Source organism: Rhamphochromis sp. 'chilingali', assembly GCF_963969265.1.
Source record: "Rhamphochromis sp. 'chilingali' genome assembly, chromosome: 19".
Lineage (NCBI taxonomy): Eukaryota > Metazoa > Chordata > Actinopteri > Cichliformes > Cichlidae > Rhamphochromis > Rhamphochromis sp. 'chilingali'.
Window position 1 is genome coordinate 4,226,003 of NC_137946.1, and position 255,171 is coordinate 4,481,173.

Consider the following 255,171-nt stretch of genomic DNA (forward strand, 5'->3'; position numbering starts at 1 on the left):
TAACTGGTCAAAATCTACAGTTCTACCGATTAATTGCTCCCTCCATAATTCCTCTTCTACACCACTGCAATAGGGAAATATAAAATATTTAGGTATTAATGTTTCTCCAAAGCTTGCAGATCTAACTAAATTAAACCATATCCCACTTTTAAAGAAGGTAGAAGATGATCTGGCTAGATGGAAATGTCTACCTATATCACTCATGGGAAGGGTTGCCGCTATAAAAATGATGGTCTTACCAAAAATAAATTATTTATTCTCAATGATCCCAACTAAACCGCCACAAGATTGGTTCAGATCTCTAGATTCATGTATGTCCAAATTCCTTTGGAAAAATAAACCCCCACGTATAAGCTTAAAAACACTACAAAAGACCAAGGATAAAGGAGGACTAGAACTGCCTAACTTTCAGCACTACTTCTTAGCCAACAGGCTTCAGTTTATCTCAGGATGGCTAAAACATACCCTCTTAGATGAACCTTGGCTAGATGTAGAACAAGCACTTTGCAATAATCTAGAGATCTCAGACCTACCATTTATCAGCTCAAACATCCAACGACATGAATGCTTTAAAAGCATCAACATCAGCTCTTCTCTGACAGCATGGTGGGAGTTTCTAAAATTGACGGCGTCTTCATTAATCCCATGCAAACGTACACCTATCTGGAACAACCCTGACATATTACAAAACAATAATATGATAAACTTTTCAGATTGGAGTGGTAAAGGAATCAAATATTTAGAACATATACTAGAAGGAACAGAATTTATCTCATTTGACGGACTAGTTACACAATATGGAATCAACAAGAAAAGATTTTTAGAATATCAACAAATTAAATCCATAGTAAAAAAGAAATTTAAACCGGGTCAAGTTGAACTACAAACACCACCAAGTGTGGTTCAATTTCTTACTCTTAAAACCCCCAAATTACTATCCAAAATATACAGAATGCTTTCCAAAACAGATGAATCAATATCACTTCCTATTGCAAAATGGGAAGCGGATTTATCAGTTAACTTAGACCTAAACTTCTGGTCTCAGATTTGCTTAAAAACCTTTCATCTAATTAGAAATCCCAGTCTTCAATTAATTCAATACAAAATATTACATAGAGTGCACTATACAGGTCATCGGATGTTCAAGATGGGCTTTACGTCTACCAACAACTGCTCACACTGCCAAACCAATTCACCGGACAATTATATCCACGCTCTTTGGTTCTGTCCACCAGTTCAGAAGTTTTGGCGCGAGATATGTGAAGACTTATCGAAGTGTCTGAAATGTAACATTCCAACTTCCCCCTTAGTGTGTTTGTTGGGCAGCTTAGATAATGTCACTTCAGAAAAGAATATAGCCCATATGGTTTTCACTGCCCTATGCATAGCCAAGAAAACTGTCCTCATGAACTGGAAAAATAAAAATAATCTTAATTCTAACCAATATAGAAATTATCTATTAGATTACATTAGTCTTGATACAGCCTCTGCCACCACATCAGATCAATTGCTCTGGGCTCCTTTGATCAGCTCCATCACCTAGTGGGGGTGGGGGGTCATAGTTTGGTCCCGCCTTCACTGTTGTGATTGGTGTGGGGGTAGGGACAGACTTAGGGCGTCGGGGGGTTCCCCGGAGGCATCTTCCTTGGGGGGCTCAACCCGGGGTAGCGGTCATGTCCGGTTAGGGGCTCTGTTGGCTCTCAGGTGACTGTTTCCTCGCGGCTGCGTGCAGCGGGGCTAGGGGAGGGTCTGTGCTGACGGACGTGGGTTACTGACCTGGTAGCCTGGCTGCCCCTGGGTGGGTCCGGGATGGGCGCTCCGTCTCTGGGCTGGGGCCCGGGCTTGGGCCTCGGGGGCTTGGGTCCTGGTTGGTGTGTTGCCGGGGTTGTGGGCGGGTGGGTGCATGGGGGCCCACCCCTGGAGCAGGGTGCCGCTGGTGCATCGAGCCACCTGGGGGGCTCTTCAACTGGTGGGGGAGATTGTCACATCTTGCAGGAACTTTCCTCTCCTCGGGAGCTCCCTCTGCAGGAGGGGGAGATACAGGAGAGGTGGAGGAAGATCTCAGCCTGGGTGTTTATTGTCTTATGTAGTCTGGAAGATGAGTGGATGGTGGGGTGGGTGCAGTTTTCTCTGTGGTGGGGTTGGGTGGACTGTCCCGGGCTCTGTGGGGCCGGGAGGCGCTGCTGCACTGGGCCCCGGTCTGGATGGGCCTGGGCCCCCTTTCCCTGGCGGGTCGCGGAGTATGGGGGTGCCTACCCTGCCCCTCCCTTCCTTCCCTCCCCATCTCCAGCTGCCTCCCTCTTCCCGCTCCACCACAACCACCCACACATGCAGGACCTTGGAGTAGGGGTATGTCACCAGGGTGCAGAGGAGGCTACCCCCCCCTCTGTCCCCTTCTGGCTGCCTCTGCCTCAATTTTATCCCACAACTTAGACATTCACATTACTCACACTCTCATTACACATACATATAGGATCTTGGGGGTGGGCACGATACACGGAATCCAAAGTACCATCAGGGTGTACACCCCACCCCTGGCGTCGTTGCCCACCTCTCAAGGTTAAATACACGTAGACATTGAGGGCTAGCAGGAGGGACCATGCACTTACCTGCTGCTCTCTGGCAGGTAGCTCCATGCCCTCCTGGGTTTTAAATGCACCTTAGAACACACATGCATCAACACTACAATGAGCGGGTGGAGGGAGGTTTGGAGTCTTCTCTCACCCCCGTTCTCTGCGACCTGCTGGAGCGGGGGGGCTAGGAGGAGGAGTTGGCCGTCCGACTGCGGTCTGGAGTGTGGGGCCTCCCTGCTGCTGCGGAGTCGGGGCGGTCTGCCTCCCCCCACCGCAGGGAAAAGGGTAACACCACCTGGGTCTGGGTGCAGTTCCCCCTCCAGGGGCAAGGGTACCTAGACCCGGTTTGTAGAGTACGCTTGGGGAGTGTGATCGTGTGTACAGCGTCTCTTTATGTCTGTCTCCACGTTGGTTGAGTGTGGAGTAAGTGCATATGAGAGCATGAGGGTGGGAATGGATGTTTGTATATGTGTGTGCCTGTATTTCTGTGTCTATATGTCAGGTTGGGTGTCAGGCGCCACCTCTCTGGGGACATCTCAGGCCCTCCAAGGTTTGGAGGCCTATCTCCCCCTACCACCACTTCCCCTGCCAGTGGCGGACTCCCTCAGACATCGGTGCGTTGGTGGTTCTTTGTGTCCGGGGGTGGGCGTCCAGGTACACACCGGCTCACTCCTTGGCGGCCGCTTATCGGGGCCTGGAGCCTGGGGCTCGCTCGGGCCACTTCGGAGGTGGGGTGCCCCCGGCCTCTCGGCCTGGGGCTCGGTCACTCAGGCACGGCTGGCTGCCGGCGGAGCTCACGGGCGCGTCACTGCAACTCCCCCTGGCTTCTGCTCCGCGGCTGCTGAGTGAGCCCTCATCTGGGACTCTCCTCAGCTCTTTCTGGGACAGTGGCGCGGCTGCCCCTCTGTTGGTCTTCCTTGGTCTCTTGTGTTCTGGGGGCCTCTGGATGTCTGGAGTTTTGATCTCCTCCATACCTGCTTCATGCCCTGGAGGACGGGGCTGTGGCCCCCCCACACCCTCTAGCAGATCATTACATGAAGGAACCTTTTAAAAAAACAAGCGCGTCCATGCTCACAGGTGTACACACGGGTGATCACACCCACAAACTACACCCTTTTTGGCTCCTACCTCAAAGCACACTGTGTTCTGTTGATCTTATGTGCTGCACAATAATGTTTAATATTTAGTATTTACTGTCATATTCCCATATATCATTGTGATGTTGTTTATTCTATTACTCTTGTTCTCTTCTGCTTGTTTTCTTTTTTTCTTTCTCAGCAGGTGATCCAGGTGATTGATATATGCATTTTTTATTTTTATTTTTTATTTTCTGCTCATTCTGTTGGTTTTTGTTTTTTGCCCTTCTCCCCCGTCCCTCTTCTCAGCTGTTTCTCTTTCCCTCTTTCTTTCTCCCCTTCTTTCCCCCAGTCAAGTCTGTCCCGTATTCAGTAAGTGAAAATAAAATAAAGAATAAAAGGTGAATCAAATGGACCATTACGGCAAGGCTGGGATGGTCAATTTGGTAAAGTAAATCCGTTGGGCATCTTTCTTTGCCTTTAGACAACAATTCTGATGGCAAAAGAGCCAAACGGGACAGGCAAAAAAAGAAAAAAGAAAAAACAAAAAAAAGATAATCCATCCCACCTCACAGGTGTGCCACATCAGGATGCTGATCTGACATCATGAGTAGTGCACAGGTGTACCTCAGACTGCCCACAACAAAAGGCCACCCTGGAATGTGCAGTCTTTTGCGCTATTGGGGGTCTGGGGACCCAGAACCGGTCAGTATCTGGTGTGACCACCATTTGCCTCATGCAGTGCAACACATCGTCGCATGGAGTCTATCAGATTGTCAATTGTGGCCTGTGGAATGTTGGTCCACTCCACTTCAACGGCTGTGCGAGGTTGTTGGATATTCGTGGGAACTGGTACACGCTGTCGTATACGCCGGTCAAGCACATCCCGAACATGCTCAATGGGTGACATGTCCGGTGAGTATGCTGGCCATGCAAGAACTGGGACATTCTCAGCTGCCATCTGCCCTGAAAAATGTGAACCATGATTCATCCGTGAAGCGCACACCTCTCCAACGTGCCAGACGCCATCGAATGTGAGCATTTGCCCACACAAGTCTGTTACAGCGATGAGCTGGAGTCAGGTCAAGACCCCGATGAGGACGACGGGCATGCAGTTGAGCGTCTCTGAGACGGTTTCTGACAGTTTGTGCAGAAATTGTTTGGTTGTGCAAACCAATTGTTCCAGCAGCTGTCTGGGTGGCTGGTCTCAGACGATCTTGGAGGTGAACCTGCTGGATGTGGAGGTCCTGGGCTGGTGTGGTTACACGAGGTCTGCGGTTGTGAGGCCGGTTGGATGTGCTGCCATATTCTCTGAAACGCCTGTGGAGACGGCTTATGGTTGAGAAATGAACATTCAATGCACGAGCGACAGATCTGGTTGACATTCCTGCTGTCAGCATGCCAATTGCACGCTCCCTCATTGCTTGTGGCATCTGTGGCATTTTGCTGTGAGACAAAACTGCACATTCCAGGGTGGCCTTTTGTTGTGGGCAGTCTGAGGTACACCTGTGCACTACTCATGATGTCAGATCAGCATCCTGATGTGGCACACCTGTGAGGTGGGATGGATTATCTCAGTATAGCAGATGTGCCCACTACCACACATTTGGACTGATTTGTGACCACTGTTTGGGAGGAATGGTTATATTGTGTATCTGGAATGAATTTTAGGTCTCTACGTCCATCCCATGGGGAATGGGAGCAGTAACAAAGGTGTTGCGTTTATATTTTTGTTGAGTGTACTTGCATGTAGGGCCGGGCCATATTATACCGTTCACGGTAATAGAGGTGCAATGTTAGGCAACGATAAGTAAATGAAATATCGCAATAATATATGGGTAAAACGCGCATGCGCAGTGCCTTTGTTTTCATACGCGCATGGCGGTAACAGAGAATGAGAAGGGAGAAAGCGGATCGTTGAGTGAAACGGATGAACCAGAATTGGTTTGTGAAAATGGTGCCACTTCAGTGATGTGGAACTGGTTTGGTGTTTGTCTGTCAGATACCCACCAAAGCACTTTCTTTTTTTTTGTAGAACATGCAAGCGGCCATCGTTATTGCCGTATTTGTCGGACTAACGTGCTCGTAAATCTGGGTCCTAAACTCCGTTCGCTTCAGGTCCCAAAGTCAAATGAACCCTGCAGCATCACTGAGAGTTAAAAACTGTCTAAATTCTTTCATCTTTAATAAAACGATCAGCATTGCTGCTTTACCAGGTGTAACAATTAAGTTTAACATCCATCCATGAAAACAGAATTTATTACATTTAACGGAGTTAAAGTTAGCAGGAAGTTAGCTCGCTAGTTTCGCTAGTTACCCAAGCATGATATCCGGTTGTTCAGTCTGACGTTACTATCCGTGTCTGAGCCTAAACTCCGCTGCAGGTCCATATATCAAACGATCACTATGGCATTACTGAGAGTTGAAAAACTGTCTAAAGTCTTTCATCTTTAATAAAATGATCAGCGTTCTGCTCTACCAGGTGTAACAATTGAGTTTAACATCCAGGCATCCATGAAAATGGAATTTATGACATTTAACGGAGTTAGAAGTTAGCAGGAAGTTAGCTCGCTAGCTTCTATCTAAAAACAATATAGCATGTCCTGACTGCGGGGTTTTGGAAACAAATGAAAACGTACAGCTCTGCTATAATACTAAGTGCAATAATCCTTTCTGTCATCGTTGTATTTTTACTCAGTTGTATATAGTATTTGTATTCTATTTTTATCTTATTGTATATTTATTTTATTCTACTGTATATAGTATTTTATTTTATTCTATTCTGTACAGTTGTGTACTGTATTTATTCTTATTGTATTCTAATTTTTGCCTCATAACTTTTGCACTGTCCACTTCCTGCTGTGACAAAACAAATTTCCCAGGTGTGGGACTAATAAAGGTTATCTTATCTTATCTTATCACTTCCAACATAAATTAAGACAGAAAGCTAAACAGCAGTGACGTTTGTAGGGTTACTGAAGTTTGGCTAGCTGGTATATAATGATGTGCTACGTGACCACTAGTGACACAGCTATGTTAGCATAATATAAACAAGCTAACTTTTTTTCCACTCGATAAAAGTTAACGTGAGTGTTCTCGGTGGTCAGGAACAAATGTAATCGCATGGCAGGATGCTGTAAAAGGACCAAACTTCAGCCAGGAGAACAACTGAGATAATCCATCGACAATACGAGGTTAGTCATTCATATACTGCTGCATGGGCTGGGCTGTAGTTACATCGTAAGGTTTTAAAAACTGAGCTTAAATAAATGATTAGCGGTAATAAAAGCCGAGGGAGGTCAACAATGATCACTGGCTGTTTTAGGAGCTTTTTGAGATCAAATAGAAGAAAATACAAAACATTAAACATGTTAACAACACAAAAGCCATATTAAACGCAGACTACTTTAGGCCCGGAAGTAGGATTCGTCACGTCATCACTTAACAATCCAATAGCATGTTCTGACAGAGATTTCTGAAAAAATTCAAATGTACAGCTCTGCTATCACTTCCAACATAAATGAAGACAGGAAACTGAACAGCAGTGACCTTTGTAAGGTTACTGAAGTTGGGCTAGGTGGTATATAATGATGTGCTACGTCATCGCTAGCGACACAGCTATGTTAGCATAACATAAACAGTGAAGCTGGAGGATGAACGCTAACACTTTTCCACTCGATAAAAGTCAACATGAGGGTTCCTGATGGTTAGAGACAAATGCAATCGCATGGCAGGATGCTGTAAACGGCCCAAACTTCAGTCAGGAGAACAACTGAGATAATCCATCCACAATAGAAGGTTAGTCATTAATATACTGCAACAACATGGGAATTGAGCAGCTGTGATAGAATACAGCATTAATGAATCAATGGTACAGAAGTGGAGGAAGCAAGAAGAATGAGTTGAATAAAGTTTGACTTATCTGACTGCTTTGTGTCGCTTAATGTGTCTTATAATCCCGTGCACCTTATGGTATGAAAAATACGCATTTGACTATTTGGCACACTGCAGTTTAATGTTGCAAAGCACGTCTTTTTAACTTCAGTGGATATTGTACATGGTTATGCTTAGGATATGTCAGCCCATTTCTACTGGAAATGCCTTTTGGTTAAACTTTCAGCAAGGAATTTGCATTTGCACTGTTAAATTTTTATATAGCTTTAATGCACATAAAAAACAGCTGCTTGTTTAAGTGAAAATAAATGGATGTTTTTTTTACGCTTGTAAAGTTGTGGAGTTGCATTTTGTCTCGCATCGATTATGTCAGTTATATCGTTATCGCAAATTTTCAAATATATATCGTGATAAATATTTTTGGTGATATCGCCTTGCTCTACTTGCATGTGCATAAATATGTTAAGAAGTATATTTGATTGTTCTACTTTTTAAACTGTTAATTTTCATTCATTGCCTTGAAGCAACACTGTGCAGTTAATTTTTTTTCAGGCAATGTAATGCATTAGCATATGTGTGTAGAGATGTGTTTGTGTGCATTTATATGATCATAGTCACATGGTTGGTCAGTCAGTTGGTAAAGTAATTGTGTGTCTGTGTGTGGACGTATATTACTTATTGTTGTGGGGACACAAATCTGTTTACACACTCACATTGTTAGATCCAAGAAATGGTACCACCGGCTGTTGTTCCACTTCCTGGACATGATCACCATTACCACTTGGCTGCTCTACCGAAGAGACTGTGAAGGCACTGGCATGAAGCAGAAAGACCAAATGAGGCTCTATACCTTCAAATCATACATTGCAGAGGGCCTCTGCATGTGTGGGAAGAGCCTGGAGAGGTTGTCCCAGCCAGTCCATTGCTGGTGCATATGAGGAGAAGAGGAAGAAAGGACGCACAGCTCCCATTCCAGTCCAAGATGTCCGCCTGGATCAAACAACCCACTGGCTGATTATGACTGGGGACAAGGGACGATGCAGGGTGCCAGTGTGCAATGGTACACCAAAAGCAATGTGCTGCAAATGCAATGTGCACCTCTGCTTCACCCCCGATCACAACTGCTTCCTGAGATTCCACGCTGAATGAACAAGACAGATCCCTGATCAAACGTTGGATGTATTTTGGTGTTTTATTGTTCTGAAATGTTTACATTGTTTATTTGTTCATCCTTGTTGTACTAATCAAACTAAATTTGTCCTGGGCCATCATGTAAAAGTTGGGCCTGGGACATTATATAACTTATTAATAATGGAATGAAAATTAATGATTGTATTCACTTGTGAAAAAGAAGTGTAACACATCCAAAAGTTATGCTCTTATGTCCTTACAGAAACTGTGATTCCTTCAGAATATCAGGTAAATGCCAGCTCATGTGGAGTAATCAATCAGTCAATCAATCAAGCCTTTATTTGTCACATGCAATGTTACACATAAACCTGCAGTGAAAATTTAACCCCCTTCTGACCATACATACATTGCAGAAACATCACATTGGGAAGACAGGTTGGAAACAGGTAGGGAGGTAAGAAAACAATGAAAATAACAGAAGACAAGCTCAAGCGCAGAATCCAAGCAGAGAACATGTCAGCTCATATTTTCAGAGGTTTGAGTGGGGTACGTTTAAATTTTGTGATTTTGATGTCACCTGATATAAATCCAGGTTACTCGTATCACTGAAATAACAATGTGGCTGGAAATTGTGCATTTGCTGCAACATATACAAGGTTACACCATGTGAACAAAAACATTTAAATGATATTTGTGCACGTGTCTGCTCTTTTGGTGTTTGTGCTTTCTTTTTTAGGGTCGTAAAGCCAAACTATGTCACATTAGAAAAGTATAGTAATCATCCACAACTATTTTCAGTTGTGGATGATAAAGGATTCAGAAAGTTTATTCATGCAGGCCCATATGACAGAGAATATGTCTTCTTTTTGTTTTCATATTTTAATTTATATTTAATTGTGTTGTGGTTTGCAGTGTTTTGTGTTGTTTCACTTTAAATTTGTTTAAAAGGAAAAAGCTGATAATTTAAATAGTTGAAATGTAAATAGTTGGTTTTTTGTATTAAATCATTTATTTATTACATTTTATGTGGAGTGAATAAATAAAAGTATATTTACGGTGGCCGCTAGAGACAAAGCACGTACAAACCCCGAAGCTTGTACAAACTTCAAATCACGTACAACCCTCGAAGCACGTAAAAACACCATAGCACGTACAAACTCCGAAGCATGTACAAACTCCAAAACACGTACAAACGTCAAAGCACGTACAAACCCCGAAGCACGTACGAACTCCAAAACACCTACAAAACACAACAGAAGTGCTCCAGGATGCTAAGCACAGTGTTGAGCTTTTGTTACCTAGTGGCTACACAAGCCAGGAAGTACCAACAACCGGATTTGGTGTGTGGTAGTAAAAGGTAAATGGACTTTTTTTTTTTAAATTATTTGAAATGAAATGAAATTTATTTTCGGTCAACAACAACAACAACAACAACAGATTATAATTTTACATAAAAGTACTCAATCAAACAGTAACCGAAAAAGGAATAGGCTGAAGCCTTGTGGCTTATAATTATCCTATCCCTTACCCCCATAGGAATAATCAAATCCTTAGCCAAGAAAACAATAATATGAAATTATGCACAAAAGGAATTACCAATGTAAAAAAAATGTGGTTTTATTTATATATGTTTATACATAAATATATACGGTGGCCCCTAGAGACAAAACGCATACAAACTCCAAAAAGCACATTTCTAGCGTTAACTGAACTTCAAAACAAAGCTACCTAGATCACTTAAATGACACAATTGAAAGCATATGTGTATTGTTTGTGTATTTCTACACAAGCACTTATATATATTCATACTACCACACACCAAATCCGGTCCTTGGTACTTGCTGGCTTGTGTAGCCTCTAGGTAACAAAAGCTCAACACTGGGCCTAGCATTCTGGAGCACTTCTGTTGTGTTTTGGAGTTTTTACGTGCTTCTGAGTTTTTACGTGTTTTGTAGTTTTTATGTGCTTCAGGGTTTGTACGTGTTTTGAAGTTTGTACGTGTTTTGTCTCTAGGGATCACCGTAAATATACTTTTATTTATTCACTCCACATAAAATGTAATAAATAAATCATACAATACAAAAACCAACTATTTACATTTCAACTTTTAACTATTTAAATTTTCAGCTTTTTCCTTTTAAACACATTTAAAGTGAAACAACACAAAACACTGCAAACCACAACACAATTAAATATAAATTAAAATATGAAAACAAAAAGAAGCGGCTTGCGATAAGTATCCGGCTCTAAGAGCCATTTCGTTCGCGACCGACACATCACTAATAGATGATCCTACAAAAAACTGGTTGGTGGACTCCCTATATCCAACTTTATTTATTATTCTAATAGCTCTTTTTTGCAATTTAAATATTGAATCCAAATATGTTTTGTATGTGTTCCCCCAAATTTCCACACAATAGGTAATTTAAGGCAAACAAAGGGAAGTATACAATAAATATAGGCAGTTCTTATTCAAAGAATCTCTTGTTTTATAAAGAATAGAAATAGACTTGGACAATTTCCGTTTCACATGTTTTATGTGGGGCTTCCAACAGAGTTTATCATCAATAATTACTCCTAAAAATTATGTCTCATATACTCTTTAAATTTCAACATTATTTAAATTCAGTTTTACTTTGATATTACTTTCACTACCTCCAAATAACATAAATTTTGTTTTACTTTCATTCAATGATAGTTTATTAAATACAAACCATCTATTTAACATCATGAGTTCTGTTTTCAGTAATTTCTCTATGTCCTTTCCAGAGCAAAATAAGTTTGTACCATCAGCAAACATCGCATATTTTAAAGTATCACTGGCTGTACAAATATCATTTGTATAAAGTAAAAATAACTTAGGTCCCAAAACAGATCCTTGTGGAACTCCACAAGTTACTTGTCTAAGTTTACATTTCATGTTATTAATACTCACATATTGGCACCTATTATTCAAGTAACTATTTAACCAAAATTGTACAACACCTCTTAAACCATACCTTTCACACTTCCGTAAAAGTAAAGAATGATCTATCGTATCAAAGGCTTTACGTAAATCAATGAACACACATATTCCAAACTGTTTTTCATCATATAATGGGATCACTTTGGCAATTTTCATTTTATCTGGAAAAATTCCAGTTTGAAATGATTTGTTACAAATATATGTTAATGGCTGAAGGACACTATGAAGAACTTCTTTAATTAGCGACATGTCAAGATCGTCACAATCCATGGATTTTTTACTCTTGAATTTACTCACCAGTTCTACAATGTCACTCTCACAGACTCCACCAAGAAACATTGAGTTACATTTACAAGAAGTAGAATCTACTTCATCATTTCCTCCTGGTACAGAAATCTCTTTTGCCAAGTTGGGACCTACATTAACAAAGTAATCATTAAATTCATTAACTATGCTCTCAATATTCTCAATCACTACATTACCTCTTTTTACAATACGTGTTGGAGAACATATATTAATTTGATTTTTTATTATCTTATTTAATACACTCCAGGTAGCCTTAATAGTATTTTTATGTTTTTGAAGCAGCTGTTCATAATATCTTTTCTTTTCATATCGCATAATAGATGTTAATTTATTTCGATATTTCTTATATTTGTCTTTGTTTTCCTTTGTTCTGTGTCAAAAAAATCTTATATATAACCTATTTTTCCTTTTACAGGCTCTTTCCAGACCTTGTGTAAACCATGGTTTTTTCTTTTTATAATTTTCAGAAAACATTTTAATTGGACAGTGGCTGTCATAGATTGACTAAAATATATCTAAAAATGTATTATATGCATCATTAGTGTCTTCCACATAAACTTTTTGCCAGTCATAATTTTCTAAGTCTGTTTTAAAAGCCACAATTTGTTCTGGTGTTTTTATTCTACCACTGTAATCAATCATTCACATGCATAGTTATTTTTCTCACACTTATCAGATATTGTTCATATCACAGTCAGCAACGCAATTCTTTTCTACACTGAACTCTATTTCTTTTGTTTAAATCTCTCAAGATCTGCAATGTCTCTGACAACAATTACTTTAGCTTGTTCTGGTGTCCCATTAAGTCTTATGAATAAATAAATACACAAACAATACACATATGCTTTCAATTGTGTAATTTAAGTGATCTAGTGTAGCTCTCTTTTGGAAGTTCAGTTAACGCTAGAAATGTGGAATTAGGAATTAGACTCATTTCATTACTCTGGCTATATTTTCTTATTCATCATTACTATTAAACTTATACTTAGTCATACTCTTAATTACAATAAAGCACGATTAAGTATTTGCAAAATCACATACTGATAACTCTGTTATAATACTTTGTATTCAATCATAAAAAGGCTGGATGTTGAAACCTTTTACTTCCATTTTGATGAGCCAAGGGACCTCAACCGCTGATATTCCATGTCCAAAAACTGACAAGTACTGTTTTATGGAGCAAAAATGTAAAAATATTAAAGACAACGGGCACAGAAGAAGTGGTATAAAAACCAGTAACCAACCCAAAGTAATGAATAAAACACATTACAAACAACACCTGTTTGACAGAGACCAAACAATTTCTTTTCATCTGTTTCTTGGCAGAAAGTTAAGGCAGCTATTCAGCTTTAGGTTTCAACAAAGGGAGGTAATAATAAATTAATTAAAGCAACAAAACAACCTGAAGAGCCGGTTCGGAGCCGAAAGAGCCGGCTCTTTTCAGTGAGCCGAACCGAAAGAGCCGGTTCTCTAAAAAGAGCCGGAAATCCCATCACTACAAGCCAAGCGATAAATTCAATATTGCAAGGAAACTATCTATAATGCTTACTTTTTATTAAAGAAAAGTATCCTGAATGGAATTCAAATTGCTGGATCGGCAGACAGAGGCGGTTCCTCGCAAGTACGTTTTTTTAAGGCAGGTATTTTTCGAAGTCGCAAAATTATGGTGTCACGAGAAGGTGATTGGTCACTTGCAATGTTGAACCTGGAACAACATTAATTGTGATGATGTGGGAACAACACCAACACAAGGATATCAGATGTGTCTGACTTCATCCAGTGGCACACGATGCCAAACATCTGTGATGCGCAGTCCAGATATCTGCTGTTGTGCACACATTTTGAGCATGTGGAAGAATTTCAGTTATTGCTTCCTTCATTTTTGGAAAGATTTTCTCAATGTGTGTCATCAATATTTTTCTTCACACAGGAGTTCTGCCCCCACTTAGTCCTTCAACCATCTTACAGAATAAGGTCTTCTTAAGAGTAGAAAAGGGCTGCACTTCATTGACTATAAAGTCAAATACCAAGAATTTATTCATTTTTGGGTGATGGCTGGAGTGCTAAGGATGGCTTATTTGAGAGGGGAGGGGTTGTGTCTTTGCTACTTTGTTCATCATCCAATGTGTTTGCGTTGAGTAAACTGTGCATGACCCTGGGATGCATCCTCTGGGAAAATAGAAAGACGAAAAGAAAACATATTACTGATACATAAATAGTTTTCTATACAAAATCACTGCAAAAGTGCAGCCTTACCTACTGTCCACTAAGGTTGGGCGAATGGACGAATATATCGACTATCAAGGATAGGCTGAGGCTTTCGCAAATTGTTTTTACTAGAGTTATTTGCCCATGAGTAAATTTGGTAATAATGCTAGTTGAAGCTAGCATTATTAGTGAGAACAGTCAATGGGAAAAATAATAGCGCTGTTTTAACGGCACCCTCTTCAGCTATGAGCAAATGCACCCTCCTCAGAGTGCGCCCAAATGCAGCGATTCATTTACTCAAACTCATAATAGGAAGAAAGAAAGGCAGCAGCCTATGTTCAGAAGAAAACAAAAACATTTTATCTAAATTTTATTTTTTTTAAAAACACAACGGTTGGGAGGGAAACAAAGAGAAACTAGCTTCTTTTTCCCCTGTACAAGTAAAAAATTAAAATGTCTCTTCCAGTGAACATTAAAAAAAATCTCTGACGTCTTTTGTGTGATTTGATGCATCTTAAACAAATAAATAAATAAATGAATAATCCAAAAAGTAGCTATCGTCATTTATCGCCTATCCTCATTTATCGAACTGCCGATTGTTGGTTGGAAAATTTTTACATATGGCCCAACCTTAATGTCCACCCTACTGTTAATCATTTTGGTACTGCTTTCAGAACTGCACATGACAGCAGCTAACAATGTTAGCTAAAATCACACAGCAATAGTAACATCAAACATACTGAAGTGGTACATAAACCAGGTAGCTACCACAACTAAAACAAGCTATTTACAGTAGGCTAACATGAGGGTTTTTTTTTAAAACTTACTTCCAGATGTTTATTTAGGGTTGGAGGGGGAGTCTTTTGACGCTGAGAGTAGCCTGGTTGCTGACAAGCAGAGTTTGCATTGCACTGTCAGATTTTGTCCACCCCTCTCTTTTTTGAATATGAAGTGGCATCGGAATTTCCAAGTAAGAAATGCACTGCTGGCTCTGTTGTGCTGGTTTCAGGTCCATTGTGTGACTGATGCCACCAACGTTAACAGGACGCTTACATTAGAGCCTCTTATTGTGTGTTCTGTTTAGGTTTCTGGCTATGCGTGGAATTAGCTAAATTACAGAGGGGATAGCCTAACACAGAGGTTCCCAAAGTGGGGGGCAGTATGAATAATAAAAAAAAGAAGGCTTGGACACTGCTAGCATAATGGACAGGTTTTTGACAGGAGTCCCACACAAACGCAAAGCAGAAGATGAAGCATCGCCAAATATGTTTCCAAACCATCTTCCTTCCAAGCCAAATACTAAAAAAATATGATGAAGTATATCTTGCCTTTGGCTTCACCTGGACAAGTGCCAAGGTAGGTCTCCCCGGCAGAATTAGTTTCCCCTGCGTCGGGAGCACACGCTGGGCTGTGCAAATTACGGACAAACAGTACCCCACATTCTTGATTTTTAGTTCACAAACACTTCTTATAATGACTTACTACATTTTGGAGATTTTAGCTCTTTATACAGTTAAGTTACAGTGGGATACAAATATTATCAGGCTGATCCTGCCACAATTTGTTCCCCCTTTCGAAATCATGGACAAACAGTATCCCACAGTTGCTTATGCTTTTGAACCCATTTTGCACAGAGAGGCATTTTTTGAAAAATGTATTGATAGCAATGTTGAATATTATTACACAGGGGGAAAAAAACTACACGTAAAATAATTACACCGTGACGCCTCTGCCTTTCTAAATGGAGGGACAATAACTGCATGTGTATATGTAAGCGTGTAAAAACGGCAGATAGTCAGATTAATAGTAACAATATTTTGTCTCTATCCGCCATTGTAGAAATTCATCTCATGTAAACAATAACGTAGCGTGCACAGTGTTACGTGATAAAAGGCACATACCTCTGACATTGCATGACGAACTCCGTATTCCTCATCCACACATAAACGCAAAAACGTTTTCGAAAAGCTCCAACCTAACAGGAATTTTAAAAAATCTCAGTTTTCGGTGATTCAAAACGCCGTTTACACGTGGACGAAAGGTCCAAATTAGAGCTGGGCGATATGAGATTTTTTCATATCACGATATGTTTTTTTCATTTCAGGCGATAACGATATCTATCACGATATAAGCCAAATAACTATATTTGTAAGATTTAAATGTGCCGTTGCTCACAAGTAAAATGTGAAATAATCAGCAGCTTGTTTTTATTTAAATATTTATTTCCCATAATAAGTTCAACAGGGTAGATGTACTTAAGGAACATGAGACTTTTTCAGATAAATAAAGGCAAATATTACAAACTACACAAAAGGCAGCCGCTAAAGCGTTTAAGTTTCAAAATAAAACAAACGAAACAGACTACTAAATTGTCAATTCCACTTAGAAACAAAATATTAATTCTAAAAATAAATCTTAGTTTGTTTTACAGAAGAACAGACAAAACTGACTAACTTTTGTCAATATCAAATAAACTGAGAACTAAAAGGAAATTCTCAATCTCTCCTTGTTGTATAGCTGAGCTTTTCAAACAGTTGTAACAGTTACTTTAGTCTGACAAAAGCCGAATGACGAATTAGCGCTTCCAGTCAGAGACTGAGGCTACGTCCACGCGTACACGGGTATTTTTGAAAACGGAGATTTTCCGTTTTCGTTTTAAAAAATAATCCCGTCCACACATAAAGGCAGAAATGAAGGAAAACGCTGCTATGAACATGCCAAAGCAGCAGGTGGCGCTAGATTCCTAACCGTGCAGAAATGTTGGCCAATCAGAAGTCTAGAAGCCTCGGTGGGAAAAAGTAAACAAAGCTGGGGCATAGAAGCAGAACCGAGTCGTGTGTGTGGAGGGACAGTAACTGTGTGTATATGTAAGCATTTAAACACTGCAGAGAGTAGAATTAACAGTAACAGTATTGTAGAAATTCATTTCACCGAAACAATAACGCGGCGCACAGTGTGACGCATGCACCAGTTTATTGTATTTCCAGACTTGCTTTCGGCACAATTTACAGTGCACGCTACTCTGTTTTTTGTCAGACTTGAAATAGCCGAAATACCTTCACACTACGGAACTTCTATGGCTCTTCCGTTCGACAATCTCTCCGGCGTTGGAACCATCATCTGTTTTCTCTTCGGTCACGCTCGGTTGATTTTTCTAGTCGACACACTCATTTCCTCCATTACGCGCTGGCTCCATTACCCGCTGGCTGCTTCCCAAACAAACACACGTGCGGCTTGGCACTTGTGCTGTACGTAACAAGTCACGCGACGTGACGCTGCGGCTGTGATTGGTTCGGCTCTGCGCTACTTAATTTGGATTGGCTGACCTTTTTTTTTTTTTTTTTTTAAGAGGACAAGAGCGGCGAAGTCTATCGCGATAGCTTAATTTCTCTATCGAGTAAAAGTTATATCGCGATACATATCGTTATCGTTCTATCGCCCAGCTCTAGTCCAAATGCATAGAAAAGCTGCATTTTCAAAAATACCCATGTAGGGATGGATGTAGCGTAAAAGAGTTAGTAGTTTAGTTTATTGCTACCTGTAATTAATTGCAGTTTACTTTTATTTGTTTAATTGTTTACTAAATGTTTGCGGTGTGAAAGGGCCTGGCAAAAAAAGTTTGGGAACCACTGGCCTAACATTTGAAATAGGAAAAGACCGCCATGTAATCCATTTATTTCAACAAAGTAACTGTATTCTAATGATCACCTTTTTAAACGGAATAAAGTTACTTAGATTTTATATTTTAAATACGTAACATATTCTGGTGACTATTTAAGATGGCGGTTCGGTGTTTCTCATCGCTGGATTGTTGTACAACTCTTGTCAGTGTAGCCCCGGCTCTCTCTAGTTAATTCCTCGTTTTCCTGTGATTTTCTTCCTGGCTACTGACCGTGTTCTCCATGTCAATAGATCTTCCTGGACCCATCCCTGCCTCTCCCCTGGAGTGCTTTTGTGAGTGTTTTTCAAGTGGCGTGTGTGACCGAAGAGGAGCATTTCGTGCGTTTGACCTACAGGAGTGTGGTTTTCCCTTCCCGTCCCTGGATTCCCTGTCTTCTTTTGCACATTTGTATAAAGCACCTGGTGTCTTTTGTAAAAAAAAACAACAACTGTTCAACCGTTTCACAAACAGAGTTCTGCGCTTGAGTCTGTTTATGCATTATGACAGTTTTTATGTTAAATGTATTGTATTTGCCCTCATGTTATTTCTTATGGTTCTGTCCCATATGGAAAAGATATATATAAATCGTATAAAGTTTGTATCTGTCTTGTGTGAAACTTTTATGAAAAGCATACAAGAGTGAAAACAGATATAAGATCCCTTGAAAAATTATATAAATGAAACTTGGATACTTACTAAAACAATATATGAAAGTAATGAGAAAGTGGTGACTTTCATGAGTAAATCATATAAGCCTTATATGATTCACTATATGAAGTAGGCCAAATCTTATGCAAGTCTTATAAGTTTTTTCTATTTCTTTTCCATATGGTGTATTTTTGTCTATTGTTTTCACTTGTCTGTTAACCAATTCGTTAAGCATTTTGGTCAACTTTGTTACACTTAATTTTCTTTAGAAATAAAACTGACAGTTTTCTGCTGTTTTTGAAGCTAAGGAAGAGCAAAAGAAAAGCAAAACAAACTCTAGTCTAGTGGTGCCTATTTTCCCATTCTTTTGTTGTCCCTACATGTCTACAATTTTCTTTCCTTCTTAAATTGTATCTGTTTTTTGCTGGCAAAGTATATTACCTGTGCCAGAAGCATTCAGAAAGGACAGAATCACATTAAATGAGGTATTTTGGGGTTTTCCATGTCTTTTGAGAAACCCAGTCTTTTCTTAGAGACTTTACAAAGACAGATGATTACTTCTACTACTGTTCATCTTATCTTTGAAAGCACTTGGCCTGTGGGCGTCATGCAGATTGATATAAGTGAAGGATATCTGCTGTACACCCAATTTGACTTCACTTAACAGCTTTTGAGATTTAATCACCTCATTGGCATTCACTAGCCTCAAGCAAGATAAGATACAGTGTAACCTTTTTCTTCTTAGTCAGTCTGGTTAATCAGGATATGAATGAATATGTCATTGTCAAAGAACTCCAGGGGAAACGTGTGCCTGATCTCCTGAAATGTCCTGAAGTGAACATGCTATCTTTTATACACATTCAACTGAAAGGCAGTTGAAAGCACCAGTTGATTCTAATCATGTAGACTCTATTCCAATTCACTTTAAAGCATTAAATGCTAATTTTAGGATCTTTCTAATATGAGAAGAACTAAACCCTTTTCTCTGATGTTCTCTGTAAACATTTTGAACATTATCGTCCTTGATGTAAAACTGGCCTTCAGTTAAAAAAAAGAAGAACATGATCTAAATGTAGGGTTGGATCAAAGGAAGAGAAATATTTTTGCCTAAAGTACTAACTCACACATGAATCGTTGAAACAAGCGCTTTAATCACTTGAATGTACACAACAGTGTATAATATCAGTGTACAAAATCAAGTACCTAGGATACTAAGATACTAAAGCCAAGTTGCTCTCCAATGCATTCATTGGAGTATGAATGGGTGAATGTAGCATGTTGTGTAAAGTGCTCTGAGCGCTCCAGCAGAGTAGCAAAGCACTACATAGGAATCAGTCCGTCCATTTACCATGATAGGATGCCACCTATGCAACGAGTCCACTTGTGATATTTCCTCACTACTAAATATTCCACAGTCAGCTGTTAGTGGTATTATGTATAAAATCAGTGTACTATAACAAATTGGAAGTGATTGGGAATGAATTGTCATTTTGGGAATGACATCAACTGAGCCACAAAGTGGAAGGTCATGTAAAGTTGACAACTCTGCACATAGTGAGCAAAGTTGTCAACTTTCTGCAGTCAACTGCTCTAAACCTCCACCTCCAAACTTCATGTGGCCTTGAGATTAGCTCAACAACACTGAGTAGAGAGCTTTGTGGAATGGGTTTTCATGGCCAAGCAGCTGCATCCAAGCCTTACATCACCAAGAACAATGCAAAGCGTCAGATGCAGTGGTGTAAAGAATGCCAACACTGGACTCTAGAGCAGAGGAGACGTTTTCTCTGGAATGATGAATCATGCTTCTCCATCTGGCAATCTGATGCAAAAATCTGGATTTAGCAGTTGCCAGGTGAACAGTAGTTGTCTGACTGCACTATGCAAAGTTTAAAGTTTATTGGAGGAGGAGTTGCTTTTGGCTAATAAAGGGCTTAGCCCTTTAGTTCCAATGAGGGGAACTCTAATGCTTCAACATACCAAGACATATTGGACAATTCCATGCTCCCAACTGTGTGGGAACAGTTTGTGCTTCTGGAAGAATAGTTAAAAATTCCCAGTGCATATGTGTGTGAAGGCAGACGAGCAAATACTTTCTTGACTTGGTCTTGGTGTTGTGAATAGATATTTTGCCATTTACCACTGACTGGTCTCAGCTGTTTTAAGCTCCACAGTTTCTAAGATTGAAAGGAGCCGCTCATGTGAAGACTCGCTTCTCATCATTTTTATTAATATCCACAAGGTTATGTGCTGTGAATACATCTTACCTGGTAAGACTGGTAATCTGCTTCTGGGAGAAAATTAGGAGTAGAAACAACCTGAACTATGGCACTGCTGTTGTGTGGAAGTATATAGTACAGTTTTTTGGCTACACTAGCACAATTTTCACCCCTTCCCCAAATTTACCTCCACATGACTATGTTCACATTCAGAAATAAAAGTGCATTTGAAGGAGCAAGATTATTGCAAAATAAAAGAAGGGGCCTCAAGATGATCTTGAATATAAAATTGGCCAAATTTAAATCAGATAAGATTTTTGGATTACTCCTTGGAAAAGAGCATCCTCAACAGTTCGCTGTCCCTTTGATACACATGGCTTTTCAATTTTGTATTTATTTTTTGAGAAGGGATCTTGTATAATTATTTTCATTGATGTTTTTATGCACCCTTTAACAAGCACCATTGCTCATAAGTTCTAAATGTTCCCTGACTAAACATCACAGCCTGACATTTGAACATCAGTGAGTCATGGGGTCACAACTAATTCAGACATGTGTGGAAAAAACTGCAGAACACAAAGAAGAAATGCTGGAAAAGTTTTTAGAAAAAACAATCGCTAAAGAGAAGGCAGAGTTGGTGAGTTTTATATGTAGGTAGGCGTTAGAATCAAGTTTTGACAATGTCTTATGATGTGAAGAGAAAACCACTCATGGGACACAGATTGCACATCCTTTTTCTGGTGTCAACTACAAAGTGGTACTACAGCTGTGGCAAAAAACAAAACATCTTCTTCATTAGAAGTTTAGCCAGGGAACATAATTCAGGGAGTGATTAGACATGTTTTGCCCAGAGAAATTAGCAGCGTTATAAAGTACTTTTGATGTGGCAGCGTGGAACCAACAGGATCTAACGCCCAGCTACAGATCAGTAAGATGTTAAGGTCATCAGGTTTGGTATCAGATATGCAGTGAATTTAACAAAGTCAAGAAAACAAGAAGATACTTTATTTATGTGATAAACCTGGTTTACCTGGAAACATGTGAAAAGGTAATTGCTCTTTAAGTCCAAGTTTTTGTGATAATAGGCTTTTATATCACCGTTCAAGTATGAAGGTTTTTAAAAAAAATCAGATGCCAAAGAACAGATTTAAGTCTTTCTGGCGTGTTTCAGATCATTGTCTTGCTGCATGATTCAACTGTAGAAAATGGCTTAGTGTGGTTCATTGGAGTAATAAAGCCGTAGAAATTACTTTGTAACCTTTTCCAGACTGATGGATGTCACTAACTTTGTTTCCCATCTATTCTTGGGTGTCTTTAGATTGTGGCACGTATATTTTTGGCATGCAGACTGGGGCAGCCAGGGATTAAACCATCAACCTTCCAATTAGTATGTCTGTGTAGGTTCTTAGTGATCCAGACCTATTCTTCAATTATACAAACTTTGAATAATCAGGATCCTGCAACAGAAAACATTCCCTTTAAAAGCCAGAAGGGAAAGAAAAGGAACACACACATTCAAAGAAAGCTCTTAAAACATGTGGTTACCCCAACTGGGCTTTCATCAAATCAGCAAAGATGCACAAGAAAGAAGGTCAGACACCAACTAGTGAGAATCACAATGACAAACAGAACAACACTGTCATTTCTTATGTAGCAGGTTTATCCGAAAAACTCAGCATAATTTGCTCATTACATGACATCCCAGAGCGTTCTCACTCCCGAGGCGTAACATGTCGACGTTTTGTCACGTCCCGCGGCGTTCCTGAGGAACGCGAAAGGAGACCTTCGGCGTTCTTATGGTACGCGGCGGGTTATGGCTGGAATCCAGTGCAATGACGCTCCCGCGGTAGTAGACGTTCCAGCCCTGTATTCCAGCCCTAAACCTAACCTTATCCCTAGCCCTGACCATAACCTTATTCCTGACCTTAACCAGGACTTTAATGATGTTAAATAGCGTGTTTCTAAGCGATTTGAAGAAAAAGAGCGAACATGTGTAGGTTCAGTCCAGACGGTTCTCATATTTCCTCTTTTTCCGAGGTCGTCATTTAGGAACGTGGTGGGTAGCCGAAAACGTAATATGGTGACGATTTGTCACCTAGCGTAAAATGTTACGCTTTGGGAGTGAGAACGGGTTGGACATCCCGGTGTACTTCAGACCCAGCCACACCCTCAGAGACGAACTGTTTGATCTCAAGAGCAAAACACCCAAACATAAACTAAACACCATAGTGTATGCTGTGCAGTGCAGTAAGGAGTGCTCAGACCTCTGCACTGGAGAAACCAGACAACCACTCCATAAATGCATCACACAACACAGAAGAGCCACCATCACAGGACGAGACTGAGCTGTACATCGGCATCTAAAGGTCACTCTTTTGGGGATGTCAGTGTTCACATTTTGGACAGAGAGAACAGATGGTTTGCAAGAGGGGTGAAAGAAGCCATCTATGTCTCTCCACTATTTATGTCCACTGTGAACGACTATTCTTGAACAGAGAGGGTGGTTCACCAGACCAATTGTCTGCCACCTACAATCCAGTTTTCATATCCTTTTCCAGGTGGCTCAACTCAAACTCACATCTTGCGTCAGGTGGTCTCAGTAAGTCACATAATAGGCTGAGGCAAGGTCCCACAACGGTTTCCTCTGTTGATAATGACCTACACCTTTTTTCACACCTCGGCTCATGTGGTGAGCCAGAGGATCAATAGTGAGGGTCAACTCTCACTGGAGCTTAAATACCTGGAACAATCCACGATTTGATTTTAGAACTGAAGAAACTTCTCAGATGGGAGGTCAAATGTCTTCAAGAAACTTAAAGAAGTCCAGACACTTTCTCTCCATATTCCTTAGACTTCCAATTAGTAGATGACCTGTACTGCCTCCTGAGCTACAGCCACCCCAATGCACTGTGTATTCTGATATAGTTCTGTCAGAACCAAATTTTTCAGCAATTTAAGCTATAGTGGCTTGTCTGTTCAGTTCAATTCTTATTTATTTAAACAGCTCAAAATCACAATACAGTTGTAAGGTAGACCCTACAATAATACATACAGAGAAAAACCCAACAATCATATGGCCTCCTGTAAGCAGGCACTTTGGCGACAATGGGAGGGAAAAACTCCCTTTTAACAGAAGAAACCAAGCTCAGGGAGGGGCGGCCATATACCTTGACCGGTTGGGGTCAGAAAAGGAAGACAGGATTAAAGACATGCTGTGGAAGAGAGCCAGAGATTAATAACAAGTATAATTCAGTGTAGAGAGGTCTATTAACACATAGTGTGCGATAATGTGATTGAAGAAGAAACACTCAATGCATCACGGGAATCCCCCAGCAGCCTACACCTATTGCAGTATAACTAAGGGAGGATTCAGGGACAGCTGATCCAGCCCTAACTATATGCTTTAGCAAAAAGGAAAGTTTGAAGCCTGATCTTAAAAGTAGAGATAGTGTCTGTCTCCCGAATCCAAACTGGAAGCTGGTTCCATAGAAGAGGGGCATGAAAACTGAAGGCTCTGCCTCCTATTCTACTTTTAAATACTCTACAACAACAAGTAAGCCTGCAGTGCGAGAGTGAAGTGCTCTGATGGGGTGATATGGTACTACGAGGTCATTTGTTGGATGGACAACAGGGACCAGCCTTTGCTCCCCATGCTTGATCAATGTGCACTTCTGCAACAGCCTGATTCAAATCTGCTAAATGTCCTTTATCACATTTAGATCCCTCTGTTTTCTTTGATTTATTCAATATAGGCAACTTTATACTAAAATTACATATTTATATTAACAGAATACATTAATGACCATATTAATGAAAAAACTAAATGAAATATTCAAATGACATACTTAACATGGCTATGGCTCTAGTTGCTAGTTTATTGGTCAGCTACTAGAGACCTTGCATTGTACAATTTTCCATTAGGTGTGCCTTTCCAGAGTTTTCTTGACCAAGGATGAAATGGACTTTGGCAGCCAATGAATAATACAAATGTTACACAAACCCTTATATGGTGGAATTTTAAGGACATGGAAGATGATTCCTTTTCTCTGGTTAAGCTTTCAAAGGAATAGAGGCCGGTTGTAAAGTGCTACCTCCCTGATAAATATATGAGCTTTGTAAAAAAAAATTAAAGGACTTTCCTGGCATGGAACTGTGAACTGGTCTGTGAAGAAGGCCCAACAAACAGCCCAGAGCTCCAAGCTTCACATGACTGTGAGGCTTCACCTAAATGCTGCTTGAAGGATTAGATCCTCCCTTCCTTGGATCTTTTTCAAACTGAATGAACAAATTAATTTTGAGCCTCATGACTTTCATCTGTACAGAACTGCCCCCCCCACCCCCAAAAAGCAACTAAATTTATGACAGAGACCAGTCAGTTTAGTAACTGCAACTCCTTTTGTGAAAAAGTAAAGGTCAGACTGACAATAAATTCAGACAAGACCATTTATTGTCAGAGATAGAATCAGCTTACAGGCAGCTACTTATTACTTAAGGGTAGCTTTGAGGTGTTTGCACTTTGACTTAATCTGGTCTATCACTTTATGCTCTTACCAAATTTTTCCCCTGTTTTCTGTGCAGTGACGCATGCCCTGCGCACATGCCAGTTTGAAACAGATGGGAACACCTCCACAGCATCTGCAAACTAACAAGACTGGTAACACAGAACGGCATAAAACACGAAAGTTGATTCAGAAGGCACACAATTTCAGCTTAGGTGGAAGACTGAGTAGGCTACTCCTAGGTCCATGTTTTTATTTTAAAATATAATTTTGCTGTTGTTTTAAATCCACACACTAGCAGAAATGTCATCATAGAGTAGAAAAAGAAGGTTTCAGTGAGCTACTGCACTGTGGCACAGTCCTGCAGCTACAGCACAATTTGTTTCAAGTTAATTCTACAAAGCAATGGAGATGTAAAGACTCATTGCAGCAGAATATTAATTTACTTTACTTGTAACTTTTTAATTTTCTATTGTGGACAATCAGTTTCATAACAGAACCCTGGACTGTATGGCAGGTCAGCTACATGATTTGATGACATTTAGTGGTTAAAAAGAAGAGTTCTCACTTGGCCAGGATATAAAATTAATTTGTAACAGCTACTTTTAAATACTTGATTCAATAATAACAAATAATGCTGGGTTCTAATTTAAACACAACTTTAGGGAGAACTCAGGAGAATAAGTTTAGTGCGTTGATTGAAAGTGAATGTTCAACAACAATGCAAAGTGAAGGCATAGTAGTTGGATGATCTCTCAGATGTCTCAGTAACTCATATCAGAAGATGATCCAGGAATACTGCACACATGAGAACAAACAGGAAAGGCAGAAGCAAGTGTAAAGTACAAACCCATTTAAGAGGATCGCATAACATCTTTGGAGGTTCTCCAGCATCCCTTTGTTCAACCTTGGCCTCTCTAAGAGTTCCCCCTGCACTGACATGAGTAGCACAGGGGGACAAAACCTTGCAGTCTCAGCAGCCTTCAAGCAGGAAAAGAGAAAGACCACACAGAATCAATCTCCAGCATTGCTTCTTTGACCCTGGACAAAAGTGACAAAAACACAAATAGGGGTTGGAAAAGGCAATTAACAGCACATTACACTCCAAAAATTTATTAAGCTGCTCCAATAATAATCACTTTGGCTGTTTGTTTTTTTTCACTCCCCCCGGCCCAACCAATCGCAGCAGATGGCTGTCCCTTCCTGAGCCCGGTTCTGTTAGCGGTTACTTCCTTTTAGAAGGGATTTTTTCTTCCCCACTGTTGCTAAATGCTTGCTCATAGGGAATCATCTGATAGTTGGGGTGGCCAAAACTCTAGGGGAGCTAGCAATTCTACAATTACAATATTTCTACAAACAAACGAATATGGTCTTGGGTTTGCTTAAAATCCATTAGGTAATCTCTCAATATTCAAAGTGGAGCAGCAGACACCTTACCATTACATTGGTCCTTAAATCATACCTAAAACACCATGTTAAAGATAAATTCGATACAAATTGGAAATAAATTGGATATTAATTAAATAAACCTGCTTTAAGCATCAACTTATTTGTAATTCTTTATCAATATATAAATAAAGAATTACAAATTTATAAACATATAAAAATGTATCCCTTTGGGATACTAGTAGACATACCTGTGTTATAAATGATAAAATGTGTGAATGTGTGTGTGAATGGGTGGAGGACTGAACATGTAAAGAGCTTTGGGGTCCTTAGGGACTAAGTAAAGCACTATACAAATACAGGCCATTTTGCCATTTGCCTATGACAGCTAGGATAGACTCCAGCCACCCTGGCAGACTGAACTGAATTTCTTTTATTGAGTACAGAAGCTGAATTACTCTAACGTTTACCAAAGAATTGTTTTACACAAGTGCTAAACTTCAGCTTAAATCTGGCCCATGTACAAAGTTGTTATTGTAGTTCACATGTATTTGCAGTTTCCTTTCCAAGGCCTACAGGGAGGCTTCAATACAAAACACATCCAGGATATCAAGACATTGTTTCTCTTAAATGAGCTGAGAATTTTGCAAATTTATGAACACAAATCAGGTCAGATGTAACTCAGATTTCAACCGCAACCCAGAAGAGATCTTGCATATGAAGAAAGAGCTTTTATATCTTAGGTTATGTGGAAGCAGCTTTTTCATTGTTTATTTTTAAACTTTTCTACTGCTGTCCAGTAACTAACCTTTCTTCATACAGTAAGCTATGGTGGTGGATAATGACACAATAACTTGTTCATTACAGTTAAGGGAATTTTAACTGAAGAATCTATTTCATGGCTGAATCAATCTTTTATGGTGCCAGGGAGCAAATATTTGCTGGAGGATGCATTGTGTCCCTCATATCTTTTAAAAGTAGCCACAACTTGGAATCAGAACTTCTGTATTTTACGCCATCTTTGCTGTTGTAACAGTCATAACTGGCACAGGTTTTTGGACCCAAAGGCCGAACCTGAGAGAGGAACAGGTTTACTTAGCTACTGCAGTTCCCTCCTTTATTGCATACGCCACTTTCTCAGCTCAGCTACTTCAGAGGGGAACAAATGAGGAAAAGGAAACATGTTGACCTTGTGTACAAAGGTTGCATTGGCAATCAGATTGGGCTTAATGGTGATGATATAAAGGCTACTGGTTATGTGACATTGGAACACTAAAAGGTCAGAACTACTGGCCCTTTAAATCAAAAATAAGCTGTCTGACTTTGATGTGATGTATATTTTTTTATTTGATATAAAGTGACTTAACTTTAAAATCCACGGTAAAAAAAATGTTGTCTTTGGCCAACAAATGATAAAAGAATACAGACAGGCAGTACAAAATCAGGAACATGTATGTTTCCATCTGTTCCAGTTTGTCATGTTGATGTTTTAAGTGGTGGTTTAGGGAAATATTTTGCTTGTTTGAAGGTTGAGCCTTTGGCAGAGCCTTTCTTCATTAATTTTCCGGACTTTTAGAAGAACTTTTGTCACCGTTGCACAACAACACATTAATAACGGTAAGGTGCAGAGTGTGTTGATGCATGCTGAATCATCCAGGTAAGTAAATCCCAAAAGGTTGATGTAGGGTTTAAAAACACTACGTCCAGATAAATCAAAAATCAACCTGTTGGGATGTAAGGTGTAAAATGTATCTGGTGTTGTGAGAAGCTATGAATCCACCCCGACCAATTAACACAGACAGGGATTTCTATAAATATATTCTGAAGTCTGTTGTTGCTCATAATGGCTCAAGTTATCCCTGAGGGATAATGGCCATTAGAGGTCGCTGTCACTTTGGTTATTTGAAGGTATATTTGGACTTCAGACACAAGGCCACAAAATTGTAGAAAAACCATGACTTGTAACAGTAAATATCAGTGAGTTGAAAGTAACGTACACTGAGGATCAGGATACTTAAACTCTGTGGTGAGCAAGAATTTTAGTATCTACAGTCTTCTTTTGTAAATCCAGACATGGTGATCCTGGGAAGCTTAGACATCTGACTCTAGTAAAACTAACAGTCATTTTGAATATTATTTATTATTATTATTATTATTATTATTATTATTATTAACAACAACAACAACAACAATAATAATAATAATAATAATAATAATAATAATAATAATAATAATAATAATAATAATAATAATAATAGAGTGTTAATACTGTACCTGCATGGAATGAGCTCTGCTCTCTGTGCCTCTGCCTTCTGTTACCTGTATACATAAAAAAGAACTCAAAGGTAATATGGAAAGGTTATTATTAAACATAGTATTTCCTTTTTTTAGTCTGCTTTCCAGGCTTCTCATCTAAGCAGTAATTTGAAATAATTTCAGTTAATTTTAAGTTTTTGCTTAATCACATGTTCTTGTTTATTAAATTGAATTTATTATCTCTGATATTTGGACAGGTCCCCCTAAGTGACAGCATTTTAGATGTTTTCCAGATTTTATTTTATTTTTTTAATTAAAATTGAGCTTGTTCAGGTAGAATATAGAGAGAAAATGTAGAGCATGTCTTTAAATGACACGATACTAGTTTGTGTCATTGTTACAGTTTATAGCCACAGCAGTTGATAGATTACACCTGGCTCATTAAACAACGGAGAGAATAAAAGCCTCTTGGAGTTGAGCATAGTCGTGTGGCTCAGATAGTGTGATGAAAGCCTAATTTCCATATGCTATTTGCACTTCACACAGCACCTTTAAAGCCCACTGCTCATTGTGGCAGTGATCCAGGCTGTACTCTAGTCTTTACAGAGGCCAAAATGGCCATTGAACATCAAGAAAGTAGACCTTACTTTGCATCTATGTGACAGCAATGTCACTGTCAGAGACACTGATATGCTGGTGCTTGACATGCCACATGCTTCTGCCTGCTTTCTGGTTGGAACAAGTGATGCATGTTTTTCCTGGTTAAACTGTTGTGACAACTGTCTGTCTACAGTTCAGTTTTTTTATCTACAAGTTTGACCTGAGTGATAACGTAGTGTCAACCACAATGCTGCGAATGTTTACTTGGGTGTAATTGTAGTTTAATCCATCAGGCTATAAATTTCATACTGTTTCTGACATGATGGCTTAGATGAGTTGCTTGACCGTTTACTTTAAGCGATCATAAGTGACAGGTGAGTTTCCACTTCTGCCAGTTTTATTGAGTTGGGGGTGTGGCTTTTGAAGATTGGCTATGGCAACTCGCACCATTGGCTCTATTATCCAGTAGACTTGAAAACATGTTTAGCCTTGTGGGGTACCTCAGGGATCTGTCTTGGGTCCAATTCTCTTTTTACTTTATATATTCCCCCTAGGCCAAATTATTAGGCAAATTCTCTTCCACTGTTTTTACGCTCTACAGACTCCATTGATTCTTTTAAAAAGCAGCTGAAGACATTTTTATAGATACGTTTTCAACTAATTAGTTGTTTTTATGTTGTATTTTATTGTTTTACATCGTTAGGTGTTATATTTTCATTCTTTGTATTGTGAAGTACTTTGTGATTTTCATCTGTGAAAAGGGCAATATAAATAAACTTTACTTACTTACTTACAAATGATTATCTATTGAAAATAGCACACTAGTCTATTTGGCCAAATCCCAGTCTGGGCCCCACACCTCTCCCTTAACACAGCAGGGGTATGAACCATACTCTAGTGTGGAACAATATCTATGCACCGACATATATAAAGACTGCTAATAAATACAATTACATAATTATTGAACTGATTATGACACTCCTTTAAAGAAAAGTTTTGAAAGTTGCCAAAATGTTTTAGTGAAATTAAACAGATTTTGTGAAACACACAAAATTGTTACATATGTCCTTTAAAAAGGAAGATTTGACTATTTTTTCTACAAGTATAGCATCCCAAAGTTAATTCAGCTGTGGATTTGTCAGACCTGAATCATTTGCTTAAACCTCACTGATCTCAGCAGGAAACTGGGCTGAACAGCAGCCAAAGTTTCGAATGGGAATCGTGGGAAACAGCGTAAATAAGGATAAGAGTGACGCACAGGAATATGTTAAATAAAAATGACTTTAAATCACTTGTATTTGTCATCCTACCAGAGGCTATTAACAAAACCTCCTCCTCAAGGAGGTGTGGGGGTCCTTGCAGACCTTGAGGTAGAATTAGCTATGAGGCATGATGGATGGCTTGTGAGCAAGGCAGGCTGAGTCAGTTGAATTTAAAACTGCCATTGACGGAATCGTTATATGAAAAAGTGTGAATCATGCTGAATTCAGAAGTCTTGGAAATTAGTCAGGATTCTTTAATGGCAGTCTTGGTGACTTGGCAGACCACCAGCACGTCATTTAAACAGTGAACTCATATTTCAGAAGGGATATGAATGCACGGGTGTGAGTCACGTGATGATGTACCCCCCAACACACACACACACACACACACACACACACACACACACACACACACACACACACACACACACACACACACACACACACACAGGGTGGTGGATTCCTCTCGTCTTATTGCGCAGCATGATACTGCAGCTCCGCAACAGCTCCACACGCCAACCCACCTTGAAACGCTCCCTCCACTGCTGCATTCATGCTGTCCAAGAAAAATGGGAAGATGTAATTAATTACCTTTAAAAAGCTAAAATCAGGAAGTCATCGTTTTGTTCATAAGCACCGATTCCGTCGACTTGCAAAAATTCAGAGTCACGCATAATACAGTCAAAGAGCAGTAAACGCCTTAAAGAAACAGGATTGGTTTCCATCCATTATAAAGGGTAACCACCTGTTGGGTTGTTTCTGTCTGCGGATGTCTGACGTGGTTTTGTATAATAAGTTTTTCCCTTCAGTTTTATCATTGAGATGCTGCACTTACCATATCGGATGGTTTGCCTCTAACTCTATTACAAGTGACCAACATAATATTATTTTCTCCGATACATGCCATTACAGCTGTTAATGTAAGTTTATTCGCACTGAAACAAACAAACCACAAAAAGCCAGCGACGAGCAGCTATTCCTGGGCGCTCCACCGAGCAGAGGTGCAGAACCTCCGAGCCTCACCACATGCCAGGAACGCATCACTCCAACTCGGAAAACGACAGCGCAGGTAACCAATCGGCGTCCGGAGCCCACCCACACCCTTCAATGAAACGGGTGTGGAGGCGGGCTCGTGGATATCTAAAGGCTCGGGCTTGGTTTCACAGCGTCGCCTGCTCTCGTCCCATTGGCGCAGGTGATCCAACTCAGGATGCGAGTGGAGAGCGGAGGAGAGGGGAAGAGAGAGGGGGAAGCGCCGATGGAAAAGTGTCCAGGGCTCGGTTAACAAGAAGACAAGGATACCGGCCCGCTTCAGTTTGTCCTGGGGCACCCGGCGATGAGAGATTCACCGAAAGGGGCACTTTGAGATATGATGAGATTTATTTCTGGTCGGCAATAGTACTATGATTTGGTATGTGGCCACTTTGATAGCAAGTGTATTCAGCACCCGAGGAACGGCCGCTCAAGGTGAGTCGAAGTGCAGTGTGTGTGTCTTTGCTCAAGTTTTCACTTTGGCACGTTCAAACTATGAAACGGCTTTTTATGCTTTTCTTATTAGCTCACTCTGACTGTGTCGGCTCTATGGGAAAATGTCAAAACAAGTTCATACGTGTGTTCATCACCTGAGTGGGTAAAGGATAAGGGACCGGTCCACCGTTAAAAGAAAAAAAAAGGAGGAGGATAAAACCTGGTTTAAACATGCTTATTCCTGCCGTAATGTATCTCGGGAATTTGTGGTTATCATTGATAAATGGCACTGCCGAAGTTGTGACGTTTTTGGCTCCAGAGTGACAGATTTTGCAGTCTATTTGGGTTGGCATATTCCTCCCGAGACGCGTGAGTTTGGGCTCTCGCAGCTGTAGCAGCCTGTCTCACTGAGCTCCACGCCGGTCTGCAGCTGCTGAAATCTGAAGGCAGATGTGATTAGTATGGTGCGCTGGTGTAGATGTCATTATAATGCTATGAATGGATTAACCTCTTCCTGGGGAGCGGCTGAAGCTCAGTTGTGGCGGACATTGTCCGCTAGAGGGAGAACTTTGACATTTAGGGGAATTCACACGGTTGTCGTCACTCTTCAGGCTGCTTTTCACGCACTAATGACAAGTTGTGATGACTTCAGATTTCTTGGCTTGTTGACGTCATGGGTGAAAGATCATAACCTTTCCATGGGGCGCTGAGGGACGTCTTCTGAGAGGGTTAAGTGTAGCTGTTACCAAGCTTTATATTCAGAGAGCACATCAGTGTAGGAGGCAGTCTTTTGGTCAAAGAAGGACAAAAAACAGTGAAAAATTATAATTTTCTTAAAGCTAAGTTGACATATTGCTACAGTTTGTTCTGCCTTATCAGCGCTCCAAAGCTTGAGAGTATTCACATAGCACATTGTTACTGTTTGTTCAGTCTGATCAACTCTCCAAAGCTCAAAAGTATCCACATAGCTGTCTGTGAACCAGTTAATTAATTGTCTGAGCTTTAATTCTATATGGCATCATTTCCTTGCCACATATAATTCAGTGGTCTGAAAGTGTGTCATGGAGTCTGAGTCTGTCTCACATCAATGATGTCATGCACAGGGAGGAATATGGCAGGCAAGCAAAGCTGCAATAGCGCTTTAACCTTAAAAATCCCCCACTCATCTTGGAGAGAGAGGAGAGATGCAGGCGACTGGGACAGCATATGTGCTTCGGCATGATTAAATGATAAGGAAGGGATTCTGTCAGCGAGCTGTCCACCACTGTGTTTCAGACTTTTGACACAACAGACACTTGCAGGTTTTTTATTATGTTTATTTTTGCTCACATCATTCTGGCATGTGAGACAGGGCTCCGCTAGCTCCACTACAAACAGTTATGTAATATGCAGCCTAAAAAGGATACACTTAAGCATCGCCTGCCAAAGGAAGGAGACTTAGAGCGATGTTTTTAAGCGGCTTCCCCAAGCTATTCAATGTCTGGGACAGCTGGCGACTTGTAGAAGGAGGAGCGATGGTGACTGGACTCGCGTTTTGTAAAGACGTCCCCCTTAGGAAGTCTGTCAGGTTATGCATCTGATCCTTGTGCTGTGACGGAGCTCTGCAGCATCCATTTTTGAGCACACAGGCACACTCACTGAGACAAACGGCCCAGCTGGTAGAAGCGGCGCAGGGCAGCATCCTTGCATCAGAGCGCTGCTGTCCCAAGCTGGCGGCTGGCAAGTGGCTCGACTTTCGCCATGTGATAACCTTGGACTTGAACCATTCTCCCTCTCTTTCTCTCCAGCCTTCCTTCCTCTTATTTCATCCTTCCCTTCCCAACATTCTCCCTCCTCTCACTTATCCTGTCTGACTCAGGTTCTCGTCGCCTCCTCTTCCTGCTTTCTCTCTGTACATTTGCCCTGTCGTCTTCCTCTTCCATGCACTCAGATGAACTCGCTCCCCTCCAGGTTTCTAGAGGTCTCTCTCAGCATGGCCGGGTAGCCGAGGGATAGCAACATGGTGGGTTGTGTTAATGGAGGCTCAGGGCACCCTCTGCAGCGACTGTCTGCTGTCATTCACACACACACACACACCATATGCACACATGTCAACGTTCTACTATCCCCTTGGGGAGCAGTGTGTCTTTAACCAGGATCTGAACATATGCCAACTAACAGGCTGTCTCCCCCAGACTAAGTGAACTAATTATAAATAAGCTGTGTGATAAATGCCACTCAATTGCTACATAAATACACATGCTACGACATGCCAAGAGGGCTGGATAGGAGGTGGGAAGTAGGGGCTGTTTGCTTTGTAAAAAGAGAATTTCCCTGTGCAGTTTTTACCACTTCATGTAATATTCAATTTCACTCATACGTTGATTACTGTGTGCTATTTCAAGCCTTGAGGAGCATTACTGTAGACATGACCTATGTGTAAATAACAGAAGAAGGATGTTGTGCATCCTTAAAGTGCTTGAAAACTTAACCTTAAAAAGAGGCAGCCAACCCTTATCCTACTCCTCACCCTGACCCTAGGTGTGACCTAGGTACCTAGATGCCCCTTTTCTATGACATCATACCCATCATACTCTGAAACAGAGTGTTTAGAGCAGTCTGAAGCTCGTGCTTAAGATCTACAGGGATGCATGCATTCATGGTAAAAATTTTGATAGTGTCGCCACTGCCGAAAGTAATTTTCCATTAATTTGAAACGTAAAAAGTAACGCAAGTAAAAAACAAATCAAAAAAGTGAGACAAAGACAAAGTTTGTGCCACTGCTAAAGCTTTTAGCCACAGCTACACACTGAGCTAAAATTTGAAACTTTGTTATTTGCTCATGTTTAATATGAGCATCTGTCAATTGAGCAGGACACACATGAGAAAAAAAATAAGGAGAAGCGTAATAGGTCCACTTTTAAGAATGCTTTCATCATTTTTCATGATCTGTGTAGACTGGTTCTAACTCTGATGTGTTTGTGCTCTGTTCAGTTCTTTTGGACTGCTGAGAAAATAAACAGTGTGACCCAATAAACCCACAAACACAGAGACTTGGTTCAGTTTACATTTGGCTTAAAAACTAAGTAAATAAGCCAGCTGCTTTTGCAATAAGCATCTGGGTTATTTTAGCATGAATGTACCGTTGGTGAATCCTGAGGTAGCAATAATTAGCACTTATACACAGTGTATCACTGTAAGTGCTAAATGAATATGAAGATCTTAACGTGATCAGTCAGTAGCAGTTGAAAATGTCTGTGTTTGTGTCCTCTGTGTGCTCTGTCAATTCATTAAGTCCACTAAAAATACAGCGTGAGCCCACAGTAATAATAGCACAACAATCCTGCCCAAGACGTCTCTTTTTCCTTGCATCGGTACCTGTTTGTCATTCTTCAGAACCTGTAATGGATTTGGAGTCTACAGTAATAACATAGTAATAAAGCTCTTAATCACATATCTAGTTGTGCAGGCACCCGTAGAACTTTTTTTATTCATCTTTCTCCATCTCCTGCATTTTTCTTCTGGTCTTTTGTCTCGATCCTTGAATTGGGCAGAGATAGTCAACCCCAGAATGGTTTGTAAAAAAGTTGTGAAAATTGGTGCAATTGCCAATGGATGATATCCTCAGGGATGGATGTGTGGCGAAGTGATTGGCTGTGGCTCACCACCATTTTTCATGTAATTTCCAGTTAATGGCAATCATTATTATGATATTTATAAATAATTGAATCTTCATCACTGTAGTTTCATGTTGCTCAGATACCTGCTCTCTTTGAAAGGAACTTGTCCAACAATCACACTGATCATCTTCTTCAACCTTCAAACAGTAGAACCAGAAGTATGTTTCTGTCTTCTAGTTTGATTTTAAAATCGAATGCACATTTGCAGAGATGCTTATTATAACTGTTGGTCTGTTGGGAAAAAAAGGAGCAAGCTAGGTCAATTTCATGACTGTTTAGTTGATGCTCTTCCACTTATGCTCTGCTATGCTAAACGTAAGTTTTTCATCATCTTACACTGATCTGTAAATGTCTCTTTGTGAAGTGAGAATTAAACTCCTAGTATGTATGCATGCTAGTAAGCGAGCGATGTCGTGCTTTTTGTTTGAGGCAAACATGATAGTGGGTGTAAAGCGCTCCCTTAACTACTGTTGCATCACCCCCATGTCAAGGGTCTCAATGATTGGAACCCACTCAGGGGGACAACAGGAGGAGTGAGTGATTGCTGTTGTGTGTCACCATCACATCGGAGTGTGATAATGTGAGAAAAAGTAATGGACATAGTATGCTTTTTTTTAATGGTCCCAGTTAGTATATCCACATGGAAACACATGGAAAAGCAAACAAATCTTAAAATTAAGGCTTCAAGTTTAAATTAGGGCAAATTTTAGTCATGATCACAATTTTGGCTTCACGTAATCAATATGATCGAGCAACAATGAAAATGTGTGCTCCGCCAATAGAATGCAAAGCAAAAGCAAGTCATGCGCTCCCTCAATCACTGCCTGATGATGTGCCTGCATGTGCCAATCACAGCTGTCCCTGCACCCTGCAGTGTGAAGTTTTCTGGGCTGTCTCTGTGAGTACCACTGTACAAAAGAAAAAAATCAAATGCCTGGGACAGCAGAAGGTAAAGAGCTTTTTCCTCAAAAAGGATCATCTTCCATTGTTTGAAAATACTTTGAATATTTAGAAGTGATGTTACCCAAGAAAAAAACCCATCCACCTCACAAAGATACAAATCACCAACACAATCACATTCCACTTGACCAAAGATGTGTGTCCAATAAACATAAAGAGTGATGAAGGTTTGCAGCCTGAATAACCCTGAGCCGTGTGGAAGAAATAAAGGAGGATCCAAACGCAGGCACTTGTAAAGGTGTGAGGGTGGTTTATTAAACACAAAATAAAAATGGGCAAACGGCAAAAGGAACAGAAGGCTATCTAAACTGAGAACGACTAAACTAGTGGACACAAACCAGGACATGAACATGAAGGAGGATGAGCAGCGGAGAATGACGACGGACAGCAGGGAAAACACACGAGTGAGACATGGTGGATACACAGATGGACCAGCAACTACAATGACAGAAGACGCGATTTAAATACACACAGAGAAACACAGGGAGATTACACACAGGTGGTGGACACAGCAGGGAGTAATTAACGAGACGAGACAAGGGAGGTAAAACTGAACACACTCACATGAGACGCAGACCTTCACAATAAAACAGGAAACAAGAAAACACTACACAAGGACGCAGACACGACACTGAGAGACAGACAGAATATAACACATGGAACTCAATGCTAAACATGAGACACAACCAAAGAACAATCCATAAACATGAATAAAAAGAACATAGAATTCAAATAATAACCAACAAATCACAAAGGTAACAAAACGATCATTCATGAGCAAACCAAAACATAATAAACTTGGAACGCCGGGTTGAACCGACCCAGAACCGTGACACCTTTGTTACGCCGCAGTTTGCCAAACCTGCTGGGGGTTTCCCATGAAGTCTTTCTTCTACACTCAGCTTTTTTTTCATTCGCTATGTGTTTATACAGTACACCACTGCATTTAATAAATAGTCATTATTAATCTCTGGCTCGCTTCTCGTTTTTCCACCGCTGTGAATTGGGAGTTTTTCCTTCTCGCTGTTTCCAAAGCTCTTGCTCATAGGGGGTCATCTGGTCTGCACCAGCTGTTCTCAGTCAAATCTTGCAGGATGCATATACAGAGGCCTCTATGGTAGATTCAGTGAAATGAGATTCATCTGGGCCTAAGTTGTGTTACTGACTGAGTGATGTTGTCAGAGCATGTGTATTTTGGGCAAAACTGAGCTGGCACAGAGCGCTGCTGCCTAATTAATTGAACTCACAAACTTTCCTGGTATCCCAGTTTTTTGATGATCCCTACAGTATGATCACTTAATGAGCAGTCTCGCTGTAAGTGGGTGGCTGCTTGGCAAAAATAAAGCTGCTGACCAAGAAATGGGAGACTCGTGTCTCATTTGCAGCGTGAATTTAAATCCTGCGGGTGTTCAGCATTTTCTAATTGAAGGACTTGTGTTTTCTGAGTGGGCTGAGAGTTGCTTTTCATTAGGAATGCTCAGATCCGACCTCTTATTGATCCGATTACTGACGTTAATGACCTAATTTCTACACATGCAGTATAAATTGATAGATCACCTGTTCGCATCTTTTCTTATTGTTGGCATTATAAACAGCTTCTTTCATTTATGCAATGTACACTCTAAATACAGAATTTTAGAGTCACATCGAAAAGGGTGAAATATGAATTTACTCTATATTAATAGTCCAGCAAACTAGTTAGTAAATTACTTAATGCAGAGAGTTCTGAGACATAGCGGTGGGCATCACAGACTCAAAACCAAAAGCAGGGGCATTTTCCATCCTTTTCCAATGAGCTACTGTCAGTGATGACATGCTTCCTAACTGAAAGTGTGAATTTCCTGAAACAAGGTGCCAACAGCAGCATCATTCAGTAATAGTGACATAGCATTATATCCCATGACACAGCATAAGTCAAATAGTGTTTACAAATATCCTAGTTAGTGTTTTCCCTGTAAAATGTGAGTAAAAGTATAATATAACTCCTTAACACTTTAACAATAACTAAAGCGCTCTAACCATGTAACTATGCAGGAGCTGCATTTGGGTTGCGCATCATCAGCTGCATGTATTTCCTCCTCGCTAGCCTGGTAGTACTCAACAGTGTTTTTGCCTCAAGTGGTGAAAAAAGCTTGTTGTCTCCACATTTAGCAGCAGCAGTTGTCTTGTATATTTTGTAAAGCATTGTGCGTTATTGGTGGTTGCTGAAGTGGATCCCTTTTTAAGTAATAAATCATCATAGCAAAAGCTGATACGGGACTCTCAGACGTGCCGAGGCTTGAGTTGTTGTAATGCACACCAGGGAATACAAATGCATGGTGTTGCTATAGCAATGATATCACGATATGACACTTTTATATCACATAAAAATGTATACTATAATGTGTATTACTGCAGGGATATGATATGGCACAGCCCAGCTGAGAGGACTGTAACCTACATGTCAAAATAAGGCCCTATGTGTCATTTTAGGTCAGTTTTTACCTGAATATTTGTTGCTTCACTGTGCTCATCAATGCATGGCACAGTCAGGTTTGCCTCCACAGTACTGCATGTTAACAATGTAGCAAAAGGGAAAAGCAAAGGTACATGCAAACAATTATAGCTGAAGTGGGAAACTGAGATGATATCTTTTTCAAGGCTTTTGTGTTATTTTAAAGCTTTAATATGGTAGCAAAGATATGGAGTCATGGAACGGGAACAGAAGCTTCAGAAAGTCTTTGAAGCAAACATTTAGTTTCTTTGAGCCAAATCTCAGTGTGGTTTCATCTTTGCACCCAGATTCATTCTGAAGGCTAGACTCAGCAGTATGGTAAAGTACATGACTGTTTCTTTTCTTTCTTTTTTTTAAACACAGAATTCTCTTAGCAAATAAATTTGCTTATAAAACGTTTGGCCACCACTATTTGACTTTAATCAATTCATCAAAATTCCAATTGCTGTCATTTTCAGGATCTTGAGAAAAGGTCCTGTAAGTTGCCTGCATGGTATACTTCCTGCAACAAGGCTAAAGGCTAATAAATGGTTAGTGAGGACTGTATGAGGCATACAGTGTAAATTAAAATGTACATGTATGCTCTTGTTTTGAATATTTTTTCCCAGTGTGCCCATTATTCAACAAAGGAACAATTCATAAATCATCGTCTTGCATCTTTTTCAGCATTATGTACTGGGTCTATATCAATATGGGTGTCAGTCTCAGAGAGGCCAATAATAGCTGATAATAGTAATTCACCAGTATGTGAATGTAGGTGTGAGTCAGAAGATGCACAGACTGAGCTGTGTGCATGAAAATGGCTCTCCGATGCTAAACACTCAACTTTCTAAAGGTCATGGAATCCTGTTAAAATGAGAATGTATCTTAGTTTGAATCCTCTTGCAAAAAAAAAGACGCAGTTTAAAGTTGGCACTTGTCAGTGGATATTTTTAGACTGAATTTTCTGCCTGCCAGCTTCATGTCGAGTTAATGTTCTCAGGCATGTGGTCGTACTCTTTGAAGCTGGATCATTGTCACTCTGGTTTACAGCTATGGACTACCCCCTTGTAAACTTTATCCAGCATTTATTTAAATGTTAGTTTGGCTAGGATGAAAGCAGGTTTTCCTTCTTCATCTTGAACTGAAACACAATAGTAAGAAATACTAATCACATTATTAGGTCCCTGTGATGCCAAAGACCTATAGGATACTGCAAAAGAAATCACATCAGGAGTTTTTCAGTGGAGTTGCCTGTACATGTAAGTCCATCCATCTATCCATCTTCTTCCGCTTTATCCGGGGCCGGGTCGCGGGGGCAGCAGCCTAAGCAGAGAAGCCCAGACCTCCCTCTCCCCAGCCACCTCCTACAGCTTATACGGGGGAACACCAAGGCATTCCCAGGCCAGCCGAGAGATGTAATCTCTCCAGTGTGTCCTGGGTCTGCCCCGGGGCCTCCTCCCGGTGGGACATGCCCGGAACACCTCACCCAGGAGGCGCCCAGAAAGCATCCTTGTCAGATGCCCGAACCACCTCAGCTGGCTCCTTTCGATGTGGAGCAGCAGCTGCTCTACTCTGAGCCCCTCCCGGATGGCCGAACTTCTCACCCTATCTCTAAGGGAGAGGCCAGCCACCCTTCGGAGGAAGCTCATTTCCGCCGCTTGTATCCGCGATCTCGTTCTTTCGGTCACTACCCACAGCTCGTGGCCATAGGTGAGGGTAGGGACGTAGATCGACCGGTAAATTGAGAGCTTCGCTTTTACCAAGACTGTACATGTAAGTAATGCATAAAAAATGTATTATGCCACCACCCAGTATCACAGCTTCCCTAAATTAACAGCTTTGGTATGTTTGTTTTTCTATAATGGTAAATTGATCCGTTTGTTTAAACTCCTTAATTAATTTGAATTAATTATAATTATTGTTGTTATCAAGTGCTTTTTAAATTTACTGTTTAAAAAAAAGCTGATAAAATAGTATAGCAATATAATTATTTTTGATGAAGTGCAATCTAACGCAGCTCATGGTGAGATTTTTTATAAACTCTAACTTTAAATCGCATTCTGTTTCACGTGTAAATGCACTGAGCTGCTACTATTTGATTGGTTTATGGTTAATGGGCAGTTGATCAGGTGCACAGGTCTAATAAAGTGGCGGACATGCACAGTATATTGTGCTTTCACCACATACAGACACCTTTCATATACATAGAGCTTAATGGAAAGTAGCACTCTTGTTGCTTGGGGCAAATGGCACACTTCATAAAAGTCACCAACCTTTAGATGTCAATCAGCTTGTTATTTGGGCCAAGGAGCAGTGACTGACAGCTGCCGTCGTTCCCCCTGAGCTCCCAGCAGCTTCCATTTGGGTTCAGTGAACCCGTCCACTGAGGGTACACAGCCACACGAACTGATGGAAAAGATTGTGCGCTTTATGTGTAGTTGTAAATCGTTTCAGATCCCTGTCAGGTTTGCAGTATGTAAGCAGAACCTCCAGTGCAAGGACAGCACATTTCTGTTTCAGCTCAGTTATCAAAGAAAAGCACCTGATAAACTGACAAATAAAAATAAAAATCAACCCAAAATATTTTAGTTTAGTTCATTTTTGTCTATTCAGTGCAGACACAGTATCAGTGAGACATGAGAGAAGTGGAGCACAGGACAGAAAACACTTTGGGACAAATTTGGCTTCATTTTTGTGCAGTGTATACAGTCTATGGGATAAATAGGCAGAAGTTAATATAATTCATCTTTGGTTTTAGATGAATAAAACTTTATGAACTGTCAAAGACATCCAAGAAGGACCTGTATCCCCCAAATATACATTTACCTGCAGAGAAACTCAGATATCAATATAGTTATCAAGTTTGCCATGATTTTAGGGAGACTGAACTGGGAATGTTTCATATGCACACACTAGTGTTGACTTTCACACCTTTAGTAGCTTTAATAAGCTTGGAATACGTTTATAGTGCTGAAATTGGGACAGGAACAGCTGATTTTCTCTCAGGCTCAGCTGCAAGTGTTTTTCTATTGCACTTGGATTTGTGTGTCCCGTCACTCAGTGTCCTGGGTTTACCACTAATTCTATGTGGGGGATGACAGAGTTTGCTTATCTAGTATTGACTTCCTGTATAATGTTAACTATATATCACTCCTGAAAGAAGCTTGAAAGCTGGCAGAGAAGGATGTTTGAGTCCATCGGCGTAGTTCATAAAATAAAGACACTATCTCACTAAATGTTGTTTGACTCCCACAATGATAACTGCTCTGTTTCACTCCAGACATGCTCCCTTCTAAGTACCTCACAGGTACTCCTCAGATGTGTGACAATAAAAGAAAGTATGGCTATCACAGATAAGCTTGCGCGTGGTGTACTGTTCATGATAAAGCTTTTGACTTGGAGCAGCTTTGTAGCACATCTCTGAAAGCCATTGTTCTCCTGTATGTGCACTGAATACACTGTACCAGTGTCTTCTTGCTGACTCATCTTAAAGCTGTCCTGCTAATAGAGCTGGGCGATATAAGATTTTTTCATATCACGATATGTTTTTTTCATTTCAGGCGATAACGATATCTATCACGATATAAGCCAAATAACTATATTTGTAAGATTTAAATGTGCCGTTGCTCACAAGTAAAATGTGAAATAATCAGCAGCTTGTTTTTATTTAAATATTTATTTCCCATAATAAGTTCAACAGGGTAGATGTACTTAAGGAACATGAGACTTTTTCAGATAGATAAAGGCAAATATTGCAAACTACACAAAAGGCAGCCGCTAAAGCGTTTAAGTTTCAAAATAGAACAAACAAAACAGACTAAATTGTCAATTCCACTTAGAAACAAAATATTAATTCTAAAAATAAATTGTTTTACAGAAGAACAGACAAAACTGACTAACTTTTGTCAATATCAAATAAACTGAGAACTAAAAGGAAATTCTCAATCTCTCCTTGTTGTATAGCTGAGCTTTTCAAACAGTTTTAACAGTTACTTTAGTCTGACAAAAGCCGAATGACGAATTAGCGCTTCAAGTCAGAGACTGAGGCTACGTCCACACGTACACGGGTATTTTTGAAAACGGAGATTTTCCGTTTTCGTTTTAAAAAAATAATCCCGTCCACACATAAAGGCAGAAATGAAGGAAAACGCTGCTATGAACATGCCAAAGCAGCAGGTGGCGCTAGATTCCTAACCGTGCAGAAATGTTGGCCAATCTAGAAGCCTCGGTGGGAAAAAGTAAACAAAGCTGGGGCATAGAAGCAGAACCGAGTCGTATGTGTGGACGGACAGTAACTGTGTGTATATGTAAGCATTTAAACACTGCAGAGAGTAGAACAGTATTATAGAAATTCATTAGACCGAAACAATAACGTGGCGCACAGTGTGACGTCAAAATGCGCACATCTTTGACGCTGCGTTTTCTCCGTTTTTCTAGTCCACACGTAAATGCAAATACGGAGTTTTTAAAAATCTTCGTTTTCAGTGACCAAAAACGCCGTTTAAGTGTGGACGAAAGGTGCAAACGCATAGAAAAATCTGCGTTTTCAAAAATACCCGGGTACGTGTGGACGTAGCGCATGCACCAGTTTATTGTATTTCCAGACTTGCTTTCGGCACAATTTACAGTGCGCGCTACTCTGTTTTTTGTCAGACTTGAAATAGCCGAAATACCTTCACACTACGGAACTTCTTTGGCTCTTCCGTTCGACAATCTCTCCGGCATTGGAACCATCATCTGTTTTCTCTTCGGTAACCTTCGGTCACGCTCGGTTGATTTTTCTAGTCGGCGCACTCATTTCCTCCATTACCCGGGCGGTACGGTGGCTGGCTGCTTCCCAAACAAATACACATGTGCGGCTTGGCACTTGTGCTGTAAGTAACAAGTCACGTGACGTGACGCTGCGGCTGTGATTGGTTCGGCTCTGCGTTACTTAATTTGGATTGGCTGTTGTTTTTGTTTTGTTTTGTTTTTTTGTTTTTTTTAGGACAAGGACAAGAGCGGCGAGGTCTATCGCGATAGTGGAATTTTTCTATCGAGAAAAAGTTATATCGCGATACATATCGTTATCGTTCTATCGCCCAGCTCTACCTGCTAATAATTACCACAGTTCTTCTGCTGCAGTCACGGTACACAAAGTGAGCAATCACAATATACTGCCACTGACCCTTTTGCACGGGATCGTTGGATAAAAACACGAGTACACAACTTGGTATTGGTTTAGTTGTGTGCTATATTTAGAACATGTTCACCACTTCACTTGAACTCAGGTTATTACGTGCCACCAGGCTGAAATTTTTACAAAGCTTGGACTTTCTTTGTTTATTGTTGTTAGTCATTAGTCATTTATGTAGCTTTGTGTGACTTGTGGATCCAGACTAACAAATAAAAAACAACACAAAGTAGACTGTCCTGTTTTCTGTCACTTAAATATTAGTTGATTAATTAAATATATTTATATTTGTATGAACACAAAGCTAACAGCACAGAGCAAAGATGAAAACCAGCACAAAGAGACTTTGAAGCGATTGCCGCAGTGATTCTGCTGCAGCAACATGAACAGGTAGAAACAGAGTCTGCAGCCTGACTTCTCATCCGTTTGTTAGCTGTTGAAGTTCAGGGTTTGGCTGCTGAGCTTTGGCCTGCATCCACTCAGCTAACCTCACTCTGGGTTTTAGCATAGCATGAGTATAATGTGGTTGTTTTTGTTCTGGATACACGTTTGTGCAATAAAATGTAAAAAAAAGAAAAGAAAGAAAAAAAGACTGTGCCAATATTCCTCCTCAGACACAAGAAATAAAATCAGCCAATTGTAGGAACTGAAATACTCAGAACCAGTTCTTTACAAAAACCGGTTCTGACCCTTACCAGTTTCATTAGATGGTTTATTTTACCAAAAGATTCAGGCAGTCTCGGAGGCTTGTGTCACTGTCACTGTGGACACACCAATCATTTCTGTGGAAAGACCTTAGCATCAATCTACCACCATCTTTATTCGGGGGTTTCGGTACCTGACAGCAGAAATGATGAAGCCCATCAGATGAAGGGGAAAGACACCTTTTGTCTGATAGGTGAAAGTCGTCTTTCCCTTTGATGAAGCAGTGCTGTGGATTGATTTGAACTTCTTCAGGTGTCCTTCTGCTTGGAGGACTGAAATAAATGTATACCAAAACCCTGGCCGTACACATACACAAAGTGAATTTTCCAACCACCAATCAAATCACAAGACGGCGTAAAATCAAATTAACTGCCCTACATTGGAGGTGTTCTTGGTCTCTCTTCCTCCTACTTTGCTGGGGACTTTGCTGTCTGCAGACTTTCATTTTCTTTTTTCTGTTATGTCCCTGAGATTATAGGCGTCATTAGCGCTTTGTCCACAGCTGCATGAGTTTGCAGTGGGGTATATGGATGGGCAGATGTACACAGTATAAGGGAGCTCCTGATGGGCAAAAGAACCGTTTTGTTATCAGTGTGTTTTGAGACACTTTGAAAGACAAAGTTTGGGAGCAGAAAAATGAGACCTGCCTCACAAAGTGGATTATCAGTTTTCTCTGTAGCCATCAAGACATTACATAGTTGTCTCTTGCAAACCTGTCACATCCTTCAGCCTCATAAGGTTACTGTGACACTCCACTAAATGATCCTGACAATGTTTAATGTTTGTAATCAATGCATTTTGCGAGGAAAGCCTTCACTTGAGTTAACACTGTTTTTCCTGATCTGCTTAGAGATCTCAGTGTGCATGGTGCACTGGTTCTTTACCTTACACCCCCTGCTAGTTTTACAGACACAAACTTGTGTATGCTGTGAGGGAGAGGAAGTGGTTAGATGGATGAGTGGATAACTTCTACTCATTTTATCAGACAGAGCAGTGCGGCTCATTTGAAGTCAAATACTGTATAGTGTGTTTCTCTGAAAATAAGCTGAATATCAGTGCTGATTTGGAACGGAGCATGTCTAAAAACCATCCTTCATACCAATCCCATTTTCATTTGGGGGCTTTTTATTGCAGCAGTGTGGTTTTTGGTAATGGCTTCCTGCTAACATACATCTTGGTGAGTCCGTATACTTTCTCTGAATCCTGTACTCCATATCACATTTGCCCACCCCCACCATCCTGGCTTCCTCCCCTGTCTCATTTTACAGCGTGGCCTACTGATGCAGCACAGTCAGCTTCCTCCACGCTGACTTCTCTAGACCCATTAAACATTTATTGGATAGGGCCATAAGATACCTCAGTTGTGCTGCCTCACATCTTCACCCTGATACTTATGTGCATTCTAGAGGCATTATTTGACATGGGCCCTGTATAAAATGTATATAACAGGCAAACTGACTACATGCTAGATATGACACGTGACACATCAGCCCTTCACTGCTCCATGGCAACAGTGTTGGTGTATATGGATTGATGGAACTTGACGTGGATCCAAAAAACAAATCAGTAGCTGTAAAATTCAAGATGTAGTTCTCAATTGAAGCAAACTGCTGTTCTGCCTTTCTGGAGTTTTTCCTTCCCACTTTTGCCCAGTGGCTGGTCCGATTGTTGGGTCTTTACCCAAACAACTTGCCTCTTTGATCTTCTGTAGAGGTGAAACATTTCTTCCCATCACAGTCAAATCATTTAAGAAACAATTCTCTCACAGACTGGATCAATCAAGAGCTCTCACAAGATGCTTTGTGTTGATTACTGAAATATAGTACACAACGCAAGGGCAGCTCGGAGAGATGGTCGTCCTTTATTATACCGTTCATTCATATGCAGAGATTGAAAGAATGAAAGGCAGTGAGCTTTTTAAAGAGATGGAGAGAAGAGCTACCTGTGTGCAGAGCAGTGAGAGAACCCTCTGGACCTAAGGTGGGCAGGGAATAGCTGTCATGTCTAAATAGAGACATATAAAGCAGCTGGCACTGTATCTCCTCTACCACCAGACAAAATGTGTTTACTGTGAACATTTGATGGGCACGTTTCGCAGACAATGCAGGATTTGTTTGCTGCATCTTTCAGGAATCCTGGATTATTATCTAACTGGAGTACGTTGTTGCAAATGTTGTATTTGTATTTTTCCTAAATTATCCATTCATAATTTTTGTGTGTAAAATCACAAGACTAAGGGAAAGAAAAAGTTAAAGGTGATTCTTACAGTGATCCTAATGACACGACCTTGTCAGAGCAGCGACAGCCACACATAACTGCTGAGTAAGCAGGTGCACACATGTGAAGGAGCGACACAGGTGAACAAACTGGAGCTTTAAGCTGGCATTTCGGCAGCTGTACATGAGTACCGTCTATGTGTGGGGGAAATGTTTTCACTTATCTGATGTATCGCAGGGATTATGGAAGTATATGAGATCACACTATTTTTTTTTTAATTGGTAGTGAGTGCTTTTATTTAAATCTTGCCCTTAACTACTTCTTGGCAAGCGTGCTGCTAGCGTCAGTTTCCAGTATGTGGGTCAGCTCAGTGTAATTAAGACAGTCAACATCTGAAACAGATGATGAGACCCAATGTACTCCAGTGGTGTTGTCATCATAGCAGGCCATGTAATGTTGAGCTTGAAAGTCTGTTTTTGCCTTAATGTGTGTTTTTGATTGTAAAAGAGTTTATTTCAGTGATTTGGTTCAATGTAATGTAGCACAACATCACTGTAGTGCTATCTGGATTCTATGAAACTAATTACTAATTGTTTGGTGGGTCAGACAGAAGAGTGGGTTGTATATATACACACAGCAAGAGGAAGCAGTTTAGATAAATATTTAACTTGTTTAAGCTCTGGAATAAACAAACTTGTTACCGAGCAGATTTTCAACTGCTTTGGTTGTCTCCTGCTTTGACTCCTAACACAGACTTTTGTAGGTTTCAGTTACGATACGGGTCCTGACCAAGTGCCAGCACCTGGCAAGAAGAAATAATAATGTGTTGGAACCAGTGTTGCTGTTGTTGCTCAAAAAAAAAACCTAATTTATTACACACAACTCTTTAATTTGTAAAGAGTAATGTGTATCTTTATTTATTTATTTACCCACTGCACTATGTGGAGTGCAGTGGGTCTGGGTGGTGTTGCTCCGTCCAAAGCAAATTTCTTCAAAGGGAGACAAAGAAAGACACTTTGACTAATGTAGAGGATCAAATCTGTCACCAAGGCCATTTACTGCACGCCTTCCCCAGTACTTTCAACTGTCCTGTCCTCTTGCCACTATCCATGGCTGTAAGAAGTACTCCCTGTCATAAAGGGAAAACATTACAGCACTCCCTGCCAAGTGCAAAAGATAAAAATGTAAAAACCATGAATTTAGGATGTTAAATTTGTGAATACAATACATAGCATTTCATATGGAGAATAAGAAGGGCGAAAGCAGATCGTTGAGTGAAACAGATGAACCAGAATTGGTTTGTAAAAAATGCTGCAGCTTCAGTGGTGGAACTGGTTTAGCTTTCATCCGTCAGATACACAACAAAGCACTATTTTTGGTAGAGCATGCTAGCGGGCCGTCGTTATTACCGTGTTTTTTGGAAAATACGTCACACTTAAAATCAATCCTTTGATTTTTCTGAAAGTCGACAGTGGCCCTTATAATCCCGTGTGCCTTATGTATGAATTCTGGTTGTGTTTACTGACCTCGAAACGATTTTATGTACACGGCGCTCAAAAATCTGTCAAATGTTTTAGCACGACTTTGCTAAGCTACGAACCCACACCGCTTGATGGATTGTCGGAGCATTACGGCTATCGTAGGCAGGAGCCTCGCGGAGTGATACATACTGCGCTTCAACATAATGTTACCGTATTGTGTGTGTATAACCTCTTTTTAAGTTTTGTGGATATTATACATGGTTATGCTGAGGATACGTCGTCTGCCCTTTGGTTAAACTGTCAGCAAGGAATTTGCATTTGAACTGTTACATTTTACAACTTTAATGCACAGAAAAAACAGCTGCTTGTTTAAGTGAAAATACATTGATGGGTTTCTTTTGCACTAATAAAGTTGTGGAGTTGTAAAGTATTTTGTCTAGTGTCAATTATATCGTCATTTATATCGTTATCGCAAATTTTCAAATGTATATCGTGATAAATATTTTTGGTCATATCGCCCTGCTCTAGTCTGGAGCTCAGGCTCACTTGGCTTATGTATTTTAGCAGGACAGTGACTGGAAAGACACCAGCAACAGCACCTCTGAATGACCCGAAACAAAACAAAAAACCATATTAAAAGCAGGACAATCAAAACAACCCCCACCACCCGAAAAACAGAAAGATTTTGGAATGGGCCAGTCAATTGATTGTGATGTTTTGCCATGACCTCAAACACTGTTTATTCTCAAAAACCTTCCAGTGTGGCTGAATTAAAACGTTTCTGTTAAGAAGAGTGGGCCAAAATTCCCCCACAGTGATGTGAAACATTTATTGCCAGTTATTGCAAATGCTTAATTGCAGTTCTTGTTGCCAAGTGTGGCGAAACCAGTTATTAAGTGTAGGGGACAATCACTTTTTCACAAAGGTGCAGGTAGGTCTGTTTTTTTCCCTTAATATATTAAATCCTTCTTTAAAAACTGCGTTTTCTATTTACTCTGGTTATCTTTGTGTAATATTTAACCTGAAATGTAATATTGGGAAAAACACAGCACCGTATAAGCTGAGTGCTGTTGATTCGCATTCACCTCTAAAACTAGCTTAATGCTCAGTGCTTACACCAGGCCTTAGTGTAATCTTCAGCAGCAGCCAAAAAGAACAGCGAGTGGTTTTGGAGCAGCAGGGCCTCCAGGTTATGTAATGTTAATACAGGGAGAATACACTGAAAAAAGCAGGTTGGATGCAGGTCTGATGATGCTCAGGATCTATTATTACTAAAATCTTTGTCTGTGTGGCCTTGTTGCTCCTGACTTGCTGCAAGAAGTTAATGTGACACCACACAGAGTTACTGAACAGTATGCATCACAGCCGATGAGACCCAATGCACTCCAGTGGTGTTGTCATCATAGCATAATTTTCTCTGATAATAGAAAAAATATATTTTGTTTTATTTAAAGAAGGAAAGAAAACTTACATTTGTGTTTATGTATGCAGTTCAAAGATAGAAACATCTGTTGTGTTGGCCCATCAGCCGGCGTTAAATTGCAGAGGACACCAAGCTCCGGTCAGAGCTGTCGCTACCAGCAGGTGATAAGTGGCTCCCCACACTCCCTAGCAGATCGTTACATGGAGAAACCTTTGGAATACAAGCATGCTGATCCACACAGGTGTGCACACAGGTGTACACATGGGTGTTCACAGACGCGGACTACACCTTTCTTGGCTGTTGCCTCAAAGCACATTGTGCGCTGTCTATCTTGCGTGCGGCACAATATCGTTTATTATTTAGTATCTACTGTTATCTACTGCTAGCTAGTTTATTGTGATGGTGCTGTTTTTTTATTATGTTGCTCTTTTTTTGTTTGCTTTCTCTTCTGTTTTTTTTTCTCCATACAGGTGATCCAGGTGTTCTGTTTGTTTTTCTTTCTTTCTTCCCCTTTCTCACCGTCTCTTCTCCCCTCTGGTTTTCTTTCTCTCCCTCTCTTTCTTTCATTCTCTCTCCCTGTCCTGTCCCCCAGTCATGTCTGTCCCGTTTGTAGCAACCGAAAATAAAATAAATACATAATTATAATAAAGGTCAATCAAATGGACCAATATGGCAAGGCCATGATGATCCACTTGGTAAAATAAATCTGCTTGGCATCTTTCTTGGCCTTAAGACAACAATTCTGATGGCTAAAGATCCAAACGGGACAACAAAAAAATAAATAAATAAAAAAAATAATTTCTGCTACTGCACAGAGAATTAGGAGTTTAACGCGATAAAAGGGATTTACAAAGCAGGATTAACAAGTTTGTTTCACATTCAGAGTGATTGTTTTTGAAAGGGCCTATATCACAAGGATATTTGACTTTGGAGTTTTGTGCACTATCATGGTTCAGAGAGCCTAAAATTACTAATCCTAGATAATTGGCACAACGCTGGTTATCACCTGCTTCGATCGTGAGAGGAGTACAAAACTGCTGTTAGTAAGATGTCCTACATATAGAATGCTCAGCATTTCCAGCAGTTCGGTGACCTTTTGTCTGATGAATAGCCAACTGTTGTAAAGTGTAGCTTTGGTACATAGTTAGCAGACTGTTCAGGCCACTCCACCCCACAAAACTGTGTCCACACTACAATCAAACAACAGTGTACAGTAAGCATGCTTTTGGCTATGTTATGTGAGTAAGAATTTACTGATTAAAGATAAAAAACATAATCAATATATATTCAAGTTACAGTACTGTTACTTTTTTGGAGTAACTAATGGAGTCAAAATACAAATTACTGTTACTGTAGACTCATGTCAGCTAAAGAAATCCACTGTAGATGATCATATCTGAAAAAGATTATATCCTATCATTCACCAGGACAGTTTTCCTCCTCTTCATCGTTCAAATGTCAGTCTCACAAACTTATCTGGATTTGTTACATTAATATCATCAAATCACAACAACAGCCGCCTCAAGGCGCTTTATATTGCAAGGTAAAATCCCAACAATAATACAGAGAAAATCCCCAACAATCAGAAAGGGAAGAGGGAAACTATACCTGCTGATCCTACTTCTACTTCTGGTAAATATATAAGCTCATGCTGATTGCGAAGGCACAAACATGTGAACTGAACATAAAATGAACTGAACTGAATTAAAATGTAAAGAAAGACAGTAGTATTTCAATGAAGTGGGCAGTGAGGCTCAGCTGTTTAGCTCTGTCTTTATACTCCATGTGCATCTGTGAAAGTGTCATCTGAAAAATGAGAGCTGCTAACTGGCATGACATGATTGTCTTTGTCATTTGCCTTTCTTGTTGTCCGTCAGAACATGGACAGAATGAGTTCTACCAACTTTATGTTGACAATGTGTCATATTTCTATGGAGAAAAAGTTGTTTTATCATAATTATCTTTATCGTTTTATTGCCCAGCCGTAGTAGATATAGCTAGAGCAGCTTTTTAATGACAGCAAAGCGTTTCTGGTGTAGACTATTAGTAAATCTCTAAGCTGTAAGGATTTCTAAAAAGCTGATGACACTCAAGGCAATACAGGGAAGGTCTGGGGTAAACCAAACAAATCTGCGTTTGGAGATGGCTGGTGGGGTGTCACTGGCTGCAGTAAAGAGAAAACCTGATCAAACTTAAAGCATGAAAACTTTAAAGCTACACATCGACAGCATATATGTTGCCTAAATCGGTTTTACATTTTAAATGTGGTTTCCTAATAGTAAATTACAGTAGAATTCAAACATCTTGCAATTAAGTAACATGTTCTGAGTCACACAGGAGCAGTGCTGGTCATTTTGTGTATTTTGCGTGTTTTGTCACACTTCTGTGAGCTTTGGTAACGGGACTGGTTCTTATGTAGGGCTTTTCTACTATACCTGAGCACTTAAAGCACTTTATACAACATGCCTCATTCACCCATTCACACAAGCTCCCTTTTCAATGATCAAGTGCTTTCTAACATTCACACATGGAGTATCTTGCCAAAGGATATTTGGCATGCAGACTGGAGCAGCCATTGATTGAACCACCAGTCTTCTGATTATTAGGTGACCTGCTCTACCTCTACCACTCCCCCTCATTCCTTTGCTGTAAGACTGATATTGTTTTAAGTAATTATTAAAGTATTTGTAGGCTTCAAGAGCTGCATTTATTTTATTTTTTTGTATTTTCATGTGGGGATTTGCTAATTATGGGAGAAGCCCACACGCACTACTGCTGTGTGGGCTGATACACAAGAGCAGGGGTGTCGAATTTATTTGAATCCGTTCCCTGGGCCCTGGCTCCGGAGAAATACCTGGATTCAGATTGGTGTTTGCAAAATGTAGACTCATAACGACTACACCTGTTACACAGCACTTTCGACATTCCTTACATCTGTCTGAGAGGAAATGTCTGACTTTGTTTGAGGAGTTGTCTTAGATGTGGATGCTGAACAGTGTCTTTAACCTGCCTAAGTGTTAATTTCCTACCAAAAACACGGTGGGCTGAAATACATATGTACTTCCTCCAGTGGTGGAATGTGATCCTGACCTGTTTAAAGTTACTTAAAGAGAAAAAGAGTGGAACATGTAACACATGCTGATAGCTGAATAGATGCAAAAATGTCTGTGTATCCCTCTCTTGATGAGAATACACTGCTTCACTTCATTTAGGTTTGTGCCAGGATTAACTTGGGAGTTTTCCATCATTACCCTCCTGAAACAGCAGTTTGATCAGAGAGTTTACATCTTCCCAAACAAAATTGCACCAAAGATCTAGGTTTGCCAGAGGTTGATCACACATTGCAGGCACGAAAACAACAGACAATACAGAAACTATAGCGTAAAGAAATCTGGGGTTTACATAATGAACGTGGTGTTTTCACGATCTGCCTGCTGAAATAGAGACTTGTTTATTAAATTGTCAGTATTTAAAGAGTGAAATAGTCATAGAGCTGTTTGCCCTTGCTTCTTTATGAACATTCTTTAACTTGAATGTCTGCTGATCTACCCTCAGCTGTTTGGCCTTAATTCCTGACGGTCAGCAGGAGGTAAGAGGCTTAAACACACTTCTTTGTCCTCTTCACAGACACTTCACAGACAAATCTATGGACCATTTTATATCCATCTTGCTGTTCCTTGCACAAATGGCACTGTACAAAAAAATTTGCTGTCAAACTGACGTCATGGCTGCTGCTAGCTGCGACTTCAGCTGGCTGTGCAAAAAATAATAACTGCGTGCATAAGTTTGAATTTATTTTGGATTTTCTCTAATCCACACAGGGTTGTATAGGTATAAATAGTATACTCACACTAACATTGCTAAGCGATATTTGGTTAACTGATGTAACTTAGCAAGTTACGCCTCGACCTGATGTCTTTGCAGCCAAAGACTTCAGGTCGAGATGGGATTCTGGTTGGATGTTTCACCAATAGAACTGAGAAAGTTCGATTAAACTGGTTGGTTTCATGTTATCGACCTGGCTTTTAGGTGTAGTCCACAAATTTTCAATAAGGCTGTGATCGGGCTTTGGGAAAGTCAACCCAGAAGCTTAATGTTAGCCTGCTTTAGCTACTCTAAAACCAGTTTTGATGTGTGTTTGGGATCATTGTCCGGCTGAAATGCCTAATTGTGTCCATGTTTCAACCATCTGTTTTATTTGAAGTGAAGTTGAAGAACTTGGAAATCGTCCTCCTTCTTTAGGATTCCCACCCTCTATGATGTTTGACAGTCGCTATAGTGTTTTTAACTACTCCAAACATACTTTCTGTCATTGTTGCCAAACAGTCATTTTCTCGTCAGATAATAAAACCTTTGTCCAGAAGGGATTTGACTTGTCCATTTAGGCAGTCGCACATTGTAGTTGAGCTTGAACTGATGATCTTGGAATCAACACATGACATGCATCAGCGCATCAGTGCCAGGAAAAGTGGACTGGATTTAAAGACATTTTGTAAATGGGAGCCTCATAATCAAAAAAGCTGGCTGAAAGTCTTTGCCAGGTGTGGTCACTTTAACCGGTGGCTTCGGTTGTTTGCGTGGACTGAAAGCAGTATGTATTTGGAATTAAAAGCTTGTCGTAGTCAAACTCGTCAAGCTTTAGGCAATATAAATACTTTCTGCAACACATTCAGTTCATGGTGAACCAGATGCTGCTGCATGCACACTGGAAAGATATTTAAATTCAAATGATGAGGGATGAGAGCCCAAGACCCAGAATTAGGTCAAGTCTCCCATCCTTTGGTAGCATTAGTGTTTTAAGCCACCCTTGTGTATCGGAGGGTTGGAGCACAAGCTGACAAACACCAATGAGCTATGCTTTTCCCCTTAGCTTGTAGATATGACTTTGCAATTGCAGATTTCAGTTTTCCTCCTTTTCCTACATCTTTCTTCCAGTACACAGATTTAGACTGCATTGTTCTTCACTGTTCCTTTCACAACAAATACACTGCAGTTCACATGGTTGTGCACACTTAACTTTATTGTTTTGTGTTTGATGTCAAGCTCTTGTCTGCTCCTATGTTTTGGGTTTTGAAGACATTTCGATACTGTTTTAAAATTTTAACATATTTGTTGGGCATCTAAGGAAAAATATTAAGAGTTAATATACACTATTTGTAAATGCTATTTTAAATGCCACTACCACCAAATAACAATAATAATAATAGAGAGCAATAAAGGATGCATGGGTTTGTACTTTACTCCATCTAACACTTAAGAGTGGGACCACGCCACCAAACACGCTCCTTGCGGTTCTCATCTATATAGGCTCCCCCAGTCCGATAAGCTGTTTATTCTTGTTTACATGCCCCGCCCTACCTCCCCTTATCAATTCTTTATCTTCTTCACTTCTGTTTAGTACATGGGGATCTGCCAGGTCCCTTCGAGGCCTTCCCCAACCAGCAGCTCAATTTATGTCCAAGCCATTCACCTTTACCTACAAAAACACTGTCAAACATAAAATGAGGACGTGAGCCCAGCGAGTGAAATATATATTATATATATATCTTATATCTTCTAACTGACATCCAACCCGTTGGCCATATGCACAGACGACAATCAACATCTCCCCTTCATTTTACAACTTCAAACTCATTTCTCGACCCATGCACCAAAGCTCCCGATGCACAGTTTTTACATGGATGTTAATCTGCACTCTGCAGTTTTTGATTTTGCAGAGTGTTGGCGACTTCTTCTTTGTGTGGTATGCCATTTCATCACTGAGTTACTTCTCAGTTCATCCACACTGCAATAATACCACTTAGAGTTGATGGTGGAATATCTAAAGACATTTTATGAACTGACTTGTTGCAACAGTGGCATCCTATTGAAGTGCTACTCTTAAATTCCTGCGAATTCAGTGAGTTCTGTTGTAGCCATTGGTGGAATATTATATCCCTTGTTGTACAATATGTGCTCCACACTAAATTCTGCCCAAAATGCTTAATTAATTATTTTAATAACATGTAAAATTTGTTCCAAAATTCAATGCAAAAGGTTAAATTTAATGTAATCTGGTCAAATTAAATTTACAGCTTATAGCAAGCACTTTGAATAAATAAACCTTTGATTTGATATATTTCAGTTCCATTGTACTCAAAATAATTGCTTCATGTTTATTAAGGGTTTCTGAGTGTGGGCTTATGGGCTGACTGGCATGATTAATAATGCTTCCATTCATTTCACAGGACTGTCATTTTATTACCACCACAGTATGCTAAGTTCAACTTTCAAATATGATTCAGAAAGAAGGTGCAAGCATAATAGGATGTAGCTAAAAAGAGTTTATGTTGTACTGTGTACAACATTATGTAGACACTTGGAAGGGTGGACAGTTGCTGCTGTTGTGGCAGCGCCAGGAACAAACCAAGGGGAACAGCTGAGAGGCCTGAGTATGCTCACTGTCATCAGAGTTTCAGCTCAGATACTACAGTGTTGAGAATGCATTATTCTTGTATTGTTTATTTATTGCACCTCAGTGATTTTTTTATGCATGGATTCTTTTGTCACCATGTATAAATATAGAAATATAGAAATGTTCCTTTCTGTGAGACTTCATTGTGGCGATAAACCTATTTGTAGTGTCACAGTGTATCATACTGTTAAATGATCTCCAGGAAAAAACAGTTAACCTTTGACTGTCACTTTGCTGTGTACTGGAATATGAACCAGAGAACACCTGTAACACACATATGTTACATTTAGTTTTTTTGCTTTCTTTGCAACTGCAGAAAGAAATTGAATTAAAATGAGTTTAGAAATAATTACATTGAGAATGTCATGCAAGTAATAGGAAGAAAGAAGTGTGCTCTTACAAACTTGTATTTTCCACTGGATTCTGTTTGTAGTACATGGGCAACCTCCAGAGCTAAAAAACTGCAGTTCCTCTTGGTGCCATTGGAGGCTAAATCCAGCTCCCATTCACTTCTCTATTATAATACCCCACTTTACAGCATTAAAAAGCATGTTTACTGCCTGGTGCAAAAAGCCGTATTGGCCTCTGTGGATAGTTTGCCCCATCATGAAAACTGTTGTTGCAGTGATTTTTTTTTTAAACGTTTATTTATTGTTTTGCAGAACTCATCCATCTGGATACTGGAGTTAGAAACTGACATAGATAGCTGGAACAACTCTATGCCTGCTCGCTTCAATAAATCTTTCCCAAAGCTGCCCTCACTTCCTCCTTCCTATTTCACTGTACTTACTAGTTCACTAACTGATTTCCATCTGTCCTCCTCTAACTCTCATTTTCTACATTCACCAGCTCCTCAAAGTGCTTCTTCTCAATGCGCTATCTTCACTCATTAGTCCTTTTTTTTAATCACTATCCTTAATCAGTGTAACCTGCTGCACATCCTTTCCTGCCCAATCTCGCTTGCAGTCACCTATCACTTTTAGGTCGCACTTTTTGCACCACCTGTGTGCAACTTTCTCCACTCTTATAAGTCATCCTTTGTTCCTTCCTCTTCTTGAAGTACGTGTTCACCACAGCCATTTAATCCTTTTTTTTTGTTTTTGGGAAATCCACTACTGTCTGGCCTTCTGCATTTCTCTTCTTAGCACCATACCTTTCCAGAACCTCGTTATCACCCCGGTTCTGTTCACCTACACCTCCACTGAAATCTTCTCCAGTCAGAAATCTCTCCTCAAGGAGACACTATCATTTCATCCACAAGTCCTCCTCCTCTTCAGCAAGGTCCAACCTCTGGGGCATATGCACTGACAACATTAAGCATCATAACTTTATTGTCCAACTTCAAACTGAATATCCTGTCTGTCCCTCTATTCACCTACTCCATTTCTCTTCTTGTCTACACCATGGTAGAACTGCTTGAACCCATCTCCAATAATACTGGGATTACTTTCCCACTATATCTACCTTCCTTCTCCCCGTCATATCAGCCACCTCTCTCCTTGTACCAATCATAGTCTACCTACATTTTCCTTAGTCACATTGAAATAAAAAAACAAAACAGTTTACCTTTGTAAGTGATCAGTCAACGTCAGAGTTCTTTGAGATTAGAATAAACATGTACACTTTGCTGACTTGTTGTGTCACCCTTCATTAAACACTATACTTTATAATCTGATTGTGGCTTTGAAGCAACTTACTGTACTCAAGCGTTACAGTCCTCCTGGCAACAATACCCTGAACCCTCCCTTTTTGTTCCACCCTGCCTACACTCTTGGAGCTGTGTGTATGTATGTGTATGCACACCTCAGTGGTTTTACCTTGCCACAGTATCCTCCCCTGGGTCTTTGATTGTAAATGAGCTAAACCCTTACGGTGGTGGTGGGGATTTAACTCACTGTCTGTCTCTTGCTCCTCTCTGTCTCATCAGTTATAAACAGTGAAGTCATACCTTCCAAGGGGGCTGTTTTGTGCTATCTGTGATGATGTCACCAGCAGCCAATCAACACATAGCACTGCTAGAGGTAGTGCGTGTGCAGATGTGTGTGTGTTAGCGAGGGGGTGGGGTTGCAGAGGTGTGGGGTGCACCAATAGGAAAATCACACTCGCTCAGTTATTAGCCAGTTCTTCCAACAAGCATGAGAACACACATCAAACCACGAATCCACAGGCTGCTTCTGATACACACTGACTGCCTCTCAGTCGTGCTGTATAAAGATACTCTGTATGTAGCACATGAATGTGTTATTTAATGCATTCTATGGGAAATGAAAGGCCTATCCTGGTAATAAATCACTCAATGAGATACCCCACGCTGTTTAGGGAAGCCTAGCTCTCCTCATATTTGTTGATTTACATTTCACTTTGTGTTTTATATTTCATTAGTCTGACAGTAACGATTAGGTCTAATTATATGATAAATATCATCTGTTCAGTGCTAAACTTACACAATTAATTGCTTTTCGTAGTGACCTCAGTTCAAGGTGACTGTGGAAGCTTTGCGTGCTTCCCTCCTCCAGCCTTAATATGCATTTGAAAGCTCAGGCTGTTGGCTGAAGACTTAATTTGGGTTAACGCTGTTGAGAATTTATAGCTGGTCTTGAATGAATATTCAATTACTAGATCAATGTGATTTGTTTTGGTGTGTTGCACAACAAACACACATATTGGTAACTGCAAACTAGAGAGGTCTTCAGTCTGATGATGGGGCTGAAGCAGAAAGCATCCTTTTAATATCTGTGTGTTTTTTGCGAGCTGTTTGCCCCGACCTTTTCTTTACTGTTGCACTCGGCACCACTGTCGAAGGAGAGGTGGGCTCATGTGTTATCATTCTGCTTCTGATTCTTCTGTTTCCATCGTGACATCTTTCTCCCCCCAAAGAAAGCAACAGAAGGTCAAACTTTTTTGCCAACGTGTCCTTTTCCACATTATTCCACATTGTGCTGCATTGAACAGCTTTGTGGAGATATTTATTTCTTCATTATTTTAATTTTAGCCTGGAAATACAGCTCACTCTCTGCTTGTTTCCACTAACAGTACTTGCACTTCATGATAAATACTCAGCACCTCTGCATGAAACACATTGGTGAATGGTTTCAGGTAAATATGATAAAGCACAGGGCAGCACAGTGGTTAACACTGTTGCCTCACAGCAAGAAGGTCCTGAGTTCAATTCCACCATCAGGTCAGCAGGGTCTTTCTGTGTGGAGTTTGCATGTTCTCCCCGTGTTTGCGTGGGTTTACTCCGGCTTCCTCCCACAGTCCAAAAACATGCAGCTTGTGGGGATAGGTTAATTGAAAAATCTAAATTGCCCATAGGTATGAATGCACAATTTAGAGTGAATGTGAGTGCGAATGGTTGTCCCTCCCTGTGTGTTAGCCCTGCGACAGACTGGCGACCTGTCCAGGGTGTACCCCGCCTCTTGCCCTATGACAACTGGGATAGGCTCCAGCACCCCCTGCTACCCTGAAAAGGATAAGCGGAAGCGAATACATGGATGATAAAGCACAGTTATAATCAGTTGTAATCTTTGGTATTTACAACATATAGAGAGTCTTTACTATAGTCCTTTGTAGGACTACTTTTAAATTAACTAAAAAATGAATAGTGCTGGTGTGGGACCAGGTTGAGCTTTAGGTTGAGACAGTATATCCACTCACCAAATCACTGGTTTCTAAATATTTCAGCAGTTGATGCTTCAGCTCACAGTAATAACAGTGACTGCATTTTTTTTTTTATCAGTGTCTGAAAATATTTTTGCTGACTCACATTTGTAGTAGGTCTTTCTACAGAATACAGTACTAACACTAGTGAGCTGTCCCTTGATTATTTGTACATAGTAGATAAAATCCTGTTGGTTCCATGTGCTCACATTGCCTTCCACTGTTTGATTTCAATAATTAGAAGCGCTACGGGCAGCAGGCTATCAACTGTGCGCAGTAGATTGTGTTTGCCTGCCCGGCTTCCTTACTGGCCACAGAGGAATGAGCAGTGAGTACATCTGATTAGCTGTATTGACTGGTAAAATGCTACCACACCGGGTTTCCGCTCATAAAACCAAGCTACATGGTAATTAGCCTGGGATCAATGTGAGCGCCTAGCCCACAGACACACAGACTGACTCGGACTGCTCCGGTCCTGAGTGAACAGAGCGAATGCTTAAAGAAAAACCTTAAAGGACCGGGCATTATCGAGCATCAGGGACATTACTGTCACATCACCTCTTTCATGTTTTTGTCTGTTCACATTCTGTCAGTTGAAAAAGATTCTCACAAGATAAATCACATTCATGTGTCTGAAAGCGCTGTTAATCTTGCTGTTATCAACCACCCAGTGGCCTTGGTTGTGTATTGGATTTGCCACCGGTGGTCTTTGCATCTCGAGTGATGGAATTTTTAGCTGAGCCCAGGTTTGTGTTATCACACAAAAACACTCACTTCCTGGGTGGAACTCTGTTTCTAAACAGCTTTTTGCTACATTTCTTGCTAATCTCAACCATCTCTGTCGTGGCGTTTCTGTTAAACCACTGGAATGAGCTTAGCAGGCACCTTTGTTGTTTACTTCAAACTGGCTGATGTCACGATAGCCTCCAGATTGAGAACTTTGTCAGTCAAATGAGCTGGTTGAGACAGATCATCATTAGCCTATTATGGAGCGGAGCGACATTTTTTATTTTTTATTTTTTTAAAACGAACAGTTGTATTAGAACCAAAACAGGACCATTCAAAATAACAGAAAACTAGAGTTAAGCACAGAACATATGGGGAAAAAAATACTACTATAAACAACTATATCAAGGAACAATGTTGATAGCAGAAAAAAACTAAAGTCTAATAGATACTACTAGAGCCATGACAGCTACTGAGCATCTAACTGCCATGGCTGCCTGAGCTGTAACACTTGCATAAGGTTTGGGCTGTTACATTGTTGTGACAAATAGTGTGCAGGTAGACTATGTTTTATAAATGATCTGGGGCCTGTAGTATGAAGAAAGCTCAGTATATCAATGACTGTTTTTTTTCCTTATCTGGCTAAAGGGCAAGTATGAGGAGTTAAAGTGTCTAATAAACTGAAAAACAAGAAGGTATATAAAAGGCTACAATAACTAAACAACTGAAACACATACAGCCTGACCTGTTGTTTTAGAGACAAGTGTAGAAATCTTTGTTGATTTATATGCCAACAGCTATCACATGGACATGTTAATATCCATCTTGGAACCTATCAATGGTGCCATAGTGGAGAAAGGCAGGGTACACCCTAGACCAGCAGTCCCCAACCTTTTTTGCACCACAGACCGGTTTGATGTCAGGCAACATTTTCACAGACTGGCCTTTAAGGTGTCACGGATAAATACAACAAAATAAAATGATATGACTGAGACAAAAACGGTGGTATTTTGTAAATATAATAATAAATGCGTCTTTACTGTGTAATCGTGTAACTTTATTAGCAGTGTCCTCCTGAAATGCGCCAACAACATTGAGAGTAATGTCCTCCTCTCTGGCCCTTAATGCTCTCTGATCGCTATGGTAACATGTAAATATTTCTTTCAAAATAAGAGACATGAGTACAACACGGGAAAAGACCCAGGGAAACCGAGTTAACGATAAAAACCATACATTTCACACCTGGAGCTGCTAGCTGTTAGCTTGCGGCCATATTATCTACCTCGGGAGTTCAGTCATGTGATCTGTGTGTGTGTTTACATCCCTCCGAGGGCCGACGCAACAGCTGCCTGTGAGAAAATACACACAGTCACAGCAAGACTTCAGACACAAAACCCCGAGGCTTTCATTATTATATCTGGAGACTTTAACCATGCCACACTGGACTCTACTCTGGCTGCTTTTCACCAGTTTGTGAATTGTCCCACAAGGAGCAACAGGACAATTGACCTACTGTATGCTAATGTGAGAGATGCATACAGAGCCACCCCCCTCCCCCCACTAGGGAAGTCAGACCACAACCTGGTTTACCTACAGCCACAATACACACCCCTCGTCCAAAGGCAGCCTGTCACAACGCGCTCCATCCGGAGATGGACCCCAGAAAAGGAGGATGCTCTGAGAGACTGCTATGACACCACAGACTGGGATGTGCTTCTGAGCCCACATGGTGAGGACATAGAGGGGGCGACACACTGTCTTACAGACTACCTCAACTTTTGTGTGGACACGGTTGCCCCTGCTAAGACGGTACGGTGTTATCCTAATAACAAACCGTGGGTAACACAGGAAGTCAAAGCTGTCCTCAACATGAAGAAGAAGGCTTTCAGGAGCAAAGTGAAGGAGGAGATGAAAGCAGCACAGCGGGAGGTGAAACGCTGCCTGAGGGAAGCAAAGGACACCTACAGGAGGAAGGTGGAGCAGAAGTTGGAGAGGAACAATATGAGGGAGGTCTGGAATGGTGTGAAAACCATCACAGGCCACAACACCAAGAAAAGCACAGTGGGGGGGGACTGTGGAGAAGGCAAACGAACTTAACAACTTCTTCAACAGGTTTGACCAGCCCACAACCCCCCCACCCTCACCCTCACCTTCACTACAGAGTCCTCTCCCCACTCTCCTGCCTCCCTCGCTTCCCCCCCTTCCTGACACCATGACACCCCCCTCCTCCAATCCCTCTCTCAGCAGCAAGACATCTCCCCCCCTCCCCTCCTCCCAAACATCTCCCAGTGTCACAGTGGATCAGGTCAGGAGACAACTGAGGAAGCTTCGCCCCAGAAAGGCAGCAGGCCCAGACAAGGTGTGTCCTAGGATGCTTAAGGCGTGTGCTGCTGAACTTGGGGAGCCGCTACAACGAGTCTTCAACCTCAGTCTGCGACTGGGGAGAGTGCCCGCCCTATGGAAGACATCCTGCATCGTCCCGGTCCCCAAAAAGAACCGGCCCAATGAGCTGAATGACTTCCGACCGGTGGCACTGACGTCACATCTTATGAAGACTCTAGAGCGGCTCTTCCTCAACCTCCTCCGACCACAGGTACAACATGCCCAGGACCCACTACAGTTTGCATACAAGGTGGGTGTCGGAGTGGAGGATGCCATCCTGTACCTCCTACACAGAGCCCACTCACACCTGGATGGGGGAAAAGGCACGGTCAGGATCCTGTTTCTTGACTTTTCCAGTGCCTTTAATACCATCCGGCCCTGTATGCTTCAGGAAAAACTGAACAGGATGGAGGTGGACCCCTGCCTGGTGGCTTGGATCTCCGACTACCTCACCGACAGACCACAGTACGTCAGGCTGAAGGACATCACGTCTGACACAGTGGTCAGCAGCACAGGAGCACCACAGGGAACTGTGCTGTCCCCTCTTCTCTTCACCCTGTACACCTCTGACTTCTGCTACAACTCTGAATTATGCCATATTCAGAAGTTTGCAGATGACACGGCCATCATGGGGTGTATCTGGGATGATCAGGAAGAGGAGTACAGAAGTCTGGTGAGGAACTTTGTCGCATGGAGTCACACAAATCACCTGCAACTCAACACCTCAAAGACTAAGGAACTGGTTGTGGACTTCGGGAGGTCCAGAGAAGGTCCACTGCCAGTTCAGATAGAGGGGGAGGAGGTGGAGGTGGTCAACAAGTACAAGTACCTCGGGCTGTGGGTGGACAATAAACTGGACTGGTCATGCAACACAGAGCACCTGTATAAAAAAGCCCAAAGCCGACTGTACTTCCTCAGGAGGCTGAGGTCTTTTAACATCTGCAGGAAGCTCCTGAGGATGTTTTACCAGTCAGTGGTTGCTGGAGTACTTTTCTATGCTGTGGTGTGCTGGGGGAGCAGCACAGCAAAGAGGGACTCATCCAGGCTGGAGAAACTGATCAGGAGGGCTAGCTCTGTGGTCGGCATGAAGCTGGACACTCTGGTGACAGTGGCAGAGAAAAGGACATTAAAGAAACTGCTGGACATTATGAACAATGCTGGGCATCCTCTGCACACGGCCATAAACAATCAGAAGAGTCTGTTCAGTGACAGGTTGCTTCTCCCCAAGACAAGAACTAACAGACTTAAAAACTCCTTTGTCCCACACGCCATCAGACTGTTTAACTCCTCTCTGGAGGGGAGAGGGAGGGGAGACAGGAGGACAAAGTAGGGGGGAACAACTAAGCTGTAGTGCCTCTTCACCTCACTGTACAATACCTTGTGCAATACTTTTTGTAAATAGTCAACAGTGCAATAGACTCAATACTTGAAATGTGCAATTCACTTGTATTTTTATTTTTTATTCCTATTTATTCTATTTATCCCCTTTGTATATTTTATTTATATTTGTCTCTGTATTTATATATGTGTGTGTGTGTGTGTGTGTATATATATATATATAACAGTTCTGTAACTAACTTCGGTCGTTGCTGTGCTTTTTTTGGAAGTCGAATTTCCCAGAGGAACCCACCCGAGGGATTAATAAAGTTCTATCTTATCTTATCTTATCTTATCTTACCTGAGCCTCAACTCTCACGGCCTGGTACCAAACGACTCACGGACCATTACAGATCCGTGGCCCGGGGGTTGGGGACTGCTGCCCTAGACAGTTCACTAGTCTGTTGCAGAGCTAACACAGAGATAGCCAACCATTCACACCTTTGAACAATTTAGAATCACCAGGTAACGCGACTCCACTAAGGGCATTTCCTTGGACTGTGGGAGGAGGCTGTAGTACCCATGCAGACACAGGGAAAACATACAAACTCCACATATAAAAAGTTCTCAGATCGTGGATCTAATTCCAAAGTGGAACTTTACACTCTGTCGGTGTGTAAGCTGGATTCTTACCTGTAACTGTTACCTGTTACTGTTTCCACAGGTGCCCACGGAGTGCGAGAGGAGCCCCAGTTTGTGACAGCACGTGCAGGAGAAAACGTCATCCTGGGATGCGACGTTTCCCATCCCTTGAACGGCCAGCCCTATGTGGTGGAGTGGTTCAAGTATGGAATGCCCATCCCTTTCTTCATCAACTTTCGCTTCTACCCTCCTCATGTGGACCCGGAATATGCTGGTAAGATAGTGATTACAGTGAAATTGAGACATCAGTCAGTTGACACCAAGCTAAATCCAGGATTTCACTGACCTGAATGGGTTCACATTTGTTTGATGTTTGGCCACAGACATGAGTTGAATGAGAGGTGAGAGGGATTTTCCCTTGCTTTTGTTTGATTTCATTCCTCTGATCATTACATTGCAGAAATAATTCCCCCTCGTTTGACTTAAATTATTCATCCATTTGTCTCTTATATGATTAAATGGGAGTTTTCCAGGCTGAGAAGGAGTCGGCAGCCATGAATATTTTGGGAACTATAAATAGATTTCCACTTTTTTAGATAGTGGTGGTGAGAGTTATCTCATAAAGTTATCTCAGTGTTTTGTTCTAGAACACAGACAGTAGTACGTAGGCTACGTGAGAAAAAACTGACATTTCGATCTGAGCAATGTGTAAACTAATTAGGAAAGGAGGCAATTAGTGCTGACGTTAGCTAAAATCGTAGTGGTTTCTTTCATTTAGACTACCTTATTATTCCAAATTGAAATTTCTGTGTAAAGGGAAATTAACTAAATAAAATGAAGTTTTGCAACATGTCAAGTAAACACTTGTATTATTGGAAGTTTTCTGAAACTTTTCAACTGCAGCTCTCCTGACTTTGTAACAGAATTTAATGTTACATCTATTTAAGTCCCGTGAACATGAAGAGAATTTGTAACCTTTTAAAACCAGCTCTGGTGACAGTTTTGGTGATGTGGCCTGATTTGGTACAAGTACCTCCAGGGAGTAAAGGGTTTAATAATAACTATATGTTTTTCAATGATTATACAGGTCTGCAAAAAAAACTTTTTTTTTTTTTTTTTGCAAAACATGAGGAGTTTACAATAAAAAAGCACAACAGCGATGAAAAAAAAGTCAATATTTTATTACAATTAACCATGCATAATCTTTCTTATAATTGAACAAAGAAACAAAAAACAATTCCTTCATGATATATTTAACACTACATGTTCACTCTTTTTGTCTGAGAAAACTTTCTCTCCTCCTTTCGCTTTATTTCCTTTGAGTCTCACACTTAGAAATATTAAATTAATGTTAGAAATCATTATTGGATATGGTTTTTTGACTCAAGTATAGGATACCAGATTTCAGTTTAAAAGGGGAAATTGTACGCTTAATTAAACTAAAAACCTGAGTTTTGCAAGAAAATCTGACGTGATGGAATTTTAAAAATATTTTTCTTGTTTTCAGTGAAACAGTCAAAAAGTCCTATGCAGTTTTTTGGTTGCAGACCTGTGCTATTCACATGTAGTTGTTACCACGAGTATGTTAGAACTCCACAGAGCCCTTTGTCCCCCTGTGTCCACAGTAGAGTGTGCATGGGTGTCTCCAACAATGTATTGTTTGTGAAAAACAGTCATATCGATTAAAAACATGTTTAATATAATGACAAACAATTAACATAGTAGATACAAGTCTACAGATCTGCATCAGATGCAGTGAAAGGTTTCTTTTTAAAGTGTCCTTAACATTCCTTATTCTACCCGTCTCAGGCTGCAGGAGGGGAAAAAAGTAAGATAGACTTGAAGATTGTAGTAAATGTACAGAAGCTTTGTGCAATCTTTCTGTATCCTCATACACTTTGTCTTAACTGATTAGTGTGTGCTAATTCACACTAATGAGACGAGTATCATAAAATATGAAATATTGATTAAATATGTATCCCACACACCTAAATACTACATCTCACTAGCTAATACTTTAACCTTTGTCATGTTTCTTTAATTTTACTACTTCAATTAAGCATGAAATATGAATATGCACCCAGCATATAATAGAAACTTTGTTTCCAAATTATAAACTACTTCTACTGTATATTCTTCTTGCTATATGCAAGTAAACAGACTGATTCTTATAGAGCGCTTTTCTTCATACAGCATGCTACATTCACTTCCTTCTATGCGTTTAAGTTCTTACTAACTAACATTTACACTGCAACGGATGCACTGGAGAGCATCTCATCCAAGGATACTTGGCATGCAGACTGGGGGAGCCAGGGATTGAACCACTAACCTTCTAATCAGTAGATGACCTGCTCTACCTCCCGAGCTACAGCCACCCTGTGTTTAAGTGGAATATGCTGTACTCCAAATGGCAGTAAAGTTCTTAAATATACCCAAGACTGGCAAACGAAAGTCAAACAAAAATTCTAGCCTTAATAGATGTATGATATCTCCCTTCATCAGGTGACACAGTGTCTTGTATGGAGTTAACTTTACTGGAGCTTTAGAGTATGCTACCGAGACAAGGGGCTGAAGTGGCTGCAAAAAACTATCAGTAAAAGTCTTTCAGGAGAAGCATCTGTGCAGTCATCTGTTCTTTTCCGACCCTGTTTTCCAAGCCTTTGGGCAAAAGGTTTGTTACACCTAACACATTTAAGTCAGTGTAATACAATTCATTTTTATTTATATGTCAACAAATCACTAGAGCAATCGCCTCAAAACAACATGTATTGAATATATTTATATTGTAATAGATAGAAAACCCAAACTATCAAAAGACCCCCTCTGAGCAAGTACTTGGCAACAGTGGCAATGAAAAACACCCCAATAACAGGAAGAAACCTCCAGCAGAACCTGGCTGGATGGACGGCTATCTGGGACAACAGGCTGGGGGTGATGGGAGAAAGACAGAATAAAAGACACTATAGAAGAGAGCCAGCGATTAAAATTCTGGTGCCGTATTGGAGAAGTTCAAGACCAAAGTGGAATGAATTCTGCATAACACTCCCAATTTCCTTAATTGGTAGATTAATTACAGTTAAAATGATTTGCCTCCCTCAATTGTTATACGTTTTTCAAAACTTAGCAATTCATCTTAGTTGAATGTTATAATTCTTTCATTTATTTGGAATTACAAAACTCAAAGGATATAAAAGAGTCGCCTGTGTAAGTGCAAAACAAGTGGAAGGCTGGCTCTACGAGACTTTGTGTGTTATAAGTTAACAAGTATCTCCTACTGGCTAGAGAGTCACCACCTGGTTGGACACAAAGAAAAAAGATTGGCAATCACACTCTCTTGGCACTATTGCAATGTTATCCTATTTGTCTCAAAACCTTCAGTGATGGATGGAGCCTGTATAACCAAGGTGTGTTTGCAGTCATCCTGCAGCTTCAAGAGAAAAACAGCTTGCCAAAGCCAGATTTCTATAGACATCGGAAGGTCAGACACTCAGTAAAGCCATAGCTTAATAATTTAGAAAAAGCAGTGAGACAGATAAATATGGATGGTCTCAAAAAGACTGAAAGAGAGCTGGGAAGAGAAAGGGGGCTAGATAATGTTAAGATATGACTAAAGTTAAAGTTGAACATTTTAAAAGTCTATTTAAAAGTGAAGTTGAATAGAATCACCTATATGTGATAAATAAATAAATCAGAGGCAAATCTGTTTCATTGCTGCATCACATGTGCCAAATGTGAGGACTTTTGACTGGGAATATTTTCCTTGTTTTCAAAGATTTTAAAAGCCAAATAAGACTGAATCCTCTTCTGATCATCACCTCCTGCCTTATGGCCTCCTCTGTGCAAAAAACCTTATGCTTTTCTTCTGGGGAAAAAAGGATGTTCCAATTTTTAACATCAGGATAGCAACAGTGAGAAAACAGACTGGAGGACTTTGAACAGATTTAGCATCTTTAATATAAAGAGAACAAAACTTCACTGCCTTTAATGCAGCTTGAGGATTTGAGTTGATAGGGAGGGGTGTGGGGGGCAGTGATGTGGGGACTTTGTTAAACAATTGTTCATAGACTGTCCAGTTAAAAACTGAAACATTAATTTCAACTGAAAGGTTCTATATTTTTCATTATATATGCTTCATAATAAAGGTATTTGAAGCAAGAAGACTGGCACTGAGATAACTTGGTTTACTGATGATGATGTAGGCTGACATCAATTGCTTATTGTGATTTTTATTATGTAGTTAAATGTCATGGCCAAAGCATCAGACATACAGAGGCTTACATTGTTTCCTTTTTAGATTGGGACAGTTGCTAAATGGTTGATACATTTGGCTGACCCCAGGGGCGGTCTTTCCTACACGTCCCTCTGTCCTGCCTTCTGAAACAAGCATTGTGCTAGTTTCTTTTTATATACTAAAACAAAGGAAAAAATTGAGTGATAGAATGTTTTTTCTTGTAGATCTTCAGAATTGAATTTATGGACATATAATGATAATTATGCATTAGAAATTGCAGCTTAAACTAGGTAGAGAGAGAGAGACCAATAAAGAAATACAAGGAAGTGGTTATAAATTACAGTGTTCTCATGGATGATCTCTAAATCTTTTTCCCATGAGAATATTTCCATGCATGCATTTGTCCACTTTCTTCTACTTATCAGGGTAACCGTGGGGCTGGAGCCTATCTAAGCTGAGACAAGGCAAGAGGCAAAGCACACCCTGAACCCAGTCTGTCACAGAGCTAACACATAGAGACAGACAACAATTCATGCCTAAAGCCAATTTAGAAAAATGATGTAATCTAACAAGTATGTCTTTGACTGTGGGAGGAAGCCAGAGTATCGAGAGAGAACACATCATTCACAGGAAACTTCATACAAAAAGGCCTCATTGAGCTGGTGGAACTGAATCAAGGACCTTCTTGTTGTGAGGGTACAGTGCTGACCTCCGAAGCCCCGAGATATCATGGGTCAAAGTTTTGTAGAATGTTTCCGGTACACATGGGAATCTGTAGGATGGAGATATGGATGAAAGATCAATAAGCAAACTGAAAGATCATTTAACAAACCACAAATAATAATTAGTTTATTATCTCTCTCTTTCTCTCCCTCTATGTATATCCTATATATAGGATAATATAAGAGTGTCAAGTTAGCCCCTTATTCCATTTTATTTAACTTAAGGTAACTTGAGTTAAAAAAAAAGAAAGAAAATTATACATTTTTTTAAAATTCATTCCTTTTTTATTATTTAAAATGCTTCCATAGACTCTCGTCGTCTTCTATGTAGGCAACAGAGAGAACTGAACTGAAGTTGTCCTGGCAAACCTGGCAGGCTCGCATTGAGTGATATAATGTCTGGTGATAGTAGAAACAAACAGAGGTTTTGTTCAGTGTCCACGTACCATAGAAATGATAGAAAGTTGGGGTAAAAGAGGATCTGTACAGAAATAACAGTAGAAAAAAGATCAACATGTTTTTTTTTCTCCAAGATTTTCCATTGAAGGCTCTATTCTTGTATTTAATGGACAGATATGAGCGTAGTATTGATTTTACACCTGCAGCGGTAACAAGGGATCTTGCAGTACCAAAAGCGACCTCATACCAAGTTGAAAATGTGGACCCAAGGCCAGTCCTCTAATCTTATCAAAGTTAATGCCAATCATCATGACTGGAGCTGTGATAGACTGCCATGTGGTGATTGTATGAAACTGATAAAAGAGACAAGAAGTAGGAATAGATTGAGTTAACAAGATAGGATTAGAGGAACAGCTGGACCTGTCATTATTACAACGAATCAAAGTCCTGCTGGCTGCTGCTTTTGCTGTCTTCAAAACATTCCTTTTTTATATGTTCATTGCATTGTTGTGGGTGTAGTTTAGGCTCTTTTTACTATGTGCCCATAAGATGATTTAACATTCATTTGAATCTCAATGGTGAGCTGTAGACAACATGTTGTTGTGGTCAGTGACGCTGTTAAAAATAGTGCTGTCTTCGTGCTGTTGTTAACCACGAGTCAATGCATTTATAACGTAGTTCAATAACTACATTTTCACTGCACACTGAGAACAATCTGTATTTAAAGCCTGCTTCTTTTAAAGTTGCAGTAGTTTTTAGTAACTTTATCACACAAGTACAAAGAGCAAGTGAGAAGCAATGCGGGGGAAAGAATGCAGAGAATCTCTGTATTGATTTGGAGGCACCATTCGTTATAAGGCGGACAAATGGAAACATTTCAGAAAAATGTGTCTACTTATGCCCTCACAGCATAAATGATCCATGTCAGTCCCACTCTAAAAGGTCAAGGGTTCAAAGGTTTCCTTTGTTTGCTGTGTTATTTAGCTCTTGTTGTTATGTTAGCTTGCACAGGTGTAGTACTTGTTTCTGGCTGAAACTGTTTGAAATGCTTAATTGCAGCTTTCTGGAATGTCTCCTGAAATGTATGGCTTTTATGAGGAAACCCACAGTGACTACTGTGTGTGATAAGGACATAACTGCTACTGAAAACAGTTAGTGAAGTGTGGATAGAAAACATGGCCAGAGAGAGCACAGTTTTCTTTTAAATGCTACCAAAATCCTCTAGTGACTCTTCATTTGAGTGTGTAGTAATGCTTCAAGGTATGTTGGAATAAATCAGGAATACAAATGACTCCGGCTTCTCTATGACCGCAGTAAAATCTTCCTCTTGTCACCTGTTGAGATTTTTATGGCAGCAATATAAATGAACTACTGGCCTTAGGCAAGTAAATCTACCGCCACAGATCTCTTTAATTTTTAGAATATGTATATTCTCAAATAAAAAAAAATGGGGCCAAGTAAAATCTCGATCTCTGATGATGGTTGAAGGTGGGTTCTATACTAACAATGAACTCAGATCCAAGCAGTTCATTTCAATAACACGAGATCCTCGAAAATAAGCACCTGAGTGAGATTTACTTAATGAGAGATAGCTGAAGGACCTTCTTTCTGTGCAGCAACAGTGCTAACCACCAACAATAGAAAAATGAAATATCGCGATAGAATGTGGGTAAAACGCGCATGCGCAGTGCCTTTGTTTTCATACGCACACGTCGGAAAAAGCATGGCGGCGACGGAGAAAGAGGAGGGCGAAAGCAAACCGTTGAATGAAATGGATGAACCAGAATTGGTTTGTAAAAATGTTGCAGCTTCAGTGGTGGAACTGGTTTAGCTTTCGTCCGTCAAATACACAACAAAGCACTATTTTTGGTAGAGCATGCTAGCGGGCCGTCGTTATTACCGTGTTGTTTGGAAAATATGGCACACTTAAAATCAATCCTTTGATTTTTCTGAAAGTTGACAGTGCCCCTTATAATCCCGTGTGCCTTATGTATGAATTCTGTTTGTGACCTCGAAACGATTTTATGTGCACGGCGCTCAAAAATCTGTCAAATGTTTCAGTACGACTTTGCTAAGCTACGAAGCCGCACCGCTTGATGGATTGTCGGAGCGTTACGGCTATCGTAGGCAGGAGCCTCGCGGAGTGATACGTACTGTGCTTCAACATAATATTACCGTATTGTGTGTTTATAACCTCTTTTTAAGTTTTGTGGATATTATACATGGTTATGCTGAGGATATGTCGGCCAATTTCCACTGGAAATGCCTTTTGGTTAAACTGTCAGCAAGGAATTTGCATTTGCACTGTTACACTTTTATATAACTTTAATGCACATAAAAACAGCTACTTGTTTAAGTGAAAATACATTGATGTTTTTTTTTTTTCCACTAATAAAGTTGTGGAGTTGTAAAGTATTTTGTCTAGTGTCAATTATATCGTCAGTTATATCGTTATCGCAAATTTTCAAATGTATATCGTGATAAATATTTTTGGTCATATCGTCCTGCTCTACTGCCCACTAATATTTGGTTAAATGTTGCTAAGCAGATTACACCTGGACCATATGTTTTTGGTAGTACTCAACAAGATTCTAGCATTATTCCATCTGGATTTTAGACTCTTCTTGGCTGATTTGATATTAGTTAGTTAGTTAGTTAGTTAGTTAGTTAGTTTTCTGGCAGGAACTTGACTTCTAAGCATAGTTCACACATTTTCAGTAGGGTTCTGTTCAGGGCTTTGGGAAGCCCATTCCAGAGACTTAATGTTGGCCTACTTAACTATTCCAAAACCAGTTTCTTTGTGCTACTGGGATCATTGTCCTCTTGGAACAGCCAATGTCAAATTGAATCCAGTTGTTTATTAGAAGTGAAGTTGAGGACTTTGGAGGTTGTCCTCCTTCTTTGCTATTTCATCCACATGCAACTGTACAACTGGCAGCAAAACTATGGCGTTATTTTTGTGCCACTACTCTGAGCGCACGTAAAACAAATTTGCAGGTGCAAGTGTTGCATTTAGTGGAGAAATTAATTTTGAGCAAAGAAAAGCTGAATTTGAGTGAACAAAACTCATAGCTGCGTGCAAAAAATGTATTTCAGTGTTTGCTATTATCCACACACACACAATAGCAGCCCCTCTCGCTCAGTTTTTGCATTTGCGCTCGCTCGCAATGTGTTGCTCGCGCTCTCAACATTTCTGCCTGTGCACGTTCAACTCTTTCTGTACACTGTTATATTTGTGCCACAAAACCAGCCAATCACAGACTTGGATGCAAAAAACTCTGATTGGATGATTTGGTCTCCAATCATCTCGAAATGATGAAATGCAATATCCCAGAATCCATTTCGTCCAAAGCTCAAACGAGGCAGTGGCGGAGGAACACAGAGTGGCAGAGTTTGAAATATTACTCTTTCTGGGTCACAAAATAAACTTTTAAGATATTTTCATGCGAGAATGGTGCTGTGTAAACTTCAAATACCTGCTCGATTTATCAAGACATCACATATTTGCAAAAGTGGTCTAACATTTTTTAAAAAATAAATTTCTGCTCAAAATGCAACACTTGCACCTGCAATTTTTTTTTTTACATGTGCTTAGAATAGTGGCACAAAAATAACGCCATACAAACACCAGAGCTGATTTACATGGCGTTTCCATGATTGGTATTTGCGACTCATGAATCTGGTAAAGTTGACTAACTCGTATGTCACTGGTGTTGGAAACTTAGCTAACATCAAGTTTGTTTTAATATAGCTTCATGAGTCAAACTTTTATAATTGGAAAGCATGTCCCAGCTATCTTCTTGAAATTTTTCCGCTGTGGCATTTTCAAGCATTTGATATTTTATTTTGAAATCAGTCACTACACATATATAATCTGTAAGGATTTGTAAGTGTTTGAAAAGCTTACTAACTTCTAAAATCTATATAGATAAAATCTGTTAATCCTGGTGCCAGTTTATATTGTAAGCTTATTGCAGATTGATTAACATACATAGGATGAGTGAGGGAAGGACTATGTTTTCAATATAACTTTGCTAGGAAGTTAAGAAGAAAGAAATAACCCATCTTTCTATTTCATATTAAAATCCTAAAAAATGTAAATTCATTAAAAGCAATGTCCAATAGAGTAACCTGGAATTTACCTGCTAACCGTGTTCTCCATTAACTACTGAAATATTGTTCCTCGTGGTTTTTGACATGTGATTTACCTTCACAGGTTACACCCGATTGCCACTTTGGGTTCTCCCTCAGACTATTTTTGCCTGAGAGGCAACCAGGCTGGAATTAAAAGATTTCACAGGAAAATTCCACTTCCTCTCTCACTCCATCACTGCTTCCCAGGCCATAAGAGAGCAAAACCTAATTAGACAATTCTGCCTTAAAATAATCAGAAGTACTTTTATACATGGTTTGCTGCTTAAATATGCAGGGGCTGGGTGTACTACTGCAAACCATGGCCCTGTGGAGGCATGGAGTTCCTCGTTACTGTTTCAGAAGACAATCTGCCAGAGCAGGGTTGCATGGTGATGACATCATCCATGCATCAAATGTAAAAGCCTGGCATAAAGATGGCTCTGATAAAAACATGCTTCAGCCACAGTAAGGCCTCTGTATGGCACCATTATTCTCTTTTGAATGAACAAAGTGTTCATCGTCTTCACTAGAAGTGTTCGTCTTCTAGTGTAGTCAGCCGGATGTCCTGTGCATGCTTTACACTTTAACCATGAGTCTGATTTGACATTTCTGCGCATGTAGTGAAAATTAAGGATTTTGTATCTGACAAACACAAGAAAAATCAGGGAAGTGGTTGGCACTGTGGTGAATGTGCCTGAGTATAACTCATTTAAATATACACTATATGTAGGATATAAATTGCAACAGAATAACCAGATAGTTTTTCTACATGACACCATTAAGCCTCATTGCCATGGCATAAATCACCTTACTCAACTTTCCTCTCTTTTGTTACAGTTTACCTTTTATTGTTGTGTTCCACAAGTGTAAAAACTATATATGTATGTCATGTTAGTCATACCTTACTGTATGGGGGTTGTTAAATTGCACTGACTCTGTAAATACTGCACATAATGAAGAAAATGTTGCATAGTACATCTTATATAATTCACTTTGGTTACTTTAGTTAACATGAAAGTAGACCGTGCACTATATAGGGACATAGAGTAGACAGAATTGTAATTGCATTAATCTTGCTTAATTAACCTAATTTCTGCTCTGCTTTAAAAGGTTTGGCAGCAGTTTAAAAACATCTAAATATTAATTTTTTAATGAGGATCTTTTGAAAATGACAGCTCACACTGAGTTTGATTTATCCCCAAATTGCTGCATTCATTATTAATTACCAGAAATTATTAAGAAGTTTGTAACTCACTTTAATTGGCAGGACAAATCTACATTTTGTACATATTTGTAAAAATTACCAAAATATTTAGCACCATGACCTGTTAATAATAATTCTACACATGACAGAGTGCCAAAGATTGCACAAAAAGCATCATGCCACAAACTTTGATATTCCTCAAAGAAAAACAAATGTTGCAAATGTTCTGGACTTTTTTTCCCCGTGCAAGTTACCAGCATTAAAGCTGAGTTTTAAATTAATTCCCCTTCTCCTGAATCCAGACTGGAGCCTATGCCAGCTGTGATAGGGCGAGAGGCAGGCTGGATAGGATGCCAGTCTGTAACAGGGCTAACACTGAGAGATAGCCATTTTACGGGCAACGCCATGCATGTCTTTGGACTGTGGGAGAACGCCAGAGTACCCAGAGAGAACACACACAGACAAGAAGAGGACATAAACAGAAGTCTACAAACAAACACCCCAGACTAGGTTTGAACCCAGGACCTTCTCATTATGAGGTGACAGGGCTAAACACCATACCACTGTGCTAAGGCTGAAGTGCAATGAGATCATGAGGAATTGTATCAGAGATTGAGCTATTTGAAATGTCTTTCAAAAGGGTGAAATACACAAAGAGAGCTTGGATTGGACAATGCTACTGCAACTTATTTTATTTGAGTGAAACATTTATGTAAATGACAGGCAGAGAGTTGCAAGAGCTAAGAGGTGTAATGCAAGAAGTAGAGGTATTTGAGTTTAAAGCTATATAGTAGATGAGATTAAATAGCAGCACAAGTGAAATGGAAGAGTTACAATTGAGACCTGCTCATCTGTACCACTGACAATGGTACTAACATAAAGACCGAAGGTGGAGCTGGAGGCAGCAGAGCTGAAGATGCTAAGATTGGGATTGAGCGGGGTTGACAGGATTAGAAATGAGTACATGAGAAGAAGAGTTCAAGCTGGGCGATCTGATAACAAAGTTAGTGCAAGGTGGAGCTGGTGTGCAGAAGAGAAGTAGTGGATATATTGGACAAAGGATGTTGAATATGGAGAGACCAGGCAGGAGGAACAGAGAAAGGCCACAGAGAAGATTCATGGATGTAGTGAAGGTGTCATGACGCGCTGTGAGGCCGGCAGGATAGGACCCAAAATGCAGGACTGAGACAGAATTAAACTTGAAGGCAGCTTTATTGGTGGGTTTACAGATAACAAGACTAAAACTGAGAAGACACTAGGCTGGCAGAACACACAGCATTGAGAGAGATCATGACAAGGAACAGAAGGAAATGCAGACAATAAATACACACAGTGAATCAGGGCAAAGAGGAAACACTTGGGGGATACAGCTGGACATAATCTAACTGACGAGACAGGGGAAGCAAAACTGAACATGATGCACACAGGACATGTGACTATCAGAATAAAACAGGAAGTAGGAAAAAGAGACGCAGACTCAGACACACAGCTTGACGTGGGAATACAATAGCAGACACATGGCAGACGGACATGACAAAGCTGAAAGAATGAGAGAGCCAGGAAGCTGAGACAACAGAGAGTGAGCTGGAGAGTTAGGGACAAGTAAGACAGAGAGGGAGACAGATGCAGAGAGGGAGCGAGAAGGGAACAGAAAAAGAGCGTCATTATAGACAACACACCGGGGATGAAGGGGAGGACACAGCAAGGAGAGACTAAGACAGAGCGGGCACAGAAGGGAACGAAATTAAACAAGAACTAGAAACATAACAAAACCCAAAGACTCTCCAAACTAAACTTTAGTATCTCAATAATCTGCAAGAAATGAACAAAAGACTAAGCAAACTTAAAACCCAGAAGATGGATATGAAGAGTGCTGATGTGCCAAATGAATGAATGATTGAATGAGTGAATACCTGCTTGGGATGATTTTGGAGAGTGTGTGAAAATGTCAGACAGACTAAAATTTGATCTATTTTACATTTTCAAAACTTGCTTAACAGTTTGTAAGCAAATGAAAATATTTCAGCTGTCAAAAAATGTGGAAACCGTACAAGTCAGTTTTTGTGAAGAAAGCGCATGTCTTTGTGACACTCTGCAATCAAATGAAAGGAGCACGTTCATAGTGCAGATCCAGTAGAAGGAGGTGACTCCCAACATCTGGGAGCTGGCTGAAAACTGGCAATTTAGTGGGAGCAACAATTTTAGCTGTGCCTGTAAGTGATAGACACAGCTATCGCACTTGTTGCTCTGCTTCCATGTTATTTTGCAGATTAACAGTGCTTTAGTATCTTTGTTTAGAAATGGCTCTAAACTAAAGTATAGAGAACGTCAGTGTCAGCACTATGTGATCCCTGCATATTTATATCTGAGTCGTTCAAAGGCTGATGTTGCTTTAACATTCATTCGGTGTTCCTCTTCTCTCTTCTCTTCATTCACCTCTCACCTTCTTTCCTTTCCTTCATTTTCCTTATGAAATTCAATCCAACCATCCTTCTCGCCTCCGTGTCCTCTTCCCGCTTCGCCTCTTGGCCAGGCCGGGCCAGTCTGCATGGCAAGTCCTCCCTGCGGATAGAGGATGTGCGTTCAGACGACCACGGCTGGTATGAGTGTAAGGTGCTGATGTTGGAGCAGCAGTATGACACCTTCCACAACGGCAGCTGGGTGCATCTAACTGTCAACGGTAAGAAGCATCTGACATCATGCATTATTCAGGCGGTTCAGTGTAAAGCCAGTGTGAAACAATAACTGAATAGACAGTACAAGTACAAAGTCATACCTTTGTTGTGTATGTGTGAAATATTATTACCTTCTTATATAGACTTTTTGACAGTCTTTGAAGGAATTGCGCTACACTTGTCGATGGAAATCCAAGATTTCAAATTGTTCTTGAGCTGAAGAAAGATGCACACTTAACACAAATTGATACAAATGACTGTCTCTTGACATTCACAAACTCAAACTCAAAGGCAGACAAAGTAACAAAAATGATTCTGCTTTTCTTTATGTCTCAGAAATAAAACAAACAGGTTTAACATAAAAATATGAAAACATTTCTAAAGAGATGCACACTTAATACAAAGACACGTAAAAGAAAATACCAAAGACAGGCAAAGCAAACTGGAACTAAGACTCACATAAAAAACGACTGAAAAAGGCACAATGCAGTCAAAACAACTATGACAAAAGTACAGAGGTACAATGAGACACAAATGGATGAAATGGAAAAACAAATTGAGCAGAAATAGAAACAAACTGAACAGATCAACCCTCAAAGATGCAAAATAATGAATGCAAATCGATAAGTCTTTTAGATTATTATTTCTTAGCCTGTGGATGCACTGAACACATAAAAGAGTGTTTGCATAACAGATGCTGAAATGCCTAATAATGTAGATTCTGTGAATAGGCTGCATGTGCTACATCAACACAAGTGTTAGATGTAAACCTAATAAAGTATTGTAGTACTGTAAACAGGCCACTTTGAAGATATCAATTTTAAATCTTTTATTTTAAAGGTACAGTCAGTCATTCTATTTGATTAGTTCATAGAAGAAAAGATCATATTGTCCTCAAAAATATACCAATAATAGGCATCGGTCGCTCTCAGGAGCTCAGTGAACTCCAGCATGATACTGTGGAAAGCATGATACTCAGAAAAGCAGGGCTATGCATTGATTTAAAAAAAAAAGAGGTATATAATATATAATTAGATATATTAAAAATAAATCAAATCACAACTGAAAGACAGGGTGAAGGTTAGGGCTGAACGATATATCGCATTTGCGATAATATCGCGACATGATCAAGTGCAATTTTCTAACCGCAAAGGCTGCGATTATACTCTGGACATGTCCAAATTCATGGGCTGCATCCTCCTGAGGCCGCATTTGTAGACCGATTACGTCACAGCGACGTGCCGAAGGCTGTCCAAATTACTACCATATCCCAGAATTCATAGCGCGGCCCAGCCAAACTCCAGTTTCCAGCAATGGCGGCCGCTACTAAGTTTTAAAATTACTCATACTAATCTTTCTGGGTCACAAAATAAACTTTTAACATATTTTCAGGCGAGAAAGTAGTTGTGTAAACATCAAATATCTGCTCGGTTTATCAAGATATCCCATATTTGCAAAAGTGCTTCGACGTTTTCAGAGGCGTCTGCTACCCACCAGCTCGACAGCTAGCCGGGAGCTCGAGGGTTACTGATGCGGCCGAGAACGGCACAACTCCCGGCACATCATTTTCAGATCACCGCGGAGTTTCGCTGCTCGGGTTAAACGTAATATATAAGTCACTTAGACAACCTAAAAATGTTATTGTTGGGCTTTTTTCAGTGTTTTGTTTGTTCGTGAGTAAATCGGTTTGGCTGAGATTAAAGTTATTAGATTAGATAAAATAAAACTTTATTAATCCCCCGGGTGGGTTCCTCCTTGGTTTTCACAGAGCTGACTAAACGTCAAACAGAAAACTTATTAAACAGAAGTATGAGACAGTCGAGAATTTACACCAGTGTCTGGTTATATTTTAGATAGCAAGAAGCAGACGGCCGAGTTTATTAAACTCCACCGAGACAGCGGTGACGCTAATCAGAACTAGACCGTCCAATTTCACGCCTTTAAACTTTAAAGGCGTGTTTGTGTGTGTGTTTATACAATTGCTATTATGTTTGCACTTTATGTGTAATGTTACTGACTGCAGAGATCAGTAAGATGTGTGTATTTTTTATTTATTAGTTTTATTTATTTAATATTATTTTTTAATTGAATGACTGTCTAGTAGTTCACAGATGTCGAAAAACTGAGTGTGGTAAAGCCACTGATTTTTTTTATGTATATTTCTGCAATCTGCACATTGTACTGACTTTCATTTTAATGTTTACACCAGGGTTCCTTGTCAGCACTTTATGCTCAGATGTTTGTAAGCTAAAAATAAACTATTGTGTATGTTCAAATATACTGTTGTGATTGAAGAAGTTAAATAAAAATGTCAGTCATCAATTCATGCATCACCTCATGTCATCATAACAGAGGTCTGTCTTCCAGGAAAGAACAGTTTAAAATTAATGTAATATAGTATTGGCCATACTATATGATGTATTGCTTGTCTTTGTTTAATAATACAGAAGACAAAGACCTTAAAAAATAATCGCATATCGCATCGCAATCGCAATATTGGGGCAAAAAATCGCAATTAGATTATTTTCCATAATCGTTCAGCCCTAGTGAAGGTGGTGTATTAGCAAAACAGCTGGTTAAACTTTGTAAATTTATTCAATCAAGTGATTTCTCAGCTTCTCAACTATTTTGAAAGTTCTGGCTGAGCCTGCAGTAGATCAACTTGCTTGTTTTATTAAAGCAGAGATTGTAGGAGCCGAAGCCATCTGTCCATTATCAGGGTTTTCTTTCCTCACGTGCTAATGGAATTAATGAAAACGTTCTGACATTGCACTTTAACTATTCTACATTAAACATGTTGGCCAAGATGACCAGTAAGAGAAAACCTATTTGTTACAATGATAATTCACAGAAGCTCCTTTTCTTTCTAATGCTAGCTCTGTTTCCACAGCATTGTTAATTTTGACACAAATTTTGATGTAGTTTTAATAGTGTTTTTGCTAACATGTTATTTAGGTGCAATCATAATTTAATAATTTAATCATCTAAATTCTTTTAGTTTCAGTCTAGTCAACTAAATTGCACAAGCCTGTCACAGACAAAACTAAAGTTGATTCAGCTGAATAAAAATATAACGTCTTAGCTTGTCGTGTTTTTACTGATAGTTCCTGCACACGTTTCATAAAGCGTCTCATTTCCCTTGACATTAAATATATAATGTGTCCATATGTTTTCTCTTCTTCCCAAGCACCGATATTTTGTCATGTTTTTGTGAGAAATGGGGAGCATTGGCATTAGCTAAGAGTTGTGACCACAATTTGGCAATAATATAAAGAATAGTTGCAAACAGGTGAGAAACCTTATGACTGTGGTGTTTAAGATCATTATGGAAACACATTTTCACTTTGATTTTAACTGATGTCTCTTTTAATTTTTTATACTAGGCAAGCACCGCCTTGCTTGTCCTGATGGAACGCCACTGGGGTGGATGTGAAAAATGTGTGGGGAACGTTAGAGCATATGTGTTCAAATACCCAGGTTTAAAAAACACATGAATTCCCTGAGCTCCGATACTAGTTATTATCAAAATGCATTGTGCAAAATATTAAGCTAGCAAACTCTCATTTTTGTTTATGTCTGTTTCCATAATGATTAGTCCTTCCCCTTTTTAAGATGGATTTAGCAGTGCTTAGCCTAATGGTGGAGGGAAAAATAATCTAATAGCAGGGAAACGTAGGGCTGGCACTGAACACTTCAAAAGATAAACACTGCAGAAGGTTGCAGGGTTTTGCTAATTATAAGCAATTGAGTAAGCAACTTGATAATATTGCTGAATCAGATTTTCGGTCACATAGCCAGTAAATACATATGTCAAATGTACTGTGCAATAGACATTACATCTCAAATAATATGTAATGAACATTGTGGTGAGAATAAGGCACGGCGGGACCACAGATCATCATTCAGAGCCATCTTTATTGCCCTACTCACCACAACAACACCACACACACCTGAGTCCCCGTGTTTTAACCCAGCGGGCGTGATTACGGGCAGACCACGCCCCACCACAAACATTTTTACAAATGAAGATTTTAGGGTAAAAAAAATTGATTGCACAGCACTTTCTATATCTGTGTCTCTGCTGCCTGTAGTAGCCATAGAGCATCACTAAAATACAGTTCTGCTATAATTCATAGTCTAACAAATCAGTCAGAATTTGCAGAGCTGATATGATTCTTTAGACTACTAGTTTCACCTAGGCAACAGTCCAGAAACCATACATATCCTTCTGTGTCACAAAGATGTAATAGAAAAAAGTTCTCACATTTGAGAAACAGGAGATGTTCTGTTTTCTACTTGTCTAAAGTGATTTGATTTCAGCCATTTGAAAGAGTTAAAACATAAAGCTGTACTGGGATTGTTAATGTTAATGTTGTGGTTCAACTGACAGTATTTGTGGTTTCTGATTGGTTACACTGTGGCTCTTTTGTAAGAACTTGACTTGAAAAAGTTGTGCAGAGCACTGCGTCCCCTCTTGTACATGCAGTGTCACAGATTTGCTGCACTTCTAGAAAAGAATACCAGACAAACTCCTGCGCACAAACCAAGCTGAGTGTTAACACTCACAGGGCTTCACAGATGAGAATATTCTTGCCTTCATGTGGCAGTTCTAGCACTCGTCAACTCACTTAATCAGACAGCATATGAAGATGCTTGTTGCTGTGGTAACAGACAGATCATATACGGTCCTGCAGCCCCTGTCCCCCACCCCCCAAGTTCAGTCTCATCAGCGTTGCGTTTGTTTTGTCTTGGTTCTTCATCCTCTTTCCCAGCAGTGTTTAGAAGCCTCAGGCTCCTAACTTAGCCTCCTTTCTCTCTGCCTGTTACTCCTTCACTGTCTGTTAACATCCTGTCACTGTACCAAGCATGAACCACACGGCTCCGATCATCGCTGTAGTCAGACAGTCAGTGGTGTACAGGGGACAGCTGACAAGCATGCCAGTTTTCCAGAATATATTGCTAAAACTAAGCTTCACAAAACGGATGTGCTGAAGTTGACTTTGTTACATTTTCTTAGACAGAAAATTTATTAAAGTGGTCAAGCTGTTTGAAAATGAAGTGCTTTTAATGTGTTGAATATACTGCTGAATATGTTACAGTGTTTCCTTTGTTTTTCCACTAAGAAGAAAAAGATAAAGCAGTTTAGGTGTAGCCAGTATTTGTGGAGGTCGTTATGACAACAGTCTTATACAAAAAAAGCCAGGTTATTTTAAAAATAGTACCATGCTATGTGTTATTATGGTATGTGGCTAAAATACCCTGGAAGTTAGAAACACTGACAGAAGACTAATTTCTGCAAAAGTGAGTATACCGAACATTGGTATGTAAGCATGCAGTCACTAGAAGTTGGATGGTGCCTTCGGTGTTTAGACTTCCTAGGGAAGGATATAAGTAGGGAAGGGAATTGATAAGAATTTAGCGATTCTGATTCTATCAACATCAGTTATTGATTCTATTCTTTATGGATTGTTTTACTGATTCTCACTGGGTTCTCGTTGGCTCTGCTTTGAGAGTTACAACCATCACTAAGCAGCATATCAAAGAGATTACATTCATTAAATTATGCTGTGTAGGCAAATGTCTGTACATGTTGGAGGTATTTCCTCTCTTTGTTGTGATCAGTGTTGGGGTGGTTACTCAGAAAAAGTAATGAATTACAAATACGACACAGAACACTTTTCTTTAAAGTAATGCTGTACGTTGCTTAATTACTCAAAGGAGAAGGTCATTTGTTACACTGTTTGTTACATTACTTCCACATTTCTGTAATATGACCTGAAATGCATCATCTCATAATGTTAACGTATAGCAACACAAATCCCTCGCCTAATGAGGACACACATACAGGATCTGTCTCTCAGTAATTAGGTGTGAACACACGGCAAAGATAAAAACTAGCATAAAGGGACTTCAAAGCGATCGCCACAGTGATTCTACTTTAGAAACGTGATCACGTAGAAACATAGTCTGACTGCTCAGCAGTTTGTTACACGTTGAAGTTCAGGGTCTGGCTGTTGGGCTGCGGTCGGCATTCACTCAGCTTTAACATCACTCTGGGTTCTTAGCTAGCTTAGCATTAGCATGCTGTCTGTGCAGATGATTGCAAAGAGCAGAAGTTGTGTTAGCAACATAATGCAGTTTCTGTTCTGGCTGGAGTTTTCACTTTACCATTGCACTGTTGTCATTTTGTGCAATAAAAACAAATATTTAAAGTATTGTAAATATCCATGCTGTGGACTGTGCCACTATTTTCCTCCTCCAGCACATCCACTGAAATCAGCTGATAGTAGCACAAGTGCAAGTAGAACCAAGTAATTGAACTACCCGGAACAGGTTCTCTGCAGGAACTGGTCCTCGATTCCCATCAAATACAGTTTTTCTCTATATGCACTCTTGTAATAACTTAACTAACAATTATTGTTGTAGTGTTGATATCTTTAATTAGTTTAAATACCACTCAAAAGACTTTTTGCTTTGCCATTCAGAATAGCCTGATGTGATTAAAAATACAGCAACTGAATTATTATTCATATTTTTAATCTGTTAAGTTGCCGTGCTAGCCAATGTGTGAACACGAGCTAATAGCTTGAAAAATAAGACCTTCCTTTACTTTTGTGGTTGCCTTTTACAGTCATTGGACTGATGTACTATATAAAGGATGTGGAACAGCATTTCCATGCAAATCCAAAGGATCTGAAATTCATGCTCACTCCTGAGAGCTCTGCCTCAAAGCCACTGCAAAAACAGTAAACAATTGCTTTTTCATATAGGGCGAGATACTTTTAGCTTTTTTCCTTAGTAAATAGAGTTAATTACCATCACTTCTCCACCACCTTAAAATATGTTAGGTAAATACGCATAAAGAAAAATAAATAGGAAATGTGAAGATTGGCCCAAATAGTTTATTTGTTCAATGTAGCTGAGTGGTATACACTGACATAATTAGGGTCCATTTCTAATTCACATCAAAGAAGTAATATTAGTTTTATTAGTAATGATCTGAAACATTGCTTCATTTATATTTTTTCAGGAAAACCTTTTTTTTCTCCACCCATACCTTTCTTATCATCTCTGTTTCTTTAAATTAAATATTGTTCGAAAAACCCGGCTGCACTTGAGCAGTCAAAGTGCTTTAAACAACATCATTCATTCAAGCACTTTATTTATATGCTTAAGTGCTTTCTATCTAAAATTCAGACACACTCGTGCACTGAACAGACAGCAACTTTGGGTTCAGTATCTTCCCCGAGGATACTAAGGCATGGCTGTAGCAGCCAGGGGTTGAACCACCAACCTTCTGACTAGAAGGGGACCTGCTTTACCTGCTAAAGAATTGCTAGCCTTTAAAAGTAAAGTATTTTTACATAAATTGTTATGATGTTTGATTTAGTAACGCAATAATGTGGGTCCATCAGACCTGCTAATATTGGCTAAATAGCAAAAATATGAACACAATACAGAGGTTAAGTAAAACATTTGATTTTGTCATTAGAGGCTCAGGCTCAAATACAGGCACAGCTTTTCTTTGGTTTATAGCAGAGGTCCCCAACCCCCGAGTCACAGACCGACACCGGGCCACGAGAGTTGAAGATCACGTGTGAAATTTATGTTTTTATTTTTTATCGTTTTTATCATTAACTCTGTTTCCCTGGGTCTTTTCCTGTGTATTATGATTAAATTTTCTTTTTGTTGGTGCCGGTACTGGTTTTATTTTGTTGCATTTATCTGCAACACCTTAAAGGCCTGTCCGTGAAAATAGTCGGACATAAATCGGTCTGTGGTGCAAAAAAGTTTGGGGACCGCTGGTTTATAGTAAATGCAAATCTTCTGACCATCCAACTAAGAAGACACATAGTCAACCCAAAAAACTTAATTAGACAGTGAAGCTGATTGAAGAAGGGTTTTAAGTGTGACCAGTAACTTTATGAAGAACACTCGGGGGGCTTGGTGCTATACTGACCATCTAGATGAAGCAGAACTTCTAATTATAGTTCTTCTGTTTGCACTCAACCTCTCACTGCCAAACATCTGTAGTTTTTGGTTTTCACACTGTGGCCTTCAGTGCCAGCAGGACTGGCACATTAAGACAGAAGTGCTGTTTCTAGATTTCTGGTGAGATGCAAAAAGACAAGTTCCGTAAAATTGCCTCCTTCATTCCTGTGAACTTCTGTCACTTGAGATCGGCATTCCTGAAAGAGTGTATGAGTGGAGACATGAGACATGAGCTGCAAGATGGGAAGTGTTGGTAAAATCAGTTTAATAAGTATGCAAGTTTCTGCTTGAATGATTAAGTGAAATTCTAGGTTACCTAGCAGGGAAAAACATTACCTTGCTTGTATTAAGGCTTTTTTCCAATTAGAAGATTTAAAGTCCTGCACTCTTTGGTCCTTTCAGTCATGGTGAAGCCCAAATGCAGATAAGGTGATACCAAAAAAATAAAATAAAAAAAGGTTCAAATGTTATAGGGTTGGTCTTCAATGCCTCCATCTTGAAAAAGCACACCATTCTGCAGCAGCACTTTGCAGTGCATGCTACATGCCAGACCCAGTATCTCTATTTTTTTGTCTAATGGAGTCTTTCTTATTTTTTTGCTCTTCTTTATCTCTGCCTGTTTGTCCCTCCTTAGTTTTGACATGTCTTTTCCTTTCTCGTCTGTGTGCCAGTTTGCACCCTCGCACAAGCTTTTCAGCACTTCTTAAGGTCCTTGAGGAAAACAGAATGAAGGGGTCACTGTTCCTCCTCCCTGTCAAAAAGCAGATGCACACATGATTACTGGCCAGTGGAGTGTCCTAACCACTCAGACAAAATGCAGCATTAAAAATTGACTCATAGATAGCTACTGTAGTCAGTATACCAATTAGTTATTATAGTAATTAGTTATTGTTAGTGGTGGAAGAAGAGGTAAAACAGTTTATTACACTGCTGTGCCATTTATATTGCATATTGAAATTGATTTGCAACTTACAGCCTTTAAATTTCACTGCTTGTCAGTCGTAGGATTTGTTTACAAAAACAGTTTGTTGACTTTCATCCTGTTTCGCTCCACAATGATATTTGAACAGCATCCTGCTGGACTGCATTGCAGAGCATGGTTAACCTGTGACTACCTCCCTCTTACTAATGCTCTAAAGCACCCCTGCAGAAATAACAGAAAAAGTTGTAATGGGGTAAATGCTCTGTTTCTCCACTGCTCAAACAAAAAACACAACTAAGAACACACAAATATTTTAGAAATGTGTCAAAAAAAATTGCTTAAAACTAAAAATGATTTTTAAATAACAATCTGAATACATGTTTCTGAATTTGTTGGGGACCGCTGCCTTAAGTGATATTATTTTCACGTACTAGTGTATATTACTGTATTTTCATACACACAAGTAAAGCCCAAATTAAAGCGACTGACAGGTTGAGCAAATAACAGCACTGGCAATGAGATTCATGTGTACCTAGCTTAGGTAGCAACTTTGAGTGCCAGCTGCAGTATCCAGCAGTCTTCCATAGCAGTACAGTTGGTCTTATCCACCCTTTATTTTAACCAGTAGTAAGACAACTAGTTACAAGGAAATACAGCTATATAATGAGGTCGGAAGTCTGCGTTTCCATAACTGTAAAATCGGTCTTAGCTGTGTGGCATGGTAAAATGTGAGACGTGGAATTAGCACTATGGCCTGGCTCATAGCTGCAGATGGAATAACATGCTAGAGATTACACATGTAAGCAGATCAGCTTGAGTCCTAAGGTGATTAGATTGAGAATATCAAAAAAGGAATTATGCTCAAACAAAATCTGCATTGAATCATTGACAGCGATATTGACATGTGCACTCGGATAGACTGTAATTGGCATGAGTTCAGTGGGGGCAGGGCAGTTGTAACACAGCTTAACTGTATTTCTGTTGGAGTATGGTGCCAGTTGTCTTGTATGATCATCCCTCCTTATATTCTAGCCAGCAACGGAGCTAAAGAGGATTTTAAAAAAAGGTATTAACCAAATGCACCATGTCAGGCACACTGATGTTTAATTCTTAAAAAACAAAAATCACACTTATCAAAACTCTGAAAGGAAGGGTTTTTTTTAAGAGTTTATCTTGCTCAGATGGCTTAGCTGTGTTAAAATATTAATTTATCAACTGTCACTACACTTACTTAATTTAATAAATCATTGTTACTGCAGAAACTGTCAAATCTGCATCTCACTTTTTAACTGAAAGCATTAATACTTTTAAACTGTTCATGCATTTATAGCACTCTTATGAGTGTGTGAGCGTGTTATCTTTCTTGGTATGTCTACCAAATAAGATTTAGAAACTATGACAGCAATTACAGCTTCTCTGTTTTTAAGTCTTGGTCGATCCTCAGTAAGTACCTGTGAAAAGCTATATTCGAGTCTCAACAGCAAGTATACGTGTTGTGTAAGGTTTGGCCTGGGCTTTGGGTGGGCCCCTCATTGACAATCAGACTTTTCTTAAAGCCAAACCTGGTTTTCGTTTGCCCTGAAGGCAGGATTTATGGTGTGCTTCTCAAATGTTTATCCTCCTGGGAGGACTTCTGAAGCTCTGTTAGAGCCATCATTCAGGGCAAGTTTGGATACACAGTTTGATCAGACATCCAAGAAGTTTGGTGCCTTCAAATGTCTTTGACAGTTATCGGGGTCACTGTTCTCCTAGGAACACTTTTATACACAAGCCTTGTCCCAATTTGTCCAAGTTCATTTGCTGACTTCTACAGTAAGTTCTGTGGACTTCATTAATTGGGTTTTGAGACTCTAAATGTGTTTGCTAATGAGACATTTCTAGTTTTAACATTTAGATGTTTTTTTGTAAATGTATTCATCTCCTAATGATAAGGTATTAGGAGATCTGGGAGAAAACTTCCTATTGTCAAGCTGCTCCCACTCTGCTTCAAGTCTGCAAAAAGTAAAGAGGTCTGCATTCTGAGATAAAACAGAGGTTTAGAGATCAGAACGCCACTAAATGTAAACAGATTTCTCTGAAATACAGTATCACATTTTTTCCCAACTTAACTAACCCTAATCCTTAGTCTGACAGCTAACAATGCAGAATTCTGATGTGTACTGATCTTTGTACAGCAGGTCTTTAGTTGTTTCTTTTCTCTTCCTGTTCATTCCCCAGTTCTTGTTTTTGCTGTGGTAAGCACTCAGTTGGGACTTAAAAAGCAAAAAATATAATTCATATTTGTCATTAGGGTCAAATGCACTAGGATTTTAAAGGATCCTTATAAAAGTTCAGAAGCCGTAAAACTGTAAAAGCTGAAGGAGACAGAAATATGGAAAAAGTGACCGAAAAGACGAACAGTTATTTTGCCGTCTGCCCGCTTTAATCTGCAGTAATGGATTTCTAACTGTAAAAATATTATGCTTTAAAAACTGTATGTTTATATCTCTGAATTCAGTTAACTGTGTAATGACAAAATGTCAGCTTTGTTGCAGTTTATTTATTTATTTGTAAAACTTAAAGAAGATTACCCAAATAAATACAAAATACCCTGTTTAGGATCATTCCAAAGCATCTCCATGCTAGTGTCCCAGTGCTGTCAACGACTTTGTTTCTCATTTGTTCTTGAGTCTCTTTAGAGCCTATTTCACTTTGTATTTAAGTGATTCGACAGATCTGTCAGTAATCAGGGCTGTGTGTGGCTAGTGCAATTACTTTTTCACATAAGACCAGGTAGATTTACATATTTTTTTCCCTTAATACATGGAAATAAATCTGCATTTTGTATTTACTCAGGCAATCTTTGTCCAACAACAACTTAGAAATTCTTAAATTGTTTTTAAACAGTTCCATGAAAAAGTACTTTCCCCTGTCTTGATTTCTGACTTTTCACCACCACGTTCACTGGTAGCCACTGATTTTATATGACTTTTATTACATCACAATGGATTATTTCTATTCATTCTGTAAAAGAAGGTAGCAGCTAGAGAAAATAGCAGCTATGCAGGTTTTTCTTTGTTTTATTGTGTATGTTTCCTACCTTTATTAATTTTATTGTTCATATTTCCTTTCCAACCTCTGCTCTGTCTCTTCAGCCCCCCCAACTTTCACAGATACACCACCTCAGTACGTGGAGGCCAAGGAGGGGGGGAGCATCACTTTGACCTGTATAGCCTTTGGGAATCCCAAACCCTCAGTCAGCTGGTTGCGGGAAGGTAGTCTCATGGTCAGCAGTGCCAAGTATAAGGTAAATACTTTATATTCGTATCAGCTGTTTATTAAATATGTTACTATAGTCATGCTATGTTTAGACTAACAGTTGCAGGCACTGAGACCACTGTGTTTGTACGAAGCATCTGGCCTCATCATGCAAAGTCTACCAGCAAGGTGCCGACTCGACAGTTAAATATGTAAAAGTTTACTTGTTAGCAAACTGTTGCTTCTTTACACCAGTAGCTGATACGGGGCTACACCATCTTTTAGTTTCAAGTTTTAGTACAATCTGATATTGAATGTTTTTGTAGCTCCACATTTGGTCTCTACCAGTTTTGAGTGAGTGGGGTCTTTCACTTAGCTCAGTTTTCTTAGCATCATATATAAACAAGGAAAAAATGCCAAGGGATACTTCCACAGATGTCTAGTCTTGTAGTCTTAATCATCAGAGCAGAATTCAGAAGTCTAGTGAATATTGCAGACGTTATGGTTTTCTCCCACATGTTCTCTTCACTGTGAGTGTTTGTGTGTAGGGGGGCATGGAGCACACTGGCTGAGAGATGGTGAGAAGAGAAGCTAGTGTCACTCAAGTTGATGGCATCTCATTAGCCTGCAATAAAAGCTTCCCAACAAGCAAAGATGATCAGAAAGGTTGGATGGCAGGGAGCTTAGTGCTGGCTTGCAGGTCTGCTGGAGAGGAATAACATTTAAAACCTCTCTGGTGAAAGTCTGTTGCTGCCTTGAACGTCTCACATTGGTCACTTAAAAGATGTTTTGAGCTGTAACAGCATCTCGGGTCAGGCTGTTGTGACTTAACTTCTCAGGTTGAATAAATGCGTTCGCAGTCTTTAGATTGAGAGATCTACGTTTGAAATGGCAACATTCAATTAACAGACAACTCCTCAGCTTGACTCCTTGTTTCCTTACTACTTTCAACAATCAGAGATTATAAGATTCACTGTGTGTTCCAGCACTGGGAGTTTTTCTCAGTAACCATTATTCCATTCACACATAATGTAACAGAACTTTTATTTTCATTTAAAAAGAAGCCTTTTGTGATCGTTTTGTTGCTGTACAGTAATGAATCCTGCAAGAAGAACGGGAATGACTCCCTCAGTTTAGATCAATTATTTAGGTGACTGAGCTTTGTTCACAGGAGAGTTATACATATAAATTTGTCCCTCTCTCAGGCAGCAGCTTTCTCCCAAGTTAGTCACGATACTTTGGGCTGTTATAGACTGATAACAACCGTAAACCATGAGCATGTGCTAACACAAAGATGTGGGAGAGATTTTAATCTGAATAACAATTTGGTTTTGATATGAGTGGCTGCACTCTGATCTGATTTAGGAGAAAAATCTCTGAAGACAGATCTGGATGGTGAGCAGTGCTTTAATTTAACAAAATAAGTGGTAATGTGGTGTTGTTTGGGTTTCCACTGTGGAAATGGGCTGTTAGATGAAACTCCCAGGGATGGTTGCGGTTGCCTAGATTTCCAGCAGGTGGAGGGGTGCCAAAAATTAGGATATGCTCTCAACTCAAGTCAGCGATTCAGTAGGTTTTATGCAAGACAGCGACGATCTGGAAAAAATAAAGTCATTTTCCAAAAATGGGTTCTGCAGTTATTGCGTCTGATTTACTGACCCTTTTATTTGGTGTTCTGTTATTGCTAAGGTCATTGAGTGTCTGCCCCAAATAAAAAACTTTCACACTGATATTTTCTGTCTTCATGTGGGTCCTCAGATGTCTAACTAAGGAAGCACATAAAATGAAGCTGTATGTGGTCAGGAACCTGGATATTACAGGAATCATACAGGGATATGGGAATAACAAACATGCAATAAATAACAGGGATTGGTCTGCAAGTAGACATACTACCTGGCAGATGATGTTGATTGCAGGCATTTTTTGTTATAACAAACAACTTGCTGCCCTCTGGCCAGGTCTCATTCAGAAAAGACTTTTCACCTGGAAAAATCATTTTTTTCAGAGAGTGTTTCATTTTTTGGATTAACCCATGATTCTATTTTTGTTCTTGGTGACCGCTGAAGTTAAAGTTAATTTAGATAGAAGTTCAAATTAACTGCTCAAGTAAGTGCTTGGAGGCATTTGTAAATGGTTGCCAATTAGCAAGACTTGCTTCTATAAGAGGTTTGGCTGTAAAGGGAAATGTTTAACAGCCACACTGCATAACACAGCATACTGCTCGAAGGACTTAAACCTAGCAGACCGAGTCAAAATCAAAGGAAGCTACTTTTTGATCTCGAATGGGTCTAACTCCTTGGCACTTTCACAACCAAATTCAAAGACTTTGATTGATTAGTTGCTTTTAACACTTAGGATTGTCTTGTTTCTGTACTGCGATATAGCACCAAATGACATCAACAGTCACCTAAAGGCGCTTTATATTGTAAGGTAGACCCTACAATAGTACTTTCAGAGAAAAACCCAACAATCATATGACCCCCTATGAGCAAGCACTTTGGCGACAGTGGGAAGGAAAAACTCCCTTTTAACAGGAAGAAACCTCCAGCAGAACCAGGCTCAGGGAGGGGGCTCATTACAACAAAACTATTTGTCTTCTGGGTTTTATTCAGTACTGACGTTTAAAGTTACATGTTTGTGTGTGCGCTCAGGCGTCCGATGGGAGTTTGACGGTGCTATCCATCACCCGGGAAGATCGGGGGGCCTACATGTGTCGAGCCTTCAGCCCCCAGGGAGAGGCTATTCACACCACACGGCTGCTAGTACAAGGTAAGGAATTTTAAGGATTTCCAATATTGCATCTTCATTCTGTCCTGTGGTCCTTCCCTTGGTGATTTCATTAGGAGTTATGAAAAGTAGATGTTTTTTTTGTATTTTACAGTTTTACAGGGAATGTTTTTAAATAGACGAGTCCAAACATCTCACACCAAAATGAAAGTCAGTCATAATTGTTAAACTTGGTAACATTTTAGGATGTGGAAATATTAGAAACATTGTGGCTCCATAGTGTAGTGGTTTACACATTTGTCTAAAAAGATCCCTGATTTAGTCTTTAAAGAAAACCCAAATCCCATTTAGGGTTGCGTTAGGAAGGGCATGTGGTGTGAAAATCATCCAAATCACACACGCAGAGCTTCCTGCTGAAGCGACTCTTTGGGAATAAGGGAGCAGCCAAAAGTAAAAGTCATCAGTATAACATTGAAGTAGATTAGTGTCAGTGGTAACCAATTTACATAAAAGGTCAGATTTGCTTGAGCCGTGTCCTCTCCAGAAAGCAACATTTAGATTATACTTAGGTAGATTTGTGGCTCGTCCATCTGCTAATTCAAGTTTCAAGTTCAAGACTAACTAGCACAGTAGGGAAATATGGATTCAGAGCTAAGTGACATATCAGGACATTCTAAACAACGATGAGTTTTCTCAGCATAGACCAAACCTGACTAGACTCAAGAGAGCAGGTCATGAAGCTCTAAAACACTGGAAATTGGATCAGCTGTGCCTACAGTATTGGGAAGACAAAAGCGAGCACACCATCAGAATACAAATGATAAGGATGTTTGTAGAATTATTACACAAATGTATCTTTTCAGCCAAATTGTTAGGATGGACTTGCCATTGGTGATGAATCATTTTTCAATAAATTTAGAGCCAGATTGAAGTAAAACTTGCAACTTCACACTGACAAACATCTGTTAGCTCTAGCATATTTTAAAAGTTCACTGAGAAGTGTCAGAACAGGATTTATTAGGCAGTATCAGACGTGGGGAATATGCTCCTGCAAGATTGTGATTTGTGATTTTTCCTTTTTTTTTTTGAGAGAAAACATCAGTGTCACACTGTGAGACACTTTCAGTCCAAAAGACTTTGATTGATTAGTTGCTTTTAACACTTAGGATTGTCTTGTTTCTGTACTGCGATATAGCACCAAATGACATCATCTCAGAGCCTAAACCTCTGCACCATTTTCTATGCAAAACCATCCCCCACAGCAGCAGACAGATAACAGCATACCTTCTGAGCTAACAGTGAGTGTCTATTTGGGTATATTAAACACTTGCATGCTTTGCTTTTCAGTGCTGTTTATGACACATACTTGCCATGTTGATCCTTTCACAATTTCATTGTCATTCTGGGTTGTTTTCTCCTGTCACTGCATATTAGTAGATCATCACATCGCGCAGAAAACTATGGTACATATACTTCTTTTGCTAAAAATAGCACCATTCCATCAGGGAAGCAGGATCAATCCATTTCTGTGGGTATGTGGGGGTAAATGTGGTATCAGCAGGTGGAGTTTGGATGGGCTCCCATAATGGCCAATCACGTCAGCTCCCTTTACTGCCTTTGAAATGCAGCACATGGTTTAATGATGGTCAGTCTATGGCTGCTTTGCTGGAGAAAACTGCTCTGCTCTCATAGATGCAGAGGCACAGCACAAATACATTACGTTGAGAATTTAAAAATATGACTTTGGGGCAGACAGATCTATTATTGAATTTAATTCTCTGTCTGGTTTTAAAGATAAAGTGATATTACTTTATAGAGGCTGGTGTTTTAACTGTGAGTTTGTGATCACGTCAGTGTTTGAATATTGATACATTTCAATGTGTGTAGATTCTACTGGAGAGAGCAGCAACTAAAGAAAGATGAGAATTTCTAGGTTCACTATGTTTAACACGTTGCTTCAGAAATAATCACATAAGTAAATAGCATGTTACCAGATAATATGCAAATATTATAATATCATAATTCAGTTTGCTGACGTGAAAACATATCAGATCACTGTGGCACATCCCCTCTTGTTTTCACTGGTCTCTAAACATCTGGAAACTGAGGCGAGTTGTTGGACTTTTGGGAAAGGAATGTTGCCCCATTCTTGCGTGATAGAGGATTCTAACTCCTCAACACTCCTGGGTCATCTTTGTCATATTTTTCATTTCACGATGCACAAAAACCGTTCAATTGGTGAGACGTCCGGACTACGGGGAGGTCAGTTTGTACCCTGGCTCTTCCACTACAAATCCATGCTCCTGTAATAGATGAAGTATAGTTTTGCATTGTCTTGCAGAAATATAGGAGGTCTCCCAGAAAAGCTGTAATCTGGATGGGCGTATATATTGCTCTAAAACCTGTCTAAACTTTTCAGCATTGATGGTGCCTTTGCAGTTATGGAAGTTGCTCAATTCACTTATGCACATGTTTCTTCATGTACTCGATGCATGGCGTTTGAACTGAGCCCTGATAACAAGCTGGATGGTCCCTCTCCTCTTTTATTCAGGACATTTGGCATGCATGTTCTCCAACAAAAACTCTACATTTCAATTTGTCTGACGAGAGAACTGTTTTTCACTTTGCCTAAGTCCATTTTTAATCGAGTTTGGTTTCTGAAGTTCAAGTTTCTGGATCATGTTCACATATAAGGTCTTCTTTTCACGAAAGACCTTTAACCCTATATTCATGGATGGCACACCAAACCGAGAACACATACAATGATTTCTGGCAGTGTTTCTGATCCCAGTTAGTTATTTCAATCACAGAATCATATATGATCTTAATGCAGTCCTGTCTGCTACTTTTTCAGCTAATTAGCTTTAGTAGCTAGCTACAAAGGTCAATAGGCCAATAGAACTGCATCCCTGCATTGCAATATGGCTTTAATATTTAGACGAAGTAGGTTTTTAAAGCCATGGCTGGAAACTTGAATACGCAAGCAGAACATGAGTAATGATACGCCTGATACTCAACTGTTGATATATACTGAGCACTTGGAAAGCGTGTCTTCTGCCCACCTTTTTGTGCAAACTCACTGACATAACACAAACATGAACTATAGCATACATACATCCACAGACGACTTCTCTCCAACCCACAGGACTGAAAGTATCAGTTGTGAATGTTTATGTAACAGACACCACAGACCTCCCACCCAACCCAACCAAGGGCCCGCGCCCATGCCCTAAAAGTTCACAGCTGTTTTAGGTATTTTGATGTTAAGGTCAAACAGTGACATCTAAATTTGCATTTTGCCGAGATAATTGAGCAGTATCATGCTGCAGGATTAGCAGACATTTTTCTATTCACTGAGACATGCTGCTAGCATTGCTAATAATGTAAAAGTTTGCCCTAATTTAAAATGTGTTCATCTAAATCGGTCTTCTGCCTGGTGTAAAACAGTCACAACCTTTTTGATAGCAGCTGGCTGCTCCCTCAAGCATGCTATCACTTTCATATGAACACACCAGGCTGAGCAGAATTTAAATAGTGTATGATGCAGCAGTGTGTTTAGGAGTGAGACTAGAAAGACAATGCTTAAATTAGTTCAGGGACGTCTTACAAGTACATGGTACATCAGGAGCATGTGAGCTAAGATAAAGAAATAAGAATGAGTGGATGCTTTTTTTTGACTCATGCTCTAAATTAAATGTCAACTTCTGTATCTAAAGCAATTCGTCTGTCTCAGTCCAGGCTCCACCACAAAATCATCAAATATAAACCAAAGGAATCAGTAATTGTCTCTGATGTCTTCCATCATACACACGTCACTTCTCAATGTCGCTGGTATTTTTCTTCTGGAAATGAAAAGTAAATATCCTTTAAATGTGTGACTTTGCAGCAACTTCAGAGGTGATTTGTCTGACCAAAGAGGAAAAATAATAACACTCTAACCACAGCATCCCAGGTCATATAAGTTAAAGATCACATCCCAACAGTTGAATGGACATGATCTGACCACTACTGAACTGAGGAAATTGAAACTTGATCTCTAATTGAACAATTTTCATTGACTTTTCAACAGATTAATTCAATTCACTTCAATTTATATTCACAACCCACAATATAAGAAAGACACACCAACAAAGTATTTGGCGATAGTCGCAAGGAAAAAAATCCCAGACAGGCTCAGTAGGGGGCAGCCATCCACGGTGGTGAGGGGGAAGGAGAAGAGAGGCTAGGGGACAAAAGTCAAACTATAGGTGAGAGAACCAGAGTTGAACAATTATTAAATGCAATAGAGGTGTATACACACACAGGGAGTGAAGAAAATGAGTGAAGAAGAAATGCTTATTGCAACATGGGAAGCCCCCAACAGCCTAGACCTATTGCAGAGTAACTAAAGGAGGATTCAGAGTCACCTGATCCAGCCCTAACTATATGCTTTATCAAAAAGGAAGGTTTTAAGCCTAATCTTAAAAGTAGAGAGAGCGTGCCTCTCTAATCCAAATTGGGAGCTGGTTCTGCAGTAGAGCGACCTCATGCTGAAGGCTTTGCTTCCCATTCTACTTTTAAAAACTCTGGGAACAACAAGTAAGCCAAAGTATTCTGTTAGGATAATAAGGCACTATGATGATGTGACGATATGACTGATTATTGAAGATTTTGTATGCATTTTAAATCCAATTCTGGATTTAACAAGAAGCAACTAAACAGAAGTTACAATGTCCCAATTGGTTCTCTTGCTGCAGAATTCTGGGTCAGTTGAAGAGTTTTCAGGGATCCTTTAGAACAATCTAATACGAAATTATACTAGTTCAGTCTCAAAGTAATAAATGCATAAACTAGCTTTCCAGCATCACTCTGAAAAATGATGTTTCTACTTTTAGCCATATGTTGGAAAGAAATGGAGGTAGTCCTGCATATTTGCTTATTGTGCATGTTGAACTACTCCAGGATTCTTCATAATATTACTGGAGGCCTTGGCTTCATGCTGTTCTAGTTCACTTCCCACATAGCTAAACCTATATCATTAACAGCCTATATATGAGCCAGTATACTTGGCTTGTGAGTAACCTGTTGATGGCATAGGCCCTACTACACCAACAACTCGTTTACCTTTCCAGTTGATTTTTCCCCCACTAGAGACCCCAGCGACTGTAGTAAAATGTATTCCAGGGACCAAAAAACACTAAAGTATATTTGAAACTGCTGGATAGGGATAGCATAGATTTGATAAGACTGGAATTCAAATCGGAATTCAAATCATAAGGGAACCTCTTAGTTCCCTTATAGCCTCTGACGGTGAAGTCATCTCTGTGCTCTGAATGTTCAGTGTCATTGATCCCAATATTTTACTATAGAGAACACACTGTTGATATTAAATGAATTGTGCTGCAGTGGCTTGAATTGTATCTACCTGATAAGATTCAAATTTGTGCATGTAAGTGTCTTCTTCATATACTAAACTCAGTCGTGGAGTTCCACAGGGTTCTATAGTTGGACCAATACTTTTTACATTATACTACCCTTAGGCAATATTAACAGAAATCACTGCATATGTTTTCATTGTTATGCTGATGATACGCATCATTATTTATCTATGAAGCCAGATCTCACCCCAACCGGTCGTGGCAGATGACCGCCCCTGGTTCTGCCGGAGGTTTCTTCCTGTTAAAAGGGAGTTTTTCCTTCCCACTGTCGCCAAAGTGCTTGCTCATAGGGGTCATATGATTGTTGGGTTTTTCTCTGTATCTATGAAGCGCCTGGAGGCGACTTTTGTTGTGATTTGGCGCTATATAAATAAAATTGAATTGAATTGAATTGAATAGATGACCCAAATCATCTTAAAGGCACTAAAGGCATGAATGAGTGGATGAACTCTAATTTCCTACTTCTGATGTCAGAGGCTAATGTACCTGGTCCCCAAAATGTTAAAAAACATCATACTTATTCTGAGTGTTACTACCTTTATGCAAATCTTTCTTTAAGGTGTTTATTTTTCTTTTTTTGACTTATAGATCAACATATAAGTGCACAGGTGTGGTCAGAGATCTGTAAACATAACTGTACAAAACATACAAATAGAATTATTTCACAGTTACTATGATATTATGATTTGTGCATTATTGACACAGCTCTCACCAATACAGCGTTCTTGTGACAGTCCTACTTTGGACCCGAAGATCCCAGATGGTTTTGTGTAACAAATTATCTGAACAAAGAAAAGGACAAAGAAAAAGCACAAATATTGAACAGTGAACAGGATATTACTGATAAGTTTCTCATGGGCCCCTATGAGAAACTAGATCTTGGTTACCGTTAGACTTTTTTTATCAAGTGCACTATGTTACGTTGCAACAATTGTTGTGTATTTCTCATGAAAGGTTGTATAGACATTCAAGTTCATTTAATGAACAACTATAATGACTTTTCTAAACTTTATAGAATTCTTAGTTTCTGAATTGGCAGACTCTGCATAAAAAGTTTGCAAAATCAAATATGCAGAACTATCTGCTATGATGACCCCTTATGACTAACTGAACAACTGAATATATGTGTTTTACATTATAGAATTTTTTGTTCCTGAATAAATTTTATGGTATGAAATAGTAACAATTATATGCTAACTGATGAAGGTATGTTTGTGGTTTCTAAAACATCAGAAAAGGACCCTGACTTCTGTAATTGTTCAGATTAACTCCTCTGAGTGTGACTTTACAGATGGAAATGAGTGGCTAACAGACAACATTATGTTATCTTGTTTTTAATATTTTTTACTGACCTCATGCGTTCATCAAATCTGTTGGATGAAATGGGTTTTCTCACCTCATATGGTGGTTGTTAGTAGTTTTTATTTATCACAAAACAGGCAGGCACAATGTTCACAGAGATCACGTTTCTCTTTGTGACTAAGCACCAAAACACGGGCCGAGTGATTGTCTGACCCATCCTGTATAATTTATGGTAGAGATGGATTAATAGAAGCCCTCCTGGAAAGCCACTGAGCAGCAGATCAGCTAAAAGACTCCTGTGCCAACAAATCTCCAGCACTCAGCTGGTTCCAAATAGGGCGTGTTGGCACCCACACAAACAGACACTCACTCACACACCCCCACTCAAACACCAACAACACAGTGAGCCAGCACAGGCCTAATCGTGGTTGTCCTGCTAAGGGCCTGGCAGATGGAAATGCTGTGCCTGTTAAAGGATCAGGCTGTGGGCTACAGATCAGAACTAACATATGAGACTAGCAGTTTTAAGTTGCGACACTGGCTCTGAGTGTGTCTGTGTGTTTGCGTGTGTGTGCGCATGTTGGTGATATTCTTTAAAGTCCATCCTTGTATGAAGCCAAGTTATGAACAAAGTGGAAATTCATTCATAAGTGTGTGTGTATACGTGCATCATTAGGAGAAAGTCAAAGGTTATTCCAAAGCAGCTGTTATAGTGTAGATGCTGGGGTGGGGTGGGGTCTCCTTTGTCTGTATTTGATGGTCTGTGTAATATTAGTAGGTTGATTTTAGGGTTTTCATATTACAGGGATTTCAAAGAGAAGGGTTAATTTGCTGGCAAGGTACTGTTCTGTTTCTTCAGCTCTGTCAGCCACTGTCTGTACTCTTTGCAATATAAAGCGCACCTATCAAATGAAATTAATATACTATTATTATGATTGCATTATGCTGCATTATACTATGAATGTGTTACTAAACGTAAAGTTACATATAAACAATAAATTGTATTTTCCAGCAAGCAATAGCTCATACTGCTGAAGCTTACAGATCCAATAGAAATGGTTGAAAGAGTCCTTACAGTGCATGTGAAGTGAACAAATAATACATGAATAATTTTTCAGCTGAAATAAAATACATGTTTTACTAAGAATAATGATGTGTAAAGTAATTCTGCCAAACTACAGGTCGGTTCATGTGTCAGCTTCTCTTTTCTAGAGAAAATAAATAATTTAATTCAGTTTCATTTTTATAATGTCAAATCACATGAACAGTCGCCTTGAGGCGTTTCATGTTGTAAGGTATATAGGTATATAATAATAACTACAATAATGAAGAAGTAGTTTTACTGCAGGTTTTACAATCCCTCATAAACACAAAATAAACTCCATTATTCTGATTCTTTGTGACAGATTTCCAGTTCATTGGGAAACTATGTCAATTAGCTGTTTTGTTTTGCATGAATAAAAAACATAATTAGCCCTGTGTATTGTGGCTCATCAGCAAATAAAGGTGCTCACGTGGGACTGCTGGCAAGTTTCTTTCATTACTCCATTAACCTTTAGTAAATTCTTTGTCTCTATGTAGTTATTTAAAGAGAAAATTCTCTTCAGCATTCAATTCAGTTGCCTTCAGCTTTTTGTCACTTCAGACAAAGTCGACATATTTAAATGAGGTCTTCTACATTAAATGACCCCAGACTTTTTACATTTACATCACATCTTGTTTTGAGTAATATTGTCACATTTTTAAGGACTCATAATAATAAATAACAAATCCTACTACCTACTCCACACCACTACTACTACTATCTAGCAGAAAGCAGTAAATACTGTATTTGCAGATAAAACAGTGTGATTATAGATCTGGTTATGGTCAGAGGGAGGAAATGATTGCAAATCGCAGTGTGACTACATCCATGCTTGCAACGAGGATCCATTTGGCACAGCATGGATCACTCAATAAATTTTCATAATCCTTCACTGAGTGCAAAATAAGTATGTGACATGGCTCTGAGGTCTGCAGTGACATTAAGAATTCAGAGTAGAGGTGGTGGTGTTAATCCATGCATTAGAGTCTACGGCCAGAAATGTCCCAATGTGACCCCAAACCAGCGCATGCCAACTAATTCCTACATAATCAATATTTGTTCTGTAGACATATGATATATGATTCATGCTTTGTGGTTTTAAGTGCCAGTTAAAAAACTGTAACTGCAGCCTTGGTCAATCCTTAAGTCTTTAATGTGTCTGATGCACATGTTAAATCATCATTACATAAATGCCTATTTCTACATTTCGGCATGACAACTCACAATTCAGTGGACAGGAATGGAATTTTCAGATGTGAAATGTCCTTGATGAGGGTCTCGTGACATTAAAAAGTCAGCTGGGAACAGATTTGAGTTGACACATAATTAGTTTGTATTAATTTCAGCATTTTACTGGTAGCTTCCTTGAAAATGCATTGCGGCTGCTGCCACACCAATTAATTTTCACGAGGAGCAGAACAAGGTGAACTGTTTTTGGTCACAAATTGAACCTGCCTAATTCATTAAGTCGCATGAATGTTTCTCCCACTGTCTGGTGTGAGAATTCAGAAGAGGACAGTTTGTCCAGCCACAGTGAGAAAGTATTTCTGATGAACTAACAACCCAAACCGTGCTTCCCAGACCGTTTTTCTTTGAACCTTAAAAAAAGGCTTACACATTAGAGGTATATTTAACAAAGACAAGACCAACTGTACACTCCTTAAGGAGAAAGAAACTTTTCTATATCCAACAACAAAAAGTTACTCAGTCTGTAGAAAACATGTCTAAATGCGTGTATCAGGACTGGGATGGAAGTGCTTCAAAACTTCCCTTAGAATTCTCCAGTTTTTATGTTTTCAATATCAAACTGCACGCAGTCATGAGCCAAATACAGCCATATGCACACAACAGAAGTAACTCTTAATAGCAAAATCGTCTAATTTAACTTTGCAAAAAGTAACAACGTGTCATCCCAAAAGGTTGATTCTTTCTATCTGGACCTAGCGTGGAAAGCGAAGAAATCATCACTTATCCAAGTGACTTCTTCAGTCTCAGCTGACTGCAGGTTTCCCCAACTTTATAAACACTACAATTGCATAATGACTGAAACCAACCCACTGAATGAACAAAGGGCTGTGAGGTCAGTTCCTTGATCATTAATATATAAATTGTCACGACCATTGATCAACAACCACTGATGAAAACCCACTGAAACGTTTCTCCCACTGAGAACGTCCAGAATGAACAGAATCAACCTTTTGGGATTTACCTACCTGGATAATTAAGCAAGAATCAAGACAACAAATTGTCATATTTTTGCATTTACCAGAACCAGGGAGCAGACTCAGACCACAGTTAAGAGGTTCAAAAGATTTATTCACAGAACAAAAAAGATTAACGATACGCAAGTGTAATGGGGAACTGGGAATGGTGCTGTCAGACAAACTCTGGAGGTTTATGAAAGTAGGGAAATAGATAGCGAAACTGCAACTGCAGTTGATCTGTGGATTTAAAATTTTCAAACTGTGGAAAACCAAGAATTATGGGAGGGTGAGAGAAAAACAAAAAATGAGTTCTAGGGCGAGCAAAGAGATTCCCAAATGTTGACTGAATTGCTCATCCATCGAGCAGGTCCATGGTTGCCAGTGCAGTCTTGACATCCCTTCCCAGGCGCTTAAATCCTAATTCCTACCTTGCCTCATGTGACCTCAAAAGGTCACATGATGGGGTAGGGCAAGGTCCTACAGTCGCTTCACCCTTTAGCCCTGGTGATGGTAATGACCCACCACTGGCTCATCTTACATGTTCAGTGGGTCAGTGAACCTCAGGAGTAACTCCAAAGAGAACAACCCACACTAGGGGTTAAATACCCGGGACTCCCTATGATTTGTTTGAAGGACTGAAGAAGCCTCTCGGGTGAAAGATGAAACAGCTACACTAACCTAAAAGGTCCAGTTGGCTTTTTTAAGATTCTCTGAACTGAACCCGTCAGCAGCTGGCTGCATCATCAGTGTTTTGAAAGTGACCAGTCACATTTGGACCTTCTAAAGGTTAGACTGATTTCTGTGACCAGAATGATCAGAATTTAGCTTTGAGAGCAGAGTTGCCTTTTCATTCTAGAAAAACAGATGTCCTGTCAAGCAAAATATCATACATGATAAGTGTTTATTAGAGCTGCCAATGAAAATATTTAGCCTTGTGTTTGTTTAACTGATTCTGTGTGTTTCCCCACCAGGCCCTCCGTTTATTATATCACCACCGGAGAACATTACAGTGAACATCTCACAGGACGCCTTCTTCACCTGCCAGGCAGAGGCCTACCCTCGCAACCTAACCTACACATGGTTCTGGGAAGAGGACAACGTCTTCTTCAAGAAGTAAAGTTATGATCGGGTTCATTACTGTTTGCTCTATCACTCACCTACTTGTACAGTCTGTGCTGTGTTGTTGTTGTGGTGATATTCAGCACAACAACTTCTTAAATTGACTTGCAACAGACTCATTGTCACCTCTCAGTCGTAAAAGGCCAACGTTGTGTCACCTTGCCGGGCAGGCGGGCAGCATGGGTAGCCGAGTTTGTGAATACAATAAATCGTAGGCCATGTAGAATTTTGAAATTCATAACATAGGTGCATATAATCTCAGATGAGTTTAAAACTTAGTGACCTTGAGCTAACAGTCAAGGTCAGAGGTCAAGTTTTCTGAAAAACTTGTGAATCCAGAACTTTCACATTCATGCCATAGGTGCATCTACCAGCCATCAAGAGTTGTGTATGGAGTTGTCTAAGTTAGATGAAAAGGTAGAAGTAATAGATGGTCAAAAGCTAGCATGAAAGTTAGAGAGGAAATACCTCCTTTTTTTAACTGAGCAGCTAAACACGTCCGCATCTTTGAGCAGAATTTAACGTGACTTTTTGACTACGCTCTTCTCAAAGATAACCCTTTAAGATTAGGAGACTTAAGGTTTTAGGCATTAGACATGAAAATATTTGATACCTTTGCATTGCAGAACTAAAACCCCTTACTCTATGCTCAGTGGATAAATAATGAATAACTACCAAAACAACAGGCTAGTGTTTTCTCATGTCACGCTTGTACATGACAGCTTTCATAACATAGCAGCAGAATTCTTCAATAATTGATGAAACTGATTATTTATTAAGAGATTTACTCAGAGGCGAGTGTGCCTTGTGCCTGTAATTAAACAAGGCTTCAATGACGAAGTAAGTTTTACAATCCAGCAGCATTTTAGCTTGTGAGAAGGCTGAGCGCTTGTCTTTCACATCGTTAAACTTTTGAACTCGCTGCTGTTTTCTAACAGTATTGTCACTTCCTGTTGTGCATTAGATTATAGATAGATAATACTGCTCCAGCACTTATTTTTGTAACTGCCTTCTCACACCATAAAAATTCGTTGTTGAGAAATTCAGAAAAGTTTGTATTTTATGTCCAACAGCTTTAGTTTTAAGACACCCATGACTCATGCAAATATTTTTATTTATTTCTATAACTACGTGTACAGATCATTAACCTCCTAGGACCTGGCGTCCACATATGTGGACATCACATTTTGGGTTATTTAGACCAAAATACTAAATTTTGCTCTACAAGGGCCTGATATCCACTTACGAGGACATTATACTGCTACTGTTCTATCAAAAATTTTAACGAATATCCTCATATGTGGCTCTGATTTTTCATAAAAACAAAAATAAGGTAAAAAAAAATCTGCTAATTCTTTGTTTTTACATTCATCGGGCCCCAATATGCCCAAATATCAAAGAGAAATTAAAATTGCATGCCGTGGAAGAGTTCGGGTCTTAGGAGGTTAAAGGAAAAAAAGTATATGAGAAAACTTACATGAGTATACAGACAGACGTATCTGTGGCCAAAGGTTCATTTTAGTTGCTTGAAGTTAAGTCAGGTTTATAATTCACATTCCCACTTGCATCACATTACATCAAAACTGCTTTAGTGCACTGTTTTTGAAGAAGACAGAGTTTACAGGGGTAAAGGCAGTACTATTACCATTAAAAGCCTGATCACATTTTTCAGTTTTTCTGACGTAGTGTGGAGCCTTCCTTATTTTTCAGAGGAATTATAGGTTAAGACTAAAACAAGTCTCCTCATTTGCTGTTGAAAAGTTATTTAACACTTTGAAGATAGTACCCTAACCTTATTCAGTCAGAATATGGGTTTTTAGCTTTTCTCTGCAAGTCTTTGCAATCAGAATAAGAGAAAATAGACATTTGAACTAATATGAATGCAAAAACTCTTATTTACATAGAAATCCTTGTTAGAAATAGAAATAAAAAAATTGACAAGTGCAGCTGATGGTGTGTTCTCTAATGGTGTTTGTCACAAACAGCATTGCAGGTTAAAAAAAAAAAAAAAAAAGAGTATTGCAAATCTGTACAAACCATAAGACTTCTGCAACAATTTCCTTTTGACAGGCAGGACCAAAGTAATGATGTTCAGCCATAATACACAATGCCAAGAAGAAAACTACACACAGCACATCGGTACTATCTGTAAGCATGGTGGTGGAGATTGTTGATTTGGGCCTGTTTTGTTTAGCCACAGTTTTGCGTGATGATATCTTACAGTCACTGAGTTGACTAGAATAAACTCTGTGTACCAAAGTATTCTGGAATCAAATGATAAGACATGCAAAAAATGTTTGTTTCCATTTTTAATTTGGACACAAGAGCTTTTACAAATGCAATATCAAGTTTTACTTTAAAAGCTTTATGCGTACTAGATAGCCCAGAAGTTGGATAACCAAAAGCAGAATGACATTTAAATTTACCTTGTTGGTTTCTTTCCTGTCCCATCCTGTCATGTACTCTGTGTGGAAGGCAGGATTGGACCCAAACACAGTCCCACAGACAAAGATTTAAACACAAAAAACCTCAGCATTATTGCTGGAACAAGTTAATACAGAACTGAACTGTAAAACCTAGGAACAAACTATGAACAGAACACAGTGTGAGGGAGATTACGACGACGAGCATAGGAAGACGCAGACACCAAATACAAGAGGAAACACGGCTGGCACTAATTACACTGACGAAACGGGGAAGAGCAAAACAGAACACACACCGATGAGAGACTATGGCTGTGTCCCAATCAGGGGTGGAAGTAACGAATTACAAATACTCACGTTACTGTAATTAAGTACATTTTTTGGGTACTTGTACTTTTACGAGTAATTTTTCAAGTGTGTAATTTTACTCATACTTGAGTACAACTTACACCATGTAATCTACTTCGCTACTTATAAAATCAAAAGTCACTACTGAGTACGCCCACAATTTGAATTAATATTCAAACCTTTCGTCTGCATTTTTGCAGCCAATAAGGCCGTGCAATCGCAACCGCGCCAATTTAAGACGTAAGCAAAGAATAAACTCCGCTGCAGCAGCAGGCACAGGTGTCTGGAGGTGCTAAATGGTGTATAAACTACTTTATAGACGAAAGATTTGGAGACAAAGAAGCCAAAATGGAGACAGAGGACAACACTGTCAACCATGAAAACGACGTAGAAAAGACGGAGGACGCGTGCCCGTGGCTATACCTGGAGGAATTTTTCGTGTACAGAGGAAGAAAAGGAGACAGCGTCCAGATGCAGTGCAAACTTTGTTTGACCTCTACAGTCATTTCAGCTTACAAGACTTCAGCATCTAATCTAAAAAAACACATTGAGGTAAGAGGTTTTACAACTATACGTGTATGATATTGCTTTCTTATTTTTCATGTGTGTTAAGGTTACTAGTTTGGCTAAGATATTGTCACCGCCATTGGTTAGCCTGATATTAAAATAAGACGGAGCTAGCTAATGTGCGTGTGTGCATGCATAATTGAGCTACAATTCGTAGGAATGTTTTAGCTTATTATTTGGATAACCACCGTCATTACAATAAATTAAACTTGTAGTCATTTAAAACTCACAGGCCTACAATCAGCTGGCCTATTTAAAAAAACAAACAAACAAAAAAACAAACAAACTTGAACACAGTGCTGAGCTGCATCTCAAATTAATCTTCCAGCTCTCAGCTGACATGTACCAGAGCCCGATTGATGGATCAGTTGATCAGGATCATTGGCCTGATATAGGTCTATCATAGTGACATGGCTCTTAATCAGTAGGGTTATATGTTTCCCAATATGATATCTTTTTTTAAAGAACATAATGTGGATTGGTTTTATTTGTTAGCTGTATGGGCAGCATTTTTGTGTATGTGATCCCTTTTCTTAAATTAGATTTGCTAGATACACATATTTTGCTCTCTTAGTATTTTTAGGACCTGACTAATACTGAAAACTTTAGGGTGATACTGATAAAAAGGAGTTAAAAATTTAGATACTGATACATTGGTCGATACTCTTTTTACAGATAGTATACATATTACAGAACTTAGAATGTATACAGAAATTCATGTTTTTTGCAATGATCGTTCAAAATTGGTTTACACTTGTGAATAAATACAGCAATATATCTGCAAAATTTGACCAATTCACCACTCTTTTATACTATGCTCAACAATCAAAGATTAGCTCAAGTCTAGTTGAATAATGTTTTAAAAATGTGTTTTCTTTTAGTGTTAATCACAGTGATGTTATGAAGTAATGTATGAACCTGACGTATGATAATATTTATCTCTACAGAGGAAACATCCATCGAAGACTGAGCAGTACAATATCACTGTGGCATCAACATCTCGACAGCGAAAGACCACAGCCACACCAAACAAGCTCTCAGCAAATACACAAGCCAAGTTACCAGACCTGATGTTGAGAGCTGCAAACAAACATGTTCCACAAGCAACTGTTGACAAGCTTGTCATCAATTTCATATGTGAGGGTCTACAGCCATTTGCAGTGGTAGAACAGCCATCTTTCAAAGAATTGGTTACCACATTACAACCTCAAGCCAAAGTCATCTCCAGACCCACTGTCCGTGCCAGAATCCGTGAAGCTGCTGATCACATGAAGATGACTTTGGTTGCAGCATTGGATAAAGTCAAATTTGTTGCTACCACTACTGATTGTTGGTCAGCTCATCAGAAAAGTTACCTTGGAGTCACATGCCATTGGATAGAGGAAGCGTCCCTGGAAAGAAGATCTGCAGCACTAGCATGCAAAAGATTGAGAGGGTCTCACACATTTGACATGCTTGCTGGTGCGCTTGATGATATCCATTGCCAATACAAGATTAGAGGCAAAGTTGTAAGAACCACAACTGATAGTGGATCCAACTTTGTCAAGGCCTTCCACATGTTTGGGGCACAAAATGATGCAGATGAAGCTGAAGATGAAGCAGACCCAGAAATTATTGACCTGACTGACCATAGGGACTACCATGAGGCAAGTGCAATTCTTGATGAAGACTCTGGTTTGGAGTATCAACTTCCGCCTCATCAGCGATGTGCATGTCACCTGCTAAACCTTGTGGCAACAACTGATGCTGCCCTAGCGGAGAGCATGAATGAAACCTACAAGAGGCTCTCCCGTGCAACCTTTGCAAAATGCCAGGCCATTTGGAACAAAACTGGCCGATCTCATTTGGCTAATGAAGTGGTAGAGGACAAGTGTGAGCTACAGATCATTCGTCCCAATGCAACACGATGGAATTCAACCTACCTTGCCATTGAAAGGATAATACGCATCATTGATGAGAAGGGGGAAGATGCCATCAGGAGTATTTGTGAGGAGTTCAAGGTGAAAATGTGAGTAAAATTGGACACCTACCAATATGGTTTCAAATTTTGTGAATTTTCCTTAATGGATGGTTAAAAACGTGAGCAGACTCTTAATATTAAATCAGAAGATCCCTATTATAGTCATGGTGGGTTTTGTTGTTGTGTCTTACAGGTTGAGTCCTGCAGAAGTTGCATTCCTAAGGGAGTACTGTACCACCATGAAGCCACTGGTGAAAGCTTCAAACATCCTTCAGTCTGAGTCCACTTCCTTTATGGGATGGCTCCTGCCAGTAATCCAACAACTACTGTCCAAACTTAGCAGGCTGGAGACATCAAGCAAGACATGCGTGCCACTCATCAGAGCCCTGCAAAATGGCCTTCAAAAGCGTTTTGGAGCGATGATGGAGGATCCAGAGTTGGCTGCAGCTGCAGTCCTCTTACCCAAGTTCAAGACTTCCTGGACTGACAGAGCAGATGTAACAGAGGCTGGTAAGGATTCATGTGATCCCATTTTTGTGTATTTTTACATTTGAACACATGCTTAAGTGAGTATTTCACCTAATACATTGTAAGTTATTGATGGTCTGTCCTGAATACTAAACAATCCTTTTTGAGAATTTGCCGATTTTAAATTTGTGTTCAGGAATAATCACTGAAATTTAAATAACAAAATTGTGTTATCTACTTGCAATTACAGCCTTGACATACATCAAACAACATCTTGAAACGACAGCGCATGAGAGTGAGGATCAGCAAAGAGAGTCATCTGATGAAGATGAATTCTTCTCCAGACCAATCTCCAGAAGGCTGCAAAGTGCAGTTGAGCTTGATGGTTATCTTGCTTGTGCCACAGACACCATGGAGCTGCTGCACTCCTTCTCAGCCATCAAAAACCTCTCTCTTAAACTGAACACAGCTCTGCCTGCTTCTGCTGCGTGTGAACGACTTTTTAGCTGTGCTGGTCTACTCTTCACTGCCAAACGAAGTCGGATTGCCTCTGTTAATTTAGAAAACCAGCTCTTGCTGAAACTGAACAAAAGGTTCAGAAAGTAAAGTGTGAAAGAAATGCTAAGACTTTAAGACACTTACCTGCCTGTTGTTCAGTGTATGGGGAAAAGTTTAAATGGTTCTACTCATGTTCAGAAACATTTTTGTCATTGTTTTAACAAACAAAATTCCTCCTTTTATATCTACATTTATTTACAAAACAAGTTACCTTTCTATACCTTGTTCATCTGAAAAATGTGCTTTGAACATAAATATTTATACTGGTGAATCGAGTTGAATGCCTGCTATTGACAACAGAATAAAACATCAGTCTGTTAAAAAGTAATTAATACTCTGAGTAGTTTTTGAGAACAGTACTTTGTACTTTTACTCAAGTATTTTTTTAACACCAGTACTTTTACTTGTAATTGAGTACAATTTAACCAGTGTAACAGTACTTGTACTTGAGTACAAATTTTGAGTACTCTTTCCACCTCTGGTCCCAATTCAGGGTCTGCACGCTTGAAGTACGCGCACTACGCGCACTACGTACGGTGTGTACTATAAGTACGAGAAGTGCGGAAGTGAGAGGCTTGTGAAATGGGACGGTCTAGCCTTCGTCGCGCTGTTCAGGTTGCCTAGCAACCATGATACTAACCGCGAGTAACGTTACATACAGCTTTGTTTGACAGAAATGAAGGAGAAACAAATGTTTTGTTAGTCATGCATTTTCGTCATGACATCACTTTGATTAGTTGAGTATCTGAGGCTGAGACCACGGGACCGTAAAACATGATTGTTGGGCTTCATTTCTGTGCTGAACAGTCATTTCAAGATTAGTCAGTAAATAACAATTACCGTATTTCCCGGACTACAAAGCGCACCTAAATATTAGCCGCACAAGCTAAAATCAGGGGAAAATCCTGTTTTGTACATACATTAGCCGCACCTGACCAAAAGCCGCAGGTGTTTCAATGTTGACTTATCATATGTAAGAGAATATGCACAAAGGGAATTGTCAGGAAAGAGATGGCTGTTTGGAGACATCACTTTTATTAATATTTTGAAAAACAAGTTATGGGTACATATTTGCACATGTAGTACATAACAGTAGCCTACAGCACACCAGAAAAATAGATTCGGACTACCTTTTAGGCTCAGGTGCAGTGACACAGCTTTAACAAGAAGAAAAGTCAGTCATTCACCACCATCTTTCTCTTCTTCCTGCGCACTAAAACCACCAAAGTCCTCTTCTCCAGTGTCGGATACAAACAGGCTCAGGATGGCTTCGTCATCCACTCTTCTTCTCTCCTTCGTTGTCACTTTCAAAACCAAAGAAATCCTCATTGTCAGTGTCAGAGTCGAACACCCTCAGAAGGGCCGTGGCGGTGTCCTCCTCTCCATCATGCAGCAGTCCAGCCCTTCAAAATCCGTTGGTGATCGTGGATGTTTTCACACTTTTCCACGCTGTCAGAATCCACCGGTGGAGTTGGGCATAACTTGCTTTTTGGGCATAACTTGCAAGTTTATCGCCGCTCATCATCCACGCCTCCCGCTGAATGCGTAGCGCTACTTTGAAGTTTGTTTTTCGCGCTACTTCGTACGGCACTACGTTGCCTGGCGGACGGACATGTGACTAACATACCACTCTTGAACCCCGATCCTTCCGCCAGGCAACGTAGTGCCGTACAACAGCGGAACACACAAAACAAATCGTCTTACGATATGACAAAAATCACGGACAATCCATAGAAAAGCCGCACCTGACTAAAAGCCGCAGGGTTCAAAGCTTGTGCAAAAAGTAGCGGCTTATAGCCCGACATTTACGGTAGTTGTTCATGAGACTAAAATCATCCCACTGTGGTAATGCAAATATAATATGGCCAATATTATAGTATTGTCAGATTATTATGATATATATATATAGGCTTTAAAACCAAGTTAACGCTGAAAGTACAAACATCACTAATGTCACACAACTTTGCCGACATGTGGCCAATAGTAATGTTTTAATGTTCTTCATTATTAAACATTCGCACATAAATAAGTGACATCATATTCAGTACTTTGACAGTTCACTCTTCGGCCGCTCCCTTCTGCCGTATTTTGCGGCAAAATTATCCACACCCACCGCCGCGCTATGAATTGTGGGATATATGGGACCATGAAGCGTGCACCGCACCACGCTTGATATTTGGGGAAATCGACGGCGCATTTGGAGTATGCATTTGAAGTACACTTCGGATTGGGACAGCCGTCGTCGCGTGGCGGTGACGTAATCGCACTTAAAATGCGTACTTCAAGCGTGCAGACCCTGAATTGGGACACAGCCTATCAAAGCAAAACAGGAAGAACGCAGACTGAGTAGGACAGGGGTGTCCAACTCCAGGCATCAAGGTCAGTGTCCTGCAGGTTTTAGAAATCCTCCTGGGTCAGCACACCTGAATCAAATGATTAGTTCATTACCAGGCCTCTGGAAAACTTCAAGACATGTTGAGGAGGTCATTTAGCCATTTAAATCAAGGAGCAAGGACACGTCTAAAACCTGCAGGACACCGGCCCTTGAGGCCTGGAGTTGGACACCCCTGGACTGTGGGAACAGACAGATGCATATGAAGACTGACTGGGGAGGAATCACAAAGGCAAACCAAGACTAGAAATACAGAATAAACACAGGATATAATCATACTGGGCAAAGAAATATAAAATACACAGAGAACCTAATAAATAAAAAAGACTCAAAGAACCAAAAGACAAGAAACTCAAAATGCTGGGTGAGAATAACCCAGGACTGTGATACATCCTGTATTTTCCCACTCTCTCTTTCTCCTCGCTCCTCTTTTTTCCACCTTTAATGTCTAATAGAAGCGAAACAACTGAAAATTGAGAAAAATAAAAAAACAACCTCCAAACACCTTTTGGATGACAAAAAGGATTATGGTTGGATGAAGGGGCAGCTGAGAAATCTGCAGCACTGTGTCTGACGCTAAGCTAAGCATGAACCCGGACCTCTGTGATCCCCTTCTTCCCTTCTGGCACAGAGTTACAAACTGAATGGTTTATAGAGTTTTTGTCTGAAATATACGATGTGGTACTGGCATCAATAAATCCCTCAACCTCACACTTAAATTATTTTGTGCTGTAGGGTAGTAAGTAACAAGCATGGGGAAGTACATGCTCCTGTGATTTCCAGCTACCTTTGAAGCCTGTAGACTTATAGTTCCTCTGCAACCAGCTGTGAATCATGACTCAAGCTACATGTTACACACAAGTCAAAGTTACATATCCGCTGGGAAATAAGCAAAAAAGAGCAAGTTAAATATAGAGGTTAAATACAGGGGTCTTATATCATCAATGAATGACCAACATATATGTGTATCTGTCAATAATGTCATTGACAAACGTTCCTCAACTGGCGTGTAAAGCTTCAGTGTGGAAGATTGCTACAGTGGACTAACTACTACCGCAGCCACGACTTCTGAGAGACAAGCTGGAGCTATCGGGAGTGGACCACCACATGTCCCACTGGATACTGGACTACCTCACAGAACGTCCACAGTATGTGAGGTCACATAGCTGTGTCTCTGATATGCTGGTCTGCAGTACGGGGGCCCCACAGGGAACTGTGCTGGCACCGTTCCTCTTCACCCTCTACACTGCAGACTTCTCCATCAACTCCCCACGCTGCCACCTACTGAAGTTCTCTGACGACTCTGCCATAGTCGGCCTCATCACAGGTGAGGAGGACTCAGAGTACAGACAGTGGACTCTGGACTTTGTAGACTGGTGTCAGCAGAACCACCTGCTGATCAACGCCGGGAAAACGAAGGAGTTGGTGGTGGACTTCCGGAGACGCAGACCCACCACACTGACACCGGTGAACATCCAGGGAGTGGATAGGTACCTGGGTGGTCACCTGAATAATAAACTGGACTGGAGCCACAACACCGATGAACTTTACAGGAAGGGTCAGAGCAGACTCTACCTGCTGAGGCGGCTGAGGTCATTTGGAGTCCAGGGAGCGCTTTTAAAGACCTTCTATGACTCTGTGGTGGCATCTCTCATTTTTTTACAGTGTTGTATGTTGGAGCAGCAGTTTATCAGCAGCTGAGAGGAAGACCTTGGATAAACTCATCAGGAAGGCCAGCTCTGTTCTGGGATGCACCCTGGACCCAGTGCAGGTGGTGGGAGACAGAAGGACTCTGGCCAAAATAACATCTCTGATGGACAGAGTCTCCCACCCCATGCATGTAAATGTTGCTGAACTGCAGAGCTCCTTCAGTGACAGACTGCTGCATCCTCGATGCATGAAGGAGCGTTTCCGCAGGTCCTTCCTCCCTGCAGCTGTCAGACTGTACAATCAACACTGCTCCCAACAATCATAGATGTTTACATCTGCGCTGTAACTGCAATAATTTAATCAACCGATTCGCACTACAACCTGGGTTTGCCTCTTATCTGTAGTTAATTTAATTTAATAACTGTACAGTACTCTGTTTATAGTAACTATTGTCCTTAATGTAAATATGTTTGTATATGTGTCTTTCTGGCTGCTGTTACAACCAAATTTCCCCTTGTGGGACAATTAAAGGATTATTCTATTCTATTCTAACTGAGTCTTATGTTGGACCAGAACCTGGATTATAGTGAAATGCCAGCCCTCTTTTGTAGTCAGATGACCTAATGTCAGATAAAGCACGGCTGATTGATCATTTCCCTTTTCTTCATCTTTACAGTGACCTAAAGCGCAGAGTCAGTATTCTCATAGACGGCTCCCTAATAATTGCCCACGTCAAGCCAGAAGATGCTGGGAAATACACGTGTGCTCCAAGCAACAGCCTGGGCCGACCACCGACTGCCTCTGCCTACCTAACAGTGCAATGTGAGTGCCCTGTCTCTCTTTTTTTTTACTTTCTACATAGCAGTGGTGTGTGCTCTAGTCTGAGGTGCTGCTAAATGAACATTTCTGCAGCAGGATGAAATCTTGCTTATCCTTTCCTGGGGCAGCACCCATGAGAGACAGTTTCATCACAGCTTTTGATGGTTGTTGCAACTTTTTCTGCATTTTGCAGAAGCTTTCAATTGCATTTAATAAAAATTTTACACACTGAATGACTTTCATGTCTTAACTCTTTCAGTCAATATGATCCATATCCCAGGTTCAGTGTATTATTTTCCTTGATATCCGCTGTATCACCTTGCTGGCACCTATGGGCAATTTAGAATCACCAGTTAACCTAACTCCTCTAACTGCATGCTTTTGGGGTGTGGGAGGAAGCCTTTCTGTGTGTACAGTAGTCTGCATGCTCTCCCTGGCCAGCTAGCATCCAGTCTAACTCAGGACCTTTTTGCTGTGGGGTAATAAGGCCAACCACCACACATACTGCCTGAGCTTATAATGAGATGCTGTTTTTATCACCAGCTTGCTGTCAGCTTTCCGCAGATACAGTAGAAGGATTACTTGTCCAATCAGGAATAAAATACCGAGTTTATGTCCATTTGATTGCATTAGAGCTCTGACTTCAGTTCAGGAGACGAGGCTTCAGGTAAAGAGGAAGAGAATGAGAAGGAGATGAGCGAGGTGAGATCAGTGATAGTGGAGTCAGATGAAGAAGAGGAGAACAAGAAAAGGAAGAAGTGATGATATAAATGTACAGTTTTGGCTGATTAACTTCTTGTTATTGATTATCATGACTTGAATATAACTAATAGTTATAGTGATTAACAGCATTTACTAGGTTGACCAACACTCAGAACAATGGGCAAGTCCAAGGAGCACTGTACCATCTGCTAAGCAAATCCGATCCGAAAAAGTAGGACGACCTCCAAATTCTTCAACTTCCCCTCAAAAGCTAGATAAATGAAAGTTGGACATATTTGGATGTTTTATATCATGGCATTGATGACATTCGGTATTAAATTGGTAAATATATACAACTGTGGTTCTGTGGGGGAAAGAGTCAAATAAAGCATAAAACCCTCCAAAAAGGCACAACACTAAGACAGTGCAGAGGTCCAGTGCACTGACTATAATAAGTGGAGGGACCAATGGCCTTTGTGGGGTCACCAACACAGGGGCCACACTCCTAACTACTTTATCTAGATGGACGGATAAATATTTAGAAAAAATTGCCACCTGTAGAGATGTAAGGAAGGAGTAAATTATTTATAGAGGCCAAACCTGTGTTTTAATGCTATTAAGTCGATCATTTTTTCTTGGAAGCATGGGGTTCAATAGAAGAACTGCAGTTTTTGGTTTGGCTTCATCAGCCCTGAATATTCTCCATGAAGAAAGATTCACTTTATCGTTGTTCAGCGTCACTGACCCCGAATTGTCAAACAATGGGTATGAGTCCATACCCATTCCAGGTTGGTCAGTTGATAAAAGTTGCTATCAAACCACCAGAAATTAATAAATGCTAAAAAGACTTAGGTCGAGTAAGACAGGTCGAGTAATAGAGCATTAGAGGCAGTGTGAGAAAACTTCAATAGATTAAACTTCCTGACAACTTCTTTTTTTTATTCAACACCTGTAACATTCACATGATTGATTGTAACTTATGTAGGTTTGAGAAAAATGTAGGATAGGTGATTACCTTTGATTTAATTTTTAATAGATTTTCCTCATTTGCTGCATTCACATGGAAAAGCTTTGGAAAAAATCTTCCAGTCTTGTAAAGTGCACATATTGGATGTGGGTAAGACAAAGCCGAATACTAACATGAGCCCTAGAACCTACAACTCATTGTAACTCCTCATCACTCTGCGTTGTTAAGAGGGGACACCAGTTTCTGTCCATCTGAGCTTGAGTCAAACCTGACACAGCTGTGAAACTGTGTGTCCAGAAATCAACTGAAATGCTCTGCACCGTGGAATCACTTTGGACACTCGACTAGTCTCCCGCCTAACTCTGTTCCACTTCTCATCCAAACATATAATCCCATGCAAACACCGGTTTTGCCTCTCAAATATACTTTTCTGTTTTATTTTGCTTCTGGTTGCTTTCTGCCCACATCCTCCCTTTTCTCCCCTTCTCTTCCCTCACTACTTCTTCTGATTTGTACCCATTTATGAATATTTATTCATATGCACACCAGCATGTCTCTGTCTCTCCCTTCCCCATCTTCATGATTATTACTGCCTCCTCATTTCTCTGTCCCATCATAAAACACTCTATCAGTCCATCAGTCACTCCCAGCTTGAGCCACTAAATAAAAGCATCTGGCTTTTATTTGCATGTCTCAGGACGAGCACTGAGAGCTCGGCCTTGTCTGCTGGTGACCGGCCATCAGCAGTAGTCAAGGCAACAGACAATTTGAATTCCCTCACTCTCCCGCTTTGTTAGATTGTGGTGTGTGTCTGTGTGTGTGTGTGTGTGAGAGAGAGAGAGAGAGAGAGAGAACAGAGGTAGGCAACAGCAGTCACAAGAGGGAGGGAGCAGTGAGAGGAGAGGGGATTACATCATTGCTGTAGGACCACTTTTCTGTTTGACTGCAGAGGGCTCTCTCTTTTCTTTCTTTCCTCTTATTCTCACCTCATCCTTTTTTATCTCTCTCTATCAATCCTCAACCACTCTCCCTATTTATGTCATTATTCTTTTTCATGTCTTATTTGGTTTAAATCTCTCTCCTCAGCTGTCTGTGTCTTTCTCCCCGAAGCGTTTGCCAGGGAATAACTTCCCCCAAAGCATCTTATAGTGGGAACCAGCGTGTCGTGAGCGATAGGCTGTCTCAGAGCTATATTTAGAAACTTGACTGTGGTGCCAGTGGCAGTGCTGCTCTGGGCTCTTTGTGGCAGAATGACGGTCGGCCAGAGGTTTGGACTTTAGAGGACAACTACTGTAGTACAAAGTTGTTTTGGTGACACGTCTCTTTTTCTCCCTCTCTCACCTGTGTTCTTTCCCACGCTCAGCCTCACTCGCCCTTCTCTCCATCGCTCTGCAGATAGCACTCCTCCCACTCACACCATCTCTCCTCCTTATCACCCAGTGCTTACTGTGAAGCTTTCCTCCCTGACCTCATTCAGACATTACACATTACACTATTCTCACCCCTTTACAAAGGCCACAATTCCAGATTGAATAAATTTTGCTTCCCTTTCCCTCCATCAGTCATCCTTTCTGTCCCAAAGAAACCAAGGGGCTGAGCTTGTTCATCATAGCAAATCCCTATTATTTGAGAGTTAAAATTGAGAGGGGACATCTGGAAGGATGTCTGCTAAAGTAGAGACGATCAATTAACCTTGAACTAATCCGAGCTGCTCTGAATGATTGAATGAGGTAGTTTATGTGTCACATGATGTCACAGGAATTTTTGATTTTGCCTGTAACTAACTGTGACTACAAATACATTTGAAAATCACAACAACTTTCATCTGACTTAGTAATATTTAGGTAAGGTTTGAGACTATTTAAAGTTACTGGATACATTATAAGAAAAATGAACATATTAACATGTCATGCTGTTATGTTATTGCTTGAGCACAGAGGTTCAAGATTGTTTCAGGTATGTGGTGGCACCTGTATCACAATTAGCATGTAATTTGTTCAGTTCTCTGACGAGACGAGCAGTGACGATCATGTTGAATTGAGTCGTTAATGAAGGTGTAATGTTTTGAAACTGTGTGTGTGTGTGTGTGTGTGTAGCAAACATCTAGCGTAAAGTGACAAAAGCTTGTAAAACCTTGCTTTGGTTGCCAAACTGTTTTAGAATTTATCAAAGTTGCCTTATAATTCAATACTTTTTTATGTTTCCGTGACCACTGAAAGAATATTGAAGCTCCATTCCTCATTCAGCCCAATAGGGGCTTCAAACTAACTGTTTAAATCTAGGTTAGTATCAAAGTACCTGACCTCTGAGAAGTCAGGTACTTTTTTCACTCATTTTCAGCCCAGTCCTTGTATCTGATCATTGTCAGAGAAATGTCTATTTGCTTGTTAAGCCATTTAACACTGACCTATGAATAATTTAAGGATAAAGAACGCAACTAATTCAATAAATATATTAGTTTTTTGTCTACACATAACAACCTATCAAAGATCTAACTTTTAATCGAATTTTTAGGCACTTTTTTATGTAAACATGCATAATTTCTTCCTATATTTTTAGCTAAATCTACATGAAATGCCAAAGTTAAGGCAATCATAAAATAGTATTATTCCACCAAAAAGATGCTGTGTGGCATGTCCTTAAAAACCTTAAGAAAACTGCTCAAGTGAAGCACAAAGATAGTAACAGTCAATCTACAGCATAGGGACAGTGTCTGAAAGTGTCCTTAAGAATATTTAAAAATCCACCAAGGACCTGACACATGCCCCCAGAGCTACATCTGACCCTTTCGTTGATCCAGCTACTGATACCTCATCAGAAACGGTCTCAGGAGAAGGGTTGCTGTCAAGAAGCCATTCTTAAGAAAGGGAAAGGCTGAGGTATGTCAAATTACATAAGAACTGCACCGAAAATCAGTGGCAACAGGTTTTATGTTTATAAATTTTTGGTTCAAATTATCATCAGTTGGTACATTGAGCGTCACAGCTATAAAACACAGTGGAGGAGCTGTCCTTTGGTGCTACATCTCAACCATATGCTGTAGCTGTAGCTTCTAAATACTAACTAAGCAGAGGCAGATGCGATGGTAGTATGATTTTTCTCACCTTTGGAAGACGTGGACCTAACATAGCATATTTCCCCAAATTCCTAAAATGTACCTTTACACATCAGACAGTGTTATGAAGAGCAAAGTCATCAACTACTTGTGATGGATGAATTAGCAAACAGACAGAATAGTAAACTTGTAATTTCCATGTACAGTCTGACATTTTGTCCAGCCTAATCAATTTCCATGGAAGATGCGATTTTGTGTAATTTAATCACTAGAAACCAATGCATCCATCTGAATCTAAAGTCATGTCAAGTCAACAGTGATGCCGTCCCTACATGTAAGCTTTGACAGATTGGAAAAAAGACAAGTAAAAGCATGTTATTAGTATTAATATTGTGTAGTAGATGTGCCTCAGGGGAGCTGAAAACATCAAACGGCAGAAAATAGCAGATCGTACTGACATTCATTTTCCAAACAATACTTTTTAGGAAAAGAAAAGTTTTAGATTCTGAATATAATGAAGGTGCAGAGGTGTCTGACAATAACCAGGATTCACCAGACCAGATGTTCTTCATATACATAACTGGATTCATTTATTAATTTTATTTTGTCATTATTTCAATTATTTTGATGATGAGCCCACATTCTGTGAACAGTGCCCTCTCTGTTTCTCTGCACATCTACTAGAACAACTAACAGGCATTGCGCTGCCACAAAGTGATGGTTTAGCATGTGGGTTATTCTCTCTTTGTGTTTTTTTTTTACCAGATCCTGCCCGTGTGGTAAACATGCCATCAGTCATCTACGCAGCCATTGGTCTGCCTGGCTTCATTCGCTGTCCTGTAGATGCCAACCCCCCTGTAACTCTGGTTAAGTGGAAAAAAGATGGCCTCCCTCTGCGGATAGATAAGGTGAGCCGGCGCTTTGCTGCTTTTGTCCCTTTCTTCCACTTTTCCTAACTTTAGTCTGGAAATGAATGCTTCATTCCTGCTGTTGTGATTACATTTTTCACATTGATTGTTTTACTTTAAGTGCACTTCTCTGTTTCTTACTCAAGAGAAGAGATTCAGGATTTTTTAAATCATATTTACTGACAACCATCACACTGGTAATCTGTCTACTCCTTCTTATCCGCTGAGCACAATTTCTCCATCCTTAGTACCCTGGTTGGAGTCAAATGGAAGATGGGAGCATCCGTGTGGCAGAGGTGACGGAGGACTCTCTTGGCACCTATACCTGCATGCCTTACAATGCCCTGGGTTCCATGGGATGGTCGCCTCCTGCTCCCCTGGTGCTAAAGGTACATATATTTAGGCCACATATGTGAATACTCAGCACTTCCCTCTTCTGGCATTTAAAGGTTTACTGATAGGACTTACTGAAGTCTGAAAGGTGTGGATTTGTTTTCTCATTTGCAGACAGTTTACTGTATATTGCAACATTTTTTATTTATTTGAAATACAGGAACTATTTAGAACACTTCAGATTAAATGAATAATATACATAAACCTTTCCAAGCTTTCCACTTTTTTGACAACTGCAACATGATGTTAATTTGCCCAGTTCAATAAATCTCACCCTGAATACGAAGGGCACAAGCATCCATCTGTGTCCAGGATTAAATGCAACTTCACTCATGTGTACTCTTCAGTGAAGACAGCTCTTCTCAATTTCTTTCTGGGCAGGACCCTCCCAAATTCTCAGTGGTTCCTGGAGGGGTGTACAGGCAGGAGGCTGGAAGAGAACTGGTCATCCCCTGTGAAGCAGAGGGAGACCCTTTTCCCAACATCACATGGAGGAAGGTAAAACCCCTTGCACATCATACATCCTCCCTACATGTGCACAGCCTGTCCACTGAATCTCATGTGTAAGGCAGCTCATTAGTCGGTGCTTCTTGTTGTGTTATGTCACATTCACTGTTTTCCACTGAGGAACCTTCATTTCTAAAATCACTGTCTGTAGTGGATGCTCCGATTTTAATTTCACTGTACTGTATGTCATTGTAGCATTTTTAATCACATTTTAATGATGTCTATAAAAAATGCAATCAGGGAACATATTAGATTCTCTCAATTCTTTTCTTAATCATGGGGTGTGTTTAATCCTGCTTACTGACTACTGTATGATTAGCTATTGTTTCTGTCTCTCATTTACTGAACACACATTTTATCATTTTGTATTGTTGCAGATGTCAGATGGTAGGTTGGGCTTTTTAGTAGCTGTTAAACTACTGGTTGTTTTTGGGTTGTTTTTTTTTAAGTGTACATTTTGTATGACACATGCCAATGCACTGTTTTCTTTATCTTTTGCATTGGCTGGCTCTATCTTTCCATGCTCCGGGTGGATTGCAGGTAGGGAAGCCCAGTAAAAGCAAGCACAATGTTCTGCCCCGAGGCAGCTTACAGTTGAAGTCACTCACAAAGGAGGACCATGGGGAGTGGGAGTGTGTCGCCACCAATGTTGCCACGAGCATCACTGCCAGCACGCACGTCCAAGTCATAGGTACCTGAATACATAAATGCACAAACACATATAGATATGTAGACGCACACGTACAAATATCAAATTCTCTTTCTTTAGCAACTATAGTGTTAGCTGTAGACCAAGGCCTCTTTCCCCAGTAGCTTCTAATTTCTTACTGCCAAACTTTTAATTTTATGTTGCAGATTAAGATTAGTTGGCAATATTGTAGCAACTCTGAAGGAAAAGACTAAAAATGGTTATTTAGAGCCAGAACTGACTACATTTAAATTGATGGTAGTGGGGAGGGAGGGTTGATCTAACTGATTATTAGAATACTAAATGCTAAGTTACTAGCTAACTGTAGCTAACTAGCTTAGAAAGTAACATTTTGTTATGTGTTAGAGATTCTTGAACTGTTGGTTGAAATCTATAATTAATAACTAGAAAATGCATTTTCTGAAGAAACTGCTGTGTGAATGCTAACCTCAACTCATTTCATTGCTGTTTTTCAATTCGGAGCTTATAGTTGCAATTCTCACACGTCTTTACAAAAGACGCAGGGGAACTTTTTCTTTAAACGATGCAATACAGAGCAACAAAATCACACACTTCTGAACTGTTTTGCTCAGTAATTAGTTATAACTTGTCAAATTCCAAGAGCAGTCATTGGTCTTGTTTGCCTTGGCCTATTTGTCTTGGCCTTTGTTCTTGCTGACCACTGTGCCTCATTTATGGATGTAAGCCAGTCAAATCAGCAGAATACAATGGCTGTATCCCACTGGCTCCAAATTATTTTCCTGGTTTTTTTGGCTCAAGTATAACAAGTAAACAATACATTGAGCCATTTTACTGGTAGTATTTACTATGCAGGTAAAATTTTACATTACTGGACCCAACTCAGCTCACAATAAGTTTGTTTGACAGGTAAAATAAATGTAGGGTACCACAGCAGGGCAACTCGGTGACTAATGTGCCCTTTTAAAAATTGCTTCCCCTCTCTGCAGGCACAAGCCCCCACGCCCCCACCAATGTCCATGTGGCTGCGTTCTCCACTTTGGCCAATGTGTCTTGGGAAGCAGGATATAATGGAGGTTTCCAGCAGACATTCTCAGTCTGGTATGGCCATGTGTGAGTCATCCTAGCATGCTTTGCTTCCTGCTTTTTCTTCTTCCAATGTGTCCTCTGTTATTTCTGAAAATGTATTTTCCAGGGTTGTGTTCAGAACAGTTGTGAAAACGTAGAGATGGAAAATACATGGAGTTCGAGTGTCTGTGAGTTTTCATCTCTGCTCTTGGAGTTTTCTTGAGGAACGCAATAAAAACAATAACAAAAAATACAGCAACTAAACTGAACTCAACCCAGACTTCTCTGTTCTGCTGCTGCTGCTGCTGCTGCTTTGCCACTGCTTGACTAGGGAAAAGGCCTGGGTTAAAAATATGTGTTCAGTCTCACAAGATTTTAGCCATGGCAGGTACTGTTACATTTTGAATCACAATAATTTCTTTTCTTATATTCTTATATTTTCTTACATCTGAGATGTCCAAAATGTATAATGCAGTACAAAGTGAGTTGATGATGTGCTGCTAATCCTGGGTTGTTAAAGTCTACATGTTAAAGTCTATGGTGTTTAAACTTCTTTAGGGAACATGTGGTACTATTTTAACCCAGGTCTGCAAGGGAACCATTTGCATTTTGGATGATCGATGTGAACACTGTGTAGTTATTAGATGTCAAAGAAACTCCGGTAGACTGAAGTAGATTTTTTTTTAAATCCAGTACTATAGAGCAGCGGTCCCCAACCTTTTTTGCGCCACGGACCGGTTTATGCCCGACAATAGTTTCACGGACCGGCCTTTAAGGTGTCGCGGATAAATACAACAAAATAAAACTAGTACCGGTACCGAAAAAAAGAAGATTTATTCATAACACACGTGAAAAGACCCAGGAAAACCGAGTTAACGATAAAAAACGATAACAAAATAACGCTGAAAACCGATAAAAACCCTGAAAACCAGACATTTCACACCTGAGCCTCAACTCTCGCGGCCCGGTACCAAACGACTCACGGACTGGTACCAGTCCGAGGCCCGGGGGTTGGGGACCGCTGCTATAGAGTATTAATAGCTCAGCTGAACAAAATGTATTGAAAACATAATGACAAAAAATTGATACAGACGAAATAATTCACTCTGGTAGTTGCTCAAGATGCATCTCTACTTTATGAAGTACAGTTATTGTCAAACTAGAGATGCACGTAAGACACGAATGTCTTAAATTTCACCACTTAAATAGTGAAAGACATAAAGCGAGCATCAGATATAGTGCTGCTGCCAAAAACTAGCCTTGCTTATCAGAGTAGCAGTGGTGCCCTCTCCAGTTCTATGGTTCTAGTTTAAACGGTTCTATATCAAACTATTACCTGAAAATTATGATTTCATTTTAATGTCTGAATTGAAAGAATAGTTTGTTAAACAGGTTAATTAGTTTCATTAGAGAAATGCACCTATGAGACTGGTCATTCCCTAAAATGAAGGCTATAAGTCACCTATCAGCTCTTCACCCGTTTCACAAAAACTACTCAAGATATACAAAAATTCAGTGAGTGATTTAGGCAAAATTCAGGAAAGGTCTCATGGTCTTTTTACAGTAATGCACCATGTTTTTGATATTATTGTCTGGAGGATGGTATAGTATCTTTATCTGGCAGTTTAGCAAGACTGTATTATGTGTTCAGCTTTTGAGTCTCTTCTGCTGGCACACGTTAAATCACTGTAAAAGAAAAAAACTGTAACATTCAGCTGTGCTTTTTATAGACAAAGTCAATACCACATGAAGTCTCTAATTAGGTGAGATAGTGCAATTTAGAATAATCCCTCTTAAGCAATTTTCCAGTCATTACACACGAGTTTGGGAGCATATTCACTGAAAAATAAATAAGACAGTCAAGGAAAATGTAGTGCTTTATTCCATATTCCATACAACCAGCTCTAATTTGAAGGGATTCCTCATATTTGTGGATTTCTTTATAGCACAGTGTTTACAACATTAAACACGAGAGTACTACTTGTACTTGCCACAAATCACACAATATGCAAGTAAAGATTATTAGGGATCATTAGCTTAAACATCAGCAGTATTGCTGGTGTGAAGTTCATTTGATATTTACGATGCCGTGTTCACATCCACAGGATCAGGCTCGACTAAATTAAGCCCCACATGCTCTCCGCAACCCATCATACTTTAGTAACACAGTGATGAGACCAGAGAGCAGCACAGATATAAAAACAAGGAGGCAGCTGCTTCAATTAATATTAATTAATCTTCATACTGACAACAAGCATCAGATCCCTCTATACTTCTGCTGTCATTTAAAAGGGTCTTTAAACCTTTCCACTACAGCTGATACACTTACTGATTGTTTAAAGCACTTTAGGGTACTAGTATAGGTCCAAACATCAGCACAGAGATGATTCTGAAAACCCTAAGTGGACACTGTTTTGCTGCATTCATGCAAGTCTAAACCCTGCCAGACAAAGGTGGAAGTTGTTCAAATAAGATCTGGAAATGAAACATTTTTTTTGTGGGTTCACTTACAGTGCTGTGATATTTCCGCCCTTCCCCTTGACATACCTATGTGTTTAAGATCATCAAACTAATTTTAATATTAGGCAAAGAAAGCCTGAGTAAATACAAAATGCAGTTTTTCTGTAAAAGGCTGATGGGGCGGGTGACGTGGACACCCAAGTTTGTGAATGTCATAACTCGAAAACGAAGTGATGTAGGAGCTTCAGTTTAAGTGAATCTACAGAAAATCTCATAGGAAACCGTGACCATTGAGAAGGAAGTGACTTAGGACTAGAAATTGATACCAGAAATCTTGGATGAGTTCAAATCTCAGTGACTTTGACCTCAAGGTTAGGTTTCAGAGGTCAAGTTTTCTGAAAATCTTATGAATGCAATAACTTAAGAACAAAGTAGGATCTTTAAAATTGATACCATATGTGCACCTACTAGGAGGCTAGGAGGAGTACCACCATTGGCTGCCACCAGTATTTTTTTAATAATGATTTCATTTATTAAGGGAAAAAAATGATTGTTCCATTGATGTCCTTCCTGGATCACCTCTCCCCACAAACCGTCTCTATGGACGAGCCAAACGAAGTAATGGAAAAATACATCTAATAATAATAATGGATTGCATTTATATAGCGCTTTTCGAGACCCTCAAAGCGCTTTACAATTCCACTATTCATTCACACACTGGTGGAGGCAAACCACAGTTGTAACCACAGCTGCCTTGGGGCAGATTGACAGAAGCGAGGCTGCCATATCATGCCATCGGCCCCTCTGGCCATCACCAGTAGGTGAAGTGTCTTGCCCAAGGACACAATGACTGAGACTGTCTGAGCCGGGACTCAAGCCGGCAACCTTCCGATCACAAGACGAAGTGCCAACTCTTGAGCCACGATCGCCCCTGAATCTATCATTCATTGGCATCATCTGTGCCTAATTCTATCCCCCTGGATGTGGATTTGTCTTCTAAGCGGCCATATGACTGACTCCCGTCACGCTACGTGGCATGTATTCTTTGCTAGAGTTCCAAGTTTCCAAGTATGAGCCCATTCATGCATCGTTGGACTCCTTGCCCTGGAGATTGAGTCTTTTTTGAGCCTTGGGTTTTGTAGCCGGTCTGTCTCCTTCGTCAGGTAACACCATAGTGCCACTGACCATAGTCAATCAGTGTTCCAAGGCTGCCTATTTTGTTTCATTAGTGACTGCTCAATTACTTACTGACCATGTGTGTTCTGTCACCACTGAATTCCTTAGGATATTGTCTCTGATCTTGGCTCACAGTTCACCTCTAGAGTCTGGAGGGCTGGAATTGGTGCAATTGGTGTCTAGGTTAGTTTCTCTTCTGGTTTCCAATCTCAGACAGACTGAAAAGATTAACCAGGAACTGGAAGTGGACCCTCTGTGAGTAGTGCACTTGTAGCTTGCAACTTCCCTGGCTAGAGTATGCTCACAACTACATGACCTCCATGTTTACAGGTCTCTCTTCAAGGTGTCCCTCAGTCACCAGCTATCACTGGTCCCATCTCAGGAAGGTGAGCTCTGTTCCATCTGTTTAGCATCACCTTTGTCGCTGTCTTTAGTTAAAGAGAGCAACCCAAGCAGTCTTGCTTAGAACATAGAGACCAAGTGACTGGGTAGCCGTCATCTTTTGGCACCTGCGTACCTTCCAGGTCAAAAAGTCAGGTTGTCTTCAAAAGTATGAAATTATGATGAATCTAAAAAACTGTCTTTCAACTACACTACAAAAAGGAGATCATAATCAACCCTGTCACTGTCTCTTTGAAACTGCCTAAGACCCAAAACTCATTAGCTGAAACCTGTCTGTTTCAGTCCTCTGTGCCCTTTTTCCAATCCCCCCCCCCCCCCCCCCCCTTCCCCTCCCCACCTACCTGGGTGATTGGGAGTTATTGATTGGGGTTATGTGCAAGACAAAAGACACAGGGTTCCATGGTCTGCCATTTTGGATCCCTCACTGGTCAAGGGGTTCCATCAAAAGTATTCCAAAAACCCAGTATGTCACTAAGAGGCTCCTATTAAGCAGGCGGTGTTACGGCCGAGTAGCCGGCGTGTTGTGGTGTGGAGCCATTATTGAGGCAGATGAAACACATGAAAACAAACGAGAAAATAAACAGAACGAGAACTAACAAAACCTAGAGTGGGAGTAACTAAAACATGAAACCTGAAAATGCTGAAAACAATGAACCACGGAGACGTCAGGAGGTAAACCGTTGAATTCACAATGAACAAAGGGAGACAGAGAACATAAATACACAGAACGGTAACGAGGGAAGTGGAAACACAGCTGACACAAATGAACATAATGCCACAGGGGACGCAAAACTACACACGCTGAACATGGAACGCAAGACTGTCAAAATAAAACAGGAAACATAGTGAGATATAGACTGTGACAACAGGAGCCTGAGAGAGGGATCGAGAGGGGACACTTGACAGAGGGAGCGAGACATGACGGGCATGGGAGACATGGAACAAAACACGTGGAGGAAAACATGTAAACAGGAAGAGGAGACGAGACACCTCGACCAGACAACATGGAAACAATTATAACTAAACATAGCAGCAAATACAAAGATAAACTCAACACTAAATAATAGAAAACTAAAAAATTACAACACAAAGAAACCATAACCCCAAAAGCTGGGTCAAATGACCTAGAACCATGACAGATGGTATTGGCACGGTCTCCTGGTGCTCCTGTGTGCCATTTCTGTCCGTTTCTTCTCCTTTGTGGGTTTTTTTTTTTGCTCTCCCTGTCTCCTTTCAGTGTGTGCGTGGGTTTACTCTGTTTGTTTCAGAGGCGGGATTCCTCTAGGTTTTCTCACCCTCCTGGTTTTTCACACCTGGAAGTTGTTGCCAATCAACCCACCTGTGTGGAACGTTAACCCATCTGATACTTAAGGCTCAGATGGGTTGCTAGATTGTTGGAGTTACTGAAGTAGCATTGTCTGGCTTCTGTGTGTTCACTGTGTTTGACTGGAATGGCTTAGATTCTAAGTGCACAGAGGAAAGCTGGGTTTGTTCTAAGCCTTAGAACAAACCCAGCTTTCCTCTGTGCACTCTTTCAGTCTTGAGAAACCTTCAGAGAGAGAACCTGGAAGTGAGTCATCTGTAAAATTAGAGAGAGAGAATTAAGTGGACTATCTCCCTGCCAGACTGCCCATTCCACTCTGACAATAAAGCGCTATACAAATACAGACCATTTACAATACCCTGCTCCATGCTTGCTGTAAATCTGCTAAACTTTTGCTTCAGTGTCTCACATCTGAGTGTGAGCCTTGACATACTGCAAATGTTTAGTTGCAATTCAATTCAGTTCAGTTTTATTTAGATATCGCCAAATCACAACAACAGTTGCCTTGAGGCACTTTGTATTGTAAGGTAAAGGCCCTACAACAATACAGAGAAAACCCCAACAAACTGATGACTCACTATGAACAAGCGCTTTGTCGACAGTAAGAAGGAAAAACTCCCTTTTAACAGGAAGAAACCTCCAGCAGAGCCATGCTCAGGAAGGGGCGGCCATATGCCGCGACCAGATTGAGTTCTTGCTATGAAGGAAGACACAAGCAGTTATTAGGCTTAGGGGGCAATTACTTTAAATTTAGGGCCTGGTAGGTTTGGATAGCATTTCTCCTCAATAATCATTTTAAATTCGCATTTTGTATTTACTCGAGTTATTCTTGTCTAATATTAAAATTTGCTCAATGATCTCAAATGTGTAAGGCCCCATAGGTCTCTCAGGTTTTTCCTCTTCTTTATACATTCCCTTATGTCATTTCCGTCAGCTTCAGCAAGCACCTCCAAACATTTGTCATTTGAGATGATGATTGTTGTTATCCCATTGATAAAAACTACAAAATCAAGAAGTGGGCAAATACTTCTTGACAGCACTGTAAGGTGGACTGACAGAAACTGCAAAACAGTTTTGTGGTCTGCATGACCGCAGGGGAGTTATGGAAATTATGCAGACCTCATCCTGCAAGGCTAAAATAGAGACCATGATGTCACTGTCATACAGTTTATAATTTGCAATTGCAGTGCTATGTATTAGTTACCATGGGTGAATTTTCCTCTGTGGATAATCCATTAACACTGAATGATATGTACAGGTTTTGGAGCAGCATTTATTTTCACCCAAAAAAGGAGACCTTAAATTACAGTACTGAGCAGCTGAGATCCTACAACAAGCAAGAATGAGACTTTAAAATCATAACAATTATGCTCCTATGTTCTTAAATGTTTACCATTGGTAAAAGAAGAAATGATGCTACACAGTGCAAAACGTGGGCCTAGTTTAACTGTTTTAAATGTGTTGCTGTCATCAGGTACAAAATAAGCATATATTTTTCAACATGTAGACACATTTCAAGATTTTAATATGTTGCTTCTGTTGTATTTTAACCACATAGCATTTATTTAAAAATATATTCACTTAAATATAAATTATTTATAAATTTGTATACTATGATATTATTTTCATTTCTCACAGTGTTTCAGCTTTTTTTTGGAAACGAGGTCGTAGTTAATGTGTTAAAGAAAGTTACTTCATTTCTTGGTACCTGAGAGCTGATTGTAAAGTTTTATTATGGCAGTGCTTTAGACTGAAGGTTGTTGCTGTTTTTGTTTGCGCACAGTTGTCTGCTTGATTTGATTGATGAGGCACAGCTGAATGTGTGGCATGGGCAAACAGCAAACTGCAAAGCTGAGCTCGGCATGGGCTTAATACCATCAAGTCAAAACTGTGTTGTGAACAATGAAATAAAATATGTGGTACATTCAATTCAATTCAGATCCATACAATTAACCTATGCAATGTTGAATTTAGGTTTGAGATCAAATAGATTACATTATGATAAATCATTATAATGCGCTACACTGTGTGATGAAACTTGTGCTGAGAAAAGACTTGAATATAGTTGTAACTTGTAAATAAATGTCCATTTTGTCCGAAAGATTTAAAAAAAGTCTCCCTCTCACCTCCTGATTTATTTCTTCAATATTTTTCCTGTCTGTGTACCTGCATCTCATCATGACTCCTGTGCAGGCTGAAGAGGGAGCGTTTAGGTCCGTATGACTGGCTTTCCATACCTGTGCCTGGAGGCCACGACTGGATGGTGGTGCCCGGCTTAGAGCCAGAGACAACATACCAGTTTAGCATCCTGGCCCAAAACAAGCTTGGCACAGGCCCCTTCAGCGAGGTTGTCACTGTGAACACACTAGGTGAGTACACCCACTACTGCTTAACCAGGAGGAAAGGATCCAATAATAAAACAGCTTTGGCAGGCAAGTAGAGAGAGCTGCAAAAAACACTGAACTAAGAAAAATCATCCGGACATGTTTTTCATGTCATGTAAGTGTTAGAAAAGTAGTAGGCTATTTTAAATTATATTGATCTTAATTTGCATTCTAATATTTATCATTAAAAGGCACAAAAAGGCACTTCTTATGTTCTTCCAATTAAACATCACACTACAGTAGTAGAGAAGTAATTTCAGGAGGATCTGTGCTGTAAATAAAGTCTAACAAGTTAACAACTCACACATCGGCTCCGGGGAGGCCAAACAACACTCTCTGTGTGAGTGCTGGTCGTGTGATCTTTCACAGACTAAAGGAATAGTGATATCTTTGCATTTTCATGTCACCTTTATTCATGAAATGTTGGTTTAAATGTTTAAATGGTTTTTTTCATTTAAGAATTAGTTTAATTTTCCCAGAATACTTTTGTCTCAGTGAATAATAAAGTGAATTGCTGGCAAGTTAGTTAAATTGAATATGAAGTGAGGTACATAGTTATTATTACCTCTTATCTTCCGAAGCTGAGTTGAAACTGAATTTAAAAAAAATGCTACTGTGTCTTCTATACACAGAAAACAGCCAACTCCCCATCATTTCAAATAAAAACACTAGTGTGATATATTTAGTACCATATTTAACCATCATGTGCAAAGAAACATTTTAATCGAAACACAGTCAGGATCAGTTTTGTGTCGTTACACCAATACATAGAACTAACTTCTAGTATCTCATAGACCTGAAGGTTACACCAACAATCACCAGCTCAGTGGTTCATTTGCTGACCTTTGTTTACTTTTAAACTTTTTAAATCTAAATGACAATCAGCTTATAGTGGCGTCTTTGGAAAAAGTAGAACTAATAGATATTTTGGAAACATCTTTATTCACGTTTTTACCACCGAAGTTAGTGAACGAGTTTGAAAGAATGGGTGTAAATATTTTAACGAATAAATTGGTAGGTCAAAATGTTTACAAATGCTGGTTACATTTTCATATGTAAGCTACAATTCTAAATAACATTCATTTGATTGGATGTAAAGCCTTTACTTTATTTTTCACCTGATCATATGAGCGTACGAGGCACTCAAATTAAGAGAGATAATAAACACAAAATTTCAAAGATTATGATCTATGAAAAAGAAATCTGTCTGTTAGATTTGCCAAATGTTCCACAATCAGATGTTTGCTAACTTGCTAGTTTTGTGTCTTTAAAAGTTTTGTTAAATGAACAGAGTGAACTGTTATTAGTGCAGGTGTGGATCAGGTAGTAGGTCGCCTAGTAGGTCTTCCAGTTGAAAGTGAATTGATCCCCGGCTCCTGCACTCCAGGATTCAAAGTATCCTTGAGCAGTATACTGAACCGTATTACCCCCTGGTCATCTGCTGGAGTGTGGGTGGTTAAAGTAGGTATAGATAAATAGACAATTGAATAGAAAAGTGCTGTATAACTACCAGTCTAGTTTAATTCTTTCTTGTTCACGATTAACCACTTCATAAATTCAAGTCAAAAAATTTACGTCTTAGATGGTCCAACAAAAGTTACTTTTAACCCAGATGAACTTAAAATACAATAAAAACAAAATGTATGAATTTACATTAATGCTAAAAGATAATCTGAGTCAAAATTCCTCTGTAATGTATGCAGTGCAACCGCTCAAATAGCAGTTTAGCAAGGCTGGATTAAATTTAGCATACCTTAAAGATGAAAATGCTGTAAGGGTGCTAGCAAAAAATGCTAAGTTGTGACTGACATATATGCTACCAGAATAAAATGCTTATAAATGTGGTGTATGTGGTGGCTTTGATATAATGCATCACCATTATTGTCACAGTTAGATTTAAATGTGTGATAGTGTCAGTGTGTAAAGGGGAGCTGATTCACTTTTATCCTGCCAATGGACACTTGCTACTTGCTCAAGATAACTGAATCTTTAACAGACATTTTCAACTCTAAAATGCTCTTCCAGTATTTCCCACAAGTACCCCTGAACCATTGGTGCTGCTTACCCCACCACGGTGCCTCACAGCCAATCGCACGCAGCAGGGAGTCCTGCTCACCTGGATTCCGCCTGCCAATCACACAGCACCTATCCAGCATTATGTCATGGAGTTTCGCCTGGGGGAGCGATGGGAGGTCTTGGACGACAGCATTCCTGCAGGGGAGACAGAGTTGGTTGCCCGAGATCTCATCCAGGTAAAAGCCTGAATACAAAATGGAAGTTTAAAACCAGACTTACGTCTTTCCAAGCTAAGAGGTTGCTTGAGACATGGAGGAAGGTTAAAGACCTTAACCTCCTGGGACCTGGCGTGCACATATGGCATCACATTTTGGGTTGTCTTGACCACAGTACTAAATTTTGCTCTTTCAGATGGCTTTCAAAGGAGCCATATTGCTCAAACGGGAACAATTGTTCTTTCTCATTTTGTTTTTGTACCCGGGAAAAATGCTGCTGTCTTCAGACACCAAATAAAGAGTTTTGCACATCATTACTCAATTGTGACTTTATAGTGTTCTATAGAACAAAGAGAATTGCAAAGAGAAATTAAAAATGCATGCCATGAAAGAGTTCGGGTCTTAGGAGGTTAAAGTTTTGTTTTATGGCACAGCAGTTATTCACCAACACCAACAAGAAAGAAATATTCTCCAGCATATCTCAGAGACCTCACAGTACAGCTTGGGATTTTTAGTGTTTCCAAAAGCAAAATGGGATGTAGCCTTGAGATATCAATGAGATATCAATGTAATCTTTTGAGGAAACCAGCTCCTATTTCAATTTCATTGACTAGTAATTTTCATCATAGTTTTGCTGATAAAAACAAGACGATAACTAAATAAAAATAAATGCACAAGGACAAAAATGATGACGAAGGGCACTGACACTTTCATTAACAAATAAAAACAAGATGAAAATATTCTGAAGAGACAAGATCCATCCATCCATCCATCTTCATCCGCTTTATCCGAGGCCGGGTCGCGGGGGCAGCAGCCTAAGCAGAGAAGCCCAGACCTCCCTCTCCCCAGCCACCTCCTCCAGCTTATACGGGGGAACACCAAGGCGTTCCCAGGCCAGCCGAGAGATATAATCTCTCCAGCGTGTCCTGGGTCTGCCCCGGGGCCTCCTCCCGGTGGGACATGCCCGGAACACCTCACCTAGGAGGCGCCCAGGAAGCATCCTTGTCAGATGCCCGAACCACCTCAGCTGGCTCCTTTCGATGTGGAGCAGCAGCGGCTCTACTCTGAGCCCCTCCCGGATGGCCGAGCTTCTCACCCTGTCTCTAAGGGAGAGGCCAGCCACCCTTCGGAGGAAGCTCATTTCCGCCGCTTGTATTCGCGATCTCGTTCTTTCGGTCACTACCCACAGCTCGTGGCCATAGGTGAGGGTAGGGACGTAGATCGACTGGTAAATTGAGAGCTTCGCTTTTACACTCAGCTCCCTCTTCACCACGACGGACCGGTGGACAAGATCCAATCACAAGTAATTAACTGTGGAGAAAGGTGGAACGAGCTTGCAGGTGATCCAATCAGAAGTAGTCTCCTCGTACAGTAAGGTTTGATCTGCTGCTGAGAAACAGGGCGGGAGAGGACTTTCAGTTGGCTCCCATGCTCCCTGTTTCACATAAAAAACAAACAAAACATTAACGCTTGAGAGGAAGAGAAGAGTAGACATGTGGAGACATTTCACTTTCGATGTTAAGGTAAATAAGATGCTTTGTAAACCATGCGGAGCAACTAGTACCAGCTAATAATATAATAGAATAGAATAATAGAATAATATCTGTATTAGTCTAATATAATCTTATAATCTTATGATTAAACTATGCTAAAAATAAAAGAATTGAAATACCTAAATTATGACTAAATAATTGAATCTCAACAAAAAAAAAATTTTATTATATTTTTTGAGACATTATTTTCTATTTATGTCTGTTATTTAGGTTTCCATTTTGCTTTTGTTCTTCTATGATATTTGAAGCTTTTGTCTAGTCAGAACTAAGATTTTTGTTTATTATTTATACCTATGTTAATTTTTTTAAATACCTTATATCATCATGAAGGAGTAAAAAGGGCCCTTTAAGCTTGACAGAGCTGAGAAACACATTGAATCCGATGAAAAAAAATAACTAATAGAATTTTTTCCCACAATGCCCAGCAACAGGGTGGTGAGACAGTAGCCTTCTCAGACTAGGCTTCACACTTTCCTTTTTGACAAAGCTCATAGTTAGGACTGGATCAAGTAATCCTGAACCATCCCTTAGTTAGGTTGCTATAGGCCTATGTTGCCAGGGTAGCTTCTGAAGATCCCCTGTCGTAGCCAGCTTGGTTGTCATAGTAACAACACAGGTATGCACAGCTGACTTGGCTCGCTATCTGTCTGTGCAAGTTTTACTGTGGGGTAAACATAAATTGTCTTTTTCCTTAGTTCATTTGGCACACACACAAACACACACACACACACACACACACACATGCTTCTACCTATGTGGGTATGTAAGGGTCATGCATGAGCATGAAAATAATAAGAATGGAATACGTTGTGTCATTATAATTTATTAATTTATGCTTTTTAATAGAACACAGTACATTTCCTAGAGACATTATAACAAATGGTATATCACTGTTGATGGATGTTGCTTTTTTCGCAGCATTTCAACTCTTCCGCCTGTCTGCTAATACTCCTGCCACGACACTTTCAAACGTCTTTCTTTAATCTAACCACCACTTCCAGCTCTATGCAGATGCTTTTATCTCTACTTCCATTGCACAGCAAACACCCACACATACTCTTCTCTCCAGCTCTCAGTCTCACAGATGCACACATCACACCTAGCTTGTGTAACTTTTCTGTTGGAAATTCACTGCATTTTTTAGGTCATGGGACCAGAATGGAAGCTCTCTTTGGTTCCTCACATATGTGTATATGTTTTAAAGTGGACATTTGCTGCACCGCAACTAAATCTTCAATCTGTTCTCACAACTGAGCTGACAACTCAGTGCACTGCATATTTATGTGCTAATAACTGGCTTGTAAATAATTAACTAGACGGCTGTTAGAACACTGCAGCTGATCTTGATGAAACTTTGTAAATGGTTAATAAACACTGTGCAGTGCATCTGTGCACATGATTGGATGGACTGGTGTAATGTTGTAGCTGATTTTTACATATACAAGTTATACAAGTTTTTTGTAGCCCAAAATAAATTTAAGTAGCCCGAATAAAAAAGAGAGCAATTTTTTGATTGATGATTTGTTTCCTGTTTTGTTTCTGTTACAATATTATACAAGTATAATATTGTACTTAATATTATACTTATACAAGTATAATATTGTAACGGAAACAAAACATTAATCAAAAAATTGTTGAAACACAAATTACAACATTGTATAAAAATTACAATCATCAACTCAAATACTTGGTTCTAATTGAACAGAAATTTCTATGAACTTGTAAGAACTGTGTAGGACATGAATCAGTCTGTGTCAGATCCTGAATTTGAAATTTCCACTGAAGTCACGGGTAAAGAGGCAAGTGGAACCAAGATCGAGGCCATTTGCTTTTTGAAGTTTGCAAAGACTGCTAAATTGTGCCAGTGGTAGTTCACTCTTTGCAACATAGTACGCTGTTCTAAACTGATTTTCAGGTTTATTTTTAGTATGTTATTTGCAATTGGTGTTATTTTTCGGGGAAAGATATTGCAGACTGAGCAATAATGCAATTCTTGCATTTCTCGTGGATTCTAAAATGACTGGTCCCAGTAACAAAGGCGCTTGTCGACTCAGAAATCGAGGGAAAACCAACAACACACCCAGCAGAACATTATGTTATTTACACGGGTGCACATAAGTGGTCCGCGTGTGTGCATTCGCTGTCAAAATAAAAGACGCGCACCAGATAAGAAGTTGCAACGCGCGTTTGCGTCCATACAGGGAGTGCAGAATTATTAGGCAAGTTGTATTTTTGAGGAATAATTTTATTATTGAACAACAACCATGTTCTCAATGAACCCAAAAACTCATTAATATCAAAGCTGAATGTTTTTGGAAGTAGTTTTTAGTTTGTTTTTAGTTTTAGCTATTTTAGGGGGATATCTGTGTGTGCAGGTGACTATTACTGTGCATAATTATTAGGCAACTTAACAAAAACCAAATATATACCCATTTCAATTATTTATTTTTACCAGTGAAACCAATATAACATCTCCACATTCACAAATATACATTTCTGACATTCAAAAACAAAACAAAAACAAATCAGCGACCAATATAGCCACCTTTCTTTGCAAGGACACTCAAAAGCCTGCCATCCATGGATTCTGTCAGTGTTTTGATCTGTTCACCATCAACATTGCGTGCAGCAGCAACCACAGCCTCCCAGACACTGTTCAGAGAGGTGTACTGTTTTCCCTCCTTGTAAATCTCACATTTGATGATGGACCACAGGTTCTCAATGGGGTTCAGATCAGGTGAACAAGGAGGCCATGTCATTAGTTTTTCTTCTTTTATACCCTTTCTTGCCAGCCACGCTGTGGAGTACTTGGACGCGTGTGATGGAGCATTGTCCTGCATGAAAATCATGTTTTTCTTGAAGGATGCAGACTTCTTCCTGTACCACTGCTTGAAGAAGGTGTCTTCCAGAAACTGGCAGTAGGACTGGGAGTTGAGCTTGACTCCATCCTCAACCCGAAAAGGCCCCACAAGCTCATCTTTGATGATACCAGCCCAAACCAGTACTCCACCTCCACCTTGCTGGCGTCTGAGTGGGACTGGAGCTCTCTGCCCTTTACCAATCCAGCCACGGGCCCATCCATCTGGCCCATCATGACTCACTCTCATTTCATCAGTCCATAAAACCTTAGAAAAACCAGTCTTGAGATATTTCTTGGCCCAGTCTTGACGTTTCAGCTTGTGTGTCTTGTTCAGTGGTGGTCGTCTTTCAGCCTTTCTTACCTTGGCCATGTCTCTGAGTATTGCACACCTTGTGCTTTTGGGCACTCCAGTGATGTTGCAGCTCTGAAATATGGCCAAACTGGTGGCAAGTGGCATCTTGGCAGCTGCACGCTTGACTTTTCTCAGTTCATGGGCAGTTATTTTGCGCCTTGGTTTTTCCACACGCTTCTTGCGACCCTGTTGACTATTTTGAATGAAACGCTTGATTGTTCGATGATCACGCTTCAGAAGCTTTGCAATTTTGAGACTGCTGCATCCCTCTGCAAGATATCTCACTATTTTTGACTTTTCTGAGCCTGTCAAGTCCTTCTTTTGACCCATTTTGCCAAAGGAAAGGACGTTGCCTAATAATTATGCACACCTGATATAGGGTGTTGATGTCATTAGACCACACCCCTTCTCATTACAGAGATGCACATCACCTAATATGCTTAATTGGTAGTAGGCTTTCGAGCCTATACAGCTTGGAGTAAGACAACATGCATGAAGAGGATGATGTGGACAAAATACTCATTTGCCTAATAATTCTGCACTCCCTGTACAAAAGGCAGTGTTTTTGTCCGCTAGAGTGGGATTTTCACATGGGTTTTGCAGCACAGATTCAGCAGACTTTTTCAGTCAGAGAATAAAAGTTTCAGTTATTACAAAATCAAAGGTCTAACCTGCCCAGAAAAGTCACATGGGTCAACGTGTGTTTCATAGAAAAGCTGTTTGCCCCCTTTGTGGCTTCCTCTTTCTTTCTTTGACACACTCGTCTTTTCAAAATGTTTTAATTCAGCCACATGAATGGTCTGCTGAGGTCATGCGAAAGCATTTCCAGCATCTCAAAAATCCAGACTTGGACTAGGCCACTCCAACTTCATACCATTGTTTGATATTATAATTTGTTGATATCTGAAACTTATATAGATATATTCATATGTTGTAGCAACACTGAATTCTGACTGGTAGCCTACATTTATTCCACTTACATGGTTAGAGCTTTTATGTTTTCACAATTTTTTTTCTATGTGTTTTACTAATTTCTCTAACATCAACAATTTTGGGAAAATATTGCATGCTGTCTGTAGTCCTGAAACATGAAAAACAATGAGAAATCTGAATCTGATTCAGGTGAGTATTTGATGAATATCATGTACATTTTTGTTGGTGTGAAATATGATGTGAAACTTTATGCCTCTTATATCTAAGGAAGAGCTTTTTAAATCCCTGTGTGACGTCTTGAGAATAGCAAGAGGACAAAAAGAAAGGTTGAAAGAAGGTTTGTTGTAGCATGCATTAGTTACTTCTTCGAGTTGGTGGATATGGTTTCCTAAAACAAATTAAAAGGCATATGTTCTGATAATGCTGATTCAGAAGAAAAAAATCTGTCCCTTTAACTACATTCTTTTCACTCCGATGCCAATTTCTTACAGCAATTATTCTGAGCGCAAAATATAGGTTAAGGAACCACTATTCAGCAGTAGTTCACCAATGCTCCAGTAGCCCATAAAAGACTACAAAGGCTACGTTCACACTGCAGGTGAAAGTGCTTCGACCCATATCCGATCATGGTATGACAGTGTGAACGGCACAAATCCGATATTTTCAAATCCGATCTGGGTCACTTTCGTATGTGGTGCTGAATCTGAAACATATGATGTTTTAGAAAGCGACTGCTGTTTGTCGCATTAAATCCATCTTTTACGTCACTGACACGACAGACGCCAATTATCAGCGCCAGAGAAGCACCAGAGAAGACATCGTGAACGCTTCCTGGCCATCCCGTGTAGATGTCAGTGAAACTGTTGGGAAGATAACGTTGGAGAAACGTGAACATTTTATTTGTACTGTATAATCTGCAGATTCTGACAGAACTCTGCAGCTACCCTTTGAAGCACCGCTCCTCTCTTAAACAGCAATAAGGATCATTATTAGGCCATATGTAAATAACAAAATAACTTTATAACTTCAATCAAAATTGGGAAACGTAAACACTGAAACAAGTCTTTATGGGGCCATCAGTCAAACAATACTAGGTCTAAACAGAGCGCGTTGCGTGTGACGTCTTCTTTTGCGCATGCGGGCCGCTTTGAGGGTTCACACTAGAGCGCGTTTGCTGTCGCATTTTATTTGTAGTGTGAACAACCAGACAAAAAAATCGGATTTGATCAAAAAGTCGGAATTGAGCATCAAGACCTGCAGTGTGAACGTAGCCAAAATCACAGAGGGACCCAGGATACATGGGAAGCAACTTGGGGTCTCACAGAGAGCAAATATTAATGTTCATGAGTACAGTTTCAGGAGTACTCTGAACAACAGTGATGTGTATGACAAGGAGAAATTAATAAAAAGAACATAGATGCAGTTTACTAAAGATCATGTGAACAAACCAGAAAGTCTTTAGTTTAAAATGACAGACTTTCCTCAGTACATAAGCCTCTCTGCCACAGAATGGTGAAAGATGTGGCAGAAAGGCTCTGCCGGGGGTTTCTTCCTGTTAAAGGAGAGTTTTTCATTCCTACTGTTGCCCACCGTCCATCCTAACAGGCTCAGGGGAGAGGTAGCAATCTGATGCAAGGGGAGGGGAGGAAGACAGGATAAAAGACATGCTGTGGAAGAGAGCCCGAGTTTAATAGTAACTAATGATTAAATGCAAAGTGGTGCATAAACACCTGATTCAGCCCTAACTATATGCTTTGTCAAAACGTAAAGTTTTAAGCCTAACCTTGAAAGTAGAGAAGAGTCCGTGTCTCCCGAATCCAAACTGGGAGCTGGGTGCTGCTATATTTTGGATCAAATGAAAGCTTTGCATGAGGTTTTTAGGACATCCTGATAATAAGGAATTACAATAGTCCAGCTTAGAAGTAATAAAAACAGTAACTAGTTTTTCAGCGTTACTCTGAAACAGGATGTTTCTAATTTTAAAAATATTGTGCAAATGCCATAAGCATTGCAAAGAAGGCAGTCCCACATATTTGTTTAATATGCACACTGAAGAACATATCCTGGTTAAGGAAACAACTCCATAATTTCTCACGTTGTTACTGGAGGCCAAGGTAATGCCATCCACAGTGGTTAGACACCATGTTTCTAAAATGTTTAGGACTGAGTACATTAACCTCAGTTTCAACTGAATTTAGAAGCAGAAAATTAGGGGTCATTCAGTCATTCTTTCTGTCTGGTGTTTGTTATCTGTGAATCTTAAATTGAAAGCACTAACGTATAGAAAAAAGGTGAATGACGCAAGTTTTTTGAGTACAAGTGCTTTGAGTACACAGGCAGAATTAAAAAGTGCTCTATTACAACCAGTTCATTTACCAAAACAAACATTGGCCTGTAATAAGCTAAGATAGCTGGGTCAAGTGATGACGTTTAAAGTAATGATTTAACTACTCCCACCTTAAAGGTCTGTGGTACCTAGACGATTAATAGATATAGACTGATCACATTTAGGATTGAATGAATTGATTAATGGTAGGACTTCTTGGAGCAGTCTTGAAGGGATGAGATCTAATAGACACTCTTCTGATTTGTTGCCTGATACTTTTACATTATAGGCCCTTCTTGTAGTCTCAAGTCTTAATCTTAGTCAATTTTAAATTTGAAAACAGAAAATCTGAATGAATCTGATGAAGTCAACAGAACTACATCATCTGCAAAAAGCAGAGATCCTATTCTGTCTGTAGCTCTGAAAGCGGACAGCCTCCTCACCGAGGCTATCTTGGGATCCTGTCCATGAATCAAGAACAGGATTGGAGACAAGGGGGAACCCTGAAAGATTCCAACACCCAATGAAAATGTGCTTGAATTTGTGACACGGATCCAGACACAGCTCTCACATTGGTTATATAACTTAATGGTCATGAAGTCTGGGTAAATGACTAAAAGTTTGAGTTTGTTCTGTAGCGTGACCAGGCTCAGGCTTAGAGATTTGGGAAAGCAGCTCCGACATCCAGAGGAATCTCGGAGTAGAGCTGCTGCTCCTGTGTGGCAACATAGCCAGCTTTGGATAAGTGGAAGATAATGGATGGATGGATGAATTGAATGGAATGGAATGTCCAGTACAAATGAAGAAACATTAAAGAAGAGTAGGTCAAAATTCCTCTGATGAAATCATACGGAAAGCAATTACTTCAAGTATCCTGCTAAAGGTGGATTTTGTTAAATAAATAATGACAGTATATTGGAGTTTTGTTCATCTGAGTTCTATTTCCAAAGTTTCCAAAGCCTTGGACTGTTGTAGCTTGGTGGTCTTTGGAGATGCCAGTGGAATTTTACAGGTTCAGGCTTACTGAACATTTCTGATAACATAATCTCTTTTTTGTCTCAGGAGGCATGGTATGAGTTCCGCGTCATGGCCATCATGGATGACATGATCAGCGAGCCTAGTAACGTAGTTGGAGTGTCCAGCACAGGTGAGGCATTAGATCATTTAAAATGTTAGAATTTCATTTGTGGCCATGACTAACAGATGAAATGTGAATATGTATATAGAGCTATTATGTGTAAGAACCCTACATTATCCAGTATGTATAGAAGAATAATGAAGCTTAGAGAAGAAGAATGATAGATAAAGCTGCTCAGTGAGTTTCAACCCAACAACTAGCTGCAAACTGCATATTTAACCTCAGGCTAGCCTAACATCTCTGAGCTGAAGAGGGGTGGTAGATGTATTGCACACTCAGCAACACCAACTTTACATTTTACCCACTCAGCACTATTCATTTTAAGCTCGCTTTAACATGGACACTCCTTTGTAGCATCCTGAGGAGGATGACATCATCTTCCTGTCTGCTTCTCCACTGATTGTACTGGGTGGCTTCCTGATTTTAAAAAAAGCCAGCTTTGTTTGGCTGTAAAAAAAAAAAAAGACTGTGTTTTGGGTCTGAAATTAAACTATTCATATATGATGGCACTCCTCTACAGAGGTCACTGAGTACACTCCGTTTAGTAGGAACAGCTGCCGGTAACGTTTATAGACCAGATTTTCACTTGTTTTTGGAAGTACTCTGCTTCCCCCCTCTGGTAAAACTGGGAACCACGCTGTACGATGATCAAATGCTTCTGCTCATTTCTCTGTTGATATGGAATTTATTTGACTGTTTTCCTTAAATTTTGTCCAACGTGATGTGGATACACTCTGTCCTTTCAAACATGACAAAGGTGATTTGGATAGCTGAGCAGTGATTCACTGATCGGGTGTTCCTGCATTAATACTTTGTATTTTGCTAATCATACATCATCTGTAGCACATAAACTACTCTCACAAGTTCTTAACAGAAGCTGACCCATTGTACCTCCTGGTTTCACTGAGAGATAACTGAACCAACTCCTTCAACTGAGGACAGTTGTAGAAATTGTCTTGTTGGTCTTGTTGGTCTGCTAGGTGGAGCCTCCATATATAAAAGGTGGATATAACTACTTTGGTGTGACCCATTGGTTACCCATCTTGTGCAACTGAATGTCACCAACAAGTGGATCTAACTAAGAAACACTGTTAGAAGAAACCCTGCTTTGTCCTCTTCTTTACTCTAATAGTTCAGAATTTATGAAATGACCAAAAGGAAACTAGCGAGCTTATTTTGCAGCCAGAGGAGTTGCCCCCTGCTGGCCAGTAAAATGAATGTCTGTGCACAGTGTTTGTGCACTGTGCACAGTGTGAGAGACAGCAGCAACCAGCTTCTTTACCTGAGAATGTCTCGTGTACTGTAGAGTTTAAATATTTGTAACCATTTCTTCCTTCTTTCCTCTTCAACTTAATTCTGGCAAGTAACATTCTTCAATATTAGTAATAAATATAAACTAGTCTTCTTGTCCACATTTCATGAACTCACTGTCAAACTTTTACTTCCTGCCTGAAGTTTTTATTAACATTTTGTGTTTTTTCAAACTCTGCATTCGATCTTCCTCTGCCCTCTGGCTCTGAACACATGAAACATTTATAGAATTACAGTTTTTGGTTACAAAAAACACACAAGGGATAACAACATATGTGATGGAGTTTCTCATCTACTTCCCACTCAGAGATGATTTAGGGAACTTCGGAAATGTAAGGAGCACTAATGTAAACCAATTACTGATTACTGTGTAAAAGTCAATCACACGTTTCATACTAACAAAATTTATTTATACATTTTTTTGACCCTGTTCAGCAGACACTAAGCTAATTGAATTTCATCAGACACAAGATTTTCTTTTTTGTCTAAGCCAGTCTAACCACATTAGTTAACCACGCAATCAATCAAAACAGTGCATGAATTACATTACCTTCTATGTAGTTCTGAATAGGAGGAAAAGTTAGCATTCTGCTTAGTCATTGTGACATGCACCCTGCAGAAGACATATGCAGCAGTAAAGGTCAGCTTGAATATATTTGAATTTTATTGGACAGGACAGAATGTTTTTGGAGGCTCTTCTACAGGAACACAGAAACGAGTGAACTCTGCAGCTCTAATTTTGCAGATGAAGCTGCCAGAAAACAGCAGAAAGTCCTGGTTTAGTTTTAATCAAAGAGCAGGGACAGTGTGCTCTTTACCAGTAAACTCACATCTGTGTGGTATATCTCATAGTAAATATCAGTCTCTGTTTTGGAGCCACAAATTGAATGCTGAGTATAGCATTAATATAAAGGATGGCCATGTCAAAAGTTCAGTGAGCAAAGAAAAATTGGTATATGTTCCTCTGCTGTGATGTTTCCTCACGGTCTGCATACCTGGAGTATAGGGCTCTGTTTCTGTCATGAATTTGCTGTTCGACTTCATTATGCTTTTGTCTCCCTCTCTCTTCCCCCTCAGATTTCTTTCCTCCTCCAGAGTTGGTGGAGGAGCGTGGACTGGCACGGCCTGTGGTGGCTGGTATTGTGGCCACCATCTGCTTCTTGGCAGCAGCTGTCCTTTTCAGTACCATGGCTGCCTGCTTTGTCAACAAGCAGCGGCGGAGAAAACTCAAGAGGAAAAGAGGTGAGGGGAAACTTGTTATATTTAATATATATATTTAACTTCCCACATTCACTAAGCTAATCCTAAAAACCTGAAACATGTCAGCTGCTTAACTTGTGGAGGTTCTGCAGCAACCATTGTATCATCATGCATAAACATTCTGGATAGTACTTCTTATTCTTTGATTTTATTTTCCCATCTCGCTTGTTTTCTTTCTAGTATTGTTTTATTTCTAATTTCTTCACACTCCTTTTTGCTACATGTTTATGCTCTTAACTAATCAAACATAAACAAAAGTGATTTAAGGAGCTAAGATTTAATGGTGGTGACTATGTTGGTGCATGTTTTATGTATATTGAAACATGTGTTATTTGTTAAAAACTAAAGACAACAACAACATACAATTAAAAATTTTAATAATTATAGATTCTGAAAGTCAGAAAGCATCCATCCATCCATCTTCCGCTTATCCGTGGCCGGGTGGCGGGGGGAGCAGCCTAAGCAGAGAGCACAGGGGGGAGCCCAGACCTCCCCCTCCCCACCCACTACCTCCAGCTTGTCCGGGGAAACACCAAGGCGTTCCCGGGCCAGCTGAGAGATATAATCCCCGCAGCATGTCCTGGGTCTGCCCTGGGGCCTCCTCCTGGTGCGACACCATAAACACCTCACCCAGGAGGCATCCTTGTCAGATGCCCAAACCACCTTTCGATGTGGAGGAGCAGTGGCTCTACTCTGAGCCCCTCCTGGATGGCCAAACTCCCCACCCTGCCTCTAAGGGAGTTGCCCTAACCCTAACCCTTCAGAGAAACCTCATTTCTGCCGCTTGTATGTCATTCTTCCAGTCACTGCCCACAGCTCATGACCATAGTTGAGGGTAGGGATGTATATTGACCAGTAAATTGAGAACTTCGCTTTTATGCTCAGCTCTCACTTCACCTTGATGAACTGGTAAAACTTCCGCAACACTGAAGCCGCAGCACCAATCTGTCTGTCGATCTCCCGCTCCCTTCTCCCGTCACTCGTGAACAAGATCCCAAGATCTTGATCTTAAACTCCTCCACTTGGAGCAACCTGGCATAGACTTTCTCACCCTTCGGTCCCCGTTCTTAAAGATAGGAACCACCGCCCCGGTCTGTCAGTCCAGAGGTAACGCCCCTGATCTCCACGCAACATTGTACAGGCATGTCAACCAAGACAGCCCTTTAACATCCAGAGCCTTTAGGAACTCAGGGTGAACCTCCTCCACCCCAGGGGCTCTGCCACCAAGGAGTTGTTTCACTGTCTCAATGACCTCGTCCCCAGAAATAGGTGAGTGTTTCCCCTCCCCAGACTCTGCTTCCTCCATGGAAGACGTACCAGTGGGATTAAGGAGGTCCTTAAAGTATTCCTTCCACTGTCCAACAATGTTCTCAGTCTAAGTCAGCAGCGCTCCACCCGCAATATCATCTTGTTTCTGATCCATTCATCTGAATGTTGCAGCAGAAATTCACTCATGGACCTGATAATGTTTTTCCAATCTTCTATTTTCCAATTTTAGTAAGCCTATTCAAATTGTAGCCTTAGTTTCCTGTTTTTGCTGATAAGGCTGGCACCTGGTGTGGTCTCTGCTGCTATAACCCATCCACTTCAAGGTTTGATACACTGAGTATGCAGAGATGTTCTTCTGCATACCTTGGTTGTAGCAAGCTGGTATTTGAATTACCATCAACTCAAAAGAGTGTTGCTATTCTCCCCTGATCTCTGACATCAATGATACATTTTTGTTCAGAGAACTGCTTCTTACTTGATATTTTCTCTTTTTTGGAATATTCAATTCAATTTTATTTATACAACGCCAAATCACAACAACACTCACTTCAAGGCGCTTTATATGGTAAGGTAGACCTTACAATAATACATACAGAGAAAAACCCAACAATCATACGATCCCCTATGAGCACTTTGGCGACAGTGGGAAGAAAAAATTCCCTTTTAACAGGAAGAAACCTCCGGCAGAACCAGGCTCAGGGAGGGGCGGGGCCATCTACCATGACCGGTTGGGGTGACAGAAGGAAGACAGGATAAAGACATGCTGTGTTTACTCTCTGTAAACCCTAGAAATGGTTCTGTGAGAAAATCCCAGTAGATGGTAGTAGAGGTACCAACAACTATTCCACTTTCAAAGTAACTTAAATCAGCTTTCTTCCCCATTCAGATGCTTGGTTTGAACTTTAGCATTTATCATGTCTACATGCCTAAGTGCAAATCATTTTTGCCAAGTGACTGGCTAATTAGATATTTGCATGAGTGAGCAGATGAACGGGTGTTCCTAAATATAAACATTGCATTTTACAAAAAAACAAGGTTAGAACATCCTTTTAAGTTGTTAAAAGAATAGTTTTTCATTGATTTGAATATATTTATGGAATTACACATTATTTGTTGCTGTACTCGTTTTTCTCTTTTTTTGTGATCTGCTGCTTTATGCTGCCATCATAGCCATCAAAAGCTAAAAGTGATAGATTCTTAGCTGCAGTCAGTCATTATATTTATGTTGATGTTTTTAAGCCTCTGTTGCATTTTACTGCTGTTCTGTCGCTCACGTTCAAATCCTGCTCCAAGCCCTGCAGCAGCCATTCTAATGTTGCCTTTGGTGAGTCTAGTTTTATAAGCCTTTTATGTAAATGTGTTGGGTCAGACACGTTTATCGTGAATGGCAAAACGATATTTTCCACATTATGAATCTTAATATTGAGGCTCGGCTGAAAATAAATAGGAATAAAAACAGCTCATTGGACTACTTCAAATGACCTTGCCTTTATTTGTACAGCTTCTAAGTGAAGTGCTTGTTTTCTCCCTCCCCTACCAGTGTATTTACAGTTTACAGTGTTTTGTTTTTTGTTCCCTATCTTCCAGACCCCCCTCTTTCAATAACTCACTGCAGAAAAAGCCTGGAAACTCCGTAAGTACATCTGTGCCACACAAATATATTGCTGTACTACAAAACAACAACAACAACAAAACCTCACAAAACAAATTGATTTAACAAAGAAAATCAAATAGTAGTACACGTTATATTACTGTTTTAAATACAATGTAATATCTAATAAATTGTAAACTTGTAAATATCGAATAAATTGTGTGGAATAATATTAAGAAGGTTATCCACTATGGTAAATGGACCGTTTCTTACATAGCACTCTTCTACTCTATCTGAACACTTAAAGCGTTTTACACAATTAATTAATTCACCCATTCACACAAGCACTGTTTCTAAGCTGTTAGTGCCTATCTAACATTCATACACAGTCACACTCCGATGGATGCATCGGAGAGCAACATGGGGTTAGTATCAAGTATCCTTGCCCAAGGATATTTGGCATGCAGACTAGGGGGAAGCCAGGAATCAAACCACCAACCTTCCAATCAGTGGATGACCTGCTCTACCGCCTGAGCTACAGCCTCCCTATCAGTGCATCCTGTACTAGCAGTAACATGTGTACTAAAAACTCTGACAGACATGAACATGTACTACAGGTACCTAAATGATAACTTCAAAGCATCACTGTTGACTGTCCATCTTAATTTTGAATATTTGTTCTGTGTGTGTGTGTGTGTGTGTGTGTGTGTGTGTGTGTGTGTGTGTGTGTGTGTGTGTGTGTGTGTGTGTGTGTGTGTGTGTGTGTGTGTGTGTTCATTACTCCCTCAGAAAGCTGTTTTTTCTACATAAACTTCACTGTATTGACATCTTCTGTTGGTTCTCATATTGCATTGTGAGAATCTTTCCAGCTTTCCAATACTTACTGTAGAGTCATATTAGTTGAGGCAGGAACTCAACTACACCTAATGCTCACTCTAAAAAAGACAGTTTGCCCCTTCATAACACCTGTAAAGGGCATGATTTTTATTTTTTTGTATTTGAACTTTATTAATTTAGGAGCATGATAAGTGGATCCAGACACGCTGTAGTTGCTAACTGTTTGCTAAGCTTCACCCTAGCCACATGGAGTCTCTGAGCTGGACGTCTGGACTATTTGTGCTGTTGGTGGCTTTTGGAGCATTGTTGATCGAATACCTGACAAACAGCATGGCTTGCTCTGTGACACAGCCCATCCATGTTGTCTGTGCTACACTTTAAAAATTCAGTTTAGTCCAAGGCCTCAGACAGGGTGGGGGAGGATATTTACAGACAATCACTGTTAGCTTTTATAGTTTCATGTGAGAATATTAAAGAGTATGAAATCTGATTACACTCTAAAAACAAATGTTTAAGCTCAACAAAAAATGACGCAACAGCTTCCATGGATATTTCTGAGTTATGAAAACTTATGTTGAAATTATGTTGAACCCACAAACTATATTACGTTAAGAGAATGAACTTTTCCTCTATAATCAGAAGTAATTTTAACTACCCCTTACTTAATAATTGGTAGCTTAAAATCTATTTTTTAAGCTGTGTAATCATAAAATGATGTTACACCAACAACTTTTTTCACATTATTTGAAAGTATTGTATGGTGTCATTAGGTTGTTGATTTTCTTCTTCATCATTATTATTTTAGCTTTTTCTTGTTTTTGTAATTTTAACTGCTTTCAAGAAATAAATGAATTCAACATTTAAGGATTTTATTTGTAACTTTCAACGCTTTATATTTAAACACTGAAAATAAATCAGATTATACTTTCACCCTAACTGAATCTTACTGAATCTAGATCATCAGTGGACTTATTGTTTATTTATTTTTATACAGACATGAATGAAAATTAGGATACATTAATAAGAATGAGACAAAATTATGGTATCATAACACAAAACATAATCACACGACATAGACAACATGTTCTATGACCAATTTGGCTGCTTGACCTAAAAAGATTTCTAACAACATATTTTACTTGCTTTACGAGCGGTTCACTGTGTTGGTCTAATTATAATGTTCTAGTTTATGCTGTAAAAAATAGGCAATATGTGCATTCCCTTTATGTTGGGCCACTGATATGGGTGTGACATTTGTAAATCCATTTCATTTTTATTCAAGATGCTGAATTATTTACACCAAACTGCATGAAAAGGTCCTCTTCCTTCTCTCCCGGGTTGAGTCGATGGGTACCTCTCTGCGTACTTTGAGAGTATTGTGCAATTTAAGAAAAAGTAGATAAAGTATCAAAATGATTAATACATTATATAGGTGGCTGCAAACAAACTGCATTCTGAAGTTAGCCAAAGCCTAAATAATTATCATACCTCAAGAAGCAAGATTCTCAGTCCTTTAGCTCCTCCCCTTCATCAAACCCCATCCATTAGTTTTGGGGTACAATGGTCAAGTTTAGCCAAAAGATTAGATTCAAGACTTACAGTGGTTACTCTCTTGAACTCTTTTTTTAAATCTGTACACCACACATACAGAAAAATGCTATAAGACAATTTGAGGATTATTACAAACAATTGTCAGGCTTTACAAATATTTTCTTTAAAAGGAACCTGTTATTTATAAAGCATTAAATTTAAGTTTGCTTAAAACTGATAATCCACAAAAATCAATTTCATATATATTTTTAAAAAATATTAAATGATGTTTATGTATACACAAAATGCCTATGTAAAGACTTACTGACAAAGAGATTCACATAGTCTGTGCCAGGGTGATACAACCAGAATCATATTAACAATATTTCATAAAACTTGATGTGTTTAAAAAAAGTAATAAGGATAGATGCAGCTCTTAAGACCAAGAACAGTACTTACTGTATTGCTGTATTGCAATAGTAACCAAAACAATTTAAAATGTAACATCATGTATAGCATACAAAAAATAAAATAAATGAGGCAAACAGAAACTCTACAGCTATCCTTCTCACAGAAGTATTCACCGTTAATAATAATAATAATAATAATAATAATAATGATAAACTATTTCCTCAGCTGTATGAGCATAACATCAGAAACAAATCCACTACGGGTCATAACACTTACTAGCACAAATGCATTGCTTTAGTAGAACTGTTATTTGTAAATAAAATGTTACTTACATTAAAATCTCTTTAACATCAGCATACAAGTCCTCCGTGCAACACAGTCTTAATATGTGAATTTGGTAGAGCATGTTAACTGGGTAGGAGATGGACCTTGAAATCAGAGGTTACAGTGAAGAAAAATGAAGTTATCTATCCAATTTCATTAAGAAACTACAAATTGAATTTTGTTTTAAACCCTTTTAATTTCAAATTACATACAAAGTTAAGTTGATATAATTACCAAAATTATTAAGTCAACACACCCCAACAAAATAAAGTTTTCAATTTAGAAGATTTATCTTAATCAATAAATTAGAGAATTTTTCTCTTGCAGCCATGCATTTAAGTGGTGGTAACGGGTCTGATGAATTACTTTTTAGAGTGCAACAAAGAAACTGTAGAAAAACGTCAGTAAACCTCCCATGTACAGAATTTAAAAATCTGCTTACATAAAACAGAGACTTCCTTTCTCTTTGGGAGGGAGAGGTTAGGAGTAATACATTGATCAAGGTGAACATCAGGTAAAAAAGCCAGACTTTAATTGCAGTTTTTCTAAGCTTATTTCCCCAAATACATTTATATACTAGGATCATAGATTTTCCCTTTAACACCATGAGGAGGTCTGTAGGGGAGTTTCTAAAATCTAAATACTATACGTTTTTTGTTTGGCATACATTTTCTTTCATTAAAAAGTGAAAGGCATTTCTATGATGTTTTGGGAGTATGTTTGATTCACTGGCTGGAATGTTTGTCAAGGAATTTTTCAGATTACTTAAGTAACCGCTGACACAGCTGTCATGCTAGTTAATAAAGTCTGATTTTTCCCTGCTCTTGTAAATGGGAGAAATCTGCACCAGATTTGAAGTGAACATCCTGAGTGTAATACAACTGTATTAAAATATCCCAAAAGTATTGTAGAGGACCATGGTCGAATGCATGCTTGCTATACACATGTGGATGCTTGCAAATTACCATACAATAACATGTATAGCCTAATATTTCACCATTTCAAGGCAATAAGATGGTGCAGTGTGGAAAGGTCTCGTTTAATGAAATGTTTTTTGGTTTTTTTTGCTTTGTCCTTTTGTGCTTTTTCAGCCTCTTGTGTCTGAAGTGGGAAATGTGAGGAAATGAAACTATGGCAGGAAACCCTCTTTTTGCTCTCGCATAGTTTTTCTTATCTTTACGCTTTTTCTGTGAAATTTTACGTTGAGTTATTCTCCAACTCATTAATGCTTCTCATCCCTAAGCTGCTGAACAGGAACGAGCTTTTTCTTTCATTTTTTTCTGTTCCTTTTTGGTTGCCCTCTCTCTCATTGCCAGGCTTCCTGTTTACTTCCATATGCTCCTCACTTCTTACTGTCTGATCTCCCCACCTCTGCAGGAGTCCACTTAGCCTCATTCCCAGCATTGAGCCCTACTGGGAGGGGCTGGACGCAAGCAGGTACAGGTCCCAGTGTTATGGTCCTCAGTGAGTGTGCAAACCATTGTCCCTTTGTTCTTGCACACTATATACCCTCCTTCACGTTGGTTCAGCACCTCAGACTCTTGACCCGTCTGCATGCTTCTGGACAACTACAATCAGGCAACAACAATACTGGTCGTAGTCTTTCGTTCATGAGCGGTAAAGGAGCTTCATTTGAATCTCTGGGGGAAAATGAGAATATATTATTCAGGATAGAAGAAGTAGATAATGGGACTCTTTTTCATGTGTCACAGTGAATGAATCACAATTATCTTTCATTATATTGCTCTATATTACTGCTATACTCATATTACTGTCCTTTATTTTTTTAGATTTATTGCAGTTACTGAGGGAGTTTGTAGTTTTTTGGAGAGAACAGCTAACCTTTTCCTTCTGCCTCCAGTCTTCTTGCTAAGTTAGGCTCACTCCTTGGCCAGAGTATACTTGCAGAGTAATTGCAATCTTCTTATTTAATGAAGGCCAGCGCTTAGACCCTGTTATAGAAGTACAATACATACATGTAATGACCACTCATTATTAAAATGGTGATTCATTCAGTGAAAAATTTAGTCCAAGGCAACTGATCTTTTAAAATTCTTTATATTGGGAACTTGATATTCCTGATGTTTTAAATGTAAGACATATACAGTCTCGATCAAAAGTTTAAGACCAATTGAAAAATGGCAAAAAATCATATTTTGCATGTCTGGCTCTTAACAAGTTTCCAAGTAGAGCTTCAGCATGCAACAAGAAGAAATGGGATTGAGACGAAACATTTTTTGAGCATGTAATCTATAGAAAACTACGCTTAAACTGAAACAGGTTGTTTTGCAGCTGATCACCTCCAAAAGAACCCCCGTAATCCCCCCAAAACAGAAATCAAAGTTCCAAGCATGAACCCAGTAATGAGTAGCTCCACCGTTATTGTTGATCACTTCAAAAATGTGTTGCAGCATGCTTGATGCAAGTGAGTGGGAACATTTCTCCAAGTGGTGAAGACAGCCACACGAAGGGTATCTACTGTCTTCCACTGAAGGAAAAAGCACCCCAGACCATTGTAGTGCCCCCTCCACTGTGGCGCGTAGAAAACATCTCAGGTGACATCTGGTTGTCATGCCAGTAACAATGGAAACCATCAGGACCATCAAGGTTAAATTTGTTCTCATCAGAGAATAAAACTTTCTTCCACCTTTCAGTGTCTCGTGTTTGGTGCTCTCTTGCGAAGTCCAAGCAGTCAGTTCTGTGGTGTTCAAGTATAACGCTACAGAACTTTGGAGCCTTTGAAGACGTTTTTTTGTTTTTGAACCCCTTCAGTCTCAGACGCAGTCTGATGGTTATGGGGCTGCAGTCGGCACCAGTAACTGCCTTAATTTGGGTTGAGGATCGTCCAGAGTCTTGATGAACAGCCAGCTGGATCCTCCTGGTCAGTGTTGGTGAATTTCTTTTGTGTCTTCCACTTGACCCTCAGGATCATTTAAGAAATTCCAAATGATTGTCTTACTGCGTCCCACCTCAGCAGCGATGGCGCGCTGTGAGAGACCCTGCTTATGCAGTTTAACAACCCGACCATATTCAGTTTTTTTGCCTTTGCCATCAGAATGTCATGACAGTGTGACTACCTGACAGAAAATGACAATGAATCCAGATTTTTGCACAGATTTGGCCTTTTAAAGGCATGTGGTCCTAAACTTTTGATCTGCTGGAGAACAGCCTGTTTCAGTTTAAGAGTTGTTTTCAATAAATTGCCTGCTCAAAAAACTGTTTTGTCTCACTCCCATTTCTCCTTGTTGCATGTTGAAGCTCCACTTGGAACCTTTTTTTCAAGTGGTCTTAAACTTCTGATCGGGACTCTATGTTGCTCAGTTATGTGAATTGTATGTCCAAGTCTTGTAGGCCTTCTTTAATGACAAAATAAACCATTTTTGAAAAATTAAGTGCAGTGGCTGGTAATAAGGAGGTACACCTCTGCTGAAGTGTTTCAGGAAAATAAGATGCACTAAGCATTGTCCTGGGGCAACAACAGCTTCTTGCAACCTTCAGAAAATCTCAGTCTAGATGTGGATGAACTATTTTAAATGTTTGTTTTCAAACTCACTGCAAGTAAAACAGAAATTAGCCCTGGCTCTATCCAAACCACTTTATATGTTAAAATAGACAGACACAGACTTTTGGAAACTTTGACACAGGCACCCATGTTTTCTTCTTGATTGTGTCTTTTAGTAACTCGTTTGATTTCCTTAACTTGTCCTGCCATTGACTCGTCTAAGAAGTAACCTTCTGCTTAACACCAGCTCATGGCTTTCTACAATTTGCAAATGGTCATGTAATTTCACTCACTTTTTTTGCCTTGTGACTGTGGACGGGCTATATTTCTAAAGCTCTGTTAAACTAATGTGAAAATGTATTGATGAAGACAGGTCTCATCGCCTGCATATCCATAAGCTGTGGAGTTGTGAAGCTGTGGATGATGATCTATTTAGGAGATTCATCCATTACTTCTAACTGCTGAGTTTCCAGAAGCCTAAACAAACCAGTTTGTACTATAAGGATAACCTTGGATTACCCCAGAAATTAAAACCGTCCTCAAGCAGAAGAGGAGGGCCTTCAAATCCAGAGACAAAGAGGAGTTGAAAAGGGTGCAGAGAGAGCTGAGGGGACTGATAAGGAATGGGAAGGAGAGCTACAGGCAGAAGATGGAGAACCAGCTTCAACAAAACAACGTTGGTGAAGTCTGGAGAGGCCTCAGAACCATCTCGGGCCACAAACAGCAGAACTCTCTGCCTGGGAGGGATGTGAGATGGGCAAATGAACTGAATCATTTCTTCAACAGATTTGACTCAGCCATGAGGCAGTCTGCAACATCGGCTGCAGACTCACCCACCCCCACTGCTGCTGTTCCACCTCAGACACTTCACACCTCCTCTATTCACCCTGCTCACTCCCCCCCCACCCCCAACAACAGCATCCAATACACACTCAACACAAGGCTCCAGCCTGTCTCTCTCAACCACCCAGGTTAGGAGGGAACTGAGGAGGATTAATGGCAAGAAGGCAGCGGGTCCAGATGGCATCAGCTCGAGGGTCGTCAGGTCCTGCGCGGACCAACTGTGTGGGGTGATGGAGCACCTCTTCAACCTGAGCCTGAGGTTGGGAAGAGTTCCACAGCTCTGGAAAACCTCCTGTGTTGTACCAGTGCCAAAGACTTCACGCCCCAAGAACCTCAACAGCTACAGGCCGGTGGCTCTGACATCCCACCTGATGAAGACCCTGGAGCGGTTGGTCCTGGCTCAGCTTCGGCGCCTAATAAGCTCATCACTGGACCCACTTCAGTTTGCCTACCAGCCTGGCATTGGAGCGGATGATGCCGTCATTCACCTCCTACATCGTTCCCTCGCTCACCTGGAGACCGCTGGAAGCACTGTGAGAATCATGTTCTTTGATTTCTCCAGTGCCTTCAACACCATTCTTCCCTCGGTTCTAAAGGACAAGCTGGTGAACTCTGGAGTGGACCATCACCTCACTACCTGGATCCTGGACTACCTCACCGACCGACCACAGTATGTGAGGACTCAGGGCTGTGTGTCGGACAGGGTCGTCTGCAGTACGGGGGCCCCACAGGGAACGGTTCTGGCTCCGTTCCTCTTCACCATCTACACTGCAGACTTCTCCCACAATTCCACCCAGTGCTTCCTGCAGAAGTTCTCTGATGACTCTGCAATAGTCGGCCTCATCACTGATGGGGACGACAAGGAGTACAGAGGTCTGACCCAAGACTTTGTGGACTGGTGCCAGCTGAACTACCTCCAGATCAACGCCAGTAAAACCAAGGAACTGGTGGTAGACTTCCGCAGGCACAAGCATTCTCCACTGCAACCACTGAACATCCAAGGTATGGACATTGAGGCTGTGGACAGCTACAGGTACCTTGGTGTTCATCTGAACAATAGACTGGACTGGACTCATAACTCAGACGCCCTCTACAGGAAAGGGCAGAGCAGGCTGTACCTGCTGCGGAGACTCAGGTCGTTTGGAGTGGAGGGCCCACTCCTGAAGACCTTCTATGACTCTGTTGTGGCTTCTGCTATCTTTTATGGTGTGGTCTGCTGGGGCGGCAGCATCTCTGCTGGGGACAGGAAGAGACTGAACAGGGTGATCCGAAGGGCCAGCTCTGTTCTAGGATGCCCTCTGGACTCAGTGGAGGTGGTGAGTGACAGGAGAACGGCGGCTAAGCTGTCATCCCTGATGGACAACATCTCCCACCCCATGCAGCAGACTGTGACAGCACTGAGCAGCTCCTTCAGTGGGAGACTGCGGCACCCACGGTGTGGGACGGAGAGATTTCGCAGGTCTTTCCTCCCCACTGCTGTCAGACTCCATAATAAAGACTTTAACTGATCAAGCACACACATCCATACATATGCAATAATACTAAGTGCAATAATCCTTTCTGTCATCGTTGTATTTTTACTCAGTTGTATATAGTATTTGTATTTGTATTCTATTTTTATCTTATTGTATATTTATTTTATTTTATTCTACTGTATATAGTATTTTATTTTATTCTATTCTGTACAGTTGTGTACTGTATTTATTCTTATTGTATTCTAATTTTTGCCTCATAACTTTTGCACTGTCCACTTCCTGCTGTGACAAAACAAATTTCCCACGTGTGGGACTAATAAAGGTTATCTTATCTTATCTTATCTTATCTTATCTTAAATATGTCAGTAACTAATATGTTCAATTCGATTTAATTCAGTTCAGTTTAATTTACAATATATAGTGCCAAATCAAACAACAGTTGCCTCAAGATGCTTTATATTGTAAAGTAAAGACCCGACAATAATACAAAGAAAACAGAGAAACCCCCAACAATCATATGATGCTCTTTGAGCAAGCACTTTGGCAACAGTAGGAAGGAAAATCTTTTAACAGGAAGAAACCTCCGGCAGAAACAAGCTCGGAGAGGCAGCCACGACTGGTTGGGGTGAAGGGAGAAAGATGAGTTAAAGATGGGAGAGAGCCAGAGATTATTAATAACTAATGATTACATACAGAGTGGTGTATAAAAAACTTATTCACAGTTTGTGAAAAAGGTGAATAAAAAAGCCTTCAGCAACCTAGACCTATTGCAGAATAACTAAGGGAGGATTCAGGGTCACCTGATCCAGCCCTTGCTATATATATATATATATTTTTTTTTTTTATCAAAAATGAACGTTTTAAACTTAATGCTAAAAGTAGAATGGATGTCTGTCTCCCAGATCCAAACTGGGAGTTGGTTCCACAGAAGAGGGCCTGAAAGCTTAAGGCTCTACTTCATATTCTACTTTCAAATACGCTAGGAACAACAACTAAGGCTGTACTCTGAGAATGAAGTGCTCTAATGGGTTGAAACAATACTAAAAGGTCATTAAGATGCGCCTGATTATTCAAAACCTTGTATATAATGAGAAGGATTTAAATTCAATTCTGGATTTAGCAGGAAGCCAATATAGGATAAGTATGCTGTCTCTTTCTAGCAGAGGTGTGGACTCGAGTCACATGACTTGGACTCGAGTCAGACTCGAGTCATTAATTTTATGACTTTAGACTTGACTTGAAAAAATGTTCTAAGACTTGTGACTTGACTTGGACTTTTACACCAATGACTTGGGACTTGAATTGGACTTGAACCGGTTTACTTGAAAAGACTTGATATTTTACCCCAAATATAAAATTTAACATACATATTATATAGAGATTGAAAATGTGACGTCATTCACGGGTAGAACCGCAAAGGATTCTGGGAACTCGTGGCAAGCGGTACTAGCGCACGCAGGCTTTCAATTGAAATCAGTCACACAGCGATAAAAAGAAACACAAAAATGTCAAGAAGCTGTTGTATTATTAACTGCAATAGCCGGTCGCATGACAGCCACGGGAAGCCGACGGGTAAAGAGATCGGTTGTTATCGGATTACGTCGTTGAAGAGAAATTGTTCGAGCCATGTTTCCAAAGTAACAAAGACGCGACGGATGGTCTGGATTGCAGCCATTCAAAGATCAAATATAACGTCCCAGAACCCTCCAGCTCACAGGTTAGTCTGCTCCAAGCATTTACACAAAGGTCAGTCTGCTGTTGTAGTTAACATAATTGGTGATATAGGTTACAAGCAAGTCTGGCGCTGAACAGAAATTGTCGCGCTATGCTCCTTTATTTATTGTGCATAAATAGTGAATTGTCCTGACACAATATTGCGTTTCGCCTCTGTTATTATGGCACATTGACAAAAACATATACTTTTATTCACAGGATAAAACAGGTTTTTTGTATCACTAATTGCCCAGTACGATTACAGCATACAATATTGTTGTCACTGCTACATTTCTGTGATGGGTACCAGAAATTATTTCCACTACTAATTAATTACCGTTGAGCTCAAAGGTCCTATTAATAAACGGTTAACGAATGTGTATTTATGACGACGATTTGTGAGACTGGTAAACTTATGATACGTACGATGGTCTTTCGTTCTACACGGTGCATTTCAAGGTCCTGCACCCATCCGTCGGTAAACTGTACCTGGGCTTGTTGCAGTGACCGGAAGTTACTAAACTTCATGAGTGTATGCACTCACTCCAAGAACCGTATAATTATAAATATGCATATAAATATGCTAAGATGAGATAGCTGACTTCATCTAACTAGCAAATGTTTTCCAGGCTACGTTGGTGATTCAGTTTTTTTTAATATGTATGATATTTTTGTCATGCGATTTTAAAGCTGGTCCTACAACCGCATCCAAGAATAACATGCAGCTTATCTCAGAACTGTCGGTGAAAATTATTCTTGGAGCTAGGTTTAATTGAGCTGCATTTTAAAGAGGTGCAATTTCACAATTTGTGTATATTTTCTAAGTTCACTATTTTGTCATGTGTTGAGAAAAACACAGATTTTAAAATTACATGGTCTAATATTTACATTTAGCATAACTGCAACATTATTTTTTCTTTTTTTTTTTAAAGACTCGAAAGGACTTGAAATTCAAAGTTTCAGACTTGTGACTTGACTCGGACTTTTACACCAGTGACTTGAGACTCGACTCTGACTTGCCTGACATTACTTGAGACTTGACTTGAGACTTGAGGATAAAGACTTGAGACTTACTTGAGACTTGCAAAACAATGACTTGGTCCCACCTCTGCTTTCTAGTCCCTAATAAGTATCTTCTCTCTTGCAAGAGAGGCAGGGAGCTTATATTCAAACCACAGTGTATACAAACCTGCCATAATCATATAAGGAACTGCAGCAGCATTACACCTATGTAGGTCTGATAACAGATTTATGAATGTTATCAGCAATATTTGTTACCATAACAACAACTAACTTCTACTAAATTTTATATAGTTTTCAACAAATATTGCTTGCAAGAAATAATACCTAACAAAGATCCTGGTTCATCAGAGACACCATCTTTCACATAGTTTAGAAATACAATGTTGTTGTCTACACAAATTTCTGATTAGGTGTTATTGTAATGATAAACAAATTGTTGTTACATTTAATGAGAAGTCCTCATGACTTCAAATAGCAGATGGTATTTTTCAGTGAAGGTAGCTACTGAAACCTGGTACCTTTAACATGTATTGCATGTGACATTGCCTACTATACTGTTTATTTAGGTTATAACAAACAGATCTGCTATAAATGACTTTTATCACTAAATAAAGGGATTGTGGTTTCAAAGAAATTGTGGTTTCATTTCCTTTTTCCTATAGCGCTCTAGTACTAATTTCTAACAAGAATTTGGCTAGAAAGACTTTGATAACATCAAAGTGTCTTGTTATATACAAGCACAAGTTATATACTGTAACTCGTAATCTTTTAAAAATTTTGAATTTGGTCAAGACCTCTCAGATATCATATAGAAGGATAAATACCAAAATTGTTCAAACACTTGCAAAATTGGCACAAAATAGTATGTATCCCAACTAGTGGGATACCCTTCACTGGGTATGGTGATTGAATTATCCTTTCAGTTAGTTTTGACAAATGTGGCTAATCATTCACTCCACGCTCTGATATTCTTAATTTTCTATATATGTCATCAATCAAAGTCTCTCCTTTCTCATAAATCAGTCATAGCTCTACCATACTAGAGCTTTAACAGTGTTGGTCAGTACAGCCACTTCATACTTGTTACTACAGTGTTGCTCAAAATTTATTACTAACCGATAACCATTGGGTTTTACAAACAGCTCTCTGTTTCTAATATCAGGTGAAATTATTTATTTATTATTTATTTATTTAGTTTTGGGGTATCATGTTTCTTTGGTTTTTTTGTGCTCCTGACAGTGCTTTGTAATGGGAAAATGTGACGTCATACTGCAATGGAATTCAACTTTTGAATGAATGAAATTTTCATTGGTAGTAAAATTGTACCGTACATGTACTGGTTTGCCTTTAACTTTAGGAAATGATAATGATGAAGTAGAGCTAAAGTATCAGGTGTAAAGTGGGGGATGATATAGAGGGAATGAAAGAAGGTAAAATGCAGTAATATGGCATATGATATAAGCATTCTGCAACTAAGGCATCCCATTATAAGACTAAATGTTAAACCGCTTTTAAAACCAATAACATAAACAGTTATAAATCTAACAAATTACAGATAACTACTAGTAGTTCTTGGGTCCGGTACACAGTCTTTTACTGCAATGGTTAAAACTGGTCTATGCACATGCCTTCAGGGAAGACATATTGAGTGTTCGTGTGGGTACCAATAAACCAGTTTGTTGTTGTCAGAATTATGCATGAATTTAATGATTTTGTGTATTGTACAGTTTAGTTGATATCCCCTTCTTGTGTGCACTTTAATTACTGCTTTGGAAACAAACATTTGTCTTATGTCATCAAACCTCTACATCTACACTCCATTCACTTTTACTTTTGAAAAAAAGTCACGATGTGTCCAGTATTGTCAAGATGTTTTTTCACTTACCAAATTCATATGAAACTTGATGGAGAAGTGGAACGCTGACAAAGGAAGAAACTGTTACATTTTGGTTTGACTTACTTTAAAATTGTGGGATAAAGCTTTAGTCTCGTCGGAGGAGTGCCTTCTCTGAGTTTGAAAGTTTGCGTATTTGTTGTTCTAGTTTAACTGCCTAAAAATAAACAGGAAATGTATCTTGCTGAATTTCTGTTTGCTAATGATTCATGATCACTGCTTTGACTTAGAACTTGGAATCCTGTAAATGGGGTCTAGTTTTTCTTTCTTTAATCCATGTTTTGTTCTGGTGTAGTTGGATTCATCTCCAGCACCATCAGTAAACTGTTATTTTGTAAAGAAGTACCATTTTAAATGATCACTTCATCTGTATTGTTTTCCACAGGTCATCTTCAGGAAAGGTGAGCCCAGAGAGCATTCGTTCAAAGGCATCTCCATCAGAATCATCTGAAGATAGTCATGACCAGCGTGGAAAAAAACCACCCCCAAGTCCAGGGAAGAAGGAGGAATTATCTCTATACAAAAAGACCAAAAGAGCAATAACAAGCAAGAAATACAGCATCCCCAAGCATGAAGCTGAAGCAACAACACCCATTGAACTCATCAGTCGAGGCCCAGATGGACGTTTTGTTATAGATCCTACAGACAGAGAAATGTCTGTCAAACCCCGGCGAATTGAGGGCTTCCCATTTGTGGAAGAATCAGACCTATATCCTGAATTCCGACAGTCAGATGAAGAGAATGATGACGCTAGGGCTCTTCCACCAGTTATGCCCCCCTTGCGGCCTCACCAGATCTCCCCTATCTCCAGTCAGGAATCCTACCTGCAACCTCCAGCCTACAGCTCTCATTTCCACAGGCCCTTCGAAGGTATGACCATCATGGAGAGCAGTCGGCTCCAGGCCACTGGGCAGATCCGAGGCTCTCTCCACCACAGGGCTTTTTATGGCTATCTAGGTCCTCCTGGAGATCATGATCCTCCACCTCCTTTTTACATGCCAGATACCAGCCCACTTAGCTCTGTCATGTCCTCCCCTCCATACCTTGCTGAGGGTCCTTTTGGCCACGCTATGATTCCTGAAGAAATGGGAGAAAGTGATTTTCCGCAATATGCTGTCTCTGGTTTTCCACTTCCACTGACCCTCACCTCTTCCATTCGTTCTCCAGAGATTTGGCAGGGATTGGATTTTACCTTTGCAAGTTTGGAGGGACCCCAGTTCATTTTTCCACCACATCAACCTTTGCATCTCCGCCACGATTCTCCCTATCCCCCTCCACCTCATGTTCTTCCCCTTAGTGCTATCCAGACCTCCTCTCTTCCAATGCCCACTTATCCAGCTGTCCTGCCACTGGAGGCCCCAAAGAGCCACTCAAGCAAGTCTCCCAGCAAGGCCAGGCCTCATGGCTCCCCAGCCAAGCATTTAGCTATGCAAGAGGCACATTTAGGGCAGCTAAGACACACAAGCCATGGAATGGGTGTGCCGGTTTTGCCTTACACCGATCCAATGGCCCATATTGTTCCTAGCACATTCAGTAGCTTGGACACACGATGGTTTGAAACCACTCCTCATTTCAGTCCCAGACATGCTCGTAGGATGGATCCTGGCATGCATCAGGTGGTTCTTCAGCCCTCTCGCCTCTCACCCCTCACCCAAAGCCCCCTTAGCTCTCATGAGGGCTCCCCAGAGATAGTAGTTCGTCCCAGGCCACGTCCCGGCATTGTCCAACCTACTATACCTTCAGAGATGTCTGAGATTACCCTCCTCCCTCCTTCCACAGCCAGCTTCTCAAGAAGATCTTCTCCCTCCTCCTCACCTGCTCAAGCCCAGGGTAGCAGGAGAACAAGCCCCAGCTACCATTCCCACATGGCCTTTGCCACCTCTGCAACCAGCTACCCAGCTTCCCAGTCTCCATCACCCCCCATGGAAAGCAGCAACATATTTGGGCAGATGCCATCTCAAAGGAGGACTGAGGAGGAGATCCTTCCATCGGAGCCTTCTCCACCCCAGTTGTCAGCTTCAGGGTAGGTCCATAAGGATTACAGAGCGGGATACCATTTGAGTCATCTGCCCCAACCCATAATGCTTTGGTGTGTGAAGTTGCTCTGATATTTTTGTTTCTGAAGTGCTATGTACTAATCATTATTTCCTAAAGTCATCTCTGTGGCAAATTAATTTTATAGTTTAGCTTATGCTTTTTTCATTTGACTTAATGAAAATGAAAGTTGTAAGGTGGAAGGAAACCATTTTGTTCGGATTTTTTTTTTTGATTTCCTTTTTTTAAGTTTAGCTTCAATTTGGTCAGTGCTGCTTTTCATGTCAGGCATAAACTTACTCACCCACTGAATCTCTGAAGCACTGTTTCAAAATATTCACCTGGAAATGTACATCGTAAATTTTCATGTGAAAATGCTAAACGTAAGTAAGTAAATGGTGAATTGACAAGAAAATGCATTTGCTTCACAGATTGCATTTCAGACCTTTAAGGGCTACAATCCATCTGGTTAAAAAAAAATTAAAAACCATGGCCAGTCAAATGCTTTTTTTTGGGGGGGGGGGGCAGGCCCCTGAAAGCCTGGTAATATGCAGACATCACCACGGGATCCCTGTTTTTCCATCTGTATTATGTTACCCTGCTTTCACCTAACAGGAGGACTCTCATAATATCCACCAAGTCAGTTCCCCAGAGAAAACACCCATTGTTATGTCCAGCTCCAAGCCTTGAAGATGCCTTTATCATGCAGAGGGATGAGTTCATCGTGGCAGGCCCTGCGGCCCATCCTCAGCCTTAGTAACTTGATTGCATGACCAATTCTCCCTTGCTGTCCAATCTTTCAGATTTTTTTTCCTACTCTACTTTCCTCCCCGATTCTATAACCCACGCCTCCCCAACTCCCTTAAACGCCTTCAGGTCATCCAGGTCTGACTACCAAGGGAAGGTTGTTGGGCAAAGTGTGTCACAGGGCCTGTCCGCTTCTCATGTACTGCAATGTCTCCATCATTATCAAGTAGGGGCAGTGTGGTGGTTCTTGATGGCTCCTGGAGTCTTACCTGCTTTGTTTTTGATTGATCTCAGCTATCTGGGCAGCGTTGTTGTGACCAGGTCCTCTACACCGCAATAGGTAAGGGTTGGATCCATGTCTGAAAGGGGGGGGTTAGCAGGTGGGACTTTTTTGATCACCTCGTCCTTTAAAGGGGAATACAAGCCTTTGAGTCTTTGAGTTGTTCCTTACTTCAGTCAACACATGTAGCTGATTTCAGTTCTTTCTTTTTTTCCCTTTATGTCAAAGTGGCTATGCATTTTAAGTTCTGCAGTCTTAAGTACATTATGCATTCTGACTGATATGCATATGCCATCTGTAAGATAATAGATCAGGTCAGAAATGTCTCACCAACATGTTTTCATGCTTGAGTTGTTTGCTAACTGACCACAATCACAAAAACGTTAACCCTGTTAATCTGTTAAGGATACCAAATCACAGATGGATATATCCTTAGTGTATATATCTCATGAAAACATTTAAAAGTTTTTATTTACGTCACTACATATAACCTTAACCAAATTACTTCAGCAAAGATCAGCTGGCACTTATACAATGCTTGATGGTCCAAGTACATTTCACTTATCCTTTCTGTTTTTTTGACACACACACACACACACACACACACACACACACACACACACACACACACACACACACACACACACACACACACACACACACACACACATACTTTTGAAAAGCACACTCCAGCAGTAGTAATAGTTAATGTTTTTAGGCCTTTTGTACCTGAGTTGAGACAGGTCTTGCAGCCCGGGACACAGTACCATGTCGTATGCTCGAGTCCAGCTGAACTGCACGCAGCTCATGTTTTTCGGGCATGGTATGCAAAAGTCACATGAGTAAAATACACTGAACTAAGTGCATTAAAGGGGTTAAGTTCGCTTGGCTAAGTAATGGGTCAGCATCTATGAGTATGCCTTTAACCCTCATTAATGGTCACCATATTGGTTGTTGTGTGTGCAACAACTCTGATGTTTTCATAGCCCTATAGCCATTTATTTTGACATGATGCAGTCTTCCCCTGAACAATAGGTCAGCACCTCAAGAAACCCTCTACACCAGTAGTAGTATAATACTAGAAAAAGTCAAGAATCAAGCAAAGCGAAGAATTTTATTCAAAAAGTTCTCCAGAACATCTGTTCCATCTATTACAGCTTCTCCCTCTCTGTAATGTGGGAATCTTGTTCTGTTGTATCACTGAAATATACCGCTAAAGACTAAACCACTTGTCCACTTGTGTGGGGACTGCTCTTCCTCATGCCGCTGAACTCTTATTCAAGATAATTTATCTGGATTTCAGAAGTGGGGCCAAACGTCCATACATGTCCCTTCCGGTTCTCTACAAGCTGTTTGTTCTCGTTTTTGCGCCCCACCCTCACCCCCTCCCTTTTACAATGATTTAACTACTCATTAGTACATGGGGATCTGCCTGGCCCGGGAGCTGCTGCCAGTTCTCTCTGAGGCCTTCCCAAGCCACAGCCCCAATTCATGATCACATCATCTGCCATTATCTACTAGAAATGCTGTCAAACTTATGAGGATGTGGTCCCAGCCAGTGAATCAAGCTTTGTTATTAGAAATACATTTATGGGTAGCTTTTGGTAAAGATTGAACTGGGCTACAGTGGTCCCTTATTTATCGCAGGAGTTACGTTCTAAAAATAACCCGCGATAGGTGAAATCTGCGAAGTAGCCAACTTTATTTTTTAAAGTTATTATAGATGTTTTAAGGCTGTAAAACCCCTCACTACACACTTTGTACACTTTTCTCTCTTGTTTAAACACCCTCAAAGTTCAAACCTTCGTAGAAAAATAATTCCAGTATTATAGAATGAAACCAAAGATCAAACCCTGTTTTCAGGTCCAGAACATGGGAATAGAGCAGCTGCCAGAGAATTCAACATGAATTCAATGAATCAATGGTACAGAAGTAGAGGAAGCAAGAAGAATGAGTTGTTTGACTTATCTGACTGTTTTGTTTTGTTTAATGCGCCTCAACGGGCGATCGTGGCTCAAGAGTTGGGAGTTCACCTTGTAATCGGAAGGTTGCCGGTTCGACCCCAGCTTGGACAGTCTCGGTCGTTGTGTCCTTGGGCAAGACACTTCACCCGTTGCCTACTGGTGGTGGTCAGAGGGCCCGGTGGCGCCAGTGTCCGGCAGCCTCGCCTCTGTCAGTGTGCCCCAGGGTGGCCGTGGCTACAATGTAGCTTGCCATCACCAGTGTGTGAATGGGTGGATGACTGGTTGTGTAAAGCGCTTTGGGGTCCTTAGGGATTAGTAAAGCGCTATACAAATACAGGCCATTTACCATAATTCGGTGTGCTTTATGGTCCAAAAAATACGGTAACTTCTACCTTTCTTTAGCATGTCCAGAAGTCCAACTTTTTGTGCAATGGTTAGCATCGTCCTCTGCCTTTTACGTGCTACTGCAGGTGCCTTTGACGGTGCAAAACGTTTCGTCGACATTGTTGTGTTTGTTGGGGAGAAAACGTACAAACATACAGTACAGCACTTCAGAGTCACACTGCTAGCAATCGAAGATTTATGTAAATTTGACAAGTTAAACACATTACACAAGGAGACAGGAGACACGGCACGGAGGAGATTGATTGACACTGGTCTACAACTGATCAGGACATGGAACACAATGCGCTGTAAAAAAAAAAAAAAAAAGCATGCAAAATTGCACACACACACAAAACAAATCCACGAAACAGCGAGGCCGCAAAAAGTGAACCGCGTTATAGCGAGGGACCACTGTATACTCAAACTGAACACTTAGAATGTTCAAAACACAACATTTAGTTTATAATAAATCACAATGTCTGCAATACTGAAGAAGAAAGATATCCAGACATACAAAGATCAGTAACTTCCACACATGTGTGTAGTTATTCAATGTCATGTGGTCATTCCAAGTGGACTTTTGTATTGGGATACCACACATTATTGTGTATGACAATGTAATCTCCTATCATATCACTTAGTGATTCCAACTAGTACATATTCTTGTCAAAAGACTTAAAAATTCAGTGATTGCTTTTGCTGAAACAAAACTAATTTTTCTATACTGGTCTTTGTGGCAGATGAGTACAAACGTGTTACGAAACTGTTCAGTTGCATGTACAGCAAGTAGTTCAGAGGTTGGCCAGGATCCATGAATTATCCATAGCCATTCACCACAGCCACAGTCATTTGAATGACTTTTTTATTAGCTGGTAGAGGAACCCAAACAGTGTGTTGATTCAATTTAGATTAAAATAGTATCAACAATGTAAAATTCCATTGGCACATAATATTGATGAATTCCCACAGCTAAGAATTCAATTTTCAGATCACAGAAACACCTCCCTCCTGCAACATGACAAGTGCAGGCCTAACTAATGCAGTCCCTCCACATTTCTTCTTACTACTCAGATAGATGTTGCTGTCCTGCCAACAGACCTGAAGGCAGGCAAGGGGATCTGGCAAGGTTTGACTAAACGTAACTTCATTAAGTGCTTCAGACTACTCTCAGTGTGCTTCGTTTGAGTCTTAAGCAGTTAACCAAGCTTGTTTATATTATTTTCCAAATACCTCACATTCCTGGTTATTTTCTGAATTGTTATAGTTTCCTTGCTCCGGGTAGTAGAACCGTCAGCAGGATTGCCTTGCAAAGATTCTGCCTTGCAAAGATCATATGCCAAAAAAAAAACAAAACATATAAAACAAAAAGGAGCTTTTTCACCTTCATATAAATCACAGTGAGCAAGAATAATACATTTATCAGCAAGTTTAAAACAAAACAAAGCAAGAGCTGCAGCAGCAGGAAGAAATCTGAATCCATCCTGAATCCATGATCCAGTAGTTCATGTAGTTAGCACTCATCAGCAAATAATGGCGATATCAGAATTCATTTCAAGATGTCCAGAACAAGACCTGCTTATTTTGCTTTACTCACCTTACGGTGCCCGATCCAATTATTTTTGTGCATTTTGGTATGCCTACCAGCTACCGCCAGCTGGCGTACGAAATTGTTACTCATTTTTCACTATGTCAAGAAGACAAAGCAGAGCACACTGCTAACTGCTTGGCTTTTGGGATGGATGGATTAACCATAGTTTATGTTCAGCTGTCTCTTGTGAGCTGGTTGTTTTTGTCAAATTTCTTATGTATCAGTATTGCTCAGAGTGTAGCTGTACTCTGCCTTTTTGGCCAGTTCCCAAGTTTGTCTCACCACAAGACTGAAAAAAAAGAAAAGAAATGTCAGGACCCAAAATGATCTTTTCTCAACTTACTAGCTGAAGAAGGTTGCCTATTCAGCTGGAGTCCGGATTATCAACTAGCAACCACCTGTCAGCTTCAAAGTGATGCCTGGAAAGCAAATCACTTCCTGTGTAGACTTAGTTAACAGGAATAATTTAGTTACTTAAAGTATTCCCTGTGACAAGAAAATCTGAATACCAAGGCAGTAAGGGAATTCTACTTGATAAGATGCCTTAAAACAATCAGGCTACATTAAAGGTGAAATTAAGTCCAGTTTAAAGCAATCTAATTAACCCTCAAGTCACAAAGCTATTTTAGCATCTAAATATACGAAGTAAGGACATGACCCTGACATATTGGAAACAGGACTTTTTAAAAAGTGATTTCCATTTTTTATACGTATGCTCGTTTCTTTATCTTACTGTATATTTTTTATTGTTTCTTTGCAAAAGGAGTTAAAAACAAAAATTACACCTGCACAGTTTATTTAGCATCCTCCTCTGACACTTCCCTGCAAAACAAATTGTCTTTGCTTCAATAAAAATAGAAAATAATACATTTAACATGTTATGTTTGAGGGACTGATCTATACCTAGATGGTAGTATCATTTTAACACCAAAATGTTGAACTCAGTCTATAATGCTTTGATCAACAACAATCTACAGTCCGGTAGAGCCACATTTGGGGCGTTCTTTCATATTTGATCAATTCCATTGATAGGTGCTTCATTAATTAAAAACAATCTTGTATGTAGATGTGTAATGTAGAAAATATTTTGTAAAGAAAGACTTGAAAATGTTTGGATTGCTGACATATCTGAAAGAAATTACTTATCTAATTATGGAAAGATAACAGATAATATAAAATAAAGTAATAGCAGTGAGGTTCTGTGCAAGGTGACACTGCTTTGTCTTTCAAACACAATTTGCAATACAACCTGTGCTCTGGGCACACATTGCAGATGCATCGCAGAAATATCCTGATCACCTCCTTAAGGGCCCACCTCTATGGGAAGGATTCATGTACACAATAGTGTATCAAAATAGTCTGAAATTTGATAATCTTCATGTTCTGATGTTGACAATCATTCATTTGAGCCAGTTTATCAATTTGGCATTAGCCAAATTATCTCCGTCAAAGCTTTTGCAATTGTTTTTGCAGAAAATCTTGCTACTCCAAGTATGTCTGTCATGGTTAAAAAAAAAGAACAACATCAGACTGGAGAGAAATGTAGTTAGATGGTAACACAGAGAGGGAAGAAAGTCAAAAAAGTAAAGCTGAGGGTAATGAACTACCAGAAGGCGGCATTGCAGACATCAAGGATAGCTACAAGTACCTTGGATCCTGAATGGGAACCATGAAGAGGCCACTTGGAAAGCCCCAAATACCTTCAGAGAGTAAGGCAAGTCCTGAGCAGTCTGCTGAATGGGAAGAACAAGTCCTGGCAGTCAACACGTAAGCCTTACCAGTTATCCTGCTGGGATAATAAGCCGGCAAAAGAGGAAGAGAGAACCCACTGACATCAAGACAAGAAAGTTCTTTACGATGCATAAAGGGTTTCACCCCAAGTCCAGCACCCTGAGACAATATGCTAAGCAAAAGGAAGGAGCCTGAGGACTAGTGACTGTCCAAACCACTATCCAGGATGAAGCAACAAACATTGATAAGTACATCAGGAAGATAGCCACAGCCAGTCATGTGCTTAGTGAATATCTCCGGCAGCATAAACTGAAGAATTAAGAGGAGGAAGATGGGCAGCATAATGGAAGGACAGACTCCTGCATGGTATGTTCCACAGGCAGCTAGAAGACGTGACTGACATGATTAAGATTAAATAATGTACCATGTTCTGATTCAGGGATTTCTGAAAAAATTCAAACGTACAGCTCTGCTATCACTTCCGACATAAATGAAGACAGAAAACTAAACAGCAGTGACGTTTGTAGGGTTACTGAAGTTGGACTAGCTGGTATATAATGATGTACTATGTGATCGCTAGCGACACAGCTATGTTAGCATAACATAAACACAGTGAAGCTGGAGGATGAACGCTAACTTTTTTCCACTCGATAAAAGTTAACGTGAGGGTTCCTGATGGTTAGGGAGAAATGCAATCGCATGGCAGGATGCTATAAATGGACCAAACTTCAGTCAGGAGAACTACTGAGATAATCCATCCACAATACGAGGTTAGTCATTAATTTACTGCTGCATGGGCTGGGCTGTAGTTACATCGTAAGGTTTTAAAAATTAAGCATTAAAATGAATAGTGGTAATAAAAACCAAGAGAGGCCAACAGTGATCTTTTTAGGGGCTTGTTCACATTAAATAGAACAAGATACAAAGCATGAAAACATGTTAAAACCACAACAGCCTTAATAAACGCAGAGCAGTTTAGGGTTCATACATTATACGGTTGCAGTACAGTTGTTATTATTGTCACTAGTCACATCCTGTTTATGACAGTTAAAATAAATAACATTCATATAAGAAATAAAATTGTCTCTGGTAAACTGTATATGGTGTTAAATAGGCCTGCTACTGTACTTTAATGTCGGTCATAAGGGCGGTGCTTTAAGAGCCATGTATTTTATGAGGTGGTAGTCATTGTGAAAAGTTTGAGAACCACTGAGCTAGATGAAGCTGGACTGAAAGACAGCGCAGTGGAACTAATCATGGCCACACAGGAACAAGCTCTAAGTACAAGATCGATAGAGGCTGAGGTCTAACCAAGTGTCTGTGTACAGGAACAGCTGTGCGGAGTACGGCATGGAAGTCCCGAAATTGGGACACACACCCCTGGGTGGTTGAGAATGACAGAGCGAAGATCCTGTGGGACTTCCAGATGCAGAAAAACTGCTCACGATCAACCAACCAGACAGAGAAGTGGTGGACAATCAGAGGAAGAAGGCAGCAGTAATAGATGTAGCTATACCAACTGACAGCAAATAAGAAGACTGGACGTTTGAGAAAAACCAAGGGCTGAGAAAAGTGCTAAAGAAGGAGGGTGTGGAGGATGAAGGCAACAGTTGCCCCCGTAGTAACTGAGGGACCTGGGGCAGTGACCCCCACACTGGCCAGGTGATTCCAGCAGATCCCAGAAACAACACCTGAGGTCTCTGTCAAGAAGAGTACAGTCCTAGGAACCAGAGGTGTGGACTCGAGTCACATGACTTGGACTCGAGTCAGACTCGAGTCATTAATTTTATGACTTTAGACTTGACTTGAAAAAATGTTCTAAGACTTGTGACTTGACTTGGACTTTTACACCAATGACTTGGGACTTGAATTGGACTTGAACCGGTTTACTTGAAAAGACTTGATATTTTACCCCAAATATAAAATTTAACATGCATATTATATAGAGATTGAAAATGTGACGTCATTCACGGGTAGAACCGCAAAGGATTCTGGGAACTCGTGGCAAGCGGTACTAGCGCACGCAGGCTTTCAATTGAAATCAGTTATACAGCGATAAAAAGAAACACAAAAATGTCAAGAAGCCGTTGTATTATTAACTGCAATAGCCGGTCGCATGACAGCCACGAGAAGCTGACGGGTAAAGAGATCGGTTGTTATCGGATTACGTCGTTGAAGAGAAATTGTTCAAGCCATGTTTCCGAAGTAACAAAGACGCGACGGATGGTCTGGATCGCAGCCATTCAAAGATCAAATATAACGTCCCAGAACCCTCCAGCTCACAGGTTAGTCTGCTCCAAGCATTTACACGAAGGTCAGTGTTTTTTAGTAGTTAATACGTCATTTTCATAACATAATTAGTGATATAGGTTACAAGCAAGTCTGGCGCTGAACAGAAATTGTCGCGCTATGCTCCTTTATTTATTGTGCATAAATAGTGAATTGTCCTGACACAATATTGCGTTTCGCTTCTGTTATTATGGTACATTGACAAAAACATATACTTTTATTCACAGGATAAAACAGTTGTTTTGTATCACTAATTGCCCAGTACGATTACAGCATACAATATTGTTGTCACTGCTACATTTCTGTGATGGGTACCAGAAATTATTTCCACTACTAATTAATTACCGTTGAGCTCAAAGGTCCTATTAATAAACGGTTAAGGAATGTGTATTTATGACGACGATTTGTGAGACTGGTAAACTTATGATACGTACGATGGTCTTTACTTTCTACACGGTGCATTTCAAGGTCCTGCACCCATCCGGCGGTAAACTGTACCTGGGCTTGTTGCAGTGACCTGAAGTTACTAAAGTTCATGAGTGTATGCACTCACTCCAAGAACCGTATGATTATAAATATGCATATAAATATGCTAAGATGAGATAGCTGACTTCATCTAACTAGCAAATGTTGTCCAGGCTACGTTGGTGATACAGTTTTTTTTAATGTGTATGATATTTTTGTCATGCGATTTTAAAGCTGGTCCTACAACCGCATCCAAGAATAACATGCAGCGTATCTCAGAACTGTCGGTGAAAATTATTCTTGGAGCTAGGTTTAATTGAGCTGCATTTTAAAGAGGTGCAATTTCACAATTTGTGTATATTTTCTAAGTTCACTATTTTGTCATGTGTTGAGAAAAACACAGATTTTAAAATTACATGGTCTAATATTTACATTTAGCATAACTGCAACATTATTTTTTCTTTTTTTTTTTTTAAAGACTCGAAAGGACTTGAAATTCAAAGTTTCAGACTTGTGACTTGACTCGGACTTTTACACCAGTGACTTGAGACTCGACTCTGACTTGCCTGACATTACTTGAGACTTGACTTGAGACTTGAGGATAAAGACTTGAGACTTACTTGAGACTTGCAAAACAATGACTTGGTCCCACCTCTGCTAGGAACAGCAAAGATACTGCACAGGAACCTGCAAGCTCCCAGGCATAAAGATATGTGTGTGTGTGTGTGTGTGTGTGTGTGTGTGTGTGTGTGTGTGTGTGTGTGTGTGTGTGTGTGTGTGTGTGTGTGTGTGTGTGTGTGTGTGTACATACATACCTGGGGTCATAAATGATGTCACAGAACTTTTACCCCATCAATATGCAAACTGGTGTGAAACACTATTAAAAGCTTTAACAGAAGTAGATTCATGGTAGGAAGTGTTTTGTATAATTGAGAATATAACAGACATACTTGTTACTAGTAATATGATCCCACTGCATCAGCCCAAGTTTAAGTCTAGTTAATATAAAATGAGCTAGTTCAAAATAAGCTAAGACGGACTATTTTGTTTAGCCATTTGTATTAAAATTTGATCTTCAGTTTAAATATATCTGTTATACTTGGTTGAATCATTCCATTTTTACAGGCTGGTCTTCTTCTGCCTAAAGTTGTGTATGAATTTAGAGGGTTAGCTTTTGTCCAGTGGCATGCAAAAATAATTGTTACTTTAAAAAAACCATACAGGTTGATTTTGGTGTTTTGTCTCTTTGGCACTGAGTGACTCGATAAAAACAGTGACTGCGTGGACCTTTTCTTTCCTCCGCATAGACACTGTCTGTTCTCAGATCACTTTGTAAACATGCTTTTAGCATTCTCCTCAAGCGTGACACATTCTGCCATTTCTAAATAACAGATGCTTATACTGTACGACCCCAATTGAAAATATTTTGAAGGCAATAAAATATTTTGTAAGATTGGCGTTGTGATGTCACCTGAAGCTGTGTGTCCACTGGGAGGAATAGTTGACAACTGTGTTTTCTTGTGGTTGTTTTTGTTTTTGCTTTAAAAATGAAGCAGACAGTGCTGTTGCATGTTCTTGGCAGTGATGAAATTGTTGCGCGTTTAAACTTCGGAGCTCAAAGTAATTTAAAATGTATTTTAGTTTTTAATAAAATTGCACTAGATTCCTAGAAAGTTTTTAAGAGCTATAGCGTAACGATAGCCACGACCAGCACTTCCCACGAGCATCTCTATATAAATTAGGACAAAATCCTGGTGGACACATGGCCCTAATCCTCTACATAAAGCATCTGTAGAGAGCATGAATCAATTCATCTCCTGTAAGTATACAATTGCACTTGTAAGTGGACTGCAGAACAGTTCTCACTGCCATGTGACACAAGTGCCCTGCCAAAGCAGCTTCTGCACTTCTTTTTCTTCTAAAGAACCAATGTTTTATAAAAGTGGGGCAACCAGGGAGGGTTGAGGTTCCCCTTAATCTTTGAGTTACCTGCCCAATGAAGTGCTTTTGAATGTATTCCCCTTTAAAGTCGTGTTCCATGTGCAAACTGCCATGCATGCTATCGCTAAATATTGCTCTTCCGTTTCAAAACAGAAACAATTATATGGATAAATTCTTGTTACATTTGTTGTCCTGGTGCTTCGCTTTTCTTTGGCTTATTTTTCATTATGTGACTGTTCCCAAGTAGTCATTTTCCCCTCCCGCCATCTCTCCCCCTGTCAGCATGGTGAAGCCCATTGTAGACAGTATCCATGTCTATGAACACATATTGATGATGCTTTGTTGCTCAGCTGTGATTCTTCCCCTCTACTAACAGCATTCGGTTTCTCTCTGCAGCCACGGCGGGAAGATGGCCTCTCTGTAAAGCATATTGTTTTCTGTGCCTTGAGAGAATTAAGCGCGTGCTTGTGGCAGAAATCTGGGGGCTGCCTTGTCACATGTGCCTCTGTGAATGGGAGGGAAGTGATGAACAGCTGCGAAAAATGTACTTCACGCCAAGGAAACATTTGTATCTGTTATTTTCAGAGAGAAATGCCTTACTAATTAGAGTAAACATTCAAATCTGCAGACTTATGAATTGGAAAGAGCATTTAGTAATCTTCATTTTGGAAACAGTTCCTCTGAAACCAACAGTGCAAGTCTTTTTAAGTGGAACTTTTCTCACTGACCTAATCTAGCCAATGGGATCAATAGATAGCTTCAGGAGTTGTGAAATACTCTGTTTTTCTTTGGATGAAAATTGTTTGGATCAATTTGAGCAAAATATCTTCAATGCCCCAGAAATTTCAAGGTGCATAATACTTAATGAAATCTGGATTTTATTTAGTGAAAAAATTTCATAGTAAATCCAGATGATGTATAAGGTTATAGTAGTCATAATCACATGGTTTTCTTATTGCAAAGCTTGGGTAAGCCTCAATAGGTGTCTCACATTGATCCTTTGGCAATGTGCTGCACCTCTTGCTTAGCACGAGCAGTGCTGTTCTGAGATTGTGTGGGTTGTGTTGCGCTCCGTAGTGCAGAAATACAGTTCACTGACCACGTTTAGCCTGGAGTTACCCCTTTTTTCCTCTTTCTCTCTTCTTTATTCAGAAAACGTCGAGGTGCGCAGAGTGCCCTTTCAGGGTCTGAGAGGATCGATGCACTGAGATACCAACGTATTAAAAAGGCCAAGAAGATGACTATGAACAACAATAACTCCAAGACCAGAAAGAAAGCAGGTGTGAACCACCATTAAATATTTGTTCTCATTTTCTCCACTGTTGAGGTCTCTATAGTGAAATGACCTGCTGCCATTTTCAGAAGATTGTCAAGCATGGCATTTTGAAGCTCATCACCAGCTGGCATTTGGTCAGGAGCCTTTCCTGTCACATTCCAGCATCATTTTAATGTGCAGGGCAGTGCGTTAGAATACCACCTTAAAGGAGAAAGTGTAACACCCCCCCTCCAAAAATCATGAAACATTACCCCAGACAACACAAGGTCCTTAAAAATGAATTTTCTTCTTAAACTAAACTTGTAGACTTTTGACAAATGGAGGTGTTGGGAGTGTTTCCGAGTCCAAACACTCCCAAAAGCAAACAGTGAGGCATCACTGAAAACAAATTACATCCTGTTCCGTCAGATGTTGCAATCAAGATCTGCTTTTTATGAAAAGTGGGACTCAAGTGGTTGAGAAGTATGCTAGCTTATTGCTTGACCACTCGAGTTCCCTAAAAATTCAAATATTTTAACAAAAACAGAGTACAGCACAGTAATAGAGTTGAATGTTGAAGATGAAAATATATGCACCAAAAAGCCAACTGACATATCATAATTTACATTATATGGAAAAGAGTACTGGGACACCCACACATTAAACATGAGAGCTCTTTGCTTCTAGAAACTGCTGCAGTTTTTGTGCTGATGTTAATGCCAGAGGTTTGGAGTTACTGCACAGCAGAGAGTTGGTGACGTTTATGCAACAAGCTCAAAGTGTCATCTTAGGGAGCATTCTCATTGCTAGAGCCTCCTTAGCTTAGAATAGTGTAAGTCCAAACAGCATAGCATAAAATGCTTACACTGTAATAAAAAAAGGCAGGCTTTTGACCGTGTTATATGATCTGACTTAGCAGCACTTATGGCCTGGCATACATTGTGCATGAACTTACAGGTTGTATATGGAGATATATTTTAGTTTTTAATGTTTAGTTTAAATGAGGTATAACAGATGCAGGTATAGTGGATTTTGTCGTCATTGTAAAAGTAAAAATCACTGTTTCCAGTTATTAAAATTAACTGACTGCCTGCTGGCTCAAGATTCATACTATATTACAGAAAAACTGGACTTGTGGGTGCTTCATGGAGTTGATCTACTCCTGCCCAGAAGCAAAGCATCATTTCAGGGAAAGTGTCGGAACAGCATTTCCACCTTGAGTTCTGGTGGCTATGACCTGGCTGTTCGTCTCTTTGCCTCCAGGTGTCTCCACCTCTCAGACCCAGCAGGCCTACACCTCTCAGGTACTCCAGCCCGAAGAAGCTCTCTACCTCCGCAAAAAGAAGAAACGGCCCATTCTCCATGACCCATATATTCGCTTTTCTGCTCTGCTTTACCGTCGTCCAATTCGGGAGGACCAGAAAGCTATTTTGGCTAGCATGGACAACACAGACCTAGACCATGCCACCCTCCTCTGAAAGTCACAGCTGTGCAATACAGCTCCCCTTTCCAAAATGACACTGCACTAGCTACGTCTCAGCTGAAAGAAAAAAGAATACTTTCACTAGAATTGTCGCAGTTTATTACCTACAAAGGGGAGTGGCACAAAATTTCAGCATTCAGATTTGGTTTATTCCACAGCTGCACCCCTTGGTCAGTTTAGTTTGCATTAGTAAGCATTCTGCTGTGTTCATGAATTAACCTTGACAAGTCTCAATTTCTTCAAAAAAAAGCAGATTAAGAGAATTATTATCAGAAGCCACACATATGTTTTTGTTTAAAAAAAAATCAGATTAATGCCATCTTTGATTGGAATTGTGGTTTTGAGGCATTTCCTCCCCCAAATTTTGGATTATTTGACGTCCTGCTTTGGAGACCCAAAGGCACAGCAATCTTCTGTTCTTACATCAAGTAGTATTCCATTTAAAAAAATGTTTAGAGCTCTAAAGATTTAAGTGATAACTGACACATTTGTCCAAAATTTTACTCCAGTGCAAAATCATTAACTAGAATAAATACAGCCAACCATTTTGCTGATTTTCGTAACGACTATTTTCCTACTCCAGTCTTCATATTCTTAATTTTAACATTCCCTCCAGCCTCGGGTCCTGTTTCTTGTGCTGAGCTAATCCTCTCTCCCCATCCTGCGGGTCTCCGTTTACAGCACCTTCTATAAGAACCTCTCTCCGCCAGCAGCATCTCTTATCTGCCGAGAAACTCGCCTCACAAATATGGGTGTTCTCACTTCCTACCAAGTATACCTCAGAGCACAGGACACGAGACCACACAACCACCTGGATCAGCCAGGACAACAAACTAGCCTTTTTACTCATCTTTTCATTATTGTTGCTTTTTTTATGTACCTGTTTTTATATTTGTTTCCAACTGTGCAAACACTGAACACATAGTTTTATCTGTTCAAGAAAGATTCACATCTTTACTCATCAGCTTTTTTCTGCTCTGTGCTGAATGAGCAGGAAAAGGGCTTGTGGTAAAAGGAAACAGAAACATTACCTTTAGCTTTACTGTACTCGGCCTAATCTTCACTCTGTGTAGTTTTTCACTGACAGATGGGAACCAAACAGGTCTCGTCTTCATTCCACATAATATTACAAAAAATCTGGCACCCTCAAATGTGGCTTTTTAATGACAAAAAATATTGTGATTTCTATTTAGTTTTTTATGAAGTTATACAGTTGCTCCAATTATTTTTAATTTTAATTTTAATTCCAGCTTTTTACATCTCAGAACGGTTTGCACTGGAGCAAAATCTTGTCCACGTCCTGTCTCTTCCTTTACATTTCACTTCTTCTACTTTAGTTAGCATAGAGGGCTGCAAATCCACTTCTGAAATTTATGCCAAAACAATTCAGTGAACAGAAAGAAACAACTTTAGGGATTTTGTGCCATTTCAGATACATATATATATATATATATATATGTATCATTTACGTGTATGTATATATATACATACACGTGTGTGTGTGTGTGTGTGTGTGTGTGTGTGTGTGTATACTTACAATTTTGCTTCATATTTATTTAGGAGGGCATAAAACACTGGCTTTATTTGGCCTTAATCTTTGCCTGTTTCATTTGTGTCAAACTTTATTTAATGTTTGTTTTTTATTTGTGTTTTTTATATCTGCTTCTTTTGTCCGGTTTCTATTTATGTGCTTGTCATTTGTTGAGACTCCATCTATGCTCCAAGAAAACGCTGTGTGGCACTGAAGGTCACACACAGTGAGCCGAATGTTTTTGCTGTATTTTCACAGATTGGTTCAAATATTGATTCCACAGATTGAGAAGTGTGTTTGACATGTGATGGATTTGCTGGATGCTACGCAGCTACACGGTTCATTTTTTTAATGATTGGATGAGTAACAAAAGTGCCATAACATCAGAAACTCAGCTATATTACACAGTACACATGCTGCTTCTTGTTAAATGGTAAATGGCCTGCATTTGTATAGCGCTTTTCTAGTCCATAGGACCCCAAAGCGCTTTACACTACATTCAGTCATTCACCCATTCACACACACTGGCAATGGCAAGCTACATTGTAGCCACAGGTGCCCTGGGGCGCACTGACAGAGGCGAGGCTGCCGGACACAGGCGCCACCAGGCCCTCTGACCACCACCAGTAGGCAAACACGGGGTTAGTATCTTGCCCAAGGATATTTGACATGCAGCCAGGATGCAGCCTGGGATCGAACCACCGACCTTCTGATTAGTGGCTGACCTGCTCTGCCACCTGAGCTACAGCCACCCTTGTTACATTATGGAATCCGCAGATGAGGGGTGTGTACGTTAAAACAACAACAAAAAAATCCAATCAAGCTTTTGTCGTGTGTGGATTTTTATCAATAGAAGGTGTATTCACTTGTAGGTGTCATGGTGACATGTTGCAATATGAGAACAATGGAGGTTGATTAATATGACAGTGGTGATGTGCATCTTAATCTATTTATTTCTTTATTTCTTGTGATTTTGAGCTGCTAATCCCAGCAGTCTTCTAAAATCAGACATTTTTTCAGTGACTACATTTACTTGCTTGTATAAGATATTTCCACAATAAATGCTTTCATAAAGAGCAATTTTAGATAGGCCTTCTGTAATGCAGGAGCAATTCTGGAATAGATGTGATTCTTTTTTTCATTTAGATCTATGTAATAAAACGGCTGCTGTAACTAAATCTTCTGAGTGCGTTTGTAATACATGAATAAACAAGCTAAAAGAAAAGAAAACATATAACAGAAGAGTCCTGACTTGACAGACGTTATACAAAAAAGAAAAAAGTAGAGAAGCTCCAGATAATGCACTTATTGTGGAAATAACTATGTTAATTCATACAACTTTAACCACATTTTCCACTTCCAAAGCCCAATAATAAGAGTTTTAGTCAGAATAACTTGGCTTCACACCTCCTATAGAAATTACTGGTAACATTTTGTTAACAAGACCCACTCCAATCTGTAAATTCTGTGCTGCGTTTAGGGACAAGGTCAACAAAAGTGGAAATCCTGAATGTTGTTTTTTATATTCTTTATAAAGTACAAAGGGGGCCCACACACAGGGACTCATCTGCATGTCACATATTCTTTTTGTCGCTGGTAGTAAGTTGCCAGCGGTCATTCCAGACTTAGGTAGTAACCTTCTAATGAGTTTAGCATGCCTTCAGTCGATCACTGGTATCCTCCACACTCATTGGCAGATGCTTCAGTGTCTCATCTTGAAGCTGCAAAATGTTTAACGTGGGTCCCGCCCACTTCATGTCTTGCTGAATGTTACTGGTTTTCTGTGGTGACTGGTTGCCACATCGTTGCTAGTTGCTACACGTCTGGATGCCCCTTAAGGCACGATCTTAAGGCTAAATAGCTATCTCCTCATATCTCCTCAGAGGTGATGTAGTAGTGATGGCAAACAGAAGTTCGTGAGATGCTGGGGAAACCATGAGTGATGCATCCATAAATGACTGCAAATACCACTTCCATTTCCAAAATGTGAGCAGGCTTTTGGTGCGAGTGGTGATTGGTTTCAGAATCCTGTTGAAAGAAGAACAGGGAAGTCTTCTTCCATGAAGCCCCTGTCTGAGGCATCGCAAGATTTGAAAAGCTGTATTTTGACAACAATTCAAAGGTTTAATTTGCTTTGTGCCTGTTAAATACACCACAGTTTATTTCATTTCAGCAGACCTTGGTGTGTGTGTGTGTGTCTCTCGGTGAGGGGAGGAAATATGGTGCTGTGGCAGTTTGTAGGCTGAAACAGAGAGGACTGAAACTGATTGCATGTAACACAGTGGATGAAGACCCAAGATGAATGCATAAAAAATAGCTATAATATCCTCAAAATTTGATATAGATTATTACAATTATATTTACAGTTCTAAGAAGAAACAAATGAATTAGGAGTAAAATAAATTTGTGATTGACTAAAATTGGCTTTTAAAATAATGGAATAGATTTTAGAATAGTCTTGCAGCTTCCTTTAAAGAGTTTATATCAAGGATTTAAAGGCACTTAATTTATCCAACAGGGGGCATCCTGCAACTTTCCTGTTTGCTTCACAACTTTGAAATGTCACAAATAATAAGTTAACAACCAGCTGATCCGAGCAAAGTCGGACAGAGCGTAAATCTGTAATCTGTGACTTATTGTGACTGTATAACAGATTATTTGTAATCTGTCATATTATCTCAGTAAGGACTCATAATTAACTACATATGACAAATGTTTGGAAAATCTGTTTACATTTCATATGTCTGAAAAAAGAAAACAGTCGGCTGATTTATTGAAATTTTAAAACACTTTTAAACAAATATCAATAACTGCCTTAAAAATCCTATATCAGTCGGGCTCTAGTTTAAATGCTTTTTAAGTTAAGCATTATTAATTAATGATCATTAATTAGTTAACTAATGCTATTAGGAGAATGTGAATTAACAGCCACTTTGACTTTATTTATAAAATGTTTATCTACAGTGTTTAATTTGCTGAAGTTAAACTAGGGATGGACTGTACTGGGCAATACCAGTTTGTAACCTGTATTTAAGCAGGCAACTGCTTAAAAATACCTTCAGAATAGAATAGAATAGAATAGCCCTTTATTGTTATTAGTATTAGTGACAGAGACCTCCAGAAGGAAAACCTCTTGAAGAACTGCAGATAGGACTAAAATGAAATATCAGGGTTTAAAAGATCAGCAGCATACATCCATAAACATTTCAGCATACTGTCCCCTAGGAGTCAAATATTTAATTAGATTCTGCAGAGGGTAATTTTAAAAAAGCACCTTTAAAACAAAACTGAGTTAATGTGATTGCTATCTTGTAATGTACATACTATACTGACATGTACCAGTATACTTAAATCTCTTAATGAATTATTTCTAAAATACATATATCTGAAAGCTCACTTTGCTAATTAACTAAATAGTCAACATATTGTTCTATGTTGTATTTATTTCACATCTGAAAAGAATTTTAAGTGAGCTAATGTATACAGAGGTTTCTATATTGAAATTAATTAGTCTATATATTGTAAAATGTAAAACCAGAAATTGCATATTTTAGTAATATTTGTCGATATGCATGCATGAATGAGAGCAATTTATATGTTTTCCCAATTTATGTCCATATGGAAATACACTTTAAGTAGATATAGCCAGTGTATATTTTTCAGTTTGAGAGTCAAGTCTCCCAAAGCACACACAGCAGGGTCTACTCAGTCCTCTGTATCACTTCTATAGTGGCCTGAGAACTTGATGAATATCGAGCTCATATTTCACTGACTTTGCATCTCATCCCCTACCAGTCAACCAGATTTCCACCCAGAACTTGTGTTGGAACAATGACAGCTACTTATTCAGCATGGGCAGGTTTAATACAGACTCACAGCTCTGACATCGCTGTTGTCTCAGACTTAGAATTACATCCCACTTTTCATCCACTGATTGCATGTAGAACACGCATTTGTGTTGAGTGCATTTTTGGTTTTTGTCTTGAATAACACTCTTTCCAGACTTATTTGAATGTATCTGGTATCAGTAGGGAATGGCATAGTGGTGCAGCAGTTAGCAGTGTCACCTCAAAGAATCTAGTCTTGTGTTTGAATCCACCCTGGGGCCTTTCTGTGCAGAGGTTGGTTGTATGGTGTCTCCATGGGTTCTCTCTGTCTGTGTTAGACCTGTGACAGATTAGCAACCTGTCATTGGTGTGGTTGACATACTATACTGACATGTATACTCAGCTGTAACAGGTGCAACAGGCTGCCTGTTCAAATACATGTAGATAAAGTCACAAGAACAGCTCTTTAGCTTAGCAACTGTAGTTGTACAACTGTGTGACTTTGCATCGTTTGATCACCAAAGGTTTTAATTAGACTTAGGTGAGTGAGGATAGCTGAGAAATCTTAAAATGACCGAGGGAAAGGTCATCTATCTTGACAAAAAATTACTGTTAGCCTCTTAACTTGTCCATGTAAATAGTGTGTATTGGCAGATATAGTCTGCATGGTATAAATGATTGAGTGATGCTGACAAAAACTGGGATTTGCAACAGTGGTCTTGGTTTTAAGATAGAAGCCACAATTAAAATCTTTAGCTGAACAATCAAAATCAAACTAACTGTAAAAAGCTGTTTACTTACTTTGGTGAATAATGCAACTCAGAGAGTGCAGCAGGCAAAAACATGTGCTGTGGGTTTGAGTAGTCAAGAGGATTTAAGACTTCAGAATTGTTTCTAGATGTCCTGCTAATTAGGACAGGTAGATGTACTACCTCGGTATGTCTTTGTAAGTGTGTGTTAGGCCATGTTACCTACATGTTACTAAGTCATGTTAGCTCTGTGGAGGTATATATTAAAAAAATCTGTATTTTTGCACATGGCCATCCCTACAGTTGTAATACACCGTTTCTCCATGACAAGCTGGAAGATTAAAACCTGCAACCACAATGTCAGAGCCAATATTATCATAGTTAACTAGATGTTAACAGTTAACCCTCTGCCTTTAAACACACTAGCTAGTTCGCAGCTTTGCTAACATAGATAAATCTACAATTATTACAAAGTAATTGTAAAAACTCTAGACATCAGAGATTAGCCAATATTACTTATCAATCCAACAGCAAGAAGGCGAGCTAAGTATCTGCCTGCAACCTTTCAGACTTTCCAACATTTATTATTTTTCAGTCTCTTACTCTCTCTCTTTTCCCTTCTATAAATGTCATGTTCTTTCACATTGCTGCTGCCATTGTTTCCATATTGAGAATACAAAGGTAGTTTTGTCCTCTAGCTAGGTGAAGACCCATTGGTGGTAGTGTGTTACATTATGTTATAAAGCATTACGCGACTTTCCCAGGACAGTTATGAGAGTCTGAAGCAGTTATTTTAAGGTGCAAAAGTTGCCTGACTGTTGCATCCAGAATACATATATGCAGAAATAAATATTTTAAAGAGAAAAATACTCATAGTTTGGCAATGAAAAAAGACATTACCAAATGTGCTATTACATTTTGTAATGTAAGAAAGATTGGTAGTGTATTTTTGCACTGAATGTGGCAGTAACATCTCTCAAAAATGAGATGAAATTTGATTAACAAAATAAATTCAAAATATCAATTTGTCTTATATTAGAGATATTCCATGTATTTTATATTTTTTTATTATTTACATCATTTTCTTTTCTCTGTGTAGATCACAAACTGTACTTTGGACACACACACACACACACACACACACACACACACACACACACACACACACACACACACACACACACACACACACACACAAACCCATGCTTGATTAGTGTGTCTTTGTGAAATCATGTATTACTCAGCTCACTATACTGCTCTACATTTTGAGCCAAATATGATGATTTGCAGTTGATGGTACTGAAGCAGGAATTTCACATTTTTTAAAATCACGCATTCAAAGACACTTTTTGAGGAAAATCTCAGTACTGTATCACTCAGTCCCTGAACTGAGGAGCACCTCTTTCAGTGACCAGTCATCATATTGTTGAAGATGTTCACATTTTTAAATGCTAAAGAGGATTTTACCCCATGTGCTAAATGAGAAAGAATACCTGGTGCTAATACATGCTGCACATGTTAAAGGAAAAATGTTTGTTTACTTACAAAATAGATTTAGTTGCTAAATGCAACCAGACTCATCTTTTTCCTCATTTTCATTATTTTTTATGAGCTCAAATTTTCAGTTTATATGTAAACACTGGCATCAGTCATTGTCAGTCATTATCACAGAGGTTGCTTTGATATTGCTTTAACATCATAGCTGTGAACTGCAAACTGTTACAGTGATGAAATCCATCATACATCACTACCCTGAAAAAACAGCTCACGTCTCTGCAAAGTCTTTTTAAACATTCATTATGGGGACTACAAGCCCATAAATAAATAACATAGTCATATTTGTTAAACACTTTTGAGTACAGTTTGTTGTTGAAAAAAAGGCATCCTTTGATTGAAGAAAGGATGTACAGTAATAATAGACATGCAAACAAAAGCTACTTAAAAGCCAGCAGCAGACAGCTGCAAGTAATACATATGCAGACGTATTACTTCAGCCTGGAGTAATGTATGAAACTACATTACAAACTAAAGTGCAGAAAACAGATCACAGTTTAAGAAAAAAGTTTGTTACTACCATGTAAATAATAACTGAAATTAACATCCGTTGTCTCACGCCCTCTCAACATTATATATATATATATATATATATATATATATATATATATATATATATATATATATATATATATATATATATATATGCACATACATCATTGTTGTGTGTGTGTGTGCGTGTAGAAGAAACTACAATGCACATCGACTATATTGGCTGGGTGCGAACTGTAGTAGGGTATGCTTAGTGACACATTATAACATGATGTAACAGTGTCCATAACATACGTGAGTGATGGAAATGTTCTAAATCCTAGAAATTAGTTTAATAATAAAATAATATAGAGACAGATTATATATATATATATACACACATATATATATATATATATAACACACGACTATCTATATTTGGGGACAGTACTTGTTTTCAAGAATGTACAAGTCTATATTCTATTCTATTATTTTTATATCCATCTACTGCTTTATATTGTAGCGCTGCAGAATTGTACACAAAGTAGAGAATTATGTATGTTTAATTGTATACAAAACAAAAGAGAATGGTGCACCACACTGTACTGTATATCTCATTGTCTATTACACAGAGAATCTCAGAGAAGGTTGCAGCGAGCTAGTTTTTATAGTAATGTACATTTGCAAATGTACCTGTTGAATTGTTTTTGCACCTTCCACACCCCACACTGCTTATGTATTCATTATGGAGAGGAGTATTGCTCTGTGTTAGGTTAACATCATTAGACCTTTTTTTAGACCTTTTTGGCTACTGCAGTTAAACATTTTTGAATCTACTTTGGCATGAAAGAATCGGTACGGTGCTCTCTTGCAATCTTCACACATTAGAGCACAGAAATCTAATTGTAGGTTATATTTATGGAATTCACAAACTGTGCAGACTGATAATATTTGACAGTGTATATGTGTATATTTCAGTATATGTGTAACAGAAGCAGTGCTTTGTGCTGCTGTTTTGGAACTGATGTAAGGGGGGCTCCAAATGTTTGATTTTTGTTGGAAACTGAAGCATGTGCAACTTACTGAACATTCTCCTGGATTTCGCACTCAAGTGGAGGTCGAGCATTGCAGCAGCTGCTAAAAGTTACTCCAGACATTCAGTTCACTGCTGTACATTGCCAAAAAGAAAAGGACAAGAAACATGTCATATACATTCTGACAACTGGTGCTATTTAAAAACATCTGTGGTGCTTTTTTTTTTTAAGTTAGGTATTTCCTTGCTTCAGACAAAATGTAGCTACACAATCCTGTACTGTATTGCAATGTAGGTTGTTGTCTGGCCAGTCGTTTGTCCTGGTTCTCTTATATGTTCCAGGAGGTTTTCTTTGACTGCTGTTGTTTCAGGGAATACACAGATTCAATTGGAGTAACATTTGGAGTGGCAAATTTGAAAGCAAGGAAATTTAATGGGTAATTCACTCAAAAACACATCATGATGATTTTTTTAACTGATTTTTTTTTGTGTGTGTGGAGACTTTAGAGTTGTTTAAAGTTTTCTGTATTTGTGGTTGCAAATTGTATCCACACATTGTGTTTGGTGCTGAGTAAACAAACAAGGTCACCGTGACTTTCAATAGTCATCAACATCATTTAAAATCCCTGGAGAAGCATTGTTTAAGATCAAAGAATCATGCTAACTCCCAGCAGGTGCTCTTTAATGCTAGGTGGTAGGTTAAACCGATGGGGTATAATTCAACTTACCCCAAAAATCCCCATGAGAGGAGCAGCCTGTAGCATCGCTATGTTTGAAGACCAGAAAAAGCATCTAAAAAGTGTTTCCTAAAGATGCTTTTTCAACCTACTCACATACTCCTTTGGCTCATTGTGTACTAAGTTCAAATATCACGTGAAACCTTTTGAAAACTTTCTTTCTTTCTCATCACAAAATGCAATACAATGTTTTATTTCTTTTAAACAGAACTGTGCTCATTGTCTTCTCTTAATTGTTCAGTCTTCCTGTGACATAAAGGAATGCTTTGAGTTACAGTGCATCTGGAAAACAACACAAACATAAGTGTGTTCATTGTTAATTACAGGAGTAGACAACTCAGTACCTCAAAATGTCTTTTCATGGAAATCTTTAGTCCAAATGTGTATTTCATCCATTTTTATGTTCCCCATCTCTGAGAAATCAGTCCTCGTGATGCTTTTTGATATTTGTTGGCACAAACACTAACAGGAATGTATGACTATTGTAATCACTGCTCACCTCCCCACTCTTCCTAAAAATTGAAGCTTTTAAAGCATCTAAATTGAACTGTCAATTTTTTGTATCTCAAATGTCTTGGTATGCTTGTTGTAGTTGTATATTCATAATGGTGTATATTACATCAGTTTTTATTTATTAAAATGTTTAAATTTTCTAACATGACTTTTGTGTTGCTGTTTTTTGTTTTTTTTCCCCGTTTTTGTAAAATGGTACTCAGCATTTGATGTAAAAGAAAATGAAACTACAAACCAAATAAATGTAAACTTCATTCTTAGAGTGATGATTAAAGGAAAGGATTCCAGAAACTGCTGAGATTTCTGTAAATAAACAGACATAGTTTGAGAAAATACTGCTTTAAACTCCTAAGACCCGAACTCTTCCATGGCATGCATTTTTTATTTCTCTTTGATATTTGGGCATATTGGGACCTGATGAATGTAAAAACAATGAATCACCAGATTTTTTTTTTTTTAACCTGATTTTTGTTCCTAAGAAAAATGAGATGAGGATATTCGTTTTAAATTTTGATGGAACAGTGGCAGTATGATGTCCTCGTAAGTGGATATCAGGCCCTTGTAGAGCAAAATTTAGTATTTTGGTCTAGACAACCCAAAATGTGATGTCCACATATGTGGACTCCAGGTCCTAGGAGGTTAATATTTTTGACATTTTGGCTATAAATTGCAGATTTCTTTGTAAAACACTACTTAAAAATGCATACATTACTTTTACGCTGATGATCATGCAACATGGCAGTTTTCAGTGACATTAATGGAAAGCAATTACAGTTGAAAGGGAACATTAGAGTAACTACACTTATACGTGCTACTATAGCCCATTGCCTTCAGAACTGCTGACATTACACAGTTTCTGCAGATTTGTGACTGTGGAGGCCATCTGAGTGCAGTGAACTCATTGTCATAGTCAAGAAAGCAATTTGATTTGAGCTTTGTGCCATGGTGCGCCATCCTGCTGCAAGCAGCCAGTAAAACAGTGGTGTGCAGTGGTCCTAAAAGGATGGACATGGTTGGTAGGATGTGTTATTTAATTACACAACCAGCAACAGTTTGAGCTACAGTCTGGATAGATTCATAATTTCATGTTGTCTACATCAAATTCTGACTTTCCCATCAGAATGTCACAGCAGAAATCCAGACTCATCAATCAGCATTTTCCCATCTTCTTGTTCCCAACTAAATTGTTGGTGAGGATGCAGACAACTTATACTGTACTCAGTTTTCTGTTCTTAGCTGATAAGAGTGTTTTTGCTATTATTGAAAATTAGCAACCCTACAGCTTGATATTCTCTTCTTTGTAAAAACAAACAAACAAACAACAACAATACCAACAAAAAAAACAGCAGCACAGGTAAGCATTTTTTTTTCAATATTTTATTTTAATTTTTCCAGCATAGAAAAACCCATCAACAAACAAATACAGCTCAAGAAGTAGTGGCACTGTAAAGCGCTTTGGGTGCCTTGAAAAGCGCTATATAAATCCAATCCATTATTATTATTATAACAGGTAAGCATTTTAACTGTGCATCTAGAAAGCCCAGCCGTATAGGGGCACCACAAGCCAGTGTATTCTAATGCTGGTCCCAAGCCGTGATAAATAGGGAGGGTTGTAAATTTCTGGATCGGTTGGGGACTGAGTTATCAGCCTCGACTGCAAACCGGTCCTGCTGAACAACGTGTGCTCAGAATTCTGGGGGGACAAATAAAGAACGTCCCCACTTTTTTTTCTTCCCACTGGCCCTAATCCTGTTCCGTAGGAGAGCACTGTAATCAGCATGTAAAAGTGCTGAATGCGGTCAGACTTCATCTTCTTAAATTCTCTCTAACATTTGCTCACTTTCCTCCATGGTGCAAACTTAGAAAAGAATGACAACTCACGTGACCCCACTGGTCACTACATCTGTGGTCACTGAGACATAAAAACGATATGTATCAAAACTGATTAATAAAGACAGAAATGAAAAGCGTGTACAAACTAAGGGAAGCTCCGTTCCTTCGTAAATCCTCGAGATCCATGCCTCTCGCGAGATCACGGTTGCTTAGCAACCAATGACACAGCTCTGTTGATAGAAACCCCAGTGCTATGCTAAGGAATTTTACCCAGAAAATATAAAGTGACTTTGACTTGGTAGCATGGAGGTAAGTTTGTCTTGAAAATGGTTTAGTCAGAGTATCACAGACGAACACTGGCTATTAAACGGCTAACTAAGGTGTGAAAAATGTCATTGTTTGACTTTTCATTAAAGCTAAGGAGAGACATTTTAGACTTAGCGCATAATAGCATAAAGCAAGTAGTGGGCTCATCTGTTGTGGAAAGGATTGTCTCAGTGTCCTCATGAGTCTGTGTAAAAAATCTCATACACTCATATTTTATTTATAACAGAACAGAGAAAATATATCTTTTTTTTTTAGCGCAAGACATTTTACTATTTCATTAAAAATATTAGATCATTTTGAATTTGATAACAGTAACAAGTCGTAAAAAATCTGGAACAGGGCAAAAAAGGCTGAAAAAGTAAGTGGTTCTAAAAAGAAACAGCATGCGGAACATTTTTTGTAAGCAATTAAGTGAACTGGCAACAGTTCAGTAATATGACTGACTATAAAAAGAGCAGCTTAGAGAAGCAGAAGTTCTCAGAAGTAAAGATAAATATCTGTGCAAGACTGAAAACCAGTATTGGAGTCCGACAGTTTTTGGTCATTCAAGCAGTGTTTCATTAAAAAACAGCAGGACTCTGTCATGGAAATCATTGCATGGGCTCAGCAGCATTTCTCTGTGTGAGAACATAGTTTGCATAAATTGCAATTTATTTGAACTGTTCTGTGGCCAGATGAATCAAAGTTTGAAACTAGTGTTGGAAGTGCATGGACACTGCCTCGTCTTGAATAAAGAAGAGAGGGACCATCTGGCCTCTTGCTATCACTTCAAAGACCTGCATATCTGATACTATGGAGATGCATTAGTGATAGTGGAACTGGCAGCTTGCACATCTGGACAGGCATTATCAATGCTGAGAGGTATATGCACGTTTGCGAGCAACATATGCTGTCATCCAGATAATGTCTTTTCTGGGAAAGCCTTGTATATTTCAATGAGAAAATGCTGTATATCTTGCAACAGCGTGGCTTTGTAGAAGTCCTGAATTGGTTTAAGACACAGCTGTTGCCCCCAGACCCTGAAATAGTCTGACCTTCCACAAAAAGTGCCCTCCAACAGCTGAAATATTATTTCCACTTGCTTTTAGTCAGGGAGGTCTCTTGTTTGTTTGTTTGTTTTTTGTTTCTATCGAGTCAGATTTTCTTATTGGTGCTCACGCATTCCGTCCAAATCTTAACCGAGATAGTTAATTTAATTTTTAATAAAATTTGCTTGTCTTTTTATTTAAATGTGCTTTAAAATAGATGTTTACTTTGATTTTTGTTAAAGGGTTTATGATTTGTATTTGGTCTGATAAAATGACATTGCTTTAAATGTGCTTTAAATACAGTTGATTTGATTGATAGACTTACAGTTTACCTGCTGTGTTTCCAGGAGACGGGATCAACAGGAGAAGACTCTTTTGAGTCCTTGGCAGAGTTTCAGTTGGTCCTCAGTGAGCTGGTTGGCGATGCGAGCATGGACAAAATCCGGGTGGAGTATGAGAAGCTCATCCATGCGCTGAAGAAGTCAAGAGAGAACGAAAAAAGGCTAATGTCTAAATGCAGGGAGCTGAATGCAGAGATTGTGTCCACCTCAACTAAGGTGGCTGCAGCCCTGAAATTATCCCAGGAAGATGCAACAACAATAACATCACTAAAAAGGGTATGTGCCCCGAACACAAGAACTACAGCATAGTGCAGAATAGCTTATTCATTTAGGTGCTTGACCATAGCAATCATTTTCTGATCATGAGGTAACGGGTATAGAAATGTTTTGTTTTTGTTTTTTTACGTTTTCTTTATCATGTAGCTTCTGCTAAAGAAAATAATTTGCTTACATTGTAGGAGCTGGATAAAGCCTGGAAAATGGTTGATGCTGCTCATGATAAAGAGAAGAAGGACAAAGAGACAATCAGGAAACTACAAGAAGATGTTTCCAACCTAACAAAAATGGCTGAAATTCAGACTGGGTTTTCCAGGGACCAAGAACAGAAGTGTGTCTGTGGCCCATTCTTTTGACTGTACAGATGTCGGATTAAACCATTTTTAACATGTCTGTGTGTTTTTTCTTTTGGTTTTTAGTGATCTATTTAACATGATTGATGAGCTGACCAAAGAGAGGGATAAGCTGCTGACTACAGCAGAGGGTCTGAGAGAAAAACTAAACAAAGCCATTGCAACCCAGCAAGAGATAGAGGCCAAACGAGAGCGTGCCATGGAGAGTATTTCACAGGTAAAAGCATTTGTATCTAATAATGCAACACACAGCAAGGATTAGTGATTTAAACTTTGCCTGCAAAACAGAAACTCTGTTAATAATGGGTGTCTGTAATTACATATTTAAATGAATTGTAATAATTTTCAAATATGACACAGTATTACTACCCCTGAGTGTATTACCCCTGTCTCAACAAACCCCAATACACATAAACATGCACTAATGTAGTATTTTCTGGTTCTATAGATGACTTCATGCAGTTTCTATTAGCATGTTTTGGTCTCGAGGTAGGATTGCATGACCATTGACTCTGACAAACACAATAAAATTCCACTCTAACTCCAGACTACTGCTTGTTTCCTGTCTAAACCCAGCTCCAACAGGAGCTTCAGGTGCAACAGAATGAGATTTCCCGCGAGATGAGGCTGAAGGAAAAGCTGGATAAGGAGGTAAAGCAGATGCATGTCGATATGGAGGCCAGGATGGGTGAAATCAAAGTTCTGAATCTGCAAGGCCAAAAGGCTAAAGAGGAGCAGCAGAAACTGGAGCAGCAGCTAAAAGAGCTAAAAGTAAGCAAGGAAGTGGGATGGATTATATTTCTGGTGTGACATGTTCAAAAGTAACTGCTATTGTAGTTATTGTCTCAGCTAAAACCATAGGTTATTATTGCATGAATCTTTTTTGTTAGTTGTATGTTGTGTATTTTACATATTTAGATGTTGTGCTTAAAAGGAAAAAAAAATGCCTCAAATTCTTGCGAAAACTTACTTTTTCTTACTTTACAAGAATTTGTAATAATTACCTTTACAAATAAGTATAGCGAATTAGCTCCTATTTCAATTTCAAACTTCCATACTTGTTACTTCCATACAAAGTAACAGACAGTCCAAAAAAGAAGTGAGGAAGAGTGTGCAGTCAGGGCAGAGTGGGTGGAAACAAGTGCAAGGGGTGATTTGGGATAGAAAGACAGCAGCACGAGTGAAAGGGAATTTTCACAGGTTTTTAGTGAGGTTTTGTGTGGTTTTGATGCTGCCACTAAAGAAAAAGACAGGAAACTGAGCTGGAGGTGGCAGAGCAGAGTTGCAGTGACACAGCTTCTTTCTAGTATTGTCTTGATGCATCCTCAATCATCCAGGTAAGTAAATCCCAAAAGGTTGATTGTGTTCATCTGGACGCAGCGTTTTCAGTGGGAGAAACGTTTGGTCACTCATCCAAGTGACTTCTTCAGTCTCAGCTGACTGCAGGTTTCCCCAATCTTATAAACAGGACATTTGCATAATGACTGAAGCTAATGAATGAACAATGAGCTGGGGGTCAGTTCCTTGATCATTAATATGCAAATTCTCATGACCATTGATCAACAAACACTGATCAAGGTAAACTGATCATTGATCAATGGCCATGAGTCCCATTCACACAGGTGGGGAATGGTTGCAATCACAGCATTGTCAGATGGTGATAGATGTACCCTTAGGCCCCCTCCTCGATTCAGAGATGGTCTTTCCCTTTTCACGTAAATGGCCTCCTTGACTCTGTGCTCAAACCAGCGTTCCTCCTTGTCCAGGATGTGAACATCCTCATCAGTGAAAGAGTGTCCACTGGCCTGTAGGTGTACATAAACTGCGGAGTCCTGGCCTGACGAGGTTGCTCTTCTGTGTTGTGCCATCCGCTTCACCAGAGATTGTTTGGTTTCCCCGATGTATAAATCCTGGGAATCCTCCTGGCACTTAACAGCTCACACTATGTTATTCTGTTTGTGTCGAGGGACCCGATCCCTGCGGTGGACTAATTTTTGGCACACCTTGTTTTGGGATTTAAAAACTACAGAGAAAAATCTTTAGAAAAAATGTGTCTCAACTGTTCCGATACTCCTGACACATACAGGATCACTACAGGTTTTCTCTTAGGCAGCAGTTGTCCTTCCCTCCTGGATCGGCTGGAGCTTTCTTTAGCTGCCTTCCTAGATTTGACAAATGTCCAGCTGGGATAACCACATTTACTCAGGGCCTCTTTCTAGTATTTTAGGGTCCTTACCTAAAGGTCAGGGTTTTGTGACTTGGCAATATGTGAATAAAATTGAATTGATTTGAAAGAAAGAATACATATTTGTTCTCTAACTGCAACAGATTTTGAATGAAAAGTCAACCAAGGAGTTGGAGCAGATGCAGACGAAGAACACCAAGCTGCAGCACGAGTGTGAGCAGCTGTCATCAACCAAAGAACACCTCTCCCTGCAAAATCAACAGAATATAAATGAGCTTAAGGTACACTGTTGTCCACTAATGTACACTTAAACAGTCACAACATGGTACTGTTCAGAGAGTTCATTAAGACATATCAGAATGTAGTCAGCGTCAGTGTCCTGCATGTACAATGACATATGCTGTCCATATCCCTCTTTCATCACTGTGTGTAATGTTTCAAACACCCTGCTGCCCCCACTGGTCAGATGAGAGAGGAGGAGGTGAGTCAGTTGCGTCAGGAAGTTGCCAAACAAACAAAGATGAGAGAAGCCATCCAGAAGAAGTTCCACCAGATAGAGGATCAGAAAGCTGATGTGGATGTGCAACGGGAGACCCTGAAAGCACAGATCGCTGGTCTGGAGAAAGGTAAAGGAGCTTACCTTATGACTCATGAAACACAAGCACATGACCGTCTGACATCTGCAACTTTGAAGTAGAAATTTTACAGGCGTATACTGAATAATATATAATTTTGAGGCAGTGACAGTAATCACTATGATAAAAAAAAAACAAAAAAAAAAACTGTAAGCCAGAATGTAAGTGGCTTTTTGGTATTACGAACAAAATCCTGCAATGAAAAATCCTTTGAAGGAGTTTGGAGAACGTGTTTCTTTTGTGGCCATGGATACATATTGTATTGGTGGCTGACTTAATGAGGCCAAAAAGTAAGAAAGTGTTAAGATTGTTAGAAATGCACACAAACACCTGATCAGAACAGAGTAGAGGGATGCAGCACTAAGTGTTAGTTTGATCTACTTTTGTGTGCTACCGTCATTTTCATTAATGAGTGAGACACCACAAAGCCTTCTAAATTGCAGTGTAATTTTTCAGTGCAATTTCTAGGCCTGAGAAATGACTTCAGATGACACAGCGCCACACTCATGGAAGAAAAATGGTCAATTTTGAAATGTTCAACACAACTGACCGTGAGCAGACATCATTTAGTAATCATCACCCTTCTTCCTCTACAGATCTTGAATCTTCTCAGAAGCAAGTAGAAGCTGACAAGAAAGCCATAGAGGAGCTGATCCGAGAGAGAGACATCTTAAATAAGGTATCCGTTATAGTTTATAGTTCTGTGACACACTATCAACCAAGCTGGGACATTTTATAGGATGTGCTCATTTTGAATCTGATTACAACGTAACCTTTTTAAGCCTCTGAGGTCATAATTATAATACTGTATAATCATCCCTGCACTTCGGGAGAGCAGCATAAACCACTGCTAGTAAATGCTCCTTTGCAATATCAGACAAAAACAAATACCTGAACCCCAAATATGTATTGAGATGATTTACTATATAACATGTTTGCTTTTCACTATGGTTCACGTTCATTTACAGTGAGATGTGTCCAGTACATAAGCATGGGTATTTTGTTGGCTTTAATCTATTTTTGTGGTCTAAGGCTAATATGTATGAAAACTTCAAGTCCACTTAACTGCACTGTTAGGATTAAAACTATGATGATATAGTTTGAGTTCTGCACTTTTGACACAAATTGAAAGCTGCTGGGTCATCTCACCCGTTCTTTTATGAGCATGTTACGCCCCACTTAAAAGCAAAGTGTTGGGGGGTAACAAAGTGAAAAAGAAATGATAAACTTCCCCAAGGTAGATGTCAGTAAAACACGATTCATTACACAACACTACTTAAGCAAGTATGAACACAGGGAAGCTCTGTTCGTCAGGGTCTCCAAGGCCAAAACAACAAACAAAACACCCCCTTTCTAACTAAAAACAAACTGAGTTTTCTCTATCGAAAAACAAAAGTGCATTAGCTGAGCTCCCTGACTGGCCACAAAACAGGAGAAAATGATTGAAACAAAAATGGCAGAGAACCCCTACCTGCTTCCACTGTGGTTCACAGATATCTTAGTAAAGGCACACCCTTACTCACAAAAAAACACAACACACCAAGGTTACACCAAAGTTGTAAATTCACACACACGCAGCCGCAGATTGCTGCCCAAACCACTGCAGCTCACAGCTTGAGCAAAAAGGGGGAAGAAGACAAGGTGTGGTGGTTTGAGATGGCAGTCTGTATGCCCTGGCTGACTAGCTGTAACACACCTCAGCTGCAGCTCATGAGGCAGACCTGGAACACAGGAGAGGGAGAAAAGGCTCTCTCTCACATAGGGAGAGCCACTAGAGGTCAGCGACCGTAACACCCCCCCCCCACATAAAATATTACATAAAATAAAACAGACATACTTTTAACACATACCACCGAGTTCGTTAGGGAGTTTAACACTGCGTCCTGGACAGTGCACCAGCTACCACATTGTCCATACCTCTCTTATGTCTGATGTCTATGTTGTACTCTTGAGCAAGCAATGCCCAACTCATCAATCTCTGGTTGTGATTGAAGGGTTCCTTTGGACTGCACAAACGAGTCAAAGGAGCCACTACTGTCGACAAATTCCAGCAGAAACATCTGTAGTAGCCCACTAGACCCAAGAAGCGCCTGAGCTCCCGTCTTGTGGTGGACACAGGGTAGCTCAGGACAGCTTCCACCTTTGCATTTACAGGGCACTCCTGGCAGTGTCCCAGTTGCTTGCCGAGGTATGTCACTACTGCCTTGGCAAATTCACATTTTGCCAGGTTCAAGGTTAGGGAAGCCTGGGCTAAATGACCAAAAACATTCCTTAGTGTGCTAATGTGCTCAGTCCAGCACAACGAATATATCACGATATCATCCAAATACACGTTACAGTTTTTAATGCCTGCTAACACAGAGTTTATAAGCCGTTTGAAAGTGGCTGGTGCATTTCGCATACCAAATGCCATTACTGTGTACTGCAGGAAATGGTCTGGAGTAACAAAAGCTGAAATATTAGAGGCTCTACTAGTTAAAGGAACCTGCCAGTACCCTTTTAACAAATCTAACTTTGTTATGTAGGTAGGTAGGCTCTGTAAGTGTTTGGGAACTGATGAGGCCAATATTGAAATGCTTGCCAGTTCGCATAGGATTTCATAGCCCTCTCTGACCCTCTCTTTACCTCCACCATGCTCACCCTTCAAGATTACCCCTACTCCATTTTGTTTCCTATCTACATCATGGTGGGACAGTTGCATCCTCACACAATACCCTATATCAGGTTATTGTGTGAGGATGCAACTCTAGTCCTCGAGAGCTACTGCCCTGCAGCTTTTTGATCCCTAGCATCCCTATTCCAACACAGCTGAATCAAATGGTTGAATGAACTCTTCAGCATGTCTTCCAGTTTGGCAAAGGTCTGGAAACAAGCCATTAATTTGATTCAGGTATGTTGGAACAAGAATGCATCTAAAAGCTGCAGGACAGTAACTCTCGAAGACTGAAGTTGGAGATCCCTGCCTTAAATCAGCCTTTGTTCTCTCTCCCTTTATCAGTCATAATCTTTATATTTAAAATCCCACTCTCACCTCAACACTCCTGACTTCCCTTCTCTCTCGTTGCCTCCTAACACACCCTGTCCCCCTCCTCCCGCTTTGTCTTCAGCCAAGAGTAGCACAGTTTCCATCGGCACTGCCCAACAGCACCCGGGGCGATTTGTTGTTAACCTGGGCCCTGAGCGATCCAGTGTGGAAATCTCATTCCTGATGACACACATATATATTTGAGAAAGTTTTACACCAGATGCCCTTTCTGACACAACCCTCCCCATTAATCCAGGCTAAGAACCAGCACTAAGAGTACCCTGAATTGTGGTGCTCCTGTGGCTGGATCAGAATCATGAAGGGTTTTCATGGATGTATTTTTTTCTCTACCAAGAAGAAAGCTTTAAGCTGGATGATTGCTGTTGAGGATGTGGCATCTGAGTATTCAGATCACAGGCCAGTTTTAAAAGATTTTGTGCTCTGGGAGCTTAGCAGTGGTTCTGGATGTTGTCTATATCTCTCTTTTCTATGGATGGAGGAGTTTTACCTTGTGTTTTTTAATCTGGTGACAAAACATGCTCGATATTGATATTATTTTTCATGCAGACATTAATACACAAAATCATTTTGTTTGTAATACCAGAAGAGATTCAGTACTGGTTTCCACATTGTTGACTGTGTACACACAGGCTGACATCAAACTCAAGAACATATGTTTAAAAAAATAGTTAAACTTCTCAGTTTTTAATTCAGAATTTTTGTTATTTATTTTTTGTTGTGATAAATGTGTGATTATGATTAACTGATATAGAAGAGGTCTACAGGGTACTTGCCTCAATCACTCTTCATATTCAGTAACCAGTTGTTTCTGTATAACAGTACTAAATGAGTGTGTCTTCCTTTTGGTCCTCAGCAGCTGGAGCCTATGTTAATGCTTACTGTTTTTATGCTTGTTTTCCCATGAGCAGAACTTAATCAAAGCTGTGCAGTCAACTGAGAAGCAGCAAAACCTTGTCAAGCTCCTTGAGCAGGACAAGAAAACGTTGGAGCACGAGATCAGCGGCTACCGCCTGGAGGCCCAGAAGCAGCGCAAAATCATCCAGCAGCTGGAGAAAGAGCGTGACCGCTACATCAACGAGACCAGCAACCTCATACAGAAGGCAGGTCTTGCAGGAGGAGCTAGTCTCCTGGATTAGCTTGTTCGTTTTTGGTTTTTTTTACAAATGGGACTTTTCCTCTTTCCACAGGTACAACAAAAAATGAATGATGTAGAAGTTAGAGAAACAGAGATATTTGACTGGAAGAAGAAGGTCACTGAGGCTGCGTGCAAGCTCAAACAGCACGAGAACTTGCTGGAGACTGTCGTGTCTGAAAGGAACCTCTACAGCAAAAACCTCATTGAAACTCAGGTAATAGCAAAGTGATGATGTGAATCACTGCTGGTGTCATCACTCAGCAGAGCTTAATTACACCAGGGAAAGGTTGAACACACCATATTTACAGATGTTTATATTGTAATTCCTCTTCATCTTTTCTCTTCTTCCCTTTTCTGTGTGGTCATTGTGTTCTATCTTTCTCCCTTAGGAAGAGATTGCAGAGATGAAGAGGAAGATGAAGACCATGAACAACCAGGTCACCCGACTCAGAGATGAGATCAGTGGGAAAGAGCTGGCCCTTGCCAAGGATCAACAGGAGCACAAACGCTTAGAGAAAGAAAACGAGACCCTCAAGGTACAGAAAGGTTCCACAGCGGTTCATGATGGAGTGTGGGTCTGACCTCGTCCTTATTTATCTGCTGATTTGTCTTTTTAGTAACTTGACTCTTGTGAAAATATATATTCATTTGAATCCCACCATTGCCATTCTGGATGGTTTTGCCTGTATTGTACAGTTTTCTAAAATTGATTTAATTGATTTAAATTCTTCTTTATAAATGCTTTTATAAAATAGTACAAAATGCCTTCTGCAAAATGTAACTAAAACTTTCACCAGTAGAGGGAAGTGTTTCACTAGAAAATGCTTATTACTTCAGTTGGTCAACACAGTCACTTCCAAGCTAGATGATCCTGGGTTTACACCAACTGTGTGGAGTTTCTCCCTGTGACTGTTTGGGTGGTGCTTCCATGTTTACCATACATGTGGATGGGAGCGTGAATGGTTGATTTTCTCTCTGTTGTTTGCCTGTTGTTTTTACTGTTTCTTTTTTTGGGGGGGAGGTTTGAAAACGGTTGTTTTCCACGTGCTTCAGCTGCTGTTTGTTGCACTACTCTTGACATTTTGAGCTTCCTCTCATGTTGCATTTAGGGTACAGTGGCGTTGCAGTGGAATAATTCCCTCTGTGTCTTTTGTTTATCATCCATGACATCAGTGGAAATCGTAATTGGGTGAATAAAAGATGTGAGGGAGAGTTCATAAGAAACCATGAATCTGTCTGCACTTATACTAGACCGCTAATGTAAATAATGATGTTTGCTGTGAGACAGTGCAGAGTAGAGCAGAGTGACAACAGAGAGTACCTTAAATACCCTGTGAAAAATACCACTTCAATACTGGGATTGGCATTTTAAAAAGAATGTAGCCAACCAATCACAGTTGGGAAAGTTTATTAAGAAATGGTCCCCACTCCTCTGTCCACTTTTTTGCCTTCTCACCAAACAGTTTCTACTTTAACTCTTACAATGTTCGGGATCACAGCATCTCTGAAGTTCATTTAATAAATCATAATCCTAAACATTGGTAATATAAAAACACATATTGCTAAATTGAGAGGTTTTATATCTGATATAGTGATCTAGCTTTTTTATTAGACTCAGTTGGCATCACTTCTAATCACTTGTGTTGACATTTCAGGCTGAACAGTATTTCCTGAAAATCCTGTCTTGTTCACCAATTTTTTTGATTGCCTTTAATTTTATAATGATCCACTACACAGCACTAGAGAATAAATTTCATTACAGGAGATGGCTTTCACCCACAGGTATTAAACCACTGGAGTGATTTGAATTACTCCAGTGAGTAACTGACAGATTTCAACATGTAAATGGGGGGATTGCAATTATGAATTGGTGGTATATAGATAAAATTGTCTTGAACTGAATTAAATCCATGTTTGCTCCTATCTAAATTTCCTGCATTTCCTACAGGCAGAATTGCAGCTGATCAAGCTCCAGCTGGAAGAAACAAAGCAGTGTGTAGACAGCCAGAAAACAGAGCAGCAAAAACTGCAGAAGATAATATCGGATGCTGATGCTGAGCAGACCCAACAGAAGAAACAACTGGAACAGGTAAAGAAGGAGAAACATAGACGGGTAGAGAGAGACAGAAAAAGACTCTGATTATGTGTTCTCTCAAGGTGATCAGAGAGCGGGACAGCCTGGGCAAGCAGCTGCTGCATAGCAATGACGAGCGTACACTGTTGTATGAGAAGATCAGAATCCAGCAGTCAATCCTAAGCAAGGGGGACTTTCACTACAAGCAGAGGATCGAAGACATCCGCCTGCTCAAGCTGGAGATCAAGAGGCTCAGACGCAAGAAAAGCATCCTTGACAAGACTTTGCCCAACACAGAGGAGCTGAGGTAAAGGGAGGCATTTGTGGCCAATAGTGAAGAAGGAGAAGGAAGGCAAGATACAAGCATTGAGCACAAAAAGGAAAAGGAATGAGGGGACCCGCAGAGCGCAGTATTTAGAGTAAAAGAGCCAAAAGGAGTGAGATGGAAAGATTGTTAGGTAGGAATCGCTGCTGTCAAACAGTAAATTGTTTCACATAGATCCTTTAAAAAATTCCAGTATTTCTTGTGATATTTTCACAATGGATTCATTTTTAAACTCTTAATTAATAGAGTGAAGCAGTAGAATGTTGTTTTTGCCTCCAGTTTGACGGAATTTAAATGGAAATTATGTTAATATGTAATCCTGTATTTTAGGCAAGAGCTGTTTCATCTGCAGAGGCAGCTGCTCAGAGAGAGAGCAAGGAACAGCGTGCTTGAGGAGCAACTGAAGCCGATAAATATTCACAGATGGAGGCAACTAGAGGTGAATGATTTATCCTTGTGTTAGCTCGTAACTTTCATAGCACTAGCTTTTCTTTTTCACATGTTCTAAATGACTGACTTGCAGGGGAGTGACCCTGGTAAATACGAGCTCATCCGTAAGATTCAGTCCTTACAAAAGCGCCTGATCGCCAAAACCCAAGACCTTGAGGAACGTGAGCTCTTGTTGCAGGTGAACACCTGAACACTTGTTTTAAACTAACTGATCTAACTAATGATCTTCGCTTTGTACCTGCACAAGCCTCTTTGGATCATTAGTCTTTTGAAGTTTACGCATAAAAATAAGTGTGACTCACAGATGCATGGTCTTCTTTTAAGCCATGTACTTTACCCATAACTTCCTTTCTTTTAATTTTACCATGAAGGAAAAGGAGAAGCTGTATGTGGAGCTAAAGCACATTCTGGCCCGGCAGCCAGGTCCTGAGGCAGCCGAGCAGCTCCAGCAGTGTCAGTGGACCATCCGAGACAGAACCAAAAAGCTCAAGGTCTTGTGCAGAAAATTACAGATTTGTATCATTTGTTTGCGTTTACTTTTTGATATAAATAATGACTTCAATAAAATAATATATATTGTTTTAAAGTCAGAAAATTGGCACCAACATAAAAGACAGTATTTTTTAATATCTATTTTAGACAGATGGCACTGGTTTCTCACATCTCTGACAAAAATATGTTTTTCCATCTTATTTTTCAGGCACTGATAGCAGAGTTGAGGATGCTTGACTCGAAGATGAATGAGTATAAAAGTGAGAATCAAAGACTGGCCACGGAGCTAGCAAACGTTACGAAGAAATACCTAAGTGAGAAAAAGCTCCAAAGGTGAGGCTGATCTTTGTTCTAATTAAAAGCTCCAGTATATAACGCACTGAGAAAACGTTCAGCTGCTCATCCTTTCGTTCACTGTGTGTCTCCTCAGTGAGCAGAGGACAAAGATCAAGGTGGAGCACCCGGAGCTTCTGCCTCAGCTGAGCAGCAAACCCCATTTTACAGGAGGAGGTTTCAGAGTTGATAACCCTGTAAGAAGATAATTTAACTAAAACTAAAACATTCAAAATGAATAGTTCACAAATCATGACATGACCTCGCACCTGTCCATGACCTCAGTAGCATAAGGTTGACCATTTGTTGCTTTCAGTTTTATGTTCTAATATAGTATTTTTGATGTGTGTAAATCTTTGGCAAAATTCCAGCAAAACCTGTACTTAGGTCTTTAAGAGCTTGGTTCTGCAGTACACCAGCATGAATTTATTTATATTGTGCTTTGTTTAATAAGAGTGATTATGCAAATCTTAAAAGAGCAATATAGGTATGAAAGAATATTTGTACGCAGATTAGAAATAGCAGTATGGTTCTGATGGGCAATGTTCCCTCTAAGCTGCGCGCGTGTGCAATTGCGCACTGCTGGCACGGTCTCTGCGCACAGAAAATCTGCATTGCGCACAAAAAAAAATCTAACCTGAATTGAAATTAAAATTAAAACTTTAACAATTCTGTTTTGCAGTGTTAGTCAGTTAGTGACTGGCTGCTCCCGTGTGGGATTAGAACTACAGTGGGGCAAAAAAGTATTTAGTCAGCCACCGATTGTGCAAGTTCCCCCACCTAAAATGATGACAGAGGTCAGTAATTTGCACCAGAGGTACACTTCAACTGTGAGAGACAGAATGTGAAAAAAAAAAAATCCATGAATCCACATGGTAGGATTTGTAAAGAATTTATTCGTAAATCAGGGTGGAAAATAAGTATTTGGTCAATAACAAAAATACAACTCAATACTTTGTAACATAACCTTTGTTGGCAATAACAGAGGTCAAACGTTTACTATAGGTCTTTACCAGGTTTGCACACACAGTAGCTGGTATTTTGGCCCATTCCTCCATGCAGATCTTCTCGAGAGCAGTGATGTTTTGGGGCTGTCGCCGAGCAACACGGCCTCTCAACTCCCGCCACAGATTTTCTATGGGGTTGAGGTCTGGAGACTGGCTAGGCCACTCCAGGACTTTCAAATGCTTCTTACGGAGCCACTCCTTTGTTGCCCGGGCGGTGTGTTTTGGATCATTGTCATGTTGGAAGACCCAGCCTCGTGTCATCTTCAAAGTTCTCACTGATGGAAGGAGGTTTTGGCTCAAAATCTCACGATACATGGCCCCATTCATTCTGTCCTTAACACGGATCAGTCGTCCTGTCCCCTTGGCAGAAAAACAGCCCCATAGCATGATGTTTCCACCCCCATGCTTCACAGTAGGTATGGTGTTCTTGGGATGAAACTCAGTATTCTTCTTCCTCCAAACACGACGAGTTGAGTTTATACCAAAAAGTTCTACTTTGGTTTCATCTGACCACATGACATTCTCCCAATCCTCTGCTGTATCATCCATGTGCTCTTTTTTTTTGTTTTTTTTTTTTGCCTGTCCCGTTTGGCTCTTTTGCCATCAGAATTGTTGTCTAAAGGCAAAGAAAGATGCCCAACGGATTTACTTTACCAAATTGACCATCCCAGCCTTGCCGTAATGGTCCATTTGATTCACCTTTTATTGTTTATTTTATTTTCACTTACTGAATATGGGACAGACTTGACTGGGGGAAAGAAGGGGAGAAAGAAAGAGGGAAAGAGAAACAGCTGAGAAGAGGGACGGGGGAGAAGGGCAAAAAACATAAACCAACAGAATGAGCAGAAAAAAAAAGAAAAAAAATGCATATATCGATCACCTGGATCACCTGCTGAGAAAGAAAAAAGAAAACAAGCAGAAGAGAACAAGAGTAATAGAATAAACAACATCACAATGATATATGGGAATATGACAGTAAATACTAAATATTAAACATTATTGTGCAGCACATAAGATCAACAGAACACAGTGTGCTTTGAGGTAGGAGCCAAAAAGGGTGTAGTTTGTGGGTGTGATCACCCGTGTGTACACCTGTGAGCATGGACGCGCTTGTTTTTTGTTTTTTAAAAGGTTCCTTCATGTAATGATCTGCTAGAGGGTGTGGGGGGGCCACAGCCCCGTCCTCCAGGGCATGAAGCAGGTATGGAGGAGATCAAAACTCCAGACATCCAGAGGCCCCCAGAACACAAGAGACCAAGGAAGACCAACAGAGGGGCAGCCGCGCCACTGTCCCAGAAAGAGCTGAGGAGAGTCCCAGATGAGGGCTCACTCAGCAGCCGCGGAGCAGAAGCCAGGGGGAGTTGCAGTGACGCGCCCGTGAGCTCCGCCGGCAGCCAGCCGTGCCTGAGTGACCGAGCCCCAGGCCGAGAGGCCGGGGGCACCCCACCTCCGAAGTGGCCCGAGCGAGCCCCAGGCTCCAGGCCCCGATAAGCGGCCGCCAAGGAGTGAGCCGGTGTGTACCTGGACGCCCATCCCCAGACACAAAGAACCACCAACGCACCGATGTCTGAGGGAGTCCGCCACTGGCAGGGGAAGTGGTGGTGGGGGGAGATAGGCCTCCAAACCTTGGAGGGCCTGAGATGTCCCCAGAGAGGTGGCGCCTGACACCCAACCTGACATATAGACACAGAAATACAGGCACACACAGACACAAACATCCATTCCCACCCTCATGCTCTCATATGCACTTACTCCACACTCAACCAACGTGGAGACAGACATAAAGAGACGCTGTACACACAATCACACTCCCTAAGCGTACTCTACGAACCGGGTCTAGGTACCCTTGCCCCTGGAGGGGGAACTGCACCCAGACCCAGGTGGTGTTACCCTTTTCCCTGCGATGGGGGGAGGCAGACCGCCCCGACTCCGCAGCAGCAGGGAGGCCCCACACTCCAGACCGCAGTCGGACGGCCAACTCCTCCTCCTATCCCCCCCGCTCCAGCAGGTCGCAGAGAACGGGGGTGAGAGAAGACTCCAAACCTCCCTCCACCCGCTCATTGTAGTGGTGATGCATGTGTGTTCTAAGGTGCATTTAAAACCCAGGAGGGCATGGAGCTACCTGCCAGAGAGCAGCAGGTAAGCGCATGGTCCCTCCTGCTAGCCCTCAATGTCTACGTGTATTTAACCTTGTGCTCTCTGGCAAACTTCAGACGGGCCTGGACATGCACTGGCTTCAGCAGCGGAACACGTCTGGCACTGCGGGATTTGATTCCCTGCCGTTGTAGTATGTTAGTGATGGTGACCTTTGTTACTTTGGTCCCAGCTCTCTGCAGGTCATTCACCAGGTCCCCCCGTGTGGTTCTGGGATCTTTGCTCACCGTTCTCATGATCATTTTGACCCCACGGGATGAGATCTTGCGTGGAGCCCCAGATCGAGGGAGATTATCAGTGGTCTTGTATGTCTTCCATTTTCTGATGATTGCTCCCACAGTTGATTTTTTCACACCAAGCTGCTTGCCTATTGTAGATTCACTCTTCCCAGTCTGGTGCAGGTCTACAATACTTTTCCTGGTGTCCTTCGAAAGCTCTTTGGTCTTGGCCATGGCGGAGTTTGGAGTCTGACTGTTTGAGGCTGTGGACAGGTGTCTTTTATACAGATGATGAGTTCAAACAGGTGCCATTCATACAGGTAACGAGTGGGGGACAGAAAAGCTTCTTACAGAAGACGTTACAGGTCTGTGAGAGCCAGAGATTTTCCTTGTTTGAGGTGACCAAATACTTATTTTCCACCCTGATTTACGAATAAATTCTTTACAAATCCTACCATGTGGATTCATGGATTTTTTTTTCACATTCTGTCTCTCACAGTTGAAGTGTACCTCTGGTGCAAATTACTGACCTCTGTCATCATTTTAAGTGGGGGAACTTGCACAATCGGTGGCTGACTAAATACTTTTTTGCCCCACTGTATGCCACCTTATCCCAATGATGCGATTCACATTCGTATATACGCAGCTAATCAACGTCGTTGACAGGCTATGACAGCGTCCTTATGTGCCGACACCGGTGTTTTAGCTAGCAAAGCGGCGTGGCTGATGTGGAGTGAAGCCACGTTAATGACAACGTGTACAACCATTGGAGATGTGAGCAGGACAGACGGAACAATTGACAGAAAAAGTGTGGACTTTATACCAGTTTTTAAATTGTGTTGATAGGGCACGAAAAGCAGAGTTATGATAAAAATATCTGCAATGTTTGGTTTTCTTCCTGAATACTATCGTTGTTTATATTTACTGCAGGAAGAAACATAAAAACAGCGTTTTATAGGGAAAACGCTCGAAAGCACTCTCCGCCTGTGAGCAAAAACAAAACCAAAAAACCCCACCCTTTCCTATTGGTCGAAAAATGTACCATGTCGACCAATCAAAGAATGATATGGCAACATGGCATGTAGTTGTTTAGGAAAGGGGGAAGTTTTAGGAGTGACGGCGGTGTTTTGAGATGTGAGAGATTTGCGACGTTAAGCGCAAATCTTGTGTCGTTAGTGTGTAGTGTAGTCAATAGTTTTGTTGTGTGTGTCAGAACAATGAGGCGACTGCTGAATGTTACAGGTGTTACAGCAGTGATACATCTCCTGTTGTCAGACCTGCAGGTATCAGGCTGTTGTTCTCCTTCATCTCATAGTGGACAGAAATTAGTTTTGGAGTGACACAAATAATTTGTGTGGCATCAAATGTGATGCAGAACAGCTGATTGTTCTGTAAATAGTTTGAAATGTTTATTTAAAAAAACACCTTGGCTGCATTTTTAGGTAAACAGCTGCAAAAAACTTTGTTGTTTGCAAAACTCAGTTACTTTTTTGAAGAAGTAACTATATAATTAATTGCCCAACATTGGTCATCATATACTGTATTTTGCAGACAGAGAGTTACAGGACTCTCCCAGACCACAGACTCATACTCATAATACAAGTCAGAGCTTTATACAAAACAATAAATAAAAAAAGAAAGTTGTGTTTTCAAAATTGGAGTTCAAGTTATTTTTACTTACAATAGTGTTAACATGCTACACAGGTCATGAACAAGATTTTTTTTACATTTTCATTGTAAGTGGGCTAAAGCAGTTAATTAAAAGTAGTCTAACATAAATGTAAACGCTGTAATTTGATTATTTTAATAAACCATGTAACCTGGATGGATTCGATGCTGGCGTGACCACAGTGCACACGTCTAATGTTGCTCACAGTGGTCCAAGTGTCCGCTCAGGGAGTTTGTGTGTTCGCTCAGACACATGAAAAATTAGAGGGAACATTGCTGATGGGCACCAAACAACTTTAGGGTTTATTTATGAAGCACACTATACCTCCCAATAATATATATCTGATGGATATAATGATCCAATCTAACAATTTGTACATGATTGTATGAATGGAAAAGAATAAAGAATCCCGTGTGTTCAGTTTTCACAGCCACAGCATCAGCACAGCTCCATCTGGGCTTCACTGCTTCTCCATTTGACCATTAAACTATACATCAACCACTACAGATTGCTCAGGCAGTAAAACATTCAGTTTCTTCATTTTTAAAATAAGAGAATAATGTGAACATTACTCATGTGTTTTGCAGTGTTCTGATGTGTGTGCTATCTAATCGAGTTCATGATTGTTAAATGTTGTGCTATTCTGAGTCTTGATCTTTCTGGGCTCTGCCATAGATCTATGCTAACCAGACGTTGACTCATCTGTCTGTAAAGGAACTTGCATACATATAAAATGTTTTAATATAAATGCTTTCTTTCGTTCAAACCTCCGTCTTTCACACATTCACTCAGCAGCAGTTTTTGCTTCTAGTTAGTTAGTTTATTGCCATCTAAAGCATTTTAAAAAGACTTCACATTCTGTTTAACAATACAAGCATTAAAGAAATTGTCAAATGTAGTGTTCAGAATCTGTTCAGAATATTGTACTGGAAGCCTATTTTCATGAGATTTAATAAAAAAAGACTTTTATCGCGTTGTCATACCTGATATTAAAAGCTACAGATCTCAGTGTTGCCAAATCCCACTGTAACCCCAGACTGTACTCATTTTTCTGTTTAGGTGTGAAGTCATCCTCTTCCATGTAGGCAACAGAAAATATTTTACCTGTTGCCTGTTTCTACTTTGAGTACATTTCAGAGTCTGTACTTTTTCACTTTTACTCGAGTAAAAAAAGTATTTCAACTTTTACTACAGTATTTTTTAACACAAGTATCTGTACTTCTGTCTGTATTTTTTATTTATTTTTATTTTTACCTCGGATCATTCAGTTATAAAACGTGAAACATTTCAGTAAGTTAATATGATATCCCTGTCATCTCCACAAGATGTCAGCAAAATACTCACCACAGTGCATTCCATCTACCAAATTACTTAGACATGATTTTATAGTTTTCTTTGCCAGGAATAAAAGAAAATATATATTTAAACTAGAAGGACAGTCAGGAGGAGGATCGTTTGTGAATAAGCTATTTTAAAGACTGTGATCTCATTTCCCATGCTCCTACTCTCCACCAAGTTTCCTAAAATTTGGCTTGGTGGTTACATATAATCCTACTAACAAACAAGCGAAAAAACATACCACTTCATTGGCTCATGCCTTATCAGAAGAAAAAATCTATTATAAATAGAACATACATGTATTTGTTTTCAGCACAGCAACCCAAATGATACCATGTGATCATTATAAGTGCGAGCACAATTATAGGTGCAACCCTTAAAGAAACAGACGTTTTCTGGTGGGACAGTATTACATGTGGCCCTAAAATAAATAATCAGTACATTTTTATAGCAGCTTGGGCACACAGTGTGCAGCAAGTCATGATAATTTAACTGAGTTCGTGTGAAAGTCCTGTGAAAGCTACAGCTGTTTGTTGACGATTCTTCGTGGGTTGAAGGTGTGTTCATCACTGAGGCGTGATAGCAACATGTTTACGTGGAATAACACAGGAACACGCACTCTTTTATACGTTGTGCATTTATTATCCCCATTTTCAAATAAAATACTTTTATTTGTGTAGTAGTTCATGACTATTTGCACACAAATTCCTCCACCCTTGTTTAGCATATATATATATATATATATATATATATATATATATATATGTACCCCGCCTTTCGCCCTATGACAGCTGGGATAGGCTCCAGCGCCCCCCGCGACCCTGAAAAGGATAAGCGGAAGCGAATGGATGGATATATATATATATATATATATATATATATATATATATATATATATATATTATGGAGTTATTCCTCTTCCAGTGCTGTTACAGTATAACCATGGCAACCAGAGTCTGGACTGTGTGAGCTGTGTTGCTGTAGTACTGCGAGGCCTCTGACAGGACATGTCTCCTTTCTTCCTTTTTTTCTCTTTTTCGCTTGAAGAAGCAGCTGCTCACGCAGGCTAATGAAGATGGTGTGTGCAGGCTTTTGTTGGCTTGTTGCAGTGCGCATGCTGATTTTACACTGCACGCCTGTGAGCAGGCCAGGGCAGCACCTCCTATGTATTGACGTCATACGCAACACTCCTCTCTGCCTGTGACTGCTGAAGCTGCCAGTTTCAGTTCTAGGATATTATTCATTAACATTTTTTCATTTGTATGGTTGTCACCAAATACAAAATGAAAATATTCATGAAGTGCTGGGTTGCAGGAAAAATGTCCAAATAATATCACAGCATCACTGTTTAAAATAAGTGGGAAAACACACAGAGCATGCACAGAACTCTCTCTGGTTGCTAATTTTCTGTGAAACCTTTAATAAGTCTAGTCCTCTCATGTATTGCTCAGAGCTGGATGTTCCTGGCCGAAGTGAAGATCTTGTTTTGATATTTGGAAACTTGAGCATCAGAGTGTGACAGTAACATACAAACTGTTATGTGAGTGCACATGTTCATACTGGCCCAGATGGACCTTTCTGAAAGGTCTAAACCTTGACCACAGAGTCGAAAGTAGGGATTAACTGGATTTAAATCACAGGCTTGGATGAAAAAGGCATCACATTGTTTATTACTGCTGCCAAATATGAGAAAATGCATCCTTTAAGGAAAAACATGAGGTCATTTTAAGTTTCTTTTTCAAATAAACTTTGGCTGGGAGAAGATGGTTTCTGTATCCTGTTCAATTTGACTTCTTATTCTGAAATTTTTCAACATTTTGTAGATGCATTTTGTAGATTATACCCAGTCATGTTACATGGTATTAACTCATCTAGTTACAAAGCTGTTTCTTTTTAGCACCACTTGCTAATGAGCTAATAGTAACAAACAGTAAAATCTCTCAGTTCAAACATTTCATATGTTTTCTATGTTCTAAAGTAAACAGGTTTGGGTTTAACAGATTTGTAAATCTTGTTTTTGTTTGTGTCTTACATAGTATTCCAACTCTTTGGAATGCTATGTAAACTTTTTGGAGATAGGTAAGTTGTGAACCAGGTTTCTTTGAGCTTCCTAGTTTATCTCAGTATTCCTGCCTTCTTGTGTTCAGGCAGACTTACAAACCCAAAAAGATATGTGTACCATAATTTAAACATATGCAGAAATTCTTGTGAAACCCTGAGCTACTCAAAGATAAATTCATATTTTAACAGGCAGATTGTTTTCCCCTAATCTTCCTTTTGGAACAACTCAAAAGGGGACTGAAGATAAATCTGACTTGTATATGTGAGAAAACATGAGAAAACCTAAGAGTGCCACTGGTTTATATTCCAGTATATGAATCATTACCTTGTGTCTATCTCTGCATTTTCCTTTGCATTTCCATCATCATTTAAAAAACAAAGCATGTTTTTAAGATGTTTTTCGTATATATGTATATATCTATAAATTAATTTTAAGCTATATTTTCCTCTCTGTGTGTTCAGGTCTATGGCAGAATGTCAAAGCAGACAACAAAAGAAAAGATGCTCACACTGTGTGTACACAGTGGGCTACCTCGCTACAAGCATCATCTCCTACCAAAGCCCCTTGCCTCCCCTCCTTCCTACTTCATGAATATTAGGGAATTAATGCTGGCAGGCAGGGAGAGCAGGAAGGGGCTGGGACAAAGAGAGAAAGAGAGGTTAGTGAGGGAAGCAAGCGTGGGGAAAGGGAGGGTGAGGAGAGCTGATATCGTCACAGGACCTGGCAGTGCGCAGGCTCTGAATGAGCTGGGTTGGCTGCCTATTGATTGGAAAACAACGGGCTGTAGGAGGACAGATAAGGGTGTCTGTGGGCTAACGGGTGAGGGTAGGGATACAGACCAAAGCTCACACTACACTTCACCTCCCTGAATTCTCCTCTCGCTCTGTTTTTTCACCCTGGAATGAATGCGACTGCTGCTGCTCATCTCTGGGTTTTGCTGTGAAGGGAGGTGCCTGTTCTTCTTCTCTGAGAAGATCCTGCCTACACACCACGCCAGGACAAAAACGGCTCCTCTAACCACAGGTAATCTGTCTTCTTGTCTGCACTCTAATCCCGATGTCTGTTCTTCCAGTCCTTCCCGTTATTCCGGACCCTCGTTTGCATCTTGCTACCATCTTTGCCTTGTAACCATGGTTTCCTCTCTTCTCTCCCTCCCCCATTACCTCTTTTTTTCCCCTTCCTCTGATGAGCTGATGACATGCACTTGCTTGATTTCCATTTCTGTCATGGCAGTAAATATTGATTTAAAAAGGAATCCTTTTCAGTTTATGTGGGACAAAATCACATTGATATGACTTTTTTATAAGCTTAAAACAATGATTGCTGTAAAAGATGTGACATTTTATTCTATATTCTTAATACACCACAGCCTATTATTTTTAAAAGCACTTAACAAGGCATCATTTGAAAATGCTCAAATGAATTGAGCAAAAGAATGAGGATAAAAGAATTCTTTAGAAAAAAAGAGCAAGGGAGCTGCTCTTTGATTTGTCTGATTCAGCAGTTGCTACTCAAAAATAGAATTAGAGATTTGGTTCCATTGCATTAAATGACCTCTGATGAGTTCAGGCAGTTGGCACTTCCATGCACACCTGAGACCACTACCACTCTCTGTGAAGGTCACATACAAAAAAAGCTGACACACAGATACAGGTACCTGCACATCTCTAACAGCTCCATCTCTATACTGTCACCATTTTTAAGGATGCTGTAAACTCCCACCTTTCCTGTGCCATGGCAAAATATTCCACATCCAGCTTAAACTGACCCAGCAGTAAGCAGAAAGGCTACTGCATGATGGGACGAGTGTTCTTAAGAAATTTAATTTGCAATTTTTGTTCTTAGCCTGCCAGATTTTCAAGCAGCAGTTCATCAATTCCTCCTACAAAGAGTCCCCACGGCGAGGTTTGAGTCAGCCACTAATTTCCATGTCTGTGCTCCTTATTTGGGAGACCAGATCCACCTAATTTGGCCTATTGACAGACACAAGTTGTCAGTCACCATTACATGTGTATGTGTTTGTCTTCTACTGCAGTGTGGACTGAAACAAGAGTTAAGACCATTAATGGGAGATCACTAACAAACAAAGTAAGCGAGCTACACAGTGAGGAGAGTAAGAAAGTAAGGGAGAGATTCTGAAAGACGATATCCGGCTGCAGCACTTTGCTGAGTGCAGCGATGAGAAGGAAGAGGCTCGAACAAGCTTGTTTTTAAATGGACTTCTCTGTACTTACCCATTTACGCCAGGCCACAGTCCAGCAAAGCACAAAGGAGCTAAATTAGTCCTCACTGCTGTCTGACACTGCGTCAGGCAGCCTGAGCAAAGCACAACTTGTCAGAAAAGATGTACTCCAGCACTGACTGTCAGCACCCTTCACTCTCTCTGGTTTTATTAAATTAAATCACATACACATACTATTTTTAATTAACATTTATCAGTGTATACTGGTTTTACTCTTCAGTTAAGTTAACTGAAGTATGATATTTATTTATATATTTTTACTACGAACTGTGTAAACAGTAACAGTAATTCACCAATTTAAATAGATAAATTCTATTAATCTTTTCCACATTTTGGTATCAAGTTTGACACTAGGCACCAACTCTGGAACATAAGCTAAACCACAAACTAATGGAATAAACTTTTGAATATAAGAATCTGAGAACTAATTTCTCAAAGGGAACATTTAACATACCTCATCCTGTAAGTTTTCTCTGTTCTTCTGAAGCTAAGCTTAATTTCACAGGAAAAAATGAAACATACCAAGGTAAATACCGTATTTTTCGGACTTTAAGGCACACGGAATTATAACAAAACGTGACTGAAATCTGCTTCGTAAGCATGTCTCTTAACAGGTGCCATTTTGGGGTCCTTATACAGATACCACAATATTATGTTCTCGCACAGTACGTATTACTCTGCGAGGCTGACTACCGTAGCCGTAATGCTCCGACAATCCATCAAGCGGTGCAGCTTCGTAGCTTACCAAAGTCGTACTAAAACATTTTGACATATTTTTCCATGCCGTGTACCACATAAAATCGGTTCGAGGTCAGTAAGCACAACCAGAATTAATACATGAGGCACCCTGTCGATTTTTGAGAAAATTAAAGAATTTTAAGTGCGCCTTATAGTCTGAAAAATACGGTACTATAATAAAACAATCAACACAAAAAAGCTGCAATTTGAAACTCTAATGGTCACTTGTGTTTTAGTAAAATTTTACCAATAAATTTGTTTATTTTCTAAAACATTTTGAAATACTGCTCTGAAGTCTGAAGTAAAAGCGTTATGATAGTGTTAAAAAATGATCCTTACCTATATGTTTGTACCACTACTGGAACATGAGTCAGTCCATCTGAATGAGAAGAACGTCTTCAGGTAACATTTATTGTGAACAAACGATACATTGATAGTTAATTAGTTTAGTTAATTAACAGAAAATGAAATGTATCAATATTATATGGATCCTTATATTGTATGTCTATAGTAGCAGTATAGTATGTGTTTATTTGGGGTGCAACGATACACAAAATTCACGGTTCGGTTCGATTCAATACTTTGGTGTCACAGTTCGATATTTTTTCGATACAAAAAAATGTTCATGCCTTTTTAATTTGTCATTTATTAAAATTATAAATATATATTTTAACTCAAAAGTACAGTTTTTAAATTTCATGTTGCTGAAACAACAAAATAATAAAAAAATTAATCTATCTGATCGAGAAATCACTCTTTGGAAAAGAGAGTTTATTACAGAGAAATGTCTCTTTCCAAAATAAAAGCTATACTATACGCTTCTTCTGGGCTATACTCTCAGCAGCATATCAGGTCCCCATAGGGAGAATCATGTGCTAACGGCTGTCTAAATGACTCGGGTAAAGTTTGTAGCATGCATGCTTGTTGTTTTTGTCTGCTTCCACTTGTCTTTGCACTAGGATGATGTCGGCGTAAATGTGCAGTCATATTCGTCGTGTTCCCACTAGTGCTGTCAGCGTTAATCTCGTTAAAATGACATTAACGCCATAACACGGCAAATCTCCGTTAACGAGTTAACTCGGATCGTCCGTTGCGTGGGGCTGGATGGTGTCAACAGGTTAACAAGCTAACTGCGCTAGCGTACTAGTTCCCACCAATTGAGCATTGCGTGGCACATCCGACATACTGTTTGACTTTTGTCCATGACGCGCTTACCATCAGGGTTATGCTTCACATGAAAACCAAAATAGTTCCAAAGGCCAGATCTGAATGAGGGTGGGGGAGGTTCAGTTTGCCATGTTGCAACGAGCTTAGCTTCTGTCTTGCTAGCTTGCGCTTCGCTCAGTGGATCTGCGCTCGACAGTGCAGCCTAGGCGGAGTAGTCGAACGCAGATCCACTGAGCGCTCAACACAGACAGCATCGTCAGAAGAAAAGTTGATCGAATAAATAAAACATTTTGTATTGTTCGATAAATATGCATACCGAACCGAAAGCACTGTATCGAACGGTTCAATATCGATACGAGTATTGTTGCACCCCTAGTGTTTATGTATGCTATCTCAACCTGATTGGTTAGGTTTAGGTAATAAAAAGCATGGTTATGTCCAGGAAAGGTTGTGGTGTGGGTTAAAATTGCTCTTAAACAACCATTAAAAAATAATAATCAGCTGAAATGTATGGAATCAAAGGTTTGGGTTTGTTTTTTTTAATTCAAATAATTAATCATTAAGGAAAATGTGCTTGGTATAAACTGAATAGACACCAATGATTTGGCCAGATTCCATTAAATATTTTACAGTTCAATTATGTAATAAAACTGCATGGAAAATGTTCATGTAATCCAAAATTATTTTTTCAGTATTTTTTCAGTGTATATCAAGCAAAGCTTTGACCAACACAAAAATAGCACGATTATAATATACAATGTACTTTGTCAAATGGTTCTATAATTTCATGTCCCAGAATATTGAAGCGCTCATCAGTTAAATCATTGTTGGTGTACTTAATTAACTGGTTTACCAGTAAAGCAAACTGGTTCGGTCCCCCCTGGGACCTGGTCCCCTTCTGGCACACCTACCTCTATCTCCTCTTTGTCTAGACGTGCTGGTGTCATTCCACATGAGGACAGAGAGGCATGATTTATGCTAGACCAGATAAATCCTTCTGGGACACTGGTTAATAAAGCAGATGGGGACAGATGGAAATCACGAAAAACCTTTGTGCTGTGACTGACCAGGTCTTTTCTTTAAACACATTTGTGGCCTTGGCTTATTAAGCAACATATGCTCAAACTTAAAATGTCTTGAATTTAAAAGCCCTTCAAAATTCAGCAAAATCAGTTCATTAAATGCTGCATGACTCTGTTTCCTGCAGGACTCAGACATTAACTTGATAGGGGACACTATGGAAGCCCCTCTTGTGTGCTTAGATGAGGAGTTTGAGGACCTCCGGCCCTGTAGGATGGATGAGATGGACCAAAGCCTCATCAACGACTCCTACTCCACCACCACCACCGTCCCCCTGGCCTCCATCACCCGTGAGGAGTTCTCTGAACTGGAAAACTTCTCTGAGATGATGAGCTTCAAGTCAATGGAGGACCTGGTAAATGAGTTTGACGAGAAGCTCAATGTGTGCTTCCACAATTACAACACCAAGACGGAGGGCCTGGCGCCCATACGCAACCAGTCACACAATCAGGAGGACGAGGAGCGACTGCAAGATGAAGAGTAAGTGACACAATATCTGAAGCAAGGTTTACTTATTGGAATCTTTCAGTCTTTAGTCGTCTGTTACTGTGTATTTCCAAACAGCTGTGGTAATAAAGGATGTGACACTGTTCAGTGTGTAAACTATAACGAACCCAGAACAATTTGAGCTTAACTTGAGGCACCAATTCTAAACCCAGCTAAAATCCCTTTAAAAACAGAAAAAAAATAAAGTCAGTTTCTGTTACTGCAGATACAGTCTACAAGGGTTTGTTTTATTTGGAATTATCGTAAAAAAAATAATGTTTGAGTGAAAAAGTTATTAATCTATATTCTGTCTTTAAATTTTCTGTCCCTTGGTGAACCTGCAGGATCTCTGCTACAGTTATGTTGACATAGAAAGTATATGAAAGAACATTTTTAGAAACATGCCTAGTCCCCTAAAGAAATACAGGAGGTAGAATATCAACAGACATAAAAAAAGAACAGCCTTTCATGTTAATCAGTTAGCAATATGCTCATTATGCTTCCATTTACAACACACACACTGGAGGCTGAAACGACTTGGCAGCCTGGAACAAAAGCCAAAACATTTCCACACACAGACCACAACATCCCCAAACATGCAGTCAATCAGCACTGTGACCCCACCCTCCCCACCTCCACCATGTCAGGCTGCATGCTGAATTATTCAGCGTGCAGCGTCGTACGCCTCAGTTGGCTTTGGCTCTGTCCCAGTCTCTGCCTCTCCTCTGACTGCCAGAGCCTCCTCCTCTTGCTAGCAGCTTCTGAGGCGTTCTCTGAATCATGCTAAATATAGCTTGACTGTAGGTGTGACAGCAGAGTTTTTTGGAAAGGATTATATGACTTTGAGCAATGATTAATTTCTGGTGAGAAAAGTGAGCTTTTATTGGTTAATAAAGCTCTGAGTGAGTACAGAGCAGAGTGCAAGGCAGTGGGTGGATTGATACACTAGTGTCATAAATAAGGAAACCATAAGAAATACATTTCAATCAGACATACATGAGTGTTCCATGTTCCTCAGAAGAGTTTGTCCCATGGTGGTACTGGTGTTAATGAAACTGGAAGGTTTGCGTTTTGTTATGTCACACAGGAGCAAACAGGAGAAGCTGACACACCAACAAAACTAATCACCAGTCTAAATCTGCAGCTTGGTTGAAAACCCTATGTGGCACATTTTGGAGTAATCCCTGCAGTCCCTGATCTGAAACTCAGCTTTGAGTGAATCTGTCAAGCTGATGGAGAGCTAGAAATTTAAACAGAATGATTCCTGTTGTGTGGCTGCAGGCCAGGAAACACAGCAGGACAGCGTTGGAACATGGACCTCCACTCCCTGTAGGCCAGATGACCAACCATGTGTTATAAACACAGAACGTGCTCTTCATGTGCTGCTCTGGTTTCTGATGTGGTTGTGACTGGTTACGTTGGCTTTACTGCATTTCAATTCTTCAGTTTTATTTATAGGAAAAAGCATCACATAAGAAGACTGGTACCACTTGAAGTGTTATATAAAGCTACAGCCACCAGTCAGCTAGCTAGACTCAGTGTGTAACCAGGCTAAAATAGTAAAAAATGTTCTTACTAGCACTGCCCTTGGCACATACTCATCTGTGATATTAGTGCAGTACTAAATGCAGTAATCCCATCTGGATTTGAAAGCATGTGCGACTAGCTCAAGGCTGTTAAAGAAAGGAAAGATTAGATAAAAATCTTATATAGAATAAGATACTGTATCCTGTAACAATATATTAGAATAGAATAGAATAGAATAGAATAGAATTATCCTTTAATTGTCCCACAAGGGGAAATTTGGTTGTAACAGCAGCCAGAAAGACACATATATAACAAACAGTACACAGGACACAGAACAGAAATATACACATTTTTTCTTACACATTTACATTAAGGACAATAGTTACTATAAACAGAGTACTGTACAGTTATTAAATTAAATAAAATTAACAACAGATAAGAGGCAAACCCAGGTTGTAGTGTAAATCGGTTGATTAAATTATTGTAGTTAAAGCGCAGATGTAAACATCTATGATTGTTGTTTTGATTGTACAGTCTGACAGCTGCAGGGAGGAAGGACCTGCGGAAACGCTCCTTCATGCATCGAGGATATTAGTTATATTAGTTAGTTAGTTAAAATCTGGTATCCTGAAGGGGTGCACAGTATATTTTGTTGGTCAGAAGGTCCTTAATACTGTATAACAGAATAGAAATCCAACAGTTAGAAAATACAGTACAGTGCAAGTTACAGCATGTTGCCTGAACACTTACAGTACACTCAGTGCAGCTGTGCACTGTGTCTACAGTGTGATTGTGGTGTGTTGTTGACACTTCTAAGCAGTTTTTTTCCCCTGTATTCTGATTTAAGCTCTTTAGTTTTAAAGCAATACCAATGCACTTGAAATCACTTTGTAGCGTACTGCCACATTAATATAAAAAGGCAAACTCTGCGACCAGAGCTGTTAATGATCCTGCAAATTAGAATCGCATTGGCAACAAATATACCTCTGAAAACCCAGAGAGGTGCCATCAGGCTTTGTTAACTTTTAGGAAAACTAGAACTAATCTTTGGCCTGGTGTGAGCAGCCATGACACACAGGCATGACTGGTGAGGTAAGCTGCCAGCTCAATGGAGTCCACTGTGTAAGCAGGCAGAGGCAGTGCCACTGGGAGCAGGGAAACAGGCCTCAGCCAACCTCTGAGTGACACACACACACACACACACACACACACACACACACACACACACACACACACACACACACACACACACACACACACACACACACACACACACAAGCTCAGACACAAAGGACACTTCTCTCCCAGTTTTTACTTCACTCTGCCTCAGACAGACGCTGGGAGAGTTGGAGAACACTTTGTACAATGATGTGAGGAACTTTATCTAAATCTCTGCTGCGGATACCGTTTAACACGTAGTAAGCTGCACTTCTTTTCTATTGTGCACTGCTGCCCTGCAGCCCTGAACTCCACCACAATGAAATATTGACTGAGTTGCAGAATGCTGAACATAGGGCTGAGTACATGGCTTTTTACAATCAGAAAAACAAATCTATTGAGGGCAAAAGCTGAGGGCAAAAATTGTGTCTTTATACTTCTTTTTGATATTTGCTTGAGTAGGTTTGCATTTTGACATGGGTCTGTGTTGTTTTGCAGTGTGTGGGATGCTCTAACTGACAACTACATCGCCACCTGGGACGGCACCGACTCGGAAGGAATCAACGGCAATATCTCTGACCAGGAGGTACATTTCATGCCACGCCTTCATGTTTAGTTTAAATCTAATTAATATAATATAATATACATGTAGGAATAGCTTTGCACTATTTATATGCAAATTTTTATTCTCATCAATAGTAAAAAAGCACCTTGAGATGACTCTTGCTGTAAATTAGTATTAAATATAAACGAATACACTGAACTGATAGCAAACTATTCTGATGAGCATCCTTAGCACTGTGGTGTAATGTGGGTGCTGAATGAATGGGAAGCTCATTCTCTGGTCCACTCTAATGTTTGTTTACACATTTCATCCTTACATGAACACGTCTGACCCAGAAAATTCACCTCACAGTCAAATATTTACATGTTGGTCTATTCGCTTGCTATGAATGGTTAACTACATTCACTAATTTCTGTGTTTGTAAGGATAATCATGATGCTTTTCTTAAAGACAAATGCTGTGTGTCATTATTTTCCATCTCGATGTGCTAAAATGAATTGTATGACTAGTTTCTGCTCCTGTAAAATTCATTTCATGCTGACAATTGAAAGCATGCCTGACCACTCGTGACTGGTCTGGCATTCAGCTAAGCTCTGCCTCCTCCTCCTCTGTTTCCTTGATTGCCTGTCAGATTCAGCTGGACAGCAGACACTTAGTGTTCTACGCCATGTTTGGACTGGTGAAGGCCAGAGGAGCTGTGGTTATCACAGGAGCAGAGGGTGGCTGTGGAAATGTATCACATTCATGCCTTCAAGCTAAAAGTTTTATACCTAGAGAGACACAAAATATTTAACATATGACAGCTTCCTGTGAGGACAATCTTTTCTCTGCATTTATACCTCTGATTGTTTCTCCTGCCACACTTTTTAAATATTATAAAAATGTGGTTCTATTTAACTCGAAATGAGTTGAGCCACAAAATAGATTTTCCTTTTGTAACATGGATATTTATCACTTTCTCATTATTGTATCAGCATGGAGGAATGGATAAACTGTTAAATGCTAAGTTGATAATAAAACGTATGGTAACAGTGCTTAATTAAAAAAATGTTTGGTACATGCACCATCATATGTGATCATGCTATCTATTTGCTCAATAGCACCACAGACAAAGTATAGCTGAGGCTTAATGGAAACCCATAAGTTTTGAACGTTGCTAGAGCAGCCATGATCAAAGTCAAGAGCGCTGCAGCCAACTTAAAAATCAGAAAATTCATCTTCAATAAAAGTTCAAGAGAAAGTGATGTATTTCTCAAATGTTATTTGAAAAATGTAAAAACATAGGCTGTTTCACTATAGCTTGCTAATGCTCAGTCATAGTGACCCATCTGCCACTGGGACACAAACGTCAATACAAGAGCATCAAATTTAGGTCAGGCTAATGAGTAATATCACAAACTAACCAGCTCCTATTCGAATGTTTTATTCACTTTTTTATATCGATAAATACATTTATAAAAAATATTTAACTCAATATACTTGCGAGTCATTTCAAACTGTTCTGTTAGTGCTGTAGCCCATCTACAGTACCTTTGTGGACCACCAGAGGTGATTCATGTATCACTAACGTAAAAGGTCCAGGAAACGTTGTGAGGAGTAAAGATATTTCACAAAAATATCTCCTCCTGTGGATCCTGCTCACAGTTCAGGTTCAGGAGACAGACACCCTCTCTCTAGCCTCCTCCTTCAATTCCACACGTAAACAGGATGCAGTCTATTTACATGCTTTTAAAAATGGAATGAGTAAGTGGTTTTTAAAATGTGATAGTAATGTAACAGTAAATTATGTAAAACCTTTTAAATATTTAAACATCAGACTTAGAAATGAACTCAAGTGGCCAGTTGGGGTCTGGGCTGGAGGGCTGCTCTCCTGATGTGGGGACCAGGATGGTCTGCTTGTCTCCACCCCAGACTGAAGGGGAGGCATCTCCTGAATCTGGGGGCTGATTGCCTATCTGGGGGTTATTGGTGTTTGGACCTGGGAGTATAAAGTGTGTGTACGGCATCCATTTCTGTGTGTCTCCAAAGAGGGTGTGTGTCTGCCTGTTTGTCTATGTGTACATGTCACCCTCCCCCTCTCTCTTAGAACATCTCAGGCTCCCTCAGGTGTGGGGGCCTATTTCCCCCTGACACATTCCCTGCCAGTGACTGTTGCCCCCATCTGCTGGTGCATTGGTACTTCTCGGTATCTGGGTCTGGATGCTCGGTTCTGTACTGGCTTGTTCCTGGTGGCTGCTTGGTGGGACCTGGGCCCCCTGGATTTGTCTGCTCTTGGTGGGGGTTGGGGTGTCCTTGGGTCTCGGGCTTGGTCTGCTCCGGTGTAGCCAGTGGAGTCTGTGAGCTTGTCGCTGCAGTCACCTGGGGCGTCTGCACTGTGGCTGCTGGGTGACCCCTCCCCAGGGCTCTCCTTTGCTCTTCTCTGAGTGGGAACTGCGGTTGTCCCTGTGGTGGTCCACCTGGGGCTCTCACGCTCTGGAGGGCCTCTACATTTCTGGGGCCCAGGTCTACTGCTTCAGGTCCTGGGGGATGGGGCTGAGCTCCTGACACCCATTATTAAACATTAAATGGAGAAACTTTATGAACACAAGCACGCTCACGCAGACTACTCTACTTGCCAAAGTGAATCTGTCTACCATTTTTTGCTGGACAGAGCAGGGAAAAAATGAACACAACTCCTGAATGAGCTGTCATTCAAACACACCAATTGATATTTTTTTTTCTGAATGTGTATTTTCATCAATTACTCCAATGCAAAGACATCAGCATTTGACTCTTGCTGGCATCCTCACCACAGTAATCTGTTGGCATAATTTATCATTTGCAGATTCATGAAAAAGAGGAGGAGGAGATGAATGAGAAGAACGACAATGCCAACTGCCTGAATGAAGAACCTCTTATCACAGCAGATCAGGTCTGAGTGTGTGTGTGTAAAAATCAAGTGAACGGCAAATTTTTTGTGACCAACACGTTTCAGCTTGTGGCCTTCATCAGCGTCATTGCAAAATGTCAAACAGTTTGTGTTTAAATAAAAAACAGGAAACAGAAAAAATCCAAGTGGACCAATCACACCTTCACAAATAAACAAGTTGACCAATTAAATTTAACGAGGTGGTACTGGCTAATTGGCTAATTGGTTAAGCCACAGCCCAAATAGATTCTGGACTGAACCACTACAGATTAAAAGGGGGACACCCCCAAAATGTCTTAAAGTAATACATACTCAAAATTACACAGAAAAATGCAAATAAGTTAAAATAAAAATAAGTACATTAACATTAAAAGAGGGAGAAACAATAACAAAATCTAGTTAAAAACACAGAAACACAAAAGTAAAGTCCACAGAAACTCATTAATAGATAAATCCTCAGTCATGCTTGTAGGGTGTAAACTCTTTAAACAGATTGGTCAGCTTGTTTATTTGTGAATCCCTCCATTTCTGTGTTCAAGGTCATTGAGGAGATAGTTGAAATGATGGAGAATTCTCCAGATCCTGGTGAAACTGAGGAGGATGAGGAGGAAGAGGTCAGTCACTCCTCCTCCAGGACCAATCTGTCCCTGCTAGAAGAGATCAGGCAGCTGTCACAGGCTTCAAACAACAACTGCTCCTATGAAGGTAAAGCTGTGAATAATCCATGTTTCTGGTTATTTCTTATTTTCATTTGACTTATGCAATGTCCTGACTGAGCTGTTTTAACTAATTTATTCTAATGCTATCGTTCAGGATTACCTCGTAGACTAGATATAATAGACTAGACTTCATAACAAGTGCATATTTTCTGTTAAGTAGCATGTCAGAAATGTGATAATTTCCTATTAAAGTCATCCTTTAGGTCAAAATTAAGGTACATACCTCAAGATAGTAATAAAATACCAAAGGTGTGACTCTTATTTGGTATTATCATCAGTTAAAGCTAAAAACTATAATCACCCTTTTCATAAAAGCTCCAACATGAATCCATTTAAACCTAACGCAAAGATACAATGTTCAGGGAAAAATAAGTCTCAAATACAACTATAACTATCCATCTGTGTACATTAGTTATCTCATTTAGTTAGTTTGAAGATGAGAGTTTAAGAGGTCAATAACTTTTCTTTACAACTAAAAACTGTAAATAATAATTAGTTAACCTTCTTAAAGAAACATCAACAGAAACAGCATTAAACATGCAGCACATGCGCATCTGTGCAGGGATTATCAGCTATGTCAGTTAGCATTACCAAGCTAACTTTAGCAAACATGAAATTTTGGCTGCACTGAGAAATCACCATATTAAAAACAAAGTAAAATGGTGGTTGTACAATAAATTAAGCCACCCACAACACTAAATGAGTAAAATAAACCTTTCTTTTTTGGCTACTATATCTAAATGTTGCTTCCATATTTTAGTGGTTTTCAGCTACTTTTACGCTATTTGTACTTCTACTTTTCCACCATTGAGAAGAGCACTCAAAAGGTTACAGATACAGATAGATATTTGGAGTCAAAAGCCTTTTTATATAGTTTAGATTCACAGTTGCAATGTAATGACAAAAAAATTGCCCCGTGACTGACACGATATGTGTGTCATAATATGAACACCCTGCACAATAATCACCTTGCAAATTGGTCACATGTACCAAAGTGGTGGAAACACCTCATGTTTAACCCTTTAAGACCTACCATAGAACCAAGGCCGCAAGAGCTTACTTTATATTTTTACATGCTGTAGTGCCATTTTTGGGAGTATTTCAAGTTGCTATGCATCAATACAACTGTTATAGCCCATATTTTAATAATATGTATGCATTAAGTCCATAGTAACTACATAAATTGCAAAAAAGTGCATTTTTTTATGCAATTTTTGAAAAGCTATATGTGGAAGGAAACTCCTCTGGTTTCATATACAAAAAAAATTATTGCGCTAGCTTACACGGTTCCGTTCTACAGGGATTTAAAAATAGTTACGCAAAACCATGAAGAAACCAGCTGTTTTGTTCACATTGTCTTCTTTTTTAAAATAACTGGCTAACACTCTCTAACACCATTCTTTTTTTCTCTGGAATTTTACTATATGAAACAAGTAAATACTGTACAGTGGACGAATACATGAATACATGGATCAAAGACAAACGTGTTTTTTAGGAAATTAAGTATTTAATAATGCTGATAAAATTATTTTTTTCAAGTATCTGGGGGAAGTGTATACTAATTAAAGAGCCTTGGTCTTATTGTGAAATTTAATTGCAGTTAGAGAGATTTAAATAATAATAAAAATAAAAATAATAATTTCAAAATCGATATTCACTCATGTATTCATTTTGTTATTTCACAATTCTTTTTTAAATGGTGGAGACTTTACGTGCAGTAAATGGACGTTATGGCACTATATCTAGTGTGGGTGTAATATAATATTATTTTCTGCCTCAACATGCATTTTACATGATCAAATTTGTAATTCAAAAAAACTTCCCAGTTGAGCTAAAGCATTACAGTATGAGCAGCCACAGACAACGTCTTTAGGCATCTGCGATGTAATATAATGATTACACTGTACCAGCTGCATTGTCAGAAATGTTTCTCCCAAGCTGCTGTTTTGTTTGTGTTCTTTTTACAAAATACTGATTGCACTTCCTTCCTTTATACGCTGAGCTATCATCAGGGACTGCTCATTATGTTATTCATACAACAGTACCTTATTCATATAGCAAAATTACCCTGGGCCGCATTAGTATACATTACTGGTAGGGCTGGGCGATATGACCCAAAATTCATATCTCGATATTTTTTAGCTGGATGGCGATATAAGATATATATCTCGATATTTTTTTTTTAAAGCCATAAAGTAAGAACAAAAAGAGAGTTCTTAGTCAAAGCTGTGTCCCAGATGTCACACAGGCACTTTTATTAACATAGAGCAGATGTACATAAAATTTACTCAAAAATAAATTATGAGCATTTATTAAATAATAATGCTCCATAAATAAAAGAAAACAATGTTGTTTTTGTGCATAACAAAAAGCTCACAAATGTGCAGTCAAAATGTAAACTAAAAGACGAGCACTATAACAAGGACAGATTTCACAGCTGCTCTGTTCCCAACTTGTACTGCGTGACTGACAACCTGGAGTTTGAAATCCGCTTCGCAACTACGTCTCTTAACAGGTGCCATTTATGGTCCTTATACACAGTAAGGTAATATTACGTTGAAGCACAGTACGTATCACTCCGCGAGGCTCAGCCGTAATGCTCCGACAATCCATCAAGCGCTGCAGCTCCGTAGCTTACCAAAGTCGTACTAAAACATTTTTTGACAGATTGCTGAGCGCCATGTTCCACATAAAATCGGTGCGCGGCCATCAAGCACAACCAGAATTCATACATAAGGCGCGCTGTCAACTTTTGAGAAAATGAAAGGATTTTAGTCCGTGCAGCACCTCTGGGCTGCATGGCGTTAGCGTGGTTAGCTCGTTAGCGTGGTTAGCTAGCTAACACGTTGACGCCGTCCAGCCCCACGCACGGGGCGATGCGCAGTAACTCGTTAACGGATTTGCCGTGTCCATCTTGTCGCTTCCTGCAGGTGAAGCGATGGGGGAGGAGGGGGAGTTGTGTTCAGTGAAGGAGAGGCGAGGCCGAGTAACGTTGCGTAAAGACGAAAGTGGACGAAAGAGAGGCAAACTTGCGGCTCCGCAAGTATAATTATAACGTAACATGACTATATCGATATAAAGGATATTGTCACATCTTATATCTCGTATAAAAATATATCGATATTTTTTAAAAACTCGATATATCGCCCAGCTCTAATTACTGGTAATTAATACTGTCACAGTGGCACCGATTCCCAATAGTCAGACTATTCAAAGAATATTATTTTACTGTTAGCATCCTGCTTAACTCTAATGATTCCCACAACCTTTCCGCTCTCAAATCCATCCTGCAGGCCTGAGCCTGATGCCCAGCTCAGCGCTTGTTGAGCTGCTGCACCGGGTGGAAGTCGCCATCCGTGAGTACTCAGAGGAGCTCGTCAGCCAGTTGGCTCGTCGTGATGAGCTGGAGTTTGAGAAAGAGGTGAAGAACACATTCATCACGGCACTAATGGAGGTGCAGAACAGGCAGAAGGAGCAACGAGACAGCAGCAAACGCAGACGTCGGGACAAGGCCATGAGCCTGCAGGGGGGAGGGACAGTGCCTGTGAATGGAGGCAACGATAGCTCCACAGGCCAGAAGACAGGGACCATGCTTGTTAAGGTGGGTAATGGTGCTAATCTCAAATATTAACAATATGAGGCATTTTATGAATGTGCAGATTTCTTTTTTAAACTTTTCACTGTAAATTACAGGAAGGTAAAACAAGAATGCCTGCAAGCTCTTCCTTTCCCCATCCTCTTTAACTGTTAGTATAATGGATATCTAAAGGCCATTAGCCTCTAAATTATCTTCCAGGAAAGATTATAAAGTGGCTGTGACCCATCATCTATGTACAGTAACTGCCCAGTGCAGTCCTATCCAGCAAAAGAGAAACTGCCTAATGGATTTCCTCTCCATTCGATGTAGCAGCAGTCTGAGTGCTGTGAGTCTGGCTCTTGGTACCTTACTCTCTGTTACTGAACTAATATGAGCATACCGATGGCTTAAGGAAGTGGATGCAATATATACAATAAATTGCACAATGATACCATGCTGAAATCTGCTGAAGAATAATTTAAAAAATGAATTTTGTCATATGAATTGGTAGTTTGTAATAATGGTCACTATATCTTTGTATGTGTGTGTGTCCTACAGCGTTTCAGCATGGAGGGAATTTCCAACATTCTACAAACAGGCATCAGACAGACATTTGGAAGCACAGGGAATGACAAGCAGGTAAGGTTTAAATGTTTTAAATAAAAAACAAAAAAACCCAAACAAACATGCACAGATGAGCCAACCCATTATGAATACTCACAGATGGAGCAAATTATATAATGACATATTTAGGCGTTCTCGTTTCATTAGACGGTAAGTGAACAGTTGGTTCTTGTAGTCAGCCGTGAGTGTAAGGCGACTGGCCATCCTTAGGCGTAAGGATGGCCAGTCGGCTGTGTCAGAGAACCTCCTGAAACTAGAAAGCCTGTTAGATGCCTCTGGTGAACAGCTGCAACCACCAGCTGGAACCAGCTACATGGTTTTGACTTCTCAAGGTTCACTGGTGCAAAGAAAATAAAGGCTACCTTAGCTGGCCTGAACTCAGCTAATGCACTGTGGAAAGAAGACCAGCAGGTGTAAGGGTGAAGATCTCCAACTGTATACTGTATGTTGACAGAGGTTTTCTCGGTACTTAGATTGGTTTGCAATGATGGACGGTTCAGATTCAAAGTTTGGTGTTCTTAGAGCTATACTGCAAAACAGGAGCCGGACTAATCCTGGTGACTTCAGGCTTAATCCAGTATTTCAGTAGTACGAAGGTGGCTGACGTCATGCCAGGGCACATCTCCATGACTTAACAGAATTTCATGATATTTTGTCAAAAGTAGCTTGACAAATTGATACTACTCTCATGTTACTTGTAATGTAAAGCTACAAGTAACTCACTAGCTTGATTGCACTTTGGTTGAACAAAATTCTAATTTAAACAAACAAACAAAAAAGTCTAATTTAAAAGAAAAGAAAAAGAGAGAAATGTAATCCTTCAGATTAACAGAGGCTACTTATTACTCTCTTATTAGTCTGAGAAAGCCTTCTGAACCTTTATTCTGTTTCAGTACCTAAACACGGTTATTCCATATGAGAAGAAAAGCACCCCTCCATCTGTTGATGACCTGCAGATGCTCACAAAGAGTAAGACCACACCAGAACATCTGTAATAGAGCCAAATAAAAGGCAGAAGTAGTACATTCAGCCTTGTTGTCTGCTTTTTTCATGCAGTACTCTATGCCATGAAGGAGGACAGTGAGAAGGTGCCTACACTGCTGACCGACTACATCTTAAAAGGTAAATGCAAACACAGTCTTCTACTCACTTTTGTAGCGTTTTACACAGCACAGTGGAAAACAGGGACATTTTCTGTTCTTGAAATATTGCCTGTCTGAACTTCTTGGATGTTGGAAACTATATCAAGGCAGTTTGTTCTGTCTTCCTCTTCAGTCCTGTGTCCTACCTAAAGCGCCACCAAGCCAGAGGCAGCAGTGTGATGGAAACTTCCTTCTCCAAGGGCATTTCTGACCTTACTTTCCTCTGGTTCAAGCTGCATGACCTCCCCTCTTTTACCATTACCAACTATGGATCCTCACCATCAACATTATCATATTCACCTCAACTACAACTACTGCCTTTCGCTGAGCTCACTTCCTCCCTTCCCTGCGCATCAAACTCAGGCCACAAAACGGTGACCATCTGAATAACAAGTGGAACAGCCGATTCCCACTTTTAACAGACTTCACTTATGGAGCATGACATAATGACCATAACACCACTTTGGTACAGTGATAGCGTTATTACTGCTTTCTTTTCCTTCATTACTTTACTTTCTCTTGTTTTTAATTCTAACAGAATTTCATTGATTTTTGAAATCATAAAATGACCTCTTAACCAGTGATGGTTTTGTACATTGATTCTTTTCATAAGGACTACACTGTCAGAAAAATTAAACTACATACTGCATCCACACACGTCTTCGTATGGTTTCTGATTAAAAAAGTGATTAATCTGAATACAAAAGCCATGCACTTTTATCTGCCAACTTAGCACTGTTACTCCGTGTACAGGAGCGGAAACAATACTATTACGGGTGCAGTGCAGTGAATTACAAAGCTTTTTTTCTTTACTTTTTGCTTTTTGCTAATTATCCAGTGCTCTTCTGACTTATTTCTAATTTCTTTTTACGTGTATCTAAATATTTGATATGGACTCTGTTTATTTTGTACTTTTATTTACTGTGTCATCAGAGTGACAGGTATCTGTGCATTCATCCCTATCCAACTACATGGAGATATATCAGTGGATATCATCCCCCGATGAAAGAAGCTCATTTCAACAGAGTTGTGCATATTAGCATATTTATGACTTCCTTTGTGTCATGTAGGTGAATGTTACATCGCTAATTGCAAATTCTAATAAACATTCTACCCCAGTTGTGTGTTCATTTGCTTCTGTTTTGCATTTAGTATGATCACTCCTGATAAATTACACAAGTTTTTTTTCTTTTTCTTTTTTCATTTGAATCTATTCTTTGGAAACTTTGACTTTTACAAGTTATCAAAAAAGACAGACAAAAATGTTTATTTCCTCAGGACTACTGTGTGAGTGCAATTTTGACTGGGGATACACATGTAGTTTCTAATATTCCAGTCCAATAATATATATCCTAATATTCCAATATGTCTGGATGTGTTTCAACAGCTGCCAAATGGCCAAGATGCTTTTAGAAGCTCTTATGTTTCTGTAATGTGTCTAAAATTTGGCAAAGACCTTTTTTTTGAGAAGGATCTTTATCGGATGCTGATAATACCTACATTTAGAAAAAAACAGGAATTCAGTGCACAATGTTCCTGCTCACTGCAAATTTATTGTGACTAAAGAGATTATTTAAAAATGATTATTATTTGTTTCAAAACAAAAAAAATTCTCACTTTCCATGAAAACAAACTCTACAATTATAAGTATTTTATCATATTTCTGCCCTATATTAAACAAACACAGATTTATTGAGGACAGTATAAATCAGGCTTACACAATTCAGCCATACGCCACATCTGTGAAATAGTAAGATCTTGCTCAAGCTCTGTCATGATAGGAGGCAATAAGACGCAGGGTTTATTCAGCACGGACTACTTTTATTGAACTGTAGCACCAGTGTACGTGGCTACATCAATTTTCCAAAAACATACAGTGTTCCAGCGACCTCTAGTGGCCGGCCCCATAGTAGCCTTACTAGTACAACAAAAATAAATCTCACAACATCTTCCCCTTTAACAAAAGTACTTTAAATATAAAACAGTGTTGTCAGAACGTACGACATCACAGGGGTAGACTACCCTCAGTCCTGATAAGGTATTATTCTGCCCTTAGAACATAGAAAGGAGATAGTCCTCAGTCTCCCTTTGGAGCATCCCTTTGGCAAACCGTGTCCCTATTGACTGGACTGGGCAACAATGTCTTTTCGAGTACTGCAATCGTTTGCCAGGGGCCATTGGGCAGAGGAGTAGTCACGAGGGGTTCCCGTCGCTGTGTAGGCTTGTGCTCTCTGCAAAAGTTGCATGATCTCACCTTGTGTGTCATTTGAAGTCCAATGGTGGGCCACCACACTGTTGATCTTGCACGCTCTCTACATTTAGTTAGTCCTTGGTGGCCTTCATGTAATTGGTCAAGGACACTGGGTCTGAGTGCTGTGGGAATTACAATGCGATCGTGGTAGAGCACTAGACCGTCTGATTCTGAAAGGTGGCTTCTGGCTGCATAGAAGCCTTGCAGTGATGAACTCTTTGCCATTCTCAAAGGCCACCCTTGTCTGATGAAAATGATTGCTTTTTGAAGCTCTGGGTCCATCTGTGTAGCACTGTGAATTTCCTCCAACTTATGTGACTTGATAGGTTTGCTTGTCACTACGTTGCTCACATATACCTTGACCCGGCTGTCTGTCTCGAACTGATAGCATCCATGCAGTGGATGTCTGGAGAGTGCGTCCGCCACCACTAACTGTTTACCGAGAACATGCTCAGCAGTGACACTGAATCACATCAGTCGCATCAGCAGTCTCTGACATCTCAGTGGTGTTTGGTCAAGGTCGTATGAGTTGATCAAAGGCACCAAGGGCTTATGGTCAGTTTGTACACATACATGACCCATGCCTTGGATGTAGCGGGAAAAACGTTCACAGGCCCAGACAGATGCTAAACACTCTTTTTCAATCTGTGAATATCTTTTCTCTGCATCTGTGAGAGTGCGAGAACAAAAAGCAACAGGCCAAAACTCCCCGTCATGGTCCTGTAACAGTGCAGCATGCAGGCCATAGCTGCTTGGACCTGTTGAGCTTAAGGCCTGATGCTTTGATTGTCAGTAATACTGCATCTAAGCGTTGGTCATGCTCCTCTTTCTTAGCCCCGAAAACCAGTATGTCGTCCATCACAATGACAGTCCCATCTAGGCCCTTGAGCAAAGTGCTCATGAGCCGCTGGAAGATCTCGGGTGCTGTTATGCCAAATGGCAGACGCCTGAAGCAAAACCTGCCCATGGGAGTTATGAACGTGGTCAGTTTTTGGCAGCTGGGGTCCAGTGGAATTTGCCAGAACTCACTGGAGGCATCCAAAGTGGAGAAAACTTTGGGGCGATCGTGGCTCAAAGAGTTGGGAGTTCGGCTTGTGACCGGAAGGTTGCCGGTTTGAACCCTGGCTTGGACAGACTCGGTCGTTGTGTCCTTGGGCAAGACACTTCACCTGCCGCCTACTGGTGGTGGTCAGAGGGGCCGATGGCGCGATATGGCAGCCTCGCTTCTGTCAGTCTGCCCCAAGGCAACAGTGGTTGTGTGACTGGAGGAGCTATTGGCTTTTGCGGTATGTAACTTACTTTGTTAACTTACATTACAGCAAATTTATGCATTTTGTCCACGTGTTTATTTTTCTGTTTTGCAGCTGGTCTGAAGGCTGGTGTTTATTCTCTGCTGCAATTAATCATGACTTGCGGTGAAGCTCTATGGAGTGGCTCGATGGACAAAAACATAAATATTACACATGTGGCCCAGAGAAAGAAGACTCGCGTTGTGAGTTTGCTAACCCTGATGTTTCCCTGCACATCAAGGATTGCTGTTAAAGCAGAATTGAAGTGTACTGTTCAAACACAGGGATTTTAAGTGGCACCATAGTGGGTTAAAACAAACAAACAAACATAAAAAAAAGACATGTCGGTTTTTCCTGTGACTTTCATATTGTGGACAGTTAGAGCAAGGAATGCCAATTTCTCATGGTGAATCTTCAAAGACAGAGCAGAGTGGGTCTGCTTCAGTGGCGCACTGATCAGGTAATGAAAGCTGAACTTGTGTGAATTTCACTCTGGGTCTGTAAAAACTCAGATGAGCAATGTTCTGCCTGTAAAACATTGGTTTGATGTGTAAGTAACTAATCCACACCAGGATTATTTATAATAAAAGCATTTTTTTTTAAAATTGTGGATTTACTACTTTTCCTTGATTATTAAAGGACTACAACACCCAAACTAGTCATTACCTTTGCTTTAATTTTTCCTTTTTTTATTATAGCGATAGTCTTCAGGAAAAGTTCTCCAGGCTTCTTGAAGGACATTCAATTCAGTTCAATTCAAGTCAAGTCAAGTCAAGTCAAGTCAAGTTGGCTTTATTGTCACTTCAACCATATACAGTTTAACAGTACACAGTGAGGCGAAACAACGTTCCTCCAGGAACCAAGGTGCTACATGCAACATAAATTTACAACATAATTTAACAGAAAACTCTAAACTAGCTAACTAAGAGGCCTAGTTAGCTGGCTAGCAGAGACAAGACAGACTGACCTAACATAAATTACAACATAAATTAACAAAAAACTATCTAACTATCTAAGGATGACTTTTTTTTTTTGTTATCAGACAGCAGACAACAAAGTGCACGTGCAAATGTGCAAACAAGAGCAGCAAGTGACAGTGTGACAAAAAAAAAAACACAACGTAACATAATAATAAGGTTTTGTGATGATGAGTTGAGGTAGTGGAGGAACAGTAAACATTCCTTAGTGTAGCAGCAAAAATTAGGAAGTGCAGAAGTTAGTGCAGAAAGTCCAGTAATAATATTGTGCAAAAGACCATTTACAGGTTGGTGTGTGCGATGGTTTGGTGGTGTAGGTCAGTGTGTTTGTGCTTGTGTTGATTAGTAAGTCCAGTCTCAATGTTTTGAGGTAGTTGAGTTAAGCTGAGTGATAATGTTAGTGTGTGTGTGTGTATGTGTGTGTGTGTGCGTGTTTATCAGTCAGTCCCTTTTTGCTGAGGAGATGGATGGCTTGTGGAAAAAAGCTGTTGTACAGTCTGGATGTGTGTGCCCGAATGCTTCGGTACCTTTTTCCAGATGGCAGGAGTGTGAAGAGTGTGTGAGAGGGGTGTGTCCGATCAGCCACAATGCTGGTGGCTTTGCGAATGCATCGTGTGGTGTAGATGTCCTCAATAGAGGGGAGAGAGACCCCGATGATCTTCTCTGCTGTTCCCACTATCCGCTGTAGGGTCTTGCGGTCTGATATGGCACAGTTCCCAAACCAGACAGTGATGCAGCCGCTCAGGATGCTCTCGATAGTTCCTCTATAGAAGGTGGTCAGGATCGGTGGTGGAAGCCGGGTCTTTCTCAGTCTTCTCAGAAAGAAGAGACGCTGTTGGGCTTTCTTGTGCAGGGAGCTGGTGTTGAGGGACCAGCCGAGGGCCGTCTCCAGGTGGACGCCCAGGAATTTGGTGCTGTCGACGATCTCCACAGAGGAGCCGTTGATGCTCAGCGGTGAGTGGTCGCCTCGTGTCCACCTAAAGTCAACAACCATCTCTTTTGTCTTGTCAACATTCAGAGACAGGTTGTTGTCTTTACACCAGTCCGTTAGTCTCTGCACTTCCTCTCTGTACGCTGACTCGTCGTTCTTGCTAATGAGACCCACCACGGTCGTGTCATCAGCGAACTTAATGATGTGATTTGAACTATGTGTTGCTACACAGTCATGAGTCAGCAGTGTGAACAATTCAATTCAATTCAATTCAATTTTATTTATATTGCACCAAATCACAACAACAGTCGCCTCACAGAGCTTTATATTGTACAGTAGATCGTACAATAATAGATACAGAGAAAAACCCAACAATCAACAATATGACCCCCTATGAGCAAGCACTTTGGCAACAGTGGGAAGGAAAAACTCCCTTTTAACAGGAAGAAACCTCCGGCAGAACCAGGCTCAGGGAGGGGCGGTCATCTGCTGCGACCGGTTGGGGTGAGAAGGAAGACAGGATAAAGACATGCATTCAAAGCTCTTCTGTTGGATGTTGGCTGCCTTTCCTTCCCTTCTCTGTCAAGATGATCCCACTATTCACTAATGTTGAGGTCCAGGGTTTGGGGAGGCCAATACACAACTGATAGCATTCCATAATGTGTTTTTCTATTTGAAGATGGTGGTGTTGTAAATGCTATTGTATAATTACGTTAGCACAATGGTGATAGGAAGTAGGGGTGGGTTTTAATAATCGATTCATCGATTAAAATCGATTCTGGATTGGATAACGTGACATTGATTCATTAAAATCCTGAATCGATTTTTTTATATAAATGTATTTTGCCCAAAATTCCAGAATCTCAGGTGAAACGTCACAAAATTTTGACGACCACCAAACATTTAAAACAGTAAATGAGAGCAGGAACACGGCTTCTGCACAAAGACGTAAACACAAAGCGGACCGCGGATCAGAATCAGTGAGATGTGGCCTTTCTCACCCGACCGCACGGACACGGTCGGGGCTGAAAGCTGACAGCTCGCTGATTCTGATGTTTCGGCGGGTCCGCGCTTTGTGTTTACGTCTTTTTTGCACTGATTCTAAAGCTGTTAGTTTGATCTCTCTCCAAACAATATTGACCAAACCAGCAGCAGCAACCCTGTTCGAACATAAGAGTGTCCATAAGTGCACGTGGCACCAGGACGCTCTAGGCCGTAGAGTGATGTAGGACACATGTAGCTTTGGAAGATGGGTGCAACATTGACTGTCCAGCTCAGCTCAAAATTCAGTGTTTAGACATTTTCCTAGCTCTCCCATCTTCTTCTTCTTCATCCTCCTCCTCCCTTGGTCTCCTCCTCGAACCGCCTGGTACTGGGTTGGGGGGCAATAGCACAGGAGCATCCTGGCCATTGTCTCCATCGTCATCTGTGTCACTATCAGGAACACTTTCAGTGTCGCTCTCAGATCCCTCATCTTCCCACCACCTGATTTCATCAATAATTGGATCTTCTTCTGCTCCATTATTGTACACGGGTTGTTCTATTTCTAGAGGTGGATTTCTTTCTGTGTAATCTCCTGCTCCCATCTCTGCTCTATTAATGACCAATGGTCGTTCTATCTGTTGGGGTGGATTTCTTTCTATGTTATCTCCTACTCCCATCTCTGCTCCATTAATGACCAAGGGTTGTTCTATTTGTTGGGGTAGATTTCTTTCAATGCCATCGCCTACTCCCATCTCTGCTCTAAAATTTTCCCAGGGTCCTGCTATTTCCTGGGGAGGATTTATTTCGATGCCTCCTACCGGAACATCAACTGCCTCCTCTTGTTGTGGCAGTTGATTATCAACTAAACCACGCAACTGATTGATTTCAATCCAGGGGAACATCCTGTCAACTGCTCTAAGATTTCCCTGTTGCAGCAGTGCCAAAAGCAGCTCATTGACTGCTAGTCCTACACCAACATGGTTTTGTTCACCATCGTCATGGTTTTGTGAGCCGTCTCCTCTATCCATTTTTTGAAAACAGTCTGCTTTAATAGACTGGAGGAAACTGGTCGGTACAGCTGTCAAACTTTAGCTGATTGGTACAGAACTTTTAAAATGTCCTTGAAAAAGAGTTTAAATCTCTTTAGGAAACTGTTTAAAAACACGAAGCAAATGTGAACTAATCGCAACTGATTGCTGTGAGGAACACTGCGAACTAACGGCTATTTAAGGATTTTCAGATCAAAGTCAAGATTTTGATTGGTTGTGGTTTGAGCTGACTTTTGTGACGTCATCGAATTTGGTTCATTGTGATGACGGTCAACGTTCTGCTGATGAAAAAATGTCGCCGGTGACTGAAACTTTTACAGGAGAAGCATTTCCCACAAAGCCTTGAATGAATTATAGTGACAGAAAGAAAGAAAGAAAGAAAGAAAGAAAGAAAGAAAGAAAGAAAGAAAGAAAGAAAGAAAGAAAGAAAGAAAGAAACAGCAACAACTACTAAACAGAATTTTTACACGTTCATTGCACATTTGTAGGAATGTTTAAATATTTACTTTTTATTAATTACTTTTCATTTTATCTTTATTTTTAAAATCACTGTGCACTGGCAGACCGGGGAGGTGGTCCCCATCTTTAAGAAGGGGGACCGGAGGGTGTGTTCCAACTAAAGGGGGATCACACTCCTCAGCCTCCCTGGGAAAGTCTATGCCAGGGTGCTGGAAAGGAGAGTTCGTCCGCTAGTAGAAACCCTGAAGACCAAACCGCTGTTGACTTAGCATGATCTGTTCTCGTACCTTGTCTGTAAAGTCAGCGCATACACGGCGCACCAGTTTCGCCGTCATAAATCTCTGGAGGCGCACATCCAATTCACCAAGGACTGGGTGCAATTGTGAGTACGCCGTCATTCAAACCAAGTGAAGTCAGCTTGAGTACTACGAGTAAAATGCGTTTGATTTCCCTCCGAACATTCAGATTAGTGCAGCATAAATTCATTCATGAGGGGAAATTACAGTGAGAACATGTGGAAGCTCTGTTAGATGGATGCCATAGTGAGTTCAGTGCACTGATGTGACATTGTCCTGAAGGATTTAGTTATTCTCTATGGTTAATGAAATTACACTAATTAATTCATATTTATTATAAATAATCCTAATTACACATCTTGCTTCCGTGTTTGTGTGCTGTGTCACTAAATACATTTTAGTGACACATTTTATTTTAGTTTTATACATTGATTAATGACCTGCAGAATCGCCTGCAGGTCCCTCTGTTGTCAGCATGAAGTTGTAAACATTCATTCTTTGAATCTCCACTGGAGAAAATCTACATGTATACAGAGGGAATGCAATCCACGCTTCCCGACACATGTTTCTACTGTATATCCTGACCATTTACTATTTCCTTCCCACCCATATCTGGTGTATTTGGAATAAAATATTCTCATCTACTTCATATTTCATTATATTTTTATTCTACTAAGTTTCTTCTCAGAATATGATAATATAAAAAAATTACTGAACATAAAATGATTTGTTTATTATAGTAAATTAATCTATTATAGTAGAATATAGTAAATGATAGTAAATTAAACTAATCTATAGATGCAGAAAAACTAGATCCTCAGTTACTGAAAAGGTTATCTAAGAAATCTAAGGTACTGGAGAAAGAGATTTCAGTTTCATTTTACTTAATGTATTTTATGAGTATCATTATTATGCTTTAACAGAGAAAGCACATTTAAAAGCACTAAAACTGAGCAACTCTGTCGCAAACGTTGAGCAATACACTCTCTGGATCATCTCGAAACCTGGGTTTGAATTAAAAGATCCCTGGGTAAGGTAATGGCTACCTTTTCTGCAGACAGAGATAACACTTGCGTCCGTGTTGTCTATGTTTTTTGTGGCGTTCCTCAGGGCTCGGTTCGCTTTTATTTTCAGTGATATGCTGCTACTCAGCCAGTTCTTTTACCGTATGGGCGTGCTGCCCCTAGTTAAAATATTATACTCATATTTCTAGGAATACAGGACTATTGCAGTTCTTAAAGCATAGACAGACAAAATGAGAGCATTTTGCTTATTTTTTTAAGGGGGATGGACGTTAAAATAGATATTTAGCCATAACACTACAATATATTCCCCACAAATCAAAGTCCAACATTTTCTTTATTTAGTTTTAATCAGGAAACAAAAAACAGGAGTAAAAATAATAATCTATTGCTCCTAAAACAGTAACAGTTATAATATTCATCTAGCATTGCATATAGTATTTTTACAACTGCAAGCACTGCTGGAAATGTTGCCTCACACACTCAGTTAGGTATGCTTATGTCCACATCACTATCCAGCAACATTTGTCACCAACAAATGGACACAGCTGGAATGAAGACAGAAACAGCTGCTAACATTTTTCCATCCTTTTTTCCTAGAATTCTATGATTTCTTCCAAAATCATGCTCACATTCCCACTGCTACCTGTTTTTGTAATTACAGTGGGGCCAGTGAGAGCCAGAGATTTTCCTTGTTTGAGGTGACCAAATACCGTAAATGTCGGGCTATAAGCCGCTACTTTTTGCACAAGCTTTGAACCCTGCGGCTTTTAGTCAGGTGCGGCTTTTCTATGGATTGTCCGTGATTTTTGTCATATCGTAAGACGATTTGTTTTGTGTGTTCCGCTGTTGTACGGCACTACGTTGCCTGGCGGAAGGATCGGGGTTCAAGAGTGGTATGTTAGTCACATGTCCGTCCGCCAGGCAACGTAGTGCCGTACGAAGTAGCGCGAAAAACAAACTTCAAAGTAGCGCTACGCGTTCAGCGGGAGTCGTGGATGATGAGCGGCGATAAACTTGCAAGTTATGCCCAAAAAGCAAGTTATGCCCAACTCCACCGGTGGATTCTGACAGCGTGGAAAAGTGTGAAAACATCCACGATCACCAACGGATTTTGAAGGGCTGGACTGCTGCATGATGGAGAGGAGGACACCGCCACGGCCCTTCTGAGGCTGTTCGACTCCGACACTGACAATGAGGATTTCTTTGGTTTTGAAAGTGACAACGAAGGAGAGAAGAAGAGTGGATGACGAAGCCATCATGAGCCTGTTTGTATCCGACACTGGAGAAGAGGACTTTGGTGGTTTTAGTGCGCAGGAAGAAGAGAAAGATGGTGGTGAATGACTGACTTTTCTTCTTGTTAAAGCTGTGTCACTGCACCTGAGCCTAAAAGGTAGGCCGAATCTATTGTTCTGGTGTGCTGTAGGTTATTGTTATGTACTACATGTGCAAATATGTACCCATAACTTGTTTTTCAAAATATTAATAAAAGTGATGTCTCCAAACAGCCATCTCTTTCCTGACAATTCCCTTTGTGCATATTCTCTTACATATGATAAGTCAACATTGAAACACCTGCGGCTTTTGGTCAGGTGCGGCTAATGTATGTACAAAACAGGATTTTCCCCTGATTTTAGCTTGTGCGGCTAATATTTAGGTGCGCTTTGTAGTCCGGGAAATACGGTACTTATTTTCCACCCTGATTTACGAATAAATTCTTTACAAATCCTACCATGTGGATTCATGGATTTTTTTTTTCACATTCTGTCTCTCACAGTTGAAGTGTACCTCTGGTGCAAATTACTGACCTCTGTCATCATTTTAGGTGGGGGAACTTGCACAATCGGTGGCTGACTAAATACTTTTTTGCCCCACTGTATATGCTTTGTTCAATTGTCACCATGTAATGTATTATGATAAAGTCAGGCACAGGCTGTTTGCAGAAGTGGTTAAAGGATAGGTTAACAAATCGTTAGAAGTACCGAACAAAGTGATGGTAATTTATATGAGAATACTTTTACAGATATATGCTGATTAATGATTAATTGATTATCTGCCATTACTACCTCCTGCCATGCAGATGAAAAACAAAACACTTTCTGTGTGATAACTGAAAGTGTTTTGTAATAACTGTCTTTTTTTGTACCTGATTTTCACTTACAGCACAGAGGCATATCTGACTGGAAGAACGCTGTGTACAGTGGTTGTGTGACTGGAGGAGCTATTGGCTTTTGCGGTATGTAACTTACTTTATTAACTTACATTACAGCAAATTTATGCATTTTGTCCACGTGTTTATTTTTCTGTTTTGCAGCTGGTCTGAAGGCTGGTGTTTATTCTCTGCTGCAATTAAACATGACTTGCAGTGAAGCTCTATGGAGTGGCTCGATGGACAAAAACATAAATATTACACATGTGGCCCAGAGAAAGAAGACTCGCGTTGTGAGTTTGCTAACCCTGATGTTTCCCTGCACATCAAGGATTGCTGTTAAAGCAGAATTGAAGTGTACTGTTCAAACACAGGGATTTTAAGTGGCACCATAGTGGGTTAAAACAAACAAACAAACAAACATAAAAAAAAGACATGTCGGTTTTTCCTGTGACTTTCATATTGTGGACAGTTAGAGCAAGGAATGCCAATTTCTCATGGTGAATCTTCAAAGACAGAGCAGAGTGGGTCTGCTTCAGTGGCGCACTGATCAGGTAATGAAAGCTGAACTTGTGTGAATTTCACTCTGGGTCTGTAAAAACTCAGATGAGCAATGTTCTGCCTGTAAAACATTGGTTTGATGTGTAAGTAACTAATCCACACCAGGATTATTTATAATAAAAGCATTTTTTTTTTAAATTGTGGATTTACTACTTTTCCTTGATTATTAAAGGACTACAACACCCAAACTAGTCATTACCTTTGCTTTAATTTTTTCTTTTTTTTTATTATAGCGAAAGTAGTCTTCAGGAAAAGTTCTCCAGGCTTCTTGAAGGACATTCAATTCAGTTCAATTCAAGTCAAGTTGGCTTTATTGTCACTTCAACCATATACAGTTTAACAGTACACAGTGAGGTGAAACAACGTTCCTCCAGGAACCAAGGTGCTACATGCAACATAAATTTACAACATAATTTAACAGAAAACTCTAAACTAGCTAACTAAGAGGCCTAGTTAGCTGGCTAGCAGAGACAAGACAGACTGACCTAACATAAATTACAACATAAATTAACAAAAAACTATCTAACTATCTAAGGATGACTTTTTTTTTTTGTTATCAGACAGCAGACAACAAAGTGCACGTGCAAATGTGCAAACAAGAGCAGCAAGTGACAGTGTGACAAAAAAAAAAACACAACGTAACATAATAATAAGGTTTTGTGATGATGAGTTGAGGTAGTGGAGGAACAGTAAACATTCCTTAGTGTAGCAGCAAAAATTAGGAAGTGCAGAAGTTAGTGCAGAAAGTCCAGTAATAATATTGTGCAAAAGACCATTTACAGGTTGGTGTGTGCGATGGTTTGGTGGTGTAGGTCAGTGTGTTTGTGCTTGTGTTGATTAGTAAGTCCAGTCTCAATGTTTTGAGGTAGTTGAGTTAAGCTGAGTGATAATGTTAGTGTGTGTGTATGTGTGTGTGTGCGTGTTTATCAGTCAGTCCCTTTTTGCTGAGGAGACGGATGGCTTGTGGAAAAAAGCTGTTGCACAGTCTGGATGTGTGTGCCCGAATGCTTCGGTACCTTTTTCCAGATGGCAGGAGTGTGAAGAGTGTGTGAGAGGGGTGTGTCCGATCAGCCACAATGCTGGTGGCTTTGCGAATGCATCGTGTGGTGTAGATGTCCTCAATAGAGGGGAGAGAGACCCCGATGATCTTCTCTGCTGTTCCCACTATCCGCTGTAGGGTCTTGCGGTCTGATATGGCACAGTTCCCAAACCAGACAGTGATGCAGCCGCTCAGGATGCTCTCGATAGTTCCTCTATAGAAGGTGGTCAGGATCGGTGGTGGAAGCCGGGCCTTTCTCAGTCTTCTCAGAAAGAAGAGACGCTGTTGGGCTTTCTTGTGCAGGGAGCTGGTGTTGAGGGACCAGCCGAGGGCCGTCTCCAGGTGGACGCCCAGGAATTTGGTGCTGTCGACGATCTCCACAGAGGAGCCGTTGATGCTCAGCGGTGAGTGGTCGCCTCGTGTCCACCTAAAGTCAACAACCATCTCTTTTGTCTTGTCAACATTCAGAGACAGGTTGTTGTCTTTACACCAGTCCGTTAGTCTCTGCACTTCCTCTCTGTACGCTGACTCGTCGTTCTTGCTAATGAGACCCACCACGGTCATGTCATCAGCGAACTTAATGATGTGATTTGAACTATGTGTTGCTACACAGTCATGAGTCAGCAGTGTGAACAATTCAATTCAATTCAATTTTATTTATATTGCACCAAATCACAACAACAGTCGCCTCACAGAGCTTTATATTGTACAGTAGATCGTACAATAATAGATACAGAGAAAAACCCAACAATCAACAATATGACCCCCTATGAGCAAGCACTTTGGCGACAGTGGGAAGGAAAAACTCCCTTTTAACAGGAAGAAACCTCCGGCAGAACCAGGCTCAGGGAGGGGCGGTCATCTGCTGCGACCGGTTGGGGTGAGAAGGAAGACAGGATAAAGACATGCATTCAAAGCTCTTCTTTTGGATGTTGGCTGCCTTTCCTTCCCTTCTCTGTCAAGATGATCCCACTATTCACTAATGTTGAGGTCCAGGGTTTGGGGAGGCCAATACACAACTGATAGCATTCCATAATGTGTTTTTCTATTTGAAGATGGTGGTGTTGTAAATGCTATTGTATAATTACGTTAGCACAATGGTGATAGGAAGGCCCCAACCCCGCCTTCCTAATGTGGGAGCCAACCAATAGGACCACTCCCTCCATGTCTGCGACCAGTGAGACCACAATCATCACCATCTAACAAGGTACCAGTGATATGAGACACATATGTTGCTTTCCACTTGTATGCACAATCATATTGGGTCACGGGTGGTATATGGGAAGTCTGGTAAACAGGTCCCTGGTGGCAGGAAACTAAGTCCGTGGGTCAGAGGGGGCCAGCCGAGATTCAGTCTCTGAGCATGTTACATGTAGGACACTGGGTTCTGTGTTCCCTCTGTTTAGTTTCTGCCCATGTGTTCCTTCTGTTCTCTGTCTGTTACTGTGTCTCTGAGTCCAGTCTGTGCATTTCCTGTTTTATTTTGAAGGTCTGTGTCTTATGTCAGTGTGTTCAGTTTTGTGCTCTCCCTGTCTCGTCTGTGTAATCAGTGTCAGCCGTGTCTCCCAGCTGTGTCCTTTCAGTCCTGTTCACCTCTTGTATTTAGTGTCTGAGTCTCACCCTGCTCGTCGTTGCGTCGTTCTTCATTCTACTCTGTTTTTTCTGTTTGCCCGGTTTCCTGTCTGTTGCTTTCCCAGTTTAGTTAGTTTTCTGTTCAATCGGCAAACTCCCAATAAAGACGGGTGTTTTGACTTCACATTTGCCTCTGTGAGTCCTGCTCTTGGGTTCCTGCCTGCCTTCACACAGCCATGACATTTTCTTCTTTTTTTTCCTGTTATTTATCTTCCTTCGTTGAGTCTCTGTTTCCTCCTTTTCTGCTTTTCTGCTTTGCAGTTTTTCACTTTTTCCTTTTTATTTGTTTCCTGTCTTTGTTCCTGCTGCTTTTATTGGAAGCAAGCTCCTCTGCAGAAAGAAACGCAATGTAGGACACATGTAGCTTTGGAAGATGGGTGCAACATTGACTGTCCAGCTCAGCTCAAAATTCAGTGTTTAGACATTTTCCTAGCTCTCCCATCTTCTTCTTCTTCATCCTCCTCCTCCCTTGGTCTCCTCCTCGAACCGTCTGGTACTGGGTTGGGGGGCAATAGCACAGGAGCATCCTGGCCATTGTCTCCATCGTCATCTGTGTCACTATCAGGAACACTTTCAGTGTCGCTCTCAGATCCCTCATCTTCCCACCACCTGATTTCATCAATAATTGGATCTTCTTCTGCTCCATTATTGTACACGGGTTGTTCTATTTCTAGAGGTGGATTTCTTTCTGTGTAATCTCCTGCTCCCATCTCTGCTCTATTAATGACCAATGGTCGTTCTATCTGTTGGGGTGGATTTCTTTCTATGTTATCTCCTACTCCCATCTCTGCTCCATTAATGACCAAGGGTCCTTCTATTTCCTGGGGTGGATTTCTTTCAATGCCATCGCCTACTCCCATCTCTGCTCTAAAATTTTCCCAGGGTCCTGCTATTTCCTGGGGAGGATTTATTTCGATGCCTCCTGCCGGAACATCAACTGCCTCCTCTTGTTGTGGCAGTTGATTATCAACTAAACCACGCAACTGATTGATTTCAATCCAGGGGAACATCCTGTCAACTGCTCTAAGATTTCCCTGTTGCAGCAGTGCCAAAAGCAGCTCATTGACTGCTAGTCCTACACCGTCATGGTTTTGTGAGCCGTCTCCTCTATCCATTTTTTGAAAACAGTCTGCTTTAATAGACTGGAGGAAACTGGTCGGTACAGCTGTCAAACTTTAGCTGATTGGTACAGAACTTTTAAAATGTCCTTGAAAAAGAGTTTAAATCTCTTTAGGAAACTGTTTAAAAACACGACGCAAATGTGAACTAATCGCAACTGATTGCTGTGAGGAACACTGCGAACTAACGGCTATTTAAGGATTTTCAGATCAAAGTCAAGATTTTGATTGGTTGTGGTTTGAGCTGACTTTTGTGACGTCATCGAATTTGGTTCATTGTGATGACGGTCAACGTTCTGCTGATGAAAAAATGTCGCCGGTGACTGAAACTTTTACAGGAGAAGCATTTCCCACAAAGCCTTGAATGAATTATAGTGACAGAAAGAAAGAAAGAAAGAAAGAAACAGCAACAACTACTAAACAGAATTTTTGCACGTTTAAAATCACCATGGCAATGCGCATGCGCATATTCTCCTGCACGCAACGGGCTTTGGAGTTGACGTAACGCCGCAATGCATTGTGGGAGCACCAGGCCACGAATCAAAACAAACACACTGTAGCTCAAAATGAAAAGGACGGTGTAGAGACAGTTTGTGTCCACATGCAAAGAGACGGTACTTGCAAAAAGTAGCGTGCATCGGAAATGTGGACCCGTATGAAAGTGGAGTAGAAACCCTGAAGACCAAACCGCTGTTGACTTAGCATGATCTGTTCTCGTACCTTGTCTGTAAAGTCAGCGCATACACGGCGCACCAATTTCGCCGTTATAAATCTCTGGAGGCGCACATCCAATTCACCAAGGACTGGGTGCAATTGTAAGTACGCCGTCATTCAAACCAAGTGAAGTCAGCTTGAGTACTACGAGTAAAATGCGTTTGATTTCCCTCCGAACATTCAGATTAGTGCAGCATAAATTCATTCATGAGGGGAAATTACAGTGAGAACATGTGGAAGCTCTGTTAGATGGATGCCATAGTGAGTTCAGTGCACTGATGTGACATTGTCCTGAAGGATTTAGTTATTCTCTATGGTTAATGAAATTACACTAATTAATTCATATTTATTATAAATAATCCTAATTACACATCTTGCTTCCGTGTTTGTGTGCTGTGTCACTAAATACATTTTAGTGACACATTTTATTTTAGTTTTATACATTGATTAATGACCTGCAGAATCGCCTTATCATATTAAGTGTCCACAATTGTCACTTAAAGTCGAACTTTATGCTTTCTCACTCTTGAAAGTGATTACATCCTTGCATTACATACTTAAGTTTTTTGCTGATAGGTTTCTAAAAAGAAACATGCAGATTTAAAATATAACATGCAGCTTTCTATATATGGATACATAAAAACACTTTAGTTGTTACATTTATGATTAATGTATTTGAACGTAGATACAACACATTTGTGTCGGCCTTGGCTTATTAAAGTTCGTGTCTTGAACTTTGCCTGTGTGTGTTTCAGGTACTGCACTCTCAAAGACTGAATCAACCAGCATTGCAGCCATGGGTCATTGTGAGCATCACAGGGAAGGTTGAAGCCGCCCACTGCAGCTGTATGGCCGGAGTCGCGGAGACCTGCACCCATGTCTCTGCTCTTCTGTTTAAAGTAGAAGCAACAGTGTGGATCTGTGGCACAAGGACTGTTACAGATGAACCTGCATACTTGATTTTGCTGGGTAATATGACCAAGATACAGCCAGAGGTTGGCCATAAGATAGACTTCTCCTCTTCAGCTGCCCAAAAAAAGGCTCTCAATCAAAACATAAACAGACCATCTGTAGTGACAGGTAAAAGAAGCCGTCCTCAAAACAGAAAAATTCACAGGTACAGACGGTATCCACGCGCCTTCACGTCTGCAGTGCCCGGTGGTGCTTTCCGTGGCTCGTTACAAACGATGTGACATATATGAAGTCGTAAGTGTTCGTGTATTTAATATCGTACTAGGCAGATTTACTGCATTACCATTTACTACACATTTACCTGTGTATGGCTATTGTCAGTACATGTTGCTCATTGTAAACTTTCTTTAAGTGTGTAACATTCACAATGATACTGTTGATGGTAACGTGTATGATTCCAGCGTACCTGACAGGGACTATTGACTTTTTGTACACAGTTGATTATGTAAAGCCCCTTGCATTGGATTCATAATCAAGTTCACTGATTGACTACCCTGCAGTGCTGTTTTCCTGTATTCCTGTTTCATCCACTTTAATGAAGTGTCCTGTGTTATAGTAACAGTGAGTTGTGGATTCACTTAATGAATGCCTAAGTTGGGCTTTAATCTGCCTTAGACTTACTGATCTTCTTTGAATCAGCACCACAATAATCGTAAGGGCACTGACAAAACATACAAGTATAAATAAATAAAATCTATAGAAAGAGAAATATGTTTGATATGTTTTTATTAAGTTGCACACAAATAGCATTCTCTGCCAACAGGCTCAGAAGACAAAACTATGTAGAAACTGTGGAGGCAAACTTCTTTTCTCATGTAGTAATCACATGTTTAATCATATCACATTAGTTATAGTAATATCACTTTCTCACTTTACTATAGTAAGAGCACTCCCATCACCAGTTTACATGCATGTGGAATGTTAACACAGTGAGGCCATTGTAATGGGAGACGTTAAATAGATAGTGGGATGATCCTAGTGTTTCACTGGGATGCTCTCTCCACATTGCAATGTGTTTATTAAACCCACTTCAAATCAAGCTCACTGGGTGTGTTGCAGGTTATTGTTAAAATTTCCATAACAAAACACATAACAGACCGGAACCACAGAAGCAATGTGTACAAGCAGGTGGCAAACACAAGTTTTTGAAGTATTTGTACAACACATGCCTCTGCAACAGCTTCAGTGTTTCCTGGAATTGATTCGGAAACAATAACAAAGCTATTATCTATCTGTTATGACAGTCAAATTTCCCCCAAATACTCTTGGTTGAGGTCGAGTGACTGTGAAAGGTATATGATCACAACATTTTCATAATGAACTATTCAGTGACCCCTCTTCAAATATTTTGTCACAGGACAAACATAATCTCTCATAGCATCTTTGTCGTGATTTTACAACTCTTTGACCTTTGACAAGTGGACCCTAACATGGCAGCAAAGTGCAACAATGTCTCTTCGTGTGCGGGTCAAGAGTTCACGGTATGCATTTAATTTCTTGCATGTCTGTAAATGACTAGTACAATGGTATAAATAATCCTTCACATTTTCCAGTATAAAAGTGGAAAATATATATAAATATAAAATAAATATATAATATAAAATATAAATATAAAATAAATATATTACATCGTCTCATCGGGGCAACCTAAAAGACTCCTTTTATGGCTAGTCTTTGCACATCATAATAACACAGAAGAGAAGAAAGCAATTCATTCTCGATTGCTCTTAATTTCAGGGGATTTTCCAACCTGTTTTGGTTCAAAAGAGCCAAAGGAAAATCCTCATCAATGTTAGAGTGACAACTACATGCTTTTATTGCATGTGCACTGATAATGCTTACTGTCCTGTCATTGTAAGTCAGTCAAAATACATAAATAACACGTTGTGATCATACTGAAGACCACAGACGGCAGTCCAGGCATCAGGTGAGATAAAGGAGCTGGAGACATCACCTGATAAAGAAAAAAAGAGAAATGGAAAAGAGAAGTCTCCTTTATTGCACATTTTTCACCAATCACAAGCCTCTTCTCCCCCCTTCTGCCACCCTAGACTTTTGACCAATCACCGATCAGGATGAATTGCATTACTGGCTGATAAGGATACGTTGAAGAGGATGGATGGATAATAAAGCAACATGAGCATAAATGAAAGCAAAAATATTATGCAAGCATCAAGGCACAAAGGAATTTCAATTGGCTTACAAAAAAGAAGCCAGAACAGCGCAGCTAATATTACGTAACTTTAGGTGGCACAGAAGGAAATCCTGTGCTCTAAACAACGGAAACAGTTAAGGGAGATGAGACAGAAAAAGAGGGGACACACACACACACACACACACACACACACACACACACACACACACACACACACACACACACACACACACAAAGGTACACAGAGGACAATGACACAGGGGGAACCTAACCTAGACTTATTTGCACATGTGTGACTTTCTTAGTCTCAGACAATTTGCATGTTAATGATCAAGGAACTGACCTCACAGCCGATTGTTTGTCAGTGGTGCTAGTTTCAGTCATTGTGGAAATGTACTGTTTAAAAGGTTGGGGAAACCTGTAGCCAGCTGAGACTGAAGAAGTGACTTGGTTGAGTGACAAAATGTTTCTCCCACTGAAAACGCTACGTTGAGATTTACAGAGTCAATCTTTTGGGATCTTATAAGGACATTTTAAAAACTTACTCAGCATGGTTGTTTTTTGTGGGTTTTCCTTTTTGCTTGTTTAAGAGAATAGTAATTGTATTTTGTTCATTTCATGAAGAATATAATCTCTGCTAACAATGTAGCTGCGATTGACTGGTGTTCCCTGAATGCCTCACATACAGCTCCAGGACATTCAGCCAAGAGTCACTGATCCAACTTCAAGATTTAAATCCCGGATAAGCACATCTGGTGTTTAAGACTTTGCTGCTTCCCTGTTGACTACTGTAATTTGTTACTTTCTGGATTTCCTAAAAAACAAAGCAAAAATGACAGGGAACAGAAAGGGAGAGCATTTTTCTCCTACACTGGCTCCTCTGCACTGGATCCCTCTTAAATACAGGACTGAATATAAAATACTATTTTTACTTCTAGAGTCTAATTTTTTTACATGACACTGTGCACTTCAGGACTTTCAAATATGAAGTTTTTTTTGGTTTTTTTTAGAGTCAAACAGGAACTTGTACTTAGTCATGTTACTCCTGAGTGATCTTATGAAGTGATGATTTTCATCCATGTAACCTGACAAACATTATTGTTGTTTTGGTTAATTTTCACACACAGCTAAAGCTTTGAGCACTTTCCTAGTTTCTACTCACTCCGTTATGTGCTTCCATGTTTCATTTGAACTTCTTTGGTCCATCCACATAAATCCATCCATAAACACGAATCGATTCTGAATTTTCCTGTACCAGAAAGAGATCTGATGAAGGAGGAGCAGAGGGGAAAAGCTCTTCATTTATGTAAGGCTTTTCTCTGTTTTTGCACTTTTTTCTTTCAGTTGTAAATCAGTGTGAGTTTCTCCAGCAGGCTTGCTTCTTTCCTCCTTGTCTCCCATCCAGTACAACATGGTAGGCTGAACCTCACTGGGATTTATGTAGCACCTCTACAGCCTCATTCTAGAAAATTCATACACAATAACATTCACAGCTGTTTATTGCTGTATAAAGACTATGCAGAAGCAGAAGGTACTGGCTCATCAAACTCTCAACAGCAATAATGTAGACATATGAAGTTGGTGGGATTGTTGCAAAGCAAACAATCAGGCTGTGAAGTGTTTTAGCTTTATGGATATCAAAGGGTTGCTCAGTGAATCGACCAATAAAATCTGACACCTTGTGGACAGATGATACCATTACAGCTGATAGAATCACCGGGTTTGTTCTTTTTAGGGGTTATTTTTATGCCTCCAGTGTAACAGTGTGAGCTGTGTTGAAGTACTGCGGGTTCAGTAGAGGTCTCAGGACACCAGTCCTCGAGGCCTGGAGTTGCCCACCCCTGCTATAGAGGATGCATAGGTCTGATCTTGGAAAAACGAAATGTGTTTGGCAAAAAGATGAAGAATCTTTTTCAGTTCACACAGAAAGCTCTGATCCCAGGATGTTTTTAAGGGATTGTCATACTTTTGACATCATTGTATTTGCTGATTATTCATCAGTTCTGTATCTGTTCCCTCTGTCCTCTCCATGCTGACCTCCTACTTCCTGTCCATCTCTCCACCTCAGCTATCTACTCAATTCCTCTGCTATCCTGGTTTGTGTGTTTACGTGTGTGTGCTTGTTTTTGTGCAGCAGCGGGACTTAGTGGAGATTTTCTGCCTGTTGGTTCCACACTTCCACACGCCTGTGATGACATTGTCCTGAACCGCTACTTAAAGGAGTGGCTGGTCCTCTCTTGGTGCTGGATTGTTTAATGACAGATCCTTGTCAGCTTTTTTCTAACAAAAACGCCAAAGGAAAACCCTGTGTCCTTTCAAGCTCAGTCATCAATCCTTCCTTCCTTCTACAAGCTTGCCAAGAAGACAAAATTGGTAAAACTTGGAAAACAAGAATAAAACAAAACTCACAAACAGCTGATCTTTTTAAATTTTAATTGAAAATATAATACAAGGCATTTTCAATGAACATAAATATGGAAGATACAAGTGCACACTGCACATTATTGTCTACAGTTTAGGCCGTCTGTATAAATAAGCATATTTGTTTGGCCACCAATTTGTCCACAGCAGTTATACAATCCACACTGGTTTATAACTCAGTGTGATAGTGAGCACTTCTTTCACTTTTCTTAATGTGCTTTTTATACATGTACAATATAAAAATAAAGGCTTGCGTTGAATACATTTGAATGTCCATAATGTACACTTTTAAAGGACACAGAGTCTTAAATGCACAGCAAACAGATTTCCTCTTTTCTTTCAACTTCCCTCATGAAATCTTGACTTTAGTCTTGAGCTTATATTCTCAAGTGGTTTGCATGAGATGCTTTTACAGTATGTTTTCCTTCAACCTCATCAGCCTTCATCTCAGAATGTCATGTAAATAATTGTAAAAATATCTGTGCACATTAACCAAAAGCTTAAATAACAAACATATGCTCCAGTGTAATTACACTACAGCAGAATATGACCACACTTTCTTCTCTTTTCCAAATCTAAATCATATTCAGTAACAACAGACATTACAAATAGCGCTAACGTGTAAAAACATAATAAATAGTTTTAGTTCTTAACTAATGAAAAGAAGTTCTGGAATCATTCAGTGTATTAAAATGACCTTAGCTATTTGGATACATTCTTACAAATGTGATTTTTACAAAACAGTGCCTCCCTCACAGCAGTTTTTATTCAAAATATGTCCACACATTTTGGAAATGGAAAATAGTTTCTGAACCAAATCTAGTTTATTTGTTTCAGATTAGAAGCAAACTGAAACACATTTGTTAACTTCCAAGGTGCATAAAGAAAGTCTAAAGAGGTCGAGATTCCAGGAATATCTGTAGTGCAAGACTGATGGTCCTGCAATAATGTTGATGGAGTCTTTAGGTTTTTAGCCAAAAACTCCATCAGCTTAAATGAAACTTGATAAAATGGCTCAAATTTGCTGACCTAACAATGCATCTCGAGGCTTCTTAACAGACTTTCGTGCGCTTTACGCTTGTTAACATTTCCCCAAATATTTCTAAGTAGAATGTGAATACTTGATATACTCAAGTAAAGAAACTATAGAAATTTGTCAAATTTGTGCTACATAACTGTATATCCACAATTTTTTTCCAAGGAGTTTAAATACATAAGTACTGAAGTGTGGTGGACCATTTTGAAAGGAGACCTGCCTTATGGTTCTAATCCTGATGTGATGCATAGTGGTGCTCTGCTGCTAGCTGATATATTTGGTGGCCTCTTTTTGATCTTCAGTTCAATTCAATTTTATTTATACAGCAAATCACAACAACAGTTGCCTCAAGGCGCTTTATATTGTAAGGTGGACCCTACAATAATACGGAGAAATAATACAAAGAAAGTCATATTATTGTTAGTTGCCCAACAGTAATATGACCCGCTTTGGCAACAGTGGGAAGGAAAAACTCCCTTTTAACAGGAATAATCCTCCAGCAGAACCAGGCTCAGGGAAGGGCGGCAATCTACCGCGACTGGTTGGGTTGTGGCAGATGGCCGGTTGTATATTTTTTCAGTTTCTTGATCCACTACTGGTCAAAGAAGGTGGCTCCTACTCCCTCTTGTTAAAAGCGAGAGCTTTATCCTCACTGTGCGGGACTGTGTGATCACCGGGTGTCTTTCTCTAATGCTATAAGCTCTTTGCGCCAGTCTAGAAGAACAGGTCCAAATAATGAATGTATGTAATGAATTTATGCTGATGACGCAGATGATGACTAAGTTACAAAAGAATGCCAACACAAAGTGGTAATAAAGGCAAACACGTCCCCTGTTTCTGTTGTCCATAAAGGCTGCACTCAACAACGTGCTACCAATTACCCCCCAAAATTCACATATTTACAATTTGAATGCTGCAGGCAACTTTAAATGATTAGTTATTAGCTATTAGCAGTGATGGGAATAACGGCATTACTTTTTTCAGTAATGAGTAATCTAACTAATTACTATTCCTATCGTTACAACGCCGTTACAGTTACTAACAAGAAAATGCGCTCCGTTACTATTTTTCAACAAACAGACGATTGAAGCTGTGTTCAGCTTACTGCATCTTATATCAGTTGCATGGAAGTAGCTGTAAGTAATGTGGACGCTACAGCGTTAAGTAGCTGCGCGCGCTCCCGCGGACGGTAATCATGATCACTGTCTAACGAAAAAGAGAGAGAGAGAGAGAGTTTTGTGACGTTTAGCGTGTTTGGAGTGTGTAGTTAGTGTGTAGTGTTGTGGATAGTTTTGTGTTGTGTGTCAGAACAATGAGGCGACTGCTGTCTCCAGGTAGAAACAGGAGTGATACACCTGCTGCTGTCAGACCTGCAGGTATCAGGCTGTGATGTTCTCCTTTATAGTGGACAGAAATTGTGTTTTTGGAGTGGCACAAATAATTTGTGTTGCATCTTATTGAATGCAGAACAACTGATTGTTCTGTAAATAGTTTGAAATGGTTATTTAAAAAATCAAGGTAAAAGGTAAATGGATGCAAATAACGTTGTTGTTTGCAAAACTTGTGCATAGGATTTTAAAATTGACAATTTATATTTGCATTTAAAGTTATGAAATATAATTCATTAAACATGTTTGTTGTTGTTACAGTAAAAAATATAACTTTTTCTACTCTGATTTTATGTTTTTTGTCTGATTTTAGATCAATTGTGTTAATACAGTATGTCAAAATGAAAACATAACTGGAAATTCAGACACGTGAGGTTGTGCTGAAAAGAATGATACCAAACAAGTAAACAGTTTTTAAAGGTGAAATGTAGAGGTCAAATCAGAAGTGGTTAAAATGGCCAATTATACCCTGGACCCCAGAGGGTTAAACATTTTTATAAAGTAACGCAATAGTTACTTTTCAAGTAATTAATTACTTTTAGAATATTGTAACTCAGTTACTAACAGTTACT

At 40.0% G+C, this 255,171-nt stretch overlaps 3 protein-coding genes across 5 annotated transcripts; all 3 read left to right on the forward strand.

Moving 5' to 3' along the window:
• Positions 1 to 31,923: 31,923 nt before the first annotated feature.
• On the forward strand, positions 31,924 to 186,783 carry igsf9bb (immunoglobulin superfamily, member 9Bb). Of its 2 annotated transcripts, none has more exons than XM_080866694.1 (20): positions 31,924 to 32,148; positions 65,506 to 65,697; positions 78,647 to 78,793; positions 90,837 to 90,988; positions 93,591 to 93,708; positions 104,645 to 104,786; positions 115,835 to 115,980; positions 121,467 to 121,609; positions 121,858 to 121,998; positions 122,384 to 122,500; positions 123,050 to 123,200; positions 124,166 to 124,289; positions 131,800 to 131,975; positions 134,016 to 134,242; positions 143,308 to 143,392; positions 145,772 to 145,936; positions 148,811 to 148,856; positions 162,752 to 164,389; positions 176,942 to 177,069; positions 178,308 to 186,783. In XM_080866694.1, exons 1-20 carry the CDS (start codon positions 32,085 to 32,087, stop codon positions 178,520 to 178,522), a joined length of 4,317 nt encoding a protein of 1,438 aa, XP_080722820.1. In that variant the 5' UTR covers positions 31,924 to 32,084; the 3' UTR covers positions 178,523 to 186,783. The 2 variants fall into 2 exon arrangements, with proteins under 2 accessions (XP_080722820.1, XP_080722821.1); XM_080866695.1 differs by having other exon boundaries at positions 124,166 to 124,277.
• Positions 186,784 to 190,962: 4,179 nt separating this feature from the next.
• On the forward strand, positions 190,963 to 209,766 carry cfap58 (cilia and flagella associated protein 58). The gene is made up of 19 exons (XM_080867089.1): positions 190,963 to 191,084; positions 192,478 to 192,747; positions 192,930 to 193,078; positions 193,167 to 193,317; positions 193,677 to 193,871; positions 195,429 to 195,566; positions 195,752 to 195,911; positions 196,517 to 196,599; positions 199,875 to 200,066; positions 200,154 to 200,315; positions 200,491 to 200,637; positions 202,050 to 202,190; positions 202,259 to 202,482; positions 202,831 to 202,939; positions 203,024 to 203,128; positions 203,322 to 203,441; positions 203,651 to 203,775; positions 203,873 to 203,972; positions 205,914 to 209,766. The coding sequence occupies exons 1-19, from the start codon at positions 191,079 to 191,081 to the stop codon at positions 206,271 to 206,273; spliced, it is 2,937 nt and encodes a 978-aa protein (XP_080723215.1). The 5' UTR covers positions 190,963 to 191,078; the 3' UTR covers positions 206,274 to 209,766.
• Positions 209,767 to 212,908: 3,142 nt separating this feature from the next.
• fez1 (fasciculation and elongation protein zeta 1 (zygin I)) lies at positions 212,909 to 231,268 on the forward strand (the record flags this gene model as incomplete). 2 transcript variants are annotated; one of them, XM_080867427.1, is made up of 10 exons in its annotated part: positions 212,918 to 213,246; positions 217,578 to 217,930; positions 221,120 to 221,207; positions 224,011 to 224,097; positions 224,634 to 224,799; positions 228,107 to 228,414; positions 228,949 to 229,029; positions 229,908 to 229,983; positions 230,071 to 230,136; positions 230,290 to 231,268. In XM_080867427.1, exons 2-10 carry the CDS (start codon positions 217,608 to 217,610, stop codon positions 230,304 to 230,306), a joined length of 1,212 nt encoding a protein of 403 aa, XP_080723553.1. In that variant the 5' UTR covers positions 212,918 to 213,246; positions 217,578 to 217,607. The 2 variants fall into 2 exon arrangements, with proteins under 2 accessions (XP_080723554.1, XP_080723553.1); XM_080867428.1 differs by lacking the exons at positions 221,120 to 221,207; positions 224,011 to 224,097; positions 224,634 to 224,799; ... (3 more) ...; positions 230,071 to 230,136; positions 230,290 to 231,268 and having other exon boundaries at positions 212,909 to 213,246; positions 217,578 to 217,934.
• Between the last annotated feature and the right edge of the window lie 23,903 nt (positions 231,269 to 255,171).

Coding starts and splice junctions, on each gene's coding strand:
- igsf9bb (XM_080866694.1), top strand. CDS start 32,085: ATGATTTGGTATGTGGCCACTTTGATAGCAAGTGTATTCAGCACCCGA. Junction 124,290..131,799: donor TCAGTCTGGTATGGCCATGT/GTGAGTCATCCT, acceptor ACTCCTGTGCAG/GCTGAAGAGGGAGCGTTTAG. Junction 131,976..134,015: donor TGTCACTGTGAACACACTAG/GTGAGTACACCC, acceptor ATGCTCTTCCAG/TATTTCCCACAAGTACCCCT.
- cfap58 (XM_080867089.1), top strand. Junction 192,748..192,929: donor CAATAACATCACTAAAAAGG/GTATGTGCCCCG, acceptor CTTACATTGTAG/GAGCTGGATAAAGCCTGGAA. Junction 193,079..193,166: donor TCCAGGGACCAAGAACAGAA/GTGTGTCTGTGG, acceptor TTTGGTTTTTAG/TGATCTATTTAACATGATTG.